Source organism: Acomys russatus, chromosome 24, assembly GCF_903995435.1.
Source record: "Acomys russatus chromosome 24, mAcoRus1.1, whole genome shotgun sequence".
In the NCBI taxonomy this organism is placed as follows: domain Eukaryota; kingdom Metazoa; phylum Chordata; class Mammalia; order Rodentia; family Muridae; genus Acomys; species Acomys russatus.
The window spans coordinates 35,846,372-36,134,729 of record NC_067160.1 but is presented as its reverse complement, the minus strand read 5'-3'; the positions used below and the strand labels follow the sequence as shown (position 1 = coordinate 36,134,729).

At 37.9% G+C, this 288,358-nt stretch overlaps 1 protein-coding gene, 1 long non-coding RNA gene and 2 pseudogenes across 4 annotated transcripts; 3 read left to right on the top strand and 1 right to left on the bottom strand.

The window, feature by feature from the left end:
- The first annotated feature begins 37,296 nt into the window (after positions 1–37,296).
- LOC127206829 (uncharacterized) lies at positions 37,297–70,716 on the top strand. The gene is made up of 3 exons (XR_007832895.1): positions 37,297–37,334; positions 58,613–58,704; positions 70,569–70,716. It is a non-coding gene; the product is annotated as an uncharacterized LOC127206829 (long non-coding RNA).
- A 3,500-nt stretch (positions 70,717–74,216) lies between these two features.
- On the top strand, positions 74,217–90,509 carry LOC127206969 (heterogeneous nuclear ribonucleoprotein C-like; annotated as a pseudogene).
- A 40,128-nt stretch (positions 90,510–130,637) lies between these two features.
- Mbd5 (methyl-CpG binding domain protein 5) lies at positions 130,638–275,030 on the top strand. Of its 3 annotated transcripts, none has more exons than XM_051166102.1 (13): positions 130,638–130,748; positions 195,053–195,229; positions 209,213–209,466; positions 209,595–209,874; positions 213,183–213,285; positions 214,302–214,482; positions 219,460–221,586; positions 234,532–235,554; positions 237,034–237,242; positions 240,355–241,563; positions 261,895–261,968; positions 271,190–271,265; positions 274,118–275,030. In XM_051166102.1, the coding sequence occupies exons 4-13, from the start codon at positions 209,762–209,764 to the stop codon at positions 274,187–274,189; spliced, it is 5,187 nt and encodes a 1,728-aa protein (XP_051022059.1). In that variant the 5' UTR covers positions 130,638–130,748; positions 195,053–195,229; positions 209,213–209,466; positions 209,595–209,761; the 3' UTR covers positions 274,190–275,030. The 3 variants fall into 3 exon arrangements, with proteins under 3 accessions (XP_051022059.1, XP_051022060.1, XP_051022061.1); XM_051166103.1 differs by having other exon boundaries at positions 130,648–130,748; positions 209,647–209,874; XM_051166104.1 differs by having other exon boundaries at positions 130,648–130,748; positions 234,532–234,858; positions 274,118–275,028.
- LOC127206968 (aminoacyl tRNA synthase complex-interacting multifunctional protein 2-like) lies at positions 158,603–159,628 on the bottom strand (annotated as a pseudogene).
- Positions 275,031–288,358: the final 13,328 nt, after the last annotated feature.

Here is a 288,358-nt window from a genome sequence, read left to right as displayed (position 1 = left end):
ATGTCCAGTAGCCACATATTTATGCAAAGATAATAGCTTGAGTGGTTGAATAGTTAGGAACCAGTTGGCTCATTAGGAAAAATGAATTGATTGATAGTTGGTGTAGGTTGTTGTTAACGATTAACTTTTATTTTATGTGTATGTATGTGCATGCTTATATGTGCACCAAATGCAAAAGGAACACATCAAGGCCCTTGATTCTGGAGTTAGGGGTAGGAGCTGTGACCCACTGGTATGAATCCTACAAACCATACTAGTGTTCTCTGCAAGAGCACCAAATACTGTTGACCACTGAGCCATCTTTTCAGCTCCCTTACACAGTTTACTTATTCGTTTGGTAGTTAAATTATTAAAATGTAAACATTGAATTGGGTAAATTTCGTAATATGGGCTATACTTAAATAAAGATTTGGAAAATAGTTTAAGTTTCATCATAATTTAAGATGTGTTAACATATTTTTATGTACTTAAAAATATCAAAAACTCTTAAGGAGACTCAGTATACCTTAGAAATGAAATTATAATTCAGTTTGATTTTTATGTGAGATGCCGGGAAAATTACCTAAATTCTCTTTGCGTCATATTCTAAATGGGTTTAAAAATATCAACATTGTTTTGCCCCTTTGAGAATTAAATTTAACAGTTTCATTGTTTATAGCAGAATAGGTACACTGAGCTAACTAACATTTTTCTGAAAGAGAAATTAATAAATGGTTCCTTTATACATATATTTCAGCAAAACTGATGTTAACAACTATTTATCTATTTTATTTTGCTTTTAGATAGAATCCTTATATAGATAAAGCTTGGCTTAAACTGAAGATCTTCCTCTCTTTGGTTTCTGAGTGCTGAGTTTACATCCTGTGTCATCCACGTTAACAATTAGAGAGCACGTTAGTAGTAAATGCCATGAAATATCACCAGTTGAAGTTTGAAATCAGCTGCCAAAAAATAGGAATGATTTTTCATATGCTAAAATTCCCAGCAGATAAATCACGTTTTGTTTACTGTATTATACATGTAAGAAGCAATCGTTTCTAGGGCACTGAATGATCTATGAAAGTTAAAAAAAGGTCATAAACCTACCTTAACCCCAACTGTAACTCAAAAGTTATGGGTTTGTATGACAAGCTTTCAGCTCTACATTAGGAGCAAATTCCCAAAGAAGCACATAATGATGAGAATAAGGGAAGCTTTCTACATGGTAAAGTAACATGTTAAAGAATGGAACATCAGGTAGACAGACCTGGGTCATCAAACAGTCAGCAGGTAACCTAGATTGAGAGCTGGTGACATAACTTGGGCCTTCTAGGATTTCTGAACCCTTATTGAAATCTTTTTTCTTTTTCCAGTTCAACAAAAGAGACTAACAAACCAGAAGTAGAATATGAGAACCAAATTTAAACTGTTTTTATTAAGTACTAAATACCATGAATTGCAAAGAGGTTCATGTCATCATTTTTCATACTTATGTTGTAGAGTGTTAAAGATTGTGGCATTCGCTTTGCAATGAATAGGAAACATTTAGTACAAAGTTTTGTTGAATCAACTTCGAAAATTATTTTTAGGAAAGAACATCGTAGTATAATATTTGCCATGCTTTTATTAATTTAAGTATCCACTTTACATCATAGGCATATAGATAGGCCCGTCCCTCTTCTCCTGCCAGTCCCACCCTCCCTGACTCCATTCCCTTGTTTCCTCTCTTACTACCTTTTAATAAGGATTCACCAATACAGCAAGACATAGAAGAGACATGCAAACAATATCTAAGCTTTAGCAAATATGGTTGTAGGTAAATATGAAGCTTACAATAAATCCGTATTATTCAGGATTATATAATTATATCATAGTAGTGAAAATTGCCATAAATGTCATCCATAAAGATTCCAATTTTTTTCCCACATTTTGGAAATTTTTTTTCTTTTTTAAACATATACATTTATATTATTACACAAACATACAGTAGACTACCTATAACAATAAGAACCATGACAAAATCAAGGATTATATAAATGTCACATTCTTAATGTTTTGGGTATTTCTATTTGGCAGCTTTGAAGAAAACATCTTTTCTCTCTTGGTGCATCTAAAATTCTGTATGTAAATCCTGTCATATCTCAACTCTGTCAATTTAAAACATCTATCTAGACCTAAAAACATCTTAACCCCTAAACAACTAAGCTTCATTGTAAAACTAAACTATCTGTTAAAACTCATAGACTTGAGAAGGAATAAACTTAATTACCTAAGTATACCGCGAGTGCAGTTTAGTAGCTTTCCAAATAAAAAGGCAGAGACAGTTTGCTACTAGAGCAGTCACCCAAAACTCTCTATAATGCTGAAGCATCATCTTCAGCCTTCTGGCCCTATATCTGACAAACATATTTGTGAGGCAGGAACTATTGAAGACTTGATTGCACTGTCTTGACAGAGTTTGGCCATCAACTCTGCCTGCATCCAAGCTTGCCCTTTTTTAGGCAAAATTCTGTCTGTGGTAGAAACTAGGACATTTTGTCCAGTGGCTGCTTTGCCACATTTGAAGCCATCTCCATGAGGAAGCTCTTTGATGCTCATTGTCCTCTGTGAGGTAGACTGGGTATTGCCAGGAGTTAACCTGTCTCATTGTCAGTGTATCTTTAAAATAATAAAATCATTTTAAAATACTATATTCTGTATGCCTCTGAGGTTTTTCAAGACTTTATCTAACGATTTTACCTTATCTTTCTATAGAATCATGTCTATCTGTTGCATCTAAGATGTATATTCTTGTGAAAAAATAGCCTAGTAATTGATATGACCATGATTTAATCAACTAACAATTAACTTGTATAACTTATTTATTCTAAATAGCCTGCAATAGCACTTTGAAATATTGGAACCTTATATTATAATTGACCACATATTAGAGTAGAAATATATATAATTTGTGTGAGGAATAATCTTTTTTTATTTAGAAAGTATTTATTGTAATAGGTTCCCATACTACCCCTCAAATACCCCTTAATTATAGCTGTCCTACCCCATATTCTCTCCAACACCCCAACACTCCTTCACAATTGAACCTCCCATTCCAGCCCCTCATCCATCCATGATTATCTATTACATTGCCCATTGCTAATGAGGTCACCCTGTTCCCTCTAGTCTCCTGCTCTATTCCTACCCTCTGTGGTTTTATAGATTGTAGCTTGGTTATCATTGACTATCAGCTTGTGTCTACATAAAGAAAATGCATACAGTGTCTGACTTTCTGGATCTGGGATAGTTCACTCAGGATTTTTTTCTAGTTCTATCTATTTGCCCAAAATTTAATAGTTTCATATTTTTTAATAGCTGAGTAATACTCCATTGTGTAAATGTACCACAATTTAGGCAAATATTTATTTATTTATTTTAAATATTTTATTAATTTATTCTTATTACATCTCAATTGTTATCCCATCCTTTGTATCCTCGCATTCCTCCCCCTGTCCTGCTTTACCCCTACTCCCCTCCCCTATGACTGTGACTGAGGGGGACCTCCTCCCCCTGTATTTGCTCATAGGGTATCAAGTCTCTTTTTGATAGCCTGCTATCATAACTCTGAGTGCCACCAGGTCTCCCCATCCATGGGACGTGGTCACATATGGGACACCAGAGTTTGTGCAAAAGTCAGTCCGCACTCTCCACTCAATTGTAGAGAATGTTCTGTCCATTGGCTGGATCTGGGTAGGGGTTCGAAGTTTGCTGCATGTATTGACCTTGGTTGGTGCCATAGTTTGAGCAAGACCCCTGGGCACAGATCCACGCGTCATAATGATCTTTTTCTAGGTTTCTAGGAACCTCTGGATCCTTCTATTTCCCCATTCTCCCATGCTTCTCTTACCTAAAGTCCCAATAGGATGCCCTCCCCTCTGTCCCACTTTCCTGGTAAGTGAAGACTTTCATGGGCCACGCCCCTTGGGCTAGTGTCCAGATATAAGTGAGTATATACCATTTAACTATTTCTGCTTCTGGGTTAACTCACTCATTATGATCATTTCTAGTTCAATCCATTTGTCCACAAATTTCAGGATTTCCTTGTGTTTTATAGCTGAGTAGTATTCCACAGTGTAAATGTACCACAGTTTCTTTATCCATTCTTCTACTGAGGGACACTTAGGCTGTTTCCATGTTCTGGCTATTATGAATAAGGCCGCTATGAACATGGTTGAGCATATGTCCCTGTTATGTGGTGGAGCATTTTCTGGGTATATTCCAAGGAGTGGAATAGCTGGGTCTTGAGGAAGCCCTATTCCCATTTTTCTGAGACAGCGCCAGATAGATTTCCAAAGTGGTTTTACCAGTTTGCATTCCTACCAGCAATGAAGAAGTGTTCCTCTTTCTCCACATCCTTGCCAGCATGTGGTGTCACTTGAATTTTTTATTTTAGCCAGTCTGATGGGTGTAAGGTGGAATCTCATTTGAATTCTATACCACCATATCTAAAATTAAACATATTTTGCATCTATATACATAATTCTGTGCCAGTGAATTAAAAATAACATTATGAGTAACAATCAAAGCATTAAATTGAGAAGTAGATTCACTAATCTACTTTTTGTTCTATCTTCCCTATATATTTCTATATTCCCTTTCTTTTCCACCCCTATCACAAACCTTAGAATTGAAGATAAAGGAAAAGAGAAGCATCCCTGCATCCAACCTTGTTTTTCTCTAAGTAAGAACAATAATAACTTATAACCAATTCCCACTGAAAATAACCCACTATAGCCCAAGAAAGCAACCAAATCATACCCAACCGCCCTTAAAGGAATTAGGGTGTGGTCCTCTTAAGGTTTCTTCCTGCTGATTTGGGATGAATAATACCTTTGTAGGTGCCCAAATAAAAATGAGGAAATGCTTAAACAAGCTAGGAATAACCTTTATGTTCCTGTTTATAAATGCTGAGAAATCCCAGGCTCAATTAGAGTCCTGTGTGCGACTGTCTGAAATGCTGGGCCTATTGGGATTGCAAGCTTTCTTCAGATGTGTCCTGGGAGCTTTGTATAGTTTTAAAGAATGAACAATAGCTGGATGATGGCGGCACATGCCTTTAATCCCAGCACTCGGGAGGCATAGTAAGGTGGGTCCCTGTGAGTTCGAGGCCAGCCTGGTCTAAGGATCCGGTTCCAGGACAACCAGGGCTACACAGAGAAACCCTGTCTCGAAACAAACAAACAAAAAACAAAACAGAAGAATAAAAATATAATTTGGAGAAGTTTCAGTTAGTTTTGTTTGTTTATTGTTTTACTTTTTCTAAAATAGACCAATTATTTAGAAGTATTTTCTCTTTAAAGACATTTTATTTTCTAAGCATTAAAGCTTTGGTAAACCCCTCGCCTGGCTTTTCCCCATAGTTACTTGTTACTGCTCTAGTTGCCAATATGCACCTGGAAGAGCTGTGCCCAAAAACGAGATGGGATAAAATCTTATGCAATAGTCAACTTTATTTAGAGCATCAGACACTTTATGCTCTGAGGCTTAAAAGAGTCACTTGAGTAAATTATACAATCATAAGGACAAGCACATTTGCCATAAAACATGTTTTTGCATAGAGTATATAAAAAATAATAATGACCCAATGTAAATAATAATCAGAAGTGAACTCTCTCCAGTCTAGCACACCTGGGAGGGGCACTAAAGCACATTACCAGAACAGGTTTGTACTTAAAAGGCTAAGGTCACAGGACCCTTGGCGTGTTCTCTTAGAGTATTCTCACAGCAATCAGAATTCACCTCACACAACTATTCTAACAGTTGCCCTAGCTTTTGTAGAGCGCCTGAGTGAGCAGCAAAGCAAAGCAACCTGCTTGCTTGGAGAGACCAGACTAATTAAGACTATCCTATAAGTTGTAAAGCTACTTTTCTATAGGCATTAGAATAATTCACTTTGCATTCTGAGAATTCCGTTGATTTTTAAATTAAATAATGATATATATTATGATTTTGTTCTTGTTATAATTTACACCAATGTGAGAAGGTTTAAAAGGAAATTATTTAGAGTCAACTAGGAGAGCTTCAGTGTTAGCATGTCAGATTCCTTCAATTGTGGACAGAATGCATATGACTTAACTGTTGTATAGTTTAATAAGCCTGACTTAACCTAATTTTAATAGGTGATAAAATTTTGCACAAGCAAATCGAGCAGAAAACTGGTATAAAGGTATAGAACATAGAAAATAGTTACCCTGAAGCTCTTTCTTGTATCAAATCTCCCTCTTTTCAAGTCATCATTAACTTTTGACTTTCACTGTACTTTTCTAATTACCCAATGCAAAAATTGATATGTGAATAAAGATATTTATAAACATTTTGGCAGGAAGGAAACAGCTTATATTTAAAAAGCAATATAAAAATGAGAAAACACAAAACAATGTGATAGTATGATTTAATATCCACGGATAGACTGATTATCAAGGAAACTAAAATTATTCTTTGCCTTGGGAAAATAAAGATATCTTCCCCCAAAATATGAATTTACATTTTCCTTTTACATTTGAGTTACATGTAGTTACTTCGAACATCAGTTATCTACAATTACATTTTCTTAAAAATTGATGAATGATTTTTTTAAAAAACATTCTCTGTATGTTTGCCTAATTTAATCAGCAGTTCTTTGCATAGGCCGACTTATCTTTTCCTCTTTATAGAAAAGCATGCTAAGCTGTGCAGTGGTGGCACACACCTTTAATTCTCATGAGACAGAGGCAGGCAGATCTCTGAGTTTGAAGTCAGCATGGTCTAAATAGAGAGTTCCAGAACAGAAAAGGCTACACAGAGAAACATTGTCTTAAACTAAAATAAGATAAAATAAAATAAAATGAAATAAAATAAAAATAAGACAAAAAGCATGCTATCTTGAAGTAAAAGTGTTCAGTAAATGGACCATAATTATGTTTAAATTGATAAATACAAAAATCGTCTTTATAAAGTATGAAATGAAACAGAAAATCCATTCTGAGCAGTTTTCATCATTTTGAAGTTAATTTTTATTATATTCTTCAAGTTAGCTTTCTTACAATATGCATGACATGAAACTATGAGAAGCCATTTGATTGTGCAATGAAGACAGGTATATTTAATGAAAGCCAAGGATAATCAGTTCGTTCTTTTGTTTTCCTGCCAAGGTCTATTTTTATCCTTTTTATTTTCTTTTGTTTTAACCTCCAACCCTAACAACTTGAAACTCTTATTTATCACATTTGTAAGTATAAAATATACAGTGTTGGGATGTTAAAAGAGTATTTTCAAAATTGAGGAGTTTAAACTTTTTTGTAAGAAGATTGCTAAAGTTTTAATATTAACAAGTGAAAGAACGTAGAAAGCTATTGTAATCCAAGTGAGACATAAGTACTTGATGGGATTTTTCAAAGGGTAAAAGTTAAAAGCAATCTAAATGTATATTGAACATTGTTTATATACTGTTTACTTACTAAGATTGCAGAGTCTGAAAAAAATCACAAATGATTCTGACCTGTCTGTTGTGATAGCTGTTTATTTTGTTAGCCCAAGATGTACAAGAAGAATCAAGATAATGTTGAGGATCAGTAGTTGGATATGCTTTGGGGTTGTTTAGTCTGCATTGAGTATGTGGTACTCACTTAGAACTGTCCACCAGATTAACTGAAATAGGCCCGTTATTCATATATAAGACACTAAGCTAATAACCACATTTTTAAGTTCTTAAAGGGAGATATATGTACCTGAAGAATCTGCTATGAACCAAGATATATACATATATAAAAGCACCTGCTGAAAGTGGTTTGATGGAACCTCAGTAAACTAGAATCCTCAAGGGAAATGTATCACATGTTATTACCCAGTGAGAGTAGTTATAAAATATAATATCCAAATTAGCAGATTTGTGCCATGAAAAGTTACTGAATTTAAAGATAAATGTAAATGCCTTCTGCCCCACTAAGCTCTTCCCTAAAAATGTTCCTGTGAAATTTCATTTCCATTTTCCAATTTCTTTTTCCATTCTCCAAATTATTTTTCTTTCCTATGCAATCATTACTATATTCTATTTCAAGACATGAAAAATTTTCCAATTAATATTTTTGAAAGGTTTAGTTTGCTTATAACCAGAAGGTATGTTACGGTTAATGGAATTTCCTTTGAAAGAAATTGGTATTGAATTATCATTTGAAAATCAAAGAAAAAAGTAGAAAAGAATGAAAGACATATACGTATATCCATAGTATATTAAGGCAAACTGTCCTGCAGTCAGACTTCTGTAGTCATATGTTCCATATCAGTGAACTCAGTCAATTAAAGATTGGAAATACTTATGAGCAAAATCTACTGTTCTCTGAGCATGGACAACCCCTCCACACGCAGCATTGTTCCCTAAGTGGTACAGCATGGCAGCTACTATACGTGATGTACATTGTACTAAATAGTGGCTAGTAATATCCATCTAGAGTTGACTGAAAGCGGATGTATGACTTAAAAAGATGTATATAGTTTTATGCAAACACTATTATGGAACTGAACTACCTTGGTTTGGGGTATAAACAAGGGGCTCAAGATAATTCTCAAACAATAATGAGAGTTGACTGTAAATAAATAAAATATATTAGATATTCATATATTTATTTATAGATACATATGCAAATATGAATTATGCACATATAGCCTCTTATATACATGCGATCAGAAGTATATATGTATACTATTTAAAGCACGTTTGAAACATTTTTAAAAGAGAAAATTACATGCAAAATATATTAATGATGAGATATACTTTTCACATTTAAGACTCTTGGATACAGATTATATTTGATTCTGCTAGCATCTTGGACTCAGTGGAAATGTAGCAATTATTCTTTGCTTTTATTGCACATTAATCTGTGAATCTTTTTTTCTTCTTCTTTGTTAACTCCACGGTTTGACAATGACTATTCTGATGATAATAGAAGATCATGGAGGACTGGAGCAATTGATTGGTCAGTGGTAAAGATCACATGCTACTCTTGCTGAGGGCCTGTGTTTGGCTTTTTACACTCACATGGCAACTGAAAACCATCTTTAACTCATTTCAAAACATCACGCACCTTCTGGCCTCCAAGAACCCTGCATGCACGTAGTAAACAGACATACATGAAAAGAAAATGCTCAAACATATAAAATAAAAAATAAATATTTAAAATTAGTAAGTTTTCTGAGATATATAGAGTTTGGGAGTTGACACGTATGTGTTTAGGGACTAACTTAATCTAGCTATGTAATGTTATGTAAATTCATTACAATAATGTGATTTTTATTTTAAAAACATGAAAAAGTTAAACTACTATAATCCTCATTCATGAATTAATAGTTTGATTTTTGTTCAGCATAGTTGGGGTTTGGTATGATTTTTCTTTCTTGATTTTTATGATTTAATCCCCATAGTGTGGCTTTAGTCATCTTTTCTAAAAGAAAATGTGAATTATCTAATCAACTTTTTGAAATATATAAATAACTTTTTGTAGGAAATATTCTTTGTAATTTGATACATTCTGTTTCTGACTTCAAATTTTGACTTTGATAATGTCTGAAAAGACTATCAACCTCAGAGATGCCTATAGCGCGCACACACACACGCACGCACACACAGTCATGTGCATACCTGCACACACTCGTGTACACAGGCTTTATTCCTATTGATTCGTAGCACTTTGTTCTTCAGTTGTCTTATGCATTATTCTCTTACATTAGGTTCTTTATAACTAGGATTATGTAGTTACTACTTAATAGTTCAGTAAATGTTTAAATTATTATGCTGTATAAAAATGTTTTCTATTTTAAAAGAGAAGCTATAAAAATATATTAAAAAGGAGAGTAAAATTGAGATTTAAAGATGGATATGACTACTTTAGAAGGAAACAAATAATTTATTGGAATTTCTATGTGCTTTATTGGTTAAAGGGTTTTTTTCCCCAAAGGAATCAGTAACTGAACTCGAGATACATTAGGGGATTTATTAAATAGCCAAGACTAAACATTAATTATTATAGTCAAGAAGTAGGCAACTTTGGAAATAAAAGTTTTTTAAATAGTAGAAAATACAATTTTAGCTAATAGATGTCTAAATAGTACCTTTGTATGAAAACCAGAGAGTTGGTGTTAGCTCCTGCTATATATAGGGAATGTTTTTTCATGGGTGCTTCCCTTCCACACCAAAAGGAAAACACAAAGCGATCTATTGCACTGTAACTGCCTATCGTAATAATATGAGCAGTAATAGTGATGCCGTCTCTTTTGAGGCCCTTTCTATTTATGCAGCAGTTTGTTACCTCTTACATTACTACATGATAAACAGGAGTTACTTGTACCACATGCAGTTTTAAAAAAATCATGTCTGTGTAATTAATGGAGAAGCAGAGAGGGGAGACTCTAGAAATACAAAATATGAACCACTGTGTATAGATAACACTGAATGTTTTGTAGACTAAAAATAAAAATGTTTAACCTGAATTTAATTCTTAGTATCAAGTTAATTTAACACTCTAGTGTGAAGTCCTATGTAAAGTATGTTTGTGTATTGCTTTCCATGCATGCAGTGCATACAGAAGTACATAAGTATTATTGATGCTTATAACCTGAACTTTTGATATACTGTATCCACCTATGGTGAAGGCCAATGACCAATAATGATCTAAAACCATCTTTAATTAGACTCAAAGAGAAACTAACTCCCATTCTCCTTGCCTTAAGGCTCTGTCTGTTTTCCTGAATGCTACTTGGAACGGACTAAAATGACATCCAACACAAAGGGACACATAGATTTCTATAACCGTGTTCTGTACAAACATACACAGCTACAAACATGTACTTCCAAAATTAGTAAATATGTAAAGCTTCACTCCTACCGCTGTCCTGGAATGATGTGCTTCATGTGTATAAAATGTTGGCAATTATCTTTATTTCATATCTATCACAGTTCGTTTCATTAAGAAAATAACCTGTCTGGGATAAATCAAACTGTTTCAGAAAAGAAATTCATCATTTGTTTGAATAATCTGTTAGCAGCACTATAAAATCTGTTACGGAGATTTAATATCTAAGAGTTGAACCTTTACATCTATTTACATTAAGCTACCCATCTCAGTTTGCTTTTGCGTTGTTATTCTGATTGTAAAATGTTTGATATTGGGGTTGAAGATGTGGCTCGGCTATAACAGAGGTCCCACATTCAGTTTCAGCCCATTTAGGCACAATTTTAAATATCTTCACACACTCCAAAAGAATTAAGAGCAGCATAATAGGGCAAATGGCTAATGAATGCTTAAAGAAATTCTTTTTTTCCTTCATTAATTTATTTAATCACTTTACAGCCTGATCGGCCCCTCCCTTCTCTCCTCCCAGCCCCACCCTCATATCCATCTACCTCCGACGTCTCTTTTATTTCCCCTTCTGAATGAGATTCAAGTTTCCTCCCTTGAGTCCTCCCTGTTGCTTTCCTTCTTTAGGTCGTGAAGTGTAGCATGGTTATCCTGTACTTTATGGCTAATTTCCACTTGTAAGTTAGTACATACCATGCCCATGCCTGACTTTCTGGGTCTGGGTCACTTCACTCAGGGTATCTTTTCTAGTTTCATCTGTTTGCCTGCAAATTGCATGATGTTGTTGTTTTTCATAGCTGAGTAATATTCCACTGTGTAAATGTATCATATTTGTTTTTCTCCATGCTTTGCTTGAGAGACGTCTAGGTTGTTTCCAGTTTCTGTCTATTATGAATAAAGCTGTTATGAACATAGTTGAGCAAATCTCCTTGCTGTATGGTGGAGCATCTTTTGAGTGTATGCCCAGGAGTGGTATAGCAGAGTCTTCCGGTAGAACTATTCTCAACTTTCTTCGAAGCTGCCAGATTGATTTCCAAAGTAGTTGTACAAGTTTGCACTCCTACCAGCAATGGATAGTTTTTGTTCCCTTGCTCCTCATCCTCACCAGAATGTGCTCACTTGAGCTTTTCATCTTAACCATTCTGACGTGTGCAAGATGGAATCTCAGAGTTGTTTTGGTTTGTGTTTCCCTGATAATTAAGGACATTGAACATTTCCTTTTAAGTGCTTCTTGGCCATCCCAGATTCCTCTGTTTAGCTTCTTACTCTGTTTTTTAATTGACTTATTAGTTTGTTAGGGTTTAATTTCTTGAGTTCTTTATATACTTTGGATATTAGTTAGCCCTCTGTTGGATATAGGGATGGTGCAAATCTTTTCCCATTCTATAGGTTGCCATTTTGTCCTATTAACAGTGTCCATTGCCTTACAGAAGCTTTTCAGTTTCATGAGGTTCCGTTTATTAACTATTATCTTAGTGCCTGAACTGTAGGTGTTCTGTTCAGGAAGTTGTCTTCTCTATCAATGAGTTCACGGATATTCCCCATTTTATCTTTTATTAGATTTAGTTTTATATTGAGGTCTTTTATGTTTATATGTATCCAGTTTTATTTTGAAGTCTTTTATGTTTAGTTTATGTTTGTCCAGTTTCATGTTGAAGTTTTGGTCCACTTCTATTTGAGTTTTGTGATAAATATGGATTTATTTGCATTCTTGTACATGCAGACACCCAATTTAACCATCGCCATTTGTTGACAATGCTTTCCTTAAAAAACTTCTTAAGCAAAATAGTGATTCTGATTTTAATCTATGCTGTTTAATAGTACATAGTAAAGTACAGTTGGGGGGGGAGTGCAGTTGATACAAAGAAGTAGCACAGAGGCATCCTTCTAGACAGCCACCTGAGAGCGTGACTTCACAGTCTGCCCTAAATGTTACCTCTTTTGCATATAAGTCCAGAGGACCCTAGTTTCACTCCAGGCTTCCACAGGCTGACTCACTGCCATCTCTAGCTCCAGTCCTAGGTGATCTGACACCCTTTTCTGGTCTCAGTGGGCACCAGGCAACCATGCTGTCAGAGGACGTCTTGCAGGCAAGACACCCATACACATTTACAAATAAAAGAGCTTATTAAGTCATTAGCTGTCTGCTTTTACTGTGGATATACAATGGAATGGTATCAGAAATTAGGAGTATATTATATTGAATAAGGGAATATAAAAAGGTAGACTCTGATACTATGTAAGAGTAGGCCTTTAAATATTTCTTTTTATTTTTTATTAATTTCTGTAGAATATAGGATACTTACACATAATTTTAAAGTATTCTAAAATTTGTACTACCTTTCTAACTGAAACAGCCAAATGTTTTTACTAAAATTATTTTTTTCATTGTTACAATGTTTGTGATCCATTTCAAAGTTTAATTAACTCATGGCACATCACACACCTTGCTGGCTTTTGTAGGCTTTAAAATTATATCATGAAATATGCATGTGAAAAATTGTCACCCAAGTTTGAAAACATTGACTAAGATGGTTTTATAAAACAGAAAGAATGTTATGCTAACAAACTTTTTACTCTAGGAACCTACAAAGCTCAGTCAATGGACTAAATCCAGGAATGCTTCAGGATTTCTGGTTAGAAGAGACATGCATGTGTCTTAAGACACTGTAGAAGAAAACAGTGGTGACAAGTATGAGGCATGAGTGACAAGGATGAACCTATCAAATACTAAGGTTTAATTTGATACTCAGCTCTTTCTCGTGGTGCACAGTCCTGTTAGACAGTGATAGTAATTTACTCAGTTGATGCTTAGTCTCCTGATAAGGTAAGAGAGAGCAATTCGATCCGCTGAGCTCCACCAACTCTTTGGTTATGGGTCTGTTCATCTGTTCCTGTCTGTTGAATGAAGCATGTCTGATGAAGATATACAAGGCTCCTGTCTATGAATATGTCAGAATATCATTAGGAATCATTTCATTGACTTTTTTTCCCCCTAGTCATGTTTGATTCTGTCCTAAGTCTGTGGGCTATTCAGCCTCTGGTTCCTGGCCCTCTAGTGTAAGGTGTGGGCTCCCTCTCATGGCATGGGTCTCAAGTTAGACCAGTCACTGGTTACCCATTTTCACACCTTCCCCAGCATATTTTGCAGGCAGGACAAATTGTAGGTGGAATGTTTTGTGCCTGGGTTGGTGTCCCACTCCTTCCACTGGAAGCCTTGCCAGTTTCAGAAGATGGCCAGTTCTGGCTCCATAAACACTCCCCTCGCCCCTGTTACTTGTAGTCTTTGCTAGGGTAAATTTCATAGATTCAGGGAGTTTTCACTGCAGTAGGTTGCTACCTTGCCACCAACTCTAGTCTCTCCAAATACTCTGTCCCTCCTCTGATCCCTCCTGATCCCATCCTCTCTGGCCCCCAGTCCACCCAGGATATCTACTTTTTTCCCCTTCCCAAGGAGATCCATGCATTCCATACTTGAGTTCTCCTTGTCACTTAGCCTTTCTTGGTCTGTGGCTTAAAACATGATTTTCCTTTACTTTACAACTAATACCTATAAGGGAGCACATACCATCTTTGTCTTTCTGGGTCTGGGTTACGTCACTCAGAATGATTTCTTGTAGTTCCATCCATTTGCCTGCAAATTTCATGATGCCATTTTTTTAATATCTGAGTAATACTCCATTGTATAGACACCATATTTTGGTTGAGGCTCACCTAGGTTGTTTCCTATTTCTGGCTAAGATGGATAAAGCTGCTATGAGCATAGTTGAGGAAATGTAACATCTTTCGGGAATATGCCCTAGAGTGGCATATCTGGCTCCTGAGTTAGATGGATTTCCAACTTTCTGAGAAACATCCATATTGATTTACGAAGTGGTTGCTACAAGTTTGCACTCCCACCAGCAGTGGAGGAGTGGTCCCCATGCTCCATATCTTCGCCAACATGAGATGTCACTTGTGGTTTTGATCTTACCCATTCTGACAGGTATAGGATGGAATCTCAATATCATTCTGATTTGCATTTCCAGAAAACTAAGTATACTGAACATTTCTTAAAGTGTTTCTTGGCCATTTGAGATTCCTCTATTAAGAATTATCTCATAAGATCTATACTTCATTTTTTATTTGATTATTTGGTTTTTTGATATCTATTTTCTTATGTTCATTCTATATTTTACGTGTTAGATGTACAGTTAGTGAAAATCTTTTCCCCTACTGTGGACTCGCATTTTTTCCTATTCATGGTATCCTTTTGACTTACAGAAGCTTTTCAGTTTCATGAGATTCCAGTTAGGAATTGTGGATCTTAGTTCCTGCACTATCAGTGTTCTGTTTAGGAAGATTTCCCATGTGCCAGAGCTATTTCCCAATTTCTCTTCTATCAGTGTATCTGGTTTTATGTTAAGGTCTTTCATTGACTTAGACTTGAGTTTATACAGGAGGAAAGATAAGGATCTATTTGCATTCTTATACATGCCAACATATAGTTAGACCAGCACGATTTTTTGAAGATACTTTATTCCCCATGGTATATTTTAAGCTTCGCTGTTAAAAATCAAGTATGTGTAGGTGTGTAGATTTATGTCTAGGTCTTCAATTTGATTCTGTTGATCAACCATGATGTTTTTGTTTGTTTGTTTGTTTGTTTGTTTGTTTTGCTCTGTAATACACCTTTAAATCATAGATGGTGATACCTCTGGAAATTCTTTTATTGTACAGGATTGTTTTAGCTATCCTGTGTTTTTTTTGTTTGTCCGTATGATATTGAGTATTGTGTTTTCAAGGCTGTAAAGAATTGTGTTGGAATTTTGATGGATACAGTACTGAGTCTGTAGATTGCTTTTGGTAAGATGACCATTTTAACTATGTTAACCCTACCAATCTATGAGCATAGGAGATCTTCCCATCTTCTGATACCTTCTTTAATTTCTTTCTTCAAAGATTTGAAGTTATTGTCAATACAGATCTTTTGTCTTGTCATACAATACCAATTTCACTTGCGAACATAGATGAAAAATAATAAAATTCTCATATGTATGTATGTGTATATATATATATATATGTGTGTGTGTGTGTGTGTGTGTGTGTGTAATAGATATTGATTTACATTCAGAGTTGTAGACTCACCAAGATAGAAAAGATGTTTTCTCCAAGGTTGCCAAATACAAGTAGGCAAAACACTGAATATAACATTTATATAACTCCTAATTCTTTCATGGTCATTTATGCTGTATGTATGTGTAAAAATATAAATGTATATGTAAAAGTAAAAAAAAAATTAGCTTTTTAGGCTAAAAGAAAAACCTCAAGCTGGGCATCGTGGCGCACCCCTTTAATCCCAGCACTCCAGAGGCAGAGGCAAGTGGATTGCTGTAAATTTGAGGCAAGCCTGGTCTACAAAGCAAGTCCAGGACAGCCAAGGCTACACAAAGGAAACCTTGTCTCAAAAAAACAAAACAAACAAACAAAAAAAAACAAAAAGAAAGAAAGAAAAAGAAAACATCATTGATTATTGCCAAATAGTAGTAGTAGTAGTAATGATAATAATAATGATAATAATAATTATTATTATTAATAAAATCTATTATCATTATTATTATTAATTCTTGCAAACCGAATTAAAGAACACATAGAAGACATCATCCAACCAGGTTTCATCCCATAGATTTAGGGATGATTCAACATATGAAAATGTGTCATTGTGATCCACCATATAAACAAACTGAAAGAAAAAAACCCACACATGTTCATCTCATTAGGTACCAAAAACCCTTTCACAAATCCAGCATCCCTTCATGATAAAAGTCTTGGAAAGATCAGGGATACAGGAGAAGTACCTAAACATAATGAAGGCAAATTACAGCAAGCCTATAGCCTATACAGTATTGGTGGAAAGAGAGGCAGAAAGAGGCAATATACAAAGGACCAAAGCAGTTTGCTTGTTTGTTTGTTTGTTTTTTGCTTGCCTGTCCTACAGTTGAAATTTTGGTTTATTTATTTCCTACTACTGATTTTTATTTAATGATTTGAGGGATTTACTAGGCAGTAGTAGGCATGTTAGCAATAGCCAATTGATTCTAGGAAATAGCAAAATTACTAGAAATGTTTTGAGAAATCAACTGCATGGCTGAGGTTTTTTAAAATAATGGCCAATACAAGTACATTTCCTAACAGAATAGGCCATTATAATCATTATAGCACATAGAATACATTTGACAAGCCCCCAATTTTCTAATTTTATAAGAATTATTTTGTATTTTCAAGAAAATTTATGTTATTTTCTTAAGAAAATCGAAATACTCCTTGAATTTTAAAAAGTAGCCTTAAATACTAAATAACAAGCTGATGTATTATCTGGGAAAGAATATTTTATCTCAATTTTTCTAATGCGTTTGTGGTTACAAATATTATCAGTCTGTGGTTACATCCCCTCAGTCAAGGGGTATGTTGCTTTTGGTCTGCTTTTGATTAAAGATTATGGTGCTCATAGCCCACAGAAAAAACTTTTAGTATATGACCTTTGCTTAGTTTTTAGAGTACAGATTTTGAGGCCAAACTTAAGCTATAATTTTGACCATATGATCTTGCAAATGAAATGAGAAATGGTAATTAAATGAGAATAATTATGCTAATTGGCTAAAAATAAGCATGATAATTTGTTGAGCACAATGTCTGGCACATGAAAATACTAAAGTATTCAAAACCATTACTAGTGGAGTTAAAAAGAGTTTTTTGTAATTAATAGTATTTCTGTTGTTTCTGCTTTATGTTCTTATTTTTCTAAAAATCTAAAATCTTTATTCAGAAATTGGAACAGTAGTCAAATGTACATAGATGATCTATAAATTGTCATCTGTTGCTTTTATCACTTACTGAAACAGAAGTTCTTCAAGTTTTCAGTAGAGATTAATTTTTAATGAACTATATCATATGGCAATTTTAATATATAAAAATGATATTCTTTTTAAATGTTGAATAAGCATAAAAATCAAATTATGTTCTTTAAACATGAATACTCATACACTTATTTTCATTTGTTTAACATAAAAATAGCTAACTGCTTACAAAAGAATGTTCAGAATATGACTAAGCATGAAATACTTCTTAAGTAAATCTTTGAGAAATTTATGAATGAATAAAACTGATATTTCAGTTGTAATCATAGTCTGGATTAGTTTCCTGAGGGTAGGGTGGTAAATTTCTAAATCAATTATACATGCATTATTTGCATTATTTGTAAATATTTTCATGTTTGTTAGCCATTTACTTGTTTGTTGAAAACTGGTTTTTAACCAAAAATGTTTAATATACTTTTTATTTTTTCATCACAAATTAGTAATATTAATGATAAAGATGTGGGAAAACAGAGATGCAGCAACTAAACAGCCACCTAAAAATTGTGAAATATTTTGGTCTATTGCTCCCTATTTAAAGTTGCCACTAAATATCCGTTTGCAAGAGTTTGATTGTAACTGAGAAATGAGGATATATCATCATGGAGATAAAAATTGGAGCACATAAAAAAAAAATTGGAGCACATGTCTCTTAAACCCTAAAGTAACCTCATGGTATGTATGTTTTCTTTCTTTTTTTTTATTAAATATATTTACATATACATTTATATTATTATACATACAGTAAACTACCTACAGCAAGAAGAACCACAAAACAATCAGGAATTATATAAATGTTACATTTATAGTGTTTTGGCTGTTGGTATTTGGCAGCCTTGAAGAAAACATCTTTCCTATCTTGGTGAGTCTACAATTCTGAATGTAAATCAGTATTTACCATGTCTCATCATTATCAACTTAAAATATCTATATAGACCTAAACATCTTAACTCCTAAACATTTATTTGTCTGTTAAAATTTGTAATTATTTCTTTTAGAGCAAAACCTTGCACTGTGGGCTATTACTACTGTATACTTTCTTTCTTTACAGATACGTTATTTACATTAAATCATAAAGCTATGATACAATATGTGCAGGATATCATAGTGATGTGATTTATATATTATATATTCATACTTTATGCTTACTACTTAAAATAATTGTTTGGCCTATATTTAATGTTACAGTTTTGACTAGAAAATGTGCCATCTGACAGTACTAGGATACCACTTTTTAAAAAATGTTTATAATTCATATCTCATGATACATATTTAGTTAGAGTATAATACCACTTATAAAGAAACAGCTTGAATAATTAAATTATTTTATAGTCTATTCAAAGAATATTTATATGTATGTATATATAATTATATATATATATGAATAATCTTTTTGTATTTTTCATAGAATTATTATATGTCACTTAGGTTATTTCAAGTGATTTAGCCATATATTTTAGTTTATAAACATAATAAAATTCAAATTAGACTTTGGCAAGTGTATTATTCTCGATAAAATACAGAGATATGATTTGCGTGGATAAACTTTATCTGATTTGTCTCTGCTCTCACTTTGTTTAAACACTTTTAAATTAAAATTACTGTCTGAAAACTAATATTCCATTAGAAAAATATATATGCAGAATCAAAATAGTGGAGAATTGAATTAATTGTTTTATCTATTGTGATCTGATAAAAACATTCCACAAAGAAAATATTCCATAAGAATATTCTAGACTATGAAAAGAATTCCTTCTAAATTTAACATCTCTCCAATCTGTTAAGTTCAATATTGCTTATGAGTGATCAGTCCCGACTTTTATGCTATCTTAACTCTGCAGATTTTAGATAGTCGATGAGTAGGTAAAGAGACAGATCAATTCAGTACATAGTTAAATAGAATACATAAACTTACACATATATGCTAAATTTCTCTTAAGTTCTCAGTACTTTCATTTTACATGTACATATGTGCATGTATGTGTACATATTCACCTATGTACATGTGCCCACGTAGGCCCAGTTGATACTGAGTGCCATTCTTGATCTCACTCCACTTATTTCCTGAGACAGGGTCTGTCAGTACACTGAGATCTTATTCCAACTAACCTAACTAGCCAGTGCACACCCAGGGTCCCATGCCTCTTTCTCCAGTTAGCTGGGGTTCCAGGTGTTCCCAGGCCCGCTGGACCTTCACATGGGTTCTAGGATACAAGCTGAAGTCCTCACGTGTGTATAAGCACCCAGGACTTCTTAAAAGTGAATGTTTAAAATATGATACTTAAGAGATTACTTTTTGATCTTATGCTCTCCGTATTTAAAATGACTCCTATTTTCTATGCCTTGTTAATATGGAAATGTGGTGCTATTTGTTCCGATATTCACTGTTTAATACATGTCTCTCCACAGTTATATGGGGAGCAGAAAGCCTGCCCTTTTCCAGGCTATGTGCGCCTGTGCTCAGTGAGAAGTTGAGAATGCGTCAGTGCCCCAGCCCCTTCTTGGGTGAAGTGCTTTTACTTTCCTCTACCTACTTTGAACTGCTCACTTTTCGTCAGGGTTCAGTTCTTTTGGTTCTAGATACATTCACTTTTCCCCTTACCACGTGTCTTCTATTTTAAGGATCTTTAGGTAGTCATTTGATTACAAATACACAACCTACCACTGAGACTTGGCTGCAGCTGGTAGGTTCTACGACCTGCTGCAGCTGGAACTTGCCCCCTTTGTTCAAAGGCATTTTACCCTGCCTTCTCTTTTTGCCTAAGTGTGGCTGTCCTGGTACTTGCTCTGTAGACCAGGCTGGCCTTGAACTTAGAGACCCACCTCCCTACTGAAGTTTAGCTGGCTGCAATCTCCCCCTGAGGTCACTGCCCCCTCTATTCTGTATAACTTCAGGCATTTCCTTAGTCTGTTCATCTCCTTGAGCAGGAGATTTAGCTCCATTCCACTTCCTGGTGCCCCCTTTCTCCTCAAATTGTATGTTTTGTATTTTTCCCCTACTTGGCTTGCTCTGTTCATTGTAGCTATGCGTAAGTGTGAACACTAATAACCACAAGAAAGGGTTTTGAATTTTCCCCTGACAGTGCCACTCCATCCAGAACTCTTCAGTTTAGCCTTAGGCAGACTTTTCAGACAAAGGCAGAACGCAACCACTTTCTTCAGCAAAATATCACAAGAAAAGTCTCCAGGCCTCTTGAGCCCAACCCCTGCAATTCAGATCACCCTCAGCTGGCCTGGCATAGTAGAGCACATCGTAGGCAAATCCAGGTGGATCACTGTGATCTCAAGGCCTGCCTAGTCTACAAAGCAAGTCCAGGACAGCCAAAATAACACAGAGACAGCCTGTCTCGAAAAAACAAAAGAACAGAAAACAAACAAAACCAAAATCAAATCACCCTCAGCACCGCTGTATTCCCAGCTCCTACTAGTATGGCCCATTAAGCTACACTTAGAAGTTTTCCACAGCTTTGCTAAATTACCGCCCCCAAATCTACTATCCTCCAAACACTAGCCTGTCGCAGCAGTACCCTAATCCTTGGTACCAGCTTCTGTCTTAGTGTTTCCATTGCTGTGAAGACATAACATGACCATGACAGTTCTTATAAAGGAAGACATTTATTTAATTGGGATGGCTTACAGTTTCAGCGGTTTATTCCAAGATCCCCTTGACAAGAAACATGGTGGCATGCTGGCAGACATGGTGCTACAGAAGGAGTAGAGAGTTCTCCATTTAGATGTGCATGCCCCAAGCAGGAGGATAATGAGATACACTTCCTCCAGCAAAGCCACACCCACTCAAACAAGCCACACCTCCTATAATCCTGTCACTGCCTTTGAGCCTATGAGGCCATTTTAATCCACACTACCACAAGGAGTAGTCTAGTCTCTCAATTTTTCCATATTCAAACTTGTCTTTTAAAATAGATTTTTAAATTTTTTTATTTAATTAATTTATTCAGATTACAACACCACTTGTATCCTCCTGTTCTTCTGTCCCTCCCGCTTTCACCCTATTTCTCCTCCCCCCCCCCAGGTCTAAGACCAAGAGGGACCTCCTACCCCGCTATATGGTCATAGTCTATCAAGTCTCATCGTGGTAGCCTGCTTACAAAATTGTCTTTTAATTAACAACTTATTTGGGTGGCCATGAATTGTTTTTTTCCTCAGTATTCTGAAAACTTTTAAGTTCACATTAGAAAGTAAAATGTCATTCTATTGTCTTTCTTTTGTATGTAACATGTTCTTTTTTGAAAATGATAATATTTCTTGTCATAGAAATCTATCTAAAGGGTATCTGATTTCCTGCCTTATTCTAATGTACATGAAATCCAGTGAGCCCTTTCATTCATATTTTTAATTCTTCGCAAATAAAGAAACTTTGCTTTTGTTACTCCTTTCTTCCTAATCTCTAGTATATTTTTCTTCTAATAAATATTTATATTTTTAGCAAAGATTTTACTTGATTCTATTTTCTAAGTCTGTTTTCCCTAAAGATTTCCTACTCTGTATGTTTTTTAATATATTTTGAGATATTTCTTTCATTCATGTTAAATGCCAATAATTATAGCCTATAGATTATTTTTCAGTTCCTCAGTTTTTCCAGTTGAAAATCACACTTTAAATTTCAGAATATATTTTAAAGCTGATCCCGTCAGTTTGGCTGTCAAGTTAGCCACCCTGCTGCTCTTCACACTGCACTTGCATATCGCTTCTCCTTGTTCCTTTTGTGGTTTTCCTTCTCCTATAGCATCCTTCTCACTTTGCCTATTAAAAGCATGCCATTCCTTCAGAGCCCATCCTGTAAGTCTCTGTCATTGGATAGAATGAATGTTGTGTGTGTTTCTATGACACCGAGCCTCAGCCCCTGTCCTTTCCCTGGCTCCCTATTCACTTTCAGCCTGTGAGAAAAAAGTTGCTGCTCTCTGTTAATAACTGAACTTCAGTACTACATATGCTGCCTAAATTATCAATTAGAAAATATCTTTCTGAAGAATATTTCCTTGCGGTAACTAACCTTTTGATCCCATAACAGCCAAGCATATGGTTCTTACCTATCATGCCATACTTAGTAAGGCCCTGTGTTAATCCCAGCACTACAAAGTGAGATAAGGTGGCACAGAGAAATGAAAAGAATTTTGCCAGATTCAAAAATGTTGTTAATGTATGGAAGCTAATTATTATTTCTTTTATTCAGAATTTTTAAACCATGTCATATGAGACCTGTGACTTAGATACTGTCTTTTGAACATTATGTTTCCTTGTGTCTAATAGTAATGGCTGTTTAGTTTGAATTTTAGAAAACAAATTAATTTTAATGTAGTTAAATGGAAAACATCAAATGCCACCTATAAGTATAGTATTAAGTATGTATATTTGCCTAGACAAAAGTACAAAAAAAGAATTCATTTAAAGCATTAGACTCAAGGAATAGATTTAAACATTTAACTGCTTTTGTGAGTTTATTAAGATTGTTTTCATCCCACATAAAAGTAATTAACTATTGACAATTTTTTAATCTCCTGAGTAAATTACGCATGCTATTTTAAATTTTGTAAAACAGGAAAGTTGATCTCATGATACCTCATAATTTTTCTTGTACTATAGTTATCTTAATCAGTGCTTTTTATAATTTGAATTTAAAAATGCTTTTGTAGCCAAAGTACTTCCATCATAATGCATTTTCATCTAAATGGGATGTAAAAGCATGCTTAACATGTTGTGAAAATCTATGGAAATGTCTTAAATAATTTGCACTTTATTAAAGATAATACATTTTAAAACATATATTTAAAAGTATAATTTAATTTAAATTACAGAAAATTTGGGGGTTGTTCAGTTTTAGTTGACAAATAATTATGTATATTTATGGAATATACCATGTTGTTTTGATATGTGTATACATTGTAGAATGACTAAATCTAGCCAATTAAGCATACCTTTTAACTCCCTAATTAATATTTTTATAGTGAGAATATTTAAAGTTGCTAGCAATTTACATATACATACATACATATATATATATATATATGGCAGTACTAATGATGGTTATATGCAGTAAATGGAGCATTGAGACTTAATCTTCCATTCTAACTGGAACTTTGAAGTCTAGTCAGCATCCTCTTCCTTAGTCCTCTTGCCTCTGAGCTTCCACTTAGTCTCTGATGAAAACTTTTCTACTGTTTCTTTGGAATTCCACATGCGAGTAAGATCAAATTTGTTATTTCTTGTTTCTTGTCATGTCTTTCAGGATTCACTCATGTTGTCATAAATGTTAAAATTCTGTAATTATAAGAATGTACTAAATAAATAAATAAACAAAAAGAATGTACACTATTCAATTTATATCTGTAGCACCTTTTTATCTAAATTATCATTCATTGGTGATCCTTGAGCTTTCCTTCAAATCCTACCTGTGTGAATAGTGCCATAATGTGCATGAGAGTAACAATCTTTCTTTAACTTGACTGATTGTCATTTTGAAAATAACGTATCTGGGGCTATTTTATTTCTTTGATTGTCTTAATTCACATTAACATCACCTATATAGTTTTTTCCCCAAAATCTGGTAAAGGGGCATAGTTAATCAAGTGTGTAGATATTCTATGACTCTTCATCCTTATTATATATCTGACTATAAACATCAGATGTGAAAAGGGACTGTCCTCATTTGCTTTCTGTTGGTATAACTTTATAAACACAGATCAAAAAGTAAGCTGTAGAAGGAAAGGGTTTATTTAGCTTACATCCTGATCACAGATGATCGATCACTCATGGAAGTCAGCTCAGGAACACAAGCACAAGCTTGCTTACTGGTTTGCTCCTCATGGCTTTCTCCTCTTTCTTTCCTATACCATCCAAGACCACTTACTCAGGAATGGCACACTCATAATGGACTGGGCCCTCCCATGTCATTCAGTAATGAAAATAAATATACCCTCACAGAATTGCCTACAGGCAGTCTAAGGTGAGCTGTCCCTCAATTAAGTTTCCCTCTTACCAGATAACTCCAATTTGTGTCAAGTTGATAAAACTAGCCAGCGTAGGGACAATTTAAAAAGCTTTAATCAATCATGAGTGAGTGCTGTACGGATTTTCCAATCTCCTTGTGCCCTGCTCACAGAGCATGTGTTTTGAAGACTGCACCATAGATGCCGTTGTGTTTGTTGAGTCACAAGTTGTAAGATCACATCGGTCCTTGTCTCTTGCCAACGTTTTTTGTAGGAATAATTCAGTCCCAGCCTAAGATGGAAAAGAACATGAGGGAATTGTGAAGTAGATGAAATAACTCTTAAACGCCATCTTGATGGACAAACATAATATCTCATTTTGGGTTTTCTTTGTATTTTCTTGCAAACAGATATTTATTGTTTTTATTTATTTGCTTACCATTGCCATCTTTTTTAAGAAATACATATTTAGATCCTGTACTTATTTTCATTTCCTTACATATTGTGGTACTAGCTTGCCTTTCATCTGTATGAAATATTTCCTCCTAGTCAATAGGTTCTTTTGTTACTTTGTTTCTTTTGTCACACTTTTTTAGTTGATACGGTCCTTTCTGTTGGTTTTCTTTTTATTCCTTGTGGCTTTGGAGCCCTAAGAAAATTTCTAGAACAATGCTGTTGACTATGTAGAATTATAATAGCAGATATTATGTTTAGGACTTTTGCCCAATTGTAGTTCATTTTTATACATGGTATAAGATAAAAGTAGAATTTTAGTCTTCTCCATGTGACCATCCAAAGCCATTTATTGAAACTACATTTTTCTCCACTTTACATATTTGACACCTTTGTTGAAATTCAATTGACTACAAATACTGGAGTTTGTTTCTGATATTTCGTATCCTATTAGTTAATCTTTCTCTTTATAACTTGATTATTTTATTATAACAACTTACATCTTAAAATCAAGAGGTGTCATGCGTCCAATTTTAATCTTTTAACTCTTATTTGGTTTTGATCTTCTCTGTTTCTATATAGTGTTTAGGGGTACTTTGCTAGACATGTGGAATAACAAACATGATACTGTTATTTTTACAATGATTTATTGAATTGAGCATCACATTAGTTGTGTAGACATTTTTTTACACTATAGCCTTCTTTAATCCATGATGGTGTATTTTGATCTATTTATTTTTATCTTCTTTTATTTTCTTTGATCAGTGTTTTATAGTAGTCAAGGTACAGATGTTTCATATCTTTTGTTAAATTATTCCTAAAACCATTAGATTTATACTAGATTAGCCAGATTAATTTTTAGTGATGTAAAGCAAAGGCAAAGTCTTACCATTTAGTACTTCATTCTAAATATGAAATATTTTTCAATAATAAATTCTAAAGTTGTCCAGTAATTTAAGGAAAGCTCTCAACATTTAAGAAGCATACAAATAGAAATTATTTAATGGATTTATGAGGAAAATGACAATGAAAGTAGCCAAAATACTAAATACAAACATAAAAGAAATGAACATGCTAGAGGAAAGTAGTGGAATTAATATTCTTAAAGAATTACTACAAAATATTGTGGTCATTAAATAAAATAACATGCTTCTTAAGATTTTCAATTGTAAAAAGACAGATATTTTAATTTTAAGATAGCACATAAATATCAAAATAGAAAATAAAATAGACTAAAAATAATGGTAGAGCACTGCCAAGAAAATTGAATAAGCAAATAATTAAAGTAAAAAACTCAACCCTGAGAGTTTCTAGTAAAGCTTATCACATTGAGTATATGACCCCCAGAAGATAAAAGATTATACACATGAAAGCAAGCGAAGATAAAAACAATAAACTGTCAATAAAGAACTAATTGGAGAATGCTTTTAACTTCCTCAGACTAGGAGAATATGGCCTCCACCTTGAGGAAGCTCACTGAGTATGATACAGTCAATGAAAAATATATTTCAAGGGAAACACATAATTTCAGCATTATCAGGAAAAAAGAACTTACAGGAACTTCTTGAGGGACACGGAATGTGGATAGTTAATATTTGAGAAGTAAAATGACAGTACACCTTCTACATTTCTTGCTGTGAATCACACTCTTTAAATGGTAATTACACTGGATTATGTAGTGATAGACTAGAGGGAACCTTAGCTCCCACCTTCAAAACAAGTTTTTGCTTTTTTTGTTTTGTTTTGTTTTCTATCGAGTATTTACTTAAGAAACTACTGACAACATTCATAGAAATAATCAAGTTAACCAAAAAAGAAAAATACGCATAAACAGTATGCCCCATTTAAGAAAGGGGGAAATGTGTCTGTATTGAATAAGTCTAAGAAACCAATTCAATCTTATACCCTACAAGGAAGCCATTTTAGAAAAGAATTCTTCAAGAACCAGTTTTAACATCAACATATAATATGTGTGTGTGTGTGTGTGTGTGTGTGTGTGTGTGTGTGTGTCTATAACATATATATACACACACAACTACCATTGATGTTGAAAGATACATAAATATAATGTAAATAAACTGAGTATATGAAAAAATGTTGTACCTAGTTAACTCCAGAAAGTAAAAAAAAAAAAAAGGCATTTTTCTATTCATTTCTTGGTCTTCACTATTTTCAAGCCATTGTTACTGAACTACAGCCACCCATTTAAACCCAAATTTTAACCGTATTTTAAAAATGTAAACTATGGATACAGGCTATGTATTGATCCATAATTTTGAAACAGCCTTTCTTGATTAAAGCTGATAAATGAAGAATGAAACAAAAGAACAAGAGCAACTGTACAATTAATGCTGGATTAAAAAGCCAAGACAGGTGAAAACAGTTGCCTCTTGGGACATGGGAAATAGAGATGGATGGGATAAAAAGTGTTAGGCTTCACTGTTTAGTATTTTAATTGAAATTAAATGAATTTTAGAAGTATTGCAGCTGTTCGGTGTAATGGTGCATGCCTATAGTACCAGCACGTGGAGACTTAAAGAAAAAACTTCTGGAGTTTAAATCTATTCTGGACTATGTAGTAAGACTGTCTCCATAATAATAAATGAAGCAATAGTGTTTCTTTTTGTGAAATTAACATGTAATAGTTTATTGATACAGTAGAGAACCTTTCAAAGTAGCATAAAAGTGCATTAGTGAATATCTCTGTTATATGTGTCGTCTTAATTGACACATCCTTATAATTTATGCTTTTATTACTATTGGTTATGTTCAAAATACTCTTTTTTATTATTTGGTTTAGGTTTATTTTATTTTGTGTGGATTGTGTTTTGCCTGCATATAAGTATGTGCACTATGTGTATGCCTTGTGCTCCCAGAGGCCAGAGTGTCTCAATACCGTGGGACTGGGCTTATGGATGGTTATCAGCTATTTCGTAGGTACTAGGATTGGACCTGGGACATCTACAAGAACAACAATGTTCTGAGCTTCTCGGCTGTCTCTCCAGCTCCCCCGAGTTAGTCTTGATTTTAGTAATTTAAGTCTTTTTAATCAGTCTAGCTGAACAGTTTCCCAATTACCAACTTTGGCTTGTTTCCCATGTTTCACCTAATTTTATTCTGAATTTCATTTCTTTTCTTTATTCTTTTATATATGATTTGGATTATATTAAACCCATTTATAAAATTCTTTTAAAGCAAAATGTTCCTATTGCTGTGGATTTGGCCTGTGGGTTATTTATGAATATTGTTACATTTTCACATATGTATGAATGTTTATATTTACCTGAGAAGAATGGTGTTTTAGTTAGATCTCTGTTGCTGTAATAAACACTATTACTTACTACCTTGCTTCCCTTGGCTTGTTTTCCATTGCTTGCTCAACTACTTTTCTTATACAGTGTTGGCCCACCTGCCTACACTGGTACTATCACAGTGGCCTGGACCCTGTCTTCATCAATTAATAATCAATTAAATGTCCCATCAACATGCCCACAGGCCAGTCTGATGGAAGCAATTGAGGGTCCCCTCTTCTAAAGTTTGTTGACAAGTGAAGTTAGTTATGACCAATGATTCTAGACCTCTGTTTGAGGGAGTATTCAGTGTAAGTCCTATGCCTAATTGGCCTATTATGCCTCTCCTGTCTTCTGTTTTCCTGTGTAGTTTATCATTCATTATTGAAAGGAGATTAGCCAAATATTGCTAATTTGTCTGGTTTTCTCTTCAGTTGTGTGAGTTCAGGAACTTTTTTGTTAAGTTCATATTTGTGCCTAATATGTTTATTAAAAATACCTTTATCTTGATTCAAAATTCTTGCAATCCAAATGCATTTTCTCCAGCTCTCTTGATTGTTTTTTCTGTGTTTGGATAAAAAGTGTATCTGTAGCTGGGTGTGGTGCCTCAAACCTTTAATTCCAACTCTTGGGAGGGAGAAGCAGTTGGATATCTGTGAATTCGGTATGTATAAATGTGTGTGTGTGTGTGTGTGTGTGTGTGTATTATAAGTCTCTATTTCTTGGTTTTTGTTCTTTGTGTGAGTTATTTATATTTGGAGTTCCTGTAACCCACTTAGGCCTTGAAGTTACTATGTACCTGAGACTGGCCTTGTATTCCCTATGCCCCTGACTATACCTCCCCTGGTAAGATTCATAGGCATTTAGCTTTGTACCTGGCCAGGTCTTGCCTGACCTGGCCTGGGCTCTCTGTATCTCTTTTAAACTTTAAAACACATTTGTCTAATACTAAGAATGTTAGCTTATTTTCTGGTTTAATGTAAGTGGTATGTTTTGCATATTTTTTACTTATGATATTTGGTGTCCTTGTACTATATGCATATACATATATGCACATACAGGTTATGGATAGTGTGTAATTGGGTCCAGTGTATTTTCCATTCATCCAATCTCTGCCTTATGATAAATAATGTTTATAATTGGTGTTTGGGTAGGAATTACAGCTACCATGTTGGTATTTGCTTTCTGTGTCTATCTTTTCATCACTACCAGCTGCTTTTGGTTTGTTTGTTTGTTTGTTTGGGTTTGTCTTCACTTCTGGTTGGCATTTGAGGGTTTTATTTATAACCTCATAGTAAAAATGAAAGAAAAATGCAATATGATACCTTTTCAATGTTTAGAGGAAGCATAAATGTTGAATTTTCAAGAGTAATTGCTGTAGGTAAAAACAAAGAATCCATGAAAATCTTAAATGCACTATTTCTAAAGTTGACTATTTCATTAAATGCCAATTGGGATTAACTTTTGGTTAGAGGAAAAGAAAGTAAATCTTTCATATACTCTGATTCTTAAGACAATGAAACAAAGAGAAATTCATTGTCATTCCAAACAATATATATATATGTATGTATGTATGTATGTATGTATGTATGTATGTATGTACACATACACATGTATATGTGTGTGTGTGTGTGTGAGAGAGAGAGAGAGAGAGAGGGAGATGGGGGCCTCTCTGTGGGTCTGGCTGGCCTAGAACTTGCCATATAGACGAGACCAGCCTCAAACTCACAGAGCTCTACCTGTCTCTGCTTCGTAACTGCTAGGATTAAAGGTATGTGCCACTTTGTCCAGAAGTCCTCTACATTTGATGACTTTTTAAAGATAAGTTTTAAAAGTATTATATCAGACAATATTATAAATTATTATCTAAAGTAAATTCAACACACCAAAGCAACCAACAAAGCAAACAGACGGGTTAGTGGGTAGAGTGTTTGTTGTGCATTATGAGAACTTAAATGTGGGGTGTTGTATGCAACTGTAACCCAGGTAGGGTGGGTGGAAGCAGAAGGTTGCCGAGGCTGGCATGACAGTGTAGTCTAGCTCACCTAGGCTTCAGGTTCAGTGAAAGACCCTGGGTCAAATAAGTACTTCAGTAAATGCCTGTGCAGTGACAGTCAAGGAAAGATACCCTAGTATCAGCCTCTGGTCTCCACATGAGTGTGTGCACGCATGTTGCAACATGCGCGCACACACACATACACACATTCACATGTACATCTAAAAAGCATTAGTGATCACTTCTTAAATATAGCTATGCGTTCTATACTTCATCAGTTCTATTCTTTCAGTAAATCTACAGACTTAAATAATTTATATCAGGAAAACACCTGGGATAACCAATAACACAGGTTTTGAACAGTAAATAAATATCTATTTAAGAAATAGTTTTAAAGTTCTCAAAGAATTGTTCAGCTGCATACAAACACTGGGACATCAAAGGTCCTCTTTATTTTCTTCCTATCTAGTAAGGTGCACCAGGAACTTCATCTGTTCTCAAGCAGAGATTCAGAGGCATTCTCTTGTTCACGCAAATGGTCATCAGTCATAGTCTTGATTGGTAAAAATTATCGCACTTCGCACTTGAACTTAAATTTACCTCTTTTAACAATGATTTTGACCCACTTTGGAGGTTTGAGTGTTCTTTGATCATCAAGAACAACCAGAAGGCAACCAAATAAAATTTTTCATAACACCAGCAAGGATAGAATTCACTTCTTCAAATACAACAGCAAGCAAAATCCTACTGTTACAACTGTGGTCACACTTACCATTTACAGTTGGTACTGTGTGATATTTTATCCCTCTAACAGTGCCCTGATGAGATAAGCACCATCAAGGATAACACCACAAAACAAGAGCATCAGTCAGCATTCTGTTGTAAACGCTTGGTCTTCAGGACCCATCCCGGCTTTAGTGTCTTCACCATCTGGCATGTCCTTGATCTCAGAACCTCTTTACCCTGTAACCTTCCATAAAGATATCTTATAATCATGACTAATGCCAAAACTGCAAACTGTATTTTAATCAAGAAAGGTCATTTGCTACAGCACACCCCATTGTTAGAAAGAGCTGAAAAGATAACATCAGTCTTTGTGATGTCAAGCAAATGAGTGTGCAGTACCTAGAATGGATTGAAATGCTACTCTGATGCTTTCCTTGGCTTCATGTGCAAGTCTGAGGAAAAGATTGTCTGCATGGAGGCAGTCATAGCCCATGCCATTATATCTGTAATTGTAAGACCTGCCGCTTCATGTAATAAGTTTCCATAGGCATCATGTGGGAAGAGTGAACTGTGTGTTTGTAATTGCTCACATTGCTGCATTCCAAATCTTGAGATGGCCCTGGAAGACGAACTATGGGCACACTGGTAAATATTAATTGTCCATACTTTTTCAATAAAGTATAACTTAACATATGGAAAAACCTAGGACTCTTAAAATTCTCCCCAGTGTTTTCAGAAAAGTGCTGACTCTGTTGCTAAGACCTGCCCCATCTCTTGGTCTTCGCTCTACTATGGTGTTAACTTTGGTTTGGACAAGTATTTTTTAACATTGCATTTTAAAACCCTTGTTATGTCCGTGTGTGTGTGTGTGTGTGTGTGTGAGAGAGAGAGAGAGAGAGAGAGAGAGAGAGAGAGAGAGAGAGAGAGAGAGAGAGAGATCACATAAAGCTTTATACTAGTGAACATTGTAGGTGCTCTTTATTCCTCTAGATCAGTTAAGATTTCTGTCTAGTATTCTTCTTCTTGGTATAATGGATTCTTTTTATTATTTTTGCCAGAATGTTGATGACATAATTTTTCAAGGTTTTGTTTCGTATGGGTATGGGTGTGTGCTTAAAGATCTTAATTTCTTTATCTGTAGTAAATTGTGTGCTGGAAATGAAATGTTTGTTTAACATTTCTTCTTCTCAGTGCTTAAAATCTGCTTTTCTTTCTTTCTTTCTTTTTTTTTTTTTTTTTTTTTTTTTTTTAGCCATTCTGCCTTGGAACCCGGCGGAATGTAAGATTTAAATCTCAGGAAAAAAGAATACTGTTACTTCTAGAGAAAAAATTCTCTAGAAGGATTGTTTGGACAGTGGTAGTCTTCAGTGAACTGAAATGAAGACTAGTGTGGAGATAAGTGAGCTATCAGGTCAAAAATAGCTAGTCTATTTGATACCAAACAGTATTTTAACTAGTGTGAGTAGTTGATGCATATTTATAGCCAGGAATACTGGACACTCATCACTGTTGTGTGTGTACCTGACATGGCAGTTAACTTTGGAGACCAATGCATAATGACAAAAGAACTGTCAGATTTATTTAGTGGGTGTTTCTTTGGTTCATTTTGCTTTCTCCATTTTTAAATTGAAATATAATTATATCTTTCTGCTATTTTTTTCCTCCTTCCCACTCCCTCACTCCCTTTCAAATTCATAATCATTTTTCTTTTATTATTTTATTATTATATATGGACAAATATGTAAGTAAAATCTGCTGAGTCTGTTTACTGTTACCTATCTGTACATGATTTCAGGGCTGACCATATGGCATTGGATAACCCAATAGGACCTCATCCCAGAGCAAGGGTAATGCTCCTACTCTCACTGTTCCTTGCTTTCCCCTGGTTTCTGTCTACCGTGGAGCCCTGTAGGGTTTCCCCCACCCATATTAGCATGTTCCTGATATTGTACAAGTCTTTTAAAGCACTTGTGTGCTTGTAGTATCTTGGCTGAACCTTCCCTGTCATTTCTAAGAGAGACAGTCTCACACAGGCTCGCAGCTTGTCTGGCTCTTACATTCTTTTCCTCATACCAGTATAAGTAACATTCCTCATTCACTCATCAATAATTAAGCCGGTGTTTGTTGAGTGCCTGCAGAATTCTCGGCTGTGAGCATGGTAATGAATTAAATTAACAAACCTATTCTTACTTTTTGAGTAATTTAATGAAAGAGACTGAATGAATAACTTATATTGTGTGTCTCATGCTGATCAGTTTTGTGGAAGAAAAAGAATCAGAAAAAATTGCGAAGGAATTAGAAAAGGGTTTTAGTTGTAAATGACACACCTGTTAAGTATGCAAACATTTGAAGAATCGATAGAGTGGGTCATATGAATTTCTGGGCAGGATGTGTCCAACCTGCAAAATAGGAATTGAGGTAACCATTGTGCTGGGCCTGTGTGAGAGGGGCACATAGAAACAATAGAATAGCTCAGTGCTCAGTGAGACACGAGGAAAGATGCTTTTATTCATTCTGTGTCCCTGTTGTGTTTTTTTTTTTTTTTTTGACTTGTGAATTTTCCTTCAATATATTACTTTTATCAATCTCCTCCAATCTTTTACCATCTGTTAGTCCTCTAACAATGAGTGCCACCACACCCAACTCTTATGTTTCTCATCTGTGTATTCTGTTCGTGTTCAGCAGATTTTACTTATACCCTTTATCATTAATGCTGCCAGCCTCTTAGCCTATGTCCAGTATTCATTTAAGAGCCTTCTTTAAACCAGTATTGTGCTATAGATATAATAGTCATCAACCTAGAAATAAGGAGAGCTGTTACAAGAATTTCTCAGGCAGGAGCAACCTGACACCAGTGAGAGTAAACAAAATATATGCACCGGTGGACCAAAGCCAGGGTAGCTCCGGAAAGACTCTGTTTTCGAGTCCAGTTTGCATTCTCATTTTATATCTAATAGCACAAGGTGGGGTGAGCAAGCAAGTAGTAGGATTCATACAGCACATGTGGCAGGTAACTTGGAGGCTTTTACTTTCCAAAGGCTTATGTTACAACTAACAGGTGTAAGCTTTTGTGGTCAAGTTGAAAAGGGCGATGTATTCTGTTTCAGCTATTTCTTGACGTAATTCTTTTCCAAGTAGCAAGGTGATTGATAATAAGTAATGAAAGAATGTCTGAAGTAAATCAATCAATCAATCAGTATCATTAATTGATCTTCTCTACCTTATTCGACTTCATTACCCTCACAAAATTCAAAACAACTGGAGGGGGTGGGGCAGATGATATAAGTAGGTAGTGACGTGCCAGTGTAGTAAGCACTTCAAGAACAAGCAGTGTCCAGTCACATGAGAAGCTGGGAGCTCCATTTATGAGTGTGAGTACAAGCTTTCTAGAGAAAAAATATAAGTGGACGTTAGACATTCAAGGGAAAAAAATAAAAGAAGTGTAGTGGAAGCAAAATGTTTATAGGACTGAAGTGAGGGTGGTTCAGCATGGGACTGTATACAGAGCTTGGTGGGGTTAGTGCATGCCCCAGTTAAAGTAGTTGGTGCTATCTGTTTGTCACCAACCAGCCATCTTCAAACACCGACAGGATCATTTATCTTTCAATCAGAAGAGATTAGCACCTGTGAGCACGATGATGTAGCTCAGACAGAGAGCACTTGCCTAGCATACCCAGTACCCTAACTCTACCCCAGCACTGGTGGTGAGGGGCACCAATTATTTCTTATTGACCTTAGGCAAAACACAGGCTATAAAACAGCACTTAAGGCATGTTAATGTAGTCTTTACCTCTGCATCATTAGATACAAGTCTCCACTTTATCCTTGAGCCCCAGTAGTACAAAACTGCTTGTAATTGCACCCGGAAGAGAGATTCCAAGTCTCAGACAATACCAAATTTTCAGAATATTCTTCAAGCCTTGTCTACTACGTGAACCCATAGTTATCCTTCAAAATTAATGTCTGAAACCATCTTCTGTAAAAGTCATGTGTTAAGATTGGAGTAGAGCAAGCTTCCGTACCTTGTCTGTGCCTGCTTCTGTAGCATTCTCTCACTGCAGTTCCTATATAAAGAGTTTGTTTTACCTCTCTGAAAGTGTGAACTCTTTTATAACTTTTGTGGGCTTTTGTTTTTAGTCAGCACATGTACCTCCTAGCACAGCGTCTGTGCCTTAACATCATTAAATAAATAGTGTATTTGATTCATAACGAAAGAAGCCTTGATTAAATTTGACTAATTAGTTTCATGGCCAAGATCTAAATCAAGGCAGTCTGAGCTGGCACTGGCTTTAATAACTTTCTTAACATGGTACTTTGGCAACCACTACCAAACAACCAAAATTGAATTGCTAACCTCAAAAGGAAATCTGTCTGATATTTTAAATTTATCTCGTTCTTTAAACATGTTAACCCATTGCTTCTCAGCATACTCACTGGTAGGAGGAATGCCTTACACATAAAGCCAGCTTCAAATACAGGAATATGTGGTAAAGATGGCCCAGATGAGTTTGCTGTGCTATACAAGATAGATCTGTAAATGTATGTGTGTACATTGATACTACTTTACATATGATAACATGGTTAGAGACTGATCAAGTGATGGGCCTTTCTATAGACAGCATGACATTTATAGAGCTCTTATGAAAAAATGCTGTTGAATAGGCTCATTCTCAGAAATATAGCGGGTCGTGGTCAGTATCTTTGAAACAAAAAAGTAGCAATTATGAAACGCTTTTATTGAAATTTTTATTAGGGATGTATTTTCATAGTCAGAACTTTACTTACTATTGTTATTTGAATCATAGTATAATAAAATTCAACTTGTTTCATATCAGTTATCTAAGGATGGCTTATAAATTATTTACTTCTCTATTACCTTAGCTGAAACGGCAGTTTATTTTTACTTCTATTTCATAGTGACTTGTGGTTTTCTATTTGATATTCTTTACTCCTGTTCTTAAGACATCGAAGAACACCTAAAAATCTATCTTACACACCATGGGGTTTGATTGTTGTAAATGCCACATAAAATTTAATTATTTATCTTCTTTAGTATTACTTTGAGAAATTATAATTACAAATATTACATTGTATGTATATATATATATATATGAAAATATGGAACTCTAAATGATGAAGTAAATCCTATTGCATATTTTCAGTGTTTTATGTGATAGAAAAAAATACAATTTTGAAAGCCAGATTTTATTAACACAAGTATTAACAATACATGAATGTCTTTTGGATTTTTTTTAATGTTTGTATGTTTTGTTTTATTTTATTTTTATGTGTATGTTTTTCTTGCATTTATATCTATCTACCATATATGTCCCTGGTGCCTGGTGTAGAAGAGGACTTCAGATCCCTTGATACTGGGGTAACAGATAGTTTTGAACTGTTATGTAGGTGCTCAGAACTGAACCCTGGTCCTCTGCAAGATCACCCAGTGTTCTTACCCATTGAGCCTTCTCTCCAGCCCCACAAGAAAAAAATTTTTTTTGATAATTGAGCATTTGTTATTTCTTCAGAGATAAATTTTGGTCATAATATTCTGTTCATTGTTAAAGTAGTAATAGATATTTATTTCCCTTATTCTGAAACATAGGCAATCTTTGAATTTTAATCAGATGACTGAAGAAATATGGATTATAAGCAGGGATGGGGGAACTTAAAATATATTTTATGTATAGCTTTCTTCTTTCACAGCATCTTATACTGGATATAGAGGACTTAAAATGTCAAAGCACTAATGTTATTTAAATACACACACACACACACACACACACACACACACACACACACACACACACACACACACACACACACTGCAAAATGTCCCCATACCGAGCATGCCGTGTAGACTCCAGTTTAGGATTGTACTTCTTTTCCTTTACTTGTTTTCAACAATGTCAGTCAATTTTAGAAGCTAGCTGAATGTTTTCTGAGAGGATCTTGTGCTGCCAAGAATTGAATTCCTGGCTTCATGTGATGTTCCTCTCTTAGTTTCCCAAGGGACAGGAATATAGGTGCACACACCACTCCCAGCAAGACACATAAATGTAAATGTCAGAAGACACACCAGATACTTTGCCCTTTAGTCCATTTGAGTTACATGTTTTGTGTCTACTTTCTTAGTACTAAGAACTTATATCACAAGATTGAAAAGACATGTAGAATAAAAGGTAAGGTTGTAGTAAATCTTGTTACAATTTGCACCATTATTTTAACCATGTTAAATTGATTCATTTTGCTTCTATCCAGGGAGAAAGTTGATTTGAATTCAAATTAATCAATACCTGATCAAGAAGATATGTATTTCAAAACAGATTTTGCAGATATTGCTGGGGGAAGGATTGATACTTGGGTGAAGTTTGATATCTTTATGTGTCCTTCCATTTTTCACATATAATATGAGTAAAATTGAATGACGGTATGACTTATTGGAGTGAGTTTACTTCAGTTTGAATTGAAATTTTTTTGGAAACAACTTAGTCCTAGTGATCTTCAGAAAGGGAAGCTCTGACGGACTTAGCACCATTGTTAGCATCCCTGTGACAGACGAGAAATAGCAGCCCACAAAACAGAATTTCAGAAATGATTCATATTATGGGTCCTTTGTGTTGTTTCTGTTTTGTAATAATATTTTAGAAAGGCTCTGTCTGTCAAAACATGTATTTCTTATAACTCTTAATTTCTTAATTTTAAACATTTGTCATTCATAATTTCCCCTTGTTATGTCCTCATTTATTTCAATTTTAACATTTGGTGCTGACATTTTCTTAGTTGCCTCGGTCATTTTTAAATACAACAAATAAGCATTTTAAAAATGTAATCAGTATATAATATCCAACACCCATTCGTGTTTACAGTTTTAGAGAGATCGGGGATACAAGGCACTTTCCTCAACATAATAAAGGCTATATACAGCAAGCCAATAGCCAAAATCAAAGTAAATGGTGAGATACTCAAGGAAATTCCTCTAAAATCGGGAACAAGGCAAGGCTGCTCACTCTCTCCATATCTCTTCAATATAGTACTCGAAGTTCTAGCCAGAGCAATAAGACAACAAAAGGAGATCAAGGGTATCCAAATGGGAAAGGAGGAAGTCAAATTATCCCTATTTGCAGATGATATGATAGTGTACATAAGTGACCCTCAAAATGCCACCAGAGAACTCCTACAGCTGATAAACACCTTCAGCAAATTGGCTGGATACAAAATTAACTCAAAAAATCTGTAGCCTTCCTATACACAAATGACAAGCTTGCAGAGGAAGAAATTAGGAAAACCACAGCCTTCACATTAGCCACAAGCAATATAAAATATCTAGGAGTTACTCTAACTAAGCAAGTGAAGGACTTGTTTTAAAAAAATTTCAAAACTCTGAAGAAAGAGATTGAAGATGACCTGAGAAGATGGAATGATCTTCCTTGCTCCTGGTTCGGGAGAATTAACATAGTAAAAATGGCCATCCTACCAAAAGCAATCTACAGATTCAATGCAATCCCTATCAAAATACCTACACAATTTTTTAAAGACATTGAAAGTGCAATTCTGAACATCATATGGAAAAACAAAAAACCCAGAATAGCTAAAACAATCTTGTACAATAAAAGGTGCTCTGGAGGAATCTCCATACCTGATCTCAAACTACTATAAAGCAATAGTAATTAAAACAGCATGGTACTGGCACAGCAACAGGCTAGTTGATCAGTGGAATCGAATCGAAGACCCAGATATGAATCCACACACATATGGTCACTTGATTTTTGATAAAGAAGCCAAATCCATTCAATGGAAAAAGGATAGCATCTTCAACAAATGGTGCTGGTCTAACTGGAGGTCTATGTGTAAAAAAATGCACCTGGACCCATATTTGTCACCATGCACAAAACTCAAATCCAAGTGGATTAAAGACCTCAACATAAAACCAGAGACACTAAGTCACTCAGAAGAAAAAGTAGGGAAGAGCCTGGAACATATTGGCACAGGAGACAACTTCCTGAACAGAACACCAACGGCCCAGGCCTTAATGTCAACCATTAATAAATGGGGCCTCATGAGGCTGAGAATCTTCTGTAAGGCAGGAGACACTGTCAAGAGAACAAAACGACAGCCTACAGACTGTGAGAAGATCTTCACCAACCCTACATCTGACAAAGGTCTAATATCCAAAATATATAAAGAACTCAAGAAGCTAAACACTACCAAACCAAATAAACCAATTGAGAAATGGGGCTTGGAACTAAACAAAGAATTCTCAACAGAGGAATATCAAATGGCTGAGAAACGCTTAAAGAAATGCTCAACGTCCTTAGTCATCAGGGAAATGCAAATCAAAACAACTCTGAGATTCCATCTTACACCCATCAGAATGGCTAAGATAAAAAATTCAAGCAACAACACATGCTGGCGAGGATGTGGGGAGAGGGGAACACTCCTTCATTGCTGGTGGGAATGCAAACTAGTATAGCCACTTTGGAAATCTATCTGGTGCTATCTCAGAAAACTGGGAATAGGGCTTCCTCAAGACCCAGCTATTCCACTCCTTGGAATATACCCAGAAGATGCTCCAGCACACAACAAGAACATTTGCTCAACCATATTCATAACGGTCTTATTCATAATAGCCAGAACATGGAAACAGCCTAAGTGTCCATCAGTAGAAGAATGGATAAAGAAACTGTGGTACATACACACTATGGAATACTACTCAGCTATTAAAAACAAGGAATTCCCGAAATTTGTGGATAAATGGATTGAGCTAGAAATGATCATAATGAGTGAGTTAACCCAGAAGCAGAAAGAATCAAATGGTATATACTCACTTATATCTGCATACTAGCCCAAGGGGCATGTCCCACGAAAGCCTTCACTTACCAGGAAACTGGGACAGAGGGGAGGACATCCTATTGGGACTCTAGATGAGAAAAGCGTGGGAGAATAGCAAAGTAGAAGGATCCAGAGGGTCCTAGAAATCTACAAGTAGAACATTATGATAGGCAGATTTGGGCCCAGGGGTCCCGCTCAAACCAAGGCACCAGCCAAGAACAATACAGGCGGTAAACTTTAAACCCCTACCCAGATCTAGCCAATGGTCAGAACATTCTCCACAGTTGAGTGGAGAGTGGGATATGACTTTCTCACGTACTCTGGTGCCTCACATTTGACCATGTCCCCTGGAGGGGGAGACCTGGTGGCACTCAGAGGAAGGACAGCAGGTTACCAAGAAGAGACTTGATACCCTATGAGCATATACAGGGGGAGGTAATCCCCCTCAGGAACAGTCATAGGGGAAGGGAATAATGGGAAAATGGGAGGGAGGGAAGAATGGGAGGATACAAGGGATGGGATAACCATTGACATGTAACAAGAATAAATTATTAATAAAAAATAAAAATAATTCTGGAGAAAAAAATGTAATCAGTATAAACTTTAACACAGCTGAGAACCATTTTCTGAGGAAGCAAAAAAACATTTTGGGAAGACTGCAGTTCAGTTTTGGTGCCACCTCTCCTACTAAACAATGAGATGATCCCCATGTCTTAGATTTTGATGGTGACTAAATAGCATCTGGGGGTTAAGAAACACTGCTTTATAGTGAGTGGTATACGTAGAATTTGAAATCAATAAATTTTATCTCAATCTAGATGAGATTTTCACATTCTAAAAAATATTTTCATTTTCATTCCATCAAAATGAGAGACTAAGTTGTTACAGTGTGCTCTCTATATTGAAAGTATGAGTTAAAGAACTCTAAATTGTCACCATTTGATTGCCAGATGCCTAATGAATATTGCAGGTGACATGCTCTGAAGAGGCAGGATTGTTCCAAGTGTCCATGTTTCCTCTTTACCAGTAGAACATATTCTTACCAAGGGGAGCCTGCGTCCCAGCCTCCCAAGTGGGAAATAAACACATTTTCCTGTAGTTTCTGTATTACATAACTAGGATTATTTTATTATGGTCTTCCTCTACAAAGCAGTCTCATTGTTAAGGTAATTGAGCACTTTTACATTTATTAGCTGTAATTTCTAATCTCTAATTATATGTGGACCCAAATAATATCTTAACTAGTTTTTAGAGACATCAGCCTCTCTTGTGTCCTTCATTTGAAGACTGGAACTTTCTTCAACTGATTCCTCTTCTGCCAATAAACTCCATGTTCACATGGCTTGTTCACACAGTAGGGTTGACCACGATTAGCACTGTTTTGTGATTGATGAGGACAACATAATTGTTTTTGTTAACACAGCCTGAACATAGGGCCAATTGGCCTTTATCCTACAGGTGCTTTTTAATAAGCATGTAGTTTTGGAATTAAAAACAGTAGACGAGAAAAAGAGAAAAACTTTGCATTAGCGTGCTTGAGTAATTTCCTTTAAGATTTTCAAGTGTATACAAATATTTCGCATGCGTGTCTGTCTGTTCGATTTGTGTGCCCTGGAGATCAAAAGGGGAACAGGAGGTTCACAGTTGTTGTGCCCTGTATGGGTGCTATGAATTGAATCTGGGTCCTGCATGGCATGCTCTTCACTGCTGAGTCATCTCTCTCACTGCTGGTGTCTTGTCTATTCCTCTCCTTTTTCTAAATTTGATTTATTGTCAACAATAATTCCTGTTAGAACATAGATTTATCTTGAAATTGATATACTACCATATATTTAAATGAAGTGGCATATTAATGTAATTATCAAGGATAAATGCAGTCCAAGCCTTATTCCTTATATTTCTTATTTATGTGTTTTATTAATTATTCATGCTCCATCCTTGTCATAGACCCCCTTCTCCTCTCCTCCCAGTCCACTATCCCTCCCTGTTTCCTCTTTCCCCTCTCCTCTACTCCTCAGAGAAGGGGAACCCGCCCTTCTCACTCACCCAAGAGTATCAAGTCACATCAGGACTAAACACATCCTCTTCTCCTGTGTCCTGGTGAGGTGGCCCCCTACACAGATGTAACTGATGGGCAGCTCATGGTCCTCATATGTGTCTCCTAGTAAGAGCAATGTGGCCTGACTCTGACATGGACTTTGTTGCCTGCTTTTCAACCAAGCTTTATTCTTAACATATAGCTATATGCAGACATGTAAAGTCAGCATTTTCACAGAAAAAAAATCATTAAAAATACCAATTTTTAGCATATCTTGGCTTCCAGATAAAAATAAGTTGCCAAACGATCACCATCATTTCAAACTAATTATCACCATAGTGATTATGAGTGCCTCTCAAATTGGCTAAGGTAATAAATGGTGTGAGTTCTCTTCCTGTATCCTCTAGGAAGCTCTTGTTGTTCTGTTTACGTTAGTCTTCTGAAGGGTAGTTCCTGCATCTAAGCTACAAAACTGATAGAATCCACTGAAATAAGACCTTAAGCAAAAATTGCCCTGTTTCAGCATATAGGTATGCCGGATTCCTTAGCTCACACATAGGCAGCTCTAAGGCTTGTATCTTGTACCGCCTGGATTTTCCTCAGGCTCGTGAGCTGCAGGTGGCCTCTGAGGTGCCTGGCACTGCTGTGCCCTGAATCGTCTGCCATGCTTCTTTTGCTGCTCTTCTTTCCTCCCTCTCTAGTGGCATCCAAAGTCCCAAGCAAGTTACGTTTCCTAATTTCTTTCTTTTATTTTATTTTTTTTAAGATTGTACCGTTCAGTTTATTTTCATGTTTCTTATTTGCTCTTTAGGAAAGCTCTGCATAGGAATAATCAGTGAGCTTTTATTTTTATTTTATCTTTAACATTGTCTATTTTATTTTTGAGATAATAATGTAAGAGGAACCCCAACTACTATGATATTAATGATACAATTAAAAGATTGTTTAGACAAAAATTAACAGCTGTAAAAATTTTTATGGACATAAAATATTTGATAATATAGGTCCTTTTTCATTTTCTGATAGCTAACGTATACCAGGAAAAAGTAGTAAGAGCGTGTGACTAAATAGAGCGTCTTGCACATTCCATCTGTTGTTAAAGCTGTAATCATAATTTACAGTACTAAAATCAATATAAACGACAAGTCTTTGCACTGAAAATAATAATATATTATGTGCACATATATCCATACATCCCTATCGTCTAAACTAAAGGAAACCTTAATATAAAATGTGTAGATGTTTAGAGGCACTTAACATCATAAAAAAAATGGAAGTAATAATAAACAGTATAGAATACAATTCTAAAATAGTAAAAACTAATATTTAAAGGCTTCATGTACCAAGAAACTAATAAAATATTTATCAGTCACCTTGATACTAAAATAAGATATAATAAACTGTTAAAATATTAGGAGTAACCTAAAAATACTGCAGGTATTGGAATGGAATCCATTTGACCACACCAAGCAGTCATTCGGAGCCAGAAATGGTCACAAAGCATTCAAAGCCATGGAAATCTAGATGTGAAGGTTGGTAAGCCAGAGATAGACACATTTTTTTTTTTTTTATCTGTGAAGGGCCCGGCAAGAGTGTGTTTCCTATGTTAAGTGAAGGCCTATTTGCAAACTGAAACTAAATAAATAAATAAATAAATAAATAAAATTCACAAAGAGAGACCCCAAGTCCATCTCCAGGACCTTGGTTTCTGATGAATTTTGCATTCTCTATTACTTTTTATAAGAGCCAATAATAAATCTATAAATTAGAAAAAAATCAAATTCTCAGGGACAGTAGCTTTGTGGAAGATCTATGACAGTAAGGTGGCACACCAGTGTGAGGGGAGGAATTTCATAAGCTCCTACTTAGATGAAGAGCTGTAGACAATCAGTTTTTGAGAGAAGAATCAGATAATCCGAAATGGTAAACCCTGAACACATCTATATTTGACCATTAATAATAGTGAGACCAGGAACCAGGACAGCCGGGACTATCACACAGAGAAATCCTGTCTTGAAAAACAAAAACAATAAAAGAGAGTGCATAAAGGAAACATGGGAAGAGTTGGGGGTAGAAATGAAGTAATGCACATGAGATCTCTCTAGTGAACAGAACTGACAGAATAAACGTGTATGTGTCTGTGTGTGTGTGTGTGTGTGTGTGTGTATTATGTATAAAATGGGATGTATTGGAGTGGCTTATAAGCTGTGGTTTGGATCAAGAGTGGCTGTCTCCCAATGGAATGACTAAGATACTAGGAGGTGTTCAGTGTATGAGGCTAGATATCTCAATTGGTGTCTTTAGTCTACATTGGAATCTGGAAGTAGTAGTTTCTAATGCTGTGAAGGAATGCCTCAGCAGCAGGTTGGGCGAACATGCCAGCAAAAGTGAGGGCAAGCGGACGGACTAAAGGCCAAAGGTTCCTTCTTCCGTGTTGTTTTAGGTGGGCTGCTACCAAAAGCTGTGGTGCTGTGGTCCAGGTGTAGGTTGGAACTTCTTACCTCAAATGATTCAATCAAGAAAATCCATCATAGGTGGTCTCACATGCTTGGGTTATAATTGGCTCCAGATAGAATAAACTTCGCAACCAAGATTAGCCAACAGAAATCCATCCCTTGTCAACCTGACACAGAATCTTGTCACTTTATGCCATGCCTAATTTCCAAAGGTGGCAGCGGTGGGTGGATAACGAGGCCATGATTCCACCTAACATGATGTAACTATGTCATACATAACCACAAATTTAAAGTAGGTAACATTGTCCCTTGAGGAATGCTTTTAGTGTCTCATGACTTACTGTGATAATAACCACTGGTAATATCTCAAATTGATGTTTCATTACATATTGAAGAAATAAAAATACAAATGTTGCTTAATGTATGTGTGCACAAACATGTTCTTAACAAAGTAGAAAAGAAATACCTTTATCAGTTACACTCCACATTTCTTCAACTGGTTACATGGTCTTATTTGGTTTTCATAGCTATCTCCCTTCTGGGTTTCCTCCAGAAGTACAGCTTCAGCAAGCACCTCAGCGGGTCTTGGTTCTTTCCCTAGAGAAGTGATCCATACCTTCATCTTGAAGAGTCTAGCCCCTTTGTTATCTTGCCTGGATTAGTGTCTCCATTAGGGAAAAACAATACATTTTTCCCTTGGTGACCTAGATCAACCACCCTTCGTTACACTTATTTGGAGTTTTGTTAGTTTATTTGGTTGGTTGGTTTGGTGGTTTGTTTTGTTTTTGCCCCTGTCTCCAGGGGGTAAAAGTGTTAGGCCAGCAGAAGTTAAGTTAAATTTAAGCAAAATTTTCAGTCAATGGGGCTGATAATGTACAACTATTCCTATTTCCGTCCCTTCATTCCTGGACTCATGAATCCTGGCAATAATAGAAACTATCATATATTGGATTCTGATTCAAAGCATATACTACTTTCTAGAGAACCCTACCCAAGTCTGCCACGCTACTGCCAACTCACTGGCTATATAAAAGTGTCTTCAAGAATTATTCTAACCACCAGGATGTGGTGGTACATGCCTGTAATCCCAGCACTTTAAGGAGACAGAAGCAAGTAGATCTCTGCGAGTTCAAGGGCAGCCTAGTCAACCAAGAAAATCCTGGATAGCCAAGGCAACACAAAGAAGCCCTTTCTCAAAAAAGAAAAAAAACAAAAACAAACAAATAATCCTACCCATTCTCTCAGACCACCTGTCTCAGGATAATCAGCATGGAAACACTTGGGCCCCTGTTGTACTTCTGGCTGTGAAGTGACTTTCTTGGTCAGAAGCAATGCTTTATGGAATACCATGATGCTGGATAAGGCATTCTGTAAGTCCATGATTGGTAGTTTTGGCAGAAGTATTATTTGCACAAAAGGCAAATCCATAACCAGAATATGCATTTTCTCCACTAAGGAGAAAGTATTGTCCTATCCATGAAGGAAGTGGTCCAGTGTAATCCACCTGCCACTAGATCACTGGCTAGTCATCCTGGGGAGTTGTGCCATATCAGATTCCTTGGCCTCTGGTGCTGACAGATCAGCACTCAGCAACAGCAGAAGCCAAGTAAGCCTTGTTGAACTGAAGTCTTTGTTGTTGAACCCATGCATACATAACCTCTTTCTCTGCCACAATGGCCACTTTGTTCATGGGTCCACTGGGCAGTGACAGGGATGGCTTGGAAAAGAGACTGACTTTCCACAGACAAAGTCATCCTATCTACTTGATTATTGAGCTCCTTCTCTTCTGATGTCAGTTTTTCTGAGCATTTACATGGGACAAAGGTATCTTCATATCCACATACTTCCCGAAATGTCCTTCTCACCCATTTTCCAATCATCCTCTTTCCACGTCCCTGACCATCCACCCAATCTATTAGCTATAGACCATGAGTTGTTAAACAATCTCACAACTGGCCATTTCTCCTTCTAGGCAAAATGTATCACTATATGCACTCCCCAAAGTTCTGCCCACTGAGATAATTTCCTTCCATTTCCAAACATTTCAGGGTTGTTCCAGAAATGGGTTATAATGCTACAGCTGCCCACTGCAGAGCAGCATTTGCATAGCATGAAGAACCATTTGTAAACCAGGCTCTAGAAGGTTCTTTGTTGGTCAGCTGGTAATAGGGCTTATCTCATGAGGCTATACGTGTATACTTGGAAGTATGGTGTTGTAAACGGAGTAGAAACCATAGTCATTTGAGCAACTTCTTCATGTAACTTGTGCCTTCAAGACGTGCTCAGGTCAAATCACGTGTTTTCATCTTCATTTGACAATGTATTGCTCCTTTGTACATTGTACTTTATTGTTTTGGGGGGTCAGATAATGCCCAAAAATGCAGAGCAGGTCAGTTGGTAACCCATGACCCTTGTCAAGCATTCAGATTCCACTAAGGCTGAATAGCAAGGCAAGAGCTCCCCCTAAGGGAGGAATAACTGTATAAAATGGTGGTAGAGTCCTGCTCCAAACACCCAAAGTATGACTCACCTATAGCAGCCTAACAAAGGCCCTAAACAGTATCTGTCACTGATACCTCAAGCACCACCAGGTCTGCTGGGTCTTATGTCAAAGCGATTGAGCAGCCTGCATATTGTCCTGAACCTGTTGAAGAGCCTTCTCCTATTCTAGGCCTCCTCAAAGCTAACAGTTGTCCAAGTTATTTTGGCATATGACAGGGCATCCAGGTGAGGAATGAGCTATTTCCAGAATCCAAAGAGGACGACTATGTAGTTTTGATCTTCATTCTTAATGGTGGGAGAGGCCAGGGGCCCTAACTTATCCTTCACCATAGAAGGGATATCTCTGCTATATCCCACATGAGTGGACTCCTAGAAATGTCACTGAAGTAGAAGCCCTTGACATTTGGATGGCTTTATTTCCCATCTCTGATGCACATGTACATTACCAACAAATCCCAAATGGCTGGTGCTTCCTGCCCACTTGGTCCAGTCTGCATAATGTCATCCATATAGGAGACCATCGATACCTTGTGGAAGAAAGAGAAATCAAGATCCCTTTGAACTAAGTTATGACAAGGGGCTGAAGAGTTAATATACCCTTTAGGTCAAACTTTAAAGGTATACTGATGGCCTTGCCAACTGAAAGCAAATTGCTTATAGTGGTCCTTGTGGATAGATACCTTAAAAAAAAGAAAAGGCACTTCCTAGATGAATAGCTGCCAGCTGTGTGCCCTGAGATATGTTGATCAGCTCAAATAAGGACACCGCATTTGGCACAGCCACTGCAGCCAGAATCATTACTTGATTAAGTGTTTGATAGCCAACTCTAATTCTGTATGATCAACTTGTCTTTTGCACAGGCCAGCTGAGAGGGTTAATCAGATACATCATAGGTAGTCCTACTATGTCTTTAAAGTCCTTGCTTATGAAATTAATTTTTGCAGTTCCATCAAGGATGCAGTATTGGTTTTAGGTCACTGGTTTTCCTGGTAGACCCAACTCCGTTTGGCTTTACCTGACTTCCATAGATATCTCCTTTAGCTGGAGGGCCACAATGTATCTTTGGGTCACCTGGAGTAACTCTCAGTTTAGACCCCAGAACATCAGATTCTTTTTCCACAGTGTGCAATTACCCTCGTAAAAAGGCTTTAAATACTTCTGGGGAATGATGGCAGAAAGGCTAACAGTAAAACTCAGGTATTTTAGCAAACTCCTTCCTGGGTATGGGAGATATATACCTTCATTCACAGAGCTCTGGACTCCAAACTGACGCTAATCTGGAAACTGGCTCATCGTTCAAGGTTCCCAGTGACTACTGTCCAATGTAACATTTCACTTGTTCAAGAATTTTTCTACTTATACAGATCAAACAAAATATAATAGGCTTCTTATCTAATTCACTCCTGGAAATACCATGACCAAAGTTACATAGAAGTCATGACATCATAAAAATCACTTTCCCTATGCTGCCCAGTTTGGGTCGGGCTGTTCTTGACATTGCCTGTGCTGTCCATTCTTGTGACAATGTTCACCTTGCCTTTGATCATTCAATGCAGCGATTGGCTCTGGACTGATGAGCTGGTGCCCCCCTCTCTGTCCCAGTGTCTAAAGTTTCAGAGTTTCTTGATGTTGATCCGTCGGTGGAGGGGAATAACACTATACTGGATAAACTGTAACAAGGCTGCATTGATACAAGCTCAATGCACATTTGGTTCTCAGCAATTCCTATGAAGCCTTTCTGTAGACTCTGACCTCTTATCACAGTTGCATATGAGCAACACTCAATGTACTTAGTATGTTGCACATTTATATATACATATGTGGAGCTAGAGAGATGATGGCTTATCAGTCAACAGCACCTGTTGCTCTTTCAAAGTACAGTAATTTTCAGAACCCACATAAAGGTTCACTACTATCTGTAATTCCAGTTCAGGGGACCTAATAACCTCCTCTGACCTCTCTGGACATGAGACACATGCGTCGTATACATAAACACATGAAGGAAAAACAGCCATACTCATAAAATGATAAAGGTATATAAACATGTATATGTAACAGCAATTAAGCAAGAAGACAGTTATGGGAGGTGTTGAGGGAGAGTGGGAGGGAGATCAACGGTCTAAATACAGTACTTGTATCAAATTCTGGAAGTATTTTATGTTTTAATTTGGAAAACACCTTTGGCAGATTGTTCAGGTACATGTCTTGAAGTGTTACCTGTCTCTACCTGCTTTTGTCCCTGAAGCTACCAGCCTATGTAAGATTTATTTTCTTTTGTTCAGTTTGACCAGTTTGTTTGTGCTACAACTTGAGTAACTGATGTATTTTTTTATTGTGTCAATGTTACTGTTCTATCATTCAGTAAATTCCAAAGCAAATTTAATTATAAGTAGTTAAGATTGTAAGTCTTAGAGAAAAAATGCCTGGCTTACATCCTGGCTCTACCACTTAATACCTGAGAACTCTGGGTGTTATTTTCATTTCCTTTCCTTGCTATCTTAATATGCTAAATAAAAATGGTTCAGAATATACTCCATAAGGCTGCTTTTGGATAATGACTAAATTAAATCACTAAGTCTTAATGAATGATACCTGGTGAATTGTTTTCTTCATGTATGATGATAACACATTCTAAATAGAATTTTAATTAATAAAATTATTGTGGCATCTCACCATTTTATGTGGTACATTTGGTGGAGATTATGCATCTTATCAGACTACAAAAATAAGTGTTTGATATACAAACTATTGTAAAGAAAGAAACATAATTTTTACCAATTTTTGTGTCTTTTCTGTTAAGATAAAAAGAAGATAAATGTTATGCCTACTATGTGCCAGCATGCGCTGTCGTTTGTTTCATTGATCTTGGTCATCAGATTTAGGTCATTGATCTAACCATCAGAAGATGAAGTCACTCAGTGCTGATTTGCAAGTCACTGATGGTTTAGGATGTTGAACCTTTCTTTTTTAAATTACATTTCTTTTTTACATATACATTCATATTATTCTACATAAATAAAATAAACTACATACAGCAAGAGGAATCAAGAAACAATCAGAAATTAATAAATGTAACATTCTTAGTGTTTTGCCTATTTGTGTTTGGCAAACTTGAAGAAAACATCTTTCCTATCTTGGTGTGTCTAACATTCTGAATGTAAATAAATATCTATCATGTCTCATCTCTTATCAATTTAAAACATCTATCTAGACCTAAAATATCGTAACTCCTAAAAAAAAAAAACTAAGCTAATTTGTAAGACTAAACTATCTGGTTTCAACCCCATCAGAGACTTGAGAAGGAATAAAATTTAATTACCTGAGTTAATCGGAACTGCAAGTTAGCAGCTTCCAAAATGAAAAAAAGTGACAGACACCATGCACTGCTTAAACAGTCACCCAAAACTCTCTATAATGATGGGGGTCATCTTCAGCCTTCTGGCTGTTGAACATTTCTTTAATTGTTTCTCAGCTGTTTGTGCTTCATCGTTTGAGAACTCTCTGCTTCTGTACATCATTTTAATTGGGTATTTCATGTCATTTTTTAATTTCTTTATCTATTCTAGATAGTAATCCTCTATGAGATAGATAATTGGTGCAGTTCTACCCCCAGTCTGTCGAGTGGCACTTTACACAAATGATGACGTTCTAGCCATGCAGAGGCTTTTCGGCTCCATGCCCTTTAATTGGTGGTCTTAGTGCTTATTCTAAGTCCTTTCTTGTGACATTGAGTTCAAGCCTATTGCCCTTTCTCTCCTTTATAGATTTAGGTATCTGTTCATATGTTAAGGTCCTTGCTCCAGTTAGAAATGAGATTCAGGGTGATAGATGTGGATCTATGTTCATACTTCTACACAAAGCCATCCAGTTTGATGAGCAACATTTGTTGAAGATGCTCTCTTTAGTGTGTATTTCTGGCTTCTTTGTCTAAAATCAGGTGTCCATGGGTGTGGAAACTTATGTCTGTATCTTTAATTCCATTAATCAATGTATCTGTTTTCATGTCAGTACCATGCTGTTTTATTACTCTAGCTGTGTAATACTACTTGAAATCTGAGTTGGAGATGCCTCCAGCTAATCTTTAATTGCTCAGGATTGTCTTTGCTGTCCTGGAGGTTTTTGTTTTGGTTTGGTTTGTTGTTGTTGCTGTTTTGTGTTGTTTTGTTTTTGGGGTGTGTGTGTGTGTGTGTGTGTGTGTGTGTGTGTATGTGTGTTTCCATACATATAAAGTTAAAGGTTTTTTTTTTAAGTTTCTGTGAAGATTTGTACTAGGATTTTGTGAGAATTACATTTAATCTATAGATTCCTTTTTATAGGCTGGCCCTTTCACAGTATTGATCATGCTAATCATAAACATGGAGAGCTTTTCGTCCTCTGGTAACCTCTTCGTTTTCTGTCTTCAATGTCTTGAAGTTTTTATTGTACATGTCTTTCTCTTGTTGGTTAGAATTATCACAAAGATTTTCCGCCTGAGGTTGTTATGAACGGCACTGTTTCCCTGTTCTCTTTTCCAGTCTGTCTGACTAGGAAGGTGACAAATGTTTTTGTATTAATTTTTTATATTGCTACTTTCCTGAAAGTGTTTATTGGCTGTCCCTATTTATGCCTAGAGTTTTTTAGGGTGTTTCATGTATAAAATTGTGACATCTATAAATAGAGATGCTTTGACTTCATCCTTCCCTATTTGTATCCCCTTGATCTCCTTGTCTTTCTGTTCTAGCTAACAATCATCTAATACACTGAGTAGATAGAGTGCTATGTTCATTTTGTTCCTAATTTTTCTGAAAATGCTTTAACTTTCTCTTCATTTATATAGCTGCTGGCTGTGAGATTGTTTTAAATTGCCATTAGTGTGCTATGTTATGCCTAATCTCCCTAGTGCTTTGGTCATGAAACTCTTTTTCATTTTGATAAAGGCCTTTTCTGCATTTAATGAGATGATCATGTGTTTTTATCTTTTAGTCTGTTTATGGGTAAATAAAAGGTTACATTTATTGAGTTACATATGTTAAAGCATTTATACATCTCTGAGATGAAACCTACTTGATCATAGTGGATGATCATTTTGATGTGTTCTTGGATTTGGTTTGCAAGTATTTTTTATTGAGAATTTTAGCATCTGTGTTCATGGAAAAATAATTGTCTGTAATTTTCTTTTTTGCTGAGTATTTGTGTGGTATTGATATTGGTGTGTTAGTAGGTTTATTAGAAGACTTTGGAAATAGTCCTTCAGTTTATATTTTGTGAAATAACTTGAAGAGTATTGGCATTAACTCTTTTTTTGAAGGACTGATAGGATTCTACACTGAACCCTCAGCTTCTTTTGGTTGGGATATTTTTAATTGCTACCTCTAGCTCACTAGGGATTGTGGGGCTATTTAATTTTTGTTATTTTATCTTAATTTAACATTGGCAGGTTTATATGTCAAGAAACTCATCCATTTCCTTTAAGGTTTCTAGCTTGGTGGAATACAGATTTTTTAAAGTATAACTTTAGGATTCTCATTCCTCTATGTCTATTATAATGTCCCTCTTTTTTCCCCTGTTTCTTCCGCCCTAACTTACTTTCTTTCGTTCTTTCTTTCTTTCTTTCCAAGATAAGATCTCTCTGTGTACCCTGGCTTTCCTGAAACTTGGACCAGCCTGGCATCAAACTTAGAAATTCGCCTACCTCTACCACTTTCCCCTAAGCTCTATTTTTAGGGGGAGGGGGCGTCTTCTCTCTCCATTTTTTCCTTTTTCACCCTTTTTTATTATTATTACACATAAATAAAATAAACCACATATAGCAGGAAGAACTGCAAAACAATTAGGAATTACATAAATGTTATATTCATAGTGATTTGGCTATTTGTAATTGGCAAACTTGAAGTGAACATCTTTCCTATCTTGTTGGGTCTAAATTTCTTAGCTTTATATGAGTCTTCTCTTTCCTTTTAATTAATTTGGATAAGGGCTTGTTGGTGTTGTTTACTTTCTCAGACAGCTTTTACGTCATTGATTCTTTGTATTATTTTTGTTTCCATTTCATTGGTTTCATCCCTGAATTTGATCATGTCTCCCTCTTTCCAGTTGCTTATGTAGACACTTAACATTATGAACTTGACTCTTAGAAATGCCTTTGTAGTTTTCCATAAATTTTGTTTTATTTTCATTCTGTTCAATACTGTTTGTAATTTCCTTCTGGATTTCTATCTTGACCCACTTTTCATTCGTACTATGTTGTTCACTTTCATGAGTTTGTATACTTTCTGCCATTTCAGTTGCTGTTGATATCCAACTTTAATACATAGACATCAGTTGTGATGCAGGGTGTTATTCAGCTCTTCAGTATCTATTGAGACTTAGACTTGGTTTGTAGCCTAGTATTTGGTCAATTTTGGAGAAAGTTCTTAGAGCTGATAACAAGAAAGCATATTCCTTAGTGTTAGGTAGAAAGTTTTGCAAGTATCTGTTAAGCCCATATGATTTGTGTAGTTATTTTAACTTCATTCTGTGTGGTTTTTGTCTCGGTGATCTGCGTATTGGTGAGAACAGAATATTAACATCATCTGTCACTGTGGTGCTTGCTAGTGGTGGTGGTGGTGTCAATATATGCTTTTATCCTGTAGTATTGTTTTTATTATGAACTTGGGAACCATTATATTTGGTACATAAATGCTTCGAATTATAAAATCGTCTGTGGATTTTTCTTCTTTAATGAGGATTTAGTGTCCTTAATGTGTCTTCTGATTAGTCTTGGTTTTAAATCTTTTTTTGCCAATTATGAAAATACCTACAGTTGCGTTCTTCTTGGATCCATTTGCGTAGAATGCATCTTTCTATTCTTTTTTTAATATATTTTATTGATTTATTCATATTACATCCCGATTGTTATCCCATCCCTTCTATCCTCCCATTCCTCCCTCTCTCCCATTTTCCCCTTACTCTCCTCCCCTATGACTGTGATTAAGGGGGACATCCTCCCCCTGTATATGCTCATAGGGTATCAAGTCTCTTGGTAGCCTGCTATCCTTCTTCTGAGTGCCACCAGGCCTCCCCATCGGGGACGTGGTCCCTCAGTAGAAGAATGGATAAAGAAACTGTGGTACATTTACACTATGGAATACTACTCAGCTATTAAAAACAAGGAATTCCCAAAATTTGTGGATTGAACTAGAAATGATCATAATGAGTGAGTTAACCCAGTAGCAGAAAGAGTCAAATGGTATATACTCACTTATATCTGGACACTAGCCCAAGGGGCATGTCCCATGAAAGTCTTACCAGGAAACTGGGACAGAGGGGAGGACATCCTATTGGGACTCTAGGTGAGAGAAGCACGGGAGAATGGGGAAATAGAAGGATCCAGAGGGTCCTAGAAACCTACAAGAAGAACATTATGTTGGGCAGATCTGTGCCCAGGGGTCTTGCTCAAACTATGGCACCAGCCAAGGACAATACGTGCAGTAAACTTCGAACACCTACCCAGATCTAGCCAATGGACAGGACAGTCTCCACAGTTGAGTGGAGACTGGGGACTGACTTTCACCCGAACTCTGGTGCCCCATATTTGACCACGTCCTCTTTCTATTTTACTCTGAAGTGTTTGCTGTCTTTAATGACGAGGTTTGTTCTTGGCTATATAAGATAGATCAGTATGAATCCAGTCTGTTAGTCTGCTTGTTTTAATTGGGAAATTAAGATCTCTGATATTGAGTTATTAATGGGGAGTGTTTATTGATTCCTGTTATTTTGTTGGTATGCTTTCTATCCCCTCCCCCTTTCTACTAACAGTCTTGGGACTAGTTATTACTTGTGTCTTCTTTGGTGCAGTTAGCTTCTTCAGACTGAAGTTTTCCTTCTAGTCCTTCTAGGGCTGATTTGGTGTGCAGTTGTTGCTTCAATTTAGTGGGTTTTTGTGGATTTTTTTCTCTGTTGATTATCATTGATAATTTTGATGTGTCCTGAAGTCTAGGATAGCATCTGTGATTTCTCAGAGTTTGTAGAATATGAGTCCAGGCCTTTCTCGCCTTCAGCATCTCCTTTGGGAAGTTAGATATTAATCTAAATAATGCACCTGCCCTTATACAGGAGTCAGTTCTTTCCCTTTGCATCTTTTATGTCCTACCTTTGTACTGGAATCAAATATTTAATGTTATGATTATTATGTGTCATGGAGAATTGTTTTCTGGTCCTCTCCTGTCTGGTTCATGTTCTGTATTTTTCATATACCTTGATAGGCACCATGATCTTCTTTAGATTGGGGGAATTTTTCATTTATGGTTGAGTTTTAAATATTTTCTGTTCCTTTGACTACTGTTCTTCTCTTCCCTGTATCCACTCATATCCTATTCATAGGTTTTATCTTTTTGTATATCCCCATATTTCTTGGATGCTTTGTGTCCAGAATTTTTTTATTTTAGATTTAACATTTTCCCTGACTGTTTTTAGTTCGTGATTCATTTTGAAGTTTTTTAAGTGAATGCAAACTTAATCTAGACATTGATGTTCACATGATCTTATTCTCCCACCCTGGTTTCTCTACAATGTATTAAGTTTTCCAACCATGAGTATGTGGCTTGTAATTGTGTTTCAAAACCTCCCTTTTGAGATCTAGAGGAAGACTGTATTGAATTAAAGGTAATAGGTGAAGTTACCCAAAGAAACTAACAGTAGAATGTCCATATTGGCAGCATTTTGTGTGACTACAGAGATTAGCCTAACGGGGCACTTAAAGATACAGGAACAGAAAAATAGTAGATCAGGTGGGCTGGCCTCTCAGATGGAGATGCCATGACAACCTGAAAGTTCAGTTTCTTTATTATATACAGTTGAACAGGGAGGTGGGATTACCATATACAGCTTTAAAAAAAAAAAAAAAGGAATCATAGTCATTGCATACACTTTAACAAGGAGGGGGAATTTTTATATACAGCTTAACAAAAAAGTGTGTTTCACTAATCTCAGTCAGCAGGGTTTCTGTAGGACATGGTCTTCAGGCCATAGACATATGGAGGAGAAAGTCACTGTGGACATTTTCTACACAAACTCTCAATATTTACACTCAGATCAGAGAAACCACAACCACAACCAAGGAAGACTTTGCTATTCCCACAGGGTTGAGGCACTGTAGTACTTAGCATGGCTGATCCCATGTCAACAACACATATTCACCTGAGTCATCACTTGCTCCCCGTGCATATGAATATTCTACTGCGTTTTGTACTTTTTTTCTGAGAAACGGAAAATTTTTGCAAGTGATCATAACCAAAATTAGCAGGTTTCCCCAAAGTAATGGATGCAATGAAAGCATGCTGCCAAGTCTGGACCTAATAGTACATGCCTGTTATCCCAGCACTGAAAAGGTTAAGGCCAGAGCATTGCATTTCATGGCCAGGCTGCCCTTGCTGGTGAGGGTACAATTACAGCAGGACCCACTGATTATTCCAACCAAAGAAGTGCTTTGTCCATATCGAGTGAGTATTTTTAGAAAAAAAGCTGGTGAGGGAGGAAAAAAGGAAGAAAAGAAATGCTTATTTTTACAAACATAAGACATTTGTTATTAGTGTTTTCTGAAGCCTGAGGGTTATCAACATGAAGAACAATTTGATTCCTCTATGTTGTAAATATATTGCCTATTGAAGCTTGATTATGTGAACATGTGACAAGAGGCTAAAGAAATATTGTCAGTGAGTAATATTTATGGTCACATTTGCAGTTTTCAGAAGGACATAGACACAGACATAGGCATATCTAGTAGGGACCTCTTCTGGTCTTTGCCACTAAAAAAAAAAAAAAAAAAAAGTAACAGTTAATTTGAACCATACTAATTTAAGGTCCACTAGAAGAATAATTTAGAATAAACAGTCTAATGGTCTTAACTGGCACTAAACATTGGTTTGCATAGGCTCAGGTTAAAGTCATTCTCTTTTATAAAACAGTTGTGAACATAAATCCATGAATTGCCTGAATAAAATTCTTGTCAAAAAAATTGGGAGCCTTTATAATAAAGCAAGTATAATCTATAAAAATTTTTATTTATTTTAATGTTTCATTTCTATTATAATGACACACTGGGTTTCTATTTTGTTTAGTAATTTCTTGATAATGTTTTGACTAAATCACTGAAATGTAAATTAAAATGGTCTTAATGTTACTTTTAGGACACAAATGAGTAGAATCTTGAAAATTGTATAGATGCACTCTTGTTGCTGTGTGAAACTAGAAAGCATGGTTTTTCTTCCACAGATTTCTGAATTTTATAATTAGACGTGCAGAAATATTTTAAGAAAGCATATTTTTCACAAGAGATAAAAAATATGCTAAAACTACAAATCTATATTTCAAGTTTGAGCCATATTTAATGGATTTTAGACATATAGAAATATTGCATTTGCAATCAGACTGGTTTTTTTAAGATAAGCTGCTAGTGTCATTAAAATTAAAGAAGAATAGCTAACAAAAAGCCACATATTAATATTTTTTAAATGTCATATTTTAATGTACAGGTACAAACAAACAGATATTTCCAGTAATAACTAAAAGCAACAATGGTAGTATATTCAAATTTATTTGTGTGTAGCTTGAGACTTTAAAGTCCCGAAAGCCACCTGTTACAGGAATGACCCTATAGCATTGAAATTTTATCCAAATTGTACTTTCCAGTGATAAGAGCAAATCTTCTTAAGTAAAGTTTTTTTTTTTTTTTGGATAAATCCATTTATCAATAATACTCATTTTCTTAAAAAAAAATAAAAATAAAACTTCTGCTAAGGTTTCCTAACATTAAAATATTGATTGTGGTATTCAAGTGATAAAAATAAAGTTTTAGCTTTTTCACAAGCCAGACTTTTTAAATTAGTAATGTATTTCTTACCTAACTCTATGACAATTCAAATATAATCAAGATTATATTTTGTAATACTTATGCACAAGGTATAAATTTCTAATATATGACAAATTATAGAAGACATTGGAATCAATGTGATTTAAATAATAATTAAAACTTATCAATGAACTATGTAAAGCTGGTAGACAGAGAAGCAATCCCAGCCAGCTGTCAAGGGCCAAATGGCTAGTTAGCCCTGAACATTGACAAAGCAGTGTTGTTATATGGAATCAACAGGTTATATTTAGGAATAGATATACACATACATATATGCATGCAATAACAATTAGTAAAAAAAAAAAAGAAGAAGCCAAGAATTTGTGAGCAAAGTAAGAGAGGTATATGGGGGAGAGGGGGCCAGTGTGTTGAAGGGAGGAAAGGGAAGGGAGAAATGCTGCAATTAAATTCCATTCTTATAAACCAAAAACACGAATGGGAACTGGATAGTTAAGGAGTACTGTAGAAGGTATTCCCCTAGGACGTGCATCAAAATCTACGTTAAAGGTCAAGGACAAGGTTCTGCAGGGAGAAGTGCTTGTCAACAACCCTGACATCTCTAGAGTCCACACCGTGAAAGGAGAGCGCTGACTCTGTCAAGCTGCCCTCTGACCTCCACAGTGCGTGAATACCTCACACTTAATCCAAACCAACATAAAATCAATTGTTACTGAAGAGAAATTTAATGTAATTTTTGTTTTTTCTATTTAAATAAATGAAATTCATCTATACACTCGCTTATGTGTTCCTATGCTTCTCTTTTAGGAGAGCATTGGAGATGTCCACTTCTGCCTCTGTAAGATAGATATTGAAGGCTGCATGGCTTAGAAAATATCTATAAAAATTAGATATTCAAGGTAAGTAGAAATTGTAGCCTCATAAATAATTAACGTGGTAACTCAATTCAAATTTTAATTTGCCAAATTTTCTTTTGTTCTTCAGCATAGTGTTTCATGCAGAGTACTCTGTATGAGTAGTTACGTGTTTGCATGACTACAAATTACAGCTATATTTGAAGTTTTCCAAATGAGATATGAGCTGTAAAAACCAGAAAGGGCACATTAAATTTTACTTGCCACATTGAGACATTGTGAATATATATGACCGAAAAAATAGGGCGTTGCTCTTCGTCTCTGGAAGTCTTGTCTTGTAAAGTCAAATGGGAGGCTGGAAAATAAAACTTTAATTATATTTTTTAAAGATATCAGAAATACAGACTTACAAAAGTTCATTTTCAATATCACTATAAGATTTAGTTCTTGGACAAGTCTACTTTGGTCACTATTTAAACCAGATAAAACAGTTTATGCAGCCTGTAGGCAAGAGATTTTGTAGCTACCTCACTCTTCCCATATTACTGTATTTTCCGGATTCCATTTGAGTACAAGTACTTAAAATGTGTTTCTCTTGAATTTGTAGTTAGCAATTTAATGGGTTTGCTAAGTTTGTGTATGTGTGTTAGCATTGTTGTGAGAAATGACGTTGCTTGAAAGATTGAGTAATACTGCCTACTTCTTATTAATTTCATTGGTATATGTAGTGTCGTTGGTTTCTTAGCATGACTGTGTGATTTTTTTTTCTACATTATAGTATATGGTTGTTATTTTTCTGTTGCTGTGATAAAACATTATGATCAAGAAAAAATAAAAGAAGGAATTTAGTTGGGTTTTTATCATTTCAGAGGCTAAGTCCATGATCAGAGCAAAGGCGCTGCTGCAGAAACAGCTAAGAACTTAAAACAGAGGGCACTGGGAATGGCAAGATCTCTTCAGACCTCACAGCCCTCCCCCAGTAGCACGCCACCTGCTGCAGGGCCACAGGGCTTAGGTTTTCCTTCCACAAGTTAGAATCCTACCTGGTTGGAGTCTTATGCTGAGGGCACTTCTTTTATTACATGTTAGATCTCTTTTGGAACAAGCTTTGGTCTCAACATTAAATTTCCTGGTGCCCTTTTTCCCTTTAAACTGTATCTTTTGTATTTCTTTCTCCCATTTGTCCTTTTTATTGTAGACCACCTTTGAGTGATTACTAACAACTAAACACTATAGACAAAATTAGGGCATCTTGAAATCTCTGCTAATGAAATTAGCTCAGTACTTTTCAATTTTGGCCTCAGGCAAAGCTTTAAGGTAAGAGTAGAGGCCGGGCGGTGTGGGCGCCTTTAATCCCAGCACTTCTAAGGCAGAGGCAAGAGGATCGCTGTGAATTTGAGCCCAGCCTGGTCTACAATGTGAGTCCAGGACAGCCACAGCTACACAGAGAAACCCTGTCTCAAAAAAAAAGGGGGGGGGGGGATAAGAATAGAAGATAGCCATGTTCTTTGTCCCAATATCACAGGAATGGCCTCTAGCCCAGTTGTCAAAGTCCATGGTTGCCTCTAAAGCCTCTTGGGCTCAGCCTCCACAGCCCACGTGACTCTCAGCATAGCTGTCTTCCAAAGTACTAATAGGCTGGCCCTATCAGAAGGCCAGTAAGATGGGCGCAAAGACTCTCTGCACCTAACATTCAACTGGTTTTCTAGTCTAAGGTTCCAAAGTTTCCCCCTTTGCCCCAAACAAACACATAGTCAGGTCTGTCACAGCAATGCACCACCCCTGATACCAACTTCTGTCTTAGTTACTTTTCTCCTACTTTGTTTAAACACCATGACGAAGGCAACATATAAAAGAAGGCATTTAATTGAGCTTATGGTATTAGAGGGCTTAAGTCTTTGGTGACAAAGTGAATGGCAGCAGGAATGGCTGAGAACTTACATGTTAGAAGTGCAAGAGGGAGGCAAAGAAGGCACTGGGGGTGGCAGGATCCTTCAAATCCTCATGGCCTGTCCCAGGGGCACACCTCCAACATGGTTCCACCACCTGCCCCCTCCCGTGTAGTTCCACCATCTATGGACCACGCAGTTAAGCGTATATGATTAGTAGGTGATTGTTGTTATAGTTCCTTCATATCTAGACTGTGTCTTATTCTGTACACTCACTGCCTTTCTCTCTGCTAGTTGTTTCCTTACTGTGTGGAAGCAATTTAATTTGAGCCACATTTCCTTTTTCTTACAGTTATAGCTTGAGCTATTTTCAGAAATCTCTTGTGTATGTTTTTAGCTTAAAATATTCTTCTTATGTTTTTCTTTAGCACTTTCAGACATTTGGGCTAATATATTAGACTTTTGGTTTCTTGTTGTTTTATTTTTTTGTATAAAAAGCTAAAATTTAATTTCCGCTTCCTATGTGATTGTATCAAATTTTCCCAGCACCGGTTGAGGTGTTCTCTGATGTAGGCTTTTGACACTTTTGTCAAAATTTAGGTGGCACTAACTGTAAGTTTATCTCTGAGTCCTTTGTCTGTTTCATTGATCTTTGTGTATGTTTTTATACTCTTTTTGTTAATTGTGGTTCTATAGTTTTAATTTAAAATCAAGTTTTGTAATAACTGCAGTTTTGTGCCTTTTGTCTGGAATTGCTTTAGGTACTTGGGATCTTCTGTGCTTCCGTATAAACTTTAGGATTGGGTCTTCTGTCTTTTATAATTTGATGGAGTTTCCACTGAAGATGCTAAAATATTGGCTATCCTGGTATCCAGAGAAACTGGCACCCAACCTGTGTCACTTTGAATAAGTACAGATGACAGGTAGAAAAACCTCAGTACACTTGAGAAATCAGTTAATTTATTAAAGCAACAAAATGCTACATCAAGTCTGTGGCTCACTACAGTTCCCATCCAACCAGAGAGAACCAGAAGTTAAGCCAGTGGTTATAACTCACCAACTCAATGCTCTGATTGAAAAGGGCAGGAAAATTCATACCCCAGTTCTACAGACCAGCTCCAGGAAATAGTGAAAAGGAGAGAAGAGAAAGTCTTGGTGGATCTGAGGTAGGGAGAATTGAGCAGGAGGGGAACCCTTGGGGAACCACTAGCTATAGGAACCAGCTGTTGGGAAGAGGTTGAGGAATGAACAGAGGAAAAAAGAAATACTAGACTCAGGCATATGTGGTACAAACTAAAAGTTCTTAAAACCCAGAAGACCCTTTAACTTTTCTGTATCTCTGTGTTGCTTGCTTAGTCCTTGAGCCAATCCCTGTACTTTATTTAAAGTGAAGTTCAATTTTTTTTTTATTATAGCTTACATCATGATTTTTTTCATCTTTTACAACCAACAGAACGTTTAGAAATCAATAAAGCAAGAGAACAGTCTAACAAAGAAATACAAACAGTTCTGTATAACCTACAATAAAACATACAGCAAAAATCAATCAATACCCAAGCAATGGTCAACATGACGTGATTATTATTTCTTGAACAATACTTGAGAAAGTTTAATCGTGAATTTCCCCGGGATAAAGCCATTGTGTTTACCTGATTGTCGAAGCAACATAGCTTGAGCTAAGTGTTCTTTAATAAAGAAAAACTTGACTTATTTATTCCCAGTGCCAAAGCAACAGGTATGCTATTGTAGCCTAAGCTAACTGCCAAAGGGTCCTCTATTGTAAAATATCTGTAAAGCATGATGTTCCAAGCCCACCTTCTATTACTCTCAAATCAGATTCTAAAGAAACTTTTCTCCACCTAACAGCATCTAGCCAGGTACTGTTATGTCATCACTTACTTTCAAGCAGTTTCTGCTTGGGTGTTCCCCGTAAGAGCCAAAAACTATCTAATTGTCTCAAGCCTCTGGCCAGATGCCGCCTTTCAGCATTCTTTGTGGGGAAAAGTTTTCCCTGTGTGAATTTCACTAGGGCTGAAAAATAGACAGTTTTAGAAGTTTCAGGTAAAATTACACCTTGACCATTCATAATATTTAAGGGCTGGAGACCTTTGGAACTTTGTCAAGCAAAGCCTCAACAACTTGTCCTTAAGTATCCGACACCCAAGATTAATTAGGGTTCATCTGTGTTCCAAGCATTCTTTCCACTCTGATGATACTTGTACAGGCTTATGAGTCCCTGCACATGTATGAGGATGCAAAAGGCGAATTCCTGTGCATCACCGCCAGTGTCACTTTCCACTGCTGTGAAGGCTGCTTCGCACTGCAAGGCTTCTGAATTGGTAAAAATTATATAGGGTGTGTGCTGTGTAACCTGCTTGTGTGTGTTAGATTTTGCCACCTGTCTTTATTTTTACCACAGCTCCTTGCTTGGTTCTCATGGACTCAACGTAAAGCCCTGCCTACTTTGTGTCTTGATATTTCTGCTATTCAACTAACTTTCTGTAAAATACCAGATTGTGCTTCTTAGTTTATTGAAAGAGTGAATAAATTAACTCATAAAAGCATTTTGCTTGATCAATAATGATAAGTTATGACATATTTCATACACACTGAGAAAGTAGTGTGTATGAAACATACTATTTTATGTGGTTTTGTAGTAAATTCTTCATTAATGTTTCATATGAGAACTGAGCTTTCATCTTTCTTCCTGTCATTTTTCTAGTTTTTCTGTTTCATTCCATAAAAGGTTATAAATTTTATATGATAATTTCTTCTCTTTAATTGCGGAATCACCAATTGGATCAAAATATCCTTCTATGAAAATTCTTTTAAGACTGTAGCAAGTGCAGGAGTCCCAACACATTATGTTTTTTCAGGAAAACTAATCTGAGATAAGGCCTGCCAGCATTCTCCAATGAGAGTCAGCGCTTGATTCCTCCTGAGCCTTTTGGCTATGTGTAAAATCCATATATATATTTATGTGATTCTATGTGTACACATATGTATCATTTTCAGGCATTTATGTGTGTATATACACACATGTACATAGACATACAAACTTACTTTTAAAAATCGGGTCAAGTCGTTATCTGACAAGTTGTATATTCTTATGCAGTGATTGGTGTTACCATCTTTTTTTTAATATTTGTTTATTTACTATTTATCTGTACAGTATTCTGCCTACATGTGTGTCTGCATGCCAGAAGAGGGTACCAGATCTCATTATAGATGGTTGTGAACCACCATGTGGTTGCTGGGAATTGAACTTAGAAGCTTTGGAAGAACCTCTGAGGCATCTCTCCAGCCATCTTAAAGTGGAAATTCTGCTTTCACAAAATGTCTGCTTTAGCTTTTTGTTGTTTTTAGTGTGGAGTGAGTGCACACTCGTTGACACATGCATGTGCATGGCATCTATGTATGAATGTGGATATTAGCAGACCACTTGCATTAGTTTATACCTTTTGTCTTCTGTAAGGGTCTTGGGAAGCAGAGTCCAGTCAGGTTTGGCAACAAGTCGTTACCAGCTGAGCCAGCCTCCCCCTCCTGAGCTTTGTTCTGCATATGTTCATCCATAGCATATAAGATAATCTCTTTTAATTATAGTCAATTGGTCATAGAAGTTTGTGCCATCTGTAAAAGTGTTCACAGAAGGGACTGCTCTGCCCATTCTCAAACTGTCCCTAGATGACCATTTTCTGAATCATAATTCATATAAAAGAGAACAGTCCCTTGATGCAGTTTATTTAAAGTGAAACCCCAGTTAAGAAAGAACTAAACAAGAAAATTAAATATTAGAAAAAGAAAAACCTATCCCACAGCCATACCTACACTAGGTTTCAATGAGTAACTGGGAACCTACGAATGTCTATGCCAAGTTGAGATGGGAAACTAACCCTCTCAAATGCATTTGTTAGTAGATACAGTATTAGAACATTTCAGTATTATTGTACACATCATTGTAGCACTCAACAATAATGAAGTAGATGGACTAATGGGTCAAAAAGAAAAAGGAATTTTAGCAATACAGATTCTGTGAAATCCTTCATTGTACACATGTTTCCTGTGAGTGCCTCCTCTCCATAAGAACTGCTAGCCAATGGACAGGACATTCTCCACAGTTATGTGGAGAACGGGGACTGACTCTGACATGAACTCTGGTGCTCCATATTTGACCACCACCCCTTGGTGGGGATGTCTCTTAGCACTCAGAGAAAGAATAAGCAGCCTACCAAGATGAGACTTGATAGCCTATGACCATATAGTGGGGCAGGAGGTCCCTCTCAGTCATAGACCTTAGGGGAAGGGAATAAGGTGAAAGTGGGAGGGAGGGAGAAATGGGAGGATACAAGCGATGGGATAACAATTGAGTTGTAATCTGAATAAATTAATTAAATAATAATAAAGGAAAAAATAAATTAAAAAAAATTAAAAACTACAGTGTGCAATATACAAAGTGTGTAAGAGGAAAATGATTTGATTTTGAAACAAACTAAAATCATGTCAACTAAATGGATAGGAAATCCTCCAGAATGATTACCTTAGGAGCTTCTAAAATTGTTTTACACTAAAATTCATCAGTATTTTGGATTCTTCCTTTAAAAATTATAATAATAATCTGAACATGGATTTCATTTTAGCTGTATTGATAATTACCTCATCATTAATATTTGCTCCGATGTTACTTGTTGTATAAATACTCCTCTGACCATTCTGTGTCACCTTCTTTCATTTTGTTTTGTTTTTGAGCCATCAGTTTGCTTTTTGCTAAGCATGTTTAAACTCCTGTGCTTTGGCTGCTTCAGCTTCAGCCTCAGAGTAGCTGAAAATAAGATTTGCACTGGCACAGCCACCTCTCGAGCTGCTATTTTAAATTGTAGTTCCTTCTTTACTTTGCACCCGCCTCTAACACTTAAATTTTCTAATAGTTATGTAACCTCCATGCCTATTTTCTGCCCACACTAGAAGTCAAAATATACTGAGGCAGTCTTATGCAGCATGACACATATACCTTCTCAAAGAGTTCATAGAAGTGAAAAGTCACATATTTATTTTTAAAAATTAATTTTCAAGCAAATAGAGACCAAAATAGTTTTCAGACAGCAATATGATATCATTTCACTAGGAAAAATGACATACATGTACTTCTGTAATGTTTCTTAAGCCTTAGTTGCCAGACTTGTATTGTAGATATTTGCATTGGAACAGGTTCTACAGCTTGGTGTTTTGAATGGTTGTGCTTTTCTGTAATAGTCTCTGTCTGTTAAATTGAAGATAAGTTTTGTTGCTGTGGGGTCAGGACTGTACTCATCTTAGTATTTAGAATATATTTAGTGATTACTCTGGTTTAGGAAAGTGGTGGTTGTAGGTTCTCTCAAGAGCCATGACTTTACTCGCTCTGGGTAGGTGTCTGGTTTTCCAGTATCCGTCATGCCTTTTCTCCTGTTGAGTGGGACTGAAGTCCAATTAAAGAACTTCTGGTTACCACAAGGTATGCATACTATTACTGCACGCTTGGGGTTACTGGACCATGCTGCTTGTTGGGGTTCATAAGTGCTGTAGCTAGGATTGTTGGGGGCTTTCTTTCTTTGGATGTTTACAGTGGGCCCTCTGGTACTATGAACGTTAGTGTCAGCCTAGGGGCCCCTGGGCCATGCATCATGCTGTCTTCAGCAACAGGGACTTGCCTTCTACCTCTGGGCGGCAGCAAAGGGCAGTAGCAATAGCTTGTAATGTTTACAAATCTCTTGAGCGGCCCTGACAATCAGCTCAAAAGAGGACTTCTCATATTGTTGAAAGATTATTTATATTTAATATTTATTTATAAAAAGCTGTTACTCCTTGACCAGCTTTATACCCAAATAACCACAGAGAGAGACTAGAATATATTTAATTAGCCTATAGCACAGTGCTGTGCAATAAATACTCCATCCTAAACCTCCATGCTAGTACAGCTTCCTCTCATTCAGATTTCTGACATTATACTTGAATTTTACTCATCTCCTAGGTCCAGTTCATTTCTCCTGGTGCTTCCTGGTCCTCTCCACATGCATCTATCCTCTACTTCCTGCTCTATCTTCTCCCCTCACTCGACCAGGATGTTGGTTTTTATTGGCAATACAGAGAACAAATGGTGACATGTTTACATGAACTTGAGACGGGAGATGTTTAGAATAAACATCACAATGCAATGTCTGTATTGAAATCAGAGAGTCAGGTAGAGAAATCGGTGTTTGGATGAACAAGGTAAACAGTACACAGCCTGCAAGAACATTAAGCTAACGTCATATATACCAGGTTTTAGGGTTTTCTGTTAGATAGTCTTTGGCTTTTTTAACGACTGAGCATTGTCAGACCATTGGGAAATTTTGTTTAAAATATATGTATTTCTTTATATATTTAACTTATGAAAAAGTATATAAAATTTTCAAAAGAAAAAGTAGGAAATGAACATTGATATGTGAAAGAACTACTCAAACATATATGTGCATGTGTCTGTATAAATGTGTGACATGTATAATTTTCGATAAATAATCAGGACCAGAATTTGTATCTGACTGGAGTACATATGATAAGAGGCAGTAGGTTAAGACGGTGAATGAGTAGTTCCATATATTCCTAGGTGTCTTCATTTGACTCAGTACCTGAATTCTCTGTAAAAGCTGCTTGCAGGAAGTGTATGCAAACCCAGGAAAGTGGGCACTTGTACATAATAAATCACACCTATGTTTACTAAGGAATTAGAAGTACTGTTCTCTATAGCTTTCAATCATACAGTTTGCTGAACCCTAGGACTGAAGACAAGGTTATGTTCCTTTCACAGTGACACATCTGAATAAACATATATATTTATAATTATATATATTTATTTAAGACTACAATTTTTCATTCCATTTATATATAATGCCTTGTGGTTACATGGACATAGTTAGTATAGGTCTATCATAGTCATTCTGAAGGCACGGTGGTTTTGAAAAACAAAGTTTCCTTTTCTGTTACTTCATTTATAGCTAAAAACTAAAATGGAAATGCTAAGAGCACTTTGATATCATAATGAATTTTAAGCAGAATCAGATACTAAATACTGACTTCAGAAGTGTTAATTATGAATTGCTGCCTGGCATTGACTGGTATTCATTACTGTATAGCAGAATGAGAAATTCTGAATCACTAAATAATGTGTACCCCACAGTATAGAAGACAGGTGAATCAGACGTATGGAATGAGCCATACATGAATGCTTTTGTGCTGTTTCTCTGTGGAAAGAGGAAATGAAACATTTTTCTTTTGTGTTCTCCTATGGCTTGAATTAATTTACTAAATGAAATTTGACTGTAAAGAAAAATGTATTACCATTCATCTCTACAGTAGAGCAAATGTGACTTTTCCTCTGAGTTTTGGGTGGGTAGTATTCCTAAATGGTGGCCTGAAATGGCCTGACAAAATTGATAGGGCGCCACCCTACAAAACAGTTGTGTGTACATGGAGTGATCTAGGAAGTTGTACCAATCTGCTTATTTTTAATTCCTATAATTAAATGCATTTTGTCATCCCTTCTTATATGTATCATATTTGAAAATATGCTACAGTACTTGGTGAACTTTCAGGACATCAGATCCTGATCAGCAATACCAAAGCAGTTGCATTGTCCTTGCCTCCCAGTTCTAAACAGTGCCCCTGGGCAGTCACTGAGCTTCAGGAGGTCACGAAGAGTCAACCTCTATGGATGCCTCCTAGCAGGTACACCTGAACCTTGTGAACTGCCTGGAGCCATCCGCCCAGTGCTTCCGCACAGCAGGAACATCTTTGTTTAACCTTTAAATGCTTTACCAAATCACTGTTTCTAAATTGCTTTTCTCAGAGTTTTACTTCACTCATTATTTACATCTTTTCTTAATTTACTCTGACAACTACTTGTTATAACTACAAAATCCCAAACATTCGATTTTACCAGTGAAGACTCAGGAGCCATTTGCCAGCAGCGAAAGCCTACTACCTCATAGAGGCAGAGAAAGCAACCAGCTGACCTTCCTTCTCAGCTGCCATCCCAGAAGGAAAAAGCCCTTCCTCTTCAGCTCAGGTCCCAGAGGGAAAAAGCTCTTTCTTCTTCCCCCAGGCTGTGTTAAATCCCCTTCTCTCAATGACCCTCCTTTCTGTTTAATCCCTGTCAGCTGGCTCCATTTTCTCCCCCTTGACCTAGGGCTAACTTTCTTTTGTTGTTGTTGTTGTTGTTGTTGTTGTTGTTGTTGTTGAGACAGAGTCTCTCTGTGTAGCCTTGGCTGTCCTGGACTCACTTTGTAGACCAGGCTGGCCTTGAACTCAGTGATCCGCCTGCCTCTGCCTCCTGAGTGCTAACTTTCTTTAATCCTGTTTACAGAAAGATCTTGGATTAAAGGTGTGTGCTAGGGCTAATCCACACTACAAGTATTTGTTTACAATAAACAGAAAGCTCTAGGAATCAAAGACTGAGCGATACCACAATTAGGAACAGGTTTTTACAGTTCACCATCTCGGGGTTCACAATGTGATCAAATATCCTGCAATAACTACTGTAAATTACACATAATCCTAAAATTTTGGACATAAATGAAATAAGTCTACAAATTACAATCTACGTATCCTCTTCCCTTTATTAATGCTGCTGTCATAAGTAGAATGAAAGTAATCAAAAGCAAGGGTAGAATCTTAATATTGTTGGGAAAATATGAATTAGAGCCATTTGACACTGATATCTAGTGGCTTAAGATTACTTAAAACTGGACCATTAGAGAGGCTCAGCTCGTGAAGGCTTAGGCCCTGACTGGAGCCCTAGGAACCACATGGTGAAAAGAGAGAACTAACTCCTGCAGGTTGTCTTCTGACACCCGCGTGTGCACCATGGCACACGTGCACCATACCCCCACACAAATGAACCTAAGCCAAAAATAATAAAGAATAACTGAAATAAGATATAATATATAGACAAGTCAAGAAAAGAAATTTTCAACAGAAGTGTGATGGCTATGGATGTAGGAACATAATCTATAGAACTATTTCTCTTAGCTAAGATTCACTCATGCTCTAGTGGTGTTTCAAAAGTGCATGTGATCAGTTTCTGGTACAACTTGGACAATGTGTCTGAATTCCTTATATGTATCTATGGAAAGCTAACTATAAATTAATGATCACACAATAAACATTTTACCATTATTATTGTTAACATTTTAAAAAAGAATTAGTCTCCTCTCCAGGACTAAGAGTAGATTTGTGAACTGCCCTGGTAGCATTAAAGGCCAGTATTTGGGTAGATTGGGTAAGCAATCTCAAAATATTTCTATTATTGTGAATGACTCTGAGAATGCAATATATTTTATATTTACTGATTTTTCAAAATAAAAGATTTGACTTCAAACTTTAGGATAACTTTGCCCACTGGCAGTTTTATTCTTTTTCCCTACTGACAGTTTTATAAACTACAAACTTAAATATGTATAATTGTCATGTTTCTAGATAAACAACTAAATATCAGATAATCTAACTAGTATTGTCTAATGGGACTCATACATAAGTGTTAAAATATAGAATCTAAAACCAGATCTGAACAGTTTCGTATCTCAGCTCCACCAATTAGCTCCTTGTAAAAGCTTATACAAGTTAGTCTCTACCATTCATTTTCATTCTCTGTATGAATAAAGGGAACTTCTGTAAAACAAACAGCTTTTCACTGGCTTACCTCAGTAAGCATTTAGCTTTTGAGTGACAGTGGCAGTAGGTCTGATCCAGGTTGGGCTCGACTGAACTTGGATCCAAGTGGAGGCTGTTGGACTTTGTCTCTCTTAGTGTGAGACTCGGGAATCCTATCGCCTGATTGATGTAGCGCCTTATTACTCACCCTGTTAGCACATCGTCTGCTCTTGAAGCTCAAATTATATGATTCTAATCTAACTTCCTAAGAAGTTTGCCTTTTATTTGATTGCATATCTTAAGACATACAGAATAACTGTTCAGAGTTAGTAAATATACCCCTTGTTTGTCTTTTAACAGAACCAAGGAAACAAATACAAGAAATCAAGAGCACAGCATATTTTCTTTCATCAATCCACAGATCCCTGAAACTCTTCTTACTCCATCAAACACAGAGGAAAGCCCACATTGACAGATGGCCACAGAGGATGTCAACAATTTTTTGGAGGCAAGCAATGAAATATTTGTGGAATGAGTTTTATGTTTTTTAACTATATAAGATCAAGTAGAATTATATTGGGTTTTAGTGAATAGCAGTTCTTGATAGCATGTGTATTTCTTGTCTTTTCACTTTCTTCCATTTTGTAGCACTGCTGTGTGTCACAAATTATGTTAAGGTGCTTATCCCCTACCTATGGTATCACACAAGCTAAAGAAATCTTAAATCCATAGATACAAAGTGGGGATTTAAATAACAGAAGTTAACCACCTACATTTGAAAATGAGCCTGTTGTATCTGTCTTGGACACATATAACTCTAAATACTAAATAGAGTTTGAGGTTTATTTTCTATTCATTTTAAAGTTATTTGTGCCGTGTATTAACTTAAACAACCTCCTTGCTTTTCTCCCTTATTTTTAACAAGTAGTCAAGAGAGTCTTGGAAAGCTATCACATTATATCCCTCCCAGCATTCTATTTTATTCATCTGCAGCATCAAAAGGGTTTACTGAGCTTCTAGGTGCTTCCCTGGCAAATGTTGTTATTTTCAGATGAGTAACGATTGTAGACCAGACTTCCATCTTCACAACTGAAATTAGGTACATTGTCATTAATGGAAAATTCACCTGGAAAGAAACTGACAGTTCTTATATTTCCACATTTTTCACATTAAAGAAAAATAGAAACTCAAGTAGATGAAAATAAAACCAGAATCTGGAAACAGCCTAAATGTCCGTCAGTTGAAGACTGGATAAAGAAACTGTGGTGCATTTACACTATGGAATACTACTCAGCTATAAAAAAACAAGGAAATCCAGAAATCTGTGGACAAATAGAGGAAATTAGAAATGATCATACTGAGTGAGTTAACCCAGAAACAGAAAGACTCACATGGTATATACTCACTTATAATTGGACACTAGCCCAAAACGCATGTCCCATGAATGTCTTCACTAACTGGAGATTGGGACAGATGTGAGGACATCCTACTGGGACTCTAGGTAAGAGAAATATAGGAAATGGGGCAATAAAAGGATCCAGAGGATCTTAGAAACCTACAAGAAGAACATTGTGATGGGTGGATCAGGGCCCAGGGGTGTCTGTTCAAACTATTGCACTAACCAAGGACAATACAAGTAGTAAACACCGAACCCCTACTCTGATCTAGCCAATGGACATCCTCCACAGTTATGTGGAGAGCCAGAGACTAAGTCTGACATGAGCTCTGGTGCCTCATATTTAACGACCTCCTCTTAGTAAGGAGCCCTGATGGCACTCAAAGACAGAATAGGCAGTCTACCAAGATAAGACTTGTTAGCCTGTGACCATAAAGTGCGGGAGGAGGTCCCCCTCAGACATGAACCTAAGGGAGGGTAATAGAGTGGGGGTGGGAGGGTAGGAGGATATGAGTGATGGGAGAACAATTGAGTTGTAATCTGAAAAAATTAATAAAATAAAATTTAAATTTAAAAAAAAAGAAAGTGAAAAAAAACTCCTAGAAATATAAGGAAACATGACAGTTTCAAGTAGAAAAATTATAGTCAAACTTTGAATTTTTTTAGTTTTAATTCATCTCATAGGCCTAATGCCTTCAGAAAAATACTATCCTGGCATAACTGGAGCAGTGCTTTCTTCAACTAAGGAAGACCATAAATGTTTAAAAAAAAAAAAAAAGAAAGAAAAAAGAAAAAAACAGGGTGAAGCTTGGGTGTTTTCTTTTAAACAGAGAAATAAAATCTGTTCTTGCATTTTGTTGGGAACCTTTTGGGGCATGAAATCCTGATTAGCAGCTCACAGGCAGCTGCACTGCCCTTGCCACACAGTGACAGCAATAGTGGTCATATGTAGTCACTAAACTTCTGGCAGAGACGTACCTGAACTTAGGAGTGCTTAGTGAGCCTGCCCTGGGCTTGAGAAAAGCCACCTGCACCCACCTGCCAGCAGTTCAGGCAAGCAGAAACACCCTTGCTTAACCCTTAAATACTTTGCTAAGTCGCCGTTTCTAAATTTTTTTTTTTCAACAGAATTTACATCTGTTCTTATTTTACTATAGCCAACTACTTTGGTGTTTCTAAAATATACTAGAATTTGACCTGTTTTTAAAAGAGAAATAGTTTTACAGACTAAGTTCCCCCATTAACAGCCCTGCAAAATTCTGTTGAAAAACCTTTTCAACTCATCTATATACTATATCTTGCTGAAAGTACTTTTCATTATTTTTGGGTACATTCATTTGTGTCGGGGCATGGTGTGTGTGTGCCATGATGCACACGTGGATATCAGAAGGCAGCCTGCAGGAGTTGGTTTTCTCTTTCCTCTGTGTGGGTCCCAGGGCTCCAGCTCAGGGCCTAAGTCTTTGCAGCTGAGCCTCCCCACTGGTTCAGTTCTAATTGTTCTTCAGCCAGGACAGCACACCTGTGTCAAAGAGCTCGCGTTCATGGTTTCCCCACAATGTTAGGAATCCACCCCGTTGTTCCTGATTAATTTCATTCTATTCATGACTACATCATTAATAAGTCAAAGAAGATATTTAGATTATAATTCAGTGTCATATTTCATTCCTCTCTCATGAATTTAGGGTTTGTTGCAATTCATAATAGTGAAAACTTTCATGAGTTAAAAAAACAATTAGATATTAAAAACAAGGAATTCCCGAAATTTGTGGACAAATGGATTGAGCTAGAAATGATCATAATGAGTGAGTTAACCCAGAAGCAGAAAGACTCAAATGGTATATACTCACTTATATCTGCATAGTAGCCCAAGGGGCATGTCCCACGAAAGCCTTCACTTACCAGGAAACTGGGACAGAGGGGAGGACATCCTGTTGGGACTCTAGATGAGAGAAGCATGGGAGAATAGCAAAGTAGAAGGATCCAGAGGGTCCTAGAAACCTACAAGTAGAACATTATGATAGGTAGATTTGGGCGCAGGGGTCCCGCTCAAACTAAGGCACCAGCCGACGACAATACAGGTGGTAAAATTTAAACCCCTACCCAGATCCAGCCAGTGGACAGGACATTCTCCACAGTTGAGTGGAGAGTGGGGTATGACTTTCACACGAACTCTGGTGCCTCATATTTGACCATGTCCCCTAGACGGGGAGACGTGGTGGCACTCAGAGGAAGGATAGCAGGTTGCCAAGAAGAGACTTGATACCCTATGAGCATATACAGGGGGAGGTAATCCCCCTCAGGAACAGTCATAGGGAAGGGGAATAATGGGAAAATGGGAGGGAGGGAAGAATGGGAGGATACAAGGGATGGGATAACCATTGAGATGTAACAAGAATAAATTAATTTTTAAAAAAAGAACAATTAGAATATGTAGATAATTCTTGTGAAGAGACAGAGAGTGAAGGGTAGTACACTCCCTGCTCGCTATAGCCTCGGCATCTTGGCATAAACCGCAGAACGAGAGACAGGCTCTTCTCTCCTTCCGCTTGTGAGATATTTTTGATCTTCAGCTACATTTTCTACTTTTTTGAGAAACCTTATTATCAAAGGAAATGGCTAGCAATGTTACCAACAAGACAGATCCCCAAACCCTGAATCCCCATGTATTCATTGGGAATCTCAACACTCTTGTGGTCAAGAAATCTGATGTGGAGGCCATCTTTTCAAAGTGTAGCAAAATTAGGCTTTGCTCTGTGCATAAGGGGCTTGCATTCATCCAGTATGTTAATGAAGAAAATGCCTGGGATGCTGTCGCTGGAGAGGATGGCAGAATGATTGCTGGCCAGGTTTTAGATACTAACCTGGCTGCAGAGCCATAAGTGAATCGAGGAAAAGCAGGTGTGAAACCATCTGCAGTGGAAATGTATGGTTCCTCATGTGACTTGGACTGTGACTTTCAACGAGAATTATGACAAGATGGACAGTTAACCAGCATGTGGTCCTCGTCCTCCTCCTCCTCCTCCTCCTATTGCTCGAGCTGTGGTGCCTTCTAAACTCCAGAATTTGTTGGGAAACACCTCACAAAGGGGCAAAAATGGATTCAATTTGAAGAATGGGCAAGTGGGATCTTCTCCTAAGACTGGAAAGGTGAGAGGCGATGACCTTCAGGCTATTAAAAAGGAGTTGACTCAGATAAAACAAAAAGTGGATTCTCTGCTGGAAACCCTGGGGGTAGAAATTGAAAAAGAACAAAGCAAACAAGCAGACTTGTCCTTCTCATCCCCAATAGAGATGAAGAACGAAAATTCTTCAGATGAAGTCTGAGGAATTGCAGAGCAGCACCTCTGTAAAGAAGGATGCGACTAATGAGAAGATGGAGTCTGAGGCAGACGCAGATGACTCTGCTGAGGAGGGTGACCTGCTGCATGGTGACAATAGTGAGGATGGGGCATGACCAGCTGAACTTGATCAAGGATGATGAGAAAGGCTGAGGAAGGAGAGGATATCAGAGGCAGCGCCAGTGGGGAAGATGGCTTTTTTTTCCATTTTATTAATTTATTCATATTACATCTCGATTGTTAGCCCTTCCCCTGTTTCCTCCCATTCTTCCCTCCCTCCCACTTCCCCCCTTCTCCCCTCCCCTATCTCTGTGATAATCTCTTGTTATGCAGGGAGTACAGTTCTTCCCATTCGTATGAATTTAGTAGTTACTTCCCTAACTGCAGAGGCATCTCATTTACATGGAACCCTGAGGGCAGCTTTGCACTAGAGGTGTGTGTTTTTCCTTACATGAGTGGGGCTGTGTAACATGAATGTAGCCATGTGTCTTTGTGTCTGGAATTTGACATGTCAAATGCATCCTACAGGAAAACAATGTAATAGTCTTGATATTTGTTTTCGAAATTTAATAACGTAGGTTATTTTTGTGAACAGAATGATGGTTGGAATATTTTTCTCAAAATAAACAATTCCTTATTAAACCAGAAATTTGAATGAAAGAAAAAATAGAATATATAGGTAGAAATCTTTAGTTTTATAGAGCAGATTAAGACAGACCAATTGACCTCAGCTATAGTATTCGTCAGCTGTGTGGCCTTGTGAAAAGTGTTAATTCTCTTTCACCCCAATTTATTTCGCTTTAAAATTTGAGTAGTTGTGCAATTTTGAGGATTAAATATGATAGTAAAATAGTAATAGCTTCAGTATTTAACAGTTGCCTAACGCATAATTCAATCAATAGATGTTATCATTTTTCTATTTCTGTGATGTGATGAACAATAGTTTTTCTTATGAGCTCAGCTCTTATAATGAATAATTTATTTTACATTATATGTCTATTGTACTGCTTAATTTGCTCACATTAAAATATCTCAATAGGAATCTTAAAACTTATATTTTTAAATTTAGAAATACAGTTTATTGAAAACTCACTATTGAAAATACATTATGCCAGTAGTTGTTTTCCTGAGTCTCAGGCAAACTGTATACATTCCTAGTTTTATCGGGGACTTTAGGATGTAAATAAACTTTATCTTTATAGTAACTACTATTATTTGAAAAAACATTCCATTCATAGGTAAAAATAATTAGTGAAATCATGTGTTTCTTAGGTAACTGTAAGAAACTATCACAAACATGGTGGCCTAAAATTGCAAAAACTATTCTTCCACAGTTCTGTAAGTTTTAGGCACCAAATGGAGTAATCAGGGAGTATGTATGAGTGTGAGTGTGTGTGTGTGTGTGTGTGTGTGTGTGTGTGTGTGTGTGTGTGTGTGTGTGTGTGTGTTCCTGTGATCAGTGTATGTGGAGACTAGAGCTTAACACTGGATATTTTCCATGATAGTCTGCACCTTATATTTTGAAACAGGGTTCCCATTGAACCTGAAACTCAGTGATTTGGCTAGGCTCATTGGCCAGTGAGCTCCAGCAATTTACCTGTCCCTGTCCCCCTGCCCCAGTTATAGGGTGACACACTGGTGCACCACACACAGATGGTACATGGATTCTGGGCATCCAAATTCACATTGTGCACCTGGAACCTCACTGATCTCCCTCTACAGCCCACTTCTCCCTTTCTTTCTAGACACAGTCACATTAGCTTAGCGTCTACAGATAATGTGGGAAGGAAATTTCTTACCTTGACTACATCTGCAAAAACCACAGTATGTCCTAATAAGATCACATCCAGAGATACTGGGGACTAGGGTATAAGCCAACCTTTTAGAGGCACATAATTCAATTATATCTCTGTATTCTGCCTTTAATTGGATATAAAGTTAAAGAAAAAAAATTTATTCTGTTCAGCTTCTGAAAAGCTGTTGGATTTGTGATGTGGCATGTTCTGTGGAAAGATGTGTTTATTTTACTTATGAACAGCTCTGTAACCATTTCTTTGGACCTCACTATCCTGTCTGTAGCTCTACTGTCTGAATTTATGGAGCAGTAGCTATCACTCTTGGTTTACTTTTGATAAGTTCAATGATATGCTTATAGAGATTTGTAGTCTAAGATTACATGTTGTTCATTTGTGTTTGTTTGTTGTCTGCTTGCTTTCTAAAGAGAGAAAGAAAACTTGGGAATTGATGGGTTGGGGAGGATAATGGAGGAGAAGGACTAAGGAAAACCATGGTCAAAATATATTGTATGAAAAAAAATAATTTTTTTGACCCATATACCTCTTTACATGAAGTATTGATTTATGGATGATATAATTCCATCACAACAGGCATTGTATTTAATATTCAATATAATATTTAATCACAACCATTAAATATAATAGTGACCCTATAAAGTATTAAAATTTGATCAAATTTATTAGGTTTTACACTGATTTTCTGGTTCTGAAAACAGTCCATTTTGCTCGTAGACCACCTATCACTAGTGTAATATTGGTATAATCAGAGATCACACAGTATATGTTTTACTGAAGTGTAGAAAGCTTCTAAAAGCAAATTGAGAAGATGTGTTATTAACAAAATAGATTTTTGGCAACTCCATTTTTCATATGTTGTTTTCATATTTTTTTAAAAATAGATTTTTTTCATACTATATATCCTAATTATGGTTTCCTCTCCCCTGCTCCTCCTACTTCTTTCCCACCTCTTCAACCCTCTGGATCTCCCCTCTCTCTGTCTCTCACTGGAAAAGAACAGGCTTCTAAGAGATAGCAACCAAACATGATCAGAAAAAGTATCCTAATGTGAAGCAAAAAGTTGGACACTTCTGTAGGAGGAAAATACTCCCAAGAGTCAGAGTCCCACTTTTTCTCAGTCAGAAGTCCATGAAAATGCTAAGCTAATAGCTATAGTATATACATGGAGGACCAGAGGACCAGATGTAGCCCTGTGTAGGCCCTGTGCTTGTTGCATCAGTCTCTGGAAGCTCATTTGCACCTTGCATGGTTGTTCACAGGGCCTTGTTCTCCTGGTGTCCTCTATCCCCTCAGGCTCTTAAGGTTTTTCCACCTTCTTCTGTGGGACTCCCTGAGCTTGAGGGGACAGATTTGATGGAAACCCCCAATTTAGACTCTTTCACTTCATAATATCTGGTTGTGGGCCACTACATCTTTCTCATCTGCTGCTGGAGAAGCCTTCTGGTGATGATCAGATAAGGTACTTATGAGTATAGAAGAATATTATTAGAAATCATTTTATTAAGGTTTTTAGAGCGGTGGTGTTTAGTTTCACACTAGATCTATGAGCTGTCCAGTCTCTGGTTCTTGGTTACCAAAAATGGTGTCGGGCATGGGCTCCCTCTTGTGCAGTGGTGGGCCTTTGATTAAGTCAAACATTGGCATGCCACTCCCACACCTGCTGTGTTGCCTTTGCTCTAGCATATTTTACAGGAAGGAAAGATTGTAGGTTAAAGGGTTTGTGGCTGGATTGGTGTTCCCATGCCTCTTTTGATAATCTGCAGAGTGCTTTCCTGTACCAAAGAGACTAGGATGTAGGAGTGAGGGCTCCATGTAGGAGGCAGCTAGACTTGATCATGTTCAGGGACTGGTTCTGGTATTGTCCTTGGCAATGGGGCCCTGCTGTCAGTTTGTGGAGAGCAGCCTATTTGTCTTAACAAAAATAAATGAATAATTTTCTTCTTAAAATGTATATTTTAGTGCTAAAAAAAAGAAAAATAGAATTGCCTCCAGGTAATATAGCATTTGTGTTTATAATTGCCTTGGTTATTTTCCTTGGTAAATAAACTGATAGGACTTGAGAGATGGCTCAGCATTTAGGAACACTCACTCATTTTGCACAGGACCTGCATTTGATTCCCAGTGCCAGCCATCATAGGTGCTAACAATGGTTTATAGCTCCATTTCCAAACTGTCTGGCCTTCTTTGGCCTCCAAAGGCGAGGAATGCATATGGTGCACAGACGAAGAAGCAGACAAAACACTAATATTCACAAGATAGAACTAAATAAACCTTGGAAATAAAAGAACTGATGTAATGTTTCCTTTGCTGTACTATGTAATACATGGCTTTTTTTTTTTCATAAGTAGAAAGGAAAAAAATCATTAAATTGAAATTTAGAATAACATTTTTATTTGAGCTTTTAAATACAATGAGTGAGCAGGTGTGTTATGTATTTTAACATAAGTCATATTGCTTGTTCTAGTAAATCACTAGGACATGCTCATCGCTCCGCCCTTTCCTCATGCCCATGGGACCCTGCACTGTCATAGAGATTGTGCAGCATTCTAAGGAAAGGATTTTGTGTGTATTTTCTTCCTTTGAAGTTTCAAAAAGGAGAGGGATGTGAACCATCAAAATCTGTTCAGAGGTTCTTCTGGTTTTCTGTTCTTATGTAAAACATAGGAAATAGCCAAAACACAGATAACGTGTGCCTCAAGTCACTCTTTGCATGTGGTGGACACTCCACAGAAGTGTTCTGAATTGAAAGATGAGTATTACAAGAAACACATTGACTTGTAGACAACATTTAAAGGGAATGTTCTATAAAAACTGAGACAATTCTGAAGCCAACTGAGTGATAACACCTTTCATGCTGAGGACTTCCTTAGAGTTGTATAAAGCAAGCTGGGGAATTTGTCGGTTTTGACAGCGAGATAGCTTCATTATTTCCTAGAACTTTGTAGTCAGATTTGGGTGTTAGGCTTTGCTTTGTATTTGATTTTCTGAAGGATTGTTGAAACTGGGAGAGGAAGGGTAGACAAATAGTGTGTCATCATATCCTTAAGCACTCAAACATTATGGCCCTACTTGTAGAGTTTAAACTTAATTCTTCCATTATTAGCCTTGTGACATTATTTATTTAATCTACATAATAAAATCTTTTAGAAATAGATATCATAGAATAGTTTTTTAATAATAAAAAATTTTATAACAATAAAAATAAAATATTAGAGATATGCTAATCTAGTTAGGAAAGTTCAAACTTAAAAATAAAGGGTTGGTAGCAATAAACAGAAAACAAGAGGGATTTTTATATCCATAGCAAAACTATATTCTGCCATCCTGAGACTCACAGCCAAATTTTGGGGTGGATCATATGGAGTCTTAAGAAAGAATTGGGGTTTAGACAGACCTGGAGAGGACTGGAGCTCTGCAAGGAGACCAGTGGAGCCAACAAGTCTGGGCCCAGGGGTTCCTGCAGAGACATATGCACCAAACAAAGACCATGCATGCTGAGGACCTAGAACCCCTTCTCAGATTTAGTCTATAGGTAACAGAGTCTTCTTGTGGGTCTCCTAATACAGGGAGTAGGGGCTACTACTAACATGGACTCTGGTTTCCACTTGTTAATCACTTGCCCCTGGCAGGGTGGCCTTACCAGGCCACAGAGGAAGAGGATGCAGGTAGTCCAGATGAGACTTGATAGACTGGGGTCAGTTCACAAGTGGAGGACTCCCCCTTTGTGAAGACTAGGGGAGGGGAAAGGGGGCATGAGGAAGGTAAAAGGAACAGGGAAGAGACAAAGGAGGGTGATACAATTGGGATGTAAGTGAATATTTTGTGTGTGTGTGTGTGTCCGTCCGTGTGTGTGTGTCCTGCCTTACTATTGACAGTCTAGGGAAACCATTATAAATTGTACTTTCTATGTCTACATTCCAAAAGTAAGCATAGGAAACACAATACATGCCATAGCTGAAAGATTTGTTATCAGTAGGATTTTCCTATTAAAGGTAATTTACCATTTCCTAGTCATGGGGGTGATTGAGGGACATGATGGAGGTAATCCCTATACTACCATGGCACAAAACCGCTTAAATGAAGCCATCATATTTTCTGTATACATGTATTGCTGTTCTGATGCACCTCACACTTCATGACCCTTGGAGATTAAAGTTCTTGGCAGCTTTATATACAGGGTGCAACCTGCTGTAAACTGAATAAGACTAATGACAGGTCCTAAGGCTGCTCACTACCGTCCCTTGCTGTATGACTCATTTACACAACACATTTGCTTTAATGCAGATGTTGCCTATTAATAAGCCAGACTCAGAGGGCAGAGGGAGCAACTTTCTGTAAGAAATGTTACTGTGGATAGAAGCAACACCCATAAGGGAGGTCTCAGTTTGATGAGCATTAGAGTGTAGGAGTTGGTTCTTCTAGAGACCCAGAGTAAAGAAGAGAGGTAGGTCCTAAAGAAGAATGGTTCTGACGATAGAGATGTAAACACCATAACTACTATACTCTTCCCTCTGTATTTCAAAAGCTAAGGACAGGAAAATAAGTTCCCAGGTAAATATTAGCTATTTATTTAACTTAACTTACTACAGAGTCTTACTGGAGTTCTAGCAAGCAACTCATTTTTTAAACATATTTTTAACAGTAAATGGAATTCAACAGGGAGCATCTACAGTGAGAGAAGAGGAGCAGTCACTGAACTCAACAGGCATTGTCTCACAGAAGTAGCATGCTTTTAGGGCTATGGGTTCTTCAGAAAAATGTTTCTGTTAGGCTTAACTTTTAAATTCCAAAAACAACTCATACATTTGGATTAAAAATGAAAAAGAAAAATAGAAAAGGATAAAAGTTGATTTTACTGTGACGCACGTCTCCTGTGTTCTGTATGATCTCAGAAATAATCTGTACAGCTCATCTCCAATCTGCCAGAAGGCTGAAGATGATGCTCCAATGTTAGAAAGAGTTTTGGGTGGCTGTTCAGGCAGGAAACTGTCGCGATGTCGTTTTTTTCATTTGGGAAGCTGCTAACCTGCATTTCAGGTTCACTCAGGAATTTTAAGTTTTATTCCTTCTCAGTCTCTTGAGGGGTGTTGAAGACCAGATAGTTTAGTTTTACAATCAAGTTTAGTTAGGGGATAAGATCTTTTTAGATCAAGATAAAGGATTTAAGTTAATAGAGATGAGATGTGATAAATATTTAATTTCATTCAGAAATTTAGACCCAACAAGACAGGAAAGATGTTTACTTCAAGTTTGACAAACATAAATAGCCAAATCACTATGAATGTAACATTTATAGAACTCATGATTGTCACATGGTTCTCCCTGCTGTATGTTGTTTGTTTTATGTATGTGTAATAAAATAAATGTATATGAAAAAAACTTACATTTAGACAATTAGTAACTAGAATATGAGCAAGGTAGCTTCAGCGACATAAACATAATATCTCAGAGTGTTGTAAATACTACATCTCCTCTAACCTGCAGGGAAATAATCAAGATTATATCTTGCAGAGGGCCCTGGGTACTATTAGCCCCAAACTGATTATAATCTAAATACTTATTTTACAAATAACACAATAAGCCCCAGCTCATGCATGGTAAAATCTTCAAACACCTAGCAAGCACTGTTTCACAGGTGCAGGAAGCACGAAGGGTAAGTGATTATTTGCTTCAAGGTACCACACTGCTAGCAAGGGTCACAGAGTAAGCCAAAAGCTCTGTGAGGGTTGCAGTGAGCAGTAATTTGGCTAAGTAAAGTCCTTGCAGCAAATGGCTACTTTGTAAAATTGCTAGGGTTGTGTTAGAATTCTCAGTAACTTCCGTTTTCAACAACCAGAACATATGTGATAAGTATAACAAAATGGACTTTCCTCATGAAAGTAACAAATGGATTGATGAGCTGGGCCAAAATGTTTGATGGCTGAAAACGACTGAGTTGTTGTTCAAATATTCTAGGGTTAAAAGACCCTTTTATGTATTCTTAGTCTCCAGTTCATTGGCTGTTTTCTCTCCCTCTCCAATGTTTTTAAAGCCCATGTAGTCATTTTTTCCATTCTATTTTATTTTTTTTAATTTCATAATTTCCATAATTCATTCACGTGGTAAGATATATGTGGTATAAATTTACCACATTAGCCATTCTTAAGTGCTCTTGATTTTTTCTTATTTTTTCTTCCCTGCTGATGATAATTTTCCTGGGTAATGGCTGCTTAAAGTATTTCTGTTAGTAATCTCATTATTTTCTATCAGCTGCTTTTTGGTAAACCTTGGGTTGCTTTCTTATTCTGATCATGTCTAGGAATTTCTGTCTTACGTATTGGATGTAGATGGCTTACTTTTTAAACTAAATTTTGTTATCTTCCACCAAAAGTAGTTCTTGTTTTAACTAGTGGAGTCACTAGCTTATTTAACGTCACCTAATGAAGCCTTACTTTTATGTTTAAAAAGAAATAGATCAATTTATGCTCTGCCTTGATCCTAGAATGACTCCTGTGGTGAACCTTTAAAGACCTTTGTTTACCAAGTAGCTTTGGTTAGGTGAAATTCAGACTTCAAATTTTTGCCTCATGCAAGGACAGCTGCTATTTTTGGTGTCTGTCATGATGTTACTTTCCAACGGGTTCTGGTCACCTTTCCTAAGCAGTGCACACATCTATGTATCACATATGGTCACAGCTGCCCTATTCCCGTCTCTTGGCTTCCTGTTCTTGTTGAGATCTTTAACCTTCCATGGTGTGTGCGTGTGTCCAGCCATTTTCATCATTTTCACCTCCCATGGTGTGTGTGTGTGTGTGTGTGTGTGTGTGTGTGTGTGTGTGTGTGTGTGTGTGTGTCCCCAGTCATTTTCATCATTTTCACCTTCCATGGTGTGTGCGTGTGTCCAGCCATTTTCATCATTTTCACCTTCCATGGTGTGTGCGTGTGTCCAGTCATTTTCATTAAGGTTGAAAGCACACATTTTACCCACTGGTATTCTCTCTTTCTGCTCTCAGTCTATTTAGTTTGGGGTAATCACCAAGATATCCTCAAGAGTGCTTTGTTTTGTTTTGCATTTTCCAGAATTTTTACTTAGTTTTTTATTGTTATTACTAGAAGAAATATTGTGGCTTAATTAACTCCATTATTATCAGAATTGGCATCCTTGGGTCTTTTTTTCTTTTTACCTGTTTACTTCATGCATCTGTTCTCACTTCAAAATATGTGTAGTCAGTTAGGTCTAACTTTGAATCCTGACTCTACTGTTTATTACTTATGGATTTCTGATCATTAGTGTCCCCTGTTTATAACAAAAATAATCATTTGTACTTTTAGAGTTTCCTTTAGACATTAAAGGCGAAGGGTATATGTAAAACATGGGCATAGGATCTGGAATGCAGTTGTCACTTATAAATGCCACTTCCCTTTATGCCATAATTACCTTGTGGTGGGAAGGTTGGATATCAACATGTAGGACAACTTACCCAGGACTGTGCTTCTGGGTATCCCTAAGACAGATGAGTTAGCTGATCCTATGAGGCGAGTCTATCCCTCCACTTGTTCTAGTTTGAGCAAATTCTATGTGGGGAAAAACTGCTTGATCGTCATTTGGAGAAGCAGCATTGTAAGAAACGTTAACCGCTGTGCCAGAGTTCTGAGCAACGTTCTTTTCAATTCTGAATGCTAGGACTGGACTTTTCCTGTCAACTATGAATGAGTCTATTGAAATTTTTGGCTTTCAAGATAGTTGGACTGTTCAGTAAGAATTGTCTGATTTAGTCATTGTACATGATTTGTATATACAGTCTTATTTTTTAAAGACTCTTAAAAGACCCAGGATGTGTGGAATGAGCTATTCTATCCTTAAGAGTTTAGTTGTGACTCAAAACTGAATGATTTGTATCCTGAGCAAACTTGTTATATCAAAAATTGTTTATTAAATGGGCTTTTCTGTGAATCGTTAACATCTGTGTTTGACCAGTCCGTTAGAACTATGATATGAATGTGTATTTCTGTTGGTTTGTGTCATATTAAGCTGTATACTAAGATATTGTATGTGGTTTCAAAAACATTTTTCTATTGTAGAAGCAATTTCATGCTGACGATAAAAAGGGAAACTGGTTGAAGTTGCATTAGCCCTGACTCTGGTAAACATTTCACAGTTGCTATTCACATTCATGCGTGTTCACATAGAAGCCCATCCATCATGCAAACCTACAGTCAGAGTCTGGTCTCCAGTGCGCGGCATGACTTTCCACACACACCACCAAGAAAAGAGAATGGGCAGGAGCATTTCAGATTAAATTCTGTCCTTTCCAACTGATTTTACTGTTGTGGAAGAATCAAAATGCAATGTCATGTGAGGAAGTAAAATAATTCTTGTCAGGGTGTGGTTTTATACAAATCAAATGCTCATATATTTCTATAATCACTGTAGCACAGAGAAAAAATATTTTAAGTAATTTGTACATTTTAAGATGAATTATCTTTATCCTTACATAGTCACATACACTAATTGGAATTATGGAAAGCTATATTATAAAGATTACCTAAAATTGATTCAAAAAGTTAACAGCCTGTTTGCATAGCACATGAGAGTAACAAATTTAGTATTTTATGTAAATATAAAGCATATTTAATATTTTTATGAAAGTTGAGCATTTTCTTAAAGTTGAACTAAAATAAAATGTTTGCAATTATAAAACAGCTTGAGTATTTGTATATTTTTAATTATAGGATAATTGGCAGAAGAGTTGAATATAAATTTTATTTAAATCCTCAGCTAAAATGTTCAGTTTATTCACACAAGCAATTTTTGATAATGTTTACTAGGACTTTTTTTTTTTTTTTTTTTTTTATGAAGCTGAAGTTGTTGTGCCACATGTGAATTTCCAGCACATAGGAGGCAAAGGCAGGCAGATATCTGAGTTCCAGGCCGGACAGAACTTCATTATAAGACTCTGTCTCAGAGGAAAAAAGAAGAACTTGTTATTAACAAAGTAACAACTAGACAGTTTTAGGATTGCCATAAATTAGTCTCATCTGACATTACCCAAAGAAGTGTGAGGTTTTATAGAACAAACAAAAGCACATAGGTATATGCAGAGTAGGGTAACATTGAAGTATATATCTCAACACAAGCACATAGGTATATGCAGAGTAAAGGAACATTGAAAGTATAGACCTCAACACAAATATGGCCAAGAAGAATGCCGAAACATACCAGCTTTTAATTATATATCAGAATAACAGATGTTATCTTTAGAGAGCCTACTGTCATTGTGTATATTAGACACGTGTTTAAAGTAGGAGTGAATATTCTCTCGTATCTGGAAATGGAGGGCATGCTGTTGTATACTGTGAGTCCTCATATACTATATGAATAGTCTCTATAGGTAAGCCAGTTATTTTAGAGTTATTTTGATTTTGTTTCAGTTCTACCATTTTGTAACCCTAAGTAAAATATTTCTCAATTTTAATTCCATACTTCACCTATAAAACATAGTAGTAATATTTCTCTGATTAGTTTCCTGTGAAGAGTGAATGAGATTATGAAAGGCCTATGTTTGTATAGTGTCTGTAACAGTTAGGTTACAAAACATGGTTTTAGTAACTATTCCTATTGCTATTTCTTTTACTAAGAAAGTATGGGTGAAAATAGATTTTTATGACACATTAATAGTAAAATTATAATACTGAATTTACCTGAGAGTAAATAGAAGAATTTTTATACCCAACAGTAAATGGAAAGTATTTAATATTACTTCTTTTTATTAAGCAAAAATGTGTTGTGATTCATAATAAAATTAATTTTGTGTTTAATTTCATACTTGGGCATAATGTCTTTAGAACCTGAAAACAGAGACATTTAGGAATTATTATTTACTCTTTGTTAATTTGTGTATCAGTTATTTATTCGTTCTTAAAAAGTATTGTGGGTAGGCACATATAATAGAATACTAAAAGACTGGCAAATGGTTTATCCTCTAGAATTCTGTATGTGTTGTAGTCATTTATACCAGCCTATATGTACAGTCCCAGCACTTCAGAGATAGTTTACAGGTGCGTAGCAATGACATGAACATACAAGTAGATGTCCCAGGAAAGACAGTACCTTTATATGACTACAGGAATCATTGGCAGGGTTCCATTAGACTTAGAAAGTTATATGGCCCACCTTCATGGAAACCATGTTACTCTTGTATGTGGAAGATAAATGTTAGAACTTGCTTCATGATATAATGACGCTCTCGGTTCAAATATATAGCAAAAGTCAGATCACAAACATATGTGGTAATATCGAGGCTCACTCATTTTTACATTTGAAAAAAGAAATCACATTTTCCTTGTCTGTGGAATGTTCTGAAACCTAGGACCACAATGTCTGTGTTGTCTGTTATCTTTCCCTCGACTGATACCCTATTTCTAACTATAAAGAACTTCCTTGGAGAACATAGTCTACTAAACTCAGATTTTTTTTTCAACTGATACAAAACACTTGCACATAATGATAAATTGTTGACACATTTTTACGTTGTATAATAATTAAATTAAAGTAATTAAAATATCTCTCACTTCAGACAACATTTCCTATTTATGGTAAAAAGCATTCAAATTACTCTCTCCTCTTTATGTTTAAGTCTACAGTACAGTATTACTAACTTAGCAAGTTACATAGGCAACATTATTGGACCTGTGTGTAACTGTTCTCACTTGACATCTAACTGCTCAATGGGCCACAAGAATGTTTCCCTCTATGAAACTGTAACTCTGTACTCATTGATTTAAAAATGTCCCTTCTTCCCTACCTACTATTCTGTTTTCTACCTGTGTGGTTTGCCTCCTTTACAGTCCATACAAGTAAGTCTATGCAGAATTACTCTTTTTGTGTTGATTAATTTCACTTAATATAATCTCCTGTAAATTTATCCCTGATGTTGAAATGACAAGATTTCATTCTCTTTGGAGCTTAATAGCATTCCATTCTGTGTGTGTGTGTGTGTGTGCCACATTTTTTATAACTTCTTTTATTTATGGACAGTTGTACTTTCAGTACCTTGGTTATTAGGAATAATGCTTCAATAAATATAAAGAAACATTTGCTCTGTGTGCTGATTTCATTTTCTTTTAGTATATATTCAGTAGGGGAATTTATGCTGTATGGTAGCTTTATTCTAAATTTTGAGACATCTCCTTATCCTCTTCTATAATAGTTTTACTCATTTGCAGTCTCACATATGCTATTTGAGAGTACGCTTTTCTCCACATTCTTCTAGCACTTGCTATTTTCCATCTTTGCAGTACAAGCGATGATTTCACTTTTTTGAGAACTTCAAATACATGAGTAATGTATTTATACCTATCTGTCCCCCCTCTCAATTCCTGCCTTATCCCCTCCTCGTCCTCTGAAACTCATGACTTTCTCTTCACGTATTCTTGTGTGTGTGTGTGTGTGTGTGTGTATAAACATTACCTGATGAATCCATTTATTGTTGATCATATGTATATATGTTTAAGACTGACCACTTGGGATTAGATGATTCTTCCCGTAGAGTCTTCCTGAGGTAAAACTAATTGTGCCTCTCAGCAACCATTGATTTTCTGTAACTCTTTATCAAAGAGTAGGAACTTTTGTTACCTGCTTATAGCTCTTTATTTAAAGTGGGAACTTTCCCACAGTGTATGGTTTTTTGACCCTTTGTCAAAAATTAGATGGCTGTAGTTATAAGTGCTCATATTTGGATCTTCTATTTTATTCAATTGATCTGTCTGATTTGTTCTAGTGCCATATTATTTTCATTACAAGTGTTCTGTGTCTCAAATCAGCAATAATAATCCCTCCTGGATTCTTTTTGCTCTGGAGTGCTTTAGCTTTCCAAGGGTTTTGGTGGCCCAGTGAATTTTAGGATGTTTCTTCTACTGTGAAAAACGTTGTGGATATTTTTGATTGGGATTACATTGAATTTATTCTTGCTTTTCATAGGGTGGTAATTTTAACAATATACTGCTAATCCATAAACATGGGATGTCTTTCTCTTTTATTGTGCCTTATAAAATCTCTTTCTTTCAATTTTTGAAGTTTTCACTGGGTTTTTGGGTTTTTGTTTTGTTTTGTTTTTTGCCTCCTTGGTATGTTTATTCCAAGATATGTCATTGTCTTTGATACTATTGTAAATGCAAGTGTGCCTACAACTTCTTTTTCAGTGTGTTTGTCCATGCTGTGTAAAACATCTGCAGATGTGGGGCTTGGTGGCACACCTTTAATCCTAGCACTCAGGGAGACAGAGGTAGGAGTATCTCTGTGAGTTAAAGGCCAGCCTGGTCTACAAAGAGATTCCAGGACAGCCAAGGTTACACAGAGAAACCATATCTCATAAAATAAAAACCAACAAAAAGGCTACTGGTTTTCTGTAAATTCGTGTACCTGGAATTGCTAATTGTTTCTGGAAGTTTGCTGGTCAAATTTTGGAAGTCTTAGATGTATGATATAGCATCTGCAAATAAGATAATTAGATTTCTTCTTTTTCTTTTTATATCCCATTAATTTCATCTGTTGCAAAAAAAATTTTTCATCTGTTGTCTTATTGCTCCCACTGGGGTTTTCAGTATTATGTTGAAAAGGAATGAGAATAGTGGGAAGTTCTATCTCATTCCAGATTTTAATGAGTTTTTTTAAGGTTTTATCTGTTTAGAATATTGTTGGCTATCAGTTTGTCATATATACCCTTTATTATGTTGAGACATATTCCCTCCAGCCTTACTCTCACTATAACTTTTATCATCAAAGCACTTGGACTTTCTCAAAGGCATTTTCTGCATCTATTGAAATGATCATTTGATTGTTTTTCCATAAAGTCCATTTCTATGACTTATTATATTTATTGACTTACATATGTTGAACCAACTTTCCATTTCTGAAATAAATCCAATGTGATCATGGTGGACAATCTTCTTGATATGTGCATGTACTCAGATTACTAGCATTTTATTGAGAATTTTTCATCTATTTTATCTGGGATACCTGTCTGTAATTTTGAGTTCTTGTGTTTTGCCTTTACCTGGTTGGCTAGTGGAGTAGCATTGGCTTCATAGAACAAGTTTGGAGTGTTTCTTGTGTTTCTGTTTTGGTTTGGTTTTGATTTTTCTGTTTTGTTTTTGTTTTTAATAGTTTAAACAAGGATTGGTTATAGTTATTCTTAAACAGTCTGGTAAAATCCTGCTGAGAATCTGTCTGGGCATTAAGTGTTTTGGTTGTTTTATTTTTTTGGCCAGATGTATTTTCATTTCTTTTTAAATCATCTCTGTTATAGATCTCTTTAAGTTGTGCTCTCCTAAATTTAACTTTAGTAATTGAATCAAGAAATTCTTCATTTCTGTCAGATTTTCCAACCTAATGAAAAAATAAATCTTTTTAAGATTTACCTTACAGTATTGTGATAATATTTGGTGTGTGTGGTAATATTCTTTGCTTTTTTTCTGCTTCTTTTAATTTGAATCCTCTTTTTTTTTTTTTTTTTTTTTTTTTTTTTGGTTAGTTGGGCCAAGGGATATCTTGTATATTAACCAGCTCCTAGATTTATTGATTCTTTGTGTGGGCTTGTTTGTTTGTTTCTAGTTTATTAATTTCTGCCTTGACATTTTTCTTCCTTGTTATCTCCTGGGATTGGGTTTGCTCTTATTTTTTTTCCAAATTCTTGAGTTGCATCATTAAGTCATGTATTTATGCTCTTTCCGTTTTTTTAATACAGGTACCTGTGGCTGTAAACATTCCTGGTAGAACTGCTTTTACTGTGTCTCAGAAGTTCTGTTGCCTGTGGTTTCAATATTAATTAAACTTAGGAAAATCGTTTCTTCTTTAACCCAGTCCTCATCAGTAATGAGTTGTTTAATCTTCATGCATTTATAAGCTCAGTAGAGTCTTCTTTTCTATTGATTTTAAGTTTTATTGCCAAATGGTCCGATGAGGTATCTGGGGTTACTTCAATTTTCTGTATTTGCTAGATTATTTTGTCCCACATGTGCTGTATTTTAAAGAAGTGCCCATGCTCCGAAGAGTAAGATACATATTCTTTAGCATATAGGTGCAGGTACCTGTGAGGTCTGTTTGGTGTGTGATGTCGTTTAATTCTCATTACTCAGTTTATTTTTTCACCCTATGACCTATCTATTGTAGGAAGTGGGGTATTGAAATTGCCTACTAGTACTGTGTGTGATAATCAGTATCTTTAATTTCATTAGTATGCATTTCATAAAATTGGGTGCACCAGATTTGTTGCATATTATGCTTAGTATTGTGATGTTTTCCTGATTAGCTGATTCCTTGATTAGGGTAAAGTTTCATTCTTTTTCTTTTCTAGTTAGTTGTAGTTTGAATTCTGCTTTATCAGATATTAGGATGTCAGCACCGGCTTCTTATTTAGAGCACTTTTTTCCATCCTTTCAGTTTAAGGTACTGCCTAACTTTAAAGCTGTGTTTCTTGTGGACAGAAAATACATGGATTTTGTATATTAAGCCATTCAGCTAGACTATGTCTTCTGACTTAAGAATTGAGGTCATTATTGTTGAAATATGTATATTGATTAAAGTTCTTTTTATTTTTATATTGTTTTATTGGTTCTTAGTTGTGATTTGTTGTTCATTTACTTGTAGCTTTTCTTTTTCAGTTAGGAGTGCTGTTTCAAGTATTCTGTTTAGGGTTTGTTGTTGTTGGATATGAATTTTTCTTGTCTGTTTAAATCCTGGAAAGTTTTTCTTTCTCCTTCACCTGTGACAGATAGTTTTGATAGGTATCATAGTCTAGTTTGGGACTCTTGATCTTTTAGAACTAGGAGTTTTAAAGCTTGCCTTGAGAAACCAGATATTATCCTGGTGGGGTTTTTTAATACATAATATATTTCTTTCTTTTTTTCATAATATATTTTTTCTCTTACAGCTTTCATTACTCCATGTTCTGTATGTTGACTAAGATATGGTTGGATGCTTTTTTTTTTATCTTGTCTAGTTGGAACTCTGTATATTTTTGGCGTTTTTATCTGTATGACTTTCTTTAGTGTGGAAATGTTTCCTTTTATGATGATGTTGAAGGTCTGGTCTATGCAATTGTCCTGGGATTCTTCTCCCTCTTCTATGCCCGTAATTCAAAGATTTGGTCTATTGATGTATTCTTACCTGTGTTTTTTTTTTAATTTTTTGATTTTCATTGTTTGCTTTATATAGATCCCCAAAATTATTTTTGAGTACTGCTATTCTATCTTCTTGACTCACTATCCTTGTCTTTCCCCTGAGTCTGCTAATTGGGAATTTTCAATTCCATCTTCATTTTGCTTTGTGTTCTCTTCACTGTTTTTATCTATTTGTTGAATTCAATTTTCAAATCTTGAATTATCCTTATTATTTCATTCAGGTTTGTATTTTTTTTTCTTTGACATCATTCAAGTATTTATTGCTATGCTCTTGTAGGTCAATTAAGTTTTTCATTATGTCTTCTATAATACCTGGAATTCTTTGGGTTTTTTAAGACAGGGTTTCTCTGCGTAGCTTTGGTTATCCTGGACTTGCTTTGGAGACCAGGATGGTCTCAAATTCACAGAGATCCTGCTGCCTCTGCCTCCCAGAGTGCTGTGATTGCAGGTGTGTGCCACAATGCCAGGCTGTACCTTGAATTGTTTAATAATTTTTATTATTGTTATCTTGAATTTTTTTGTTCTGGGGTCTATCTAATTAGTTCTCATTGGAGAAAAAATTCTATACAACTAATGGTTTTGAAAGGAGACATGCTGTTTAGCCATTGATGTTATTTTTCTTTGTTTGTTTTTTTTCTGTTTGGTTGGGTGTTTGTGTTTTTTGTTTTGGGGCTTTTGTTTGTTTGTTTGTTTTGTGTGGAGCATATTGACTTATTTCTGTGGATGCATTTCTAGTTTGATAAGCTGGCCTTCCTTAGTCCAGTGCATGTGATGTGTGAACTGAGCTAAGCCAGGTAAAACTTGTGGATGAGCTGTTTAACTGTACTAGGGAACCAAACCATGGATCAGGATTTAGGCAAGCAAAGCAGGATCACAGATGAAGATGGTTCAAGGCCACATGTCTAGAATTAAATTTACGGGTTCGAAGACTGTGGAAGGTTGAAGTAAGGGTAGGGAAAGGAAGCAAAGGTGGCTCACACACAAAGAAGGCTCAGGGGCTGCAGGTCTAAAACTAGGATTGTAAGTTTGCAGATGGCCTATGGTTAGTGGAATCTTGGAGGTGAAGTGGCTTAACTAGGAATGTTATCTAGTACCCAAAGTGTGTTTAAATGTTTTTATGCTTATCCTATAGTGTTTTGATTCCTTAGCTTCCTGATGTATTTTGAAACTGGATAGCATTCCTTCAGCTTTCTTGGTTTGAGTCCAAGATTGCTTTGTTCATTAATATGATTGTCTTTTCTTTTTCTGCAGAGACTGCTGTTATATTTTGAGAAATGCTGCAGTATATCTATAATCCATATATTTTGAGTAGAATGGATATTTTTCAATATTAAATTTTCAATAATTAGACATAAGATAGCATTCCATCTGTTTGAACTTTCTTTAATTTCTTAATCAATGTTTTGTAATTTTTAATCAAGATACCTTTTAATTTGGTTAAATTATTCCTACATGTATATTTTTATTTTAGTGTGTGCTCGTGTGTCTACATAATTGTCTAAAAATGAAGTTCTTGTATTTTGATGGTGACTCGAGGATTTTCCAAATGATAGATTAAATTGTTTCTCAACAGGGACAGTTTGAATAATTTCTCTGGTCTGATGTTCTTTTTTTTCTTGCTAGACTTTTCAGACTTGATGAATACAAATGGTAAAGTGCAATTTTCTTGCCCCCTTCAAGGAATAGTGGCATTTTTCTCCCTCTCCACCCTTTTAGCAGTGTCTGGAGGGATAGTGAGAAGGTTGGTAGGGAGAAATGGGCACAAATATCATCAGCTGTCATTGAATTAAAGTTTAAAATACTCAAAAACTAAAACTACATAATGTCATGTAAGCCTAAGCAGGGAAGCACAGGATTGTCAGACATTTTTGAAGACATGAACGGTTTTAAATTAAAATACATTTGTATATATTGATACGTTCGTGAGGAGGAAGGAAGAAGAAGGCGAATAGACCGTTGGGCAATTGTTAGTGATGGACATGGAGATGGTTCACTGGGGAAATCACTGTGCTGCAAGCCTGAGAACCTCAACTCTGTAAGCAGAACCCACAACAGAGAGAGAACCATCTCCAGAAGGCTGGCCTTTGGCCGCCGTATGCCACCGCATTTCACAACCCCAAGTATCAAAACGTTGATGTTTCTTATATGAAGCCTTTTACCCTGGTGAAGAAACTTTATTTTCTACTACTGTTTATTTCTATTACTAATTATTATTATGGATTATTATTCTTAATCATTTAGAGGAGAGGCTTGCAGTAGTTAGCCAAGCTTTCCTGCATTGTCATGAGAAGAGTTCATAGCTTTGTCTTTGGACATTCCACTTTTTCCGTCCCACATGGCCACTAAGTGGCCATCATCATTTGTGTTTGAGTTCAAGGCCTTGCTAGAGCTGACATGCCGGCCTATCAGTCTGCCATCTCCTTCCCAGCTGCTCTGTAGTTTTGTTTTTCTTTTTGTTTTTGCCATTGTAAAATTGTTAAAGTCCCTTGGACACTGGTGGATGATCTTGCCTCTTTCTTCCTTACTGTTTGTTTTATCTTTAGGTAGAGTATTTCTTTACTGCTACTGTAATGAGGTCTCAAGGGAGGGGTGGAGAATGAGTCCAAGTTATCATTTTTATGACAGAAATCCATGTTACCGTTTTGGCTTTCTTATTGTTATTTTTATTTGGAATACATAATGATGTGTTGATTTCTTCATTGGAGAATAATTTTTAGTCTCTAAGTAGTTTTATGTATTCTATTTATCTATAGTTAGCATTTTCTTTTAATTTTTTTCCCTATGCCTATGACTCCCATTTTTTTAAACATATCAGTGATAGCTTCTTTCTTTCTTTCTTTCTTTCTTTCTTTCTTTCTTTCTTTCTTTCTTTCATAGTGTTTCTCTTTGTAGTCCTGGCTGGCCTAGAACTCACTATGTAGACCAGGCCAGACAACAAATCACAGAGATTTCATCTCTGACTGCCTTCCCCTAGGATTAAGGCATGTATCACCATGACTGGCTCAATTTATCTTTATACTATAGGACATTTAAAGAGAATTTTGCTCTCTGTTATGGAGATTTGTATATATTTTGGTTTAATTTACATTAGAATGCTTGATTTATAAAAGACTGTAAGAGAAATTACCTCTCCAGAACAATTATCTCTGTCTTTCCGTGGTCTCTTGAATTTTAAATAGCTTCTGTTGATATTCCAGTGCTGTTGGTTGTAGTATAAAAGTTCATGAAATATAGATCCTCCTTATAGAACTTCAGTTTTTGAGGAAGCTAATTCACTTTGTGAGTATAATACATTTTGCTTTTATTTCACAAGTATATTATTGATGCTGCTGTTCTTTCCTTTATTGTGGAAATTGCCAAACAAAATAACATATATTCATCATGTATAATGTTTGAAAGTGTATATACATTATGATGTGACTAAATGAAGTGAATTAGCATATACAGCACCCTGCTGCGTACTTATTTTTTGGTTGTAATGACACCTAAAGTCCACTTCATAGCCCCTGCTACTAGGAGTCTCAGCTATAGTTCCCCCATATCCTCCCAGAGGCCTGTTCCAACTCAGGCCTCCAGCTTGTCACATAGATTCCCCAGCACTGTTCTTTCCTCTGTAAGCCTTTTGTCCTCCCGCCTTTTCTCTCCCCATGTCTGATCTCCACCCTTCTCTTTTCACTCCCTCTCCTACCTTGTTCCCTCTCTTCAGGCATATATCTGTTTTTTCTCTTTCCCATTCTGAGTGAGATTTAAGCATGCGTCCTTGGGTCCTCCTTGTTACTTATCTTTTTTGGGCCTGTGCATTGTAGTATGTTTATCTTATACTAAATGGCTAAAATCCATTTATGAGTGAGTACATACCATGTATGTTTTTCTGGTTCTGGGTTACCTCATTCAGGATGATCTTTTCTAGTTCTACCCGTTTGCCTGCAAATTTCATGATGTCCTTGTTTTTAATGGCTGAGATGTATTCCATTGTGTAAATGTACCACAGTTTCTTTATCCATTCTTCAGTTGCGGGACATCTAGGTTGTTTCCAGATTCTGGCTATTACAAATAAAGCTGCTGAGAACATAGTCAAGCAAGTCTCCTTGTTGTATGGTGGAGCATTTCAGTGTACACCCAGGAGTGGTGTAGTTCAGGGGCCATGGAAACTGAAGAGGACACCCTCTAACTAGACAAGACCTAGTGAAAAGACAAGAACACCAACCCACCCACAACAATCTTTTATCCAAAACTCACCCTTGCCCACAAGACATGCAGGGATAAAGATAGAACAGATCAAGCAGAGATTGAGGGACTGTCCAAGCAATGCCTGGCCCATCCCAAGACCCACCCCATGGAATAGAAGCAACCCCTGACACTATTAACAATACTTTGCTATGCTTGCAGACAGGAGCGTAGCAGAGTTGTCCTCTGAGAGGCTCCACCCTGCAGTGGTTCAAAACAGATGCTGCAACTCACAGCCAAACATTGGATGAGGCATAAGGAGTCTAGTGGAAAGGTGGAGAGAAGGATAGAAGGACCTAGAAGTGACAAGAACTCCATAAGAAGGCCAACAGAGCCAACAAACCAGGGCCCAGAGGGGGTTGCTGAGACTGAAGCACCAACCAACGACCATGTGTGGATTGGACCTTGGTCCACTGCATATGTAGCCAATGGGCAGCTCAGGCTTGATGTGTGTCCACTAGGGACTATTTGTCTGCTTCTCCCTGATGGGACTACCTTGCCAGGTCACAGAGGAAGAAGAAAAACTCATTGCTGTTCAACTTGATGAACTGAGTGTGTGGGTAGAGGCCTCCCGTTTTTAAAGGAATATGGAAAGAAGGGTGGGAGATGAAGGGTGCAGTTGGGAGGAGAGGAAGGAGGGGGCTATACCCAGGATGTAGTGAATAAATTAATTAATAAATAAACAAATATATATAAATTAGGATACTTTTTTTTAAAGTCTATTTTCATAGCAGTACTCAAGTATCCTTTTCTGTACCTACATTTTATTATGCCAATCAGGTTTCTATTGACTTTTTTTTTCTGAATTCTCATCTGAAAGTTTCATATCATATTTTTATCCTGCTAGGACATCATGTTCATTAATAAAATTTTATAATAATTTTGTATATATACAGGTATTTTGCTAATTTCTACCTTATACCTTGTTCACCATCATTTTTTGTTGAAATAAGCTTGACTGTTATCAGTGGTTTTATTACATGTATTTGCCTTAATACCATGTTAATTTAGGCAAAACAGAAAAGTCTCAGCCAGTAAGAGTACCTGTTACCACACTACAATACACAGACCTAAAGTAATTAAATAACAAGGAAGAGCCTAGGGAGGATGCTTCATTCTCATTCCAAAGGGCAAATAGAATAGACACCAAAAGCCATTGAAGAGAAGGAACAGGACAGGAGCCTACCATAGAGGTCCTCTGAAAGACTCCACTCAGCAGGGGATCCAAGCAGATGCTGAAACTACCAGCCAAACATTGGGGTAGATCATAGGGAGTCTTATGGAAGATTTGGGGGATAGAAGGACCTGGAGGGGTCAGGAGCTCCACAAGGAGACCAATGGAACCAACAAATCTGGGCAGGGAGGTGGGGAGGGGGGCGGAGGATGGAAGATGGAGAGACTGATATAACCAACCATGCATAGTAAGAACTTAGACCCCCCTGCTCAGATGTAGTCTGTCCAGATGAGACTTGATAGACTGGGGTCAGATGATAGGAGAGGAGGGCTCCCTATTTCTGAGGATTTGGAGAGGGGGGAGGGGATATGGGGTGGGGAAGAGACAAGGGAGGGGGCTACAATCAGGATGTAAAGTGAATACCTTAAAAATAAAAAATTTAAATAAAATTAAATAAAAAAATGAGTACCTACCTGTTGCTCCTGCATAGGACCCAAGTTCAGTTTCCAGCAACCACATGGTGGTTCACAACCATCTATATATACCTCCAATTCTAGAGGATCCCACATCTACTTCTGACTTCCACAGGCATGCGGTATGCTTGCAGCATACATACACACAGGCAGACAAAGCCCTCAAACATATAAAATGAAGTAAATCTAAGAAATTTTACATAAAAGCTTAAACTAGAATAGGTCTAAAATTCTTGCATAGAAGTTTTTCCCTTTAAAAATGAGCATGTTCTGTAACCCTTGTGTCCTTTGGTTCTATAAGGCAATTCTAATACCGACTTCATTTTCTGTAGCCATTATGCAATGATTTTTCTGCTGAGGCACCTGCAATGTTTTCTTTATACTTCTCTCAAATCTTTTGATTTGTGGTATACACTCTGTAATTGCTACATATATGTTGCTTTCTTTCTGCATTCGAGTAAGCTTTTCTGTTCTAAAATTTTTTCCTTCCTTCCTTCCTTTCAGAATAATCCCTGGTATTATTCCTTCAGTTTTCTTTCAATGTCTTCATACATACTCAAGTTCTTATTTCCTGGACCTTCTGGATCTGTGTCTTCTGTTTTAGTCAAGATTCTCCATAGAAATAGCACCAATGACTGTTTCCATAAAGGGAGTTCTGAAGGAATTGCCTGAAGTGATTGTGGCAGTCTGATGGCAGAATTCCTTCTCAGGCTTCTAAGTGATGCGTGAGACCTAGAGTAATCTGTGTCAGTCAGGGTCTGCTAATCTAACAGAATTTCTTAAAACCTTCTTCAGATGTCATCTACTTATTAGTTAAAGCAGTTTTATTATTCCAAATTCATTAAACACACTTTTCAATAAAAAACAGTATTTTCTGGTTTTATATTTCCCATATCTTCAGAGTTTAATAATTTCCTTAAAAGTATGTATTAGTTTAAAATGTTTCTTAGACATTCTTTTCTTTATTTTTACTTTTTTAATCTTTATTTTGAAAATATAAAAGCTATGAAAAGTTCCTAAGAGTACTATAACTAATATCACTTATCCTTCATCCTATGTTTAACAGTTAGCATTGCTGTGATGGTTAATTTCTTATATATGCATCATTTACCACTATTTGTCTAACAGTCTCGTGAGTAAACTTTAGAGATTATTAACTTTTTCCTAAATGCCTCAATACATGTCCCCTAAGAATATTGCATTAGTTTGCTTTTGTTGTGATAAACTACTGACCAAAGCCAAAAGGACGGAAAGGATTTATTTCCAACAGTCCATCATTGAGGGACATTGGCACAGGGCATCAAGTGTGAGCAGAGGCAGGACCATGGGTTGCCCCCCTGAGCTCACATTCAGCTATCACACTTTTACAGCACAGGCCCACCTGCCCAGGAGTGGCATGACAACAATGGGCTGGGTCCTTCTCTGTCAGTTAGCAATCCAGACAATGCCCCCCAGACACATCCACAGGCCATTATAATGCAGGCAGTTCCTCAGCTGATAGTTGCTCTTTTCAGGTGTGTCAGGTTGACAACCAAGATAAGCCACCAGAAATACTCTTTAACATCTTTTACAACAGCTAACCCATGTAAGAAAGCAAAGGTTGATAAAATACTTTTAAATGATATTACTATATAGTGTTGTTTTTATAATTATTTGAATAGCATCTTTTATAGCATATTTTTCTTTAACTTAACCAAAGAATTATATGTAGTTTTTAGTTATTATGCAGAACTTTTATAGTTGACTTTCTTTTCCTTGACATAAATCCACTTCATGGAGAAGTTTTGGAATGGATCTTCAGAATGATCCTCTTTTTAGATATTTGATAGCTAAATTTTTTTTTTAGACTTGTTCTTTCTCATCCTTAAAGAACATCTATACGTATACCCAGTATCAGGATTTCATAATTTCTATTAAAGATTAAACTATTGAAATTTTAAATACAGAATGGAGGAAAATTGTTTTCTATAGGTTTAACACACCCAATTACAGTACTTTGGAAACTGTAGCTTGAGAGGACAGTCATGTGTTCCTTTAACCTTAACTTAGAGAGTTACTCAGTTATCAGACGTAGTACCTACATAGGATTGCATTGCAGAGGATACAGTGTGTATGGTCTGGTTCAGTGAACGATAATCATATAGGTAAAACAACTGAGGAGCAATTACTAGAAACCATAAGAGCTAAGTGTTTAAAGATCTGGAAACTCATGAGAGCATTTCTGGTAAAAGTTTAGGACAAATACAGATCATTAAATTCTGACCTTGATTATGTGGTACCATGAAGTATTACACAAAGTGTCCTTTTACTTGAGTTTTACCAAAGAGAGTCTGAGCACAAACATTAAATATAAGACTGAGCATGGTGACACATGTGTTTAGTTACAGCACTTGCTAGACAGAGACAGGTGAATCACTGAACTCTAGGCCAACCTGGTCTACATAGAGAACAGCAGGCCAGATGGGGATATAGAGTGAGATCCTTTGTTAAAAAATGAAAAACATAAATATACTTACATATATATATACATAAAGCTATATATGTTCATATGTGTATATATGCAGATATTTTGATACAGGGATTTACATCAACTTGTTTGAAAGCTTATCAATGTTCTTGTTGAAATCTGTTTTCTTAAGAATTTTTACTATACTTTCTGGTTTTGATGAGGGGCACACATACTCATGCCTCTGTGTGTATGTGAGTTTGTGTATGTGTGTTTGTGTATCTGTGTTTGTGGGGGGGTGTGAACGCAAATATCCTGTGTTAGTGGATTTCTATTTGCCTCTGTGTGTGTAAATGTAAATATGTTTTGAAAACTGTGTCTTAACCTATTTAATACTATATATATGCTCTTACTAATTTTCCCCTTTTCATTCCTACCGTTGTTTGTGCCTACTCTTTCTTTGTCAGTCTTACTGAAAAATGGTCGTTGGTTTTATGTTCACCATTCTCCTCTTGTATATTTTCTCTCTTTGTCTTTCACTGATTAGATAAATTCATTTGTGGTAGAGCACAGGTTTTTTATTTAACTTATAATTTATTGAATTTTGTTTTGGTTGGTTGGTTTGGTTTGGTTTCGTTTTTCGAGACAGGGTCTCTCTATGTTATCCTGGCTGTCCTGGACTCACTTTGTAGACCAGGCTGCCCTCACAGGGATCCGCCTTCCTCTGCCTCCCGAGTGCTGGGGTTAAAGGTGTGCACCACCACACCTGGCTTATTTATTGAATTTTTAAACAAGTTAATTAAGACATAATTGATAGGAAGTAAAAAGATTTTACCTTCCTAATATATAAATCCGAGTCCAACTTGTGAACACATTTAATCTCTATCATACTCATGAACTGGAACTTTTCTCAGTCACAAATAATTTCTTTCACGTTACTTTATAGTCAGTCTGCCTTCCCAGTCTTGCAGTCTGACAACCTGTAGTATTGCCTTTCCATGCTGTCATGTAAATACAATTATACTTAGATGTTTCTTCTGTCATTTAACATTTCAAATCCAGTCATAATATTGTATAAATCACTAGCTCATTATTATCAGAGTCTGGTTTTCTGACTCAGATTCTTTTACATGTATGAAAGTGTGATCTGTTTTTATAATGGTCCATGTCTGTGTGCTTGAAAGAATTCCTTATAGTTTTGGTACATGAAACTGTATGTTACTTCCTGTTAGAAAAGCTCATCAGTATTCTTCTTGAATTCTGTTTTCTTAGAAACTTGAACTATTTCTATTTCAATTTTGTGTGGATGCATGTCTGTGTGTGTGTGTGTGTGTGTGTGTGTGTGTGTGTGTGTGTGTGTGTGTGTGTGTGTATGAATGCAAATGTGTCTGTGTGCCCATGTGTCTGTGTCTGAATACAAATATCCTATATTAGTAATTTGAATCTTTTTCATTTTGTCCATATGCTGTTCAGAATATTAAGATTATATTTCAAAATATTGACATACCTATGTTATAAGGGCCACTTTTCCCCCGTCTAACACTTGCTCTGAATTCAGATGTGATTTTTTTATATATATTATCTGAGTTTTGTACATATAGAACAAATTACATGTAGGAAGAGACTTATTTTGGCCATTGTGTCAGTTGAGGTGGCTTGGGATATAAATTACTTATCTTTTTCTGGCTTTGTTAATGGAGCTTTCAGTCTAAAATACGTCCATGGTCTTTACCTGTGGAAATACCTCAGGTCTTATCTGCTCAAACATTGCTAAGAAAGGACAACTTCTATGTCGTTTTTGAAATTTGATGTGATATATTAAGCCGTCCAGCCACCGTGGCTTCAATGTTTTCTTCTCGTCTCAATGAATTCTTTAGTCCTGTTTTCCAGTTTACTAATGGTGTCTTCTTCCATATCCAGTGTACAATTTGCATTTTCCACTTAGGTTTTCCTTTTTATTTGGTGAATGTTTACTTCTAATAATTTTGGTGTGATTTTCTATATGACTATGCTTCTCTTTTTATTGGCTTATAAAATTTCTTGTTATTTTATATAGGTGCTATTTCTTCCCTTTTTCTATGGATCTAGGCTCTTATTTTAAGATCCTTTCTGAGCTGGGAGGTGGTGGCACACACACCTTTAATCCTAACACTCCGGAGGTAGAGGCAAGCAAATCTCTGAGTGTGAGGCCAGCCTGTTCTACAGAGTGAATTCCAGGACAGCCAGGACTACACAGAAAAACCCTGTCTCTAAAAACCAAAACCAAACCCAAACAAAAACCGGATACTTTCTGTTTTGTTATATGTGCATCTCCACCTTATGTTAATGTATGTGTCCGCTTTCTAAGTCTACAGACACTTCTTTTGTTGTGTCTTTTTACTTTCTAAGCTTTAGTTTTCCTTGGATGCTTCAGCCATTCAGTTACGGTTTGTTGTATGTTTATATCTGTTTCCATGTCACTGAGTCGGTGGATTGATTGGCTGGGATTTTAGGTCCTAGGCATTTTATCTAAGGGTTAATTAATTCTGAAACATTCTTTCTCAGTCTATTTCACAGTTTGGGAACTCACATCTCATGCAATTTCATGCTCTATAAGACTGGCCCACTCTTACTATTTATGATCTGTGACGTGGCAGTTTCTATTTTTAGTGCGGCTTTGTTTTAAACAGCTTTAATGGGTATAGGCTAGCCTTAGAACTCACCAAACTCATAGTTATCCTGTTTCAGGCTCCCCAATAATCGCATTGTAGTGAGAGGTTTCCATGCTTAAGTAGCTGTATCTTGTAATTTTTATAATGTTTTGTAATTGATACTTCATCCATGATTGCTAAGTTTCTGTATCAGAGAATTATCTAAATGTGTACTTCCAGGATCATTGAACCAGAAGTGCACTCTATATAGTTTCCACATTAGGATGTCAAACCTGTCGTATATGGCATATATACACGTCAGTCTGCTGCCTTATATAATGGTCAGGTATAATAGCTTGCAATACAAATATGCATACCAATTCATACTCTGGGACCTGAGTTGTAAACTCAAGTTGAATAGATTTAAAATCTTATGGCACTAATACTATTTTCCTGTAAGACTCAACTTTTAAAAGTCTTTGTTTACTCATTTGTTTTTAGAAAAAATATATCAACCTCATGGAAATTTTTAAAGGTCTAATGTATTAATGTATACAGCACTAGCATATATTGTAGCTCATAGTGAACTCTTTTAGACATTGAGGTTGTATATATGTGTGTTTGTATGTATATGTATGTGTCTGTGTATGCTTTCACCTATAGTCACTCTTTCATGAAATACATGAAGCATATAAGTATATTTAAGATATATACCCTAAAAAAAGATATATACCCTAGTATAAGTGGCAAAGTAATTTATACTTTGAAATGAAATATTATTGAGGTTGTTAACTGTGTATAGATCTATTATGTTCCATATTTTATTTGTTATATAAAATATCTTCAAAGGTAATTTTTGACTACTGAACATTCACTTTCTTTTAAACTGACTTTTAATACTTAACCCCTGCCCTTGACTGGCTCCTGAATCCCACCCCTGCTCTGGAACTGTTGGCTACTAAGTGGAGATAAATCACTCCCCTCTGGGTACAGGGCCCATTCCCTAATGGATGACCCATTGCCTATGTGCATATGGACTAAGTGGGTTATTTTTGTTGATGTTTGTTTTTATTGTTGTTGTTGTTGTTTATAAAAAGAACATGAAGTTGGGAGGGAGACATATTGGAAAATCTTGGGAGGTGACCTGGACAAAGATAATGAATGGTAGACATGATTTCATACACATATGTACACGTGTGTGAAATTTTCCAAGAATGAAAAAGACTTAGCCACAATTGAGACTGGGATTTAACTCAGATTACATAAGGTGCCTGAGGTTGCTGTCTAGCAGTCACATGAACTTGGCAGGCAGGCTCATAACCTCAGTTCTGAGGAGACAGAGAGTTTAATCCCTAGAGCTCTTTGGCCATCCAGAGTAGCCTAATTGCCAAATCCCAGTTCCCAGCTGGAAACCTGTATCCAAAACCAAGTATAGCTTTCAGAAATGGCACCAATGGTTGGCTTTGGGCTTCACAGACGTGTACTTATGTGCATGCAAACACACCTAGAGACGTTACCTCCCTTACCAGATGCAGTGCTCTGTAGCTATCTCTTCTTAGCCAGATGTAGATTTATATCCACTAAACTGTGCCATAGTAGAAAATCATTTAGATCTAGGGCTGGAACATCTGTGTTCCAATTTGGCTTCTGTCATGATGGCCTATAGGATCTTATCCACTCATCAGTGTCTGAACTTTGGTTTATTTTATTTGTCAAAGGGAGATGATGGTACCCACATAACTGGAGAACTTGTAAACAATAAATGAAATACGGTGTGAGGACAGATCAGCTGTGACTCACTGTAGATGTAAGCTTAGATTGCTTGTCTTCGTTACATAAGGTGGCTTCATAGAGCTGATAAGATAAACTGGTAAGCCAGAGCCCAGAAATTCTATTGGATCCCCACTTGACCCTGTGTGTTTGGAAATAAGAAACTAGCTTCAGTGAACGCATTAAAAACAATGGTTTTATGTGATGGCAATGCAGAGGAAGTACATTATCTGGTTCTTCCATTTGACAGCTCAACTTCCGAGACCCAGATATCATTTGCTTTTTCAGACACATCATCTAATATTTAGTTCTTAACAATTTGAAACAAATATGTAAGAGACCTAATTTCAGCTCAGAATTAAGTTGCACAGGCATTTCCTTCTTTTTCGTATAAAATTGTCACATACCTTTAGTACTCTGAGATGTATACCTCTAAGAACTAAACTATCCTTACCTGCTATTTTGATTGTTTTCTTCATTAATTTATTCATATAATCCCTTTACAGCCTGATCACATCCCCCTCTCTCCTCTACTCCCAGTCCCACCCTCAAAGTCTTCTCCTTCCACTCCCCACCTCCCCTTCTCAAAAAGGGGAGCCCACACCCCCATGGTTACCGACTCACCCTGCCACATCAAGTCGTAGTAGGACTAAGCACGTCTTCTCCCAAGGAGGCCTGATAAGGCAGCCCAGCTAGGGGAAAGGGGTCCAGAGACAGGCAGCAGAGTCTGAGACAGCCCCTGCTTCCATTGTTAGAGAACCCAATTGATGGGCAGGCTGCATATCTGCTACATATGTGTAGGGGTTTAGATCCAGCTCATGCGTATTCTTTGGTTGCTGCTTCAGTCTCTGTGATCCCCCATGGACCCAGGTTAGTTTATTCTGTAGGTCTTCCTGTGGTGTCTTTGACCCCTCTTGCTCCCTCTATCCTTCCTCCACTCTTCCACAAGGCTCCCAGAGCTCAGCCTGTTGTTTGGCTGTGGGTTTCTGCATCTGTTTCCATCCACTACTAAATGAAGCCTCTCAAAAGACAGTTATGCTAGGCTCCTATCTGCAGTCATAGCAGAGTATCATCAATAGCATCAGGGGTTGGCTCTCCCCTGGGCCAGTCATTGGTTTGCCATTTCCTGAATCTCTGCCCTATCTTTATCCCTACACTTGTTGTAGATGAAAAGAATTACGGGACAAAGATTTTATGGGTGGGTAGGTGCCCTCCTCCCTCTACTAGAAGTTCCATCTGGCTGCAGGAGATGATGACTTCAGGCTACATATCTCCTGCTGCTATGAGGCTCAGCTAGGATCACCCCCATAGACTTCTAGGAGCCTCTCTTATCCCAGAGATGCCCCTCTCCCACCAATTTCTTTTCTCTGTTCTAGCACACACACACACACGCACACACACACGCACACACACGCGCACACACACGCACACACACACACACACACACACACACACACACACACACGCACACGCACACACACACTGTATCCACCCAAGGCCCCAGCACAGCATTTCTCTTATTTCTTCATACTCGTGTAGCAGAAACTTGTCTGACGGAACATGGCTTTGTTCATGCTAGAGCAGTACAAAGATTAAATTAAAATCGCTGCTACCAGGGAGCAAGTGAAAGCACAACATGTAAACACAGAGTCCTAATCTTTACATTACAGCCCTGTTCTTTAGTTGTCTTCTTACCTTTTTCATATACAGCTCAGAAATCTAAACAGCATAGACTGGTATGTATTGAAACCCTACCCCTGTCCACCCCAGCTTCACCATCCCTCTTCTGCTCGCTGCCCTTTCTGGATTCTTTGTGTTTATTTGGTGTCTGTTTATTTTACAAGGCATAACTGTACATTCAATGTCTTTTCCTTCATTCTTACACAGATAAGATGTAACACACTATGTCAATTATTAAGTCCTTTGCTTTCTTTTATTTTTACTCTTTATTTCGGTTTGGGCGTTTTATTTTCTACTGTTGCTTTATTATTAGCACATTGATCGACTTCATTCCTTTGAAGAACTACATTATACTCTATTCGAAGCATATGCTGAAGGCGAGGGACCCAGTCCCTCACAGATGGACATACGCAGTGTTTTCATCCTGTGGGTGATAAACACACTCGTGCAGTGAGTCACCTGCATGTTGTTTTGTCTGTTACCAAAGGTACATTTCTGATTCAAAGAATAAAGGCATTTTAGCAAGATATTCATTATTGGATCACCTCAGAATGACAGTGGGAATTTCAGAAGAGCTGCAGACAGACCTGGACTTGCTCTTAATTCTTGGCACCCAGCTTTGGACATGTCACCTTCACTCTCCGGGAGCCTTGGTGTATTGTTGGTAAAACTATAAGCTATTCCTTATCCCAAATGAGTGATTATGAAGTTATGTAACATGATAGATGAAAGTTATTCCCGCTGCCATCCATGTATGGGCTATGAATAACTATACAATGACCCCACACTTGAGAGGTTCATTTATTTTTTTATTCTTCATTTTTCCTTACTTGTTTATTATTGATTAGTTTAAGATAATGCATCAGTATATAAATAATACTGGACTCAAATTCCAAATCCTCCTGCTACTTTCTGCAAAATACTAGGATTTTAAGTATGTGCCTTCATATTTAGGCTTTTTTGTTTAATTATTTGTTATGACTTTTTCTTCATTTTTGATAATTCTATAAATTTTAGTACTTTAATAGCCTTGTATAACTATCACCATAATCAGGATCTAAAATATTAAATGCATTTTAGACTTTTATAAATTGGTTAGTTGTTGTCTCTAAAGGTTGTATATTCACACAGAACTCATAATAAAATGAATGACTTACACCTCATAGTCTTGGTAAGAGATAAAATTCATTATCATCAGGTTGCTGTGTATTTTGTTAATATACCCACTACAGACACAATAAGCTGTGGGCTAGGGCTGCAGCAGCTGTCTAGTCCTTCCTTGATTAAAGTTGCTTCCGCCTAAGATCTGAGGCTTAAAAGAAGAATTAATACTAAACAGAGACTTCAGACTTGATCACATTTTAAAGCAGCTACTTTTGCCAGCTGCTTCTGTAGCCAGTGGAAATAATAGTTCCTGGCACTCCATCATCCTGGATAGCTGGGGGGTAACTGAAAGAAGCACAGTGCAGGCTCTTTCACAGCTGTAAACTGTAAGAGTGGCAACTGTTCCTTATTAAATGTCCATGATTCTGTTACACATGTAGCATCTTGTTTCCATTCTATTTTGTATGTAATGTCAAACCGTTTGGAAAGCAAAGCTGGTAAAAACGATCTCACACTTCTCTATCGTCATTTGTAACGTTACTGAAAAGAAAAAATGGTAGCGAGCACTGACACAATGTTGTGTGACGCTGTTGCTGGAAAATATGAACAGACATCTACTCTTCACATATAGGAAACCAGTGATGGAAAACAGACAGATACTAGCAAAGCCCAACTTAGTGAGGCAGGACATTTTAGTAGTGTTACTGAGGTGAGGGTGAGAGGTTACTTATAGGAACATGGCTGGCTCAGAGTCAGCTGTCTCAACAGAAGCCCATCCCAGCATGGGTGGGAGATCTGAAACGCTGGAAATTTGACGTGTTCTGTATAACTTATGGTCAGCTCAGCAGGTTGGAAATGGATTTTCTGGGCAGCTTAGTTGATCTGAGCCATTTTCAAGATAGTTAGCTTGTCCAGCCATGTCTCTCATCAGTTTTGCTGCTTATATACATTTGGGGGAAGTGGGCATGGTATACACATTCAGTGTCTGGGTAATAGATTTCCTGAAGCTTTTGAATGTTTTACTTGTGGGTCTTAATGAGCCTCTCTTTAAACATTCCGAGTCATAAGGAGTTTCTCTCCAAGATGAATCTCAAAGTAAAATGCTGCACAACAACGAGAAAATTGTATTGAAATGTTTGAAATATTGTCCTTAATGTAAATATAAATCTTATAGAACCATAACAGCATATTTGCTTTCCTCCTGTAATTTTCTAAAGTTAGGAAATATTTTGTTAAGATCCAAATCTCTGGTTTTCCTTGCATAATGATAATATCTAACAACACCTGTCCATGGCATCTTATCCTGGCTGTCAAGAGTGGGAGTGGTTACATATCCATGTACCTCATGTTTATATCTGGCCACTTCATTCATTTTTCTTATTTATTCTGCAGAATGCAACAGATTTTAAGCATTTAATAAACTTTAAGATCATAAATAAGTTGTTTTATTATATTATTCTGAGGTAAAACTAAACAACAATGTTTTATTTGTAATAGATTGCTCTGATTAAGTGTGGAATCTCTTGTATTAATAATTGAGGTACTTACAATAAATTTATTTCCTTTCTTATCAATGAACACTATCTTACTATATTGACATATTTTTTCTGATTTTTATCACTGTATAAATGATTCTTGGGGTTTTTTTCTGCTTTATATATTGATTATATACATGTTATTTGACTTTTAATATATACATCTACAAAATTTCATCACTAAGAAATGTCACAGCACATGTAATGAGGGTTATGACCATATTTCTTCACTGTTTCAATCTCTAACCTGAGATGCAGAATTACCATACAATTTCTCATTGATTTTAATCTTACAGAATTGACAGGCCCGTATTTTTTTTCAAATGTGTTTTAATCATGTCTTTACCCTATTCCCTACACTCTCTACACTGAAATCTATCATGATATAAACAAAGATAATGGGCATTGATATAAAACACTCTACCAAAAGTATGAATCCTTTGCTTACTAGCGAAGAATTCACTAAATAATGTACATTTTGAAAAATCAATTTTGCTTCACACATTGTATAAGTAAATGAAACAAGACACTAGAAGAAAGGCTTCCCGTGCTCATGAATAGGAACAATTAACATGAATTAGCAACAATTCCCAAAATAAATGTGCAAATTCTGTGTATTTTTCACTAAGATTCCAATGCCATTCTAAACATAAAAGAAAAAAATAATATTAAAATGTATATGGAAGTATAAACAAAAAGAATAGTGCAACAAAATAATTATTGCTGATTTCATGTGAAATTAGAGCCATAGTAACCAAAACATTGATGCTGGCACAAAAACAGACTTGTAGATCAATGGATTAGACTAGAGGACTACACAGCTCCAATCAGCTGATTTTTGGCAAAGATGATGAAACTATTCCTTGAGAAAGATGGCCTCTTCAACAAATGGTGCTAGGAAAACTAAGAATCCGCATGTAGAAGACAGAAACTCAATCCTTGTCTCTCTGCGCAAAAATCAACTCCAAATGTAGCAAAGACCTCAATCTAAGACCTGGAATTCTGAAACTGTTGAATGCAACAGTAACAGAACCACGTGAAGGGGCAGGTATAGCGAGGGTACTCTGGATAGGACTCCACTTGCACAGGAAGAATAATGCCAACAATTTGATAAATGTGGCCTGGTGACATTAAAGAGCTGCACAGCCAAAGTAAAAGTCAATCAAAGCCAAAGACTGAGTACAAAATGGCAGGAAATCTTTGCTATCTGTACATCTGCCCATATGATTGAATATATGGTCTACAGTTGATGTATCTGTTTGGGAACAGTTTGGAAGTATAGTCTTACTGGAGAAAGTGTGTCTCTGGGGACAGATTTGAGGTTTTAAAAGATTTGTGCCATTCCCAGTGTCTTGTTCTCTCTGCTTTCAAATTACAGATTAACACATAAGCTCTCGGCCATTCTACCACCATGCCTTTGTTCCACTATCATAGACTCTAATCCTCTGCACCTATGAGCTCCAAAATAAATGTTTTCTTTGATAAGTTGCCTTGGTCATGGTGTTTTATCACAGCAGTAAAAAGGTAACAAAGACAACATCTGACAGGATTAATAGCAATACTATAAAAAGATCTCAAACTACTAGAAATCAACACAGGTAATAGATGGGCTTATTAAATGAATGGGAGTTTTCAAAATATAAAAAAACAGCCTCTGAGCACATGGAGAAAGTGTTCAACCTACTAGTTTTCAGAGAAATAAAAATTAAAAGTACACTGAGATTCCATCTTACCTCAGTCAGAATAATAGCTATTAGAAAGACACAAAAGATAATGGAAAGAAAGTGGACAAAAGAGAAACATTACACTGCTAATGCAATGCAAACTAGAGCAGCTACTATGGAAATCAGTGAGGAGGTTCCCCCAAAACTGAACATATACCTACTATATGAACCAGCTGAAGCACTCATGGATAGTCACAGACAGGAAGTGAAGTTAACATAGCACAGAGGCACTTGCACATCAGAGCTTACTCAATCCCTTTTTGTAACAAAACTGAAGCAGGCATCCTACAGCAAAGTGATAAAGAAAATGGAGCTTTTCAGCCATGAAAAAAATCATGAAAGAAAAGAATGACATTTTGATTTTCTCTTTTGCTATTTCCAAAAATAAACTTAATGACACAGTATAAAATGTGTCATGTTCATACACATCTTCATTTTCTGTGATTTTTATCGTGACTTTCAAGAGATTCCTTTTGTAAAATAAGGAGGTTATTGAATTTTTTCCCACTACTTCTCAAGTGACCTCTACAGTCTTTGGATTAATCTTCATTGAACCTCTTCTGAATCTTACTCCTGGGTAATTTTTCTCAATGTTGCTCACTCTATAATTCTGTGTCTTTACCAGTATTGATTTTGAGGCAATGTACAGTACATGAATTTTAGCCATGGGTTTGCAAAACCCTAAACATGAGTTTTCACACCATCTAAAGATTAGCTAAAACTTGACCAAAAAAAAAAACTCCTAACATGAGGGTTCAAAAGGGCCTTTAGTTCTGAGCAGGGATGTTTAAGTAGGCACCGGTTAGTAATATGAGAACCTGGATTGAATATTGAAATAGTGGGAAACTCTGTCTTTTCTGATATTGACATAGAGAATGGTTTTCTGTGTGGTAGAGTCTGGAGGTTGTCAAGCTTATGAAAGCATCTTTACCTTCCATATATTTATCATATGTCATTTTTTAAAACATGTATGGATATTTTGCTTGCATGCCTCATACATGCCCACAGAGGCCAATAGAGACCATTGGATCCACTGGAACTAGAGTTTCAGACAATTGTGAGCTGCCATGTGAGTCCAAGTCCCTAGAAGAGCAGCCAGTACTTCTAACCACTGAGCAACCTTTCCATCCCCACATTATAACTGTAAAATGATAAATACTTTGTATAAGTATAAGACCCTGAAAACTGAAATGATTTCTTCAGTGTAATTTAGAGTAAATAATATTTGCTACCCAAGAAAGATATTGTTCTGTGTGACAGACACAAACCAAAAGCAACTAATATAAACTGCCTCACGAGACAGTATAATAGGTGTTGAAGGACAAGGGCAGAGCAAGGAAATCGGCTTAATGGCAGAGCTAGTTGAGCCATAGGGGGGTAGGAATAACTGAATACAAGGATGAATTTAGCTTACTCTATCGGAAGATAATTTGTTAGTGTTTTTAAGAAATAATAGAAAGTCTTTTCAGCATCTAGCAGTGGGGGATATGAGTGCTTTTGAAACTCAAATTTTGTATATGCTAACTAAGCAACAATTTTAAGATGCTCATCTGAAAACGCTTTTATATTTTCTGCGTATTTAGTAGGCTCTGTAATTTAAAAAATCTTCAGTATACTGGTACACAATTTTAATCCCAACACTCAAACAGTTGCCACAAGAAGTTCTCAAGTTTGAGACCAGCCCGGGCAAATAGCTTGGAACACACATACATACCTGCACATTGATGCACAGAGAGAGAGGAGAGAGAGGGGGGGGGGAGTAAAAACTTGATATTCTTTGAGAAACTCACAAGTTGGTACAGTTACTGTACTAATGGATATAGGATACAAGACACTGCGGAGGGAGGGAGAAGGGGGATGCCAATGCAAAATATTCTCCTGTGACCTGATTTCAAATTTCTATAGGAAGAAATACTGTGAGCCAAAGGAAAAATGGAACATTATTAATTGAATTTGGAAACAGCCCAAATGATACAGAGTGAATGATTGTAATAAGCAAATCACAGGGTATATGTTATCATATTACATTGCTTTAAAGAATTGTTTAAACACAGAATTATTAAGAACATGTATAATGTAGAAGTATTCCTATTTTTGCAATAAAAAAATCAGGAAATGATCTTTTAAAAGATGTACAAACAATAAACAGTTTAGCAGTTCATGGTTTTTCCCTGGTGAGTTTCTTTCATTTTTACATTTATTTGATTATTAAATAATTTATTATTTTAAAAATGGAGACGACATCTTTCCTATCTTGATGCATCTAAATTTCTGAATGTAAATCAATCTCCATCACATATTGTCATTATCAACTTAGAACACCTATCTAGACCTAAAAACATCTTAACCCCTAGACAATTAAACTTCATTGCAAAACTAAGGTACCTGGTCTTCAACTCCCTCAGAGAATTGAGAAGGAATAAACTTGATTATTTGAGTATGCCAGGAGTGCACATTAGTAACTTTCCAAATGAAAACATGAAAGTTTTCTACCTAGTAGTCACCCAAAACTTTCTATAGCGTTAGAGCATCTTCTTGAGCCTTCTGGCTGTCAAATAGAAATAGCCAAAACACTAACTGTAACATTTATATAATTCCTGATTGTGTCGTGGTTCTTCTTGCTATAAGTAATCTATTGTATATATGTATATTAATAAAAATGTGTATGTAAAAAAATAAATTTAGATTTAAAAAAAGAAAGCCAGCACCCCTAATCAGGAAAAGATAATCAAAATACAGTCCACTCAACTTTTCTAATGAGATATTATTGTAATAAAAATATTCAAGTCAGGGAATATGTTAACTTTGGATGAGTAAAGATTGATTTACACTCTTAATATGCTCCAGTTTGAATAATTATCTTCTTTTGTTTCTGCTTTTTTATTTAATAACAATATAAAATAAAAAGAATGGAAAATGGAGTTGCTTTTTATAACCTAAGAATTGAATACTTAAAATATTATTTTTGTAATGACGTATCTCTTAACATTAGATCCCTGCCTTATGATAGGTATAGGGTATTTCAGGGTAAGAGAAGGGAAGTACTAGAAACCAGGTCAGATGCAGTCTGCCTTTCATGCCTGGACACCCCTTCTCTTAACATATAAACTCCAAAACCATTGAGTGTGTGTCTGTTTTCAGTGTGGCCTCCCCAGACTCCTGCCCAGAGTGTGCTCATTGCTTTCTTTTCATGAGACCATAGTTAAAATTGTTGCTCAACTTTTCAACCTCATGGTGTATACCTAATCCTATGCTGTGTTTTACATGAAGCATGAAATCAATTCCTGTATGTGTTCATGCACAGGTATTTGTGGTGTGTCTGTGTATGTTAACAGGGGTGGGTGCTTGTATACCTGGGTGTGCCTGAGTATAGTCTTTCTATAGCCCTCTTCACCATTTTTAACACTGATTTATCCATTACTTAATATGTATGTGTACTTGTTTCACAGCCCAGAGGTCAGGTTATGGGAGTCCATTCTCTCTTCCCACTATGCAGGTCCCAGGGATTGAAATCAACTTGTAAGGCTTGGCAACCAACACTTGACTCACTGGCCCCAACACAGTTTTTTAGACAGGTTTTCACTATGCCTAGAGCTCACCAATTTAACTAGACTATTCCAGGTTTATGCCTGTCTCTAACTTCACTTGCTTGAGTTTTAAGTGTGCACTTTTAATGGGTGCTGAAGATCGGAACCCTTCATTTTTGCACAGCATACACTTGGCTAACTGAACCACCTCCCCAGCATACCCCAAAGTACTTCATGAGACAAGGAGGCTACCTCCTTTATGCTATTTAATGTCTCTGAAGTACTGACTCGGTTTCCTCGGGCACAAACTTTGCACTGTCTTAAACATACCTTAGTTCAGATCTCCACTTCAGGAGTTGTTCTATTCTGCAAATGCTAATTAAGATGGTTGATACTGAATGTCAGTTTGATTATTTTGAAAGGAAGCTAAGAGAGATGTACTCACCATTATTGCAAGTTACCATTATTCATTTTTATTAGTAATAATATCCCACTTATAGATAATATCACATTTCATTTATGTTCATCAATAGTTAAGTATTTGGGGTTGTTTTCATGTCAATATTCATATAATGGCATGAATATTTGCCTAATAGGTTTTGTGTAAACATGTTTGTATTTCTCATGGTATAAATTATTTAGATTTTTATATCCCTCAAAGGCTCATATAGTAAAGATTTGTCACCAGCCTGTGTCATTCTGGGGTTGAACAGCCTAGTAGAAAAAAGTTATGTAATTGAGGGCATGTCTTAAAAGGGAAATTGAGAGCCCAGCTGCTTCCTTTCTCTCTCTTTGCTTCCTAGATACCCTGATCTTTACATGCGACCTCCTCTGAAATTCATACCCACTATGAAGTACAGTTAGTTCCATGAGAAGATGCAATACACTGGGCCAGATGACCATGGATTGGAGCCAAAATAAGCTTTTCATCATTACTTCAATATTTTGTCACAACATAAAACCAACTAACACACAAGTCATACCTGAGATTATATTTCACATCTAAGTAACTGAAAATGTTTCCAAATGGCTGTAATATTTTATATTACTATCTAGAAGGTATGAGGATTTCAATTTTTCTATATCCTGGGTAGTACTTGATATTATCCATCTTCTTATAATGATATTAGTACATGTAGGATATCAGACTTTGGTATCCTGACAGTATATTGTGGGATTTTTATTAGCATATATTAATTACTTACAATAGTAACTATCTTTATAACACCTTCGTACATGTATGCATACATGTCACTATATTTACTCTTCTATTCCTCTCCCCAGTGCCCACTTTCATCTCCCTTACCCCACTGTTTCACTGGCCCCATTTCCCGTATCAGAAAGATTCCCCCCACCCACTGTCTTTACGTCAGTTGCATGCCATTACACTCTCTCTTACTTATCATCATTACACACACACACACACACACACACACACACACACACACACACACACACACTTTTTTGCTGTGAAAAAGACAAAGTGCTATGCCTGGTACTATAAGCCAAAGCAGTTTTAATTTTCATTCCCCTCAGGGCTAGTGAAGTTGATTTTTTTTTCAAATACTTACTGGCAATTTATTTTGAGAATAGACTATTTTATTAATCCATGTACTGAATGTCTAATTTGACTTCTTGGTGTTTAAAGTTCATAGATTCGTGCAATATGGGAAGCAAACCCTTTACCAAGGATACATCAGAGAGACATTATCAGAATGGAAACCACCTAAGTCACACATAGGGTGTCATCTGCCCTCCTTCTGGGAATTCTTTCCTCTGCTGTCTTTTCAGGAAGTTCTTACCTATGCCTACACCCTCAAGTGTTTCACACATGTTCTCCTGTAGCAGTTTTAATGACTTTAAGTCTTGTGTTAATACCTCTTGTGTGTTTTGAATTTGTTTTGTACAAAGAGAGTTGTGGTATTTTTGCACAAGTTTTACAAGCACGTTTGTTGATGAAATTGTAATCATTAGTTGAAAATTAAATATATGTAACTGGGTTTCTTTGGGTAAGACGTATTACATTTCATTTGTCTACATGGCTATCTTTTATGTGGCTTTGTGATATATTATTTAAATCATTTGTTTTGATGCCTCTACTATTGCTTTTTCCTCTAAGGTTGTTATTATTCAGTAGGGTCTTTTGTGCTTCCACAAAAAATTTAGAATCATTATTTCCTAATTCTGTGAAGAATTTATTGAAATTGTGACAGCAATTATGTTAACTCAATAGGTCAGTTTTAGCCGGGCGTGGTGTGGCACTCCTTTAATCACAACACTTGGGAGGCAGAGGCAAGCAGATATTGATGTGAGTTCGAGGCCAGCCTGGTCTATAAAGCAAGGGCAGGACTTTGAAGGCTACACAGAGAAACCCTGTCTCCAAAAGAAAAAAGAAAAAAATAGGTCACTTTTAATCACAACTTTTCACCTTTTTTTTATTGCCCAGACAGTTAAACTATGACAATTTGTATGGCTATTGTATTGTAACTATTCACTGGAGCCTGGTAAGGTTATACTTGTGGGTACACAACTAAAAGCAAGGCTCTTCCTCTTCCTAAATCTATCAGTAGTAAATAGTAAAGCAATTATGTGTAAAGTTTTCTGTGCCCCTCCTCCATCCATGCCTGATGGTTGAAATGCCTATTCTTTTGCAGAGCTGGAGCAGGCATCAAGAAGCTGTAAATTCTACAACCTCCATCTCCAACCCTTTTCCCTATCTTCCAGCTGTTACATTCTTTCTTCCTCCTCTTCTACAATGCATTTTGAAGCTTAAAAAAAAAAAAAAAAAAAGATGGTATGAATTTAGATCGTAGATAGATGATAGATGATGATAGATTGATGGATAGATAGATACATGAGAGATCACACTTTCAGCATTTTTTATATGGATCTGTTTAGGCTGTTTACATCTTGCTTCACTTTGATAACTGATATGTATCTAGGAATATATGTTTCTTCTAGACGTTCCAACTATTTGAGCTATGTTTCCAAAGTACTCCATACAGATCTAGATTTCATTCAGATCTGTTGAGAGCCATTTAATCTCAAATAATATTAATTTGGATTGTCTGTTTTTCCAGTTGTTAAGCTATATGATAATCAATCTTTATTATTTTTTTCAAAGAACTGCAGTTTTGTTTGGTTGATTCTATGTATTGGTTTTTTTTTTTTTTTTTTCAGTCTCCATCTCATTAATTTTGTTTCCATTCTTTATTATTTCTTACTCCTACTTTTCTTGTTTTCAGTGACCTCGAACTATATCATTAGCTCATTTATTTGATATCTCAGTATTTTATGTAAGAATTCATAACTATCAGCTTTCATTATAGAATGATTACCTGCATTCTAAAAGTTCTGATTCCTATATTTTCATTTGATTCTAGGACTTTTTAAGACCCTGCCCTGGTTAGTTCTTCACTGACCCCTACACTCATTCAATATTACATTGCTAAGACTCCAAGTATTTGAGTACTTTATGGATTTTCTCTTGTTATTGATTTCTAGTTTTATCCTACTGTGCTCTGAAATAAATTTGATTCTTCAGTATGTGTTGAGACTGGCTCTGTGGCCTAGAGTGTGATCTCTATTACATAAGGTTTCTGTTTCTACTGAAAAAATGTACATTCCATTTTTGTTGAATATGATATTCTATAGATATATATTCAGTTCATTTGATCTCTAGTTACTTAACTTGGACATTGCTTTGCTAATTTCTCATTTGGATGGTCCATCTAAAGATACAGTGAGGTAATGAAATCACTCTCTATTATTGTATCAGGGCCTTTTAGACCATTTTCATATTATTGTTTGTTTTATCAAATTGAAGATCCCACTGTGGCTTGTGCTTTTCTATATTCCTCTTACTGAGTCAATCCTTTGTAGGTAGCACTTTGGCTTTCTGTCTTTAAAGCCTTCCTCTTTTCTTAGGTAAAGTCTCAGAGCCACTGCTCCAAAGCTAAGGACAAGAACAATGGCCTACTTTCTTAGAGGGCCTCTGGCGATAAATAACCTTTAATTTCCTTGGTTCACCTCTTTCAGCATAGAACCTGTAGTCTATGAATTAGCTAAGAATGATTGGGTCCCAGACTTCTCACCTACTTCTCCAGGATAGGGAGGGGACTCAGTACAAGAAGAAGAGAGTTGCTTCCTCTCAGCTGTACTTGCCTAGAATTTACCCTCTAAAACACATGGCTGTATCATGAGAAATGCTTATAGTTTTCCACCTCCCTGGAATGTATCAGAGCCATTGTTTAAAGCTGGAACTTGAGAAGAAATCCTGGATTTTTCCCATGCTTGCATGGAATGGAGTTTGTCTTCCTAAGCTAAGAGTGTGCTGCAGGAGATATGAGCCATAATTTAAGAGCCGCTCCTTCATTGTTCGTTCTAAGAGCTAGAAAATTCTGCTGGATAAAACTTTCTTCAGTTGATCTGTGTCTTTAGGATAATTTATAGGAATTTCTATCATGCCTTCATAGGTTTTGCAGTTGTGGTTATTTAAGTAGGGACATACCTCCTCGTGCCTGATCTTTACCATAAGAGACATAAGCTACTATCTTTTGGGTGGACCACCATTCCCCTCTCTGTCCTCAGGATATGTATTACCATGTGATTTATAACCTATCATTTTACATATTATAGCACTAGAAATGAACATCAAGCTATCAACCACTCTGTGTACTACATGCCATTCTGAATGTCAGTAGTGTGTGTGTTTAAGGACAATAAGTATGAAACTGTGAGCTGATACAGTGTGCCTTTGAATATACCAGTTAATTTAGGGTCAAATGCACAGAAAGAGAATGAGCAGCTCGGTGTCATGGCCACACCCCACTGTTATGCTGCTCTTCTAACACCGACCGATGTGACAATGACAGAGTGGGGGAATGTTCTCCATGCCCACAGAGGGTCGTCCTTCAGTTAGGAAGGGAGGCTCTCCCTCATGCCTCACTAGCCAAAGCTTCCCTGACAGAAGGTGGACATTGCCTTGCCTTTGAAGGACTTTGATTGGGTATGGGGGTAGAAATCACAACACTTCTGAGGTGGAGCCAAGGGATATTGGTGATTCAGGCTCAGTCTTGGTTTTTATAATGAGTTTGAGGAAAGCCTAGGGCTACAAAGTCCCTATCCGAAAGAAAGAAAGAAAGAAAGAAAGAAAGAAAAAAAGACAGAAAAAAAGACAGAAAAAAAGACACAAGGAAAGAAAAAAGAGGTCGAGGAACTGAAGGAGTTCCACTTTATTACTGCACTTTGCACCCTCATTTTCCCTTTCTTGATCTCCACTGACTATTAATGGTGATCCTAATTGACTCAAGAAAAATGAAGGTCCGTGAACCTATAGCTTCATTAAACTTCAGACACCTATATGCCATTTTATAAAATGCTTATTATGTTCCCTTGGGTAGTTTTGCCTGTAGACCTTAGCTATCTACATTTTGTCTAAGTTACTTTAACTAACCAAAAGAAAGCATACTGTCTAATGAAAAAATACAAGTATGTGTTCTCTACAGTATAGCTGATGAAATACTAGGTTAAAACAAATGAAATTATCATTTTTAAGTTAGAAAATTTATATATTGGAAATTATATATTGGAAATTTCATGGAATTTAACCCATTAAAACTTACAAAGGTTTACTACTATATGCCATTATATACAACATACTTGTATGTTGGGTTAGCTCAAGTTTGAGTAGATTTGTATATGTTTTCCCTTTTTATTATCAAGAGCTATTTGTAACTTTAAAATGTTTGTTTTTATCAAACAAGTTAATTTTGTGCCAAAAACTGTTGGTAAAATCATTTAAAGAGAACATATGAATCTCATTAATCAACAACAGAATAAGATGGACTCAAATCCTGTGCTAATGAACTGATTCAATCTGGAATATATTTTGTGCCTTCACCAGTCTCATTTGATTTTCTAGAACTTGGGAATTTTTTCCATCATACATTCATATTGCATATTTCCATGATTCCTGGGAGCTTAAAGCCTCAGAATAGTTGATGGTCAATATACATAGTAATCATAGTGGAGATAATAGCAGCCAACATTAAAGACATAATTCTTTTCTGTGCCAGGCACTGTTCGGCACTCATCTGAGTACATTACATATATTGACTCATTTAGTGTGTTTGGGTTGTTTCTTTGAAGTTTATGTTTAGTTTTCTGCCTTCCACTTTGGGGAAATGATTCAATTATTAAAGCTGTCAAATCAAAAAATAGGGTAAATATTAGAAATCGTAATTTGCAACATCATATACGGATACTGGAAGAAAATAGGAGGGTCAGTCAGTTTGAGAAAAAAGAACAAAGACAATGAACACTGCTGACGTCTACAACAAGCTTACTATGCTTTTCTATAAGACAAAGCTTCTTCCTATAATGACTTTCTCCTTAATTTTTGTTTATAGGATAAACATGGCCATGATTCTTAAATAAGTGTAGACGGAATAGTAATTGACCATAATGCAGTGGTTCTCAACCTGTGGGTCATGACTACTTTGAAGGTCAAACAACCCTCTCACGTGGTCACCTAAGACCATCTTGCATATCATATGCATTACAATTTATAAAATTCATATATTTGCATTACAATTTATAAAAGTAGCACATTTACAGTTATGAAGTAGCAGTGAAAATAATTTTATGGTTGGTGATCACAACAGCATGCGGAACTATAGTAAAGGTCACAGCATAGGAAGACTGAGAACCACTGCCATAGAGCCATTTTAAAATTTTCTCCACTGAATTTTTTTTTTGGGGGGGGCGGGGAAACAGGGTTTCTCTGTGTAGCCTTGGCTGGCCTCGAATTCACAGTGATCCGCCTGCTTCTGTCTCCCAAGTGCTGGGATTAAAGGCATGCGCCACCACTGCCTGGCTCCACTGAAATTTTTAACATCAAAAGGCGGGAAGTCAAATTATTAGGCAAAGCAAGAAACCGTGAGAATTTGCTACTTATACAAGTATTCATTTGCCACGTTGAATACCTTCAGCTTTCAATGACATCTTTGTTGTGGAGGCATCAGAGTCTTCTGAATTTCCTTCTTTTCTTAGCTTAGAAGATTAGGACACCTGAATGCCAGGGACCAAGCTAGTCTTTCTGGAAGCCTTAGGAAGCATTGAATTCATCACCTAACCTAATATTTTTAAACCTGCCTGCTTATTTCTAAATCTATTCATACAATCCTCAAATATGCCATTCCAACCAAAGCCTTGACAGTACAATAAATTCCCAACCCCCACTATTTAATTTTAAGAAATTTGTAAAAATAAATAAATAAAGTCACAAAGTAAAATACTTAATAAAAATCAGTCAAATTCATTGCAAAAACATAATTAGTTGTTTATTTAACAAATATGACAATAAAATATTTTAATATAGTTACATAGCTGTGTAGTGAATAAAGAAACCTATTCTAATATTCAGAACATGGGTGGTTTTTTAAGTACATGCTGTCTACAAAATAGAATTTTCTGATCATACAGAAAGATGACAGAAGTGAACGTCCATAACAGTACTTGGTTTATGTTTATCTAAAGAACATCCAAATACAAAAGAGATCAAATTATCCCTGTTTGAAAAAAAAATTATCCCTGTTTGTAGCTAACATGATTTTATATGCAGAAAAATGTAAAGACTGTATCCTAAAACTGTTACAATTAATAATTCAATAAGGTTTTTTGATACAAAGTAAATATATTTTTAAAATCTTTTATATGCAAATAATACAGTAACTGAAAAAAATCAAAAGAAAGCAGTGTCCTTCATGGTAGTCTCTCACACACACACACACACACACACACACACACACACACACACACACACACACACTACTGAAGAGAAAAAATAAACCCGAGCAGGAACCCTATAATGAAAATGACAAAACAAATCAAAATGAAGAGCTCACACAAACAGAAAAGACAACTAAAGTTCATAGATGGGAGGAAGTCATGTTAAAATGACCAGACTAGCATGCCCTACCAGGCCATGGTGGACTTTTCCAGCTGACCAACTCAACTACCTTCTGGGCACAGATCCATTGTTTTGAGTCAGTCCACTCCAACATCTGCCCCATCTGCGAGCTGTTGGAGTGTGTGAAGGAGTTGGTACTGCAGACCCGGAGCTGCAGGATATCTGAAACAATTATCAGTGGTGCTCTAGTATTTATGGTGCTTCAGAAACCTTGAAGCAGACCAACAACTCAGCATGTTGCAATAAGTATTTGCATGCAAGCTGTCTGGAAAAGAAGGAGAAGGAGAAGAAGAAGGAGGAGGAGGAGGAGGAGAAAAAGAAGAAGAAACAGAAACAACAGTTATATACAGTGCCGCACACTGCCATTTCCAATGTCACTACAAGGAGTAAATATTTGGTGGAGAGGTGAATGAGGAGTGGAGAGAGGTGGAGCTGGAGACAGGTGTAAGAGAAGCCTGCAGTGGATGGGGAAAATGCTCATTGCTGAGTGAAGCCAACAGGATGGTGGGCAGCAGCCTGGAGCTTGCACTCTAACTCAACACACTGCCAGGCTACAGGATCACCCTGGTCCTGAGCAGTGATGGGATGTCTAAGGCAAGGAAGGAATGGGCTCTCTTCTGGATTGGACCATTTCAAACGACCACTATGGTCCATGCTGCCCCTGGTGGCCAATTTGAAATCCATGGTCCACTGTCCCCAGTCATGTTGAAGCCCGAGGTTCCTGTGGATGTGTGTGGTCCTACATCAGCCATGAGCCAGGTTGATGTCCATAGCCTGAGGTACTTCCAGAGGCCACACAGATGTCCTTGGTCTGGGCCTCTGTCTGAGGCCATTCTAATGTGAATTCCGGTATTTTTTTTTAGTGATGTGAATAGAAGTAAAGAGCACCAGGTTAACAAAATTCAGTCAGGCACAAAAATAAATGATATGTGTTTTCACTTGTATGTGGAAGCTATGTTTGTCTCACAGACTAGAATCATGATTAGCAAAGACTGCCAAGGAATCGGAGCAGGAAAAGAGGGTGTGGAGAAGGAGGGTGGATGATTAATGAGCACAGAGTTCTGCAATAGATAAATGAATATTTCAAAACAACCACAAGAGAAAGTCTTGAGTGGTCCCAATGCACAAAACTCATAAATGTTTCCTAGTGATAGACAATCTAGTTTCCCTCATCTGCATCTTTACATGTCTTGAAATATGTCTGGAGTACATTTAGGTAGACTACACAAAGTTGGGGTGTTCCATAGCATTTTCTGCTGAACAGTATTTTCAGCATTCAGTTGTTTATCTGTGCGTGAACTCATGATAATTTATTGTGTAATTAAAGATGCTACAAAGCAAACACAGTCTTTTGCTTTTAATAGATGAAGAAAACAAATGCTAGCACATTACTAGGGTACTAAGATGTAAACCCTTTTAGATCATCCAGATGACCACACTTAACACTTGTTCTCTGTCAACTGTGAACAGGTTTTTCATATCATAGTTTGTTCTGCTCTTTTCTTCCTTATCATCCAAGAACAGGCAAGCATCAGCCTTACTAAGATAGTCTCCTTCTCCCCAGTAATGAATACATACCTTCTTTGTCCATTTGGTGCATACCTAGTTTCATACATGTATGACTTAGTTTTCTCGCTTTAATTTTCTATTGTTTTGAATATACACCATGACCAAGGCAACTTATAATAGAAAGAGTATATTTGGGGCTTACAGTTTCAGAGGATTAGAGTGCATGACTATCATGCAGGTAGCCTAGCAGCAGGCAGGCAGGTGTGGCAGGAGCAGTATCTGAGAGCTCATACCTCAGGGCACAAGCAAGAGACAGAACTAACTGGGCATGGCCTGGGCTTTTGAAACCTCAAAGTCTACTTCAAGCGACAAGCCTCTTACAAGAAGGCCACACCTTCCCAAACAGTTCCAGGTAGGGAGCACATCTTCAAGTATATGAGGCTAGGGAGACGATTCTCACGCAAACCACTACACTTAGTAAAATCATCTTTCTTATGTAGTATACACAGTTTCTTGCCTTTCCTTTTATTCTATTTTTATACTTCTCATTGCATGTACTGGTTATAATTGTTAACTGTCAGTAACTTTTACAGAGAAAACTAGGAAGTAGAAAACTGACCCTCATTCTGTTTGAGCATCATCATCATCATCATAATAATAATAATAATAATAATAATAGTAGTGTCTCTTCAGAGTACAGGCGTTCACGTCACAGACACCAACAAACCAAATAACCCAATGTGAAAAGCGCAGTACCTAGAGAATTCTCAACAGAGGAGTCTCTGATGGCCAAGAAGCACTTAAAGAAATGTCCAACACCAAATGTGGTGGTCCACGCCTTTAATCCCAGCACTCAGGAGGCAGAGGCAAGTGGGGCTCTGTGAGTTCAGGGACAGCCTGGTCTACCAAATAGAGTTAAGGACAGCCAGAGCAACACAGAGAAACTCTGTCTTGATAAACCAAAAGAAAAAGGGGGGGGGGGGTCGTTTGACATCCTGAGCCATCAGGTAAATGCAAGTGAAAACAACTCTAAGATTCCATCTTACACCCATCAGAAAGGCTAAGATCAAAAACTCAAGTGACAGCACATGATAGCGATGATATGGAGCAAAGGAATACTCCTTCATTGTTGGTGGGAGTACAAATTTGTATAGCTACTTTAGAAATAAATTTTGTGGTTTCTCAGGAAATTGGGAATTGATCTACCTCAAGACCCCAGTATACCACTATTGGGCATATACCCAAAGGATGCTCCATCCTCCCACAAGGACACTTGCTCAGCTCTGTTTATAGCAGCTTTATTCATAATCACAAGAAACTGGAAACAGCCCAGACGTCCCTCAACCAGAGAAGGGATAAAGAAAATGTGGCATATTTATACAGTGGAGTATTACTCAGCTATTAAAAACAATGACATCATGAAACTTGCAGGCTAATGGATTAAACTAGAAAAGATCATACCGAGTGAGGTAACCCAGACCCAGAAAGACAATTATGGTATGGACTCACTTATAAGTGGATAATAGCCATAAAGTAAAGTTAGCCATGCTGCAACTCACAGACACTAAGATGCTAAGAACAAAGAGGGTTCAAGGGGGCAAGTGTGAAGGGATTTCAACTTCTCGTTGAGAAGGGGAAATAAAATATATATTTGGGTGGACAAGGGGAGGGAATCAGACTGGACAGGGGTGGAGGTTGGGTGAGTAGGAGTCAGGGTGGGAACAGGGGGGCTCACTCAGGTGGTGGGAAGACTGAGGAAGAGAGTACCAGGAGAAACAGCTGGAATTGGGAGAGCATCTCTGGGATGAGCTTGAAACCTAGAACAATGGAAACTCCCAGGACTCTAAGACACCTAGCAATGGGGGATATGGAACCTGAGCCAGCCAACCCCTGTAAACAGGCAAGATTTCCAATGGCGGGATTGGGACACCAACCCAGCCACAAAACCTTCTACCTACAATTTGTTCTGCCTACACAATGTCGAGGGGCCAGCACCTAGCATAACTATCATCAGAGAGGCTTCACACAACAACTGTTGGAAAAAGATGCAGAGACCCACAGCCAAACATTATTTGGAGCTTGGGGAATCCTGTGGAAGAGGGGGAGGAAGGATTGTAGGAGCCAGAAGAGCCAAGAAAACCTACACAGTTGACTAACCTGGCCTTATAGGGGCCCACAGAGACTGAACTGCCAACCAGGAAGCATGCATGGGCCTGACCTAGGTCTTCTGCACATGCATAACCGTTGTGCAGCTTGGTCTTCATGTGGGACTCCTAACAGTGGAGCAGGAGCTGCCTCTGACTCTGTTGCCTGCCTTTGGGATTCCTTCCTGCTATTGGACTGCCTTGTCTAGCCTCAATAGGAGAACATGCACCCAGTCCAACTGCAACTTGATGTGCCAAGGCCGGTTAATATCCATGAGAGGCATCCCCTTTTCTGAGGAGAATAGGAGGAGCTGTGGATGGAGGGAAGGGTAAGAGACTGGGAAGAGAGGAAGGAGGTACAACTGTGGTCAAGATATAAACTTAATTAATTTTAAAAAGAGAGAGGAAGGCTTCACTGTGATTCACAGTTCAGTTGTACCATCCATCAGGTTAGGAAGATCTGGGTGTAGGAGCTGTCATGCTCTGTCCAGAGTGAGAACCAAAGGCTGATAGCTGATGTATATGTAGTTTTCTCCTTCTTAGGCAGTCCAGATCCTAATCACTGTTAGGATGGGTCTTTCCAACTAATCAAGATAATTTATTACAGGTTTGGCCAGAGGCTAACATGACCATAAAATCCCTCACAGGAATGTTAAAAGACATGTTTCCTGTATTAATCTTGATCCTGTCAGCCTAGCTGAGAATCATATTAACTGTCGTAATTTGTAAAAGTAGATTTTGAATGTAAAATTTTACAATAATAATTCAGCATGTCAATTTGGCTATACCAGATGGAAATAAACTTGTCTTTGTAATTTCTTACTATATAGTCATGTTCTCTGCCCTCTCATGTACTGTTTGCTCCTAACCTAATTGACATTTAAAAACTCCCCCTAAGTAATATCAGTTGAGTGATTTTTTTAATGTGTGTGTGTTTGTGTGAGTATGTACATAAGTGTCCACAAGATAGGAGGCCAGAAGAGAATGTTGGATCCATGGAAACTGGAGGTAGAGACAGCAGTGAGTTGCCAGTGTGTGACATAACTGCTGGGAACTCAACACAGGTCCTCTGGAAGAACAGAAAGGGCTCTTAACCACTGAGCCATTTTTCCAGCCCCCATAATGAGGAATTATAGACCCTAGACTATAATCATATCTTACATTTTACATATAGGAAAACCACAGGATTTTTCATATTGATATGCTAATAGGAAAATCAAAAAATTTGGAAAAATATAATTATGTGTGTGAAATTTTTTTAAGTCTCTAAAAGTACATTTCTTCTCCAAAGCCATTTAACATTATGATTACTACAAATTATCATGTTGAATCATGTGGATAAGATCATGAAAATCACTGTTGTCATTTGTGTTGGCCCCAGCTGTACAAGCTTGGGAATTCAGACCCCTTTTGATCCTTATTCATTTGCCACCGCTCTTCCTCAAGTCTCTAATACATCAGTCAGTCAGTTACAGTGTCCAGGGGTTCTTCTGATGGAATGTTTTAGTTACTTTTTATTTTTTGAGATTATAATATGATTGCATCATTTCTCCCTTCTCTTTCCACTTTGCAAACCTTCCTGTCTAGCTTTTCCTGCCTCTTTTCTCATTAATTGTTGTTGTGTGCATATATGGTGTATACATATGAATATTCCAAGTGTTTTTAAGTGTCTCTGGTACTTTTTACTTTCATGCTGTTTCAGATTTTATTTGAGCCATTTGCCTGTCTGAGGCAGTCTCTTTCTGTACTTTCCTGCACAAGACTCCAGTTATCTTAAATTCCAGTTTCACTTTGGAGCTTCTCCTAAGTTCTGCAGTGGGACTTGCCTTTTTCTTGATAGACTAATTGTGTCTTGAATTGATACTAAACTTTGACCAGTTACCATCGCTTGTTTATAGATATTGTTATCTAGTTTGATTGCTTTACTCCATTAAATTTTAAGTTCTCATAGCTTTTTATTGAATGTTTTATTTTTTCCTTTTATTGAATATTTGTCTTCATTATAAAATCCACTTTTGAGCTTCTAATGTCAAGGATGTGTCAAGGATGAAACCAGGCATAAGTTTCCTTAACCTCCTTATCCTTCCTTTTGCCTGAAAAACGTAACTAATGGAGCAGACACTCTAAAGCAGCATTGTGTCAGCTGGACTCGGGTTCTCAGTTACGGCAGGGACATGAGAGTTGAGCTGATGTTTACTTCCTTTTACCCCCCAAGAAGAAAGTCATGCCAATCACACTAATCCTGCTAGTAGGAAGAAAACAACCGGGTAACGCCTACAGGGTTAGTTAGACTGTGTGTGTTCAGTCTTCTAAGTTTACTTCTTGCTTCCAAGTACTTGTAGTGTGTGTGTGTGTGTGTGTGTGTGTGTGTGTGTGTGTGTGTGTGTGTGTGTATGTAAATTAGTTTTTATTTTTAAGCTAACATTTTTATCTGTTTTCTTTACACAGTGTTTAATATATAGGTAATAACTGTCAGCCCCCAACTTTGCTAATTAAGCCCAAAAAAATTCATTTGAAAGTAATCAGCTATCAATGCATATTTTCAAAAGCTTTCAAACAAGTCTACAGATACAAGTATCAAATGATAAGCTGGAGATTTAGGCAGCACTATCCTAAGCTTTATGCTCAATGGTAGGGGAACTAATGAACTGTTGCCACATACGTTTTAAAAAAAAAAAAAAAGAAATGCCTTCAAGTATCCTGTGTGCATTCTTACAGTTTTAGAGAGACTATGGCCTCACAAATGATACCTAATAGGTACAGACTTTTATTGAGGTGCTTTGGGTTTTATAGAATTTTGTCGGAAATGTTAAAGGCTACACTTGCTGTGTAAAGTTAGGCTTATGTTACAGAAACTTCAAAAAAAATGACAATAATGCCAGCTATTGTTTGCCTGCTCCTTTAACTGTAATGTACAAAATGTACTTATTTCAGTTGATCTTATAAGTACTGGAATTCTTATAAACTACCTTCCCTATACACAGAGATATTGGGAGCGTGCTTGGGCCAAATGTTAAGATATCCTGACTCACAGGATACAGTTTTGCTCAAATAGCCTTAATTTGAGGCTAATGTTACATTTGTTCTAGATTGGCTGCAGTGTCACCTCCACACTTGGTGGCCTTGACAGCTTTGAGTATCCTTAGCATGGGTTTGGTTCCATCCTATCCCTGGACCTAAGAACTCTGACCAGAGAGAGAAGAGAATGTGATCATTATCCTTGGTTGTTGAGCTCACCTTAGCAGCTGGGGTGAGCTGGGTGTAAAGGAAAATCTATCTACAGTTTTAAGTAGTGGAAAAGAATGCTGGGAAAGTGGACAATAGCTGGCCACTCCAGTAGAAATGGATCATCTGTACCTTACAGGTGAGAAAATGGATACTAGTCATCTGCACAAGCCTAGGCTTTCGAATACAATTCCCGTTCTAGACTGCGGCCCAGACAGTAGGAACGGCTTAAGATTGAGGCGAGGACTGTGTGGGATGCTGATAGAAGCGCAGTGTGGGTGATACAGTGTGTTCTGTGAAGGGGCTTTTTTAATATAATTAACTCAGATACTTATTTAAAGCCTATGGCATACAAAGCATTAATTATTGTACCTGGTACTATAAATACCTAGCTTATCATTATCATGATCATCATCATCGTCATCTAGAGATTAGGAAACTGAGACCCTAAGACTATAAGCAACATGCCCATGGTCATATAACAACTAAACAATAATATTTCTTACTATCAACCACAAGGCATCACCTGATAACGGGCATCCAGAATTCTTAGTTTGTGCTTGAGGATGATTTTCAGTGTTCCCCTTCCTGAATATGTACCTCTTTTTCCATGTTCCTGCTTCTGTGCAGTTTCACCATGTGGTGGTGAGCCTTGCCTATGGCCATACCACAAACCATGCTGGTGTGTGGCTCTGTGTGATTGGTATGTGTATGTGTGTGTGTGTGCCTAACAGAATTGTTAATTTTTATTCTCATCACTTTACTTCTTTTTCTATTTCAATATGTATTTTCTATGTTTTTTTCTTAAGATTTTAAGACTTAGAATTATGCAATCCCAATTTTAAACTTATTTTGTGGACATCTTCTCTAGGATGCTGTATTCTCTTGAGAAAAAAAATAGGCTTCCGAACATCTATGTAATGACATTGTGAAGATTAAATAACATGTTACAAACTATTAAGGCTATATAACAAATATACTTTGTATGTATCCCATGCAGCTAATTCCAATTTGGTTATTATACTCTCTTGGATATTTTATCTGCCTTAACTTACAAGGATCAGAGGTCTTCTTATTTGTTGTTGATAGTGATGGTCTGACCTTGATTTCTGCACTACTTTGAAATGTGCTGGAATAGAAAGAGTATGTTCAAAGCTGCATGGACTACTGAGGATGAAGTCCCAATAGCCAATGACCCCACCTAAAGGTGTGATGTTGCTGGATACCTTGTATCGTGACTGACTGACACTGTATCTCAGTCCTTCATATAGTGCCTGAATAAGCACCCAATAAATACTGCTGAGCATGTACTAAGTGTTGGAAGTACCAAAGGACAGGAAAAGGATCTAACACAGTACCTGGCAGATAGTAGACACAAAAATCGTATTGCTGTTCTTATCAACAGTTTGACAGAATGAGCAGGAAAACCATGTACTGTTCTCTACCTGTTAATCAGGACGCTCTGAAGGGTAGCAATGAGCTAATCCTTCTGTTCTTTGTCAGAGGCTCTCTAATGTTTCTGGCAGACTTGGTGGGATGGGTTTGGGTCCCAGGTTCTAACAGGTTATGTCCATGTTCTTCTTTCCAGAGAGAAGCAACACTCCCTCGCTGAGCACAGCTCACCTGGACATTCACCACCATTACACAGCTCGAGCTCACGCTTGCTATGTTTGTCCCAGTTTCTCTCCAGAAGGTAGGAATGGTGTTTGTCCTTCATAGGTTCTTCATACAGTCACAGTTCTGTTGATTTCCGTAAACATGGAAAGTATCTAATATCTGTAGTGTGAAATAACAATGCCTCCACGTAGTTGCTTTTTTTTTTTTTTTTTTTTTTTTAATGTGTATAGTAGCAGGGCATGGGAAGGCAAGCCTGTAATCCCAGCACTCAGAGAGGCAGAGACAGGCAGATCTCTGAAGTCAAGGCCAGCCTGGTCTACAAAATGAGTCCAGGATAGCCATGGCTATACAGAGAAACCCTGACAAAACAAACCAAAAAAAGTGTATACATTTGTCATCTTTAGGGAACATTTCCATTATAAAATTAGTTAACATTGACTATAAAATTAGTAATGCATTAACCCATAATAATACTACAACCTTGAGATATGCTGGGTGTTTTCTGACATCCTTTTCTGAGCTACTGGATAAATTATATTTAATATATGTCTGTGTGATTATGACTAGGACTAGGAAATGTGAGACATAAATGTCCTGTGACTGTCCTGCTTCTTTTACTTAGTGATTTGCTGCAGAGCTTTTCATGTCAGTAACTGTCATTCATCTCACTCTTTGTAACTGCTTTGTAATACTTCAGTTTAATAATAAGACCATAAAGTGTATAACATTTTTTCCGATGATTGATTTTGGGATATTTCTAATTTTCCCTAGTAAACATGACTTTTATGCACATCCTGTACATATCTCTGTACTGGTGTCTGATGCCTTACAATGGTTTCCAAGAGTACATGCTCTTTGTTCTTAAGCATGCCCTCCTTAAATTTAGATATACTCATATACAGAAACACAGCTATGCGTCACGTCCCACTGAATACTTTTGAAACGCTAACTTACTTATCATAAATTCTTTGAAATCACATTGGTTCATCCACGGATTAGTAAATCTACCAATTTACATCCCACTACCACTTCCTAAAAGAACCTGTTTCTCTGTGGTTCTGTCAACTTTTGCATTAGCTGTTTTTGTTCTTGAATCTAATGAAAACTTATTATATTTTAATTTTATATTATCATCAGTGATATGGACATTTATATTTATTTGAACTCTTCATTCTTTTGTGAATATCTCACTGTTCACCATGCTGACACTTTGGAGGTTTTTTTTAAAAAATAAGACTCAAGAATCATATTATAAATGTTAATCTACACTGAAAGTAGTGGCTTACACTTGCAATCCCAAGACTTGGGAAGGTGAGGCTGAGGCAATAAGATTGCCAAGCATTCAAGGCTAGCTTTGTCTACAGGGGAAAACACATTATTCAAAACACAAACATTAAATCTGTAAATCTTTTATATTCTAACATAAGACTTTTCACTCTTTAATATTTTGCTGTAATGTTTTTATTTTAATTTGTATGTTTCATTTCCTTCCAAAAAAGTTAGTACTGTGACTATCAGATGCATACCTACAACACAGCCCCTTCACCTAGAACTCAGGGAGCATCACATAAGAGGGGACAAAAACAAGAGACAGAGGACAAGGATTTCTGTTGTAAGAAATGTTCCCTATGTGACAAGAAACTGCAACCATGAAATCTTAGCAATGTGCTAACCTAAACAGAACTTGAATGGTGAAAGCACCAGTTGATGCCACAACATGGATGGGACAGTCTCACGTGACCCCAGCCCTAGATGAAGAGGTATAGGCAACCAATGGCTATGGAAAGAGAAAGATTCACTCGTCCCCTGGGACAGGTGCTCCAGTAATTAAATCATTAAGTTGAGAGGAAGTCGGAGAGGACCATAGAAAGAGTTGGAGAGAGAAGAGAGTGTGCTGGAAATGAAATTAATGCAATACTCATGTATGTAAATCTTAAGCAGTAATAAAAATATTAGTAATGAATCCCCACATTCCTATTTTGGCATCAATAACTTAAGAACTTATGGATAATCTTGTTTAATTTATAAATGTTACTTTATTTTGAAGTAAATTACAGGTATTATATGATGTCATCTGCAATATTCCATTGCAATATACTTAGAATATTACATTATACATCAGCATAACCAAGATTAATGTTACTTAATTTGCTGTTTCAAAATTAGTCCTATAAGAAGTTGATTTATTAAACTACTTACAAAAAATGGCTATTATTCATATAGTAAAAGCAGAATGCTCACAAACTACACCAAAAGCTTATTTGATTTTTGTATCAGAAGTATCTTATTTAATACTATAATTCTTCTTTAGACCATTTGTATATTTTATGTTTCAAATCTCAGAAAGTCTGTCTTAAATTGAATTTTCGTGGATGTAGCAACATGAACTTTCCTAAATCTTTTAAGCAAAAAGTTAATATATGCTTTCTCCCATAATGCAGCAGTTGATTTTATATCTTTGAATCAGGCAGAATCTTATGATGCAATCAGTATCTGGTTCAATTTTAAAGTATCAGTTGAGATGGAAGGAGGACCTTCTTAGGGTCATCTATGGAATCTGATAGTAAATTTAGTAGTAGCTCATCATAAAATATTGGGGAAATGTCCCCCTGATATCTGGAGCCAGAATAACTGCAACGGGAACTGTTGTCAGGCGCAATTCTTAATTTAAAAAGACACAATGACAACTCATTCCCTTGTCTTTTCAATGGAAAAGACTTCATGAAAAGTAAACCTTAGTCATAGGTGTAAAAATCATGTATATGGTCTTCTAATTTAAAAAAAAATAAAAGCCACATCTTTAGGGAGGCTGGAAAGATGTCTCAGTATATAAGAGCACTTGCTGTTCCTGCAGAGAACTGGAGTTTGGTTCCCAATGGCTCACAACCTTCTGCACTCTAGCTCTGGGGATCCAAGGTATCTCCCAGCCTCTGTAGGCACCCCTGCTTATGTTGTCTACACACTTAGACACATACACATACAACAGAAATATTTCTAAAACAACACATTTGGAGTAATAGCAATTCTTTCTTTCTTTTGATTGAGAAGAACAGAAAGTTAAAGTTTTTCCAAAGTCACCATATTGGAAGTTTTCTTTCAATTATCTGTAATGACTTTTGAAAAGCAAATAAAGTTCTAGAGAGTTAATACTAACAATAATAATGAACAGTGTGTGCTAAATGTTGATTTGCTACTTTAAATTGTTCAGTCCCCATAATATCTCCATGAGGTAGAAGATGGTATCTCTCTGTAGATGCAGTGATTCTGGCCTGGGCTGTCTGAGACACAGCACTCCCAATTGTTCTTCTTAAAAGAGCTTATTTCCCCCTGGTATGCTGATACGTTTATATGCTGTGGAATGACTACCTCACATTACTTTTCATTATTATAGATTTTGTGCAGAGCCATGCTGTCAGAGCCATTTCTGAGTAGGCAGTATGTTGTCTTTTAACTACAATGACCATGCTGTAGAGTAGAGGAAACTTTCATAGTTGTTTCTCCACAATGGAAGAACTAATTTATATTCACTCTAGTAATGAGCCTCCTTCTCCATACCAGCACTTTTATTTTGGCTGTCTAATAGTAGTGATACTAATAAGTATGGTGTGGTGTGGCTTGCACAGGGGCTTTTTAATGTAATATTTAGTAAGAAATTGTATCTTACAATCCATTGATGCAAACAGCAAAGTGAAAAGATTGCGTGTCCTAGAAGTAGAGTAAGAATGAAAAGCGTCAGTATAATATATGACAATAAATAATACACATATTTTCCATCTAAGTAAAAGCAGGAATCAAATAAGTTTTTGTTATGATATGACTCTAACTTATCCCTGGATTCAGAAACATTACATCTTTAAATTCATTTTTACATTTATTGAATTTATTTTGTTATTCAAATAAAAGCTAACGTAAGAAAACCGTATTATAAAATTCTAAGCTCAGCTCATGGAACTCCTCTCCATTATCTCTTCCTTTCATGTACCTTGGAGGTCTTTATATGCCCTGTTGCTTTTGTTATATAATGTCATGCATAGACATTTTTGTTATTAGAATAACTTTTTATAAATGCATCAAAGAAGCCAACACTCAGATTAGCTAATAAGTTTTACTGCTAGTTCTAGTTGTATCTGAAGGTACACATGAATTAAACAAAAAAAGCATAAGAAGTCATAAAAGCGTAAGAAAGAATATTTTTAAATGAATAAGTAGCCAACAGGGTTTTAACTTGAGGCTTTTCTAAGGGATAGTGAATAATGATGAGGTGAGGTGTGGGCCTCAGGCAAAGCCTCAGGCACGCGTGCTCCTGCCTAGTCATTTGCTCTCAGAACTGGTCCTTCTTCTGTGGCTATTGTTTGTAATACCAGAGAGAAGGAAACTTGGGTTGGACACTATCCCAAGGGTCATGTCAGGAGTCAAGCTTTAACAGAACAATGCCAGATTACCATCACAAGATACCTTCATAGAGTTCTCATTTGCTCTTTCATTTTTAATGTTTTAGCCTATATATTTTATTTACCTTCAGAAATATACATCTAAAACTGTTAACACCAAGAATGTAATCACTATTTAAAATTGTATTCAACTATGTTTTATTGGCCTTGTTGGTTTAGTTTTTGGTTGGGGGCGGGCAATGTATCAAGACAGGGTTTCTCTGTATAACCTTGGCTGTTCTGGACTCACTTTGTCCACCAGGCTGGCCTCGGACTCACAGAGAACTGCCTGCCTCTGGAATTACAGGCGTACACTACTGCACCCAGCTTGTGGTCAACTATGTTGAATGTTTATTCTATAAGGTAAAATTTCTTCGAAGTGAACTTCATCTCTCATTTTTATTAGAATTTCATGGGAAATTTATGGTTGTAAATTTTGATACCCTCACAGAAAAGCAAGTTTTCTTCTAGTCAGATTTGGTAAAGTTATGAACTGGGTACTGAAACTCTTCTGAAAGTGATAAGTCTTGGGGTTGTGTCTACTTGTTTATCCGTTGTTGAAAGAATCCATTTTCTCTTCAGAGTAACTTCCTCTAATGAAAACCTTGTATCTGAAGGTCATAGAAAATATATGCAATCTTTTAAATAGGTGTCACTGAGGAAATAAGCACCCTAAGCCTTTTCTAGTTCTCAGTCTCCAGACTCACACTGGTAAGGACGCTAAACAGTAAATGGCCAGGGTATCAGGCTCATGAGAAGCCAGCACTGTTCTACGCACAACTCTATTATTATCATCTCATTTACAAAAGAGTATACATAGCATACATGGTATATGAACGAGTATAAATAGCATGTGATAAGCGAAACAGATTTGAAAGGATTTCCTATCTGTAGAAATGTATAATTTAAAATCGTTCCTTTATCAGCTAACATCATTTTTCTTAACCATCCCAAACTTATTCTACTTTCCTGGGTAAAGCATAAAACTTCATCATTTCTAGTTAATCTTTAAAATAATTTAAGTGTAATTTATAATAGTAAAGCAGTTGTGCATTTCAAAGTACCCCTGCCCCTTTTCCTCTTGATCCTAATTGGAGCTCATTAGCTTGAACTAATAACCTCGGTTTGTTGCTGAGGGCCTACTGTGTTTCAAACTTTAGTACTGGTTTTTGAAATGTCTGCATCAATATTTCTCTCTGTTGAAAGTTGGAAACAGACTTTTTCACATTCAGTGTCTTACTAAGATTATTGTCACTCTATTCTTACCATTCTTAATATATTTTCAGATTAGACACAAAGTCAGAGAGTACTAGAGATCACACCTAGAGCCATGAACATAGTAAAGCAGCACTCTACCTCAGATCTACACCCTGGGTTCTCAAAAACTTCTCATTTCTTCTAACACAGAGATCTTTTCATGGTTAATTTTATAAAACTGTGTTTGTTTCTGTTTCTTTCTTAGCCCGGCTATCACACAAATAACTGAGACTCTTTGATATTTTTTATATATTTTAATAATAAGCCTCACAACGTAATAGCTGAGCAATTATTACTCTATTCTTTACTCTCAACGCTAATTTGGCTTCCTTCCAGCATACATCCCAGAGATACTTGTGCTTTGTAGCCTTCCCTTTTCCAGCTCCTCCTTATGTCACCTGGACCACTCTCATAGCTGAATCGCCTACTTCCTCCTCTGACTCCTCCTCCTGCCCTGGCTGGCAGGAAGTCCAGCCCTAACTCTCCCCTTCTCAACAATTGGCTGTAATCTGAACCTATCGGGGGACATTTGGGGAACAGTGTTTACACAATATTGAGACATAAGATTCTCAGAATAAGGATTGCAACCAGATATGGGGGCTACAGAAATCAGTAATTGAATTACACCATAGCCTTATGCCTACACCTTATACATAATTAAGCTGCTAATTTATTCTGTTATTTAATGGACTGCACACTGTGGATAGAATTCTGATCATGTAAACCTTCATTTTAAAATGTATGGAGTAAGTGAAAAGATTTCAAAAGCTTATTCAGATATGGAAGAGACCACAATAAATGAGGCTTTACTAGAAAGGGTCCAGCAGATTTATTGTGGGTGGCTCTTCAGGAATGGCTCGTGCAGATTTAAGCCACCCTTTGAGAAATAAAGATTTTTGTCAAAAGAAAAAGAACCCATAGATGGTTGTGGAAGATTGAATAGGTATAGCACCCACAGACTCATGTGTGTGAATCCTTAGGCCAGAGGGGGTAGCACTATTAGGAAGGGTTGTTGGAATGGGTGTAGCCTTGCTGTTGGAAGTGTGTCACTGTGGAGGTGGGCTTTGAGGTCTCATATATGCTCAAGCTCCATAGAGTATAGAATTCAGTCTCCTCCTTGCTGCCTGCCAATCAAGATACAGAACTTCCAGAACTTTCAGCTCCTCATAGCACCATGTCTTTCAAGCTGCCATGCCATGATAACAATGGACTAAACCTCTGAAACTGTAAGCCAGCTCTGCATTAAATGTTTTCCTTTATCAGAGGAAGGTTATGTTGTCCCTTCACTGAAATAAAATCCTAAACAATGGTGAAATAACATTCAAGAAGGGGTTAGGGATCATACTCACCAGATTTTCCATCACTGTGACAAGTACATGAGTGAAATAAAGTAACCTTGATTTATTTTGGGTAGTGGCCTCAGATATTTCAGTCCATCAAGTTCTTGTCTTCTCAAAGGAAAGAGGGGTTTGGTGGAAAGACAGAAACTGTTAAAACAAGTTCAGTTAACAAAACGGCACAAAGCATGTACTTTAACAAGAGTCTAGAGCAGGGTCTCATACAGGGCAGTAGTAGCCCATTGGGCTCTGCACTGTGACATTTAAAGAATTTTATGAAAATATACGTTAGAGACTAAGATGAGCCTTTTCCCCACTGAGGTCGTGGAGGACTAGGTCTCCCTTTTGGAGTGCTTCTCCTTTTGATGCTTCTAGAAGGCAAGGGGGTGCTTTAAACCACAGCATAGTGTTACTACAGTTGTGACAGCATCTTTGGGGTTGTGGGTGCTTCATTATTAAATATGCGTGACAACTGGAAAGTTCTCTGAGGCCTTAGTTTGTGATACAGTGATAACAATGTAAGTGTACCTTCAAGAATGTTTACCGCGAGGCTGGAGAGATGGTTCAGCAGTTAAGAGCACTGATTGCTCTTGCAGGGGATCCAGATTCAATTCCCAGAACCCACATGACAGCTCATAACCAGCCATAACTCCAAGACCTGACACCCTCACACAGACATACATGCAGGCAGAACGCCAATGCACATTAAAAAAAATGAATGTTTACTCACAAAAGTGTATTCTGACCCAGCAGGAGACACAACTACCATCACACAGCTGTTGTTTTCCTTGGTCTCATATCTAGCTCCTCGCCTCCTGGTATCAACATAAGTTCTGCCCCACTAACTATAAGTACTGGTCAGTGATTGTCTCCTCTGTTGCTAAGTCCTAAATATTCCCTACCTGTCCTTCACCTACTCATCTTGTATGATTCTGCCCTCGATTATTTTATTTTGATATTTCTATAAGCCATGTTATTTATGTCTGTCTTAAAACCATAATTAAGTATCTACATAATTGTGTTATTTTATACAATTTATTTGCATTATTTTCATTCATGTGTTTCAATGCTTTCTCTGGTTGTTACATGTGTGTCTGGTGCCTTCCAAGGTCAGAAGAGGATGTCAGATCTCCTGGATCTGCAGTGATGGATCTAAGCCATCATGTGGATTCTGGGAACTGAACACAGGTGCTCTTCAATAGAACCAAGTTCTCTTGACCCCTGGGTCATCTTCCTAACCTTCAATCTAAATATCATTTAATAAAAAAAATTTTTTTTTAAACTTCACAATTTCGGTTTGCTCCAGGACAAATTTACCCCAGCAGGTACAGTCCTTTATCCATCTCTTCCTTAAGTTCTTGACTAAATTAGTAACTGCTCAGATAAAAAGACCTAGGCCTAGGCGTTTCTGTTCAATAATATGTTTTTGTTTGTGCTTTATTTTAATATAAATTTTGTATTTTGCTTAATTTCATAAATTCATTGACACTTTACTGGGCAATAAGCTCCAAGAAAACAATAGCAATCGATTAGAGTGATCTGCTTCAACTTCTGCTTATTATTTTCTCCACCACTGCCATTGTGCCATTTGCACAGATACCACTTAATAATTAGTTTTTTAGTTAATGATCATAATGCCATTTACTCTTTTATTTCTTCACTTCCATCATGCTTCAGTTTTCTTAGAATTTCTACCTATCTTTGATTTTCTTTGCAGTTTTGCATCATTCATCACAGTGCTTTCCAACTGCCCATTCCATGAAATGATCTTGCATCTTTCTCAGCTTCTCTTTGCTGCCTGCCCAGTATCACTCTGGCCTTTCTCTCCCCTTGTGTCCTAGTTGGCACTACTGAAACACAGATTTTTTTTCTCTATAAATTTTGCATCTTCTGTAATGAAGCTATGAGTTAACAGCCAAATTTTCAAAATTATAGGTGTTAGAAATCTATTCGTATCAGAAATGTATCCGACTTTAATATTAGAAGGAGCCAGTTTGGTCTTAACTAGAAAGGGATATGTATATATCCTTACTCAAAAAGGGAAAAGCACATTTTAAAGTGCTGTTTTGGGCTAACAGAGTGCGCTGAGGAGAATCAATTGTTACCTGTCTAACCACTTTTCATTAAGTTCTAGGATTCCAGGTAACAAACCATCCACCTTGTAACATTCAAAGACAGATTTAGGATTTGGGGGCAGAGGAATTATGCCCTTCAGGAAGTGGGGTACACCCCTCAGTGCTATGTCCCAAATGTATGCTTTACTGATTTTAGTCTCTTAGATGGTGAATGCTTTTGTAGTTGACCTCAGTGAATGGAAATACATTTTCCTGTACAAATACTCAATTCCTCTTCCAGTTTTCAGCCCTCCCCTCTCCTTGCTCCTCTCTTATCACTAGCCTCTAAGCCCCTGACCTTCTCTGTGGTTCCATGCACTAATGCGCCCAACTACTCTGGGCCAAGGTTTTCTGGCAACTCTCTTTCCAACTCACATTAATTTGTTGAAATTTCTCATCTTTTGGTAGCCCATCCTCCATGTCTTGTGATTTTACTAACTTTTTAATCCCTGTAATGTTATTTTATTGGGTCCTGAAACAAATAAAAATAGGTGTTCTACATTGTTTTTAAATAAAATCACGAAGTTTTGAAGCAGAGATATACCCAGACCAATTGGAATTTTGCAATCATTAATTGGATACAGTTTGAATTGTGGCAACATAAGCTAACATAGTAGAACCGTATGTGTTCTGGTGTTTTCGTGCTTTCTTATGTGGTTGAGTACTTTATTAGTGTTTACATTAAAGAGATTGCATTGATTGGAGATATTTTTGATAATGTGGATCCTATCTTTATAAGGTTATGTTTGTATGTATTCCTTAGGGTTTTGTGTGTGTGTGTGTGTGTGTGTGTGTGTGTGTGTGTGTGTGTGTGTGTTGCTCTTCTTAACTGTTGTGCTTGCAAAGTGAAAGGCTTTTTTCAGACAGGTTAAGAAAACTGCAATTTTTGTTTGTTTGTTTGTTTGTCTTTCGAGACAGGGTTTCTCTGTGTAGCCTTGACTGTCCTGGACTCGCTTTGTAGACCAGGTTGGCCTTGAACTCCTAAGTGCTGGGATTAAAGGCATGAGCCACCACCGCCTGGCAAAAACTGCATTTTTAATCTCCCTTAAAAATAAAGAAAAGTGGCCATAAAATTGACAGAGAGTAGGGGTAGTGGGACATGAGTGGGAGAAAAGGGAAGGGGTAAGTGGTGTAATTATAATTTAATAAAAATAATAACTTAATGGATATGAAGGTTATACTTATTGTTATAGGTTGTTGGGGATCTCCGTTCTGCTGAGGAATATGTTTGTTTCTTATCCGTTATATACAGTTTGGGGAAAAAGCAAGATGTTTTAAATCTATACGATAAAAAATTCACCATATTTCAAGAGAAATAATAAAATAGATTAAGATCATTTAGACTCAATATAGGTAACAACAGAATTATTATGAAATTTCTAAAGAATTAGGCATTTTTCATAATTAAAATATATTATACATACTCTAAGATTTTCTTGTAAATAAAAATAATTTTAGATATAATTATTACTATATTCATTTGCCTTTGCTGTAAATAGAAGCTGTAGTTTCAGATTGCTGCTCACTGCTGCAGGATTTCTCTGAAAATTGCATATGCTTTTTGATTAGCAATGCATTTATTTTCAGTACATGCCCTTTTTGTCTGCTTCTGGCTGTTCAGTACACACATACACACACACACACACACACACACACACACACATCTGTGGTGGAGACAAAAGACATTATATTAAGTAAATAATGCTTCTCAAAGGTTTTGTTCAGTTTACATAATAAAGAAGTTCATATTTAAGGTATTATCTGTTATTTTACATAGAAATTATTATTTTAAAACCATGTTGTGCTATTTTTCTCATTATTCAAATGTCATTATGGTTTCTCGGTGGCTCTCTCGAAATCCTCCTGCTTTTTTCTTTCTATTCACAGTATTCAGAGTAGTCTGTGTGACCTAGATATTGAAAGTGAAGGCAGGGTGTGTGCTGCATTGCTGATACTTGCTCTTAAATCACTAGTTCTCCGTGATAGAATTGCAGGGAGCTCACTGCTTGATACTGTGGTATTTTAAAAATCCTATATGTAATCATTTTCAAGGTTGCTATTAAAATATTCTTGAAGGCATTTTTAAATAATCAAATGAAAAAAAGCTACTTTTATGTTATAGTTAGAATGTACTGGTCAATGTTTATAATTTAAGTTTAAGTCAAACTAGGTAAGAAATAAAATTATATCACTAGTCCCTGCAGAGAAATTAAAATACAGCGTGCTAAAAATCAGATTTCTAGTTTTGTCTGTCCTTTGCTGTTAAATAAGCTCACCAAACTAATTGATAGGTTTCTTTGTACAACTAGAGAAAGCCACAAAGTACCAGGGCAGACTACCAGAATGAGCTAGCTTTAAACTAGAAATCGAGTGCTGTGACTCAATCCGGAAGTGCAGGGAGAATCAGAAATAAGTAAGGAATGCAAGTAGATAAACGGTAACTAGACAAGGTCAGTTAGGCAACAGACAAGCCTAAGAAGCGGGCTTAGAACCAGTACTTCCATGGATGCAGAATGTGGGTTCCTATGAGAGGGATGGGTGTGGGTGACAGACTGCAGACTTCCTACAGTTAAATAGTAAATCTAGCTCTGAGTTTTCCTGAGCACTGTTGAAAACTGTCACAAAGGCTTTTTCAAGCAGTAGGATATTCTAAATACAAAATTATCCAATACCTGCTAGTACAGCATCTATGCTTTACATAGGTCAAGACTGTGGCTCGCATTATAGTCAGGCCAATAGGAATGTAATTCTGTGTGTTACTCAGTTTCCCATGAATGTGACAAAATTCCTGACAACACAACTAAAAAGTTGAGACTATAATTCCATCATTCTCCTGTTCCTGTCTTCCCTCCCATGTACCCCTCCTTGCCTTTTTTCTTATTCATGGCCCTTTTTACATTGATTAATTTTAGCATGCCTACATGTTTATATATGTGTGTGTATATACATATTTATATATGCATATTCCTAAATATAACCTGTTCGTTCTATATAATGCTTTTAGGGGTGACCATTGGTGTTGTATAACCAATTGTGCTTTTTCCTGGGGAGACTATTTCCCCTGCCCCCAGTGTTCTTTAATTCCCTATTGTTCTTGTGTAGGATTGGGGCCTCCTAGTCTTTCCCCCATCTACTGTGACATGTCCATCAGTGTTGTGCTTGTTCAGCTCATGTGTAAGCAGTTATGCTACTAAGAGTTTGTGGGTATAAGTAACTTCTGACATTACCAGGAGATACAGTCTCACAGCAAACTCCCTGATCCTCTCATCTTTCCGCCCCATCTTCTTCAATGTTTCCTGATCCTTAGGTACCCAGTGGGACTGGGGTCCACAACTCTGCATTTTGATTGGCTCTGGTTTTCTATGGTGGTCTCTGTCCATTGCAAAGATAAGTTTCCTTGATGAGGGCCACACTCACCTATGGATGTAAGAACCATTGCTTAGATTGTTGTTAGGGATTATGTGGCTTGTCAAAGTGGTGGATGCGTGTTCTCCTATAAGATCCATGAGGCATTTTCCCCTCTTGTTGAGTGGGTCTTAAGTCCAAATAGAGATCTGCTGGTGATTTGGGTTCATAGGCATCATAGTTGGGTAGGACTGTTGATGTTCTCCTCCTTTGGAAGTTTGCATGGATAGTCCTCAGGGAAGAGTCATTCCTGTATACATTGATAGTTTATATGAACTCTTCTCATCTGAGAAGGATGTATTTTTTTTATTAGTTCCTTGAAATTTTCTTTTTCTTTTTTAATTATTTATTTTTATTATTATTATAATGTATTCACATTACATCCAGATTGTTATCCCCTAACTCTTATCTTCTTGTTTCTACCTTCTCTCCTTTTTCCGATCTTTCCCCTCCCCTAGACCTCTGACAGTGGGGATCTCCTCCCCCACCATCTGATCACAGCCTATCAGGTCTCATCTGGATAGTCTGCATCCCTTATGCGTTCCCACAGGACCTCTCCACTAGAGAACAGTGATCAAATGGCAGGCACCAGAGTTCTTGTCAGACGCAGTCCCCCACTTTGCCCCCACCTGGCCTCCCCATGTGGAGAATGAGCTATCTATTGCCTACACCTGAACAGGGGCTCTATGTCCTCTGCTTGCATTGTCCTTGGTTGGTGCATCATTTTGTGCAGCACCCTTGGGTCCATATCAGCCAACCTTGAAAGTCTCCATCTGGAGCCCCTGACAATGCCCCTTCTATGCCTCAACTCTTCCATACAATTTGCAGCTCTTCGCCCAGAGTCCTGCTGCAAGTCCCAGTATCTGTCCCTGTCACCCTCAGGGTGGAGTCTCTCAGAGGACATCTATGTTGGGCTAATATCCACTTATAAGTGAGTATATGCCGTGTGTGTCTTTCTAGGTCTGTGTTACCTCACTCAGGATGATTGTTTCTAGTTCCATCCATTTGCCTGCAAATTTCAAGATTTTCTTGTTTTTGATAGCTGAATAGTATTCCATTGTGTAAATGTACCACAGTTTCTCCCTCCCCCCACCACTCACTCTTTTAAGACAGGGTTTCTCTGTGTAGCCTTGGCTATCCAGGACTTGCTTTGTAGACCAGGCTGGCCTCAAACTCATAGATCTACCTGCCTCTGGAGTGCTGAGATTAAAGGGGTTTGCCACCACGCCTGGCTGTACCAGAGTTTCTTTATACATTCTTCAGTTGAGGGACATCTGGGCTATCTCCAGATTCTGACTATTACAAAGAAAGCTGCTATAAACATAGTTGAGCAAATATCCTTGTTGTATGGTGGAGCATCTTTCAGGTATATGCCCAGGAGTGGAAAAGCTGGGTATTGAGGTAGCACTATTCCCAATTTCCTGAGAAAGCACCAGATTGATTTCCAAAGTACTTGTACAAGTTTGCACTCCCACCAGCAATGGAAGAGTGTTCCCCTTTCTCCACATCTTTGCCAGCACATGCTGTCCCTTGAGTTTTTTATTTTAGCCACTCTGATGGGTGAAAGAGAGAATCTTAGAGTGGTTTTGATTTGCATTTCCCTGATCACTAGGGATGTTGAGCATTTCTTTAAGTGTTTCTCAGCCATTCCATATTCCTCGGTTTAGCTCTCTACCTCATTTTTTTTAATTGGGTTATTTGGTTTGGTGGTGCTTAATCTCTTGAGTTCTTTACATACTTTGGATGTTAGCCCTTTGTCAGAGTTGGTGAAAGGTTAAGATTGTAGGCTTGGTGAAGATCTTTTCACAATCTGTATGCTGCACCTTTGTTCTGTTGATAGTACCCTTTGCTTTACAGAAGAGTTTCAGTTTCATGAGGTCCCTTTTATTGATTACTAACCTTAGAGCCTGGGCTGTTGGAGTTCTGTTCAGGAAGTTGTCTCTTGTACCAATGAGTTCAAGGTTCTTCCCCACTTTTTCTTCTAACAGAATTAGTGTCTCTGGTTTTATGTTGAGGTCTTTAATCCACTTGGACTTTAGTTTTGTGCAGGGTGATAAGTATGGATCTGTTTGCATCTTTCTACATATAGACATCCAGTTAGACCAGCACCATTTGTTGAAGATGCTATCTCCTAAGGAAATAGAGGCAGTCATAAAAAGTCTTCCAACCCAAAAAAGCCCAGGGCAAGACGCATTCAGGACAGAATTCTACCAGGCCTCCAGGGAAGAGCTAATACCAATTCTCTTCTAACTATTTTCCAAAATAGAATCAGAAGAAACATCGCCAAACTCATTCTATGAGGCCACAGTCACCTTGATACCTAAGCCACACAAAGACCAAATTCTCTTATGAACACAGATGCAAAAATACTCAATAAAATAATCGCAAACCGAATCCAAGAAAAAATCAAAATATAATCCACCATGACCAAGAAGGCTTCATCCTCGGTATGCAGAGGTGCTTCAATATATGGAAATCCATCAGTGTAATCCATCATATGAACAAACTGAAAGAAAAAGCGCACATGATCGTCTCCTTAGATGCCTAAAAGGCATTTGACAAAATCCAACACCCATTCATATTTAAAGTCTTGGAGAGAGCAGGAATACAAGGCACATACCTAACCATAATAAAGGCAATATACAGCAAGCCTATAGCCAACATCAAACTAAATGGAGAGAAACTTAAACCAATTCCACTGAAATCAGGGCCAAGACAAGGCTGTCCACTCTCTCTGTGGACATTTTTCTTCATATATATTTCTTCAATATTTCTTCAATATAGTACTTGAAGTCCTAGCTACAGCAATAAGACAACTAAAGGAGATCAAGATGATACAAATTGGAAAGGAAGAAGTCAAACTATCACTAGTCACAGATGATATTATAGTATACTTAAGTGGCAGGAACTCCTGCAGCTGATAACACCTTCAGCAAAGTGGCTGGATACAAAATCAACTAAAAAATCATTAGCCCTGCTGTATACAAATGACAAACAAGCTTAGAAAGAAGTTAGGGCAACGACACCCTTCGCAATAGCCACAAACAATATAAAGTATTTTGGCGTGACTCTAACCAAGAAAGTGAAAGACGTGCTTGAAGAAGACTTCAAATCTCTGAACAAAGGAAATGAGAACTATTTCATAGGATGGGAAGACGCCTCATGCCCATGGATCAGGAGAGTGAGTCGGCACAGTAAAGATGGCCATCTCACCAAAAGCAAGGTACAGGTTCAGTGCACTTCTCAGCAAGTGCCCGCACAAATCTTCACGGACCTTGGAAGATCAGAGAGTGAGTCGGCACAGTAAAGATGGCCATCTCACCAAAAGCAAGGTACAGGTTCAGTGCGCTTCTCAGCAAGTGCCCGCACAAGTCTTCACAGACCTTGGAAGATCAGGAGAGTGAGTCGGCACAGTAAAGATGGCCATCTCACCAAAAGCAAGGTACAGGTTCAGTGCGCTTCTCAGCAAGTGCCCGCACAAGTCTTCACAGACCTTGGAAGATCAGGAGAGTGAGTCGGCACAGTAAAGATGGCCATCTCACCAAAAGCAAGGTACAGGTTCAATGCGCTTCTCAGCAAGTGCCCGCACAAGTCTTCACAGACCTTGGAAGATCAGGAGAGTGAGTCGGCACAGTAAAGATGGCCATCTCACCAAAAGCAAGGTACAGGTTCAGTGCGCTTCTCAGCAAGTGCCCGCACAAATCTTCACAGACCTTGGAAGATCAGCTCTCAACTTCATATGGTAAAACCAAAAACCCAGAATAGCTAATAATAATAAAAGTATTATTTACTAGTAAAATAAAATTATAACAAAGGATCTTCTGGAGGAATCTCCATCCTGGATCTCAAGCTGTACTATAGAGCAACAGTAATAAAAATGGCATGATACTGGTATAGAAATAGGCTAGTTGATCAATTTAATCAAGCCAAAGACCTAGAAATAATCCTATACACACCCATGGACTCTTGATTTTTGACAGAGAATTTCATATAATATGAGTTTTTGATATTTATTTATCCTTTGAGACTCATATAACAGTGCCCCTTCGCAGTTGGGCAGTGGTGGTGCATGTCTTTAATCCCCAGCACTAGGGAGACAGAAGCAGGAAAATCTCTATAGAGTTCCAGGCCTGCCTGGTCTACAGAATGTTTTCCAGGACAGCCAGTGCTACATATAGAAACTCTGTCTGGGAAAACAACAACAACAAAAAACCTCTTCTCCCCTCTGGTCCCTTACTAGCTACCTAACCTCTGTGGGTATTCTAAATGAAACATTCATATCTACGGGATAAGAGCCAGCATCCACATAGAACAGAAAGCATGCAGTGCTTGTCTTGCTGGGTCTAGGTTACCTACTAATTACAATTGTTCCTAGGTCCATCAGTTTACCTGAAAATGTTATCATTTCATTTTTAGGTCCATCCATTTACCTGAAAATGTTATAATTTATTTTTCTTAACAGCGTAAAAATATCCCATGTGTAAAGGTACTATGTTTTCATTATCCATTCATCAGTTGATGGATGTCTTAGCTGTTTCCAATTTCCATGACTGTTAACAGAACAGCAACGAATATGGATAGGTACAATGTATTTTGATCATATTCATCCTTCTCCTGCAGTTCCAGCTAAGGAGCAGAGATTAAGAGACGACAGCATTCTCAGACCTAAATGGGACATTTATATTTTACTCCCTTCCTCCAAGACTCAGGTGTCATCATGGAAATGGGGGCAGAAGAGTGTAAGAGCTGGAGGAGGTAGATAGCAAGAAAATACTGGCTGCACAAATGAACTCACAGTGGTACGACAGAATGCACAAGACCTGTGCAAGCCTAAGAGAAAGGAATTAGACATAATGTCCCACCCCTAGTCTAGGGGCTATTGGAATTTAATAGCTGTTGGGGGAGGGGAAGTCAGCTTTTCCTAAGAGATAAACTCTTAAGTCTAAGTCAAGTGAGTATAAGTAGCTGTATCTGGTTAGTCAGCCATGATGCAGTAGAAGAACACAGCCAAAAATATCTGGACAACACAGATTGTATTTCATGGATGTAAGGGGGGGTCGGTATTTTGACTTACTGTCATCCTGGTCAGCTGGTTCCATTGCTTTGGGGCCTGTGGTAAGGCAAAACATCGTAACAGAGGACATGATAGAGAGAGTATTCCCTTTGTGTTGAGTAGAAAGCAGAGCAAATGCCTTTACTAGTGGGATTCCCTCAGGAGTGCCAGCCAGTGAATTACTGCTGCCCACATGTAGGTGAACAGTCCCCACGTGGCTAATTCTCTCTAGAAATCCCCTCCAGACACATCAGAGGTCGGCTTTGCTAATCCCTGCGGCCAACTTTCTTTTACATCATTGTGACTCTTTTGCAAAGGATGAGACTCTCTCTGTCTCACAACTAGATGTTCGTCGTGTACTTTTTGGCGAGATGGCTCAGGTAAAAGATGTTTGCAGCAAGCCTGACAGCATGAGCTCAGTCCCAGGAACCCAGAGGTTAGGAAAGAGTTAACTACAAGTTGCTCTCTGGTTCTACAGGTGTACTATGGCATGAACACATATGTACACACAAATAAATATATAACATATAAATGGAAAATGTTTATTCTTCAGTTCTTTGTTCATATTTGGGAGTTTTTAAGCATGTTTTGTTCATTTACATGTGAATTTCTAAAAGACGAATATAAATTAAAGTTTTCCGTGTTTCTATGTCTGTACCATATATATTAAGTGATCCTCAGTATATAGCCTGGAAAACACATACTTCTAATTATGCGATATTGTAATTCAGTAATTTTCTTTCTTTTTTTTTTTCTTTTCTTTTCTTTTTTTTTTTTTCTTTCTTTTTAGGGGTTTGGATGCTTTCTCTGTGTAATAGCCCTGGCTGTCCTTGAACTCTCTTTGTAGACCAGGCTGGCGGCGACCTCACAGAGATCCACCTGCCTTTGCCTGCTGAGTACTGGGATTAAAGGCGTGCATCACCAAGCCCAGCTGTAATTCGGTAATTTTAATATCTCTGTTGAGAGAAAGAAAAAAAAAGGACAAAGATTTAAAACCAAACAGTAGTATAATACATGGGAGGAAAGTCTTAAGTTGAAACATCCTATAACAGTTCCATGTTTAATTGGATCTTTTATAGTGAAAATACTATATGTGTGATTGGGGGCGGTTTCTAATTTTATTGAAAATAGATCTTCTTACCAGGTGTGGTGGCGTATGCATGTACTCCCAGCACTAGGGGAAACAGAGGCAGGCAGATCTCTATGGTTTTGAGGTCAGCCTGGTCTACAAAGCAAGTCCAGGACAGTCAAGCCTACACAGAAAAACTCTGTCTCAAAGAACCAAAAATGACCAAAATAGAAAGAAAGAAGGAAGAAAGGAAGGAAGGAAAGAAAGAAAGAAAGAAAATAGATTTTCTTTCATATACTATATTCTGATTACGTTTTCCTATCCCCCATCTATATTATTAATCTATATTATTAATTTTAAAAATTAATAATATGATAAGAGCAAAATAAGAATGGGGAAAGTTTTTTAAATAGGGCAAAACAAACAAAGAGGCAAAGCAGAGTCCCAAGAAACTCATGTAGAAAAAAAAGAAGAAACTCATGTAGATGCAGAGATACACACATTTGCACAAACAGAAATCCCATCAAGACTCCAAACCAGAAACCATAATACATACGCCAAAAAAAAACTATAAAGTTAAACAAACAAACAAACAAACCTCGGACAAAGCATTATGAGTCAAAAAAAAAAAACTATCCAAACATACCATTTTCTATTGGTACGCACAGGGCACTGAATTTAATTCCCCAACATCCAAAGGGAGGGGGTGGCTATGTGTGTATAATATAAATGAATGGTCTTCTTTTGTCATAGCAGCTAACAAAGTGGGTAATGAAGTTGGAAAATTAGTAGATGTTAAAATTACTCAGTAAATTTTTTCACTAATTTTATGTGAGTTTTAAAGTATGTTCTCACAAGTTACTTACTCTAAAAGAGCTAATAATTTGACATTGCAAAAAAAAAAAATCACTCCATGTTTGTAATAATTACATTTTCAAAACTACAAAAAGAGAAAACCAAGCATATTGAATTAAACTGACACTTGAGACTGGGAAGATGGCTCAGTCAGTAAAGTGCTTGCCATGTAAGCATGGGGAGCTGAGTTCTATCCCCAGCACCCACGTATGTAGCCCACCATGGCACAGGCCTATCTCCAGAGAGGCACAGGCCTGGGGATCCCAGTGGCTTGCCAGCCAATCTTTGAGCTTCACATTCAGTTCCTAAAGAAATAGATACGTAAACTATAGTTGATGTGCCCCTGATATAAGACACTAAAAAGGATACATCAATGGCTCCATAGTATTTCTACCAAAATGCAGCTCTAAGTATAATCATGAGGAATAATCAAACTTTAAATAAGACATATTTTAAAAATTAATTCACTTATGTTCAAAAATATAAAAATCAAGAAAGACTAAGAAAGGTAGAGAAACAGTTCCATTTTAAATAAAATGAAAAATACTTAAAAGTTATATCTAACATATAATAATAGATTGGACCCAGGTCCTGGGGTTAGAGGAAATTGAAATGCTGCAAAGAGCACTATTAGGATAATTACTGTGGAATGGACAATATGCTCTTGGTTCATACCATTATATTATGGGCTTGTGAAGGAATTTCCATATTATAAGAAATGAACACTGAAGTAAACTATGCAAAGGGAAATTGGAATTATTTCTCAGCTTATTCTCCAAGGATTCAGAAAAGCAAAGTAGGGTGGATAGATAGATGGATATAGATAAAGATACGGGTATAGATGGATGACTGGTGGGGATACAGAAGTAATGGATTCATTACTTGTCAGTATTTCCGAGCTCTGAATGAAGGGAGTGATAATTCTAGCCGTTCCTGCAGCTTTTCAGTACGTTTAAATTTACACTAAGCAATTTGGGACACAGCTTTTAACATATTGTTGATGCTTCATGAGCTTCACCTCATGTACCCAGTCCTGCTCATCTCCCTGCCCCTAGTATGCATCCTTTGCACTTCCAAACACACCCACAAACAAAAAGCATAGAAAAACCTCTCATCGCAGACACTCTAGCGTGTCAGGGTGTGTTGCACAGCATGTCCTTTGTCCATACATCAACATGCAAATGTTCGTTGCAATGAGTCATTGGTCTGAATCAAGGTCTCTAGCGTCTGTGACACCATCAATACTGGCTCCTTATCGGGACTCCTCCTGGTCATCCTGTTGTTGCCCTGTGTTTTGGATATCCTGCAGCCTTGGATCAATACGACTGGCCCTTTCACATGTCCCAACAGTTTGCAGATGATACTGATTTGGAGATGGGCCAAGTCAGAGCCCTGGATCTAGGCATGGGTGGTAGCTGGGCTGGCAAGTGCTCCCTCTACACCACTAGGGCTAGTTCTCCAACACTGCTCTTCAAGGCCACCCATCTGTGAGAGGCTTGGTCAGCTCTGATGCTCTTATGCCCTCTGATCCAACTCACCTGCACCATGTATCCAAGACCAGCTCTATATGTTGCCCATTCAAGGCACAGGGCTCACTTTGCTGCAACCTAGGAGGGCCTGGGCCAGCTCTCCTGCTTTTACAACCTCAGGGCTGGCTTGCCTGTGCCTTTCAACATAAGGGCCAGGTCTATTGTGTTGTCCAGGTGAGGTGTAAAACCCACTCTTCTGACTGCCAAGCCAGTAAAAGACAGGTCTAACTCTCCTGCTCTCCTGACCCCAGGGCCAGCTCTCCCAACTGCCACATGTGGTGAGGGGAGAAGGAGTTGGGCATTACCCCCTACCATGCCACCTCACAACAGATGAGTGGTGGGGCCAGCTCCCCCTCAGTCACACCCTGGGGGCTGGATCACCTGTGCCCCCACTACCAGAGTCAGTTCTGTACCGATCAGATGAGGTGCAGGGCCAGCTCTTTCAAGTGCTGCAACTAGTGAGGGACAGCGGTAGTTATCCTGATCTTATGGCTTTGGTATGCAGCTTTCCTGACTGTGAGAGGCAGTTCTCCCACCCTCACACTCTCTGGGTGGCTGACCAACATCCCTGACACCAGGACCAGTTCCACTGTGCTGCCTGGGTCCACTCTCCAGAGCTCTGCAGCCCATGGACATCCACATGGCCCACAGCTGCCCTGACCAGAGACGTCCCCATATGGTAATATGAGCCACAGTCATCAACACCATCCCTTGCCCCTGCAGTAGCCACAGACCCAGACATGGCCCTTGGTAGAACACTTGGGCCTCACCATGGCCCCAGGTGGCAGGGCTGGCCACTCACAACAGGCTTTTTCACCCTCCAGTTGCATCTCTTAATAATGGTCAAGCTATCAAGAAGAGACTTGATACCCTATGAGCATATAGAGGGAGAGAGGAGCATATAGAGGGAGAGAGGGTCCCCCTCAGTCACAGTCATAGGGGAGGGGAGTAAGGGGGAAATGGGAGGGAGGGAGGAATGGGAGGATACAAGGGATGGGATAAAAATTGAGATGTAATATGAAGGAATTAATAAAATATATTAAAAAAAGATTTAGGTTTAAATGTGCAATGTATAATCAGACAACAACAATCCATTTTGCATATAAAATATCTATATGCTATATAGGCTGATCTCCTATAATTAAAAAGGGAAAGATCAAAAAGTAATGAGATAATTCTTTGACAATATTTAAAAACTCTGGGTGAAAAACCAATAAAATAATAGGGCATGATGAAAAAATTAAATAAGCATACTATCATAGTATGTAGTGATTTTTAAAAAATGGTCAAGCTATTCCATTTCTCTTTCTGTCTTATCTTCTGCCACATATATGATTATTGTGGTGACTCCTGCTCCAGGCTGGCCACGTGACTGCCGGGCCCCTGGGTAATGTTCTCCATTGTGCTACATGGCGTAGCGGCAAGCAGATGTCTTTATACACCTGTGCTGTGCACAGGAGGGCGGGACTTGGTAGCATGGCAAAATGAAGGCTTGTCTTCCTCCTGCCACTAAGCACTGCCTGTGTTTGATTTGATTTGATTTTTATGAGTCCTACCCATAAGACAGCTTTGCTGCGAAGCCAGGCATCAAAGCTAGGATGAATGAAGGAATGCCATCTGCTCTGATCCTGACTGATGTAAGAAAAACACCACCAAACAGGGTGTCTCTTTGCCCATTGCCAGTGGAAGAGAACACATTTTTAAAATGTGAATATGCCCACTACAAGTCAAAGGCTTTTTTTATTTCATTTTAATTTATTTTTACTTATCTTTTTATTTTTTACATGCACATTTATATTATTACACATATATACAATAAATTGCCTGCAGCAAGAAGAACCACGAAACAATCAGGAATTATATAAATGTTACATTAATAGTGTTTTGTCTATTTGTATTTGGCAGCCTGGAATAAAACATCGTTCTTATCTTGGTGCATCTAAAATTCTGAATGTAAATCATTATCCTATCTCATCCTTATCAACTTAAAACATCTAACTAGACCCAAAACCATCTTAACCCCTAAACAGCTAAGCTTAATTGTAAAACTAAACTATCTGGTCTTCAACCCCATCAGAGACTTGAAAAGGAATAAACTTGATTTTCTGAATATACAGGGAGTGCAGGTTAGCAGCTTCCTGAATGAGAAGATGACAGAGACAGTTTGCTGCCTGAACAGTCACCCAAAACTCCGCTTAAAGGAAATGGAGTTTCTTAAGGTTTCTTCCAGCTAATTTGGGATGAATAATACCTTTGTAGGGGCCCAAATAAAATTGGGGGAAATGGTTAAACAAGCTAGGAATAACATTTGTTGTCTAATTTCTAAATGTTGAGACATTTTGGACTTAATTAGAGTTCTGTGTATGACAGTATTAAATGCTGGACCAATTGGGATTGCCAGCTTTCTTTGAAACTGTCCTGGGAGCTGTCCTGTTCTGATGAACAGCAAGTGAAGCATTTGGTGCTGGAACATGAAGGATGCAGGATGTCAGGGTCCAGCATGCGGAGAGGAATGAATCCTGTTAGGTCTGATCGAGCGTCAGTGTCCAGTTCTTTTGTTCTGAAAACATAATTTCTCACAAGCCTTATACAGTCCTAAAATTATAAATATATGAGGTGTGCATGATGCACAGAACAATTAAGGCTGGTTCTCTGCTCTTTGTCTGAGCAGAAAAAAAAAAAAAAGACATCTGTAAATCTTCATTTCTGCCACATGAAGAATGGCACCTAATAATAAACCCCAGGGATTCTGTAGCCATCAAGAAACATTGTCAACGCATATACATTAATTTCTCAGCCAGTCTCAGAACTATTCCCATGTAGTGAGATTAACACTGTAAGTTACCTCCTTGTTCCACAGTTTGAGTTCTTCACATCCCCAATGTAGCCTGGTCCCTCATCCGCTCCCGATCCCCCTCCCTCTACCTCTACCATCCCCCCTCCTTCCCTCTCCCAGTCCTCAGAAAGGGGAGCCCTCCTCCCCTAACATCTGACCTCAGCCTATCAAATCTCAGCTGTACTACCTGTATCTTCTTCCTCTGTGGCCTGGCAAGGCTGCCCTGCCAGGGGGGAGTGATCAAAGCTGGGCGCCAGAGTGGCTTTCTTATAAAAGTCATTAATGTTCCATATGTGCAAGAAAAAAAAAAACATTCATTTTACAACACCAAGCCTTAGAAATTGTCCCTTCCTTTGTATTCAAACCAATAAAATTATGAAACAAGATTTTAATGGTAACTAATACTCTCTCCTCAGGAAAAGGTTATTTATAGTGTATTCGTGAGCCACATGAATTTCTTTACAATAACATAACATACAAATTCAAAATATTTTAAGTGAATGCAGTTAAAAGATGTACAATGGCCTGCTGTCTCAAAAGACACAAGAAACTCATTTACTCAATCTAAATCCCCCGTTTTACCTGGTTAATGTAAGTGTGATGGAACCTTCACCCACAAGCATTCATTCTCCCGTGTGGCTTATAAATTATTTAATCCCTTGTGATATTTAGTAGCTTTCTAAGAATTGGCAAATGTGTATTTCAGGAAACCGTTTTTATTTTCTGCTGATCTTTGCTTCCTCAAAGCCCACTAATAATTTCAGTCTCTTAATATATTGAATAAAATATGTAAACAGTTTATTGTCATTTTTGTGACCAGACAGTTTCTATGAGGAAATCACATGTTACCATGTAAAAGTATTTTACGTAATTTAGGCTTAGAGCATTTATGGCCAATAGAAATACTCCTCCATCCATACTGACCTACCTTTCTTTTGGTTAGCTTTGCTTTTAATAATCAAGTCTCGCCCCAGATATGAAGCTATTCTTTCTACTATTATAGTAGACAGGAGTAAACATGCTCGCTGTTTTTGTAGTCTGACTATGAAAGACATGCTGGGTCAGCAGCCAGCAGGTGTGCAGCGGGACCTCCCAGAAGCTTGGCTACATATGATAAGTTAATCCCATGCACATAGGCTCTTCAGATTTTGTTAAAGTTTCCCTAAACTATATAGTATTTTTTAAAAGAAAGTTAGAACTTGGTGTCAAAAAATTAAAAAAAAAAAAAGTAGCAGCATGCAGAGTTTGTAGTTACACCTGTTCAGCGCATATGATTTAGTCATAGCCCTGTACTGAATGTGAGAGCCACTCCTGGTTCTCTGCACGCTTAACCTGTGGGGATTCAATAGACAGCTTCGTCGGGAATACAGAAGAGATTTCCTCCTTCAGTATCTTCAGTCACATCCAGTGGCCTGCCTATAAATTCATTCTCTGTGTTAGTTGATTGAAGTCCCTGTTGATATTCCTCGGACATGTGTCACTGATTTATTCAGCTTAAATCATGTATGTATGCTCGGTTTGATAGGAGACATAAAGGTGTAGACATAGAAAATACAGTCATTTTAGTATAGTCCTCTGTAATCATGATGTTTTAAGACAAGCATACTGAAACATGGCAATACAATATAATGCAATAAAGTGGACTGTGACATTAAATAGGTATATTTAGTGTAATAGCTAAACATTCATATTCCTGCGTATCCATATTTATATTCGTGTGCTTTTACAATAAAGAGAAGGTGAAATACTCCTGACTGTATATAGTCAATGCTTAACAGTCCTCAATTATGTCATCACTGATAGCCAACCTTTGAGCAATACTAAACATATCAGACAAGGTTCTGTGTTTCTTGTTAAGGCCTTTAGGTTTGTTTTGGTTTAGTTTTTAAAATAACATAAATTATAGTGAGTTAAAAACTACCTGTTGAGTACTTCCTAAATGTGGCTTAAAGTTTAAAATGATATTAAAAGAAGAAAATGAGGATATAACCTTCATTGATGACCTGCTATTTAAATACTCTTTCTCATTTAGAGAGCCTAACAGTAAGCTATTAGTTCCCTTACCCAGCAGGTAAGGTAGAGAGGATAGATTCCTCCTCCTTCTTGACTCGGGGATATGAAGGAGTCTTGGGTTATATGTAAATTGTTAAATATAGATACAAAATGGTCTGTCCTAATGCAAACATGACAATGCCTATTTGTACTCAGTGAACACACAAATTAATAAAGTAGGAGTATTTAAGTCAAGTTCAAGACCAGCCTAGGCAACATCGCAAGCCCTGTGTCCAAGCAATCAAAATACGCTAATTTTGTGTGTGGTCATACCTAGCTTTCTATCTGTCTCACTCATGTGACTACAGTTATTTTTAGATATTTGTCCATCCTGGATATCAAACTCAGGTATGTGTCTATAATGGGCAACCACTGCCCCTGTTAAACTGCTACTTTTTCACTCTTATACAAATTTTCTCATGTCAAAAAATACTGCCGTTTTAACTAGTTCATTGTCCAATTCAGTGGCTTTACTTTGAATTTACTTAACTTCTTAGCATTCAGTATTGAATGCCTTCTGTGTAAACATATTCATTCTGAAGACCAAAACATTGGATTTCTCAATTTTACCACCGTGTCTAAAGCATAATACATTGCATTAACGAAAATATTGTCATTAGAAATACCAACATGTCGTGTCAATAGCATGTCATAGGTCTACTCCTGAATCGTCAGTAACTTTATACAAATGAATTTTTAAAAGTTCTTTCCATATCTTAATATTTTTCTATTAGTTAAAAGCTCTTACAGCCAAACAACATTTGTCTTTATTTAACAGTGAAATTAAGACACTGATTAATATTAGCAGGACCAAAGCTAATGCTAATGCTGCCCAGTTAGCCACACTGTCCAGCACATTCCCGAATCTGCTGTGTCAGGGTCACATGTCTTCTTTGGCACCCCACATCTGTGACTCTTTAGGCTGAATATTTTGGTAGGTCCTAAAGATGCTGAGACTGTTTTCAATAAAGGAAGTCACCAAAGAAGAGTTGCACCCTCAGTTTCTTTGCTCGTGGTTGTTAAAGCACTCTGGTTTGATTATTGTAGTACGGGCTACTTTTCTATCAGAAGACACTCAGGGAAGGCTTCAAAAAACTGGAGTCATATTACAGAAAATTAACAGAATCTGTAGAAAATATTTAAAATTGGGAGGTAGGCATTACATGGCTGATGTCCACAGAAGCCAAGGAACTGTATTAATTCTCATGTAAAATGTTTGTATCATTTAAAATGTCTAAAAAGGTCCCTGCCTTTTTCTGCGAAACTCATCCTTATTTTTGTATGATAAATTTCAAAGTTAACAAAAAAAAATTTTATTGTTTTCTTTGTGTATCACTCCCACCAAATTTTTGTTCTTTAAATATCCACCTGTTAAAACTGAAAAATAATATATCCAGTGTTGTAAAATACAGTTTTTCAAACTGGGCACTATTGACATTTTAGACTATTTAACCTTTTTATATTGGCAAGTGTCCACTGCAGGATTATCCATGTCCTCCCTGACCTCTGCCCTCTAGAGACAGCGTCACATGTGTACATCCCCAAAACTGCAGTCAAAGTTGCCATCAAGCTGGGCCCAGGAGCGTCTCTAAATGCTGCTTTGATTTTTTTTTCCCCTTGCCCTTGCCTTTGTAAAAGGTCTCTAAGCTCCACATGTTTAATTTGTGTGCTTGTTTACTGTTCATGTTATATTTCAGTAAAATGAATTCATCAAAAGAATCTCCTCAAACATTGACCATATTTTCTTTAGGGCACAAAGCAGCGAGCTGAGTAGCAGAAATAATGCTTCGTCCTTGTATCATGGGCCACTAAGCAGATAAGTAGATGCCACCTCTATTTTCTGTGCCTCTTTTAGTCTAACAACTGATGTCTTTCTTGTTACTTCCCCTAAATTCTTGTCATCAACCAATAGCAAGTAATATGAACCTAAAAGGGGGCTGGAAAAAAAAAACCCCTTTTTATATGGTGCTTTTATTGATGACTCCCAATTGGCTTAGCTAAAAGGTTGTGATTCTATAACAAGTCCCTTTCCTGACAATAAGACTGGAAGCTGTACTGTTCTTATACGGAGCCCTATAAGGCAAGCTGCTGGAATTCTCTTAAGGAGCTCAAGGGCAGTGTTGAAGGTGGCCAGGTTCTCGCAGGACTTAAGCCACAGCTGCACATTGGTGGGCGCTGCCCCACTGCCACCCCCAGTCTGCTGGAGCACAGACCACTGCACCACATCTGCCACAGTCAGCTCATTCCCAGCCAGCATCGGACTCTTGCCCAGAGCAGAGTTCATAGAGCAGAAAACAGCTGCTTGTTCTTTACTGCTCCTTCCTTCAGCTAAACATGGCAATAGCCACCCAACTACTGATGAGGGTTAAGTTGACAGTGTTATGCTTCTGGCCAAACAGAGCACAAGAAACATGCAATATTCCCTTCTCCTTCAATGGGGCACGTTGTCTGTACACTGAACTTCATCTGTGTCTTGGGTACATTCTTCCACATTAGGGCGAAACCCAGCAGATATTCGTAGCGGGACTGTTTTCTAGCCTGCTTCCCGAAGCACTTGAGAAGATTCCCGAGTGCATTCTTGACTGACGAAGGCGTGTGGACAGTGGACAGGACCCTGTAGTGTTCACACAGCAGCCTGTGCAGCACAAGCAAGGAGAGGGGCGAGGAGGCTGGGTTTGCGTTGATCAAGCTGTCTTTCAGCGGCCCATAATCCTTTGCATTTGTGGTTAAAGGTAGTGGGCAGGATGTTGGTCACATACAAGTCTGCATCTGGGGTGTGAAGCATCTTTGACAGGCCATCAACTGCTGCTTTCAACTCATACAAGCGCTTTAAAATACCATCTTGGCGGGATTCAAGGGCTTGCAAGGATGGCTGAGGTGTTTCCTACACGTGGCCCGCGCTGGTCGCGGGAGTGGTGGTCTTGCTGTGCACGTTGGGGAGCCAGTGCTTGCAAGTTGGAAGCTCTACACGAGGAGGTGCGCTGCCTCCATGATAGGGCTTTACCTGGCACATCAGCATGGTGGGAACCAAAGGAAGAAAGGTAGCAGGCAAGGGACAGAAGCCCTCAGAGGCCGCCCAAGACCACCTAAGACAGCCACCTTCTTTCTGACCCTGCTGCTGACCTTCCGGGGAAAATGAAGTCAAGGCTGAAATTTTGTCTTGGTAAGTGCTCCAGTCATTGACTCAGCTTCCTTCCATGCCTCTCCTTTCCTGTCATCGGCCCCTTAGGTGTGGAATTGCTGAACATCTTCAATTCTCAAACTTAGGCTCAAAAGCGCCACCTACAGGAATGAGAGAGATCATGCATGGAGTGACTTGAGTAAATCCATGTCCTCTTAGGTCATGAGAGCAAAGGAAATGGTACCTATTACTGTCATTGTTAGTTTTACCTGATAAGATGTTCTACTTAGAGAGAAATTAATGCTTCTTTAGTCCCTATTTGGGTTGAGTCTTTAATCTTCCTGTATTTCTTTTGTAATTTAGAATGTATGCGAAGAACTTTAAACTGCTGAATTGCATTTGTCTTCTTTTAAATCTGCGTTATTCACAAATTTCTATGCTTTTACTTTAAGAAATAAAAGTTTAAGTAAAATTTTATATGTTAATCCTAAACTATCCTAAGTATAAATAAAATAACATAAAAATCGGTTTAATGGCATTTTGGGTTTCTAATAAATTTCAAAGCTGACCTGAATAATATTGTTACTTGTTACATTAACCTCCAGAATTAACTACCCTGTTTTAGGAGCTAAGAAACATGCCTTCCCTAAATTGAAGAGAGGCATCTCATTTCCTTATTTTAGGCATTTCTTTTATTGCATAAGAGTTACTGTCTTGCAATTAGGAAAGCACAGTTACATTATTTTTTTTTTCTTAAGGAGAATAAATAAATCAGTTTTATCAGAGTGGTTTCAGTTTTTATGGTATATCATGAAAAGTTCATCAGCAGTTCTAAAATAGCTCCTTTCCTTTCCCCCTTACCATATATATTCAAATTTTTCTCTTTTTTTTTTCTTTTTTGGTTGTTGTTTTAAAGACAGGGTTTCTCTGTGTAGCCGTGGCTGTCCTGGACTTGCAAATTTTTCTTCTTAATAGAAATATTTCAGTCTGTCTTGAATTAAAAATAGTAATTCTGGTAAACAATTCTTGTACCTAATTCTGTCCCTAATGTTTATTTTAATTAAAGTACACTTACAATGAAGTATAGTTTAGATATGTTTTTAACAATATATACAGGAAAATATTTACAAGAAATATGATTAGGCAATTAGAATTTGTTATTTTCCATTGACCCAATTAGAAAACAACAGATTTTTTTGTATGTGTGGCTGAACCCTCCTGTTGTTACTATTGGCGGGGTTTAAATTGTACATGTTGTTGTATCAAGTGAAACGAATTGGGATAAATTGAGTAATGTCATAGAAAAATATAATTCAACCTAAGATGTCACTAGTCTTTACTCTCATCACTAACATTAAAAGAGACATGTCATTGGAAAGAATGATCTAGTATTACCTTGACTAATGTTTACTTAATTATTTCATAACCTGAACTTTGCATTAGAAAATACTAACACTCATCTTTTAAATATTTTTTAAAAACACAGAAATAAAATTACTCTCAGGATGTCTGTTTCCAGCAGTATATCAGATTATTTACTCTCAATGACTATCTAAATACAACAGCCACGTACAGCATGAAGCAGTATATCATGTGTGCCTGAGTGCATGTCTGAAGTCTCAGCTACTCAGGATGCTGAGACAGGAGGACTGTGACTAGCCTGGGTTGTATTCACTCTTTTTCTCACTGATACAGTCCAAAAAGAACCTTAGTGGAGACAGGATGTACTTTGTACTGTGTATTTCAGGTTTCTCCACTGTGTTATGAAGGTCATGGCGGGGCATCTGGTACATTGCATTCAGTTAGGAAGAAGAGAGATGGATGCTAGAGCTTGGCTCACTTTCTCCAAGCCCAGGGACTGGCCCCATCCCTTTCCAGAGTGATTATTTCCATCTCAATTAACACAATCTAGAAAACTCTCTCACAGACATACATAGTTTGTCTTCTAAGTCCCGTCAAGTAGGCAATCAGTACTTGTTTCTTGTGCCTTCTCTGGGCACATTAAACCTTTTGTTTTCATATGTAAGTATTCCTTCCAGTGTCCTCAGTAGAGCTGGCATATTGGTCCAGATTTCTTAAATCTATTTTTTGTTTTGTTTTGTTTTGTGTTTGAGATGGGGTTTCTCTGTGTAGCCTTGACGATCCTGTACTCACTTTGTAGCCCAGGTTGGCCTCAAAGTCACAGGATCTGCCTGCCTCTGCCTCCTGAGTGCTGGGATTAAAGGCGTGCGCCACCACGCCCAGCTTCTTAAATCTATTGTTATCATGGAAAGTTTTCCTCTCTTCCTTAATTGCAACTGACAGTTTTTTTGAGTATAGTAGTCAAGGTTGGTGTGTCTGCTGTTTCATGACCTAGAGGACCTCAGTCCATTCTGGCCCTTGTAGTCTCCATTGAAAAGCACAGTGTTATTGTGGTGGGCCTGCTTTTGTTTGTGACTCGATCTTTCCCTTCTTCACTGTCTTTTCTGTCTTCTGTACAGTTGGTGTTTTTATTGTAATACTGTGTGTTACAGCTCTGAGGGCAAAGGCTTCCCCAGTGGAGGTGTTGTAGCTTTAAGGGGGAAGGTTCCTGGATGGATGGTGTTCCAGCTCTAAAGGGAGACATATCTCATCAGTCTGGAGCCAAGGAATACCACAAAGTCACACTGCACAGCAAACCTCACACAAGAGAGTTATGGGGAGAGGCACAAGAGGGTGGCTGCCTCTGCCCCAACAAGAAGCAGCAAAGAACTGAGCAGGAGCCAGGCTTTATACAGAGATACTTGGGGGTAAAGGGGAACAGCTTTTCCTGATGGTCTGGGATTGGTGGGATTTTGTCTTGGAGCAAGTCTTTTTTTTTTTTTTTTTTTTTTTTGGTCCTGGTCTTAGGCTTGGAGTCAAGTCAGAGACAGGATGTTCTTTTCCTGGCCTTTCTATCCTACATCTATGACATGGAGTTCCTGTTCTGGTCTTACCTCTATGATATTCTATACTCTATTTGACTTTGATATGCATCTCTCTTCTTAGATCAGGGAAATTAACTTCTGATTTGTTGAAAATATTTTCTGGCTGAGCATGGTGGTGCACGCCTTTAATCCCTGCACTCAGGAGGCAGAGGCAGGCAGATCACTGTGAGGTCAAGTCCAGCCTGGTCTGCAAAGTGAGTCCAGGACAGCCAAAACTACACAGAGAAACCCTGTTTCGTAAAACCAAAATAAAAAAAAAGAAGAAGAAAAAGAAAGAAAGAAAATATTTTCTGTGCTTTTTACCTAGCTCTTTTCTTTTTTGTATATATTTATTTATAAGTTTGATCTTTGGTTTTTGGAGACAGAGTTTCTCTATGTGGCATTGGCTGTCCTGGACTCACTCTGCAGACCAGGCTGGCCCGGAATTCACAGAGATCCACCTGCCTCTGCCTCCCAACTGCTGGGATTAAAGGTGTGCGCCACCACAGCCTAGCTATAAGTTTGGCCTTTATACAGTGCCCTAGAGTTTCTATATATTCCGTTCTTGGGGTTTTCTGGATTAGATGTTTTCTTCAACTGAGTCTTCAATACCTCATAGTCTCTCTTTATTAAATTTTATTTTCATTTAGTTGTTTTCGTTATTTCATTCAATTTTTTGTGTTTTTGCAATCTTCATCCCAGTATTCCTATTCCTTTAAGTTCTTTGATCATGTTTATTATTGCTAATTTTAATAAAATGTCTTATGCATCATCTTTGTTGCATTTTTCAAGTTCATAACTATGGCATGCTGATTTTGGCAGAGATTTATGATTTGGTTGTTCATGTTTATGCATTTGTGATGGAACCTAGGAATCTGGAGTTAGGTCAGTCATTGGTAGTATTTCTTGGTACAGACATCTTGTCTCCTTTTTTGGACTGGATGTTGAAGCTATTTCCTCTTTAGCTCAACTTGTCAGGTAATTGGCAGGCTGTGTGCAGTGTAGGGGTCAATCTTGGGCACTTCAGTATTAATGTTCAAATGGGATATTAGAAGTGCTTCAGCCTAAGCTAGGTGAGGTTTCTGAGGCCAGGAGACGACTTTTGCAGAGTCAGAAGATTCTTACAGACGATTTTCATGGGTCTGGGGAGGTGCTCAGAACTCTTCCTCACACAAAGGGAGCTGATGGAGTTGGCAGTGGGAGTCTAGGATCCTTCCTTTGAGAGGAGGAGAGGAGGAGAGGAGGAAGAGAACCACAAAGCAAGTGAATGCCATGGCTTGAATTCAGGCTTAGTTCTAGTGAGCCTCACTGGAGAGCAGCAGCCCTCAGTCACTGGGATGGGTGAAGTTGGCTTCAGAGATCTAGTGTCTGCCTAGAGAGGGGAGCAAATGTTTACAGTGGAGATTGATAAAGTTGACAGAGGTGAGTGGAGCTGGTGGTGGGAGTCTAGGCACCCTGCCTTGGGCCGCTAGCAGCATGAGTTGGAGCTCCATATCTGAAAACGAGGATGTGGAGAGGAAGGGATTCATGAAAACAGGCAAGGTCTACTGACCTTTCCTTGAAAGAGTTAGGCCTCAGTTATGGGAGTAGATGGGGTTGATAACCCTATTCTAGTGTGTGCAAAGGGGTTACAGCACTGGGTGCAGAAATGCAGACATGGGAAATAAGTTGCTTGGTTCTGTATTCAAGTTTTTATGTAGCTTCCATACAGCAGTCCTTAGTCACAATAGTGATAGGATAATGTATGAGAATTTTGTTTTCAGTACATAGAAGAATTGACTGTTTTATTCTTTTGATAATAACCATTTTGACTAGGTTAACATGGTACATCATAGAAGTTTTGATTTTTATTTTTGTCTTGTGTATTTTAATTATATTATTTGGTTTTATTATTTTCAAATGATTGGTTTATAATTTGCTATTGTTATTATTTTGGTTATTAATGTTCTGTTTGTTTTTATTTTGTTTTCAGTTTTTAAATCTGATGTGACACAAAATCGGATACTTCTTTTGATCCTGCTTCTACCTAGCTCTGTCCATGTCTTCATCTCTCATCAGCATCTCATCCCACTAGAATTGGGCTTCCTGTCCCATGCTGTTTCTGGAGCTACTTGCACTCAGGTACCAGGGACCTTCTAACTCTGATGTCCAGGGACAGGTTTCAGTTCTTGCTCTTTTCTTAACCACATTCAAGGCAGCTTTCTTTACAGATATTCTACTTCTTTGTTTGCCTTTCTACAATGTGCTTATAATCTAGATATTATTGATTTTTGCTGTTTTATATTTTTAAGCTGTTTCTATACCATTTGCTCCTTAAATACTGATATTTCCAGACTCTATACTTAGTTTTCCACCTATATCCTATTTTTGTCATTTCAACTCATATATAAGCTGTTGATTCCCAAATAACCATTTTCAGCCTCATTCATACAGACATAATAGCTGGGGTAGGTAACCTTGTCAATGTGATGAGAATAAGATTCACCATGGAAACACATTTTGGAAGTGTGTCATAAAAGTGTTAATAGGAAATTTTACCTGAACATGGGTAGTAGTATTCCATGGGTTAGGGTTCTCAACTGAATATCAAGTAGAAAAATAAACTAGCATCCATCTCTCTTTTCCTCCTCTCTTTGGGTACAGTATGGCCAATGGCAGTGACAGGCTGCTCTCCCAGGGAACAAGCCAAGCCCTTTTCTTTAAACTGCTTTAGTCAGGTATTTTGTTACAGCAAAAAAAAAAAAAAGTAACTAATAAAGTAACATTTGACCATTTAAAACTCAGTTTTAACATATTACCCCCACTTCTAATTTTATCCCTTTTGTGTATTTTGTTTGATTTGTTGGCATAGTGTTAACAAGTCAGGCAAACAAGTTGGAAGTCTTATTATGACTTAAAAAGTCCAAAGTTAAAAAAAAAAAAAAGTCCAAAGTTGTAAATTATATACAACCATTCCATACCCAGAACAGAGATGTGACTCATGACTACACATGAACACACCTCTTCCATTCTCACAGTACACATGCACTTTTCATGGTTTACATCCTTGTAATGTTGGGTGGCATCACAGAATCCTTTTGAGTGGTGCTTCAGGCAACTACTGTCTACCGATTAAAATTACTGTTCTACCTCTGCTCCACTTTGCTGCCTCTGCAGTTACCTCTAGGACTGCATCAAAGAGCTCTATTTACCAGCTGGCCCAAAAAAAGTTACTCAGAGAGTAAGATTGTGGTATTACACATCAACTACATACCTTTACTTTCAGCAACAGAAATTGCTCTTTTCTGGTGTGATAATAGCTTTCTGGCAATTTCATTCCTTGGGTCATCCACTAGCCTTTGTTGGTTCCCCAAAACTTTTGCCCTTATATTTGGAATCTTTTTGCATGTTACCCAGTTTGAATATACTGTCTTGTTTTCCACTTGACTTCGGATTAGTAAAGCCTATGAGTTCACAATTATTTTCCTAAAGTCTTCTGCCATCTACAGACAGCACACCCATGTAAGTGTTAAGTGGTCTTGAGTACAAATGCACCCATTCCTTTTACTCTCACTTTGAAAGTCCTGGTGGAAGCAGTCACTAGTAACTAGGAAAAAAGAAATGTGTGCAGTATAAGGGAATTGATGTTGAAGTAAGCTTTTTTGTTTGTTTTTTGTTTTTTCAAAACAGGGTCTCTCTGTTTAGCCTTGACTGTCCTGGACTCACTTTGTAGACCAGGCTGGCCTCGAACTCATAGCAACCCACCTGCCTCTGCCTCTGGAGTGCTGGGATTAAAGGCGTGAGCCACCACCACCCGGCTGAAGTAAGCTATTTAGTGATGGTTGATAACCCTCTGGCAAATGGATTACATGGTCAGCCAGATTGTATTTGAGCTCATAATTCTCTGGTTAATTCATGAATGTGCATCTTGACCCATGCTTCTCCTGTCTGATCCGTGTAATTTAAAATATTGTGATGTTTATTTTATTCTTGTAAAATATTTTATTGTAACAGATTCAAATGGAATCCAGATATATAAAACAAATTAAAGCCGGTTCTAGTTAAAGAAGGGTTAACAGCTAAGATACAATAGAAACATTACTTCCCAGCATCTACCAGCAGTGTTTGTGTCCTGTTTGTCTTGTCTCCTTCTCCCTAGCTCTGACTGTGCTGCCGTTCTGGCCTTGTGCTGAACTGGCACGTAGACATATCCTCCCTTGATCTTAGTCATAATGCATTAGTACGTGGGCTGCTCCACTTCACTCACAGCAAGCTTGTCATACCCATATCCACCACCATAATAAGAAACTGCCTATAATGAGATCCTGGCATCCATTACATCAATGCAGAATGGTGTCTTAAGAAAGATTCTTTCTTGTTTCAAAGGCATCTGTAATTTCCATCTGTCATGAAGATTAATTTATTCTCACTCTTTATTCTTGAAGTGATTTGCTGAATGAAACATGGAAAATATCTACTTTGTCAGAATACTGTATACTACTGTAGACTAAATGTCATTCTCTGATAAATATGAGTCTCCATTTGCCCTTTTACCAATTATGTTGTATGACTAGACATACTGAACTTGTGATTTGTGATTAGCCCAAAAAAAAAAAAAAAAAACTTTATTTTAACCCCATAAACTATAAATGGCATCTCTCCTATTTTACATTTAATTTTCTTTTAAGGAAATTTTTGTAATTTTGCATCCATTCTTCTAAATCCTTATATTTTTATAGTTGAGCTTGTCTTCATCTTTATTAATGGAAAATAATATTTGTTTGGCTATACTTGCAGTGGATGTCTTTTGATTGGTCAGTAAAGAATTGTAATAACAGACTGGCCTTAATCATGAAGTCATAAATCTGTATAGTCACGCAAACAATAAAAATAGATTTGACTTTTGAATTATTTAGCTCTACTTGCTATTTAGGTATCAAAGAGACATTTTAATTTATTATTATTCATATGTATATATGTACATGAATTATGTATAAATGTGGACATATGTGCCACAGCATGTGTTTGGGGGGGTCAGAGAATGGTATTCTGTAGACACACACAAACCCCTTTATATATGTTCTGAGGATCAAGCTCAGATCACCAATCTTGCATGGCAAATGCTTTTACCCATTAAACTATCTTGTCAGCCCAACAGTTCCTTTTTAAAATGAAGTTTACTGTGGCTAGAACATTTTTCAGAGCTTAAAAACAGTCATACCTTCACAAAATGATTGAGATTAGTTTGACACAATTTGTTCTTCTGTCGCCAAACTATCACATAAATGTTGCTGACATCCTGTCTAAGCACGTGTAAAACTATTTTCTCAGTGATGCCTTGTAGCAATCCTGCAGGCTCTAAAACCTGTCTGCTATTTGGTTTACACACACACACACACGCCTGGAAAAAAAGAAAGAGAAATGATTTCATGTTCTAATCTAAATTCTGTGTCTATAGTCCTTCAACTATTACCATCAATCTGTCCATGTCATCTCCAGCTTCTCTACTTTCTTTCTTTTAAGAAATATGGATCAGATGACTGGAGAAAATCTTTAAAAAGAAGTCTACTATTAATTCTTCACCTCTTTAGGCTTGTGACTTATTCTTTTTAACTGAAATAATTTTAGACTTGGACTAGGATTTTAAAACTAGTATAGGACATTTTCCTATACCCTTTACCCACTGTCCTTGATACTAACATCTTACAAAACCACAATCCAATTATCAAAAGCATACTCCTGTAATTTTATCACATACAGGTATGTGATGTTTTAACATATGTAAAAGCCATTATCAAGATAATGAACAAGATTACAGCCACCAAAATTTTTCATTAAATTCTATCTTAATCCCACCCTTCCTACTTTTTCCTCTACACCCACCCCCCTCATTCTCTGACACTATAGTGATGCAGGATATTTGATCACATTGTGAACTCAAGAATTGTGTGCTTGAAAAACCTGTTTCTAGTTGTGGAATGGCTCAGTCCTAGCACACCTCATTTTTCTTTCCTTTCAAGACAAAGTTTGTCAGTGTAACCTTGGCTATCATGGGCTATCTGTAGACTAAGCTGTCCTTGAACTCAGCCTGCCTCTGCCTCCCTGATCCTAGCACACACCTTTAATCCAAGAGTTTTCTGTAAACAGGATTAACTCAAGTCAACCATAGGTCAAGAGGTGGAGCAAGCAACCAGTTGACAGGGAGTTAACATAGGGAGGAAAATGTAAGGTATGACAGGAAGTTCGGAGAATTGATAGAGAGACACACAGGAAGCAGAAAAGAGGGACTTTCAGTTTGAAGAGTTTTTAAAACATGCTGGGGAAGGGCATTTTTCCTTTTGGGACATTGGCTGAATAGGAAGGTCAGATGGGTGCTTTCTTTGACTCTCTGGGCTTGCAGGCTTTCACACTAGCACCTGGCTCCTGAGTCTTCATCGGTAAAATCAAACATTTAGGATTTTGTTTAAAAACAGTAATTTGGCTCTCGAATGTGTGGCACAACCACACAGCAGAGAAATCACTCCAGCTGTGGACAAACTGAGAAGCCATCAGTTTTGGTAAGTCGCCTGGGCAGTCCTGAAGGAGAGAAATGAGGGTAGAAAATGCCATAATACAAGGCACTAAGGCCCTGTATGGTGTGACTTTAGATGTCTTGGAAATGGAAGCAGAAAAATGAAGGGCCAAATAACAACGGAAATTTGCTCAGTACTGATTATGATTGTCATCATTTTGGTATTTCATATTTTTTCCTTAGTAGACATACTCGCTTTCTTTACCTGCTCAGAGATAAAAGTTTTAAGTATACAGGAAAAAGAAAAATACAGAAGGTAGATTGATAAGATACAAGCCTTAGGAAGATTTATAAATGGAAATAAGAAAATTACTCGGACACAGCAGAGGAAATTAGATAAGCCTTAGAAAGACCTATAAGTGAAAATAAGAAAAATACTCAGACACAGAGGAATTCAGACAATCCTTAAAAATGAAATGAAATGAAAATGAAAAATAGTCATTTTATAAATGAAAAAAGAAAAATAGATACAGACAGAAGAATTTAGACAAGAACCTACTGCACTAATCCACAATGAAACTGAAGAGAGGTTGCCTACAGTTGTTAGAAAGCTTACTTTAGTTTATCCAGTCACCAGACAAGAACTACCAACAGACGATAGGAACCCCCAAGGTTATAAAGAGTTAAATGGAATTCTATAGGCATATTTGAGAAGATTTAAGGAATCAACCATTTCATATGGTATGCATTCGCCCTATGTGAAGCAGATATTAAATTCATGGGCAACACAGAACAGAAATATCCCCCAAGACCAGAAAGATTTGGCAACAGCAATATTGAAAGCTGGTCCTCAATTACAATGGGGAACATAGTGGAGAAAGGAAGTTGAGCCATAGAAGAATGACATAAGGCTAGAGGTATTAATAGGTCCCAAGATCAGTTGCTAGGTGAAGGTCAGTAGGCTGAGTTACAAAGATGCTTTGAATTTGATGATCAAATCTTGGCACTATGTCATTTAGCAGCTTTAAATGCTTGAGATAAGGTTGAAGAATCAAGAAAGAAATCTAAGACATTTAATAAAATTATACAAGGCCCAAATAAGCCTTCACTGATTTTTTTTTTTTCCAAAAATTGACTCTGCTGTAAATAGAATAGTATCAGAGTGAGAAGTCAGGAAAATATTAAACAAATGTTTGGCTTTTGAAAATGCCAATTCAGAATGCAAGAGAGTGAATATGCCTTTAAAGGCAAGATCAACACCAGTAGATGAATAGGATAGAAATACAGCTGATATTTGGATCTTATGTTTATGTAATACTCAAATAGAAGTAATTTCTAAGAGTTTTAATAAAAATCAAAATGTCAGATGTTTTAATTGTGGTAAGCCGGGTCATTTGAAAAGGGATTGTCAGCAAGGCATTCTTAGAATTTTTTTTCTAGAGATAATCCGAAAAGAACTCCAGACTTCTGGAGTATGCAGAAGGTGTGGCGAAGGCTGGCATTGGACTAATGAGTGCAGACAAACAAGGGATAGGCAGGGTAACCCTTTGCCATGGGGAAATGCCACAGGGGGCTTTCTACAGGCCCTGTCATCAAAGTTGATTCAGTCATTCCCTGTCATTGTCTGAGAAACTTATCCACAGAGCAATTAAAAGATTTAATGCCTGTTAAGAAAGCAATAACAACAACAAAAACTATAGTTTAGCTTGAATGTTCTTATATTGTATAAAAAAGAATACTAAGATATATACAATTTCCCATTTGATTTTTTTCATTCAATATAATTGTTTTGAGAATTGGTGCTGTTGTTTTATAAAAAGATAAGCTTTCTTTTCTGTTATATTTACCTATATAGAATAACACAACTACTGTATTTCACTGTTAATTTATAGGTATTTAGAAGTCTTCCTTTTTGGAAATTACAAGTAGCTATTTTAATTGCTGTCTTTTTTTATTGCTGTTATTTTGTCTTTTAATAGCTCTTCGAAAGTTTTACTACCATATCCTTATCATATAAAGAAATGAGTTTCATAATTATACTTTCATTCAAGATCATACACTATGATCATATTCAACTGTTTTAACCTAATTCCCCTCTCCCTTTGCTGCTGATTTCTTTTCTTTCTTTCTTTCTTTTTCTTTTTTCTTTTTTTTTTTTTTTTTTTTTTTTTGTCTTCTCTTTCGAGACAGGGTTTCTCTGTGTAGCCTTGACCATCCTAGACTTACTTTGTAGACCATGCTGGCCTCGAACTCACACACCTTTAATCCTCTTCTTTTTTTATATTTATTTTTGGTAGCTTTTTAATTATGTGCATGATGGAAGAGAGGGTATGGACACGTAAATGCAGATACCCACAGAAGGTAGAAGAGGACATTAGATCTCCTGAGCTGGAACTACAGATAGAGTGAACTGCACACTATGTGTTCTGGAACTGATCACAAGTCCTCTGCAATAGTAGTGCATGCTCTTAACCACTGAGCAGTCTCTTCAACCCCAGCTTCAAATATTCTGTCTTCTATGTCATACATACATCTTTTTATTTCAGATGTGGAACCTAAATTATATTTATGTTTATATCAATGAACTTGAAATACAGCCAAGCTGAGAGAAATGTGAGCAATGAGAGAATACCTCATTACATTTCAAAGGTGAACAAGAGCTCTGTCAGGAATAGAAACAGGGGCCATTGATGGGATGGTGTGGTCAAGGGAGCTCTGTGCTGCATTCTGAGCTGACAGTAGAACTTAGCAATGTATTAAGCATCCTGTACTTGATACTTGTTTTGAAGGCAAAGATGCAATATTGGGAGGTAGATTATAGATAGCTGCTCACAGCAGACACTGCAGAGCAGGGTTAGAGTCCCTGCAAAGAAGCCTTTGGAGGACCTTTGAAAGTAAAGCCTCAGTTTTGATAGAGACCCAGAAGATGTCAGGATCATAGAACACCTGGCAAAGAGAGCTGCAGGTGTGGAGTGGAGCCAGCCTAAGCCTATGAGTGAAGTTGTATGCACTACAGGCAGAGATGGAAAGGTGAGACTACCTAAGCCATTTGGAACACAGAGGACTACATTACAATCCACAGATGTTGGACATGGATTTGGTAACTTTCCTGCTAAATTTTGGGTCTGATTTGACATGATTATTCCTTGTTTTTCACCTATTCTTTGGAATAAGAAGATTTACTCCCTGTTACTATATACTGGTATTATATACTGGTATATAACCTGTCTTTCATCTTTTAATATTTTTGGTAATTTATTTCAGAATTTAATAATTTTCACCCCTTCTCTCCCACTTTCTCTCAAGTCCACCCCACCTCCCTATCCACCCAACGTAATTCCCTCTTTCTTTTTTTATTAAACACAAGTACAATTTGTGGTGCTCAAATACTCTTGGGGATGGACTCACTCCCAGATCATAGTCATCACACCCTTAAAAAAAAAAAAAAAAAAAAAAAAAAAAAAAAAAAAAACTCTTCTTCCAGCAGCTACCAATTGCCGATGGCTCCTCAGCTAGGATTAAGGCATCATGCTTACCTTCCCCTCTATGCTTGGATTTTATCTAGAGCATGTATACTTTATAACCACTGTAAGTTTACTCTCACAACTGCAGCGACACTGTTGTGTCTGTAATAACCTGTCTGGTTGGGAAAAGTACAATCTTATTGTAGTCTTCTACAACTTCTAGCTCTTGTTCTGTTTCTGCCCGCTCTTCCACCATGATCTGAGCTTTGGGGGGAGGGGCTGTCACATAAATGCTCCATTTAAGACTGAGCACTTCACAGTTTTTGTATTCTCTAACCATCTGTAATCTTCTGTGTTAATCACCAGCTACTTCAAAAGAAGCTTCTCTGATAATGCCTGAGAGATGCACCAATTGGGTATAGCAATAAATTAATAGGAGCCTGTTGAATACTGGGTTCATTTAGCAGAATACAAGTATTAAGTTCTCCCCTATACCAAATGACCTATATAACCACAACTTCTTGGTCACAGTATTGGTGTCAGGTATGGATCCCTTCTTATGAAGAGGGCCTTAAATATAGTCAAAACTTCTTTAATTACTCCTGTAACTGTCACAGCACTCTTGCACAATAGAGATATCCTAATGACAAATCTTTAGCAAAATTAACTGAGAAAAAAATCCAAATTAATAAAGTCAAAGACCATTACAATGATTAGTGAAGAAACTCAGAGAATGGTAAGAACATATTTTACAACTATAGTCCCATAAAATGGGGGAAAAGTCTAAAGAAATAGATAAATTTATATATGTATGTGAGTGTCCTAGTCAAGATTAAGTCAAAATTAAGTAAACAATTTAAAGAGACTTTTTACAACCAATGAGATAGCAGCAATAAAAAAAAAAAAAATCTTCCAATTGAGGCTGTGGAAAGATTGCTCGGTAGTTAGGAGCACTGATTTATTTCCATGGTACCAAGGTTTGACTCCTAGCAGCTACGTGTAGACAGACAACTATAAGTCAAGATTCAAGAGTGAGTTCCCATGCCCTCTTCTGGTCTCCTTAGATACTGTGTATACATGGTACATAGACATGGCATACATGCAGACACAATATTCAATTCACTTAAAATAAAAATAAAATATTTAAAAGAAAGTTGGAGGGAGGGAGGGAGGGAGAGAGAGAAAGAGAGAGAGAGAGAGAGAGAGAGAGAGAGAGAGAGAGAGAGAGAGAGAGAATATAATTTTCCCAACTAAGACTCTTAGGGCCAGATGGATACAGTACAGAAATCTGCCAGACTTTTAAAGGAAAACTAACTACAATATTCCTTAAAATATTGCATAAAATGAAAGAGAAAGGAACAGCACCACTTCTCACTTTTTTTTTAACAAAGCCACTGATATTAAAACCAGCCAAAGGTTCAACTGCAAAAGAAAGCCTTATGCCAGTCTCTCTGAGTAACATAGTTGCAAGAATTATCAATAAAATAATTGTGAGCGGAACTTAAGAACACATTAAAAAAAGTATCCACCCTGATCAAGTCATCTTCATCCCAGAAATGCAGGAATGGTTCAACATATTTTTAAAAAAATAATAAATTTTATCTACCAAATAAACAGACTCAAGGACAGAAAACACCTAAACATTGCATTAGATGCAGAAAAGACCTTTGAACAAAATCCCCTCATAGTAAACCATACTGTAATTACTTATGACATGAAAGAATTGGTGCTATGCATGGAGTAAACAGACAAGTTATTGTAATAGAACAGGAGGCTTAGAGTATTGGACAGGAAAGGAGAATCAGCAAAAAGAAAATACTTCTGTGTCCAATTCTCTTCTCTTCTTTATAAATTCCAGGTACACATATAGTAGACCATTGGAATTGTCCCATGGTTGAAAAATGCTTTATCCTCCTTTTCTTTGTATTGCTTTTTATTCTATTTCTGTTTAATTTACTTTCTCTTCTCACATCTTCAGGTGTACCATTCTACGATATCTAATCTTATATTAATTCCTTCTAGTGTGTTTTTCATCTCAGACATTATACTTTTCATATATAGAAGTTTTGTTGATATCTTTTTAAAATTATTTTGCATATTTGTTATTTTTATGAAATAGCATTTGTTTTTCAGTTTCTCTCTTAACCCAGCTATCACTGAAATAATTGAGACTCTATTATGTTATTTTTATCATGCTTTACAGCACAATTCTGAGCAGTTATTGCTCTTTAATCCTCCAAGCAAGTCTGGCTTCCTCCCAGCATAATTCCCAGAGATAGTTGTATTTTGTGGCTTTTCCTGCTCACCTGCTCTCTCCTGAATCTCTGCCTATGGCTGAATTCCACACTTCCTCCTATAACTTCTCCTCTGGAGAGCAGGAAGTCCAGCCCTATTCTCTCTTCTGCTCAGGAATTGGCTATAAGCCACTTTATTGGCATTTCAGGGGGCAATTGGGGGCCAGTGTTTACACAACATTGAGACAGGAGATTCTCTGAATAAGGACTGCAGCCAGATTATGGGATGGGTGCAGAAATCAGTATTTGGATTACACAATAACCTTAAGCCTACACATACCTATTTATTTTTGAACATCTACATTTGTAATATCTATTAATGTTCTTAAGTCTATAATTTTTACTAGTTGTAATCACTTATAGTTAATTATTTTAACTGAAATACTATTGAGTTAATTATAGATTTGTATAAAATAGTAAGAAGTAATACAGAGAAAATTTAAGTTTTCCTCAATGGTAAAATCTTCTGAAACCATAGCAACAGATCACAACTAGAGCAAAGCAGGTCTCATTCAGTTTTATTTGTTATGAAGTATATGAAGGGGTCTGTCTCTGTGTGAGTGTTCATGTGTCTTTCTGTGTCTGTTTATGAGTGTGTTTGGATGTTTGTGTATAGATGTATATTTATGTAATATGTGTATGTGCAGGCCAGGCGTCAACATAGATCATCCCTATTGCTCTCCACCTTGGTTGTTGTTGTTGTTGTTGTTGTTGCCAAGAGTCTCTCACTGAACCTGAATCTCGCTGATTAGCTACTAATGTGTTAACTCTGTCCACCTGTCTCTCTACCCCACCCTTACCTATAATTAACATGAACATTTTAACCTCATAATGTGTATTTTGTTACATCTAATTTTATTTTTAAATGTTCATACCAAGTCTTTCTCTTATATTTTGTGAGACTAATACAGACTTGTTCATGAGAAATTTCCCATAGATTATTTGATATATTTATGTAAAGTACATGGAGAATCTGCACATTTCAGTAGAAAAATAACACTTATACAGTGGTGAAATGGCTGATAAATACTGATAAAACCATAGCTAAGAGTATAAAATAATATGCAATTTTAGCTTTGTTTTTTCCCTTTAATTGAACATAGACTCTTTTCTCATACAATATATCTTGATTGCAGTTTCCCTCATTCTTCCCAGTTCCTCCTCGCCTCACCTCCTATCCAGGCCCACTCCATTTCTATCTCTCATTAGAAAAGAACAGCCTTCGAAGAGATAAAGCAAAGTAAAATATAATTAAATAAAACAGAAACCTTCATATCAAAGTTGAACAAGCAAGCCAACAGAAGATAAAAGAGGAATCCCAACAGAAGGCACAAGAACCAGAGAAGCACTTGTTCACACATTCAGGAGTCCCGTAACTAAACTGAAAGTTCGAGCATTTATGCAGAGGACTAGTACAGACCCTGTAGGTCCTGTCACTGCTGCCTCACTCTTTGTGAGTTCATAGGAGCTTTGTGCAATTAGTTTAGAGGACTTTGTTATCCTAACGTCCTCCATCCAATCCCCTCTGTTTTCCCCCACACCTTCTACCTCCTTTTCTACAGGGTTACCTGAGCTCTGAGGGGAGAGATTTGCTGGAGTAATCTCATTTAGAATTGCGTGTTCCAAGGTTGATCTGTCCCCCGCTTTTCTCTCTCTCTCTCTCTCTCTCTCTCTCTCTCTCTCTCTCTCTCTCTCTCTCTCTCTCTCTCTCTCTCCTCTCTCTCTCTCTCTCTCCTCTCTCTCTCTCTCTCTCTCTCCTCCTCTCCCGCCTCTCCTCTCTCCCTCTCTCTCTCTCTCCCTCTCTCTCTCTCTCTCTCCCTCTCTCTCTCTCTCCCCCCCCCTCTCTCTCTCTGTGTGTGTGTGTGTGTGTGTGTGTATGTGATGTCTGTGTCATTTTTCCCAAATGCTACAGGAGGAAGCTTCTCTGATTATGCCTGAGTCAGACACCCATCTATGAATATAGCAGGATATTATTAGGTGTCATTTTATTATGTTTTTAGACCAGTAGTATTTGGTTTTACCCTAGGTCTCAGGCTATCTTGTCTCTGGTTCTTGGTCAGCCAGCAGTGTCAGGTATGGGTCCCATCCTATGGAGTAGCCCTTAAGTCAAATCAGACATTGATTGGTTATACTTGCAAGGTTTATGCCACCATTGTCCTAGCATATTTTACAGCCAGGAAAGATTGTAGATGAAAAGTTTTGTTGTTGGGTTTTCTCTTTTAGTAGCCTCAAGAATGCCTTTCCATGTCAAAGACACTAGACCATGAGTGAGCAAAGGTTCTGTGTAGGCACCAGTTCAAGCTCTCCGTGTTTGATGAGTTCTGTGTGAGTTGTATTCCACAATGGGGGCATGTTGTCAGTTTGTAGAGAGCATCCTGTTATCTTGGCAATGCTCTACTTTGTTTGGGGCTTCCCATGGGACCCTTGCAGCCAAAAACTCAATTACCAACTCCACATCCAATATAGAGCTCATACAAAAAAAAAAAAAAAAAAATCTCCAGAACTTGATATGAAAAAACAAAGTAACCCAACTTAAAAATGGGGTACACACCATCAATAGGACAAAATGGCAGCCTACAGAACAAGAAAAGATTTTTACTAGCTTCATATTTCTTAGAGGGATAATACTCAGAATATATAAAGAACTCAAGATTCTAGATATCAACAAACCAACAACCTAATTTAAAACTTGGGTACAAAACGAAACAATTCTCAATAAAGGAATTGCAAATGGCTGAAAAACAGTTAAAGAAATTTTCAACAGACTCAGTCATCAGAGAAATGTAAATCAAAACTGCTTTTGAGATTCCATTGTATACTTGTCCAAATGGCTATGATCAAAAACACTAGGGATAGCTCATTCTGGCAAGGATGTGGAGCAAGGGGAACATGCCTCTGTTGTGCAGCCACTTTGGAAGTCAATATGGCGGGTCCTCAAAAAAAGGGGAGTCTATGGGGTAGATGTTGGGGTGAAGCTCACTCAGAGGCCTGGATCAGGGCCCACTCTCCTGCTCCTGTGTCATCATGGCAGGGCTGGCTAACCCACTCCCCTGTCCTCAGGGCAGGGCCTGCTCTCGAGCTCCCTCCTTGATACACAGCAACAACAGGATATCCAGCAAGAGTCCCAGTGAGGATTCGATAACAGCAGTGTAGGCCTCCAACCAGACCCATAACTCATAGCAATGAAGATTTGAAAGTAAACATATGTGGACAAAAGGCTATACTGCGTGATACACTACAGCTTCTGTGACAAGATTTTTTGCTAGTCTGTTTGTTTTACTGGGGGGAGGAGAGGGATTTTGGTGCATGACATGTAAATCATAGACATTCAAAAAAATATAAAAAATTTTTTAATAAATAAATAAAGGAAAAAATTGGGAATCCAGTTACCTCAAAATCCAGCTGTACCACTCTTGGACATATACCCAAAGGTTGCTCTATCCTACAGCAAGGACACTTGTCAGCTCTGTTCATAACAGCTTTATTCATAGTAGCCAGGAACTGAAAACAACCTAGATGTCACTCAGCCAAAGAATGGATAAAGAAAATGTGATATATTTACACAATTGAAGTATTACTCAATTGTTTTTTTAATGATATCATGAAATCTATCAGGTAGTGGATGGAACTAGAAAAAATTATCCTGAACAAGGCAACCCAGACCCAGAAAGACAAACATACTTACTTGTAAGTGAATATTAGCTGTTAAGAAGGGATAATCACACTATAGTCCATAAACCCAGAGAGGTTAATTGACAAGGAAGGCTCTAAAGGAACTCATGGATCTCCCTGGAAAGGATAAATAGAATAGATCTTGTGGGTGTACTAGGGGCACGTGGGAATTGGAATCGTAGGGATCAGGCTGGGGAGGAGGGACAGAGGGAAAGACAACTGGAAAGGGGGGCATTTAGGGGAGGATGTGGAAGCCTAATGCAGTAGAAATTTCCTGGGACCGATGAGGGTGACCCTAGTAAGGAAGAGAGGATATGGAGCCTGAACTGGCCATCTTCTGTAACTAGGCAAGGCTCCTAGTCCCAGTAGTGGAACTGGAACAAAACCGACCCCCTGTCCCTGTCCTGCCTGCTAGATGCATGGGAGCAGTGGTGGCTCAGAGCTTGTGAGAGTGGCCAAACAATGACTGGTCTAACTTGAGACCAAATCCATGAGAGGGAGCCCATGCCCAACACTGCCCAGATGGCCAGGACCCCGGAGTTAAATGGCTCAGAGACCTAGAATGGAACCAAACACAACTTGCCAACAAACAAATAAATAAAGTCACTGAAATGATTCTTAATGATACTCTGTTGTACTGATAGGTCAGTCCTAGCCTAGTCATCATCAGAGACGCTTGTTCTAGCAGCTTGTGGGAGCAGATACAGAGACCCGCAGCCAGGCACTAGGTGGATTTCAGGGAAGCACACAGAAGACTGGAGGAAGGATTGTAGGACCCATAGAGCTCAAGGACACCAGGTGAACACAGCCCACCAAATCACCTATGCAGGGCCCATAGGGACTCACAGAGATGAAAGCTGCAATCATGCTGCCTGCATGCGTCTGCTCTAGGCCCTCAATATAACTTCTGTGGTTCTTTGGCTTGGGTTTTTGTTGGGACTCCAAATTGGAGCAGTGGAGGTGTCTCTGATTCTTTTGCCTGCTTGTCAGACCCTTTTCCTCCTACTGGGTTGCCTCTTCCAGCCTTGATATGATGGTTTGTTCCTACTCTTTCTTAGTGCACTGTTGGGCCATGTTCAGTTGATATCACTGGGAGGCCTGCAGTGTATCTGGGGCAGAGAGGAGGTGCAGTGGGAGTCGGGGAAAGGGAGGCTTTGGTCAGGATGTCTTGTATGAGAGAAGAATAAAGAAAAAATACATTCCCTAGAATCCCCAACAATCAAGATTTTATTAGAATATATTTGTTTTTCAACAAAAAGAAAAAAATGGGGGGAAGGTTGTTTACATCTTTTGAAGGGAAAAATGGGATACAGATCGAAACAGAGTATTTTAAAATAAAGAAAACTCAAGTGGCTGAGAAGCATTTAAAGAAATGTTCAATACCCTTAATCGTAAAGGAAGTGCAAATCAAAACTGCCATGAGATTTCATCTTACACCTGTCAGAATCGCCACAATCAAGACAAGTGACAGCTCATACTGTTGGGGATGTGGAACAAGGGCAGCACTCCTCCATTGCTTGTCTAGTGAAAAATTATACAGCCACCATAGAAATCAATATGGAAGTTCCTCAAAAATTTGGTAATACATCACCTTAAAACCCAACTATAGCACTTGGACTTATATCCAAAGGTTGCTCCATCCTACCAGAATGACACTTACTCAACTTGATTCATAGCAACTGTTTGCATAGAAACTGGAAACAACCAGGCCCAGAAAGAGAAATATGTTAGTTACTCGCTTACAAGTGGATATTAGGCATTAAGTAAGTGGTTACCAAGCTACAGTCCATAGACCCAGACATGATAGGCATAAAGGAAGGGACTAGGGGAGACTCGTGGATCTCTCTGGGAGGAAGACATAGAAATATATATATATATTTTTTTTTTTTTAATTTGTTCATTTTACATCCTGATTGTATCCCCCTGCCTTGTTGCTTCCTGCTCCCACCTTCCCTCCCTCATACCCCCTCCCTCCCTCCCCTAGTGCTCAGAAAGGGGAGCTCTCTTCCCCTAACATCTGACCTCAGCCTATCAAGTCTCATCTGAACTGCCTGTATTGTCTTCCTCTGTGGCCTGGCAAGGCCACCCCACCAGGGGGAAGTGATCAATGGGTGGGCACCAGAGTCCATGTCAGAAGCAGTTCCTACTCCCCATATCATGGGACCCACAAGGAGACTGTTCTGCCTGTCTACTGCATCTGAGCAGAGGGTCTAGGTCCTCACCATGCACGGTCCTTGGTTGGTACATCAGTTTCTGTAGTACCCCCTTCCTCTGCCTGGATTTGTTGGCAGCATTGGTCTCCTTGTGGAGCTCCTGACCCCTCCAGGTCCTTCTACTCCACAACTCTTTTATAAGACTCCCTGCACTTCACCCCAGAGTTTGGCTGTGTAACTCAGCATCTGCTTGGATCCCCTGTTGGGTGGAGTCTTTCAGAGGGCCTCTATGGTAGGCTCCCTTCATGTTCCTTCTCTTCAACAGTTTCCACGGTCTATTCTATTTGTCCTTCTGAATGAGAATTAAACATTCTTCCTAGGGCCCTACTTGTTATTCTGTTTCTTTGGTCTGTGTATTATAGTGTCATTATCCTATGTTATGTGGCTAATATCTGCTTATAAGTGAGTATATACCATGTGTGTCTTTCTGGGTCTAGGTTACCTCACTGAGGATGATCTTTTCTAGTTCCATCTATTAGCCTAGAATTCTCACAATTTCCTTGTTTTCCATAGCTGAGTAGTATTCCATTGTGTAAATGTACAACAATTTATCTATTCTTCGGTTGAGGGACATCTAGGTTGTTTCCTCATTCTGGCTACTATGAAGAAAGCTGGTATGAACATAGTTAAGCAAATGTCTTTGTTGTATGGTGGAGCTTCTTTCAGGTATATGCTCAGTAGTGGTATGGCTGAGTCTTGAGGTAGAACTATTTCTAATTTTCTGAGAAAGTGCCAGGTTGATTTGCAAAGTGATTGTACAAGTTTGCACTCTGACCAACAATGGAGAAGTGTTCCCCTTTCTCCAAATTCTTGCCAGCATGTGCTCTCCCTTGAGTTCTTGATCTTAGCCATTCTGACAGGTATAAGATGGAATCTCAGAGTAGTTTTGATTTACATTTCTCTGATGACTAGGGATGTTGAACATTTCTTTAAGTGTTTCTCAACCATTCCGTATTTCTCTGTTGAGAATTCTGTGTTTAGTTCTGTGCCTCCATTTTGTAAATTGGATTATTTGGTTTGGTGGTGTTTAATTTCTTGACTTCTTTATATATTTTAGATATTAGTCATTGGTCAGATGTAGGGTTGGTGGCGATCTCTTCCCAGTCTGTAGGCTGTCATTTTGTTCTCTTGACAGTGTCCTTTGCCTTCAGAAGCTTTTCAGTTTCATGATTTCCCATATATTGGTTGTTGATCTTAGAGCCTGAGCTATTCGCATTCTGTTGTCTCTGATGCCAGTGAGCTCAAGGCTCTTTCCTACTTTTTCTTCTAACAGATGTAGTGTATCTGGTTTTATGGTGAGGTCTTTAATCCACTTGGACATTAGTTTTGTGCAGGGTGATTAATGAGGGTGTATTTGCATTTTTCTACAAGTAGACATCCAGTTAGACCGCACCATTTGTTGAAGATGCTATCTTTTTTCCATTGTATGATTTTGGCTTCTTTGTCAAAAAACAAGTGTGCATAGGTGTGTGGCTTTTTTTTTTTCTGGGTCTTCAATTTGATTCCATTAATCCACTTGTTTATTTCTATGCCAATACCATGCTGTTTTTATTACTGTTGCTCTATAGTACAGCTTGAGATCAGAGGTGGAGATACTGCCAGAAGATCTTTTATTATATAGAATTGTCTTAGCTATTCAGGCTTTCTGTTTGGTTGGTTTTCCATATGAAGTTTAGAATTGTTCTTTCAAGATCTGTAAAGAATTGTGTTGGCATTTTGATGGGAAATTGCATTGACTCTGTAGATTGCTTTTGGTAAGATGGCCATTTTTACTATGTTAATCCTAGTGATCCATGAGCATGGGAGATCTTTCCATCTTCTGATATCTTTCTTCAGAGACTTGAAGTTTTTTTCATACAGGCCTTTCACTTGCTTGGTTAGAGTTACATCAAGATATTTTATGGGTTTTGTGGCTATTGAGCAGGGTGCTGTTTCCCTAATTTCTTAGAATTGATTTTATATGAGGACTGAAGTGGGGATGGGGCATGAGAATGAGAAGACCAGGGGAAAGAGGGAAGGGGAGATGGGATTGAGTGAGAGAATGATTAGAAACGCGGCTAGAATCGAAGGATATTTAAAGGGTGCTATGGAAACCTAGTGCAGCGGATATTGCTTATAATATATGAAGGTAATCTTAGTGGAATCTCCATAGTGCGGGAGAAGAAGCCCCAACTGGCTGCCTTTCATACCAAATGGAGCTTCCAGCACTGGAACTGGGTTTCATCTGATTTTAGCTCTCTAGTTCAGCAGTAGACTTAATGGTACAGTTAATCCTTGTACTAGTGTTAAAAATACCCTATCTTTAAAAACTGTTTTTACCATGTATTAATTCTGTATGTAGGTGTATGGACATATATATGCCATAGCAAGTATGTGAAGATGAGGACAATTTGCAGGAGTGATTCTCTCCCTCCATGATCAGATCAGGCTTGGGGTCAAGAGCCTGTACCCACTTATCACCTGTCCCCTCTCATTTTTTTATTTTATTTTATTATCTGAAGGTTACATTGTTGATGTATTTATACTTAAAATACAAAAGTTAACATTTCAGGTTTATACTGGAGTGTTTGTCTTGAAACATCAGAATCAGGAGTCTGAGGAGAAAGAGTTCTGTAAGAAAAGGTGCTGCTACTCAAGCCTTGGGACTTGAGTTCAAATCCCAGCACCCATATAAAAAGTTGGGCTTGGAAGCACACACTCGTAATCCTAGCATCAGGAATGTAGAGATAGGAGATCACTGGAACTTCAAGCCAGTCTAGATGGATCAGTGAGCCCCAAGTTAGATTGAACACATCCAGCACCAACCTCTGGCCTGCACACACACACGCACACACACACACACACACACACACACACACACACACGCAGAAACACACATGTGTGTACACACACAGAGGGGGGCAACAGAGAGAGACAGAAAGGGAAGAGGAGGACAAAGAGGAGGAATTACTCACTTATTGCTAGGAACAAATAATCTTAACTAACTGTAGTTTGAGGGCCTCAGGATTATTTTCATACATTTGATAAATTCCTTTTGTTTGTCCCTCTTGTTTTGGGTGTAAAAATATATTTATATTTTTGCTGGTTTTAGTAAATGATTTGTATGTCATCTATTTTAGAATTTCATTATGCATACCTTTCTGATAAAAACAATGAATTAATCAGTAGTGCTATTGCTTAGCCACAAGCTTTGTCTGCATAATCACTAGACACAATTAGAATCTGATTGGCTGATATGACTCACCAGTGTCCATCCTGAGAGTTACTAAGACAAAAATGTCAAAATATATTCCAGTTGATCTTTAAAACAAAAGCCACAGTAAAGAGTAAAGTCTTCGATAGTTAGGAATAAGGAAAACACTCATCTTTTTATTCTGTATCAGTTGCCATGGAGATTTTTCACTTACATTAGATTGATTTACCCAGAAATAAAATTGCTTACACCATTTTATTTCCCAGTGTTCATAAAGATTCCAGTGCCAACTTGAGCAATTTAACCGCAAATTCTTTCCAGGTCGCCAGGAGCTTCTCTGTGCTGGGTGTTCGTGGAACTTAATGCAGCTCCCTGATGTGTTGGGCGTTAGTATCAAGGTCATTGTCTGCTTTCATTCTCTATTGGTGCACAAATAAATTTTTAAGCTTTTTAAGGCAAAGCAAAACTTTGAATCGTACACTGGAGAATGCCAAAGGCATTTACATAATAAACATGATAAAGTCAGATGCTTTCAGAAAGCCTTCAATTTAATGCTCTGGTTTTTGTTGTTGCTAGTGGTGGGTGTTACCCTAAAACAGCAGTTAGAACAGGGTGGACACAATTGGGCCCTCTAACATATTGAGTATAAGCCCAAAAAGAGCAGGAACAAAACAGAAATTTTATCTTTGCAATTTAATGTCAAAGTGTTGTAAAAATACAAATATGCAGGGAAAGGCTCAGAGGAAGGATGATGGAGCAATTGTGGCAAAATGCTTGCAATGTCTACATCTTTATAGAAAGGTCCTAGTACTGTTACAACTGCTGTATACGTTTTAAATTCTTTCAAAAGAAAAGGGATCTTTAACTGTAAGAAAATTGGTATAAAATAAGACAAAGGTTTGAGCTTGAGTAGACAAAAGACAAGTGGGTTGGGGAACTGGAGACGGCAGACACTGCAGAACCTCTATGACAACACAGGCCATCATGAAGAGTGTGCAGCTCAGGTCTGCGGTGAAGAAGCAGGGCCGTGTGTGCATATGGACATGTATCTGACTAAAAGAATATAGTTGGAAAGTTGGAAATATAAACCCATGAAAATTAAAACACAAATATGATTAAATGCACATAATGGAGAAAAATTATATACCATGTTATAAAAGATTAATGTCATAAAGAGATATACTTTATTTTTTTTTCTTTATAATAAAATTAGATTTATTTTTCTTTTTGGAGAAAACATACAAATGCAATCTATAAGATACAAATAGTTTTTTTTTTCCTTTTTTTTCATTCTTTTTTTTTTATTAATTTATTCTTGTTACATCTCAATGTTTATCCCATCCCTTGTATCCTCCCATTCCTCCCCCCCCCCATTTTCCCATTATTCCCCTCCCCTATGACTGTTCCTGAGGGGGATTAGTTTGTTTGGTATTGTTCTTGTTTTATTATTTTCTTATACTGTATATCCTGACTGCAGCTTCCCCTCACTCCACTCCTCTCAGCTCTACCCATTTGCCCTCTGCTCTAGATCCCAGATCCACTTCCCATTCCCCTCCCCAAAAAAACAGCCTACTCCCACCCCCAGGCACATGATATGACACTACAAGGTACAATAATACCAGGCACAAACACTCACATCAAGGCTGGGCTAGGCAACCCAGTTAGAGGAAAAGAGTCCCAAGAGCAGGAGAAAGAGTCAAAGGTGGCCCCACCCTCACTTTCAGGAGTCCCACAAGAACACCAGGTCATCAGCCATAACACATGCAGAGCGCCGAGAGCAGAATCATGCAGGTTCTGTAATTGCTTCTTCACTCTCTGTGAACCCTCATGAGCTCTGCTAGGTTGATTCTTCAGGCTGTGATCTCCCAGTGTTCACAACCCCTCTGGCTCCCACAATTCCTCCTCCTCTCTTCCACCAGGGTTCCCCAAGTTCCAACCTGGACTCCAACCTGGCCTCAATTCCTCCCTCCCCCTCCCCCTTCCCCTCCCTCCCTCTCCCACCCCTCCCACCCCCATTCTGCCTAATTTTAGCTGTGGATCTCTGCATGTGCTCCTCTCAGCTGTCAGAGGAGCATTTCTGACAACTGGGCTAGGCACAAATTTATGAGTATAGCAGAATATCATTGATTTTTTTTTTAATAGGGAGCAGTGGTGTTTAGTTCTACTTAGGTCTCTGAGCTATCCAGTTTCTGATTGCTGTCCATCCACACAGTGTCAGGCAGGGGCTTCCTCTCATGATGTGTGCCTCAAATTAGATCAGTCATTGGTTGGCCACTCCTGTAACTTCTGTGCCACCATTGCCCCAACAAATCTTGTAGGTAGGACAGATTGTAAGTCTAGGTTTTCTGGCTGGGTTGGCGTCCCGTCCCACCATTAGAAGTCTTGCCTTCTTACAGAAGATGGCCAGTTCAGGCTCCATATTTCCCATTACTAGGAGTCCTCACTAGGGTCACTCTTATAGGTTCCAGGAAGTTTCCACTCCACTAGGTTTCCACATTGCCCCCTCCTTCAACTTGATTTGTCTCTCCCCGTACTCTCTCCATTCATCCCTCCATCCCCAACCTGATCCTTCCTATTCCCATGCCAAATAGCAAAGTCTATTCTGTTTCCCATTCCCAGGAGGATTCAGACATTCCTGCTAGAGCTAGGTCTGTGGATTGTAGCATGATATATTTCACTTAACAGCTAATGCCCACTTATAAGTCAGTACATCCCATATTTGTCTTTATGGATATGGTTTCCTAACTCAGAGTGATTTTTTTTCTAGTTCCATCAATTTGCCTGATGGACTTTATGAGGTCATTTTTTCTAACAGTTGAATGACAATCCATTCATTAAGTGTGCTATATTTACTTTATCCATTCTTCTGTTGAAGACTATCCAGGTTGTTTCCAGTCTGGATATTATGAATAAAGCTGCTTTGAACATAGTTGAGCACATGTCCTTACAATATGGTGGAGCATCCTTTGTGTATATGCCCAAGAGTGTTATTGCTACGTCCTGAGGAAGATGGATTCCCAATTATCTGAGGAACCACCATATTGACTGTACATGTTTTCACTCTGACCAGCAATGGAGGAGTGTTCTGTTTGCACCATGTTCTACTAGCATGAGCTTCCATTTGTGTTGTTGATCTTAGTCATTCTAACAGGTATAAGATGGAATATAAAAGTAGTTTTGATTTGCATTTCCTTGATAGCTAAGGATACTGAACACTTCTTTAACTGTTTCTCAGTCATTTGAGATTCCTCTGTTCCAAATTATCTGTTTAGCTCTGTACCCCTGAGCTATTTTAATGGGATTGTTTGGTTTGTTGATGTCTAGAATCTTTAGTGGGTTTCTGTTTTTTTAATTAATTTATTTAGATTACATCTCATCTCAATTGTTATCCCCTCACTTGTATCTTCCCATTCCTCCCTCCCTCCCTCTTTCACCCTATTCCCCTCCCTTACGTCTGTGACAGAAGGGGACCTCCTTCCCCACTATATGGTCACAGCCTATCAAGTCACATCCTTGCCTTCTATATGATGTAGAGTTGGTGAAAATCTTTTCCATTCTGTAGGCTGCAATTTTGTCCTATTGGCACTATCCTTTGCCTTACTTCAGTTTCATGAAGTCCCATTTATTAATTATTAATCTTAGTGCCTTCATGATCCATGTTCTGCTCAGGAATTTTTCTCCTGTGCCAATGCAATGTGCTCAAGGCTATTCCCCACTTTATTTTCTATCAGGTTCAGTATATCTGCTTAATATTGAGTCCACTTGGACTTGAGTTTTGTGCTGGGTGATAGATATAGATCTATCTGCATTCTTCTTCCTGTAGGCATCCAGTAGGACCAGCATCATTTGTTGAACATGCTTTGGTTTCCATTGTATGGGTTTGGCTTCTTTATCAAAAATTAGGTGTCCATAGATGTATAGATTTACCTGGGTCTTCGATTTGTTTCCATTGATCAGTGTGTCTGTTTGAATGTCAATACCATATGGCTTTTATTACAATAGCTCTGTAGTACAGCTGAAATCAGGGATGATGTTACCTCCAGAAGTTCTTTTACTGTTCAGGATTGTTTTACCTATGCTGGCTTTTTGTTTTTCCATGTGAAGCTGAATATTATTCTTTCAAGATCTGTAAAAAAAAAAAAAAAATGGTGTTGGAGTTTTGGTAGGGATTGCCTTGAATCTGTAGATTGCTTTTGGTAGGGTGTTGTCCATTTTTATCTTTTTTTAAAGATTTATTTATTTATTATTATGTATACAGTGCTCTGTCTGCATGTACACCTACAGGCCAGAAGAGGGCATCAGATCACATTATAGATGGGTGTGAGCCACCATGTGGTTCCTGGGAATTGAACCCAGGACCTCTGTAAAAGGAGTCAGTGTCCCTAACCTCTGAGCCATCTCTCCAGCCTGTCAATTTTTATCTTAAGGTAATGTTAACATAATATCAACTATCTTAATTTTACCAATCCATGAGCATGGGAGATCTTTCCATCTTCTGATACCTTCTTCATTTCTTCAAAGACTTGAAGATTTTGTTGTACAAGCCTTTCACTTGCTCAGTCAGTTACCTTAACATGTTTTGTATTTTTTCATTAATCTTATATCCAGCCACCTTGCTGAAGGTATTTATCAGATGTAGGAGTTCTCTGGTAGAGTTTTGGGGGCTGTTTATGTATACTATCATGCCATGTGCAAATAAGAATACTTTGACTTCTTCCTTTCCAACTTGTATCCTCTTGATCTCCTTGTGCTAGAACCTCAAGCACTATATTGAATGGATATGGAGAGGGTGTGCACCCTTGTCTTGTTCTTGATTTTAGAGGAATTGCTTTGAGTTTCTCTCCATTTAATTCGATGTTGTCTATTGGCTTGCTGTATATTGCCTTTATTACATTTAGGTATGTCCCTTGTATCCCTAATCTCTCCAAAGCTTTTATCGTGGAGTGTTGGACTTTTTTCAAAGACTTTTTCAGCATCTAATATGGTCATGTGGCTTTTTTTTTAATCTTTCAGTTTGTTTATAGTATGGATTATATTGACTGATTTTCGTATGTTAAATCATCCTTGCATCTGTAGGAAGAAGGCTACTTGACCATGGTAGATGAACTTTCTGGTATGTTCTTCAATTCAGTTTGTGAGTATTTTATTGAGTGTTTTTATATCCATGTTCAGTAGTAAAATTATTCTGTAATTCTCTTTGTTGAGTCTTTGTGTGGTTTGGGTATCAGGATGACTGTGACATCATAAAATGAATTTAGCAATGTCCCTTATGTTTCTGCTTAGTGGAATAATTTGAGGAGTAGTGATGTTTACTCTTCTAGAAAAGCTGTAGTTCTGCACTAAAACATCTGGCCCTGGGCTTGCTGTTTTGTTTCTTTTTTTTTTTTTTTTTTTTTTTTTTTCTTTTTTTTTTTCTATTCCTATTATTATTAGGTTTGGTCTTTTCATAGTGTCCCAGATTTCCAGGATGTTTGTATCAGGATTTTTTTCGGTTTAACATTTTCTTTGACCAGTGTTCTATTTCTATTATTGTATCTTCAATGCCTGAGATTGTCTTTTCTGTTCTGATGGTGATGCTTGCATTTGTAGATCCTGTTCACTTACCTAGATTTTTCATTTCCAGAATTCCCTCAATTCATATTTTCTTTATTGCATCTTTTTCAGGTCTTGACCCTTTTATTAATTTCCTTCAACTGTTTTGTTTTTTCTTGGCTTTAAGAGATTGACTAATTTCCAATCCAGGAGCTGTACTTCTGATGGCCCGGGTGGTATCTATTGGAACATGGCACTCTGCCTGAGTTGGGAACACAGAGATGAGAAGGGATGGAAGGATTAGCATAGGGTGGTGATGGGACCAAGAGAGTGAGGGGAGTCCCAAGCATGTGGCCTACCTTAAGTTCTGGCTGCCAGCCTGTGGTCAAGCAGAATGTCTATGCCAGACGTTGGTGCTAAGACATTAAAGGGAAGCAGAGAAGGACAATTGGGTTTCTGGTGAGTGGTGCTGAAGCGGGGATGGGGGTGGGGAGTCCACTGGCAGGTGGCCTACCTGGAGTTCTGGTGACCAGCTCAGCCTCTGGTCCAGAAGGGGTCCACCACTGAAGTTGGGGGCAGAATAATGACTAGGAAGGTTGAAGTGGTCCACTGTGGCCTCTGGTGGAGTAGGAGGATTCAGGTAGAGTTGTGGGACAGGATATGCTGAGAAGGATGGAGGGGCAAAACACAAAGAGTTTATATGCAACTGAGGAAGTCGGAGAGGCAGTCTTCTTCCACAAACTGGTTGCCCAGGGACCAAAAAAAAAAAAAAAACAACCTAAAAGCAAGCGTTCAAGTAGTATTATAAGGAGTAAACAGGTTATATATTTGTGTATATTTGAGTTTGTATGTGTGTGCAAATATATATATGCACTTGTATGTGATAAGGACTAAACAGATTACATTATGTATATGTGTGTGCACATATATATACATGTGTGTGAGCACGCATGCATGCAATAACAGTAAGAAAAGAAGTCATGAATCTGAAGGAAAATGGGGAGAAGTGTAAAGGAGAGTTTGAAGGGAGGAACAAGGAGGGGAAATGATGTAATTATATTACAATCTCAAAAACTTAACTAAACGGACTGGCAATAGTAAACAACTCTGTCCAGTAGAAGATGAGAAGGAAATTAGGGAAATTACACCCTTCACGATAGCCACAAGCAATATAAGGTATTTACGAATAACTCTTAACCAAGCAAATGAAAGACTTGTTTTAAAAAAACTTCAAATTTCTGAGGAAAGAGATTGAAGGAGATGGAAAGATCTCCCTTGTTCATGGATCAGAAGAATTAACATAGTAAAAATGGTCATTTTACCAAAAGCAATTTACAGATTCAATGCAATCCTTATAAAATACCTACACAATTTTTTAAAGACATTGAAAGATCAATTCTCAATTTCATATGGAAAAACAAAAAACCCAGAATAGCTAAAGCAATCCTCTACAGTAAAAGATCCTCTGGAGGAATTTGCATACCTGTTATCAAGATGGTACTATACAGCAACAGTAATTAAAACAGCAGGGTACTGGCACAGCAACAGGCTAGTTGACCAATGGAATCGAATTGAAGACCCAGAAATAAATCTACATACATTTGGACACTTGATTTTTGACAAAGAAGCCAAATCTACACAATGGGAAAAGGATAGCATCTTCAACAAATGGTGCTGGTCTAACTGGATGTCTATATGTAGAAAGATGCAAACAGATCCATATTTATCACCATGCACAGAACTCAAATCCAAGTGGATTAAAGACCTCAACATAAAACCAGACATACTAAATCTGTTAGAAGAAAAAGTGGGGAAGAACCTGGAACTCACTGGCATAGGAGACAACTTCCTGAACAGAACTCCAACAGCTGAGGATCTAAGGTCAGCAATTAACAAATGGGACCTCATGAGGCTGAGAAGCTTCTGTAAGGCAGAAGACACTGTCAACAGAACAAAGTGACAGTTTACAGACTGGGAAAAGATCTTCACCAACCCTACATCTGACAAAGGTTAATATCCAAAATGTATAAAGAGCTCAAGAAATTAAACTCCACCAAACCAAATAACCCAATTAACAAATGGGGCTCAAAATTAAACAGAGATTTCTCAACAGAGGAACATCGAGTGGCTGAGAAACACTTAAAGAAATGCTCACCCAGAAGCAAAAAGAGACAAATGGTATATACTCAGTTATATCAAAACACTAGTCCAAGGGATACATACCATGAAAAACTTTACTTACCAAGAAAGTGAGTCAGAGGAGAGGACATCCTATTGAGACTTTAGGCGAGAGTAACATGGAAGAATAAGGAAATAGTAGGACCCATAGGGTCCTGGAAATCTACAAGAAGAACTTTATGACAGGCAGATCTGGGTCCTGGGGTCCTCCTCAAACTAAGGCACCAGCCAAGGAGAATATAGGCATTAAACTTCGAACCCCTACCAAGACCTAGCCGACGAACAGGATATTCTCCACCGTTGAGTGGAGAGTGAGATCTGACTCTCACACGAACTCTAGTGCCCCTTTTCTGACCACGTCCCCTGGATGGGGAGGCCTGGCGACACTCAGAGGAAGGATAGCAAGTTACCAAGAAGAGACCCGATATTCTAAGAGCATATATAGGGGGAGGAGGTCTCCCTCAATCACAGACATAGGGGAGGGAAGAAGGGGGGAAGTGGGAGGGAGGGAAGAATGGGAGGAAACAGGGGAAGGGCTAACAATCGAGATGTAATATGAATAAAATAATAAAATGAAAAAAAAAGAAGAGACTCGATACCCTATGAGCATATACAGGGGGAGGAGGCCCCCCTCAGTCACAGACATTGGGGAGGGGAATGGGGGGGAAGCGGGAGGGAGAGAGGAATGGGAGGATACAAGGGATGGGCTAACAACTGAGATGTAATTTGAATAAATAATAAAAAAAGGAAAAAATGGGAAAAAAAAGAAATGCTCAACATCCTTAGTCATCAAAGAAATGCAAATCAAAACGACTCTGAGATTACATTTTACACCCATCAGAATGGCTAAGATCAAAAACACAAATGACCGTACATGCTGGCGAGGATGTGGAGAAAGGGGAACACTCCTTCATTGCTGGAGGGAGTGCCAAGTTGTACAACCACTTTGGAAATCAATCTGGGGCTTTCTCAGGAAACAGGGAATAGAGCTTCCTCAAGACCTCACTGTTCCACTCCTTGGAGTATATCCAGAAGATGTTCCACCACACAACAAAGACATATGTTCAACCATGTTCATAGCAGCCTTATTCATAATAGACAGAACCTGGAAACAACCTAAATGTCCCTCAGTCAAAGAATAGATAAAGAAACTGTGGTACATTTTCACTATGGAATACTACTCAGCTATTAAAAACAAGGAAATCCTGAAATTTGCAGGCAAATGGATGGAGCTAGAAATGATCATACTGAGTGAGTTAACCCAGACCCAGAGTGACTCACATTGTATATACTCACTTATAATTGCACACTAGCCCAAACGGGATGTCCCATGAAAGTCTTCACTTACCAAGAGATCGGGTTAGATGTGGGGACTTCCTACTGGGACTCTAGGTGAGGGAAATGTGGGAGGATGGGGAAATAGAAGGATCCAGAAGGTCCTAGAAACCCACAAGAAGATCATCATGACGGGTGGATCTGGACCAAGCCGTTCTTTTCAAACTACTGCACCAACCAAGGACAGTACATGCAGTAAACATTGAACTCCTATTCAGATCTAGCCAATGGACATTCTCCACAGTTGAGTGGAGATCGGGGACTGACTCTGCCATGAACTCCGGTACCTCATATTTGACCACTTCCCCTTGATGGGGAGGCCTGGTGGCATGCAGAGAAAGGATAAGCAAGCTACAAGGATGAAATTGACAGGCTGTGACCATTTTGTGGGGGAGGAGATCCTCTCCTGTCACAGACCTAGGGGAGGGGAACAGGGTGAGACAGGGAGGGAGTGAGGAACGGGAGGATACAAGTGAGGGGTTAACAATTGAGATGTAATCTAAATAAATTAATAAAAAAATAAAATAAAATTTTTTTAAAAAGCTAATCTTTGAAAAGTTACTGAACTCCAAGCGGAAAAAAAAAAATATTCAAGCATTTTTGTCTGTCTGGATGTCCTCTGTATCCCCGGTTTTTACCATGCTTGCCTTTTCAGAGGAGACAAACACAATAGAAACAGTAAAATGTATAAATGACAAATAATGATAATACTTGGGGTGAGAGAAAGTGTATACGAGTTATACCAAAACTGTGAAGAGGTAAAGTTGCTTCATTTCCCTTGCATTAGTTTCACTCTGTAATAAAAGTATTAAAGGTACTTGCCTTGAAGAGGTGCACTAAAGATTAAACGAGTTAACATACGTATGTATAAAGTGTCCGACATGTTTCTAGAAGATAATGTAATTCTAATACCACTTATGCATTTGTCTGTTTGCACTGTGGCCATCATCTTTCTTTCACTCAGGATTCCTTTCATAAACAAGTTCTTTTAGCCTGAAACTATATTGTCTAGCACAACCCGGCTTATAACTAACTCCTTTTAACTTCTTTGTTTGTTGATTTTTGTGTGTAAGATAGGGGCACCTTTAGCCAGAGCTGCCCTCAGACTCATTTTGTAGCCAAGGTTGATTGGAACTCTCAAGTCTAATTTCTACTATTCATTTCTAAATGAGATAAATAGTCATTCTTTTATAATACTTTTAAAAAATAACACTATTAGTTGTTTTAGATGTCACACCATCATATTCCATTTCAAAAATCAGGCCAATAGTCACAGCTTTGTCCCTTACCATATCACAGAGACCTGACAAAATGAGAGCTTTATGTTTGAGTATCAGCTAAAAATGAGTTCAATATTAGAAGCATTATCAATAGACAGAAATATAAACTATTCCATGTTAATGTCTTGGAGTGGAAATCTTTTGAATGAATTCAGTGACGTCTCTAGCCTCCTGGTGACCTTTATTTGCCTGTCCTAAAGGCATCCATTGTCCTCTACCACCCTTATCCTTGAAAAGTAGACAGGTTCTATGTTCTCCTAACATCCCATATTATCTCTACCATACCCAGGACCATTAAGTATTCACCTGGCTATCTAATTCCTCACCCTTCTCTTCCGGTGTACTAAGAGCCTTGAGATGTGGACTGTGTTCTCCTAGTGTTTGGCTTCCCAATGGCCATCATAGTAAGCCACACAAATGTGGTACACTAAGATGCTGGTAACATGACATTGCAAACAGTGGAGAGGTAGAAGATACATGGGTCGGAAGTTCTTCATGTAGTCAGTGACTCAAAAGTCACCAAGCTAAGGGCCAGCTCAGCACTCTTAATAAGACAGTTACCTGTATGCTTATGGCTTTAACGGGTTTAGTAGTGTTGCTATGCATTCAGAATGTGTGCTAGCCTAGAGAGAGCAAACCCTTTTTAAAGAAATGATAATATTATTTAAATAATGAACAATTAATCTTGCCTCTTTTCAAGGCTATATGAGTGCTTCAGCCCCTATCTCAAAGTCCTCTCTATTGCAGAAGTTGGAGACCTAACTGCCTCCAGAGGCCAGAATGGTGGAATGAAGCAGGAGGCCGCTGCAGCAAGCTGGAGAGCCAAGCCCTTTCTGGAGGAGCAGCCACTGCTGTGCTCCAGATCACTGTGGCAAGGCAGGCATGTTGACCTACTGTCACCACACTCACTGTCCAGCTTCTCAGGTAAAGAGGAATTGTGATGTTTTCATTGAAGTCTTTTGATTTCAATATTGCCAATTGATTTTTTAGTGGTGGTGGTGGTGGTGTTATTTGTCAACTCTGTATACACCAAACATTTTTGTAAATGGGGTTTAATCCAAAACCCTCCTTTTTTATAACTAGTATATTGCTTAAATTTACTTGTTAGAGACTGGTTTCTTCAGGTTTAGTTTTTATTGATTTGTCCTTTGAGTTACTTTGTGCTTCCTGTTGGGCTTTTGACATTCCCTTCTCTGTCTCTAAGTTTTCTTTGGTAAGCACATTTTCATGGCCACTTGCAGCGTCCTAGTGAGTAGCAGGCCCATGCTAAAATGACTCCTTTGACAGCGCCACATATGACCTCACACAGCCCCCTGTAGGTATCGCTGCTCATTAACCACAATAAAAGAGCACTTACTTCATATAGCTTGTATGCCTTAGGGGATCCCTTCCTAAAATACATACAAAAGCACTCTCTTCATCTTATTTCTTGAGAGAATTTACCAGAAGTTTTATTAGGCCACAGGTATGCTATATCTAATTATGTTGGCTGAGGTTGCTTGGGTCTGAGTAGTCCTAGATATTTATACATATGGATAAGTGTCTCATTGACGGTTGCAGTGTTTCACTTTAAGGGCAACTTGATTTTCCTTTAAAATGATTTTATACTTAAACATAACACCTGAACTTAAAATACTAGGAGAAAACATGAAAGAAATATGCAATGGTATTTGCCATGTCAATCTAAAAGAACAGATAACAAAAGCAAAAACAGACAGACAAGGTTGTGCTAAGCGGGCGTTTTGTTAGCAGAATTTTTTGTACAACAAAGGAAACAATCAAAATGTAGAACTAGACAGCCTACAGAATGGGAAAATATATTTACCAACAAACTAAAAATGGCTTAATATTCAAAGTTTGTTTTTAAAATGCATAGCAAGGGCTGGAGAGATGGCTCAGAGGTTAAGAGCACTGACTGTGCCTCAAGAGGTCCTGAGTTCAATTCCCAGCAACCACATGGTGGCTCACAACCATCTATAATGTGATCTGATGCCCTCTTCTGGCATGCAGGCAGAGCAATGTATACATAATGATAAATAAATCTTTTTAAAAAATAAAAATAAAAAATAAAATGCATAGCAAAATAAGTAATCCAATTTAAAAAGAAAATACTTTTTTTCAAAAGAGGATTTTAAGAAATTTAAGTTATAAGTGAGTATATACCATTTGATTCTTTCTGCTTCTGGGTTAACTCACTCATTATCATTTCTAGCTCAATCCATTTATCCACAAATTTCGGGAATTCCTTGTTTTTAATAGCTGAGTAGTATTCCATAGTGTATATGTACCACAGTTTCTTTATCCATTCTTCTACTGATGGACACTTAGGCTGTTTCCATGTTCTGGCTATTATGAATAAGGCTGCTATGAACGTGGTTGAGCAAATTTTCTTGTTGTGTGCTGGAGCATCTCACTTATATCTGCATACTAGCCCAAGGGGCATGTCCCATGAAAGCCTTCACTTACCAGGAAACTGGGACAGAGGGGAGGACATCCTATTGGGATTCTAGATGAGAGAAGCATGGGAGAATAGCAAAGTAGAAGGATCCAGAGGGTCCTAGAAACCTACAAGTAGAACATTATGATAGGCAGATTTGGGCCCAGGGGTCCCGCTCAAACTAAGGCACCAGCCAAGGACAATACAGGAGGTAAACTTTAAACCCCTACCCAGATCTAGCCAATGGTCAGAACATTCTCCACATTGAGTGGAGAGTGTGATATGACTTTCTCACGTACTCTGGTGCCTCACATTTGACCATGTCCCCTGGAGGGGGAGACCTGGTGGCACTCAGAGGAAGGACAGCAGGTTACCAAGAAGAGACTTGATACCCTATGAGCATATACAGGGGGAGGTAATCCCCCTCAGGAACAGTCATAGGGGAGGGGAATAATGGGAAAATGGGAGGGAGGGAAGAATGTGAGGATACAAGGGATGGGATAAACATTGAGATGTAACAAGAATAAATTAATAAAAAAATTTTTAAAAAAAGAAATTCAAGTTAAAGGCATGATGAGATGCCATTTCACTCCAACAAGCATGGCTATTATTGAAAAGACAAAAAATAAAAAGTGCTGGTGTATATGTAGAAAGTGAAAACTCTACATACTGTTTGTAAGAAAGTAAATCAGTAATAACCATTATGGAAAACTAGTATGATAATTCCTAAAACAAAAACTAAAATAGAACTGTTATCTGACACAGCATCTCCTGACTGGGTATATATATCAAGGGTGAAGTGAGTGTGTGGAAGAGAAATCTTCCCTTGTATATTCATTGTAGATACACGGTTTGTATGTATGTATGTATAAGCAGATGAGTGAATATTAAAAAAAGGTGGTACACACGCATACATGGGGTCGGGGAAGGAACAGAATGCAGCCATTACAAAGAACAAAATTATACCATTTACAGCAAGATGGAGGCTGTTACCTAAAGGGAAAAAGTTAGGCAAAGACAAATACCACACATTCTCACTCATTAGTGGAACCAAAAAATATTTATTGATCTTACAGAAGTTTAAAAAAATATGATGGTGGTTGCCCGTGGCAGGGCGGGCTGTGGGAAGAAGATAATGAGATAGATGTCAGTCAGACAGAGCATGGTTACAGTTAGATGGTGGGACAAACTCAGAGATCTATTGGGTCATCTATTATGATGACTAAGTGATTCCTTTCAACAATAATTTGGCCTACATAAATTAACCTGAAGTAGCCAAAATACTATTCATACAAGGAAAAAAATGCCAAACCTGCTGCTTTTGTCTGTGTGTTTATATGAATGTGCACAAAGATTTATCACTATTCTTCATGACAGTCTTCATAGTACAGAAAAGCAAAAAAATAACAAAGCAGGACTAATATAATGAACTATATCACAGATAATTTCACGTCAGAATTACAGTCAATTTATTATTTTACAAATGCCCTATGATAAGCTATTATTTTTAAGAATAATTCTGAAAAAAAGACTAAGGTTGTGTAGTTGTGCCTAGTTATTGCTCAGTTTTTATATTAGAAAGAAGGCATTGTTTACTTGTACATGCAAACCCTCTTTTTCCACACCGTGCTATATTTGTAAGGTTACCAAGGAGAGCTGTAAGGGGAATCTCTGGGTCTCATCTACATTTTCTTTGCAGTCAAGTAGAATGGCCGAAGGGATAGCCATGTGTTGTATTGTAATGCTTGAACAGAATGGACCTGGATATCACAAGACGAGTCTAAATGTCCAGGCTAGGGTTTTTTGTCACCTTGACACACGTTAGGACTATCAGGGAAGAGGAGCATCAATTGGAAAACTGCCTACATCTGACGACCTGTAGGAAAGTCTGCTGGGCATTTTCCTGATGCATGATGGGTGTGAGGGGGCCTAGCCCACTGGGAGTGATGGCACCGTTAGGCAGGGAATCCTGGGTGGGATAAGAAATGAGGCTGAGCAAGCCACAAGGAACAAACCAGCATGTACTGTCCTTACATGGTCTCTGCGTCACTTCCTGCCTCCAGGTGCCTACTTTGAATTCCTGCCCTGGCCTCCTCCGTGCAAGACTGTAAGCTATAAAGTGAAGTAAACGGCCCCCTTCCCCACATTACTGTAGCCATGGTGTTTATTTCAACAGAAACCGAACTAAGACACTAATAGAGACTTGTGAAGTCATGCAAAAATGAGGAAGGGGAAAATGAGTGACATTTTAAAAAGTGAAACAAATAAGGAATACTCTTAGTGACGGGGTGGGAAGTGGAATTCCAAGCAGAAAAGTAGGGGTAATCCCTAGGGACATAGAAGGCAGCAAACAAAGCCTCAGCCTTGTTTCATTCCGATTATCCAGGTTAACGGGTCCTGGTTCTCCTCATTCTGTTCTACAAATAAATTCTAGCACTGTCCTAAGCACAGAGCTTATGGATGTGGCCATTAATGAGCAGAAACCATCAGTTCCCTGGTTTGTGGATACTATAGTTAGGTTTTTAGAAATAATATTTTCCCAACTATAGATCTGACGTTTGCTCTTTGTACAAAAAATAAAAATAAAGAGAATATGTTCCTTTGACCAAAGCACATACTGTAGTGACTGGGAGGGCACTGGCACCCTGTTTCTACTCACAGTAGTCACTGGGAGTCTGGGATTTGATTTGGTTTGGTTTTTTTATTTTGTGTTTTGTTTTGTTTGTTTGTTGTTTTGAAACAGAGTTTCTCTGTGTAGATTTGGCTGTCGTGGACTTACTTTGTACACCAGGCTGGCCTTGAACTCACAGAGATCCATCCACCTGCCTTTGCCTTCCGAGTACTGGGATTACAAGTATGTGCCACCATGCCCAACAGGAGCCTGTTTTTATACTGACCTATTGATAGCATTTTTTAAATTAAGATTATCAAGTTAGCCATGCAGCCATACTCCTTTAATCTCAGCACTCTAGAGGCAGAGACAGAATGATCTCTGTGAGTTCAAGGCCAGCCTAGTCTAAACAGTGGTTTCCAGCCCAGTTAGAGCTTCATAGTGAGACCCTGACTAAAAAAAAAAAAAAAAAAAAAAAACCATTCTATGGCAACTTTGTGGCATGTTTTTCTACTTAACTGTATCATTGTCATTTCCTAGGATTTAAATAGCTTTCCCATAATTTGAATAGTTGTCTATAAATAATAATTTGAATGCTGCTATGTTCTAAGGATGTAGATGATAACTTTTTTTCCAAAAACAAGCTATACTGTTATAAGAAAATAAAAGTTAAGACTCACACTATTAATCAGTAGTGCTACCTACCCTCTCAGCTCTTTTCCATATAAGATTTTGTTGCCATAGTACTAAGGTTCTGTAGATTTGCAGTTTTAGCCAGCTTGCTCCTATTCCACGTGGTGGTCCCTACATTCATTTCATGGATGCACAGCTTGGGCATCCATGTCTCAACTGCAAGGGAGTTGGTTGAAGTTGTTGACAAGATAGTGGCTCCCAAGGAACCAGAGTGAAAAGCTTGAGGCTTCTTGAGGCTTAAAAACAAAACGTGAGCCGTGTCACACCTGTCACACGTCACTGCAGATCAGATCACCAGGCCCAGGCAAACCACAAAAATATTGGAGTCCACTGGGAATCTCTCATATTCTCAACATAGGATTTTTTGGTTTGGTTTTTTTTTTTTTTTTTTTTTTTTTTTTTTTTTTGAGACAGAGTTTCTCTATGTAGCCTTGGATCTCCTGAAACTTGCTCTGTAATTTGAGGCTGGCCTGCTTCTGCCTCTACCTCCCAAGTGTTGGGTTTAAGGTGTGGGCCACCACTGCCTAGCAATTTAAGATTTCTGTATGAATCAAACATGGGACTTGCTAAAATTTTATAGCCAAAAATAATTGCCCTAGTTATAAGTAATATTCTTGACCATACAAGGACTCAGACTGAGGTGCCCGTTACCTTGACTCTGAAGACTACCAAAACTTTTTTTCATCCTATCCCAAAACCTTAAGATTTGTGATGTATATCCTTCCCATGTGGCTATCTTTTTTTATTATTTATTATAACTATCATGTCATTATCAGGTAATAAACTTTAATTTTTTAATGTTTTTGTTTTTATTTTGTTTGTATGGGATTTTTGTCTACGCACGTGTCTGTACACCACTTGCATGATTGGTGCCCACAGAGGCCAACAAAGAGCATTGGCTTGCTCTCTAGAACTCGAGTTCCAGAGCATTTGAACCACCATGAGGGTGCTGGGGGTTGAACCCTGCTCCTCTACAGGTTGTGAACTTTTATACTTTGTGCTCTGAAAGAGCAGAACATGTAGCGTTTGAGGGCTTTGGTTACCAAGCAGGGAGAGCTGCACGTCCTGAGGGTGTGCTGGTACAACTGACGCAACTATAGGAAACACAGCTACTTGCTGACGCTTGTTAGGGGAAGCAAAGACTCAAATAGGATTCTGGGCCTCTCACAGAGAATTACCAAACAGATATACTTTAGAAGAAGTGACCACCAAGTCATAATAAGAAGCAAATGGAAGTAATAACTAGTATAAAGTGGGTCAATAAGTTCCGAAGTTTTCTATAAAAAGGAGAGAATATAGGATGCTCATAAATAAATTGCATGATGAATAAATATGTGAATAGTGGTGAGGGCTGGATGGGTACAGCGAAGGGCACATTTAAGTGATATTTTATGTAAAGATAATTAGGGGAATTGTTATTTATGGCTACTCTAACAATTAGTCATTTAGACACAACTCTCTATAGTGCTAATATTGTACTTTATTCCAGTCACATCTATTGTTGTACATATACCGTTTGGGATATAAGTATAGAGGATTGTTCTATAAGAAACTTACTAGCAGTTAGAAAAATGAAACATTCAATCTTGTTAATGCAGGATAGGAGTAGACTGCCTACTTACCAATATCTCATGAGCCAAGTTTAAAATCATATTAAAAAATTTAGTGATGATCTACTTATATCACATATCAAATAATGTCCATTTTTTACTTAACATACAGTCTGTTCCAGACAATTGAATAATCATTGGCTGTTAATTGTGTACTACTGTGTATCTAAGTTCATCCACCGATCAGAAGACCAATTAGTCATGTGCGTCAATATAGACTATCATCATGCAAAAGTCAATTCATTATATTAACTGTTAATAAAGTTTGACATTATTCCAATGACTTTATGGCATTTGTTGTCATTCAGAAAGATTTATAAAGAATAGCTATTAGTATTTTTATGATGTAATAATCTCTGATGTTTATCTCCATAATTTTCTGAGTATGACTTTTAAAATACATTTAAAATGCATAATAAGTTCATTCTTATTTTGACAAGAACATCAGTAAAACAAATTTAGAAGGTCTATTGCATTAAGATATAACCTTAATTTTTATATTGTTGCATTCATTTTCTATTTCTTTTACTAATACAATTAATAGATGTTACTTTTTAAATTTTTATTAAATATTTTTACGTATCCATTTATATTATTACACATATATACAAGAAACTACCTATAGCAAGAAGAACCACAAAACAATCATGAATCATGTATGTATGTATGTATGTATGTATGTGTCACATTCATAGAGCTTTGGCTATTTGCATTTGGCAGCCTTAAAGAAAATATCTTTCCTATCTTGGATTCTGAAATTCTGAATGTAAATCAGTATCTATCATATCTCATTATCAACTTAAAGCATGTATCCAGACCTAAAAATATCTTAACCCCTAAACAACTAAGCTTAATTGCAAAACTAAACTATCTGGTCTTCAACTCCATCAGAGACTTGAGAAGGAATAAAATTGCTTACCTGAGTATACAGGGAGTGCAGGTTAGCAGCTTCCCAAATGAGAAGATGACAGAGACAGTTTGCTGCCTGAACAGTCACCCAAAACTCTCCATAATGTTGGAGCATCATCTTCAGTCTTCTGGGCTAATATATCTGACAGACATATTTGTGAGGCAGGAACTATTGAGGACTTGCTTACTCTGCCTTGACAGAGTTTGGCCATCTACTCTACCTGCATCCAAGCATTTTTAAGCAGAATTCTGTCTGTGATATAAACAAGGGCACTTTGCCCAGTGGCTTGTTTGCCATATTTGAAGCCATCTTCATAAGGAGGTTCTTTGATGCTCAATGTCTTCTTTGAGGTAGGCTGGGTGTTGCCAGGAGTTAACCTGTCTCGTTGTAAATCTTTTTTTTAAATAATAAAAACATCTTTAAATGCCATATTCTGTATGTCTCTGAAGTTTTTGAAGACCTTATATAACTATTTTTCCTTATCTTTCTCTAGAGTCATATTCTGTTACGCCTAGATGTATATTCTTGTGATAAATATAGGCTAATAATTGATATGACCATTATTTGATGAACTCACAATTAACTTGTATAATTTACTTATCCTAAACAGCCTGCAAGAGCACTTTCAAAGTATTGGAAGTAAACTTTGTATTATAATTGACTTGTATGGGTACAATACCACACATAGAGTTGAAATATATAATGTGTATAAAGAATAATCTTAAATATGAATTCTATACCAATGTATCTAAAATTAAACTTATTTTGCATCTATATACAAAATTATATGCCACTAAATTAAAAATAATCTTGTGAGTAACAAGGCATTGAGGTGCGGAGTAGATTCACTAATCTATTTTTTGTCCTGTCATCCCTATATATTTCTATATTCCCCCTTTCTTTTCAAATAATGGATGTTACTTATTAAAACAGAGAGTTCACAGATAAATATACTAATCTTCATAAAAGCCTTATCTTCCTTGCTGAAGTTGTCACTCAGAAGTTGTGAGATCCTTAAGGATAAATCTAGAACACAAAAATGCTTCTTAGATTTATCAACATGCATACACTCATTGGCTTCCTTTCAGTCCTCTCTCATTGTAGACGTGTGGTGCTAAAATGTATCATAAGCTTAAATGATAAAAATAAGAATATAAAGCCATGTTGAATAGAGTCAATGCAATCACCAGATCGTTCTTAGATTGGAAGCATGTATACAGGAAGAGTAGAGTGAGTCAAGTCCCCTGCTCAGTGCTTGTACTCCTGTGAAAAGAGAGTCGTAAACAGATTAATGCTGCTGATATGCAGAAAATAGAAGCACCAGTGGATTAGTTACAGATAAAGGAGTACCTCTGGTTCACGTTATAGTTTTGGGGGGAAAATAACATTTTACTTAAATTCTCAATGGTCAGAAGAAGCCAGGGCAACAAAGAAAATCAAGCCACTTAAACTTGGTTCTGCCAAAGTCAGTTTTCAGGGACTAGATTTGCATATTGAAAGGAAGCAGAAAAAACTGAAAATATTGGTAGAATCATAACAGCTATCTCCCTCAGAAGACACATACACACAAACACACACATCTGACTTTCGTCATTACAGAACTGTCTGTGAAATAAATGTAGATTAGCCTGATGCATAAACCAAGTCTTAGATCCAAAATGCTAGTGACAGGGGGGGTAGCTTGAATAGCACAGTCTTTGTTTTATCCAGTTCTACTAGTGTTTCATGAAGCCACATAAGCAAGATTGCTCTCCAAGGGAAAGGATAGAAGCATGTTGTGGAATACAGAATTAGGTTTTTATAAGCATAGTAATATTAAAAAGCTAAATTTGGAAAACAGGAGAAAGTATTCAGTTTTTATCCTGCAAGTTATAAAGAAAAAGTGTGACTGCACCTCATATGACAGGCCTCTGTGAGAGGTAAGATTACTGGAGTCCTGGAAGCAAGTAGACACACTTTAATATTTTACAAAAGAATACAATACATATGCTTCAGAAGTTTCAGAAACATGATCTTGAATCCTTCCCTAGCACTTCTTCATACATTGAAGGAATATCTGAAGACCCCAAAGTCATACACTTTTATTTAGCAAATAATTCTGGGTGAATTATTACAATGTGTGCAGGAACATTTATCAGATTTATTTATGGTTATAAAAGTTTTGAAGAAAAGCTATGTCCAATGAATTAATGAAAGTAATTAAATTAATACATCAATTCCCAAAAATTTTTCCCAATCATTGAAAGTAATGTTTTGGGGAAATATTTAATGCCATTCAAAAATGTGCAAGGGAAAAAATAACAAACTGGTTAATGACTCAATACTCGGGAGGGAAAAAGGAGCTGGAGAGATGGCTCAGCTGTTCAGAGCACTTCTAACTCTTGTAGAGAACAGAAATGTGGATCTCAGCACACATATGGCAGCTCAAAACTGTCTCTAACTCCAGTTCTGACATCCTCTTTTGGTCTCAGAAGGCACTGCACACATGTGGCATACATACATACATACATACATACATACATACATACATACATACAGGCAAAGCATTCATACATAAAAATTAGTAAATCACATATATATGTATATATATACAGCTTTCAAAAACAAAACAGGATACATATATTCATACATGGAAAATATTTAAAAGCAAAACAGTTTCTTTAAGAGCAATTGGCATTGTCTATAGAGTTTAAGGCATTTGGGCTCAGGGAACAAGAATCATATTTCTCAGTTGCTCAATTCCTCAAATAGCTCCCCAACTCTGTCCATGTAAGAAATTAAATTCATTAAATTAAATTAAATTTGTAATTAAATTCAGTGATTCACCAAAAACTAAAAATAAAAACATGAAAGTAGAAGGGAGAGTTGGAAAAAATGGATTCGGTAAGAAGGGAAGAAAGGATAATGGATAGGGCCTTTAATCCAAGACTATTTCGTGTGTGTGTGTGTGTGTGTGTGTGTGTGTGTGTGTGTGTGTGTGTGTGTATGGGGGGGGGGCTGTGATTCCTCAGCAGGTAAAAGTTGCCATGTGTGCCTGGCAACCTGAGTGATATTCCTAGAGACCTCATAAATGTCTAAGGAAGGAACCAACTTCATGGTATTGTCCTCTGACCTCCACACACATGCATGTCTACCCACTTACATCATACACAGAGTGCACATAAATTTTAAGAGAAATATTAAATTGATAGGGTCCATTCGTCCACAAAAGAGATACAAATATATGAAGAGAAAACGTTCCCCACTAAAAATGACAAATTCTAGCAAGTAAGTTGTTGAGTTATATATAATTATAATACAGATGTGACAATATACATATTGTTTATGCAGATACATAAAGATAAATAAATACCGGTGTAGTAAGGATGATGGTCACCTGTTGAGGAGAAAGAAAGAAGACGATGAGTGTAAAGAGAGAAGTGAAGTGGGAGTTGGGAAGAGTATTTAAGTGGATCTGCAATGTTTTCTAAGTCTTTTATTTTAAAAAATGCATGTTAGACCATGACAAAACACATTGTAAAAACAGAGTTTGTGACACATTGTTCTTTGCTATGTTAAACTATTTTTAATGTGCACTTCTAGACACACGTAATTGAAATATGCAATTATTTACGGTAGATATTGCTTCATAGTGAAATTGCAGTTCATTTTTAGTTTTACGTTTAAGCTCCTTGTTCTAGCTCTGGGGCTTAGAGGTTCAAAATGAAAGCCCCTTCATCCCCAGCACCTGCTCCTACATCCCCTGATGGTCCATACATGCCGTGTGTTCACTGTAGCCCTTCAGAATTGAAGAGATCCCTCTCAGGCCATGAGCTGATAACCTGTCTAGTTGTATGTCTACTTGAACTGTTTAACTTGTTAACGCGTACATATAGTGTGTTAATTGCTCGCTTAAATCTTTTGAAATCAGTTCAGAGCCTCCTCTGAACACTGTTCCTTGACGCTTTTCCAGTGCATCTCATCCTTTTCATTTCAGATGTTCAGGCACAGCGTTTTTTTTTATTTGTGAATTATGCTGTTACGTGAAACTTTTTTATTAATATTTTTATTTTATTACACATGTATAAAACAAACCACATACAGCAGGGAAAACCATGTGACAGTCATGAGAATAGTGAGTTCTATACATGTTACATTCATAGTGACTTGACCATCTGCATTCATCTCGTTTGAAGTAAGTGTTTTTCCTGTCTTGTTGGGTCTAAATTTCCGAATGAGATTCAATATCTATCCTATCTCAACTCTGATAGCTTAACTTCTTTATCTTGATCTAAAACGATCTGGTCCCCTAACCAGCTAAACTTGGTTATAGAACTATACTATCTTGTCTTCAATGCCCCTCAGCGACTTGAGAAGGAATAAAACTTAAATTCCTGAGTGAAGCAGCAGTGTGGGTTAGCAGTTTCCAAAATGTACAAATTGACTTAAGACAGTTTACTGCCTGACCAGTCACCCAAAACACTTTGTAACATTGGAGCCTCATCTTCAGCTTTCTGGCCTACTATTTCTGCCAGACTTGTTCGCAGGGCAGGAACTATTGAGGATTTGCTTACCCTGACTTGGCAGAGTGCGACCGTCGACTCTGCCTGCATCTAAGTTGCCCATTTTTAGGCAGATTCTGTTTGTGGCAGGAACAAGGACATTTTGCCCAGTGGTTATTTTGCCACCTTTGAAGCCATGTCCATAAGGAGGCTCTTTGATGCTCATCATCTTCTTTGAGGTCGGCTGGATGTTGTCAGGAGTTAACTTGTCTTGTTGTCGAAGAAATTTAGGGTTGTAAACCACATCTCCCATTCTGAAAACACTAGGATAGTATCTCTCATTTTTAATGTGTTTTCGTGGCTTCAGTGTTATGACTATATGGTACATGTTAAAGTGACCACTGAAAAGCTTTTTCACAACACAACTCTACCAAATGTGACACCACATTCTCCATAATAGTGAAAGATTAAATTAAAGCTTTTAAAACTTACTTTTTTAATTGTTTCATCAAGTTCACCCATATAAGCATGCTCCGTGTACCACCACTGATCCCCTTTGTTTCAACCAAACAGCACCTTGTAATTTAAAGGAATAGAGAAAGTGTACCACAATATAAAAGGTTGTGGAAAATCTCAACTATAAGTTAAATGTAAGAGAAATTTTCCCTTATATTTGGGAATGCATCATATTTTATTTCTTCTACTACTTCTTTTAAGAAAAAAAAAGCAGTACAATATAATGATTAGGAAAGAAAGCTTAATCATAGCTGAATTTAAAATTAAGGAATAATCAAAATGTGATTTGATTAACATGGTTTTCTGGTTGACAGGTCAAAAAGGGTGATGGGCATGTTTTTATTTCAAGTTAGAGGGGAGAGAGTGAGCAACCAGAATTCTGGATCTTCTTCAAGTAATTAAGAAGTTGTTCGTAGCGAAAAATAAATCAAATTATTTAACTATAGTAAATAGATCAATTTGTAAGAAAACAAATTTGCAATAAGAAGAATTAGCCTCTCCTGGGGATAGGCCCCTTATTGGTTATTCAGGGTAGAATGGTCAGTGGACACCATATGCACACTAACAACAAAAAATAATTCAGCAGATTGTGTTTGTGTATATGTATGTGTGAATATGCATATGTATGTATGTATGTGTGTGTAAATATATATGTATTCACATACTACTATATATGTATGTAGCACTATTAATCAAAGGAAAAGAAGCTGTTAACTTGAGTGATGAGGCACATGGGAAGGCTTTGAGGGTAGGTAGATGGGAGGAACTGAAAAAAGAGAGGGAAATGATATAGCTCTATTTTAATTAAAAAGACTAAAATTGCCTTTTTTCAAAAAAGAAAACAAACTGAATTTTATTTTTTCCTTTTTTTAATACCTTTTCATTAATTCATTCATAGTACATCTCAATTGTTATCCCATCCCTTGTGTCCTCCCATTCCTCCCTCTCTTCTATTTTCCCCTTACTCCCCTCCCCTATGGCTGTGACTGAGGGGGACTTCCTCCCCATGTATATGCTCATAGGGTATCAAGTCTCTTCTTGGTAGCCTGCTATCCTTCCTCTGAGTGCCACCAGGTCTCCCCATCCAGGGAACATGGTCAAATATGGGGCACCAGAGTTTGTGTGAAAGTCAGACCCCACTCTCCACTCAACTGTGAAGAATGTCCTGTCCATTGGCAAACACTTCAGAGTAAAGGAATAGAAAGAAGACGGGGTCAAATATGGGGCATCGGACTTTGTGTGAAAGTCAGTCCCCAATCTCCACTCAACTGTGAAGAATGTCCTGTCCATTGCCTGGATCTGGGTAGGGGTTCAAACCTTACTGCACGTACTGTCCTTGCTCAGTGCCATAATTTGAGCAGACCCCTGGGCCCAGATCTGCCCATCATAATGTTCTTCTTGTAGGTTTCTAGGAAATTGGGATAGATGTGAGGACATCCTATTGGGACTCTAGGTGAGAGAATTATGGGGAGAAGGAGAAATAGAAGGATCCACAGGGTCCTAGAAACCTACAAACTGAATTTTAATTATGATTTTTACAAAAGAGAACACAAAAGTGGTTGAGTACATTTAGAAGTTTATTTTTAAATTATGTGGCTTCTCAATTTTCACCATTAAATGTAGAGTTTATGTATTTACATGTATTTCAGGCTACATCATTGGAATTTTGAAGTCATGAAAACATCAGATGAACCAACCTGCAACACCTTTGATTCCCATTGAAAAACAAAGAGAAAGCTTAAAGAATGTGGCCTGTAAAGGCGGGTGGTACTGAAGACATTAACTGGCTGATGGTGTCAAGACAGACCCTTTCTAGACAGTAGAGATTGTTAGTCCAGCATCAAGATTCACAACAAATGTACAACTAAAAACTTTTCACCCCTCCCTCTTCTGCTTCAGACAGGTACCAGCATCTGTGAATTATGATTTTCCCTGGGTGAGAGTATTTGTTTTTTCCTATGCCTAGGAATGAGATTTTTTTTTTTTTTAATTTAATGTAGAGTACAATAGGCAACATTTTCACGATGGCAGATTTCAAGGACTTGGTTCCAAACTGAGCCGACGTTTCCCATGTATTTCGTAGTCCGGGAAAACTGTGCTGTGCTGTGCTGGCCCAGTTTTGAAGGCCACCATGCTCTGTAATAGAAGGATATCACCTCATTGCTGATATCTTTGGAGCACCCAAGCAGACACAGAAAATGACTGGAGGCAAAGAGTGTGACGGAGGAGACAAGGAAGGAGGTCTTCCAGCAGTACAGGTCCCCGTGGGTTGGCAGCGTCGTGTGGACCACAACGGCGTGCTTTACATCAGGTGAGCTCTTGCTATCTATCTCCCTTACCTCCAAGCCTTCAACTTAAAGATTATGGCAGTAAAAGACTGATCTTCTTTAAGTGAACAAAATATTCTGTGTGACAGCACCTAACGTAGACATGAATAAATGACCTCTGTGCTAGAAATACACAAGTATTTTTATTCGGTGCTGCTTAGCAATGTAAATTTTCTTAGATTATCAAGAATCTTTATGCATTACTTATGTCTATGTAAAGTTATCTTTCTGCTTCTCTGTAATAAGGACAAAGAAAATACAAAGCTTTCTAAAAGAAACATAAATAGAAATACTATATTCACAGGAAAATGTAAAATATTGGAAGTAGATCATTGGGTCTCTTAACATCACCCTGTTGCAAAGCACTTCATCTGGCCTCTTTGACTCTAACTAGCAACTTTTGTTGTTGCACTTCTTAAATGAAAGCAAATTTTATCTTTTCTGTGTAGATTTTTTATCAGTTGTCTTGCATGTAATGGCAAAAACAAAACAAAAGTCACGATATACATGGCCTGCCCTTCCATGTTTTTGTTTTTGGTGTGTGTGTGTGTCTGTGTGTGTGTGTGTGTGTGTGTGAGAGAGAGAGAGAGAGAGAGAGAGAGGAGAGAGAGAGAGAGAGGAGAGAGAGAGAGGAGAGGAGAGAGAGCGGAGAGAGAGAGAGAGAGAGAGAGAGAGAGAGAGAGAGAGAGAGAGAGAGAGAGAGAGAACAAGTTGAATGAAATAAATTGGCTGTTGATGAAGGTTTACTTCCTAGCCGGGAGTGGTAGTGCACAACTTTAATCCCAGTGCTTGGGAGGGAGAGGAAAGTGGCTCTCTGTGAGTTCAAGACCATCTTGGTCTACATAGCAAGTTCTAGGCCACCCAAGTCTACACAGGGACACCTGGTGTGAAAAACAAAGTTTTAGCCTTCTTTATTAAATAATTGACCGCTAAATTCATTACTTTGTAGTTTTTTTAATGAACAATGAAAGATTGGAGACATAATATTTTGTTACAATTTAAAAACAGAAATTTTTAAAAGATGCAGCACATCATTGCTTTCAGTGGGGATTTTGTAACCTAGTCTCAAGAGAATTTTTCATTTCTACAAAGACATAGCTGGCATGGTGGTGCATGCCTGTACTCTTAGCATTTAGGAGCTAGAGGTAGGAAGGCCAGGGGTTCACAGCGGGCTTTAGCTACATGGTGAGTCAGAAGCCAGTGTGGGATACAAAAAATAATAAGATAAAAACCAAATATACATGAATAAGATGTTCTTCGTCGTATGAACATGAAGACCCAGATGCCGTAACCCAAGAAGTCAGTTTAGATATGAGTTTGTTTGGTCTGGATAAGGGCTTCTCCCTTCAGCACACAGCTGGCCATTTCTGGGTGACTTTCCAGTTTCTTGAGGTAAACTTAATACCTACTGAAATTCCTTTGTCACACATAATATCTTTGTTTGTTTGTTTCTTTCTTTCTTTCTTTCTTTCTTTTAACTTTAAAGGTGTTCTCTGTTAATTGTAGTGAAGGAATAAGAAAGTACAGATTATGTCACCTAGCCCATGGAGATAAGATGCACAAGTGCTCAGGATTAGTCTTCTCAAAGTATTCCTATTGCCAGTGCAGTTCATAGATTGTCAGAAATATTTTCTTATTAATATAAAACTGCACGTTTCTGGTGACATGTTGTGTTCATGACTGTTCAAGATCTATTAAGAAAAAACTTATACCCAACCTGAGCCAAGTGATTCCAAATTCTTGATAAATACTTAGGAAGCCAGCTTTTCACATTGCTGTGAGCAAAATTCAAGTCTAGGAGTCAAAAAACAAATTAATGTCTAAGAATTCACAGTTACCTTGTTGGTGAGTTTCCCAATCTCCCAGTCTTGAATGTCTGATAATCCTCTTAGTGTGAGGTCTCCAAATCACATCTCAGCACCAAGAATTCTTAGAGAGGAACTTCCCAGAGAAGGTGAAATTAAAATGCTCTCACATTAAATTAGCCCGGCATGGATCTGATCTGCTCAGCCCACCTTCTGCTTCTCCCTTCAGCACACAGCTGGCCATTTCTGGGTTGCTTTCCAGCTGTTCCTGCCTCCTGGCATGGAAGCTGCATGCTATGTTTCCACCTCTTTCCAATCCTTTAGGTTTTATCTGTGATTCAAGACATTACTATTTTTACATTAATTATAACTCCCAAAAGTTAATTAAAGAACTACAACTGGATAAAAAGACCTAACTTTGTAATAGGAAGTATTTTTAAAGTGTCTAGAGTATTCTTAATAAGACTTTCAGAATTCTTCACTTTAGGCTAAATTTTACAACTAAATCCCTCAAGATTGCCATCCATACAATTTCTTTTAAGTAAAATATTGAGCAAGTTTTTTTTTATTAAACTTACTAATTCTTCATAGGAAAAATCAATATGGTATATTTTAGTGACACTGTTTTATTAAGCTTATCAGACCTGTAAAGGCATCTGTGCCCCAGTCTGTTGTGGTAAAATTCCCATCTAATGTGAAATTATTATCATCATCCTTTCATGTCATCTAAAACACCCTAAGTCGATCATTTAGCTAAGTTAGGGGGCTTTTTTTTTAGACTCTTCTTTTGTGTCTTAGAGTCACTTGTGTAGTTTTTCATAAACACAATGAGTTGCATCTTAACCCAGCCCGTTTCAAGTGCTGTCTGTGTGTCTGTGGAAGCAGAGTAGACTGTCCAGGAGTGATGCTTTGCATATGAGTTTTAGTGTGCTGTCACATTGAAGCTAAATGTGCTTTAATTGGTAATTTTCATTTTTCTCTCATAGTCACTAGTTCTGTGTTCTCTTATGGAAAATTCAAACTCTGTCCTGCATAGATTGTGTGTGTGTGTGTGTGTGTGTGTGTGTGTGTGTGTGTGTGTGTGTGTGTGTGTGTATCCATATGTATGTATGTACATATACAAACACCTATGTGTATCCATACTTACATAATAACGCTTTTATAGAACTGTGATGAAAAGTTTACGGTGGAAAATAAAAAGTTAAGATCATGAAAAGTTTTTTAAAAAAGAATAGTTTTCTATCTTTAATCCATTCCCAGTTTTCAAAAACTTTCTCATTATCTATGAAAATATGTATTTTTCTGAGGAATATTTTGATTACAAAGAAAGAAAGTTAACATCTATTATTTAGTATCTAACATAATATTGGAAAGACAATGTCTTTCCCTGCTAGGAAATAAAGGAACAGTAAGTCTATAAACTATATTTTCTCATAATATATGTAGTCAAAATTATTTCCTGATGTTTTTTTAAACTATTTTCACAGTCCCAGTGGGTCTTTGTTATCTTGCTTGGAGCAGGTTAAGACATACCTGCTTACTGACGGAACATGCAAGTGTGGCTTGGAATGTCCTCTTATTCTTCCCAAGGTAACCGTTTCACAGTAGAGCTGCAGCAGGGTTTCAGTTTTGGTTTTGGTTTAGATATTTCATGTATTTGCTTTTCTCATTTGGCATCTCACTTTTATATTAGTTTTCTAGTCTTATATTGATTTTAATTATGTGCACTTTGGAGTGGTTAAAGATTGTGAAAAAATAATTTGATTCATTTTCTAAGGTGACATACTGACTTTCATTGTACCTTTTATTGGAGCTTTGCTTATCTTATGGTGCTTTCATTGACTACTATGGCTACTCAAATCTGTCGTGTTATTCTTTGCACTGGTATTGGTAAACCTGCCACAGACACTCTTAAAATCACAAGGTTAACCTCTCAGCAAAAACATAAGACATTTTTACTGCTTTAAAAAGTAAAAAGCAACATAGTTTAAAATGGTGAAATATTAATTTGGTATGAAAATAGATTAACTATTCTCTGAAATGTGTGTTTCGTGTTATTTTTCAAACTGAAGATTAATAAACACCTTTTTTCTTTTGTATATTAACATATTTTAGGATAAATTTATATAATAAGAATTTTGACATACAACAGATATTTAGCTCAGTAAGGAAGTAATAGTATTAATGTAGCAATAAAAGTAAGCAACAGGGAAAGTGAGCATGTAGGGATGTTGTGGCAAATATGAGGATCTAGGATGCTGCAGCTTTACGCCTTTTTCACGGCGTGCTCCATTTGTTTCTGTGCTGGTATTCCATCAGGAAGTATCTAAACTAGAAACCTGAATAGATTTTGTACCATCCCCTTTGTTTAATTAGCTTAGCTATCATAAGATTTGTATAATTTTCATTGTTTGTCACTAAAAAATATTATTTGGCCCGAAGTACTTTTAAATTATATAAAGTTGTTCCCTTCCATTCAAAACCTTAAAAGCTTAATTCCTATTTCTCTTACTCTGTGCATACCATTTCTCTTTGTAAATGAAAGTTTGTTCTATTAAATGTTTTCACAGACATACAATAAACAGAATCTGTGGGGTTTGTTACAGGTATTTAACTTTGATCCGGGAGCTGCTGTGAAACAGAGAACTGCAGAAGATGTTAAGGCCGATGAAGATGTCACAAAGCTATGCATACATAAGAGAAAAATCATTGCAGTGGCCACGCTCCATAAAAGCATGGAGGCTCCACATCCTTCTCTAGTGCTCACCAGTCCTGGAGGAGGAACAAGTATGTAATATTGTTTCAGGGATAGGTAGTCTCCTGACTCCATGCCAAGAGAGGTAGTAGCTAGAAATCACTTTGCAAGGGATTCCTCAGCCTATATTTTAAACATCCACAGTTTTGTTAACTTCTACCATTTTAAGTATAATCAGCAAATTCTGAAAAATTACCATAGATCTATTTTTTTAATTGTCTTATTCATATCATAGTTATGCAATCAAAGTCAATACTATCCAACAAATTAAAGCTCTGTGTATGTGCATACAGACAAGCTAACAGGAATAAATGCTACATTGCTTTATATGAAACATCCTCTTATACAGGCCTAGGTTTCAGTGGATAAGATCAAGTCCCAAATATAGCTTACCAGTATTGTGACAAGTTTTCCTTACATGACTAGGTTTTATCTTATTATTATCCCTTAGAAGTCTGTCTGTTTTCTAATGAAGGAAAGATAGGAGGTGGATCCAGACGAGAGGAGAGAAGCTGGGAGGAGTGGAGTTAGAGGAAACTTTAATCGGGAGATGAGAAAGCCCATTTTTAACCACAGTTTAAAAAATTAACCATGTTACTTCTTTTAGTCACAATAGCTATTTATTAAGCCCCTCCCCAAATACAAACCACTTGGCCGAGAGCTTTTTATCTTATACTCCCACAGTACACACACCACACACACACACACACACACACACACACACACACACACACACACACACGCCATTCAATTTATCTGTTTGTTTGTTTGTTTATTGGTGTTCTGCCTCTATGTATGTCTGTGTGATCGGTGTCAAATCCCCCAGGAACTTGAAGTACAGACAGTTGTGAACTGCCATGTGGGTGCTGGGATTTGAACCCAGGTCCTTTGGAAGAACAGCCAGTGCCCTTAACCACTGAGGCATCTCTCCAGCCCCCACAACCTTCTTTTTTAAGTAAAAATTTTAGTACATTTGTGTGTTGAAGTGCGTTTATGTGTTCATGCACATTCATGGTCACAGTGCGCATGTGAAAGTCAAAGGACAGCTTGCAAGAGTAAGTTCTCTCTCATGGGTCAGACACAGGTTCTCAGGCCTGGTGATACGTGCCTTCACACATCAAGCCATGTCCCTTTGTGAAAAATTTCAAAGGTACAGAAAAGTGCTAGGGTATCGGCTGAATTCACCTATGCTGTTAGGTTTGATTTTCCAGGTTGACATTAATATTCTTGCTAATGTCAAGTGCTCCCTGATAGGATATAATCATCTGAAGATGGAATGACATTCTCCTATGCCACCACAGTCCAGTAGTACTGAAAAACTTCTATGAACTAATGCGTAGTCTATATTCAAGTTCCTTTTATTTTTTTACAAATAACTCTAGCTTTTTTTTAAAGTTCGCTTCTTTTTTAGAATCTACATATAATCAGAGATCGTATACTATAATTAGTTTTGCATTTCTTTAGTCTTCAGTTTCTCAATCTGTGTCAGTCTCTCAGGACACTGGCGTTTTTGAGGCAGCAGGATAGTGTTGCAGAGTGTTCCTCAGTTTGGATTTTGTAATTGTTTCCTCACATCAGATGTTTGCTCAGTTTGGGAGGAGCGATGTGGGAGTGATGCTGTACAGTCATCAAAAGGCACACAGCATCAGCTAACCCTGCACTGGTTACAGTAGATTTCATTACTTGCTTAAGATTGGGTCCATTGGACTTTTTCACTGGTGAGGTATTCTTCCCTTGATGATCAATTTGTTCTCTGTGTGCAGCTGAGGAACTTGTGCTCATAGTGTTCCTATAAGCCGCCTTTAGAACAGTATAGCCTATGACTGGAGTGAAACTCAAAACAAGTACAGTTAAGCTCCCAAGTGTGTGTGATGGACAGTTCTGGAAAACATCACCATAATGTGTGTAACCTATAACAATCACCCAAGGTTTCGTGGCAAAACCCAAATCAGGACCAGCTGTGAAAAATAAGTTAGACATAAGAAATAGAAACTTTATTCCATAATTATATACCATATTTAATATACCATAATTAGGGGATGACATGGAAAATAATCTGAGTTGAATGGGAGATTAAGTAATAATAAACTAGAGCCAGTAGTCCCGGATGCAAGAACATTTGCATATAATTAAAAACACTTGGGCCAAAAGTACAGAGAAAAAATATTGATATTTAGTTGTTGTTAACATGGAGCTTTTGTCTAATAACCCACTAACTTTGAACAAGCAATAATCAAACTAATTGCTCCATTGAAATAGGCTAAAAAAAAAAAATCTTTCAGGGAACTTTTTTTTTTTTTTTGACACAGGGTTTCTCTGTGTAGCCTTGGGTGTCCTGGATTCACTGTATAGACCAGGCTGGCCTCGAACTCCCCAAGTGCTAGAATTTCAGGTGCGTCCCATGTGCCCCACTGGGAACTTATTTCTTAACAAGGCGCAGTTTTCTCTTTTTTTTTTTTTTTAATACAAATTGGCCCCAACATTGTAAAGGTACATTTGGTAGTAATGAATTATTTAAAATCTAACATCACCCTGCCACCTCAGCGTAGCTGTTAGTACTCTGCATGCATCTTGCACATATGTTGCTAATGCTCTTGTTTTTAGATTTATGCATGTATGTGCAAGCACTGCATATGTGCCTGGTGCTGGCAGAGGTCAGATAAAGACATGATATGATCCCAACCCAGGTCCTCTGTAAGCAGCCAGTGAGCTATCTCCAGCCCACACTACTCTTAAGTGTGCTGATCGCATGCCATCTTACATCCTGACACTAGCCTGCCTCCACGGTCTGCCCTATTTCTCTAAAAACCCCAGCAGATCCTTATTCTAGGTCTTTTATTGTAGCTGTACATACAAATCCAATACTTGAAAGTAAGGACATCATGAGGATTATGTCCCATCTCCTTTTATAACTGTGTTTTGTTGCATTAAGTGCACTGTTTTATGTTTCCTAACTTTATATTATCATAAACTGAGGTTTATGTAATAAAAATTCATACTTACAGAGCAGTTCTCACCTTCCTTTAGCATGAGTATTAACTTTGTTTCCATTTATTCTCTTAAATGTCCTACCTGAATGTACGGGCAGCACCTGACCAGAACCAGGTCTTCACACTTGCTAGCGTGTACTTTGGCCCCTGTTATTCAACATCATCCTGAATCTTGTCTATTTAACATTCCTCTTATTTTAAAGATACTAACAATCTATCCTCAGGTATAGAAGAAATCCTTTCTAAACCACTATTGTCTAAATTCTCTTAGTTTGATTATAAAAGGTGAAACTGGTGTCTGAATCTTACTCACAGAACTGTAGATAATTATACAGCTATAATGACAATAAGAAAACATGGAAGCCAATGACTCATAGGACTATACAGAATATAGCCCGTGATGCTGCTACATTTAGCTGTCCTCACTATCCACCAAGCACAGTGCACTGCATATCTTAATCCACACCTTGAATGATCCCTCTTTCACAAGAAAGTTAGCCTCAGTCAAGTGCATCTTCTTTTTCTGTTACGCTGTTTAGTCCCAACATAATTCCTCCTTCAAAGATCCTCTACCATCCTAGAATCAGAAAGTCTACATATTCCAAGTGGGAAGTGGGGACACATGTTCACTCCTCTCTCTGGAATCTGTACGCCCCAGGTTGAGAAGTGCTGCCTTAAAAGTTATTATACGATCTGACCCATATACCGTCTTGCAAATAGTAGAACTTGATTCGCTTTCAGTGTGTAATTATGCCTGATTGCAAATGAATCTAAGTATAATTGCTAATATGCTTTTAAGTCTCAAAATAGATATGGCAAATACATAGTATGATTGGTGCCACTTTGATCTCCTGTGCCCTCCTAGGCTCTCTGCTATCTTCTCATAGAGCACAACGATAACTGCATTCTTTTCAACACCGTTCTCTAAGAAGCCAACACAAAGTGATGGGAATTAGCATATGAGAATATTACTTAGTATCTTTGTTTTAGAAGATGCAACTTTAAAAAATACTTAACTACTCCTAGGGCCTTAAAACATTAAAACAAAATCTTGAACCTCAAAATCTGACATGATAGGCTGAAAATTCTGTATGATAAGCCAAAGCTTGCTTTTGTTGCCCGTATTCTGTCTGATCTCCAAAGGAACTGAAGGGCTTCCGAAAGATGGAGACATGAGCTGGTGTGAAAGGGAATACTCAATTGCAATCCAGTACTGAAGACTCTATCACTCCAACTAAATTTTACGTGAGAAGTCTGTCCCTATCAACGGACTGTTATGTCTTACCTAAGCCATTTGACTAACACTGCCTTCACAAGAAGAGCCAATTAAGAAACTGTAGTGCACAGATTTACAGACAGTGTTCCCATCATGAGTATATTACCACAGGCATTCCTGTTACCACTGTGAGAAAGAACAGAAGCCTCATCTACTCAAGTCAAAGAAGCTAGGAGCTTTGTTCTCACAGTGACGATTTTAGGATAAGGACCTGTGGCCATAGTGTCTCAGGAGGCTTCAGTGAAGTAAAGGAAAGTTGTAGAGCAGCATTGTCCTGTAGAAATCGCACTTTATTTAAGTAGCACAAGAAAGTGTGCCACAGAGATTACAGTTTTTCTCTTGTGACTGTTCTCAAGGATTGCAAGCCGAGCAGAACAACAACACTGGCATCGCCATCTGGGCTGCCAGCCTCGATTTTTCAAATTCTAATTATTAAAATGACTAGTGTCAGCCTGTACTGGTTGTTATGCCCATGCTTTCTTAACAGACAAGGGGTAAACAAGTGTAATAAATAGTCACTGAGAACTTTTCATCAACTAAGGATGAATAATGTACTTTGTTTAAATCAAGTTTAATATAGCTTACAGAATTGTTTTCACTCCATAGGGTCACAGCTTTTGTTTGCAAGTTTGCATTCCCAGGTGTCCTTGTCTCACCCTCCTCAATTTTTGCTTTTCCTCCCTTTCTCCCCAACACAAAATAGTTGAGACAATTAACAAAATTGTTTTTCTCTTTCACACCAGATGCAACTCCAGCAGTACCTTCACGGGCAGCAACTCCAAGATCAGTAAGAAACAAATCTCACGAAGGAATTACAAATTCTGTAATGCCGGAATGTAAGAATCCTTTTAAGTTAATGAGTGGACCATCAAATGCCATGGGAAGGCTATACGTGCAAGACCTGCCTGGAAGTCAGCAGCAGGAGCTCCACCCTGTCTACCCCCGGCAGAGATTGGGCAGTAGTGAGCATGGACAGAAATCTCCATTTCGTGGCAGCCATGGAGGCCTCCCCAGCCCAGCATCATCAGGTTCCCAGATCTATGGAGATGGCTCAATCTCTCCAAGGACTGACCCACTAGGAAGCCCTGATGTCTTCACAAGAAATAACCCTGGTTTTCATGGAGCTCCCAATTCCAGTCCTATTCACCTCAATAGGACTCCTCTTTCTCCACCATCAGTAATGCTACATGGTTCTCCCGTACAGTCATCCTGCGCAATGGCTGGAAGAACTAATATACCTCTTTCCCCAACCTTGACTACAAAGAGTCCAGTAATGAAAAAACCAATGTGTAATTTTTCAACTAATATGGAAATACCACGAGCAATGTTCCACCACAAACCACTCCAAGGCCCACCTCCCCCTCCTCCACCTTCTTGTGCTCTTCAGAAAAAGCCATTAACATCTGAGAAAGACCCACTTGGCATTCTTGACCCTATTCCTAGTAAACCAGTGAATCAGAACCCTATTATCATCAATCCAACCAGTTTCCATTCAAATGTCCACTCTCAGGTACCTGTGATGAATGTAAGCATGCCTCCTGCTGTCGTTCCTTTGCCAAGTAATCTCCCTTTGCCAACTGTAAAACCTGGTCATATGAATCATGGGAGTCACGTACAAAGAATTCAGCATTCAGCTTCAACCTCCCTGTCCCCTTCTCCAGTGACATCCCCAGTGCACATGATGGGGACTGGAATTGGAAGGATTGAGGCATCGCCCCAAAGATCACGCTCATCTTCCACATCATCAGATCATGGAAATTTCATGATGCCACCCGTAGGACCCCAGGCCACTTGTAGTGGCATAAAGGTTCCACCTAGGTCACCAAGGTCAACAATAGGTTCCCCAAGGCCATCAATGCCATCAAGCCCTTCTACCAAGTCTGATGGACATCATCAGTACAAGGGTACCCCTAACCCATTAATTGCTGGAATGAGTGATGTACTTAATACCCCAAGCAGTGCAGCTTTCCCGACTGCATCTGCCGGAAATGGTTCTGTAAAGAGTCAGCCTGGTTTGCTGGGAATGCCTTTAAATCAGATCTTGAACCAGCACAATGCTGCCTCCTTTCCAGCAAGTAGTTTACTCTCAGCAGCAGCCAAAGCACAGCTAGCAAATCAAAACAAACTTGCTGGTAACAACAGTAGCAGCAGTAACAATTCTGGAGCTGTTGCCAGCAGTGGCAACACTGAAGGACATAGCACTTTAAACACCATGTTCCCTCCAACTGCCAACATGCTTCTCCCCACAGGTGAAGGGCAAAGCGGGCGAGCAGCACTAAGAGATAAGTTGATGTCTCAGCAAAAAGACTCATTACGGAAAAGAAAACAGCCACCTACCACAGTGTTGAGTTTGCTCAGACAGTCTCAGATGGATAGTTCTGCAGCTCCTAAACCTGGACCCGACTTGCTAAGGAAGCAGGGGCAGGGGTCATTTCCCATCAGTTCAATGTCTCAGTTACTACAGTCTATGAGTTGTCAAAGCTCTCACTTGAGTAGCAATAGTACCCCGGGTTGTGGGGGATCAAATACTGCTTTGCCTTGCTCTGCTAACCAGCTGCATTTTCCAGATCCTAATATGACTTCCACTGTTCTTCAGACACAGAGCATACCTTTAAGAGGGGAAGCCGTGCACTGCCACAATGCAAACACTAACTTTGTTCACAGTAACAGTCCAGTCCCCAACCACCATCTTGCAGGTTTAATAAATCAGATTCAGGCTAGCGGGAGCTGTGGGATGCTCAGTCAGTCGGGCATGGCTTTAGGAAACTCATTACATCCCAATCCACCTCAGTCAAGAATTTCAGCGTCCTCCACTCCTGTGATACCAAACAGCATTGTTAGCAGCTATAATCAGACAAGTTCTGAAGCAGGTATGATTTTACTAGAAAAAAGTACCCAGAGGTACTAAAGTTTTCTACAGTTTTTAAATTTTTTGTACCAAAATATTTATTATGATAAGAGATGTTCCTTTCCCCCATTGTGAAAATTCTCTTCATTTCTTTAGTATTTATAATTTTATTTACAGAATGGTAGGGCCTTGTCTTTTGGAAAGAATACCAACTAAAGGGATTCCATGTGTTTTTGTTACTTGTTGTCCATCTGTGTCATTTTGAATATGGTTTGACTTTTCAATTGGTTTCATAACCATTGGACTGTACACTGCAAAGGAAGCGCTAGAAGGCAAGGTGTCCTGGTGCGTGCGATGTGTCCTCGATCCTCACCATTATAAGCGTTGTTTACCAAGCTTTGGTTTGTATACAGGTAAACGAAGCTCATCTTGGAAACTCCAAAAAAGCAAAAAGAAATGGATTTTTTTCTTGCTGCTCAAAGAAATAGGTCACTGGGTAAGAAAGGGTGGCTGGAGGCTGGAGGAAGTAGGAAGTGTCTTCTAATGTGTTTCCCATGCTAGTTTTCTGCCCTTTACTATTTGTTCAAGAAAATTCAAACATGGACATTGGCTACTCCCTTTTAAAAAATAATAATTTAAATTTTCTAATAAAATAAGGCTTGAAAACTTGATTTCCAGAATTTTTTATCATGGAATTCCTTTAAAGTTTCTCATAGAACTGAACTATCTTTTTAGCATCAATATTAAGGTTTTGAACCCAAAATAAGTATAAATGTTCATCCACCAGTAATGGAGACAAGTTTATGCAAAACTAGACACATTAGAAAAAAGCACTATGTTTTGCACAATAAAATCTTTAGAAATTGTTACGAATGCTATCCTAGAATACTAGAGAGGTAAACTTAGCAATAGAACTGTTGATCATGGAAAGATTAGAAATGATATTTGAAATCCAACACTAATGATTTGAGACTTGTAGGAAACTACTAGAAGAAACTGAAAGATGATTGGAGAGACACTAGCATTCATATTTAAAACTAGCAGGATTTTAAAAGTAAACCATTTGGGGCTGGGGGTGTAGCTCAGCGGTAGATCCCTTGTCCAGCATACACAAGGCCTTGAGTTCAATCCCAGTAACACAAAATAAATAAAAAACGGATTGCTAGTACTCACGGGAAAACTGTTGACACCTATTAATGTGTTACCATGTAGATGTATATAGGCTGCGTATCCCACTGTGTGTGCGGTAAAAATGTTACCATCCACATGTCTATTAAACGTAAAGTCAAGTGGTTTTTTTCCTGGTGTTGCCCCCTTACTCTACCATCCTTCACAGTTTGTGTGTTTGGTTGTTTTGATGTCAGTCGTCAATGAAGAACTGCACAGTGATCCCTTCTCTTAAAAAACATACAAATCCAGGCTTAAAAGTAATTTTAAGTGATTAGTGCCTTCTTAATAGTCTTAGTTTATGGACTCTCATGAAACTTATGTGTTTAACAGGATCATTAAAGGGTGCATAACAGGCTCCCAACTTTTCACTGACTCATGCTGTGTTAGCTAATAATGTACAAATAAAAGTTTAATATATGCACTTAGAAATTAAAACAACAAAGCCCATAGTGTTTTAAGTTGTACCATATTTATTGAGCATGCCTTCAGACATTTTGGTGAAGCATTGTTAGTCTCATTTATTATTCAGTTTTGATAGGCCTTATCATAGTTTGCTTCATGTCAGGTCTATGTTCATGTGTGCAAATGTACGTGTTTCAATAATGATGTATTTCTATGTTTCGATTGTGGAAAAAGACCTACATTTATTTATTGTATCTTCTGATTTTCAAGCTTAGACTTAGTTTATATAGCCTTGATCGTTTGGTTTTTTTGTTTGTTTCATTCATCCATATTAAGCATCTAACCGAGACTGCTAGTACAGGGGGCATCAAGGCACATGGGCTGAAAGTTTTCCTAATGTAAGAGAAGCTTTAGTATATGGGTACCTAAAAGACAAGTAACAAATGCTGAGCAATGTGGATATGACTGAGCATATGTAGGCTAACATGAAGTATACACTTAGTAAAAATCAAGGTCAGTTAAGAATTTGAAAAATTAGACCTAATAAAATTAAATGCTAATTGCTATATAGAGATCTGATTGCAGCTGGTTATGAAAATGACTTGATTTTACTGATGAACTCTTTTGGTAAGATAAATATTAAGAAGGACTTTAACCCCCATAATTCTTTTTGTTACGAAGTGAATTATGTCAACTGAATGTGCTATCATATTGTCTAGCATAAATACCTGTTTACACTGATTCTTGTTCTTTCCTTAATACTCACTGAGAAATGAGGTTGGGCATTCAGAATGAGGCAACAGGGGACAGTACAGCTTTCTTTGTAGGAGAAAAGAAAAACATCTTTTGGTCCTTTGCTCTTGTTTTGAGGTTAAGACATGCAGCTCATGCTGACCTCAAACTTACGATCTTCCTGTCTCAGCCTCCTGAGTGCTGGGATTGAAAGCATGTGCTACCATATTTTATTTGTAAAATGCTGCATATAGCTATCATGGAGTACCTATTGTGTACCAAGTAGTCCATTCATATTATTCATGTGTAGTTGGCCATACTATAAAATGTTGTGTTCATTTAACAGATGAAAACTCAGATGAACAGATGAACCTCAGAGAACCATACTAACCAAAATCATATGACTAAAGCAGGATTAGAACTCAGGGTTAACTGATCCTGAAATATCACCTTCTCCGCTACCTAAATTCTCCTGAAATGTGTAGTCTCCAGAAACACTGTTTTCCTTTTCAGATAGTTAGCACATTAAGTCATGTGACAATCCACATATGTAAAGTTTGATATACCTTTAGATAAAAGCCAGTTCTGCCTTCTGTCTTGGAGTCTGGTGTCATAGCACATAGGATTAGGATGTTTTTGTTGGTAGAGATGAGCTGTTGAGAATGTCAAGAGAATTCCCTGAATGTGTGAACCATATTTGCTGACGTTTCTAACTGACGCAGAAATGAGTGCCTGTGGATTGTTTCTGTAGCCCTTAGAAATGGAATGGTGCCAGCTCTTTCCTTCTTGCATGCCATCATGCAATACAATACCAGACTGATAAGAAGCATGATCCTATGTTTTCTCAACAAAGCCTAAATACAACTCAGGTGACCTACTCACTCTAGTGCCTTGCCCGGTCCTCTATGTTTAAATCAGAAATATGACATGAAGACATTAAAAAATGGCTTGCTCTCTTGCTTAATTCAATTGATGACTAAGTTCCAAAATCTTTTTATTATTATTATTATTATTATTATTATTATTATTATTATTATTATTATTATTATTTTGTGTTCCTATGATGTGGGGAAGGCATACATATGTCACAGCACACACGTGGAGGTCAAAGGCAACTGTGAAGTCAGTTCTCTCCTTCCACTTTAGTGGTCTCCATGGGTTGAACCCAGGTAGCTGAGCCTGCATGGCAGATGCCATTACCCATTGACCATTCTGCAGCCCCTCAAAACCTCCTTTAAGGAGAACCTTCTATCCTAAACATTAAAAATACTGGTTTACAAATCCATATGTGGATTCTGTATTCACATTTTTAAGTATACAGTTTGGTTATAGGAATTGGAGGCAAAGACTGTGTGGTTATGAGTTACCTTTCCATGTATAGTCTATATTGAAGTATGCATAAGTATCTCTTATCTTTTGAATATCAAATTGCAATGCAAGCCTAATATTGCCATTTAAAAATAAGTATCCTTGGCGATGTGCTTAAAGTGATCAAGCAATGTTCTGGTGGATCTGCAAACCAAAACTCAGAAGTCCTCAGATCTCAGTCCAGACAAAGTGCCAAACACACTTTTCTGGAAATATATAAGTAGTGGGCATTTTGTTAGGGGCCTAAAAAATAGCTTGGTCAGCAAAGTATTTGCTGTGCAAGCAGGGGACCTGAGTTTGGAGCCCCACCACCCATGTAAATAGCCATACATAGTGGCATAGTCCTGTAATCTAGTGTTGGAAGGCAGAGACAGACACCCTGGGGCTTGGCGACCCCTAATCTTACCAAATCAGTAAGCCTCAGGTTTAGTACTCAGGAAGTACTATAAAGAACAATAAAGGAAAACAGCTCACATTGACCTCTCAACCCCATATGTGCTCTCTTGTGCACACACACACACACACACACACACACACACACACACACACACACACACACACACACAACTCATACCTCTACACATAGCACATATATACAAAATTTTCAGGTTTTTTTTTTTTTTATGAGGGACGTGTATGGTGTTCTTAGTTTAGAGAGCAGTCAAAAATCAAGTGTCCTTGACCATAAAACTTCACTAGGCTTACCAATCTGCTTCAGTCTGCCTGCCAAATAACAAACACACTTGTGCCATAACCCTGGCCCTGCCTGCATCTACACAACTAGTCCCACACACAGAAGGATTTAAATCATCATATGAACATACTCAGTAGCAACCATCCTGCTTTCTATATAATAATATATTTTACTATATTCCTTCTTCTATTAAAAACAACTCTGCCTAAACACATGAAATTATAATGCTCTGAGGGACAAGAGTATGGGTTTATGACAGAAGAGAAACTTATACAGACATTTATTTGCCTTACCTCTTAACTATATGCATTAACTCATCAGGATATAAATAAACCTATGAATAAATATATGTTCACGAGTATTTACAGATATATGTGTGTATGTATATTTTTACTGCAAGCGAAAATGTTTTCATTCAGCACAAAATGCATTTGAAACTCAGGACAGCTGATGACATGGTAGATATAAGACAACAAAACAGTGGAACCACCACAAACTACTTAGTGTAAAAACTGCAACATATTTAAGTTTTAGCTCTGTGTGTGTATTTATTCTCATTAACGTGCCAGTAAAGAAAGGAAAGGGAAGTGATGCCCTGCCCTTCCCAGAGGAAATAACCAGTGTAAACAGGTAGAGATGGCAGTGTTGAAGAGACAGATGTGGGATATTGGTTAGCCTGAACAAGGTGCCGGGGCACCATGACAGTCATGCCTGAACTGATGCTGCTTTCTTTCGAAAGCATTTCCACTTAAGGCTTTTAAAGCCTAGATTTTCTTTTTTCTATGGTGCCTGTGATCTGCAAGTGTGAAGTGCTCTGTGCTCTTGTTGTTTAACCAGACAACAAAACTGGTTGGAAAATCCATTGCTTAGTTAAATTTTTGCAGAATGAACCCTATTTTGTTGAAAGTTGTTCTTTGGTTTTGTTTTTTGTTTTTTGTTTTTTTTACCATAGGCAGTGTCTCGAGCCTTCGGTTCTCCTCATGCCAGGGTTGCACCCACTTGTTTACATATTATTATAGGTTTAATGTTTCTTGTATGCAAGAGGAGTTAAAGTATGTTTTTACTTCAGACATTAATTAAGTCTATGTATTCAAGAGTGATAGCAAAACTCAGTGATACAATGTTTGCTGACTCAATGATCTATTTTGTAACTTTAAAGAAATAAATTGCTCTAGTGAACTAGTTGGGAGACGTTATTCAATTGTAATATATTAAGCTCTCTTACACAGCCATCAATCTTCCAGTTCCCTAGGAGATGCCTAAGTTATGATTTAATAGAATCTAGTCCAAAGGTATTTGAGGACTTTCAAAAAGTATCCAGATGCTAGGGACTAATAACAGCCCTACAAAATTTTGACTTATGAAAAATAATGTTAAAATACACTCTACCAAAATAGATTTCATTCCCACATGCATGTAGTTCTGAAGAATTCAAAGCTATAAAGACTTAACATTCTATTAACAATATCAGTGCTAGCAAGCAAAGGTAAAAATTACTGTTTTTTTTTTCAATCTTCTTACAAATTCAAAGTAACAACTCGCCTTTTATAAACTAGAAGGGAAAACAAAAAGTAGAAATCCAATAGAGCTTCTGAAATACTCCTGAGGCTCCAAGTGGTCCAGGGAGATGCACCCATGGGCATAGATATGAGCATTCATCCGATAACTTGGTATGAGGCACCTTGCCATCACCACTCCCACAGGAACCCCCTTCCCACTTAGTCAAACAATAATCTCTTTGCATGACTCTGTAGGCCATCCCTTAGTGATGGAGCAGTGCTTTTCAGTTTCTTCCCACAATAAGAAACTCACTAGACCTTCTAGATGGCTCCACAGGTAAAAGTAATTGCTGCCAAGCTTAGTTAGACCCCCAGGGCCAACATGGTGGAAGGAGAGAACATATTCTTAAAAACTGTACTCTGATCTCATTTCCACCAAGGCATGTGCTTGCATACTCATGTGAGTTCATGCATACATACATATACACACACAGTTTTTTATATCACTGGCATTACAGTATGCTAAGCATTTTAATGTATAAAAATAGAAGTTGTACAAAAACACCTGATATCTTCAGCCTCACTCCATCTTCCACATAAATTTTTAATCACAGTCATGACACGCTGAAATGATTGCAGCACCAACACTTATGTGTATAAGCTATCAGAAACAGTTTTCAAAAATAGAACTACAATGTTCTCCAAATTTGTGTTTCACTTGTCAAAATACTAGTTGGAGCATAATAACTTGATTTTTGTAGCTCATTAGCATGTCACAATAGCTTTAGAATATTCTTGGAGTGATTCAGTATTTATTGAGCACCTATGATAAGCCAGGCACTGCTTTAGAGTTGCAGATTAAACAGGATATAAGATACAAAGTTGACTATGTTAAAAGTTTAGTATTGTCTTTTGAAATGAAACTTCTAATTAGTATTTAATGATGTATTTTACCTCACTCCTGCATATCAGAAAGCAAATCCCACAAGAGATTTGACCATTTTCAGATCTTGCTTTCACACAAATAGCCTGTTTACCTAATAGCACATTAACTTTGCTACTTGAGTAATTTGACATTTTCCAAATATTTTTTAAAAATAGTTCCCATAGGTTCTGGGTGTTGAGAAAAGGAACAGGATGGGGATGTAGCTTGGGGCAGAACTGTTCCATGGCACGCATGAAGTCCCACTTCCATCCCCAGTGCCACAAGAGAAAGGAGAAAATCTAGTGACGCATTTTTTTTTCTCTTTGTGATTTCACTTCATCATGTCTGGAGACTGATCTCTGTGGCATCCTGAGACTTAAGCTGCGTTTCCTCCTCTTCCCCAGCATCGGCGTTTCTTCAGATCCTGCAGTTGTTTTCCTCCCGTTCTCCACCTTCAGTGTGCTTTTGTTTGGGGTCCCTTTTCTCCCTTGTGAAAAACAAAATAGCTACAGGTCCCCTCCTCCGTCTTCCTATTTCTTACACAGGAATACGAAGAATCTGTATTAGAATCCGAAGCAAAAAAGGTGAAGTTTATATGTTTTTGTAAATGCACATTACTGTGGCTGTTACTAAGGCTTGAAAATAAAGTTTTACTGGAATACCTAGACTTCTTATAAAAGTTATCTTTCAATTTATTGTGTTATTATCATTGGAAATCAGTCCTTTAAATGTAGAAGACATTTTTTCATAGTTCAGTGGGACTGAGAAGTAAATTATATTTATTAAACTCACTAGGGCATGATATTTTATCTCTAGAAGGATTTACTTTTATTAAGGATTACTTTTGACTCTGTTTGCAATGAAAGTACAGTTAGCAAAGTAAATGACAAAGGTCAAACAGTGAATGTATATTTTTCATAAGACATTTCTTAAGCTCTTGAATTTCATGGATAAAAAGTATGTGGCCATTTCAGTTTTTAAAAGGTCTTAGCACAAAATTGATCAACTTGGTATGGACTCTTTTTTTTGGGGGGGGGGGACACATACAAGCATAACAATAGTACAAGAGCTGATCACAGTGCAAACTTCTCTGGGAGTGCTGGTGACCAGGGAGAGAAATCTGAAGGAGCAAACGCCATCCTAAAACTAAAGAAAATTAAACATCTCAAGAATTAGATTAATAATAATAAATATCTTTTTGTAAATCCCTTGAATTTTTTTATACTCTGTATATGTACACCCAGTCCACAAGCATGAGTTGTGTGTGCATAAGATTGCTGTGCAGCACTCACTGAGCAAGGCACCCTAATCATCTCCTCACAAACATCACACTGCCCACCTCTACAGGTCTAGGCTAGGGACTGGCTACCACTTACATTTAAGTGGTTTCCCTTTCCCCTACTTTAAAACCAACACAACCAGGAAAAAGTCACTTACACAATCTTATGTTTTCTTATTAATAATGACTGGAACTTCCTACCTTCCAAATTCCCAGATGCCTTTTGATTATTGCTAAAGGTTTGGTGAAATTTCATCTTAAAAAACAACACACACACACACACACACACACACACACACACACACACACACACACACACACACCAAAAAACTACTTTAACAAACGCTTTCTTACGTACTTCAACCTAATGTAGATTTTTATGCAGAAATCTTAAATGAAAAAATAGTGCCTGCTTAGTTTGTGATTCAGAAATCCAATAGACAAAATTTATGCAAATTCCTGTTTTCTTTGAGTATCTCTGTGCATTAATGAATGACTTTCGGACTGTCCCTTGAGATGGTTGTCTCCTGCTGTGAGGTGACTTTTAACATCTTGGGAGCATGCTAAAGTAATTTGTCATCTTCAAGCAACCTCCTTTCTACTGTCCTTTATCTCCTGGCACTGAACCAATAAGCTGGAAAGTCAGTTTTTACTTCCTCCATGTCTACAGGAAGTGAACTCCCTCATAGAAATGAGTGCAGATACTAGGGTCTCAGATTCATTCAACCAACACACACTTGGAACCTAACCATGTGTCATGATTTATGTCTTTGAAATACGAGGAAAAATCACAAATGATACTTATATTCAGTGGTTTAAAAATGTGTATATTAAAAATTATTTACAGCTTATTTAAATTGGCAGGTTTAACCATGGGCTCAGGGAGTCAGGATATGTAAAAGCCATACGCATATTTCAGATATTTTTGTATTTGAAAAACAGGACTCACTACCCTTCATCTGCCTTGCTTTCTGTATTAAAAGTACATTATTGGCTTCTACGTAGAAGCACTTTAATCTTCTCTCCATCTCTCAAATGCCTGATCAGATGTGTAGCTTTCTCATATGTGCATTTTCCTCAGACATCATCAGTTTAATAATTGTCCCCCTGTTGTATACATCCATGTAGCTGTTAGAGCCTTTAACGTGCTGCAGCCTCACTTTCCTAGATAATGTATTAAAAAACATTAAAATGTCCCACCTTATAATTATATATTTGGGAAGGGTGGATAGAGATTTCTGCATTTACCACTTTCCCTAAACTCTTAGTTTCTTCAGGTAAAATGGCAAGGTTTTTAAATTACTATCACTATTTCAGTCCTGTTCTCCAGCAGAGTATACCTGCTTGTTGAACTGACTTGTTAGAAATTAGAAAGAATTAAAGTATATGTTTATATTTGTATGTGTGTCTGGATCAGGATCCATCCTTTCTTGTTGGCAGGGTAAAAACACCCAGTGACTTTGTTTTATTACAATTTCTCAAGAGTATTTCGATGGAAAGCTTTTAAAATAGCATTATCCCAAAATGGCTACTTTCTTGAATCATAAATATGGATGCTTCTCAGTGGCAAATTGAAGCAATAAAAAAATAATCTCTAAAGAAACCCATCATCACAAAGCCTTGCTACATATTCGCTAAATACTTTGGAAGTATACTCTACATGTGACCAGAAGAATGGTGATGTCCACATTTAAATGCTTCATTATTATTTAGCAGGTAGAGAAATTGACAGTGATAGTGATTCCTAGTAAATAAGACTCACTGGCTCATTTAAAGTATGCCTTTGAGATGCAAATGATGAATTGTATGTGTAGAAATAGCAATTTTAGGAACCAATGAAATATTTAAGGTGTTGATTGTTTTGTGAAAAAAATCTGAATTAATATTTAAAGGGTTGTATACTATATGCCTACTTCAGCATTCTGTATGTCTTCTTACTCTAATCTTTGTGAACATGTCATTATTTCATGATAATATTTCATAAATATTTATATATGTTCAAAAAAGTTTTTAATCTCAGCCTTTAAATAAAACACTGAGTGCTTAAAACCAGACTGTGACAGACGGGAAAACAGAAACCACTGTTCTAGCTGCATTCTGATGATGGTGTTGGTGATACTGGTTTGAGTTACCACTGTTACCACCCCACTACCATCTTGCTGATGTTAGGAATAACAGCAACAAAATCCCTTTTATTTGTATAGACTTTTCAACTGACAAGCTCCTCTTACCTGTTTTTGATTCTCATAGCAAGCATGGGTCCGATGGTTTGTGACTAGAAACCTAGTATCCTCCACCAAGCTAAGGCGGGAGGATCACGAATTCAAGGTCATTCTGGACAACTTGGTAAAACCCTATCTCAAAATAGCAAAACCCAGTAGTATATTACCAGGCTTTGAGGCTTTAGGTTTAATCACCTGTTACCCACATGCACGTGTTTGCACGCATACACACACACACACACACTCACACACACACAAAACAGTAGGAAGATATATGAGAACGCTCACCACTGTGTTTATATGTGATGATGGAAATCAAAATATTAATGCTAAACTTTATCAGTATGGCTTAATAGTCACTTTACATATTACATACTTTAAATATATGACGACGAAGTATATATAAAAGAAAAAATTATTGCATTTGATGAAAAAAAAGAAAATAAGAAAGTAGTATATTTTTACTATTGCACAGTTCTGGAAGCATCCCTGTACATTTGGAGGAAAACTTAATGCTTATGTTGTCAATATGAGATTATTCTGATGGCATAGCCCATGAACAGGTTTCAATTCTTTTAGATTTTTTTGGTGACAGTAATAGCTTTCGTTATACCATATGTGTGTGTAATAGTCAAAAATCAAAATATGTATCAAAGGAATGTAGTACATACAAGAATCTCTTAATGGAAAGACCTCCCCCACCACCAAAAAATGTATAGGGCAGAGCAGAGGTCGGAGTTGTTCATAATCTTTTGTCAGAAGATGTAGTTTTCCTTTCCTACCCTGCCTACCCTTGTGCACCTGGGTCACGAGGTTGATTTTAAAGGCAACTGTTGTCCAGGTTATTCTCTAAGAGGTGAATTCTCAGCTGGTCTGGGTTAGGGCCCAGGGACTGGCTTGTTGATTGTTTTGTTTTGTACTTCATTTCCCAAGGTAATTGCACTGTGTAGCCTGGGTTGAGAACCACTAATAATAATGATAATAGTGATTATGTAGCAACAAAAATGTTATGTCTTTAAATATTAAATTCTCTGAAGTTTTACATTTAGTGTAGAGTTTTAAGAATAAAGGCGAGAAAATAAATAAAGGTGCTATTTTGGAGGAAAACTAGTCTAATTTAAGGCAGTGTTCTTTTTATACTATGAAAATAAGATTATTAATCATTAAGTTTTTCACTGTTAAAAGTGATAGTTTGTTGGTAAGAGATACACACTATTATACACTATTTAAAGGAATGTAAATTGAATGTGTATTCATCTATTTCACTTGAGTACAGTTTGACAATATATATGTAAAAGCTTTGTGACTCTGGAATTCCATGTTCAAGAGTTTATAAGGTAATAATTGTGCAGCCCAGTGTGATTGTTTACACCTTTAATACCAGCACTTGCAAGGCAGAAAGTCTGAGTTCTAGGCTAGTGTGTTCTAAATAGAGTTCCAGGTCACTGGGCATGGTGGTGCATGCCTACAATTCCAGCACTCAGAGAGGCAAGGCAAGCCGATCTCCATGAGTTTGAGGACAGCCTGGTATACAAAGTGACTCCAGGACAGCCAGTGCTACACAGAGAAACCCTGTCAAAACAACAACATAAAGAGTCCTAGGTCAGCCAGGACTGCACAGTGACAACCTGTCTTTAAAAACAAAGTAAGCCAGTGGTGATGGTGCATACCTTTAATCCCAGACTATGATAGAAGAGATAGGCAAACCTCTGAGTTTAAGGCCAGCCTGGTCTACAAAGGGAGTCCAGGACAGTCAGGGCTCTGTTACACAGAGAAACCTTGTCTTGAAAAAATAAAGGAAAAACAAAAAAATTGGGCAATTAAAAAGATACATTATTCTGTCACCCTGTGGAAGGGAGTCCACATGTGGCTCCTGGGTTGAATAAAGGACATAGACTGGGGGGAAAAAAAGATACATTAATGAGAATATTTATTGAAGTATCACTGAAATTGTTTTCAAAGTGTTGCAAAATTTTGAAAACAAAAACATGATTATAGGGTGTTTAAGTTACCGTGTATTGCTAAACTACTAAAATTATCCAGTACATGTAAATTCACAGGGAAAGGTAAATTGGTAAATGAAAAGTTAAAATATTATAGCGCATTTCTGTTTAGTTTCAGGTTTTGTGTGTGAGAGAGAGACAGCGAATACGTGTGTGTGTGTGTGTGTGTGTGTGTGTGTACTGGTGTAGAAAACCAGAAAACTATACAATAAAATATTTGATATTTCATATTTTATTATCTCCTTTATGTTTTCATGTACATTCTAGTTTTACAGGAACTTGTTTTGCTCATTAAAAGAAATTGCTAATCTTACAAATAAGGCCAAACACCTTTTTAAACTGAAAAGGTATAATTTGGGGGTGGGGGAAGGAAGCTTTTTTTATTTTTTTTTAATATACCAAACTAAGTGGATGGACTGTAACATCCTTGCCCATCTTCACTTTGCAGAGAGCTATGAGCAGAAGCCTGTTTGCTACTCAGCAAACTTTCTCGGTACACTTATTTTCAGAGTTAAGTTCCATTAACAGATGTCAAATCATCTGTGATACAATTAATCTACTTACAGTGAAGTAAATAGAAAAAAGAAAACCTGAGGTGTATCTTAGGAAGCTTTATGGGTAGTAATGCTTACTGTCCATAACTAATAACTGTGTTTCTGTTCTCTTATTTTAGGTGGTTCAAGCCTACCGTCCTCCATAGCTATAGCTGGCAGCAACCACCCTGCCATCACAAAGACAACATCTCTTCTCCAAGATGGTGTCATAGTCACCACGGCAGCTGGAAACCCACTGCAGAATCAGCTGCCCATTGGGAGTGACTTTCCTTTTGTTGGCCAGGAGCATGCCCTTCATTTTCCATCCAACAGCACTTCAAACAACCATCTTCCACACCCCTTGAACCCCAGCCTCCTCAGTTCTCTACCTATCTCTTTGCCAGTGAATCAACAGCATCTCCTAAACCAGAATCTATTAAATATCCTCCAGCCTTCAGCAGGAGAAGGCAAGTCTGAGATCAACCTCCACCCTTTAGGTTTTCTCAACCCGAATGTAAACGCTGCTTTAGCTTTTCTCTCCGGGGACATGGATGGGCAGGTACTACAGCCTGTTCACTTTCAGCTTCTAGCAGCCCTGCTTCAGAACCAAGCCCAAGCAGCTGCCATGCTTCCCCTGCCATCTTTCAATCTGACCATCTCAGATCTTTTACAACAGCAAAATACTCCTTTACCCTTAACACAGATGACAGCCCCACCAGACCGTTTGCCAAGCAATCAGTCAGACAACAGCCGAGCTGATACCCTTTTAACCAGCCCCCTGGGAAACCCTTTACAGAGCTTTACAGGCAGTGACACTACCTTTAACCCCCTGCTCCTCCCAGCTGTCACTGGGGCCTCAGGATTAATGGCCTTGAATCCCCAGCCATTGGGAGGTGTCCTGAACTCGGCATTGGCCAACACCGCTAATCATCCAGAGGTTTCCATAGCAACCTCCTCCCAGGCAACCACTCCCACAACCACTACATCATCAGCAGTGGCAGCACTGACTGTCTCAACACTTGGTGGGACAGCAGTGGTGTCAATGGCAGAAACATTGCTGAATATATCTAATAGTGCTGGGAATCCACCTGGTCCAGCTAAACTCAACAGTAACTCTGTGGTGCCACAGCTACTTAACCCTCTACTGGGGACAGGTCTGCTTGGTAAGTTCAATTTTTTCACAAATTTTTTTTAAGAAACGTTTTTCTAATTCTCTTTTCTCCTTTTTAAAACTCCATTTTGTCACACTATTTTTAAAAATGTTTTTATTATGTCAGAGCTTATTTAAGGAATTAAATATAACAACACCCACACAAGACTATAGCTAAGCAAACATGAAATGCCTTTTTCCTCTTCTCTGAGTCTAGCAGTACTAAATACCACTGTAATCTACTTTCTCTTAATCTTCTAATTCTGATGCCACCTAAACCGAGCCTGCCTATCATCCTCTTCAACCACGCACAGTCTGCATCTTCTGAGGAACCTTTGCTTCTGCTTTAGTTGGCCTGGCATCACAGGGCTGGTGTGAGCGGCTGCACTAGGATGGGACCTGTCTGAGGTGTGCCTCTAGGTGAACCCTGAGAAGCAAAACCAAAATACCACAAGCTGAGGTTTCCCCCTAAGACCAAAGAAAATGTCCCCCTAAATAATACTACATTTCCTCAGAATTATTATTTTATAATTATGTATTTGTGCCATAAAAACCAAGTCCTTCACAGAGGTTAGCTTATCAAAAAAAAAGTTGAATATAATGTCAAGTATTTATAATGATGAGCGCAGGTAACAATAGGGGAAGTATATGAAGTATCCATGAAACACAGAAATAAAAACACGTGTACATCATGGTGTCAGGAGTATCTTGATATGCTACAAAATTCATTACTCAGATTACCATATTTTATGGAAACTTTTATAATGCAGTGCAATTAGTTTTGTGTAGTCCTAAAATAACTGTAGTTAAATATCCCAAGAATCATAATAGACATATATGGCTCAAATTAAAAAACTATTCTCAAAAGAATTTAAACAATTTAAAACAGTTCTACATTTTAACTATAGACCAGTTGCTAATGCCATCCATTGATGTCAGTGATTTTAAAATCCTCATAACAACTATAGCAGTGAATTCTTTTGTACTGTTGAGTTTCTCTACAGTTTTAATATTAGATAACTGACATTTTACTGCAAAACAAAGTACATATCAAAACTAAGCCTCTAATTTTATTTGGTAGTATTTATTGATGATTGTGACTTAAGACTGAAATTTTATGAGACTATATCATACCTACGCTTTGTCTCCATCTAGTCAGCTTCTTACTGCTAAGTTGTTGCTAAGTGAACATTTCCACATCTAATTGTAGGTGTCCTAATAAAAATAGACATAAGGAATCATCTAAACCTGACGCTTAACATTAGCAACTAAGTCATCTTTATGTGATATAAAATAAAAGGCTGACCATGCAGATAAAACCAAATGCTGAATGTATTCTTTACTTACGACTAAGTGAGGCTGATAAAAAATGACCAGATTTCCCTGGAGCTCAGCTTTCAGCTTTTGTTTCAGGAATTCTCAGGTGCAAAGACAACCATAAGTTCTCTGAAGAAGCACATTGACTTACACTTTATGTTTTTCAAAACTGTAGGTGATATATCATCAATAAACAATTCTCTGAATAACCATCAACTGACTCATCTACAGTCACTGCTAAACAGCAATCAGCTGTTTCCTCCAAGTCAGCAGCAGCAGCATCTTCTCCAAGGACACCAGAATCTGCAGGCCTTCCAAGGACAACCCACAGTCCCTTGCCCAGCTAACAATAACCCCATGGCTTGTCTGTTCCAGAACTTCCAGGTACTTTCCTTCCACCATGATTTTAACTGAAAACAATGTCTGGTTTTATTGAAAGAGAGAAGGAATGAAAAAAGTACCCTTTAGAGTTTATTGACAGTTATTTCTTTTTTGTATGTTTTTTGGTTTTGTTTTTTGGTTTGGGGGGGTGTTTGTTTGTTTGTTTTTTGAGACAGGGTTTCTCTGTGTAGTCTTAGCTGGCCTGGAGTCACTTTGTAGACCAGGTTGGCCTTGAACTTACATCTATCCGACTGCCTCTGCCTCCTGAGTGCTGGGATTAAAGGCGTGCACCACCACACCCAGCCAGAAAGTTATTTCTTAATATTGAGTATTGTTAAACATTTCAGTCATTTCTGTAAAGATAGTTTTATCTTGTATAAAGCAGTAGTATTTTGGGGATTGTGAGTAAAACCTGACAGTGTTACCCTGTTACACACTTTTGTGCCTTGTGCCCACATTGCCCTTCCGATTGGTACCCACGTCCTTCAGTGTTAGCTCCCCTCTCCTGCTGGCTTAGGCCACATGGTCCACTGCTTTACCAAAGATGCCTAATATATTAAAGATTATATAGAAAGAGTAATGCTATATGAATGTTAGAAAATATACAATATTTTTAAATATATAAGACTTTTTACACAAACAAAAGGAAATGGCTCACTATTTAGTGCAAGCTAGGTAGTCCTGAATTTGCACCCTCCTCCCCAGACTCCCTCATGCTGGACTTACAGGCATGCAACGTCACAGGCAGATATTTTTCTCTTGGCCTACTGGTTTTATAATTTGCTTATATTTAAGCAAAATGTAAACCAGTAGGCCAAGAGAAAAATATCTAACCAATATGAAAAGTTTAATTTGTGTGTAATCAAAGATATTCTAAAGTTAGAAAAGTACCAAACATCAGGAAATAAATCCATAATGTATACCGTATATTGACACCTTTCACATTAAAATACCTCCTATAAAAGAAGAAAAAGATAATTGACTAGAAAAACAAGGAATAAATATAAACAGACAATTCACAGAAAGTCAAATATGTATTTTTGATAAACCTAAAAAGAGTAACCAATGTGTGCATTACTATGTATGTCAGATTGATGGTATCCACTGGCAGTAAAGATATGAAGAAATCATCACCTTCATATTAATGCTGGTTATGTTTGTTAGCTTAGTTTTTCTTTTGTGGCGAAGTTCAAGCCTAAGGCCTTGTACAAGCTGGGGAAGTGCTCTACCATTGAGCTGCCTATCCGGCCTGGCTTACTTCTTTTGGAGGCTAATTTGGCAGCTTATCAAGTTTTTAAGCATATTTTTACACACACACACACACACACACATATATATATATATATATATATATATATTTTCACTAGTGCAGACATTTAATTCATATATGATGACTTAAGAGAAATCTTCAAATGTGAGCAGAAGACCACATAACAAAACATTTGTTACAACATGAGTCAGAGATTACGAGTCTCTTAGGTGTTCATCAATCAGAAAATAATTGTTACATAATATCCATCTATATAAAAACTTGAAAGATGAGAGAGAAGTGTTTGATCCAATTCACTGAGACCTACAAGACTACAAAATTTTAACACTGTAGTATTGACAAAAGTGAAGCATAGTACATTTCTACATTCTTCAAAATGGTAGGAAAGAAGGGAGAAGAGAAATGATATTTCTACATCCTTTAATATTTTAAATATTTGCCAGGAAGCGCTACAGCATTGATTTATTCTAAGAAAGGAAGGAAGATGGAATAGCATAGAAAAAGATTGGTCCGGTAAAGAAAGGTTATGAATAAAACATCTTTCACTAATAATGAAATATTCACATATATGAAATAAATTAATTCATAATGGAAGATGTGCAAACCTATGTCAACAAGAAAACAAGCTAAAGTCTGAACTGAAGTGAAAGTAGTCCATTAGACTTCACCGTTAGGACATGCGAGTGACTCAGTAGACTGCAGGTGAGAAGCAGTGGTGGAATCATATTGCAGTGGCTAGAATGATGGGTGGGACATTGAGAATCACAAAACAAGGTATTGCTCCAAACACCAAACTGTGAAGAGCAAGAGACCTGGGTTAGTTCTCCAAGGGGAACATCAGGCTGAGCGCTAACCTTCTACGTGTGGAGGCATGAACATAATCACATGCTAAAAGGAAAAGCCAAAAAAAGTACATGAAAGTAAACATGAAGAGACGAAGGCAAGATCCCTGAGAAGTGGAGAGCTTATCTCCGTAGAGCATTCGGAGAACTGGACAAGATCTAGGAAAGGCCTAACTGCTGGGAAATGTATGCTAATAAGGATCAAAGATTATCAGAATGTGACAGATCTTGCCTTGAGCTCCATTTTCTCTGGTAAATAGGACCATCCGCCGAGAATAGGGTGAGATGACTTAGAGGGTAAAGGCTCTTGTCCCACAAGTCTGGCAACCTAAATTCAATCCCCAGATCACATAAAGGTAAGAAGAAAGAAATAGCCCCCATAAATTTTTTCCTCTGACCTCCACACATATGCATGGCATGTGTGCCCACACATATCATGTAAACAATAATTAATTAATGAATAAATAACTTCAACATGTTATATCAAAGACATGCACTATTATAAAAGGAATTTTATTTTATTTTATCTTATCTTATAATTCACTTAGTTACATGTGATCGTTGGTTATCAGTCATTTTCAAAATATGGCTTCTTTGCTTTGGTCACCTGCAACTTGAATCTCAAGTTTCAAACACCTATAAAACCACTGAGCAAACTGTGTTGTCACCTGGCAACATTTTGTGTCCAATTACCTCAAGTTTAATTCTCCTAAAAAATGTTTGGCAGTGATAAGTTTAAAAGGAGAGCTGTTGAATTATTTCAACTAAAGAAATTATCCAAATATAAAAACGCAATCAATTGTAAGGTTTTCTCTACGGAATGGTTTTTTTCCTTTCATTTTTACTCTTATTCTTTGTTTAATCTTAAAATCATTAACTTCTTCTTTAAGGTCTTTAAATTGTTCTCTCTCTCTCCTCTCTCTCTCTCTCTCTCTCTCTCTCTCTCTCTCTCTCTCTCTCTCTCTCTCTCTCTCTTTCTCTCTCTCGTTCCTACTTATTTAAGGTGAGAATGCAAGGAGATGCAGCTCTTCTAAATAAAAGAATAAGCACTCAGCCGGGGCTCACAGCACTTCCTGAGAACCCAAACGCTGCACTTCCACATTTCCAAGATACACCTTGTGAGCTGCAGCCAAGGATTGACCCATCTCTTGGTCAGCCAGTAAAGGACGGCCTCGTAATGGGTGGCCAAGGTGATGCCTCCATAGATGCCATTTACAAAGCAGTCGTGGATGCAGCCAGCAAAGGAATGCAGGTCGTCATCACCACTGCCGTCAACAGTACGTCTCAGATCAGCCCTATTCCAGCGCTGAGTGCCATGAGTGCCTTCACCGCCTCTATTGGTGACCCATTAAATCTGTCCAGTGCTGTGAGTGCGGTCATTCATGGGCGGAACATGGGAGGAGTGGATCATGACGGCAGGCTGAGGAATGTGAGAGGGCCACGGCTACCCAAGAATGTAGACCATGGGAAAAACTCCAGTGAAGGAGATGGGTTTGAGTATTTCAAGTCAGCAAGTTGCCACACGTCCAGGAAACAATGGGATGGAGAGCAAAGTCCCAGAGGGGAGCGCAGCCGGTGGAAGTATGAGGAATTTTTAGATCATCCAGGCCATATCCACAGTAGTCCTTGTCACGAAAGGCCCAACAATGTTTCTACACTGCCATTTCTAGCTGGGGAACAGCACCCAATACTGTTACCACCAAGAAACTGTCAAGGGGATAAAATTCTGGAGGAGAATTTCAGGTATAATAGTTACAAAAGAACTATGGTGAGTTTTAAGGAGAGACTAGAGAGCACTGTGGAAAGATGTGCACACATTAATGGAAACAGACCTCGTCAGAGTCGGGGCTTTGGAGAGCTGCTAAGCACTACAAAAAAAGACCTAGTCCTAGAGGGGCAGTCTCCAGGCTCTTCAAACAGTTTGGAAAATTCTCTGGTCAAAGACTACATCCATTATAATGGAGACTTCAATGCCAAAAGCATTAATGGGTGTGTGCCTAGTCCCTCGGATGTTAAAAGCATTAGTAGTGAAGATGACCTAAGGAATCCAGACTCCCCCTCTTCACATGAGTTGATACACTATAGACCAAGGACGTTCAATGTTGGTGACTTGGTCTGGGGCCAAATCAAAGGACTGGCTTCCTGGCCTGGAAAATTCATAAGAGAAGACGACGTTCACAATTCATGCCAACAAAGCCCCGAGGAAGGGAAGGTATACCAATCTTTATCCGTTGTCACATGCTAACCTCTGTTCAAATGTCAATTATTCTTTCTTTGTTATCATCACTTTGGAGTCTTTGGATTTGGTTTTAAGAGTCCTCTTGCCTCACTGAGGTCTGCTTCTGGAGCATAAAATGAAGAGGGGTTATAACCACCGAAGTGTCGTACTTGACAAGGGGTGAGTTATGGGAAACTTAATAGACTCACTAGGCTCAGGAAGCTTCTCACCCCAAACCGGATTTCTAGACATCTGAGCTCTGCCTCCCTTCTCTGTATGTCTGTAGTCCTTTTTCCATAAATAGAGAGAGACAAGTATCTGTGACTAGGGAAAGATAGGGCAGAGGAAGGAGTGCTCCCAAGTAGTAAGGTGTGACGACAGACAGCTCTCCTCCACAAGTTTACGTGTGGCATCCAGAGTTAGGGCATTGGTAGTGTCTGGGGGAAGCCACAACCATCACAGAAAGCAGCTGGTAACAGCTGAATTCTTTTCAGGGGAAGTTCCGGGTCTTTATAGCATGTGGAAGTGTTTACATCAATAGTCTGTGTCTACTTAGCACAAGCTGACCGTATAAATTAAACGAAAATGTCTCCATGAGCTACCATCTGAGCTAGAAGAAATCAGTAGGGGTTTTTCTTACAATTGGTAAAATTGGCTGCAGGAAACATGCAGAATGCTTAACATAAATAGAAACATTTTTACTGGACCAGAAAGGGAAAATCGTGCCCAGTTCCCTCAGATGAAGAAACAGAATTTCTAATCTTCTTAGCCAGTAAGAATCATTCTTACAGGCATTCGTTCTTCTCTTAAAGATGGTATTGTGCAAAGCAATTGCAGCTCTGTTCAGACTTAACCTGGCACTTAGATTTAATGGCAGGAAACCAAGAGCATTTTCGCCAGCACAATAAAAGGACTGTCTTTCATCAAGGGGCCAGGAGGTCCTCAGACCCTTGCTTATAATGCCTAATATACACTTGTCATGATACACTTTGGGCCTGATGTTTCTACTTTTGATAAGAAAATGAATTCCATACTGCTGCTCACAAAAAAAAAAAAAAATTATTCTTAATACTCTCTGGGGCCAGCCAAGCATCTGTTAGGTTGATAAACCTAAATATTTTTGACAGTTTTTTCAAGAAATAATTAGAAACAGCAAAGGTGGCCTGTTATAAATGAAACTGCTACAAATACAAGATAGAACCACTAAACTGCTTTACAATTTCTGTGCAAATGAGCCAAGGCTGTTCAGGTGCCATTTTATAAAAATGTACAACTAAAGAAAGATTATGACCTCCCTCCAAACATTGTTCTTGCTCTAATCTGCTTCCAGATGCCATTGGATAGCCTCACCAGATAAAAGCATATATTGTTTGTGTATATAAGTCTCTATGGTGTACGTATATGTTTGCATGCATATAGGAACATATGTATGTATGGGTGCATATACACATGTATATGTGTGCCTGTAGACACCCTGGAGGTCCCAGGTTGATATTGTGTCATCCTCAATCTCTGTTTACCGAACATATTGAGGCAGCATCTCTCACTGACCCTGGCTTCTTGATATCAACTAGTCTGGTACAGCCCCCTGTCCCTGTGTGCCACCTCACCTGCCTGGATTTTATATGGCAACCCAAAGGCAGGTTGTCAGACTTGCGAAGCAAGCATTTCATCTGCTAAGTCATCTCCTCAAGCCCTCATGTTCTTTTAACACAGCTCACATTAAACACTGGTCTGAATCTCCTGGTTCATATGTATTTGAATACTCTTAAAGGTGTTTTTTTCCAGTGAAAAACCATTATTTAAGATGATTCTAAGAACCATTTATTTCTGCTACATTAAAACACCAATTCATTTTCATTTTTGCTGACTATAAAACAAAAGTGCTTTTAAAATCCACATTCTAGCTGGGAGGTGGTAGAGCACACCTTTAATCCCAACATCTGGGAGGCAGAGGTAGGCGGATCTCTGTGAGTTTGAGGCCAGCCTAATCTACAGAGTGAGCTCCAGGACATCCAGGGCTGCACAGAGAAACCCACTCTCAAAAAGAAAAACCCAGATTCTTCCTACAAATAGAACAGGAAAAAAAATTTTGGACAATTAAAGTATTTTCTCCATTCATTGACTGTTGTTTGAATTTTAATTTCTCAAGTTAAAACTTTGATATCAAGATACATGAAAAGGATTTTTAGTAAATCAAAATAATATAAATCAAAGCATACATTGAGATACGAAAACTAAAAGATATTTAATGAATTATTCATGATAACACATAAAATATTTACCTGTCATTAAAGAGCACTGTACAGGGCTAGCAAAATGGCTTAGCAGAGAAAGGTGTTTGCTGCAAAGCCTGACCACCTACATTCTGTCCCCAGTATTCACATAATGAGAGGAGAGAAGAGACCCCTACAAGCTGTCTTCTGACGTTTATGGACAAATGTGTGTGCATGCACACATACATACATACATACACACACACACACACACACACGTAATAATAAACTTTTAAAGCAAAATAAAACATAAAAGCGCTAGGCTATTTAGCATTTTTTTAAAACATCTAGTATTTTCAAGACCCATATGACTTCTGTACATAAAAGGCAAAGTTCTTATTTTGCCACACTTATTTTTTGTGTATATTTCACAAAACAAAGAAAAGGCTTTCTCAGCCGGATGTGTTGGCGCACACCTTTAATCCCAGCACTCAGGAAGCAGAGGCAGGTGGATTGTTGTGAGTTCGAGGCCAGCCTGGTCTACAAAGTGAGTCCAGGATGGCCAAGATAACACAGAGAAACCCTGTCTCAAAAAAAAGAAAAAGAAAGAAAGAAAGAAAAGGCTTTTTCATCTTATTTAATGATGCTTATTTTTCTCATTTTCATGAGACTCAAACTAGGTTGTCAGAATTCAAGTCAGGAGGCTTTGTGTGGTGTGCTAGTGACCAGATTCATCAAGGAGAGATTAAAATATACTCAGTACCTGAGCACAGCAAAGCATGTTCTATTAATTGAGAAAGATCTTTAGTAGGACAATTTTTAAATCTGTCCTTTTATCCAAGTGAACTAATTACAATAATAAGTTTTAGTTACATAGGACCTTTCAGCAGTGTTGGGTAAATAAAGCCTTGAATGCTAATAAGCATCCACTGGCTTTAAAAAGTAAAAACTACAGGTTCCTTCTGTGTACTGAGTGTTCAACACCTTATTAAAGTCTGGGTTTATTACAGTAAAACCTGATTAGTTGCACTGGGCTGCTGTGGACTGCAGGGCCATTTCTCCTGGTGCTTACTTACATGCTAAGCCAAACAGCTCTCTTACATGCTGTCACATTAAGCCTTCCTAGCCTTTGTCTTTGATACTATTTGTAAGTGCAGTAAACTAAATTAATCTAAGATCCTGTCAGATCCTACCAGATAAAACCCCTGTTAACTCAAGTTTTAAAAATAGATTTGTTATCCTCCCAACTCCATCCCACATTCATTTTTTCCTTTACAGTCTTTGTTCTCAGCATCCACTCACAGTTCTTTCTAGACACATGTAAGTTAGAAAAATAAATAATAACAAGATCACAGATTACTTTTTTAAACCAAGCTGGATACATCTTGTGCCTCCAAAATATGAAGCAGTCTTCAGTGTAGATGAGAGCACTGGTATTGGCAAATGGCTGACTTTAGTAGAGTGCCAATCATTCTCAGAAATAACGTGTGCTTAGTTTACTCTATTGGGAAGGCATTTTTAATGTTTGGTACTGTTTAATAGGTAGCCGAAGACTCATAGTGCATAAGATGGGCCTAGTTTCTGAGACAATTTGTTGAGAGATACAATGTAAAGGCATAATATAGAGAGCCTGAGAGACAGTGAAGTATTGCGGAAAAAGTCAGGGACTTGGGGCATTCTGATAGGAGCCTAACAGACCAGTAAGTGGCCCTCTATATGAATATTAATCCCTAAGGGCTTGGTCTCCTCTAGTGGAGACAGTTATTCCTACCAAAATGGTGTTTCAAGTTCAATAAGACTTTTGTACAGTCTCAAAATAGAAGAGGGCCCTGTAAAGATTAACCTATTTCCCCAACTTAAGACAATTATATTAATTTGGACTCCACCATCGTTGAATTGAGGTAGTAAATCTTAGTTATTGTTGGCTTATTGTCTGTGCATAGAGATTTCCTCACCACCAGGTTCGGAAGAAAAAGATCAGAGGGAAGACACTAAACAAGCAACACAGCTTGGGATGATTTTGTGGATGTTATCACATAGCATACAGATTGCATATCTGAATGCTAATTAGTATTGGCTGTTAGTGTCAAGAAGGGGTTCTGCCTAGCATTTTACAACAGCCTGTTATGTGAAGTTGACAGTCTATAGTTTCTCAATTATTTCTAAAACTTAGCAACTCAGACTTTCTCCCTGTATCTCCCAGACCCCAGCCTCTGACAATATTAACTTGGATTTTTTTGTTTGTTTGTTTTTTGTTTTGTTTTCCAAGATAAGGCTTTTCTGTGTAGCCTTGACTGTCCTGGACTTGCTTTGTAGACCAGGCTGGCCTCAAACTCACAGCGATCCACCTGCCTCTGCCTCCCAAGTGTTGAGATTTTTAATAGTGTGTGAAAGAAGCCAACTTGGCCTCAGCTGTGTGTGGCAGCACCGAAGGGTGTGTGCGCCTTGTTTTACACTATTTAGAAAGCTCTGGTTCCTTTCTCTGTTGTTAATTTGTAATGAAGTGTGTTCTGAGAGACAGTTAGATTGCTATAAATTTATCTGTGCAAGTTTCTTTCCAAACCATGACTTTCATTATTTGTGACTTTGTGGACAAGGATAAGACCTCAGACTGCTGTGTTCCACCACACACCCATGGCTAGACAAAAGCACTTTCAGTCTTGTTATAGCCTTACAGAATTCTTGGAAGAGTAAATGGCTAGTCCTATTATCACATGGATCCTCCACAATATGCTAAGATTTTTAAACTTACATAACAACGAGGGGATGTGATTGTTGTTATGTAATTATCTCAATACTTTTTAAATACACATTTTATTGTATTTCATAATTTCACCTGTCACTTTAAAAAAATATTGTAATTTGACAGGTTCATATGTGTATAATGTATTTTAATTATTCTACTCACCATCCTCTCTTATCTCCCTTGCTCCTCCCTCCCACTAGCAACTTTTCTAAATCCATCACTTGTGGGTTTGCTTTGTGGTCCTTTTAGTTTAACCAGGACCATCTGTGTGACCATCATATTGAGCCCATCCACTGCAGCCTATTGAGGTCATCTGTGGGTACACAACTGAAGGCAAGGATTCCTCCTCTCCCTGAATCTACCAGTAGCAAATAGTTCAACAGTGAGGGGTGAGGTCTCCTGAGCTCCTCTTCTAATTCAATGTTGAAGGGCCTGTTCTTACACAGACCCAGTACAGTCATTCACGGTAACTGTGAGATCATTGTTACAATGGAATTTTTTTTTATCTTGCCCAGATGACATTACATTTACATCTGTGCACTCAAGTTATCCTGTAATCCTCAGCACCTTATACACCCAAGAGTCTCTGCATTGAAACAAGAGGGTTCTCTGAATAAGACTGCAAGCAGCATTTGTCTAGCGGTATAAACATAAATATTTAGAAAGCAGTCCAATACTATGTCAATTTAGCTAAACAACAGTATTTAGCTTACCCTGGGGCCTTTGACTTACCCCACCATTGTGTATTGGCTGGATTTACTGTTCCAATAACAAGTTGCTTCCTGTGGAGTGGGCACCAAATCCAATTAGGGAGCTGGGGTTGGTGACCCCTATAACTGTTGTGCTACTGTTTCAAGAGTAAGTCCATCTTATCTGGGTGGTTCCCAGGTAGGTGTGATGGGTATATGACAGAGGGTGGTATAGCTTGGTCTTGAGGCAGATGGATTTCTATCTTCCTGAGGAACCACCATACTGGTTTCCATAGTGACTGTAGAAGTTCCCTCGCCAAGATGAGCTGTCACTTGTTCTTCATCTTAGTCATTCTGACAGGCTTAAGAAGGAATCTCAAAGTTGCTTTGATTTTCATTTCTCTGATGGCTAAGGAATTTGAACATTTCTTTAAGTGTGTCCTAGCCATTTGAGTTTGCTCTACTTGAGAATTCTCTGTTTAGATATGCACACCATTTTTTAATTGGGTTATTTGGATTTTTGATGCCAAGTTTCCTGAGTTCTTTATATAGTCTGGATATTAGCCCTTTAACAGCTGTGGAGTTGACAAATAATTTTTTTCCCTAATTCTGTAAGCTTCCACTTTGTCTGAATGGTGATGTCCTTTTCATTCAGAGCTTTCTTTAGTTTCATGGGGTCCCGTTTATTAATTATTTCTCTTAGTGCCTGTATTAACAGTGTTCTATTCAGAAAGTCTTCTCCTCTGCCAATGAGTTTGAGGCTATCCTCCACTTTCTAACCTTTCAGGTTCAATGTATCAGATTTTATGTCAAAGTCTTTGATCCATTTAAAGTTGAGTTTTGTGCAGGGTGCTAAATATAGATCTATTTGCATTCTTCTACCTACAGCTGTACAGTTCGACCAGAACCATTTGTTGAAGATACTGTCTTTTCTCTAGTGTGTATTTCTAGGTTCTTTATCAAAAATCAGAAGTTTGTTGTTGTTAATATATCAGTATGGCCTAATTATGTTTATTATCAGGCCTGTAATTATTATTATGTCAGTATAACCTGCTAGCAATCAACCAAGACACAGAAACCTGTTGTGTTTTTAAATAGCCTTAGTTAAACCTGGGGCAGGGCAGATATCAATCCTATAAACTACTTCACATAGTGGTTCCCATACTATCCGATACCTGCCCCAATCCCATGCCATCTGTTTCTAATAATTTCTATCAAGATACCTCCTATCTATAATCCCATATACTTGCTAATGTTCTTCATCTAGGCTGAATCTTCCATCCATGCTGGCCATATGTTTCTCCTGCACCTAACCCATGATGCTCAACCTTCCTCTCTCTCTCCTGCGGTCTCTCTTCTTCCCAACATTCTCTCTGTCTCCCCCAAGCCTGGGAACCTTAGCCATGCCTATCTCATTTGCCCTACCCAGGTGTGATGGCTTTTTATTAATTAGCATCAAAATATATCAGACAAACCCCCAACAGGTGTTCATAGGTGTATGGGTTTATGTCTGAATCTTCAATTCAACTCCATTGATCAACCTTCTGTTTTTATGCCAGTGCCCTGCTGTTTTTATCATTATAGATTTGTAGTATTGCTTTAATCAAGAGTGGTGAGACCTTCCTCAATTCTTTTATTATTCAGCATTGTTTTAACTATCTTGGTTTTTTTTTTTTTTTTTTTTCTGTTTCTATATGAAGTGGACAATTGTCCTTTCAAAAATCTGTGAAGAATTGTGTTGGAATTTTGATGGGAATTGCATTGAATCTGTTGATTGCTTTTAGTAGGATTTCCATTTTACTATATTAATCCTACCAATCCATGAGCATTGGATATCTTTCATCTTTTGATATCTTTCATTTCCTTCTTCAAAGACTTAAGTTTTTATCATATAAATCTTCCATTTTCTTGGTTAAAGTTAGCCCAAGATATTTTATATTATTGGGGGCTATTGTGAAGGGAGTTTGTTTCCCTGCTTTCTTTCTCAGTAGTTTGTATATAGGAGAATTACTGATTTTGTGAGTTAATTTAATGAGATCATCTATAGAGTGGACCCTATTCATTGATTTTCATATATTGAACCATCCTTGCATCTCTGGGATGAACCTACTTGATATGGTGAATGATCTTTTCTATATATTTGGTATTCAGTTTGTGAGTACTTTAATGAGCATTTTTGCACCTATGTTCATGAGGGAAATTGATCTATAATTTTCTTCCTTTGTTGTGTCTTTGGGTATCAGGGTAACTGTGGCTTCATAAAATGAACTGGATAATATTCTGTTCTATCTGTTTCTATTTTATGGAATAATTTGAAGAGTAATTGGTGTTAACTCTTCTTTGAAAGTCTGGTAGAACTCTGTGCTTACACCATCTGACCCCCAGCTTTTTTTGTTGTTTGTTTGTTTTGTTTTTTGTTAGAAGACTTTTGATGACTCTTTCTATTTCTATTTCACTGGGGGATATAGGTCTGTTTAAATTGCTTATCTAATTTTTCTTTAACTTCGATAACTGGCACCTATTGAGTAATTATGCATTTCTTTCAGACTATATAGTTTTGTGGAGTACAGTTTTTTAAAGTATAACTTCGTAATTCGTTAAATTTCCTTGGTACATTTCCATTTTTGTTCCTGAATTTATAAATTTGGGTATTCTCTCTCCACCTTTTAGTTAATTTGAATAGTTTGTTGATCTTATTGATTTTCTCAAAGAACCGACTCTTTGTTTCATTGATTCTTTGAATTGCTCTCTTTGTTTCTATTTCATTGAATTCAGCCCTAAATTTGATTGTTTCTTGCCATATATTTATTTTGTGTATGATTTCTCCTTTTTGTTCTAGAGCTTTCAAGTATGATATTAAGTTACTAGTATGAAATCTTTCCAGTTTTGGGGTTTTGGGGGGTTATTGTTTTGTTTTGGTTTTTGTATGTAGGTACTTAATGCTATGAACTTGCATCTTAGAACTGCCTTCATTGTGTTCTGCAAGTTTGAGTATGCTGGGTACTCATTTACATTAAATTCTAGAAAGTCTTTAGTTTCTTTATTTCTGTCTTGAGCCACTTTTCATTCAGTAGAGAGTTTTTTAGTTTCCATGAGTTTGTAAGCTTTCTGTTGTTTTTGTTGTTGATATCCAGCTTTAATCTAGACATCTTGAATAGAGATAATTATAATAGTTTGGGTAATGATAATCTGGTCTTGTCTCTGTTCGTGTTCTGTTCCTTAGTTTCTGCTTCTTCCCTGCATTTGGGGGGAGTGTGGTGGCTTCCTGGTGCTTATATCTGGAGGAGCAGAAGGAGGGGTGTGGAGCTGCTATCAGCCTACTAGTTGCCCTGCCAGGAGCAGCCCTTGGTGGGGGTGGATGCCTGTTGCTGTTGTAGTTTGGAAGTATGGGATGAATTGGAAGAAGGTTGGAGGAGAATGTCTTTATGATGTCTTTATTTGGGATGGGTTCAGAAAGGAAAGGGAGACCATAGCAGGCTTTTTGCCACAGAGCTGGGGATGAGTCTTTGGGCACTGGATCTTGAGGAGCAAAAAGCTCAATTATTTTTTCTTTTCTTTTTCTTTTTAATGTGTAAGATTTTATGTTGTGCTTATCGAGTGTTTTTGACTAAATGCATATATCTGTACCACATGAGAATCCTGTGCCCATAGACATCAAAACAAGATATTGTATCCCCTGGAACTGGAGTTACAAATGGTTTTGAGGCACCATGTGAGTGTTGGAAACTCAACCTAGGTTGTCTGCAAAAACCACTCAGCCTTCCCTCCACCCCCAAATTTTACTGTATAAAATATATTTTCTTTAGTTTTCTTATATGACTTCTTCATATGCTTTTATTTTGGTTAATCCCTGCCCCATCATCTCTTCTATCCACTCCCATTACCTTCCTGCATAAACTTTTCCATCGTTAATATTCCCTCTTCTATTTCCATATTTCTTGTGTTCTGCCATCACCCTCCCTTATACATGCCCCTCCCAATAGCATCTTTCTAGTTTCCTGGCTTCTGCAGTAACTCCAAGGTGAACATGCAAATTTAGAAATTCGAAAACTAGGATCAACAAATGAAGAACATGTGACATTTGTTTTTCTTGGCTTACTCGGCATATTTTTCTCAAGCTCCATCCATTTCCTTCAGATTCCTTAATTTTATTTCTCTGTATGGCTAAATAAAATTCCATTGTTTCCAATATCCGTTCATTAGTTGATAGACATCTAGGCTGATCTGATTTCCTAGTTATCTTGTGAATGGAATGACAGTGAACATGGATGAGCAAGTATCTCTGCAAGAGGATGTACAGTCCTTTGAATATGTGCCTAGGAGTACAGTGGCTGGGTCACATGACAGTTCTGTTTCTAGAAAAAGACACATGCATTACACATTCACTGAATAAAAGTTCCTCTTTTGCAACATCCTTGAAAACATTTGTTGTCATTTCTTGATTATAGCCATTCCATCTTGGGTGAAACAGCAATTCAAAAAGGATTTAATTTGCATTTCCTTTGTCTCATGATGTTGAACACTTGTTAACATATTTATTAGACCATCCATATTTTTTTTGAAAAGTCTCTGTTCAAAAATATTAGTCTTTTTTTTTATTGGGTTATTTTCTGCATGGTTTTGTTCTTGTGGATTGTATAGCCTGTATGTTAATTCTCTTTTGACTAGCTAGGTGTCATCTGCCAGTTTTGATCATGTATGAACTAGCCTTAAAAGGTTGGTACTCACTAATAATCAAAACATAAAATTCTTAATATTTTTTAGAATAAGTCTTTTCATTGTTTTCAGTGCTATCCTTTTGTTCTTCATATATTTTACTGCACTTTTATGTGTATTCTGAACTTTAAAGAAAGACATGACCAGAGAGGCAGGTGTGCACACAAACACACATACATACATACACACACACACACACACACACACACACACACACACACACAGTTTCTTTGCCATGAGATGTTCACTGTAAGAAATGTAGACAGATATTTTTTATTACCACGAAAACATCTACAGAAAGCACCAGTGTGTGCAAATTCCCTCCTTAGATTCACACTTTGACTTTTTCTACATGGTTGTATTTGCTGTGATAGTGATAAAGATGGCACTCTGACAGGCTGATTAAAGTGGGCAACCTCATCCTTATTAAAACACACTCATTTGGGGGCAACATGATTTCTCTCTTCACAGTTCAGCATCATCACATGCACAGGTTTTTGAGATTGTGGCCATAACCAAGGATGGCTGTATTTATGTTCCAGGAATATGAACCTAAGTTACACCTGAGTACCTGGTCTGAGAGCTGTGTTCTCCAGTAATGTTTTAGCATTTGGTTTTTTTTTTTTTTAATGTTCTTTGTGTGCTTGATTACGGGTGGTAGCTTACTTGTAGTCTTAGTACTGTGATCCTGTGTTCAAACTGTCCCACGTGCACTCACTGTCCCTTCTCTCAGTCCCTAACCTCTCTTGAGAATGAATCTTTTTCTAGAGAGCCACAGTCTTTGAAGCTACATTTTGGCTAGTGTTGTGGCAAAGGTAACCAATGCTCTGTTGGTACCAGAATGTTCTTAGAAATGAAGCAGAGTCCTATTTGGAAGTAATAAGTAAGTTACTATTCAGTCCAACAATGTCAGTTTCTAATCCAAATTTGAAAGATATTAACAGTGAAGGACTAGATCAGCCCAAAGATGTGTGAAAAACCCTAAACTGAAGTGAAAAGCTAGGGAAGACCATAAACTTTACTGCAGTGACCTCTTGTTCCCCTAAGAAAGGTTAGACTAGAATCAGATGTTTATCTCTCCACAAGGTGATAACTGAGATCAGTGTAGATCCAGTCCCCAAGCTTTAGTACAACTTCTGTCTAGACAGCAGCAAACGGAATCTAGATTCTAAGGTAAATGAAGCCCGTGCTTCTGTGACGCATTTTCCTCAAAACTCAAGTTTGCCCCAAATTTTTATTCAGTTTATGTATCATGGTTTGATAACATACTTAATATCACATTAGAGTAGATTTACTTTCTCTTAGTAATTCTGTAACACTTTGAAATACTTCGATCCCAGTAGAACGGAAGTGGCTGCCAAAATGCAGATAGGAGTGCCACTGAATAAGATGGTGACGATGGGAGACTGGCTGACACACCGAAAATGCCAGGATTTAAGCGGAGATTTCTCACCAGTTCTGCTGCTGGGATATTACCTCCATTTTTCTTTTCTGTTCTTTTCCTTTTTTTTCTCTTTTTTAAAATTTTATTAATTTATTCAGATTACAGCTCAATTGTTATCCCATCACTTGTATCCTCCCATTCCTCCCCCCTCCCACTTTCACCCTATTCCCCTCCCCTAGATCTATGACCGAGGGGGGCCTCCTGCCCCACTATATGGTCATAGGCTATCAAGTCTCATCTTGGTAGCCTGCTTATTCTTTCTTTGAATGCCACCAGGCCTCCCCACCAAGAGGAGGTGGTCAAATATGGAGCACCAGAGTTCATGTCAAAGTCAGTCCCCGCTCTCCACATAACTATGGAGAATATCCTGTCCATTGTGTGGATCAGAGTAGGGGTTCAATGTTTACTATTGTATTGTCCTTGGTTAGTACAATAGTTTGAGCAGACTCCCCTGGGCCCCGATCCACCCATCACAATGTTCTTCTTGTAGGTTTCTAGGAGCCTTTGGGTCCTTCTATTTCCCCATCTCCTATATTTCTCTTACCTAGAGTCTCAGTAGGATGTCCTCACATCTATCCCAATCTCCTGGTAAGTGAAGACTTTCGTGGGACATGCCTTTTGGGCTAGTGCCCAATTGTAAGTGAGTATATACCATGTGAGTCTTTCTGCTTCTGGGTTAACTCACTCATTATGATCATCTCTAGTCCCATCTATTTGTCCACAAATTTTGGGATCTCCTTGTTTTTAATAGCTGAGTAGTATTCCATAGTGTAAGTGTACCACAGTTTCTTTACCCATTTTTCAACTGAGGGTCATTTAGGCTGTTTCCAGATTCTGGCTATTATGAATAAGGCTGCTATGAACATAATTGAGCATATGTCCTTGTGTGGTGGAGCATTTTCTGGGTATATTCCAAGGAGTGGAATAGCTGGGTCTTCTTATCACAAATAAATCATTATTATTCATCACCATTTCAGTTATCTCAAAAGTACTGAAATGGTATTATTCATAAGTTAGTGGGGGTTTTTTTTGTTGTTGTTGTTTAAACATCTTATTTTTAAGTATTTACTGTTATCTTCAATGTTTCCATTCAGTAATTTTGTAATAGCTGATATTTGTATATTCCTTCAAATCTATGTTTCCCAGACTTTAACTAGTACTACATATTGACTATACTGTTGTTTATTTAATGTTTTTCTTCCTTTTATGTATTAGTAGATTTATTCTATCAACAAATACTATCTATGCATCATATACTAAGCATTAGGCTACCTTCAAATTTTAAATAACTTATTTATTCTTCAAATATCCTATATAAGCATTTTAAAATATGAATGTATATCCATAATAATTAAAATATTTAAATTTGTATAATGTTCTTTTTAAATAATATCACATGCATCGATAGCATTTGGGGAAAGAACATGTTGATGTTTTTAAAGCAGCTTTGTGTTTGTGTTCTTCTTGGAGCCCAGTGACTGATCATAATGTACATCTTTATCCCTACTTTACAGAAGGGAGAACTGAAGCTCAGAGAAGAGGCTTTAATAAAGACATGAGTCACAGGCAGTTGAGGCAGCTTTGGTCTTCTAACTCTACACATAGTATTTTTCATTAGCCCAGAACCTCAAGACATACTAGAGATAGAATGGGGAGCTCAAAGAAAGATGCCTCATCTCTGTAATAAAATCTGTGATATGGCTGGTACTCCATCATTTGCCCTTAGGATAATTTATGGGGAAAGACATACACATTTAGAGAGTAGTTTGACATCATGTCTGTTTAACAAAATAATAATAGTAAATTCACCCTGGGCCTGGATTCTCGACCAGATGTACAGAAAAAGGCAGGTGTTTTCTTTTAGAGAACAGTACTTAAATCATATCAGAACGTGTTTGGTTACCCCCATAGCACTCATGCCACTATTACAGCGACATTCTTGTCTCGCTGGTCATGATCATATCATGTAGGATTCACAGCGAAGTAAGACTGCTGATGATTTTCTCCCTCAGAACCCTACACGGCACCTTCTGGCACTACAAAAACTAGTCAAGGAAGGAAACTTCCTGTTCCGTAACAATTTGATTTCTTCATGTCCAAGACCAAAATGTATACTATCTTCAGCAACCTTTGAGTTCTTGATGGGAAACCAAGAACCATACAAGTATCATGTTTTGTTTCTGGGTTCTCCAGGGCACCCTTGACCAACAACTAGAAGGATGTATCCAATATTTGGCAAAAGGGATTTTTTGGGGGGCAATCTATGGCTTGTGGGAGGAACATTCTCCCATTTGTAGAGTAATCCCCAATTAAATGCTTTCCTATGAACATGTGTACGTATATAACTTATAAAATAGTAGGTTTTCAATTTTTTCCAGCAACCTTAGTGTTGATTACCTATCTCCCACCTCCTCTTTATTTTATTCTCCCATTCCTCTCTCTAGTTAAACCTCCCTCCCTATTTCTTTTATTTTCATGTCACCTACATTCTAATACTCTTCATCCTTAAAACTTTTCTTTCCCATTCTCACTGATCATCCCTTTCTAGTTTTCTAAATTCTACTCTAAAGATTCAATGCTGAGATCCACATAAGAGTGAAAACATGCAACATGTGTCTTCCTGAGTCTGGGCTACCTCAGTATAACGTTTCCTAGATTCTTATATTTACCTGCAAATCTCATCATTTCTTTTTTCTTTACAGCTGAATAAAATTTCACTGTGTACAGGTGCGACGTCTTTATTATCCATTCATAAGATGGTGGACATCTACACTGCTCCCATGTCCTAACTATAGTACATCTATGAATATGAAGGAACATGAGTCTTTGTAGCTATAGATTTCTTTGAGTGTATGCCCAATCATGGCATGTTTATCATTCTAGAGGGGGTAGGACCAAGAAGAATGGAGTTGATAAATGAGGAAGACTAAAGTCTCGTGAAATACCCAACTTTATTCAAAGCATCAGACAACTTACTCTGAGGGTTAAGAAGAGTCACATGAGTAAATTGTACAGTCAGAAGTGCAAATTGTACATGGTGGGCAAGTTACCTGGGATAGACAGGCCAAATGGGACAAAACTATGTTTTTCCATAAATGCATCTGAATAGCAACAGCTCAAATAAACTCACTCCTGTATGCTATACCTGAGTGGGGCATAAAAACACATTCCCAGAACAATTCCATGTTTTTGTTTTTGTTTTATTAAGAAACTGAACTCACAAGAGCCATGTCTTCGTTTCTTGGCATTTTCTCACAATCACTTAGAACTCTCATTACATGTTCTTGGGCCATGCTGCAACAATGATGTAGCTGAGATGTACAGTAAACCTATTTCTAGTTTTTTGGAGAACTGCCACACTGATTTCAATAGTATCTGCACCAGCTGTGCTCCCAACAAAAATGAAAGAAAGCTTCCCATGCCCCAAATCCTTGCCAACATTTGTTGTCTTTTATTTTCATAATCTTAACCTTTCTGATGAGGGTAAGATAAGATCTCAAAGTAGTTTTAATTTGCATTTCCATGGTAGTTAAGAATCATGAACAATTAAGAAAATTCTCTAATCATTTATATTTCATCATCTAAGAACTCCTTTCAGTTACATAGCCCACCTTTTATTTGAGTTGCTTATTTTCTTGGGGGTGGGGGTTGCCATTAATTTTTTAGCCACAATTTATTTTCTTAGCCACATTCTAGCCACTAATCTTCTGTCATATATATATATATATATGTATATATATATATATATATATATATATATATATACATACATACACACACACATATATGTAAATATTTTCCCATTCTGTAGGGTGTCTCTTCAGTCTATTATTAGTTTTCTTTGCACTTTAGAAGCATTCCATGACGTGCCACTTGTTGATGGCCCTGTCTTAGTTACTATTACTATTATTAATATTAATATTACTGTGATAAAACACCATGGCCAAAGCAGTTTATAAAACAAGGCATTTAATTTGGCTTGTGCTCCATGACAGTGGAGCAAAAGAACAGCTTAGAGCTCACATTTTGGCCCACATCCACGGGGCAGAGAGAGCAGTAGGAGTCAAAGGAATCTTCTGAAACCTCAAAACCCACCTACAGTGGCACAGCTCCAATAAGACCATACATCCAAATCCTTTCAAAACAGTTCCATCAACTAGGGAGCTAGCATTCAAACCGCCAAGCATGCGAGCCATGCTTCATTCAAACCACTGCAGTCCCATTTCCTGAGTGACCAAAGTTCTATTTAGAAAGTCCTTACCTGAACCTATATCTCGAAATGTACTCTTTACTCTTGCTTCTAGATGTTTTGTTGCAGTTTCTGTTTCAACATTGAAATGCTTGGTGCATTTGTAGTTGATTCAGGTGCGAGGTGAGAGAGAAAGATAAAGTTTCATTCTTGTACATGTAGTTATCCAGTTTCCCCAAAACCATTTATAAAGATGCTATCTTTCCTATGGTATGTTTTTTGTCTTTTTTTTTTTTTTTTTTTTTGAGATTTTTAAAAATTTTTCTTTTTTATATATACATTTATATTATTACACATACATACAATAAACTACCTACAACAAGAAGAACCACAAAACAATCATGAATTATGTAAATGTTACATTCATAGTGTTTTAGATATTTGTATTTGGCAACCTTGAAGAAAACATCTTTCCTACATTGGAGAGTCTAAAATTCTGAATGTAAATCAATATCTATCATATCTCATCTCTATCAACTTAGAACATCTACCTAGACCTAAAAACATCTTAACCCCTAAACAACTAGGCTTAATTGTAAGACTAAACTATCTGGTCTTCAACCCCATCAGAGACTTGAGAAAGAATAAAATAAATTATCTGCGTAGACAGGATTTTTGTCATCTATGTCAAAATTCAGGTGACTGTGGGTGCTTGGAATTACATCTGAGTCCTCTAATCAAGTCCATTGATCAGCGTGTCTGGTGTTGCACCAGCGTCATGCTGTTTTTGTTACTGTAGTTCTCAGGCAGAGTTTGAGGGTGTTTTTGTTTTATTTTGTTTTTGTTTTTTGTTGTTGTTGTTGTTGTTTTGTTTTGTTTTTTAGTTCAGGAGTGTTTTAGCTGTCCAGAGTTCTTTGTTCTTCCATGCAATTTCTTAGATTATTTTTCAACTTCTGTAAAAAAAAAAAAAAAAAAATCACTAGAAATGTGATGGGAATTGCTTTTTATTCTTGTTAAATGTGTGTGAAGGGTTATACCATGATGGCCATTATTATTAGAATGAGACTATGAGATTATGACCAAAGATAAAATGATAAAACCCTCTACCAGCTTCTCACTAAGCTAGGACTTAAATAATTTATGGAGCACATGACTTGTAACTATGCAAGAATCTAAAATTATGGGTAAAGTATTAAGTATCTTCAAATAACTTTCTCCTTCAGTGTAAATTTTATAAAATATTTGTGTGTGTTTAACATTTTTAATGGTAAATTTATGTGCTTGATTTCCCTGTTTTTATTTATATGTTAACCAATTTATAAGGAAGTCTTCATTAAATCATTAAGCATAATTTCCATTTGATGAGAATTTGAATATATTTTGTTCCTCTCTGATAACATTTTTAGGAGTACTTTTAAAGAATTTCTTAATAGTTTGCAAATTTACCAGTATTTACAGTGTACCATATTTACAGTGATATACTCTGTGTGTGTGTGTGTGTGTGTGTGTACACATATTAAGCAAACATTTTCCTGGAGATGTATATGGTTTTGTCACGGACCTGCACAGTGGTGTGTTCCTTACATTTGTTTAGTTTCAGGAACCAGTATCATTACTCCTTTCTCAAGCCACTGAACCATCTGTGAATAGTGTAGCTCAGTGTGACCGTATCTTAGAGCTTCAGAAGCAGATGTAAATGAACAGACTAGGGTGGGTAATCAGTTAAAACAATTAAAAGCCACCAAAAAGTCATCCAGGTATTTAAAAAATTGAACATGGCATAGTGGATAAAGGGGTTTGCTCCCAAGCCTAAGAACCTGAGTTCAATCCCTGGGACCCACATGGTGGAAGAAGAGAACTAACCGCTGCAAGTTGCCCTCTGACCTCTGCACTTGGGGTGTCATTAGCACATGCAGGCACGCACATAAACAGATACATAAAACAAAAAATGTAGGTGAAGATAAAGTTGATCATGTTACTAAATTTCAGTAAACAATTTTATTTAAAATTATTTAGCCTACTTTCTGTGACATGTATTATATATACATGTCTGTGTATTTATGCATGTATTTTTAATGTAGCTTTCTTAGCTATAAAATCATTTTATATTTTAATTCATGCAGGACTTACCATGATAGAAAGAGGTTGAATATTCTGGAATCAGAACTATGTAATCCTGGCCATATTGCTATATCTCGTATGCAAAATAAAACTGTCAGATTATCATAGTAAATGATAAAGTAGTTCTTTTACATAAAGCACATTAGATGTTTTTACTGTTCATTATGCCTTACTTAATTAAAATTATAAATTGAGAACTTAAAAAATATTTTGACTCGTTAAAAAAAATTTAACTAGATTTTAAAGTTAAGGCCAACAGGCTAATTGTTGCATCTTTTGTTTCAAAGTGAACCTGAGTTCTGTGTTTCATCACACTTCTGCGGTCTGATGCACTGTGAGGCTGGGTAAATTTGTCTGTGCAGCAGGGTTTCCCTCCTACTGTCAGGAAGTGATTTTAAAAATCAGTGCAGTTAACCATGAGCTATACAGTGAGCAACTGTAACTGTGGGTCATGGTTCTGTAAATGTAATATATATAATGTTTTTGTATCTTCCTTTCATGAATGTGAACAGAAACTAGAACCTTACCTTATCATGAAATGTGAAACTGTCCATAGAAGCCGTCTGTGTTTTAGACATGTGGATACATTCGGCTCACTTGGGCTTTTCTGGCCAAGTATTGCAGGAACAAAGGTGCCTTTTGTTCTGGGACATATTTGATCAGATATCCCTAACAAACTTGCTTTCTTTGAGACAACATGCAAAACTGCACAAGTGAATATCTTTGTGCTATTTGAATAAACAGAAATACCTGCCTCAGACAAAAAAGTGAAAACACTTTGTCATTCTCAGTGTGTACTAGTTTGAGGATGAGGTCACAGAGAAATTATTTATAAATGACATTCATGAGTGTCATTAAAATTTAAAGACAAAAGCTAATTACTTTACTTATAAGTATTTATTTTCTTATGCATGAAGCTTTTCCCAAACTCAGAATCTTTCAATAAAAGTGGCTTAGTAGTAGGGAGCATACAGACAAGAGAAAGCTTGATTTTTTTTTAAAGAACAATTAAAATAACAGTATTTCCAAAAGCATTTTGATGCATATGTGTTTTTCTCATTTCATGTTTTTCTTGAGTGAGGGAGTGGCAAAAGCTGTACACGTTCCCCATGCATGCAAATACCCACCCCCACTGGGTAGCCAAGTGATTTGGAGGAAGCCAACTTCCCAGATCTGCGGTGATGACAGAGCACAAGAAGGGACAAACGCATATTATATAAGTGCCTCCTTCCCACAGTAGCAAGAACTATGCATGGCTTCTACCTTTTCTGGGTTTTTTGTTTTTGTTTTTGTTTTCTTGGTTTTTTTGTTGGTTTTGTTTATGGGTTGTTTGGTTGGTTTGGGGGTTTTGTTTGTTTGTTTGTTTGTTTTTGTTTTTTGCCTCTGAGAAACCTAATGCATTCTACATAATAGTTTCTTTTAACTAGGTTGTGTGCAATATGTCCCTTTACTCTAATGATCACAGAAGACACAGCTGTGAGATAGTTATTACTGGCCTTTTAGCCACAGAGAAATGAGGCATAGAAAACTTAAGTGGGACTGGAGAGTTAGCTCAGCAGTTAAGAGCACTTGTTCTTCTAGAGGAGCCAAGTTTAGTTCCCAGCACCCACATGGTGGCTCATAACCAGCTGTACCTCCAGTTCAAGGAACTCTGAAACCCTCTTCCAATGTTCAAAGTCCCTGGGTGTGCACAAGGTGTACACACATACATTCAGTCAGAACGCTCATACAAATAAAATAAATCCACCACTTTTGAAAGACTATTTAAATAATTTGTTCATATTAAAAAATGAGGAGGGTAGATTCCAACCCCACCCTCTTCCTTGAGAACCAGTCATACCTCTCCCCTGTGAGGTGTAAAGATGCAGCTGCTAAGAGCATAAGGCAGTAGAGAGAGTGAGCCAGGATTTGTGATCTCTATGAGTGTATGTATTTGAAAGTTATTTAAATTCCACACTTTGTCCCCAAAGCATTATTTTAAAAACACTGATAATGTCAAAGCCAAAGTGGCTTTCACTTCCACTGATGCCTCGGCATAAATTCCCAGAATCAGCCCGTGGTTGAGCGGGGCGGTACAGTTGTTGGTGACAGGCGTGTCCTTTCCCCAGTGCCACACTTGCCCGCCAGCAACAAAGTAGAACACAAAGCATGTTCAGCAATTAAAGGTGTGGGTAATGTGGTTTGGTCTTCATGCCTTCACTCAGGTGGAGCCCGAGAAGCTGAAGACACTAACAGAAGGTTTAGAAGCCTACAGCCGAGTCCGGAAAAGGAACAGAAAGTAAGCTTCGCGTCGGTTTTCCGTGTTGTCTTTCCTTCAGAGATGGTGAGGTCTCAGTTATTTGCTTCATGTTGTGACCCAGGCATTGCTCCTTGATGTTTACCATCAGAGGACCATAATGGACACGCCAAACTCTTACAAAAACACTTTTTCTATGTGACTTATCTGAATGGCATGCGGGATTTGCTTCTTCGTCCCGTCCTTCCTCCACCTTCCTCTCCTTACTTAATAGGAAATTGTGCTCTCTCTCTCTCTCTCTCTCTCTCTCTCTTTTTTTTTTTTTTTTTAATGGCAGTTAAATATGCTCTACAAGTTTAGTGAGTCTGTCGTTTACAACTCACATACTGGGGAGGGGAGTATCTAATTACACACGTGTACAAACGTGGGCAGATTACCTACCTACTGGTCAAAGTGATGCTAGTGATTTTTCCTGTTGTTTCACCAGTTATGGACTTGAATATAAGTTCTCTTGGAATTCAAGTATGAAATTGAACTTTGAGCCATTATTATTCAAGTTTTCTGGATTGTTATTTGATGAATAAAATACACAGATAAGCAGGTAATGATATTACAAGGCATTTTATGATAAGGTAATTTATAATTGTAATTATTATTTCATATTATATAGAGGAGCAAATGTAGTTCTGTATGTGTACAAAAAGGATTGTTAAACCATATCACTGAAATACCTGTTTAGTTCCCCGTTTTCATACAACCAAGTTTTATACACTAGAGCTGATAAACTGGCTGACTGAGTCATGATCTGGGTGCACTGTGCACATGAGCACACACACATTAAACAAATGGTTTTTTAAAGGAAGTATTACAAACAGGGTGGTGGCACAAGCCTTTAACCCAAGCACATGGGAGTCAGAGGCAGGCGGATCTCTATGAGTTTGAGTCTAGCCTGGTCTACAGAGTGAGTTCCAGGACACCCAGGACTACACAGAGAAACCCTGTCTCAGTAGGAGGAGGAGGAGGAGGAGGAGGAGGAGGAGGAGTAATATAATAATAAATAGTTGTAGTAGTAGTACATAATTTGGCTGTGGTAGCACATGCACTTTAAATTTTTTTTTTTTTTTTGATTTTTAAATTTTTTTACTACTCTTTGGGTTTTTTAATTTAAAAAAGTTATTCATTTTACATCCCAATTGAAGCTTCCTCCCTCTCTCCTCCCAGTCCTACCCTCCCACCCTCTTCCCTTTGATTCAGAAAAGGGGAGTCCCACCCTCCCACCCGTACTAATCCATCCCAGCACATCAAGTGACCTCAGGACTAAGAGCATCCTCTTTCACTGAGGCCAGACAAGGGAGCCCAGCTGGGGAAAATGATCCACAAGCAGGCAGCAGAGTCCACGTCAGAGACAGCCCTGCTCAGAACTCCACAAGAAGACCTACAGAGTCAACTAACTGAGGCCCATGGGGGCTTACAAAGCTGAAGCAGCAATCAAAAAGCATGCGTGGACTGGAGCTAGGCTGCCAGTGCATATGCAGCTGATCGGCAGCTTGGTCTGCATGTGGCTCCCCTGGTGCACACCTTTAATCCCAGTACTCAAGAGGCAGAGGCAGGCAGATCTCTTTGAGTTTGAGGCCAGTCTGGTCTACAAAACGAGCCAAGGCTGCACATAGAAACCATGTCACAAGAAAGAAAGAAAGAAAGAAAGAAAGAAAGAAAGAAAGAAAGAAAGAAAGAAAGAAAGAAAGAAAGAAAGAAAGAAGGAGAAGGAAGGAAGGAAAGAAAGAAAGAAAGAAAGAAAGAAAGAAAGAAAGAAAGAAAGAAAGAAAAAAAGAAAGGAAGGAAGGAAAAGAAAGAGAAGAATTGCACATTAATCCTTGTTCGTCTGTAAATGATTCTTACACACATCTCTCTTTTTTTATTTTATTCATTCATTCATTTTACATCCCAATAGCTATCCCATCCCTTGTATCCTCCCATTCCTCCCTCCCTCCTGCACTCCCCCTACTCGCCTCCCCTATGTCTGTGACTTAGGGGGACCTCCTCCCCCTGTATATGCTCATAGGGTATCAAGTCTCTTCTTGGTAGCCTGCTATCCTTCCTCTGAGTGCCTTCACACACATCTCTTAAGACAAAGGCTTAGTCTTTGTTGGTTTTGTTCTGATATTTTACTGTATTTATTATTTAGTTTCTTTTATGTGATGCTGGGGGTAGAACTCAAGAGTGTCATAAATACACACAAGTGCTCTGCTGCTTACCATCCGCACTCACCATTCTTTCTTAAAATACCAGTTTCACTTATACAGTACATAGTTGGTCTTCCATAAAAGATCCAGGTCCCTCTACTCTGAAGTAGCCCTTCCCTTGCCAAGATTAGAGGTAGGACAAGACCAGTAAAATGAAGCTAAAAGAAAGGAGGGAGACTGTGAAATACTGACGTCACACATTTACAGTGAGTAGCTCTTGAATGCTCAGCGGCACTCCTACCTTTGTTGTAAAAGACCACAGAAGCTACTGCCAAGGAGCATGGGTAATTTGCAAGGTGCATTTGGTAACACAGAAGACAAGTAACTTCCTCCAGACACTTACAGACACTGCTGTGAGATGACCTGGATCTCCCCCTCCACCCCACATTTTCAGTTAGGCTGTTTCTGAAAGGTAATGTGTAACACAGAATTTCAAAATTGTTTCTTTAGAGCCTCCTTACTGTTTGTCATGAACTGATATGGGACTGTCTAAAGCAATGCTATTTATCATTAGTAATCATACAATTTAGCATACAGATGGGAGAGAAAGAAAGAAACACAAAGCAGAGGTAATAAAATGCAACCTTATTTATTATGCCGTTGCTTGAGCACATTTGCAAATGAGGACACTTAGACCCAAATATCTTGAATAGTTAGTTGAAAGTTACATAACTGATAAATCATATTGAACCAAATTACTTATTTATTTCCGATTTTGTTTATATTCCTAATTTAGAAAAAAAAAAAACACGTGCCAGGCACATTGTTATTATTCTTGGAGACAGATTCAGAAACACAGTTAAAATGTGAAATTAGCCAGGAATGGAATACATGTAAGTATATATGAGAAACACAGAGACGTAACAGTGAGCACAGCAAAAAATGGTTCCTGGAGCTGGCCATCTTGACACTCACCTTCAATCCCAGCACTAAGGAGGCAGAAGCAGGAGGATGTCTGTGAACTGAAGGCCTGGCTGGTCTACATGGTGAGTTCCAGGACAGCCAGAGCTATGTAGAGAATCCATGACTCAAGAAAGAAAGAGAAAGAAAGAAAGAAAGAAAGAAAGAAAGAAAGAAAGAAAGAAAGAAAGAAAGAAAGAAAGAAAGAAAAGGTTCCTAGAGATGACACCTAAGCCAATCCTTACACACTACCAAAATGGGGCTGGGTGTGACAGTATTTAAATAAGGTCGGTATTGAGTTTGGGAAAGCATCGGATAAAACATTTTAAGGGGTAGGAGCAGAAGTCTAAGCAGGAGCCAATATATGATCGGCTCTTTATTTGAAGTACCCAAATGGGGCAGATTTTTCACCTTGATTTGAATGTGTAAGAGAAGGAATCTTATAAAAACAGAGATACTCTGGCCAGTTTGAAGATGGAATGCTGGGGAATCTAGACATTTAACAGGAATGAAGAAGACAAAACAAATGACTAGAAAAAAAAGGAGAAGAACCAGGGGAGGAGGGGAAATCCTTAGAGACAAAGACTGAAGCACTAAGTACGGTGGCCTGAGCGTACAACCCAGCATCCCAGGAAGTTGAGGCAGGAGTTCAAGACAAGCTCAGGCAACAGGGTGAGAACTCGTCTCAAAACCAGAAGGAAAACGAAGACTGAAGCAATCAACAGAAATCCAAAAGGAAAGGATGAGACTTCTCCATTGCGTTGTACAACTTGAAGGCCATGGTGACCACAGCGAAGCTAGCTTCCAGTTCCTTGGCGGCACACAAACTGCTCATGGGTTATAGAATAAAATAAGGAAGTAGAAAATGGAGACCATGGATATTCACTCTCCTTGCTCTTCTTCCTGTGAAACTTTCCTGGAAAACCACAACAAAGGGGCGGGGGTGGGAGGGTGGGGGGTGTTTTATTTTTAGGTTTCTTGGATTTTGGTTTCTTTATTGTTGTGTTGGTTCTGTGTGTGTGTGTGTGTGTGTGTGTGTGTGTGTGTGTGTGTGTGTGTGTGTGTGTGTGTTTGCGCACGTGGGCATTATGCCTGTGGAGGTCCTCTAGAACTGGAGTTGCAAGCAGCAGGAAACTGAACCCAGGTCCTCTGCAAGAACAGCGGTGCTCTTAGCAGCTGAGCCCTCTCACCAAAGCCAAAATAGAAGATCTGCAGTTACTTCCTCATTGCTGTGAGAAAAATACCCTGATAAAAGCAACTCAAAGGAAGGGGCTTATTTTGGCATACAGTTCCAGAGAGGCACAGCCCATCCTGGTAGGGAACACTTGACTGCAGGCGTGGAAGGCTTGGAGGCTGGAACTAGAAGCTGACTGGTCACATTACATCTGCGCTCAGGAAGCAGAGAATCAACAGGAAGTCAGCAGGATCCAAGTTATAAAACCTTAAGGCCCCGCCCCTAGTTGCCCATTTCCTACAGCAAGGTCCCACTCCCTGAAGGTTTAATAACCCTCCCAAACAGCAGTTACAATCTTGGGACCAAGTGTTCAAATGCATGAAACATTGTACATTCAAACCACAACAACAAAGACTTAAGTCTCGTAGACAAAGAAGGGAAAAAGTCGGAAGAGAGAGAGAGTGTTTACAGAGTTCATTCTCAACCTGGATTCTTTCCTCTCTTTCCTCTTCCCTTGCTTCATAGCTGTAAGCCGTTGGGTATGTTGCTTAATCTCTCTGAACATAAATTCAACATTTCTGAAATGTGCGTACTAATTCCTACTTTTGGAATGTTTTAATTAGAGAGTCTTACACACAGAACTTGGCACATATAGGTGAAAGTAAAAGAAATAAATTATCCAATATTTTTGCCAGTTGAAACATGTTATAGTAAATGTTTAGAATTTTATGTAGTAATTTTAATGATTAATATCTTAAACTGCCATATCATAAATGAATATCTTTAAATGGACATCGTAATTACATCCTAATCATAAGAATTAGTAGCATCTTAACACTTAACTCAGGTTAATCTACTTAAAGAAGTAGCTCTACTAAAGAAAAATTCTAAAGCTTTTAGATTCATTATTATTTTCAATTACAAAGGGAGCTAAGCTTTCTATGTGTACAAATTCTTTTGGTTGCCTGATACCTTATAAAGCTGGGAAATGGTAAGTAATAAAAATGAGCCAGATATATTTTCACTTTAGAACTGAGAAATGCCACCACACTTGAGTCACAGGACATATATACATCAAGCTGGTAACAATTTAGAAGCTTCAGCCCTAGTGGATGGCTTTCATAGTGCTATATAGAAGATGCTGTGTATGCTATTAGGAGAAAAAAAAAAAAAAACAATCAACTCTCTTACCCAGCTATGAACCCAGCAAGCTACAGGAATGACCAGACTGGCAATACAAACCACTAGTACAGTAGTGGTGTGGATATTAGAGAGTAACTAACCACTTTTATATTAGATTTAAGGCCTGACACACAAGATATAATGTATGTCCGACACCACTAAGTGGGCTAACCATTCATGGCTGGCTGGGTCGCAGGCCCTAGGGGATAAACTACTACTATTATTCCACTAAATGGGCATAGTAATAAACTTCCCCTAAAATCTCTATATCGTTAGATTAATACATTGCTCAATGCTCATCAGAGAAGCTTCATTTTAGCACATGCTGCCTAGTATAGAGACCCATAGCTGGTCAATATGTAAAGAACAAGAGACCGTGGAGTGTACCATCCTGAATGAGACAGTTGTGTTGCAACCTTTCCCCCTAAGGTTCAAGGGCCATCTCAGAAGAAGGAATGACAAGGATTGTAAGAGCCATAGGGAGTGAGCATCTACAGAGAAGCAGGCCAGCCAGAATTGCAGCATGGACAGAGAAGGGCCTCGTGAAATTCTATCCCTAGCTGAGGAGCTATTGGCAGCTGGTGGCTGTGGGAGTGGAAGAGTGAGCTTTCTTCAGGGGTGTGGCCCTGGAGGCTGCTCCTACTTCAGTCTTGCACCTGTGTACTGACAGGCAACGCTAAGTGGACTCAGTGGGTTGAAGAAAGGAAGAAGCAAATGAAGATGGGAGGAAAAGGTGGTTGGGGGAAAAGAGATACAAGGGGGTTACAGATTTTATGAAAATGAATCATATGCATTTGTAAGCCCACAAATAATAAAAAGATAAATTCAACTGAGCTTTTTAAATTGTCTTGAATGTTCATACTTGTTTATGGATTAGATTTTCAGAGCCCGGAATTCTTGACTTTCCAGTTTTATCCAAATTTGTTATGTCCTACCCGAAACAAGTCACAGGCATTCTACAGTGGCAGTCTTACAAAGTAATACATAATTTCTCAACTCACACTTACCTCTTGTAACATGTACAGATTTTACCTGGCCTTTTTTCTTTTTTCTTTCTTTCTTTCTTTTTCTTTTTAGTGAAGATGAAGATATACATGAAAATATAGTCAGAAGAGATTAGAAGTGGCAGTTATTTCCATTAATAACTAGAAATGAGATTGTATGAACACCTATTGCTTAATCAATTAGGGTTTAGAGTGTCCATTAGTAAAAATGTTTATTATTAAATGTCAGCAGGAAATAGAAAATACTAGCAGAGACTCCACAGGGAGGCTCTCAGGACTGGAAAACCAAATTTGACTAATTGTTTTCCCTTCATGAACTCAAAGAGCTTCTTTTCCTCTTTTGAGGTCACTAGTCTCTGGCACAAATACTATGGAAATCGGTCTATAGAAGTGATAACTGGATTTTTTTAGCCTCTTGACTTTCACGATGTCTTCAAATAGCTTTATGCCCTACATCTATGCATTTGCTTTCCAAAAAAAATAGTCACTAGCCATCATCTAGAACCTGTTTATTATTAACAAAACATTGGGCTAGTTAGTCTAAGTTAACTTCTAATTTTTTTATTTTATTTGTTTGTGGGGAGCCAAACGCAAGTGCCATGGCGAATGAGTCCCAACACAGCTGATGGGAGTTGGGTCTCCTCCTCTACCACACTGGTTTTGGCAATCAAACTCAGCTCACAGGGCTTTGATCACAAATGCCTTTACCCACTGAACCATGTTACTGGCCCATATTACATGTATTTTTACAAACTGTTTTAATACTTAAATACACTATTAAATTCACTGCAGAAAGTGTGATATTGTTGAGCCCAACTTGAGTTTCCTCCCACCCATCCATGATCACACTTAGCAAATTCATTACTAGAAAAAGAACTCAGAGTGACTGTACAAGATGCTGGGCTCCCAAAAACTGGAATACCAGGCAGTATATATATGACAATGACACTGGGTAGAAAGAATGAAAAATTTACATCAACTAGAATGGTGCCAAAAATAGAGATACAGGAATACTGGTATGGTGATGCGTGCCTTTTATCCCAGCACAAAGATAGAGGATTCTGAGTTCCAAGCCAGCCCGGTCTGCATTAGCAAGACCCTGCCTCATAATAATGGTGATAATGATCATGATCATGATGATGATACAGATACCGTAGTGGGAAAAGATGAACTGTTTATCATGAAAGCTTTTTGTGTGTATAAATACATAAAGCAATCCTGTCCATGTTGTATCATAAAACGTAAGCCAGAGAGTGTGACTGAAAATAGTGACCAAGTAAAAATACCAGATTTATCTTTTTAATAAAAAGATATACTTAATAAGAACGTGTAATTTATTAAACATTCTGGAGAGTAGGTACATTGGGATTATTTTGTTTCCTGATTTCTGCATTTTTAACTTTTTAAAATTAGTGGGATATATGTATATACATATATATAATATACACATACATACTAGATTATTAAGACCAGCAAATTCTGGAAGGACTTGTTGATAGTATCCTCATATTGGTTGAAGTTAGTAGGTTAATCTTTCCTTCCAGTTGAACTGACTTAAATGCACAGTTCTTTTAACAAGCTGTAGAACCATTTCTGCTCACTTTAGACAAATCCACTTATCAAATATACACAGCATTTGTGCCTAGAAGTGTAATTAATACTCAAAGGTGAATAACTAAGTATCTGTAAAGCACAGAGGAAAAAACAACATACAGGAGTTGTCAGGCCATTAGGTATTGAAAATGAAACCTAGGAAGTTCTGTGATAAGGAGAAAGACTTCATCCAAAGGCATCCCACCAAAGTTAAAGTGTATTTTCTCCCACAGCTGCAAATATCCAATCTTCGTGTAGATGCTGAAATGGGACTTGACTCTTGGAAAGCCATGCTAATGATAGCCTGCTCTAGGAGTTTGCTTCAGCCACTGCCCTGCCAGTTTTCCTGATAGGATAAATGCAATAGATTGACTGCATACTCAGAGGAGGGGGAGTAAGACTTACATATATAAATGAGGAGGACTAAGGTAGGACAGGCAAAGGGTGTGTAACACAGAGAAGGTCAGTTTTCCTTCATCAATACCAGTTTCAAGAATGGTATTCATGGTATGTTACTCATGGAAAACATGAAACGGATGCTGACTGCAGAGTCAGAGGACGGATAGGCTCCTGAGACAATCACTATGTGTCTTCTGGAAGGATCACAATATTTTAGGTTAAGGGGGAAACGTGGTGACACCCGCCCCCGGCCCCCAGCCTCAATTGGAACAAGGTAATCGTTATGTCTTACCTGGAAGGTGTGCTAGAAGTTAGCCTTCTTTTTGCTTAATTCTACATAGCCGAGATGATCCAGGAAGGGCGGAGGGAGCTCCCTAGTGGCCAGAGCTTGCAGTTCAGCCCCAGTGTCCTAGGCAGAGCCTCTTTCCCTGTTGAGAAACAGCCTGGCAAGAAACTGAGTTCTGGTAGGATGCAGTGAGGTTGGAGACCACAGAGCCCCTGACCGAATCTTCCTCGTCAGAATGCAGAAGCAGCGCACAGTGGACCGAGCTTCCTATGTTAATCGTCAGTGGTGCTGTCACTTTAATCACTACTGTTCGGTGTTGGGAACCCCAGAGTGATGCTTTATCGCCCGGATTTTCCAAATGTGAATCCAGATTCACTTTCTCTGGTAGAATTGATAGTTTTGTCTTTTGATTAGGGAATTAAATTGAGGCTTTTGTTTCTTTAATTTGTTAATCTGGCATGTGTTGTTTTCATTAATTCCAGAAGTGGAAAGCTAAATAACCATTTAGAAGCTGCTATTCACGAGGCCATGAGTGAACTGGACAAAATGTCTGGGACTGTAAGTTAATTTATTTTTTCCATTATACTGTGTTTCTTTGAAAATAAATTGCATTAACACTTTCCTTGGTAAAAATCTCTTGAACACTGGGATGCAACTCTCACAGCAAACTAAACTGCCAGGCGAGAATAAGACTGGAAGCAGAAAAGCACTTAAGAAAAAAAAAAAAAAGAAGAAGAACCTTATTAGCTATGGCATTTTTTTTCAAAGATAAGTAACTTTTGTTTTCCTAGAAAGGTTCATTCAGTCTCAGCAGCAATATGCTGAGGTTCCGACCACAGCTTCCTGCATTTAACTGTGAATAGCCATCACACTGTATCAGAAATACTCAGCAGTGCAACTTTACTCCTTCCACTGAAAAAAAAAAAAAAAAAAAAAGTGAAATAAAAAGGTTGGTCAATGTCAGGGTTATATTAACTTCTCATTTTTTCTTCTGCTACCTTAAAATTAAAAATGTTTCACACAAACTTCTGTTGGTATAAACTGTAAATTCTATGATTGAGTAAGTAATGCCCTTTTTCTGCTCATTCGATGGTTTGAGGTGGGAGGTATAAAGCTTTCTCTCCACCACATACAGACCCAAATAAACACAGAAATGTAATTTTAGTAGTCTCTTTAATGGAAGAATTACTTCAGGCTAAATAGTAGTCGCAAGTAACTTGCAAGCACTTTGGGTTAGGCCATCCGAATTCTAACAACCCATCGAACGGTTGCTCAATGACAGGTAACAGTTAGATGACACTGGGTTTCCTGATAAACTTGTAGGTCTAGACCAGTGGCCATCAACTCAGCATCTTCTAGGACCAGGTACAGAGTATCTGTAAGTGATGGGATCAGGTATGAGAGCAACGACAATTCTGTAATTGAGAATAACCAACAAAGATAGTCTGTGTAGACTGCTGACCACTCCTAGTCCCAGCATCTCGGCACTCTCGATTCTGGTGCCTGCTGAGGAAGGCGCTCTCCACTCCGCCACTCACTAGCCTAGATTCTTTCTCTGTGACATGCCCACCACTCCATGGGACCAGGATGTGTTCCATGATCAGCACATCCTTTGCATCCTGCTTGATAATAATGAGAGAGGGGGCATGGAGAACTGTCAACATAACCTCTGTGAACCCAGACTTCCTCAACTCAAGTGGATTAGGAAATGCATTATGCAATGTACCTTCCCAAGAAACAGATAAAATTGGTTTGGCCTTCACCTCAGTACTCTCTGCCTTGGGACATTGGCCTTTGTGGCCACCAAGCCTTGGCAACTAATGAGGCTATCTTGGAATGTATTCTGCAGGATCACTCTCTCCTTCCCACTCTAGCAAAATTGAGCCATGTAGGAAGTTGCGTTGGAGATGCCCCAACTTTCTTGAGAACTGAAAACTAGAATTTATCATGTTTACAATTGTTTGAAAGATATTAAAGCACTTGCACAGACATAAAATATTAAAACATTATATAGCTAGTGAAATACCATTTCAGGCCATAGCTGATCCATAGACTACTAATTTGCTGTTGTGGGTAAAGATTCTTTCCTCAATTACATAACTCCTCGTTTCTTAATTTCAGTTGTACTTGTTTTAAAAACACATGGGAAGAGCCTGGAGAGGCAGTCTGGGAAGTTCGTGAGCATTATCTTAAAGTTTTAAACACTATTATCAAAGATTACCTGTGACTAAAGATAATTAGCCTTTGCTGTTACCCAGACTTATTTTCAGTTGGCTTAATGTTGGGAAATGAATCTAGGGCTTTATACATATTTGGCAAGCACTTGCAGCTAAGTTAGCCCCCAACCCTTAAACATTATATTTGAAGCACATTGCCAGGTGGTGATGGTGCACGCCTTTAATCCCAGCACTTGGGAGGCAGAGGTAGGTGGATCCCTGTGAGTTCGAGGCCAGCCTGGTGAACAATGCGAGTCTAGGACAGCCAAGGCTACAAAGAGAAGCCGAGTCTCAAAAAGCAAAAAAAGTATTTGAAGCACATTATTAAACCAACTGATTGTTTTCCTAACTAACTCCTGTGACATCATATTAACAGGTTAAAATAAGCTGTGATAGAAGTATTTGCACCATGGGAATTGGCAAATACTACGATGGGTTTGTCTCCAAATGCTGGGTGTTAGATGTTTACTTTGGCCACAGGTTTAGGCCTACTCTGCCTACCGTCTGAGTCATACTTCATTCTGTGACATCAGGAGCCATGGGACAACTTGGGAAACCTGATTACTTACCTCCTGTCCCTCAAAATGTATCTGCTGTCCAGTGCTCTGGTACCATTCAACCCTTTTTCAATGCGACATGGAGAATTAAATGCTTCTAGCTCCTCTATTCGTATATACCAGTGTGTTTTATTTATTCTTCCCAGCTTACACAAGCTCAGCCCTGCCAGTGAATGGCAGTGATGTTCTGTTGTCCATGCTGATTCTTCTCATGAACAAACACCCTTGGGCTGAGCTGCATGCAGACGTTCTGATCTGTAATACTTCATAGTAGTCATAAAGCAAGTGCTGCGATGAAGAGAGCAAAGGAATATTTGCCGTGCTTTTCCTGAGTCTCCAGGACGTAGTGAGACCATTGACCCAGGGACTTCTGGCTGGCAGCTCTCCAGCGCTCACTGCGCTCCACTGTGGAGTGGAGTCTTCTGGGTGCCACCCTGATTACGAGTTTCTTCTCTTGCCCACCCCTTGTTGAGACACTGTACTGACTTAGGTCTCCATAAGGTTTTAAAATGTCTTAGGATATCAGGGATTGAAAGTGAGTCAGATCATTTTCTACCCTATTTCTTTGTCAGAAGTCATATAGTGTTTGCAATTCCAATTTTCCTGTTGTTTTTCTTTCCTACCTTCTTATTTCCAGGTTCACCAAATCCCACAGGGTGACAGACAAATGAGGCCCCCCAAACCCAAGAGGAGGAAGATCTCCAGATAACAGAGACTGTTCCACTGACGCACAGTGTTTATCAAAGGAGCATGCACAGATACATCTGTATGTAGGTATTGATATGGCCACTGTTAGATCAACATGTAAACTATGGCAGAGAGCTACCACCACCACAGAGTGCTAAAAGGAACAATGATGGAGACGTGCTTTGATCAGGAAGGAAAATGAATGTTTAAAAACAAAACAATCAAAAATCCCTGTATGAACAAAGTGATAAATGGTCAAGTGATTGCTGAGAAACGTTTTCTATTATGCTGAAATTGTGATTATAAGACATAGTCCAAATGTTTCTGAAGAATTTTCAGTGTTGTATATAGAAAATGCAGAATTTCATGGCGATATTAGAAATGTAAATATTGTACAATATTGTCATGTACAAGCATACTTAATGCACACTCTATCTTTTATTGTACAAAGAAATAGTGTACAAAGATCTTTGGTTTCTATGGAGTACACCTACCAGAGACTACCAGTGTAAAGTGATAAATAAAAATACAACCTAAATGCTTTTCTATGATAATGTAAAAGATGCTGGTTTTGTATTTAGCAGCAGAGAAAAGGCATGATGGTGTAATCACAAATCATGGTACACATCGCACACCACTGAGTGTCCGTTTATACTGTCTCCTTAGCAGGAGCCTTGCCTGGAATCACCGGACTCGGCTTTAGGCGTCTAGGAAGCCTGCAGATTTCTGAAGGGATGAGTGCTCTCGGGCCTAAATCAAGATTTCAGGATCTCAACCATTTGCTACATGTTTAGTGTTTTACAGTTGTATGCATTTATATAATGAATTCGAGCCATTTCCCATCTACCGTTCCTCCTCCTTTGTCTCCTCCCTCTTCCCAGTGAGCCTCCACCCTACTCTCATGCCTTCCGCTGTCTGGCCTCCTGAGGTTGAGTAGGCTTGCCTGAGTGTGGGTGGGAGGTTATGTACTGGAGCAAGGGCAGTTGACCTGTGGCTATACCACAGGGAAAATGAGGAGGCTACCCAGCAACCGTTACCTGCTAATAGTCCCTCAGGGTGGAGTGGGGCCACATGGCACCTCCACCATCCACAGTGAAATGTTGATAAGTTCGATCGTGTGTGGGCGTGGGCAAACAGCGAGAGCTGCAGGGACTCCTGGTGAAATAAATGGGCAGGACACAGCGGAGCACAGCTCCCTGTCCTCTGCCTCTCACATTCTTTCCAGCCCCTTCTCCTGCCTTGGAAAGGTGATATGGCTGTTCGATTTAGGGCATTTTTAAAAACTTAAGTTTTAAGACAGAGTAGGTTTTATGAAATTATTTTTTAAAAAAACCTTTTTATTCAATCATTAATTTAGTAAGTCTTTGATAGCCACCTGTTGAACATAGTTTTCCACCAATGATGCTCAGCATCGGGGTTAGCTTTTGGTTTGGGTTTTGGTGTTTTGTTTAGTTTTGTTTTTGATGCTCAGCATCAGGGTTGAGTTGTTTTTTGTTTGTTTGTTTGATTGGTTGGTTTTTTTTTTTTTTGTCTTGTTTTGTTTTGTTTTCTTGCAGACAACATCTGACAAGGTAAAACTTTTCATTTCCACACATGGAGGCAGAAGCCACACTTAGGAACCATCAGCAGACATAAGGATGATGAAAATTCCATTTTTATATTTTGTAGTGGTAAAAATAAGTCAAACCACATTTCATATCATTTGTCGGTGCCACTTTAACCAGAAGTGAAAGTGGCTTGCAAAATTATAAGCAGTGGTAATTTTTATTAGTATTATGTAGCAGATCAGATTTATTTTATTTAAAGAATTATTTATACCATTCACAGATTTTATATATATACATATATATGGCTGAAATATGTGGGTTAAGTCTTATTAAACAAATTACTTAGTTACATTAAATAAAATTGTAAAATAAATGTAGAAAATTACATTATAAATATACAAACCTAAAACTGTGAGCCATTGTAAAGTACAAGGTAATGAATAACAATGGAGCATAGTGTAGCTCCCATCTGTTTCCCGATTCTACGTTATGGTGGCATAAACAAAATTTTAGACCACCTCAGTTAGAGATCATCAAAAGAAAGGTTTCTGTTATCCCTCTTTCTTGGAACCAGCCTCCCCCCAAAATCCCAGAGTGTACTGCCTGTCCAGTCCTGGTCATGGTAGCCCAGCACTTGGCTGTTGGGAGATTGTCCCCAGCAGGCTCTGGCCTCCTAGGTAGCACCAGCTTTCTTTCTTCCTTTCTTTCCTTCCTTCTTTCTTTCTTTCTTTCTTAACTTGAAGAAAGGCTTTATTTTACTCACATCTCTTTTTTTTCAATTAATTAATTCATATTACATCTCAATTGTTATCCCATCTCTTGTATCCTCACATTCCTCCCTCTCTCCCATTTTCCCCTTACTCCCCTCCCCTATGACTATGACCCTGTATATGCTCATAGGGTATCAAGTCTCTTCTTGGTAGCCTGCTATCCTTCCTCTGAGTGCCACCAGGCCTCCCCATCAAAACAAGGAATTCCCAAAATTTGTGGACAAATGGATGGAACTAGAAATGATCATACTGAGTGAGTTAACCCAGAAAAAGAAAGAGTCAAATGGTATATACTCACTTATATCTGCATACTAGCCCAAGGGGCACGTCCCATGAAAGTCCTCACTTACCAGGAAAGTGGGACAGAGGAGAGGACATCCTTTTGGGACTCTAGGTGAGAGAAGCATGGGAGAATGGGGAAATAGAAGGATCCAGAGAGTCCTAGAAACCTACAAAAAGAACATTATTATGGGCGGATCTGGGCCCAGGGGTTCTGCTCAAACTATTGCACCAGCCAAGGACAATACGTGCAGTAAACTTCAAACCCCTACCCAGAGCTAGCACCAGCTTTTTAACCCTCCTCCCACATTCCTTAGTCCCACCCTATAATAGAGTTCCAGGAACTCAGGAAAAAGGTGACGGAACTCAAGTGTTTTCCTCTGAGATTCCTTGCCCCACCCCCACCCCAGATCTTTTGTGTCTTTCTGTCCTGTCCCCACCTTAACCCTTATCCTCGAGCCTGATGGAATATAAACAGCTACAGCAGGAGTCATTGTTTCACACGTGGACTCATTTTGTCTTTGGGAAAGGGAGGATGGGTGTCAAGACAGAGGGTCCCAAAACTGCCCAGGTCTTCAGACTGTCACATGAAGTAATCTTTTGTGTCACGCAGTGGACACACACTTGTTACAAGTTGACGTATTTGCTCTGTGTAAGATACTGAGTCTTTTCTTTGCATTAGTCCTCTTCTTCCTGTTTGCGTCCGTATTTGTCCTCAGGTAGACACGGACATGTAAGTGTGCTCGGTGTGTCTGCACGTGCTATGTGTCGCTGTGCTACCGTAGATGACTCTGCCTTTCCTCTTTAGATGACCCAACCACACCTTCTTTGGGCGTTTTGAGTGAGCTCCATTTGCACCATGTTATACTTTGCATCAGGAAACCAAGTAGAATCCGTTTCTGCCATGACTTCATGGTTGCCTGTGGTGTGGCCGCCTCTGTCGCCAGGGCCAAATGCCTTTCCCTTACAGTTCCATGATTTCATGTGAGCAGGGGATGTAAATACTGTCAGAATTTTATGTCATGCAAAGCTGTGACACTTTTTAAAATACTGCACCTACCTTACAACTAAAAAATTGATCACTCATTCTACAGTCCTTCCCATAAAGCCCTTTCCATCTTTTTGTATTGAAGCTAAATTATTTTTAAATGAAAACTAGCCCTTTTTGTTAGCAAAATCTTTATTTCCAAAAATAACCTTTTTTTTAAAGGAAAAAAATTGGTAATGAATGAAAAAAAAAATTCCCCCCCTGAGAGAACATAGTGTTCCTCACTACCAAAGGAAATATAATTCATTTTCTGTCCCTTCACAATTCTGGGAAGCACACAGAGAATAAACTACGCATCTAAGTAGTTTTAACAGATGATTTCAAACGAGAAAAAATTACCTAAGAAAGGCCTTGTATGGTTTGTGCTGTAGCATTACAGATAGTCCAGGACTTATTTATAAAGTCTATTTAAAGAATCATTTTTGGAACGTACTTTTCAGATGCACTTTGAATAAAAATGCTTGGAGAGCATTCATCCCATGTGGTGCATAAGCCACGTTTGTCGTTTATTGAGACCCTGACGCAGGAGTCCTGCTGCATCTGTCTTTAAAATAAAGATGGCTTTCTTACTTTGTAACAGCCCAGCAGTGTGGCAGGAGCTGAGGCCCATAGTTCACCTTCCGTGAATTTTCTGAAGATTCTCAAAGCACATGAGTTGATTTTTTCATTACAGACGATAACAACACGTTGTTGTGAACTGTGGTGACCTCCCGTGAGCGCGCTGTCTTCTCTTGACAGTCACAAGTAGTTCTGCATTAGGACTTAAGTTCTGGTAAGATGCTTAGGAAGTTGGTAGCACTATTCCTTCTGGGGAAAAAAAAAGCCAGGATTCTAAATCTCAACTAAACCTGACTCTTCTGACCATTTATGCACAAGTGATATAATGCAAGACTCATGATATGAACAAAAGATGCCAACAGCTGTGCTACTGTTAGTTTTTCTTTTTCTTTGATTCACACTACCATGTTTGCATTAGCCAAAGATATAATAACATTAGTAATTCATATGTGTACACAACCCAAAAGTGAGTATTAAATCAGTGAGCCAAAAAGCAGTAAACAGCAGAATCACGGGAAATCCTGCTAACAGTGGGGAGTCTGACTCAGAAAACAGTGTTGAAAGTACTATCTTTAAATATGAAAGCTAATTTGTATCTACTGTAAATTTGTATAATCAGCCTTATCTGCTTTTATACACACTGTGTGTGTACCTCGATGACCTTTTATAAACCTGAAAAGTGGTTGATTTAATGATTTGTTATGTAAATACAAAGTTGTCTATAAATGGGAAAAGTCGATGCCATATGGCTTCATAATATACAAATGTTTTTTGTAACATTATGCCTTCGTGAATTAAGTATAAATACATTGAACTGTCCGTGTAGGTTACATCTCACTCACATTTCAAATGGATATTTTTGTCCAGACAGTTATAACATTAGAAAAAGAAAATGGCCAGAAACCTGTCAATGTGAAAAGCAAATATGGTTCCACTTTCACCAAGTCCCCTCTTACATATAAGAATGTGCTAGGTACCTTGCATTGTAAGATTTCCATGGGAGATTTAGTGATCTGTGCCAAGGACCCATGCAGAAAAACGTCCCTCTACTCAAGAGCCTGCATATCTTTCCAACACTAAGCAGTGAAGAGGCCAGCATGCTCACTGTTTTGGAACTTCTTCTTCTCTACTGTGTTCCCATGGGTCCTAGACAGCATGACATCAGTGAATAGGCTTTAAGAGTCTAGCAAGTGTCACCTCAATACAGGGCTTCCCAGCCTCAGTACCGATGACACTTAGGGCCACGTCATTTCTGATTGAAGGAGCTGCCTTTTGCATTCTAAGACGTTTCACAGTGTCCCTTCCCTCACAGCTCAATCAGTAGCACCCTCTCCCAAGTTGCAACAGTCAGAAGTGACTAAAAAAAAAAAAAAATCCAAATATCTGCTGAAGTAGAAGAATATAGAGACTCAAATTGGAATTAAAAAAAAAAAAAAGCCCCTGCCTAGATTGAGCCAGTTTGGAAGCATATGTCTGTATAAAGTACAGACTGATTTGTAAAGTAACCAGGAAACAGATTCCAGAAGCAGCCAAAATTGATGTCAACTGAGTGTGTCTTGACCCATTGCGATTAAGGAAGTGAGCGTTAATATCAGCCCCACGTGAACTTGATACTTTTCCAGGGGCGTTCAACACCATGTGACACGGCAGTATGATACTGTCATCTGCAAATGTGTTGGGCTGCATTCATAGCTATCCTGTCCTGCACACAGCTGCCTAGTCACGAGGCCCAACATAATCAAGACTAAGATAATGGCTTAGTAGAAGAGTAACCTAAATACAGGTGGCGCGGAGTCTACAAGAAGACTGATAGCCCGTGTGATACCAGGATCTTTAGGGAGTGGAAGTTCAAGATGGGTATGTGGAATGCTTGTCCTGGAATCAGATGAGGTGTTTGCCAGTGAGGACCACGATACATGCATGTTCACCACAGCTGTCTTGTTCCGGTATCAGTAGTTTTTGGCTATCCTCTCAACAGTTCTGACAGACACGATTCAGAAGCTCTTAGAGGTATCGTTGCTTTACTTATCCACTTAATAAATCTCTACTAAGTGCCATAGTGTGTGACACCCTGTGTGAAGCAGTGGAGGTTCTGGTAAGCAAGACAGACTCACTCCCTGCCTTCATTGAATGATGGATGGGCGGGCCAGACAAATAATCATGTAAGTATAATAATAATTGTAAGGGACAGGACAGGGCCATCACATGTCTGCTGATTCTGTTTATGGGGATAAAGGCTTAAAGCACAATTAGTGAAAAATCAATAGGAATTAGGCAAAGGAGAATATGTAATACATGACAGTGCGTGGAAGATGTGCTAGATACATCAGAATAGGGCATGCTTAGGCTCTGGAGTTAGGGAAAGCATGAAAAAACGCTGGAAGAGCCACAGGGGCCTGGCTAGGTGCCATGATTTTCACCATGTATTGATCGGCAACTGTCGTATCGACTTTTAAAGACTAGGCTTGTGTTTTAGGAGAAGTATGTTGGATGCAGTGTTGAGAACCAGCATCTAAAGCTGGGCCTGATGTACAACTAGTCCAAAATTGAGGCAAGAAGGTCACAAGTCCAAGACTACAAAGTGGTTTCAAAGCCTGGGCAACTGAGTGAGACTCTATCTCAAAATGAAAAGTTTAAGAGGTCCTGGGATTACCATTCAGTGGCAGAGTTCTTAGCTAGAATGTATGAGGCTGTAGGGACAAATCCCAGAATATCTCTCTCTCTCTCTGTCTCTGTCTCTGTCTCTCTCTGTCTCTGTCTCTCTCTCTCTCTCTCTCTCTCTCTCTCTCTCTCTCTCTCTCTCACACACACACACACACACACACACACACACACACACACACACACAAGCTCACATCCAATGAAAGGGCCTAAAACTAAGGAGCATGAAAATCTGAAGAATAACATTTTTCAAGTACATGAACTTCCTAATTATTTTAAATACCATCTTACCATAAATTCCCAGATTTGTTGATCAAATGCCTTCCCAGTCTTGTGTGTGTGCATGTGTCTGTGTGTGTATCTGTTCCTAATGTACATTAATCATTCTTAATCTGAAATCTAAATCCTCCAAAATTTGAAAATATTTCCGTGAAAATAGCATTATCTCACTTGGAAAATTCCACACCTAATATATGAAATCTCACAGGCAAAAGTCAGATGCAATAACATTTTTGTGTTGTTACCTCAGTAGGTATGTATGTAAAAGGTACACACACAAAAATTTAATCTGGGGTCTAATTCCCAAGATTTTATTTATACACACATACATACATACATACATACATACATACATACATACATACATACATACAAATATTATAAAGTCCAAAATACCTCTAAACCTAGAACACAGCTCACCCCAGCATTTTAGGTCCAGGATCCTCAGCTGTCATCGTGGGTAAACATTCTATGTGCAACACCACCATTGGCTGCAGCCTTATTCCTGTTTCTCCTTTCTTTCCTTTCACAGGTAGAAAAACAAACATATTCCTTTTTTTTTTTTTTTTTTTTTTTTTTTTTTTTTGGTTTTTTGAGACAGGGTTTCTCTGTGTAGCCTTGGCCATCCTGGACTCACTTTGTAGACCAGGCTGGCCTCGAACTCACAGCGATCCACCTGCCTCTGCCTCCCAAGTGCTGGGATTAAAGGCATGCGCCACCACGCCCGGCTAACAAACATATTTCTATTCTGGTTATCAAAGATTGGGAAGGTTTAAAACCCTAGATTATTTTTTCTAGAGTTACGGGAAACTGGCAGAACACACAGGTAAGTGTAGATCAGGCCTTTGCGGTGAACTGCTTGTCTGTCCTCCTGGGAAATAAGCTGCGGTGGAAGGTGCAAGATACTCAAAATACAAGGTGCGTACTAAAGCTTATGGAAGGACAGGAAAGCACATCAAAGGTGGTCAGGGCCTAGAGTCTGACTGTTGGGTCTTCACCTAACAGCGGGAGAGAGCGCACAGCCTTCCACCGTGTGTACCAGCCTGTGGTTATATATGTAGTCTGCAAACGTCCCAACCATCATGAGTCACTTTCTGTGTTCACTGAGCAGTGAAATTGGGGGCTTTTTCAGGAGGCATGTGACCCAATGGCCTCCAGGTCAGCGTGGGGGCTTTTTCAGGAGGCATGCGATCCAATGGCCTCCGGGTCAGCGTGGGGGCTTTTTCAGGAGGCATGCGATCCAATGGCCTCCGGGTCAGCGTGGGGGCTTTTTCAGGAGGCATGCGACCCAATGGCCTCCAGGTCAGCAAATATCGCTTCCCTGTAACATGAGGTCATGTACACACACGTGCACCCTCCATGGAAGCAGCCTGTTGTAACGGTTACAAACTAGGCCCTAGAGCGGGCGGGGCGGCGCACACCTTTAATCCCAACCACTTGGGAGGCTGAGGCGGGCAGATCACTGAGTTCAAGGTCAGCCTCATCTACAAAGTGAGTCCAGGACAGCCAAGGCTACACAGGGAAACCCTGTCTCAGAAAACAAAAATAAAACAAAATAAACTGGGCCGTAGAAGCCCCAATGGATGCGCATTGAAATGTAGTTCTCACAGTAAGTGATAGTTTGACTTTGGGCAAGTCCTTCAACTGAAAATAGGATGGTGGCACTTGCTTTGCTGTGTTAAAAACACAACAAATCTGTTATGGGTGACATAACAGATAAAACTCTTGATGCTATGCACTGTTAAACTGCAATGCAAAATTTTGATATCAAAGGGACCCCATGTCAGAAGAAGGGATTGTCAGACACAGGCATTGTCTAGAATGACAGTGGGAGGCCTGGAAGCTTCTAACAGAAGACACTATGCAGAGTTTAGGACAGGCAAGGGTATTGAGTTGAGACAATGAAATGTGCGGTTTCCTTCCTCAACACTGGATGTTCCAGGATAAATGACTACAAAGATCCTACAGTGAGACCCCTAGCATGTGCCCTCCCCAGTCCTTAGTTAAATCACCCGAGAAATGGCAGTGAACTTAGAACCGACCACATAAACCTGTTGGACTGTTACTTAAATTCATGTGGACAGACCACATACAGTAAGTCTGTGTAAGTATCATTATTATAATAGTTATGTATGTGATGCTTAATCATATCCACTGTAATACAGAAGCTAAGCTTCTCTGGGTTTTTCTGTGAACATGCGGGAACAGTACAACCTCAAGTAAGTAGCTCAAATAATCTATGTGTTGGTCACTTTAACGGATCTTACAGGTCACATTTAACTGTGTATTGTTAAGTGTGTCTTTTTGTTTAAACATTGAGTACTCAGAATTCTAACCAAGCCAGAGTGAAGAAGTTCCTAGAAGAGTGGAGTGTGAGAGTTGGGAGGATGTGGATTGGGCTGGGTTCATAACCATCCGAGCATTGGTTGTACCCCAAAGACTAGCATGGCATGAAAAGAGATGATAAACTGAGAAGTGCTTTTAAAACAAGAAGAAATGGCACGTATAATGGTGGTATTTTTAAGTACTATTAAATATTATTTCTTAATTGAGAGCTTAACAGAGGGCTTTTGCATACTGTGAAGACTTGGGCACACCTTCCTGTAAAAAGAAGCCGAATTACTCACCAGTGATGGAAAGGTAACTGAGCTCTTACTCCCAGACAGCGCCTCCATGGGGTTTCCTGTCCATGGAGCTGCCTGGGTGCAGGAGAAGGCTGGAGGTGGGGTGGGGTGGGGGAGGCACTGGTCAGCTCAGCTTTCCTTTCCGAGTTCATCTTCAGGAGTTTTCCTGTCATGAGGAGAGACTTCAAAATTCTCCCATGACCCTCTGCAGGCTGTGCCTCTATTTTTGCACAAGTGGTGATTATTTTGAATAGGTAAGTTCCTTCAGACTTCAGTATAACAATGGAGGTGAGAACTGACGATTTCAACCTGATTCTCTTTGCTCTGGTCTATTTGTCAAAGCACAGAACGCATCATTTCACAGGAGCTGGGAAACAAGCACATAAGAGCTGGACTGAAGAATACACCCACTATCTCTGGGAGACCCGCCTTTTGGGTATGAAACAGTGAAGGCTGGGTGACTTGCCCCTTCCCTCTCTTGGCCTCCTGTCTCTTTCCAAATGACCAGAATGGTCAAAGGAGCAGAGGCATCCTGGAAAGGGGAGAAGCAAACACTGTCACTTTGAGTGTAATCAGAGATCATACCCAGAAATTATCACCAAGAGCTCATAGACTTCGGAGGGGAGGGAAAAGATGGAAAGTGTGGTTGGGCAGAAGTGCAAAACAACTCATCCCTCTCCCCATCCTCCTCCCCCTCCCCCACCTCTTTCCCTGTCCCCACTTTCCCTCCTTGTTGATCCAGGGTCTCGCTGTGTAGCCCAGGCTGACTGATCCTCCTGTCTCCATGTAGCTTGGATTATAGGTGTGTAGCACCATGCCTGACAAACTTCCTTTTTTCTAAGGCAATGGTTTCGAACATTTTTAAACCAGGAACTCCTATCAATAAAATAAAAATAAAATTGAAGGTATGCTATATATGTGTGTGTGTGGTATTTTGATTACTACTGTTACATTTTAGGAATGAATGCTCATAGCAGAAATGATGAAACATGGAGATAAGCTGAGAATGGCTTTTCATCTTCCTTCATTCCCACGGATTGCTTTGCATCACACTGGGCCTGGGTGCATGCAACTTTAAGGAGCCCTAGTCAAAGCAGCAAGATACTAGGTTATAGTGTGTTGCTCCTGTGAGTATTGGCAGCAGTAGAAGCAAACAATCAAAGCTCCTGGGGGAGAGACCCAGCTTTTCTTATACAACATGGTGTACTTAGTCCTAAGTAAATGGTGATAGAATAAGAAAATGAAGCAGAGGATTCTGGGACATCTGATGACTAACATGGACTCTTGGTTTGAGAATGACCTTGATCTTTCTGCAGACTCAAAGTATCCATCCAAATATATCTCCTTGGATCTGAGTCAGGTCACTGCTCTGGAGAGCCACCCACCCAGTGTGCAAGATGCCCAGAACTTCTGAAAAGAAGGAGTAAAGGCATACTACAACCACTGTAGAGCCTCCAGTACATAATTCAGCCAGGCACCCTAAGCTATGAATGCCACACAGCCCAGCCTCAGGAGGACCATGGACATTAACTCATAATCTCATGGTATTGTGGGAAAGGGCTTGAACTGGGTTCTATCCCTAGTTCTGATGTTAGCAGCTGTGTGACCTTGGGCAAGTGCCTTCACTTCTCTGGACTTGAGGTTTTTTTTTCATGTGTGCCTCAACTGGTGTACAAGGTTATTATGAGATCGACCTGAGCAGAATTAGCCCAATCCCACATGTTAAGATATTTCAAGGCATAAAGATATTTCTTAGGGTTTGCCAGTCTGAGGAATTTTCAGGAGCTTTAGTCTAGAGTCAGAGTTCTATGGATAGTCTAAGCTTAAAGAATAACAAGATTTTTTTTTTTTTAATCTTAGCCATTCTGGTAGGTGTAAGATGGAACCTCAGAGTCATTTTGATTTGCAATTCTCTGATAACTTACCATGTTGAGCATTTCTTTAGGTGTTTCTTGGCTATCTGATGTTCCTCTGTTAAGAATTCTGTTTAGGTCTGTACTCCATATTTTAATTGGATTATTTGGTGCTTTAATTTCTTGAGTTCTTTATATATTTTTATATATTAGCCCTTTTTCACATGTAGGGTTGGTAAGGATCTTTTAGCAGTCTGTAAGCTGTTGTTTTGTTCTATTGACAGTGTCCTTTGCCTTACAGAAGCTTTTCAGTTTCATGAGGTCCCATTTATTGTTGGTCTTAGAGCCTGAGCTATTGGTGTTCTGTTCAGGAAGTTGTCTCCTGTACCAATGAGTTCAAGGCTGTTCCCTGCTTTTTCTTCTAACAGATTTAGTGTGTCTGGTCTTGAACTCTGGGTGGAACACTGAGAGTGGTTTGGAAAAATGGGGCATGGAAGGACGCAGAGGGCTCAGAAGCCCCACAAGGAGACCATCAAGGTCAGTGGATCTAGACCCAGGGGTTCTGCACAAACTGTTGCACCAACCAAGGACAATGCATGGAGTAAACCTAGACCCCCTGCTCAGATATAGCCAATGGACGCCATTGGGAGAGTGGGGACTACCTCTGACATGAACTCTGGTGGCCCCTAGTTGACCACTTCCCCTTAGTGGGGAGGCCAGGCGGCACTCAGAGGAAGGGTAAGCAGGCTACCAGGATGAGACCTGATAAGCTGTGGTCATATGGTGGGGGAGGACGTCCCCTTCTGTCAGAGATCTAGGGGAGGGGACTAGGGCAAGGTGGGAGGAAGGGTGGGAACAGGAAGATAGAAGTGAGAGGATAACAATTTGGATGTAATCTGAATAAATTATAGAAGAAGAAGAAAGAAGAAGAAGAAGAAGAAGAAGAAGAAGAAGAAGAAGAAGAAGAAGAAGAAGAAGAAGAAGAAGAAGAAGAAGAAGAAGAGCAGCAGCAGCAGCAGCAGCAACAATAACAAAGAGCTGAAGGATGGCTCAGAAGACAAGAGTACTTGTGCTTGCAGAGCACCCAGGTTCAGTTCCCAGCACACACATGGTGCCTTACAGCCATTCGTAACTCCAATTTTAGGGCACCCAATACCTCTTTTGACCTCAGGCACTGCACATACATGCATGCAAGCAAAACACAAAGTAAATATTTTTTAAAAATGATGTTTAAAAGGAATAAGCCAGTTTCTTTGTTGCAACAAAAGACCATAATCAGAAAGCAAGTTGGGGAGGAAAGGATTTATTTGGCTTACTCTTCCAAATTCATCTGTTCATCATGGAAGTAAGTTGGGACAGGATCTCAAACAGGGCAGGAACCTAGAGGCAGGAGCTGATGCAGAGGCCATGGAGGGTGCTGCTTACTGCCTTCCTTCCCGTGGCTTACCCAGCCTACTTTCTTATTTAACCCAAGACCACTAGCCCAATGTAACCACCCACAATGGGCTGGACCTTCCTCCTCAATCACTAATTAAGAAAATGCCTTACAGCCAGGTCTTATGGAGGCATTTTCTCAGTTAAGGTTCTCTCCTTTCAGATATCTCTATTTTGTGTGTCAAGTTGACATAAAACTATCTAGCAAACTGTCAACTTGACACAAACACATCACTACTAAGCCACAGCCTTTCCATTCAAGTTCATCTCCAGACTCTCACATTAAAAGTATAAACAATTCTAAAAGTTCTATGATTACAGTAAAAAATTCAAATTCATTAAGATGGTCAGTCTCTTTAAAATATCTAATCTCACCAGGAACAGCGGCACACACCTGGAATTCCAACACTCAGGAGTCAGAAGCAGACAGATCTCTGTGAGTTCAAGGCCAGCCTGGTCTACAAACGGAGTCCAGGACAGCCAAGGCTAGACAGAGAAACCCTGTCTTCGAAAAAACAAAAACAAAAACAAAAGCAAAAATCTAATCTCTCTAAAAATCCAAAATCTCTTTTAAAAAGGTCAGAGTTTTTCAGCTGGGGACTTCTATAAAAATCAAAATTAAATATTTTCTTACTTCAAGAGGGAAGAACCATGGCACAGTCACAATCAGATCAAAGCAAAACCGAACTCCGACCAACCAATGTCTAAGAATCACTCCTCTTCTGGGTTCCACCCACTGCAGCATACAGTTTGACATCTAAGCCAGGGCTGGGACTGTTCTTGGTGGTCATCCCATGGTACTGGCATCTCCAAAATGCTAGGGTCTTCTGCTGCAACAGGGCTGGTCGGGTCTGTCATCAATAGTCTGACATAGATTCTCTTCCTGGTGCTAAACCTCAACCTGTCTGCATGACCCCTTCAGTCCTGGGCCTTTAACTGCCACGGAGGCTGTACTTTCACCAGCGGCATCTCCTGCCCTTTCCCAGTGGCAAGCCTCAATTGCTGTTGATGACCCATCATACCTCCAAGACAGGTGCCACCTGGGTGACTCTTATACTAGCAAGTTTGGCTGCCAGCACAAGATACAACCTTGTATACTTCTGGAACACAGCTTCTGTGTACTGATGCTGAAGAAAAC

Bases quoted from the DNA above. Each gene is read 5' to 3' on its own strand.
- Mbd5 (XM_051166102.1), top strand. From the start codon at position 209,762: ATGACTGGAGGCAAAGAGTGTGACGGAGGAGACAAGGAAGGAGGTCTT. The intron at 235,555-237,033 runs GTAAGTTCAATT...TCAAAACTGTAG, and splicing joins ACTGGGGACAGGTCTGCTTG to GTGATATATCATCAATAAAC. The intron at 237,243-240,354 runs GTACTTTCCTTC...TACTTATTTAAG, and splicing joins GTCTGTTCCAGAACTTCCAG to GTGAGAATGCAAGGAGATGC.